This window comes from Cryptomeria japonica, chromosome 6 (assembly GCF_030272615.1).
Source record: "Cryptomeria japonica chromosome 6, Sugi_1.0, whole genome shotgun sequence".
In the NCBI taxonomy this organism is placed as follows: Eukaryota; Viridiplantae; Streptophyta; class Pinopsida; order Cupressales; family Cupressaceae; genus Cryptomeria; species Cryptomeria japonica.
In genome coordinates, this window is record NC_081410.1 from 135,387,055 (window position 1) to 135,675,412 (window position 288,358).

General features: G+C 37.6%; 2 protein-coding genes across 2 annotated transcripts in view; one reads left to right on the forward strand and one right to left on the reverse strand.

The window, feature by feature from the left end:
* Positions 1–26,047: 26,047 nt before the first annotated feature.
* Positions 26,048–242,899, forward strand: LOC131044234 (uncharacterized). The gene is made up of 10 exons (XM_057977517.2): positions 26,048–26,270; positions 28,869–28,974; positions 88,467–88,605; positions 131,108–131,216; positions 131,322–131,458; positions 156,875–157,011; positions 198,389–198,495; positions 241,831–241,958; positions 242,172–242,240; positions 242,315–242,899. Exons 1-10 carry the CDS (start codon positions 26,217–26,219, stop codon positions 242,331–242,333), a joined length of 1,005 nt encoding a protein of 334 aa, XP_057833500.1. The 5' UTR covers positions 26,048–26,216; the 3' UTR covers positions 242,334–242,899.
* A 44,277-nt stretch (positions 242,900–287,176) lies between these two features.
* LOC131044229 (pentatricopeptide repeat-containing protein At2g03880, mitochondrial) overlaps positions 287,177–288,358 on the reverse strand; it is a 3,270-nt gene continuing 2,088 nt past the window's right edge. Inside the window, exon 1 of the mRNA XM_057977512.2 lies at positions 287,177–288,358. This exon is cut by the window's right edge and continues 2,088 nt beyond it. Within this exon, the coding sequence (XP_057833495.2) occupies positions 288,185–288,358 (174 nt within the window). The 3' untranslated portion in view covers positions 287,177–288,184.

Sequence of the window (288,358 nt, forward strand, 5' to 3'; positions counted from 1 at the left end):
GCTAGAAGAGGATAAATGAATTAATTAAATAAATAAAGATTTATTTAATTAATAGAAGAATTAGGCTTAGATAATTAAATAAATAAAATATTTATTTAATTAGACATGACAAATTTTAGGTGTCTACAATAAGTATCTGGTCAACTACTGAGAGGGGGGTGAATCAGTCGATAGAAAATTGATAATAACTTCACCAATCTCAAAATCAATCTCTTAAAGTAAACTATCAATGTAATACCACTATCAAGATAAAAACTCATAAGATAAACCGATTGACTGTTACAACAAATTAATAGTAAACAACTTCAAACTCATAAACATCCAAATGTTTTTTCATGTGTCAAAAGACTTCATTTCTCAATGCTTCTGGTTATCATGACTTATCAAAGTAGTTAAGTAAATCAACCATAAGAACATAACCACAAAAACATTCACTACTTGACACAAATATTTTTGACGTGGAAACCCAAATGGGAAAAACCATGGTGAGATGAGACTCACAAGATAACTATCTGAACTCTTTTGAAGTTCATCCTATTAGGACCCTAGCTTGTTAAAGCTTTACAACATGTTAAGAACAGATCCCATTAGGGACCACCCGCTTAAGGGATTGACTACAATGCCTTGTTAGAAGTAATACCCTGTAAGGAGTAACCTCAATAGAGGATTTGAAAATCCAAGCTAATGGATCACCTTGTTAGAGGATTTGAATAGCACCAATCTTGTTAGAGCTTACCTGGTTAGGGGATTTCAATTCTGCTATAATTGTTAAAAAACAACAGGAGTTTGTTGATCTCTCAGAATAGCACTACATTTGCTTGATCAAATCCTTTTCATTCTCCTATCTGCCTTTACTCAAACTACAGATACATCATCCAATTCGGCAACCACACACTCAACTGATCTTTGCCAACTCTTTGCCAACTTTGAAACTAAACAACTCATCGACCTTATAAACAAATCAATTAGGTTGGTAACACAACAAAAAACCTAATTCTCATAGAGATTACAAACAATTCGGTTCAAGTATGACCGTTGGATTACATAGAAATCTCTGCACATCAATCAAGAAAACCTCAATCGCTCCTTGATCACCACTTCATCGAACTTAGTAACTCATCACGCACTTTGCATTATATGTAATATACTTGTTCATTCCCTAGACAAAAACTGTTACATCAACTCGCCAAAATCAATTGAAATTGTCTTCATACAATAATCATATGTGTCATAATCATTATCGCTCATCATCAGATTGTAAACCAATATAACCAATTCACCAAACTTAATCAGTTAGGGTTTATCAAAAACAACAGGTAGGGTTTACCGGTTACCGGTTCAACTCTCCAATATATAGCAATATCGGTTCACTCCACAAATTCTTCCTACCGGTTATATTTTCCTTTACTATCTCTTCCTACCGGTTACAAAACAATATTACAACAATATCATTACCAGTTAATTGACATCAATGACAACATAACATATCATTAATGCAATCTTCATGCAAATGCCAACAGATTGTTTCTTGTTGATCCAAGAAATAAGTTTATTTCCAAGAAAGAAAGCTCCATCGGAAGTACTTTTCTGGTCATCAACATCACCTGCCCAATTTGCATCTGTATATGCACATAAAGTAAAGTCATCATCTTTAGGGTACCACAAACCATATTCAGATGTTCCTTGTAAGTATCTAAAAATCCTTTGCACCGCACTCTCATGATTTTCTCTAGGATCACTTTGATATCTTGATGCAATACAAACAACATTCATTATGTCTGGTCTTGCCTGAGTTAAATATAGCAAACCTCCAATCATAGACTTGTATCTTGTAGGATTTACCAGTGCAGATTCATCTTTCCTTGTTAATTTCTCACTTGTAACCATAGGAGTACTAACTGGTTTAGAATCTTCCATACCAAATTTCTTCAACATCTCCCTAAAATACTTAGTTTGACAGATGAAAATACATTTATCGGTTTGAGTACTCTGCAAACCTAACAAAAATTCCATTTCCCCAATCATAGACATCTCAAATTCTTTCTTCGTATTGTTAGAAAAATCCATGCACAACTTATCTTCACCTCCAAAAATGATGTCATCAACAAAGACCTCAATAATCAGTATATCATCATCAGTGACTTTATAATATAGATTACTGTTAGCATTACCTTTAGTGAAACCAATCTTTAAAAGATATTTGTCCAACCTTGCTGTTTCAATCCATATAAGGCTTTATTTAACCTACAAACCATGTTTTTATTATCTGAAAGTGAAAAACCATCAGGTTGCTCAATATAAACTTCCTCATCAAGATCCCCATTCAAAAAAGCACACTTAACATCCATATGATAAACCTTATAACTTTTTTATGTGCAACATAGGCAAGAAATAATCTTGCAGCTTCAATTCTAGCTACAAGTGCAAAAGTTTCACCATAATCAATTCTTTCCTTCTGAGAATATCCTTTACAAACCAATCTAGCTTTATTCCTTACAACTTTTCCATCTTCATTTAATTTATTCCTAAGAACCCATTTAGTTCCAATAACATTCTTATTTTAGGCCAAGGAACTAAAGTCTGTGTATTATTCTTTTCTATTTGATCTAATTCTTCTTCCATAGCTTTCATCCAACATTCATCTTTACATTCTTCAATTACTGAAATCGGTTCAACTTGAGAAATTAAACATACCTCATTAGCTACTAATCTTCTTCTTGTCATAACTCCATTGTTTTTATCCCCAATAATCTGATCTTCTGAATGATTCAACCTTACATACCTAGGAGTCTTTTGACTCTCTGTTCCTCTTTCTTGTTCTTCAATTACTGTTGAATTTTCTGATACTGTCGAAGTAACTGGTTCAACATTTTGTTCTGGTAAAGGTGTTACCGGTTTAGTTATGATCATTTTCACTACCGGTTCTTGCTCATAAATTCTGTTTTGACTTCTATTTTGCTCATCCACCTTGACATTAGCGCTCTCCACAATTCTCGGTAATCTCTTGTTATAACATCTATATGCTTTGCTTTCATTAGAATAACCAAGAAATATTCCTTCATCACATCTAGGATCAAACTTGCCAATGAAGTCATCTCTCTTGACATAAAATTTACTACCAAAGATTTTGAAATACTTAACTGTAGGTGTATTACAAAACCATAATTCATAAGGTGTCTTACCAGTTTCCCCTTTGATATGAACTCTGTTGAATGTATAAATTGTTGTGCTCACTGCTTCTCTCTAGTAGATATGAGGTAGATTATCTTCCATCATCATGGTTCTACCAACATCCAAGATAGTTATGTTCTTCTTTCCACAACTCCATTTTGCTGAGGTGTCCGAGGAGCAGAAAATTGTCTCCTTATACCATGCTTCTCACAAAACTTATTAAACTCAGTGGATGTGAATTCTCCACCATGATCCGAACTTAAGCACTTAATCTTCAATCCTTTCTCACTTTCAACTTTATCTTTATAGATTTTAAACTTTTCAAAAGCCTTAGATTTCTCCCTTAGAAAAGTAACCCACGTCATTCTAGAATAATCATCAATGATTAGCATAAAATATCTATCACCTCGAAAACTTTTGATTCTAGCAAGGCCACACAAATCAGTATGAATAAGATCAAGAACATCATTAGATTTGTCTTGTATATACTTAAATGAGGTTATGACCTGTTTTCCCATTTGACATTCTTTACATACCGGATTATATGGCTTCACAATCGTAGGTATATCTCTAACTACCTTAGTTGAACTCATCTTTACCATGCAATCAAAATTCACATGACATAGCCTTTTATGTCATAGCCAACTCTAATCAATTTGTGCAATCAAACATGTCTTCTCACTGGAATTCAAATGAAATATATTACCTTTTGTCTGAGTACCGATTGCAATCTCTAATCTAGATCTATTAATGATTTTGCATCTTCCATCCTTGAATTGTAATTGAAATCCCTTATCCACCAACTGTCCTACACTCAAAAGATTATGCCTTAAACCTTCAACATAAAAAAAATATTATCAGTATTGTGCTTACCATCTAATGATATAGTTCCTTTTCCTTTGATCGTGCATGCTTTGTCATCTCCATATCTAACCAGACCGCAATCAAATTCTTGCAAAGATAGAAATTTCCTTTTATTTCCAGTCATATGATGTGAACATCCACTGCCAATTACCCATTCATATGTATCTTCAATTTTAGCAACAAGGGCCTTCTCTTCAGGTACATTCTCTTCCAGTGTTGGAACATCTTCCTTGATAGCTAGGAACACCCATTTCTTTCCATTGTCGGAACTACTTGCAGAGTCTCGTGTCGTTTCATCATCAAAATCAGTCACACCTTCCTCATCTGCAAAGTAACATGATTTATCTTTGTTTTTCCTGTACTTATGCTTGCTCTGATATCCAGGGTTAGGCTTAAAATATCTTCTAGCTCTTTCTTCAAATCTTGAATTCCTTTCAGGACATCTAGATGCAAAATGACCTATCTTATTACATGAAAAACATTTAAAAGGTGATCTTCCTTCATACTTACTTCCTACCGGTCCTTTAGGTACTCTTCTTGCAAATAGGGCTTCAAGTTTCTCAAATTCTTCATCTTCTCTCTTCATATCATCCAATTCCTTTGCATATAAACTTTCCAATCCTTCTTGTCGGTTGATGATGTAAATGCATGAAAAGTAGGTTCAGATATTTCATAGCTCCAGAAGGTCCAAATTCTTCAAGCTCAAAAGCAGATAATTTCCCAACCAAGGTATCTCTATTGACAGAGGTATTTGCCATTGTTCTCAATTCATTAATTGCAGTAGCCTTCATCTTATAAGCCGGTGGTAAAACTCTCAAATTTTTAGAAGCTATTTCATCTTCACTCAGAGATCCACCACAACATTGAATTCCCATGACAATTTCATTTACCCTTTCCATGAATGTAGTAATCCTTTCATCTTCTTCCATCTTCAAATTTTCATTTCTCACCCAATAACCATCAAGTTTAGCAATCTTAACAGTAGGGTCACCTTCATTAAGAGTCTCCAAATTTTCCCATATAGATTTTGCTAATGATTTGTTAGTCAATCCCATTATTTGTTGATCAGAAAGTGCACACAAGAGGGATTCTCTTGCTCTACAATCATTCTTAAGCTCCTTATCCAAGTTTGTTGGAGGAGGATTGCCAGATGTCGGATTAAAAGGAGTAACACCATTCTCTGTGATTTCCCAAATTTCCTTACCAAGACATCTTAGATGAGTCTCCATCTGAATCTTCCCTACTCTGTAATTTGTTCCATCAAGCCTAAGAATTTCTCTCTGAAAGACAGCAACGGATGAACTAAATGAACTTGAACTAGTAGTCGCCATAGGATCTTCCTCAAGCAGTTAAGCTTTTGCAAAGAGGACTGGCGCTCTGATACCAATTGTTATACAATTAAAATAAGCGAAGGACAACTAAGAGGGGGGGTGAATCAGTTGTCACCATATTACTGGAACCTTAAGTAATTAAAACTTTAATACCAAAACACATAAGATCAATACCGAAATGCATAAACCAAACAAATATGCCAATTAAGCACAAGCAACAAATAGAGAATAAATACCATCCACATGACACCAAGATTTGTACGTGGAAAACTTGGTAAAGGGAAAAACCACGGTGGGAAGCCTACCCATAGTTAGATAATACTTCTGTAGTAAGTATGTGAATACAAATTGAGGGGCCTGCACTTGCAGGAAGGCCAATAGCCTAGAGCACATTTCTCATTACAAAAGGAGTCTCACTCACTATATAAAAATCCAGACTACAATCTGGAAGGAAGAATGAACTGCAACGATAGCATCTCCTATGCCTGAATACAGTTCCAGTTAAGCTCAATACCGAAGGAATTAATACTCTTACATAAACCCAACTCGATCACCAATGATCAAACAAATCCTCTGTATGAATGATTATTACATTACTCGCTCCTATACCATCCCATATCTTTCATCTTATGATCTACAAACCCTTGACCATAAACAATCCGGTCGGCCATGAGAAAATAAAGCAATTACATAATTACAAAACATGTTGGCTTGAGACCAAACAAATAATATTCAACCCATAAGACATCCCAAAAACACATTGAGAAGTCCCAACAACATGTTACATTAAGCCAGTCCATAACCTAGATAGACTCGAACCCAATTTAGGTCCACACAGGCTAAAGTAATGATCCCAATCAGCCAAGTCTCAAACACAATCACTATCGGCATCTTGAATCTCTACTAGAAGCAACACCAACACTACTTATGCATAACATCAAAGTATCTTCTACAAAGCTCTACCGATGAAAACCTTATCGAATCAACAAACCAAGCTTACCAGCATATAAGATTGCATCCGATCACCAAATCAAAACCAACTAACTGAACATGAATCTGAGTAGCATGAATAGCAGATCTAAGCCAATTCCAAATGCCAAATCATACCAGAGTATACCAGATCATCATGATCTAATCCAACTAGAAACCAAACAACTCACCGGGACCAGAAGGATACCGGTAAAGCAGCCAAAACAGCTAGTGTTGACATCAATGACAAAACATCAATGCAACACATAATCAATTCCTCCAAATGGCAAACAAGAATGAGTTTATGTGTTTGAAATTTTAGGTTTTTGAAATAGGGAGGAAGGTGACTCAGGCATGAGATGTTGTCTTCTCTGACCACCACTATTAGGCCTCCTAAGCTTCGTATTAGCTTGATTTGCTTGATTTGGATCATCCTCCAAAATTTGTGACATATCAAAATCATGGGGTAATCTTGTTCCACTTTGTGCCATGACTTGGAAGAAGTATTGTCTATCCCTTTTCATGATCTCTTGAACCAATTTGTTAAAATGGGGATCCATGATAGTTTCCTCAACCTCTATAGAATCCACAAATGCATTGTCATTGTCATCATGATTTCCATTGTTGTTCTCATTGTTGTCATTGTCATTGTCTTGTAAACTGTTGTGGTCAAAGTTAAAAAAATTCATCTTCATCATATTCATGGGTACTCATGTTTAAAGACCTTAGAGCTTCTTCAAATTCTCTTCTAGAACTGTGTGAACAGGTTTCAACCATGAACTAAAGTCTTGACCAAAATGAAAGGTAGGATGAAACTGCAAAGACTATGGAAGACCAAGAGGTGTATGAAGTGTAGATGAATCTAAGGTAAACTTGCAATGTCCAAGAGTATAAGACCAAAGTATGTATGTTTTTAGAGTAAGGTATGGCTTCCAAAGACATGATGGATCTCTTGACGAGGTAAGTTGACCTTGACTCAAGAAGACCAAATAAGACCCCAAGGTGATAGATCTTGATATGGGAATCACCCAGTGTTGTGTTGTAGTATGTTTGCAAAGTGTGATGAGGACAAGCAAACTAACCTTTTGACTCAAATTTGGAAAATATGTATGAGGGCAATACAAGTGAAGGAAAATGATTGACTATGTGTGACCAAGATAGGTTAACTGAAAAATGAAGCCCTATAGGAAGCAACCTTAGAAATTCTTTGAATCTGAAAACTTAAGTCTTTTTGTTTTTGACAATTTTTCCATAATTTCAAAGCTGTGAACACAGACGCAGTTTTACTGAACTCAGACGTTAATCCTTGATCCCATACGCAGTTATAGTAAACACAGATGTCATTTTTGGTGATAATGCCAATGTTTGGCTTGAGATTCACATACGCAATTATGCTCTGCACAAACACGAAAATCCAGTAGAGATGCAATTTATGACAACACAAACACGATTTTACAATTTTTTTCTAGTAAATGTGACAGTATATTTTTTTGATACCCAGACGTGATTCTGCTATGCACAAAACATGATTTCCCAACACATACGTGGTTCTGAAAATATTTTGCAGTTCTGTCCAATTGTAAAGTTGTTGAATGTGACCAAATCTCAATGTTTTGACTTTTAGTGGCATGAAAACATAGCAAAACAGTGAAGAGCCAATGTCTGAAGGTGTGTTTGTCCAAAAATGATAGTGTTTCAATTTCAAGTGTGATACTGATTGTCAAATGTACTTCTTTGTTTTGCATACAATAGGAAAACACGACAGACACAATGCTTGTTTGAAAATGTTTGATTGATTCTTTGATAATGAAGACAAGTACAAATCCTAAGGCTAGCTAGGACAATAGTTGTTGGATCTCACTTGGTTTCCCAACTACGCTTATTCAAAGTGGATACTTAGATTCTTGACCCCACTGGCTCCCCTCCACAACACTCACTTCTTTGGGGCAGCACCAATCCCCATGAAAACTTCCAATGGTGAATTTTGTATCTCTACTAAGAACCATAAGAATGCCAGACGACATCAAAGGTCTGATCTCCTGTACCAACAACTATAAGGTTTTTGGTTTCTAACACAAAGGTGTCTAGTAAGGGAATTTGTTCGGGTGGCTATAATCAACAACGTGTTACACTTTGTTAAATGGAAGCCCTCCCAACCTATAGAGGTTGCGCTTTATAGGGTTTATGGGGAGTCATAACACCGTTATAGCAACATATAACAACTGTTGCTTGAAACTTTCATTACAAAAATTGTTATTTATAGTGGCTTGGTGTAGTGTCATAAAATTGCAACCCTAACAATTTTTTACCACATTAGGGTCCTCACGCATGCGAAATTGAATCCCCTAGCCTGATCGAAGACTAGAGACTATTCAACCCTTGAAAATTGCTTCTCCCTTGCCCTCCGCACCACCCTGTCTACACTTTTTCATGGAAAAAAGGGTAGTATAGGGGCATGGCGCCCTTGTCCCTACCCTATTTTGGGGCAGGACCCTTCCTAAGTCTGCATTGAAGGTTGTGGAGTGATTGGGAAAAATTCCCTAATATCAGCCTATGACAAAAATCAATTTCATTACAAGTATAAAAGTTGCATTTACCCTCTCATTTGGATAGGTGGGAATAAGTTGGTTAAGCGAGAAGACAGATACATGAGATCACACATTCAAGCATTCAAGAGCATTCAAGCATTCTTTTCCAGCATTGAGCATTCTCAAGTCTCCCTTCAAGGCTAGGTGTTGCACTCAAGACAAGCATTCAACCATTGAAGAGGATATTCATTCCAACATTCAATTCCACACAAGCAAATCTACCTACATTCTATCTACAACCTCCCTTGAGGTGATTGACATTACAGTCTTTCAGTTGCATTTACTTGCAAGTACTTTCTTTCATTACTTGGTTAATTCCAAAACTGGGGTTTGACCTGAAGACAAACCCCCTATCCCAACTCATTTTTCTCTCTTTTATGTGTGTATTGCAAGTGCGTAGTTGTACTTTTGGTTTTGGACTCCATTTGCAGAGGCAAAAAAAACCCTTTTCATTTTGCGGATTTTTCAGAGGACCATGTACATTCCCGCCACGATTCGGGCAAATTTTTCTCAAATTTGCAGGGCGGCTTCGTCTCGACATATTACTGCCAAATCCAAGTGCACAACTTCATCCCACACTCCGATCTTAAGTTATTACTAGTTCTTTGTCACTTTTTCACTTAGTCTCTATACATAATTCAATCAATTCCTTTCCATTCCAAATAAAAGAGGGGATTAACTTATCATTCCCATTTCATTCAAAATTCTATCTTCTTCTTTGGAGTTTGAATCTAGTGAATTCCCCCCCCCCTCTTCCAATGTAATTGCATGAAAAGTGTTTGAAGGGAAATTTGTAGTGAAACTCTCATCTCTCCTTGGAGGGAAAGGGTAGATTTCCTCTTGATCTCTCATTCACACATTTTTTCACCCACCATTAAATTTTGGTGACATTACATTTTGGTGAACTTGATGTCTTGCATGCTTTCCTTTGAACAAAATTGCATATTTTTCATTTACAAGTTTAAATTTTCTGCAAACTTAGTGGTTAAATTATTAAAAACCCTAGTTTTTTAAATTAAAATTGAACTTGTGATTTTGAAAAATTGCTTGTAGTTATCTTAGATCTGAAAATTGTTTTGTTTGTCAAATTCTTTTTCCTCATTGTCTTGTTCAATTTGCAAATCAAATTTATAAAATTAAGGGGTTACTTTTTAAAACCCTAATTTTTAAAAATCATCTTGAACTTGTGGAAAAATTGGATTTCTATTTAATTTTCAAATTTCTGATTGTTCTACTTGTTTTCATTCCTACAATTCAAATTTTCGATTTCCCTCCTTTTTTCCCAAAATTCAAATTTCAAAATTAAGTGGTTAGATCATAAAACCCTAATTTTCAAATTTAATTGGATTTTGTGCAAATTTCAATCAATTTCATTCAAATTCAGATTTCTAAACATTTTTCAAGGTGTCCCTATCCATTAGGTTTGACCTTTTTCAATTTTGCAATTCAATTCCTCTTTTTCTCCAAAACTCTAATAGGGTCCTATTTTTACATTTGAACCTTAATTTCGCCCATCTAGAAATCATAAAATTCGCCAATATTTTGGGGTTAGCTTTGAAATCATTGTAATATTCATCCCTGAAAATTTCAAAAAAAGTTGGTTGGACCATGTGCATTGCCGCCATGGTCCTCGTCTTTTTTCCCAAAATTTCGGGAGACTGTTATGATTGTATTTAATAGCCTAAATCCAGAAGATTGGCTGATTTTGTCAAATTTTGATCCCTCGAGAATCGAAAATACCTCCAAAATTCACCATTTCAAATTTCAAGAAATTTTTTAAAATTAAGAGGTTAATTATAGTCTGCCCTGATTTTAAAAATTCTAATTTTAAAATTAAGTGGTATTCCCTTGGCCCTAATTTTAAAATTCCAATTTCCTTTCATTTTTGGAAATTGTGTCATCCTCTTCTTCCAACAAAGTTCAAATTGTTTAATCACTATTTTTTTTAATTTTGCATTAATCAATTTTGTAAGCTTTGTTCCAAAATTCAAAATTCATTTTTTTCCTCTAGTGCATGAGTTTCATCACTATTAGTCCTACCTATACTATCCCTGTTAGAAGAAGCATTAGAATTAAGGCCTCCCAAGGTTTAATTACCAAGGAGATGGAGCCTAATTTGGGTGACTTCTTTAATAAGAATAATGCTAATTCTTTCCATCCTAATCATGTGCCTATTCACCCTATTGATGAATCCCATGATGAATAAGAAACTTTAACTAGGGTCTCTATAGATCAACTTTCCACATTGGACAATCAATTTGTTAACTTTCAACAATGGATGTCCCAAGAATACCCTAATAGTGAAGCTCTTCCAATAATTGAAGGTCTTGAACGCATAATTCAAAGTGATAAGAATGAAATTGATATATTGTATGGCATTGCACATATTGTTGATTCTAATGTCATGCCTATCAAGAGTTGTGCCGAAACCCTAGGTTATTTACAACCTTCAACACAAGTCAATCCTTCAATTCCTTTGACTACTCTAATGACTAGTATTCCTACTTTTACCTCCAACATCATGGCTACATCAACTCAAAATGTCATCCCTACAACCATTGGTCATGGGGGCAATCCCTCTTCTTTATTTAATCCTCCATATTTACCTATGTCTTCCATAAGTATTCTTGTTATCCCTAAACAATGTGACACAAGGGGGCAATTCCTTCAACAACTTTGTTCCTCCTTTAAGTCTCCCTTTTCCTACCCAATCATCACCTATGCCTACTGTAATACCCTAAAAATGGTCATCTAAACCATGAGCCCCTAATCTCGACAACATCACCAAGGTCCTAACCAAAGGCAATTAAATAAATCTTGAGCACACAATTAATTCTAAAATCCTCAAATGTCACATGGCAAAATTAATCAATCAATATTAATTAAATATTTATTTAATTAATTAAATCATTCCAAGTAAATCATTTTAAACAATTATTTTATTAAATATCCTAGCATTTTAATTAAATAAATCAATTTGACATAAATCTTCAAAAAAAGGAAACAAATCAAGAAAGAGGAATTGGAAATTATGAGCACAAATCTTCAAAAAAGGAAATAAATCAAAAAAGGAATTAAATGACCAAAAAAGAATTAAAATTTGAGAAAAGAAATCAATTGGAGATAATCTTGAAAAAAATAAATTAAAAATTGATAAATAATCTCAAAGAAAGCAATTAAAACAATTAAATATTAAAATTGAATGAAATAGAGAATAAATCAGTTTTTCTTGATTTTATCTTAATTTTAGTTCAATTTCCTTTAAAACTGAGAAAAGCATCCAATCACATCAATTCACCTGGATTGTGCTTCCTCTTGGAAAATCTTGACCGCTCATCATCATTTGATCTCAGCCATTGGTTTCTTTTTGAATTCTCTATAAATTCAGACTCTCATCTCTCATTCAAAAGATCTTGGAGAATATATTTTTATTATGCCATTTTTGCTCTAGGTTCATTGAGAATTTGCATTGAGATATTACATATTATTTATTTCATATTGTTTAAATCACTTAGCTCATTTATTACTTAAATCATGTTAGATTAATCTTGCATTCATGTAGCTTAAATCCATGCTCATATAGATAAAAATCCTTCGTTTAGGTGTTGTCTAGTCACTGGATAGCTTAGCAATCTGAGAGCAATCTAAACTCGCATCTACTAGAAGGCAATAGGTCGCTTTGTTATGGTTTTATTGTTCATTGATTATTGATTTACTAACCATGCATCTAATGACTTAATTGAAGTGTTGTGTATTCCAGATACAGATACAGGTCCACTTTTCACACACACATTTCTGGAGCCCACTGACAGACAACAAGTAGATGACTCAGAAATTGATTCAAATGAGTATGAATGGGGTCCAGATCACATCTCAGATACAGAAACCCTTGAAGAGTCTAGGGATATTACAGATGACGCACAAGAGCTGATACGCCTAAGAATGCAAAAAGGAAATAGAAGAAATCAAACTAAAAAGACAAGAAGACTATGAACGACAGCTGAAGAATGAAAGGACATAAGCAATTCCTTCACCTACCAACCCTCCTAATGAGATAGGACAAATCAGGTATGGAACTACACAAGAAGAACTAGAAGCTACAGAAAAAGAACCAGTCATCAATCTAGAAGAAGATGAATGGAACAGACGACGGGGATTAACAGAACCGTCAAAGTCATGTCCACAAGTGTGTCAAGTACAAGCAGTTAATGAACCAAATCACGAAGGAACTTGTAGCATCAAAGATGTGGGTGTTGATACTATATATACCTTTACTAAGACACTTGAAGATGAGTTAACAACTTCATCCTATGACTCTGATGACTTAGACAGGAGCTCTATTTACGACAACAACTATTCAACAACGCATTATGACTACTATGTCATGAATGATGAGATACTGTCTACTATTACACCATGGTATGTAGTCCATTCTGAAGTAGGTGACGATGCTAGAAGTAGTTCGGTTGGGTTAGGCCCAATAAATACTAACATGAATTTCGATAATCATGTCATAACTCCTCCTGGTCTCGAGACACATACGCAAGGTAGTCTTCTGGAACTCAACTAATCAGTCTGAAGCCATGATGATAGTACCGTGAACTCCCTTGAGCCCGTTCCAACCTTATCCTTAATGCATCCGGAACTAATTGATAATACTCTTTATAACCAACCCTTGAATGTACCTACCTTTACCAATGACTATACACTAGCCTACTACCTCAATGCAATTGAACCCATGTACTCTTCCACCAGTGAATAGAATGAAAACATGACTGAAGCAGATATCAGGTATCTTAGTCGCAAAAACAAGAAAAATAATAATAAAAGATCTGATGGCGAAAACCACATTGTGGCAGTGTCAGACTCTAAAAAAGAGAAAATAAAGGACGTACCTTAAGTTGAAAAGCTCTCTGAGGCGCCTGAAGGTGAGATACTTGATATACTGCCAAGTCACTTCTAGGAGAGATCTTCCATATTGATCGAGCCAACTCAGCCAGTAAACATTGGGAGTCAAGAGACACCACGCATCATTCATTTAGCTCAATCACTATCAGCAGAAGAGTTAAAGGATTTCAGCGACCTTTTTCTAGAAAAGAAGATCAACTTTGCATGGACATACTCAAATATGCCAGGACTAGATCCTGATCTCATCATGCATCACCTCTCTATTATACCAGGAGTAAAACCAGTCAAACAAAAACTCCGTAAGATGCATCCTCATGTGGCACTGCTAGTCAAGGCCGAACTAGAGAAGTTGCTAAAAGCTAGATTTATCAGAGCTATAGACTACGTAGAATGGATATCAAACATAGTACCTGTATCAAAGGCAGACAAGTCTATTAGAGTTTGCACAAACTTCAGGGATCTCAACAAAGCATGCCCAAAAGATGATTTTCCATTGCCCAACATTGACATGATAGTAGATATGACTACCGGATATGAGATGTATTCATTAATGGATGGATTCTCTAGTTACAATCAGATGAAGATAGCACCTAAAGATCAAGAGAAGACAACTTTCACATGTGTGTGGGGAACCTTCTGCTGGAATGTTATGTCGTTTGGTCTAAAGAATGCAGGAGCAACTTATCAAAGAGTAGTAACCACTATATTCCATGATATGATGCATAAAAACATGGAAGATTATGTTGATGACACCCTGGTAAAAACTATGAAGAGATCTGCACATATTCAAGAGGTAGGCCTCATACTAGATAGAATGGAAAGATTCAAGCTCCGCTTGAATCCAAAAAATTGTGCATTTGGAGTAACGTCAGGAAAATTGCTTGGGTATATAATATCAAGAAAAGGAATTGAAGTTGACACTGAAAAGGTCCAAGCTATAATGGAAATGCCTCTACCCAAAAATATCAGTCAGATGAGAAGTTTACAAGGTCGTCTTCAGTCAATAAGGTATTTCATATCTCAGCTAGTAGACAAAGCTCAACCCTTCACGAAGGTATTAAGGAAAGGGATTCAATACAACTAGGATAAAGATTGTGAACGACATTTACAACAAATCAAAGAATATCTTTCTAATCCACCCATATTAATGCCACCGATTCAAGGTAAGCCACTGATCCTGTACATATCAGCTACGGATACTTCACTGGGGGCACTTCTGGCACAACAAGATGACAATAAAAAGGAACGAGCTATCTATTACATCAGTAGAATTTTGGTGTCATATGAAATGAATTATACTATAATAGAGAAAGCATGCTTAGCTTTGGTCTTTGCATCACAAAAATTAAGGCACTATATGTTGGCACACTCTATTAAGCTGGTAGCCAAGATTGATCCACTCAAGTATCTTCTCAATAAAGCAATGCTTACAGGAAGACTGGCCAAATGGGTCATGGTCCTTACAGAATTTGACATTGAATATGTGGAATGTACAGCCATCAAAGGACAAGTTATTGCAAACCAACTTGTCGAAGCTCCACTGGAAGACGATCAACCTCTACATATAGAATTCCTAGATGAATCAATAATGCACCTTACTGAACAATCATGGAAGATGTTCTTTGATGGGTCTTTCACTCAACATGGTTCTGGTGTCAGAATACTTTTTATTAATCCTCGGATATACTCAATTCTGAAAGCTTATAAGATTCTCTTTCCTTTCACAAACAACATTGCAGAATATGAAGCTTTGGTAAATGGGATCAAGCTGGCCATCGAGTGGAAAATCGTGGAATTACACATCTATGGAGATTCTCAACTCATTATCAACCAAATCAATAATCTATATTAGACAAGAGATGAGAAACTGATGCCTTACAAGAGAATGGTGGATGATCTCAAGAAATATTTTACCTCTGTATCATTTCAGCAGATCCTCAGAACAGCAAATAGAGCAACGAATGCAATGGCTACTTTGACATCTATACCTCAGCTAAAGGAGTCTAATTTTTTCTTTGAATTCCTGGTGGAAGAGTTACATTACCCTGCCTATGATTCTCTCGAGTCCTAGGTAGTCTATTCTATTATTGGACATGACTCATCTCGTTATAGCCACATTTACTCTTACCTGCGTGACCAAGTTGTCCCTACCAATCTTTCCCGAAATGCAAAACAAAACCTAATCTGAAATGCGTCATGCTACGTCATCATTGCTAACGACCTATTCAGACGAGGTTTAGATAATACTTTGCTTAGATGTCTAGAAACTGAGAGTCCCAATGCGCATTATCTGAAGTTCATGAAGGTGTTTGTGGATCTCATTCGAATGGTCTAACTTTAGCACGAAAACTACTAAGGGTTGGCTACTACTGGCCAGACATGGAGAAAGAAGCTATCAAATTTGCTAAAACCTATGAAAAGTGTCAGCTGCATGGGCACATTATACATGCTCCATCAAGGGATCTCATACCCTTTGTGACACACTGGCCCTTTCAATAATGAGTGTTTGATCTAATTGGCCAAATATATCATGCATCATCTAACGGACACAAATTTATTATCACTGCCACTGAGTAATTCACTAAGTGGGTAGAGGCAGTTCCACTCATCAAGGCAACCAACAAACAAGTAGCTCTATTTATTCTTAACTATATCATCTGCAGGTATGGTATACCTTCATCAATTATAACAAACAATGGAGGACAGTTTAAGAACAAAGATCTAGATGAACTATGTGAGAAGTTTAAAATAAAAAAATACTGGTCCTCAGTATATTACCCTCAAGGTAATGGACAAGCAGAGGCATCTAACAAAAACCTACTGACTATCTTGCACAGAACAGTGAACAAATCCGGGAAGGATTGGCATCTGCAGCTCAATCCTGCACTGTGGGCTTATAGAACAAGTATCAGAACACTTATAGGGGCTACACCTTTTTCTCTGGTGTATGGGTCCGAAGCAGTATTACCTATTGAAGTGGAAATACCATCTCTAAGAGTTTCTTTGCAAGGTCTTGTTACTGATGAAGAATATAGAATATCTAGATTACAAGAGCTTGAATTGTTGGACGAGCGTCAGCAAGTGGCATTTGATCATCTTAGAGAATATCAAAAGAGAATGTCCAGAGGATATAACAAGAAGGTTCGACATCGAGAATTTCAGGTTGGTGACCTAGTCCTGAGAGAAAATCCTAAAAAACAACAGTTTCGAGACAACAAAGGGAAGTTTGAACCCAACTGGTTGGATCCCTATATCATTACTATAACTTTTGGCTCTGGTGCCTATCAACTCTCAACATCGAAAGGAGAACAGCTCCGTGAACCGATCAACACCATCCATTTGAAGAAATTCTTCACCTAAATATTCTCTGCTCCATAACTTATACAGTGAAAAAGTCCTGAAGAAATCCTAAAAATCAGAAAAAGTCCTGAAAAAATCCTAAAAAATTAGAAAAAGTCCTAAAGAAATCTTAAAAATAAGAAAAAGTCTTGAAGAAATCCTAAAAATCAGAAAATACCTTGGTGAAAACCTGGTAAACAGGCACCTTGGTAAATTAAAAAAAAAAAATATGCTCCATCTATCAACACAACGTTGGCATTCCTGCTTTCATGCATCTTTGTTTTTGCTTGTACATATTTCAGTCACTTTTGTGACATCCTGGTTTGTTGGAACCCTCATGGCTTGAAACCGATTAATGTCCTAGTCTTAGGTAATCGACAAGAACACAATACATGTTCTAAGCAGTATCAACCAAGTCAACCTTACGTCAGTGAAACCTGGTCATCCACTCCGAGTCAATCACCTATCTCCTGACTACTGAAGAGTTTTATCACTGAGTAAACAAGCAAAACAACAAAACTGAAAACAATCACTAAACAATTTGAGCTATGCATGAATTTTTTCTTTGTGTGTTGTCTTTTACATTGGCTTTCGCTTATTATTCCCTCTGAGTACCTCAAGGAAGTCTATCTTGACTAAGAGGAGCAAGGATTGAGGGCATAATATTTTCTTTGTTTTATTCTTGTAGGAATGATTCTGATGATCTGGAAACATCTAATTAGTTGGGTGTCTATGATAAGAGCCTCCACATCAAGGTGAAATCACCTCACATACCTCAACTCCGCTTATTTGAATGCTAGAGGGAGGTTCCATATCATTTCTTTGTCTATTTTGAGGGAATTTCTTCATTGTGCAATCCACGTCCATGCGTAATCTGTCCAAGGATATGAACGAGAAAAAAGGGTCATTGCGGACAAAATAATTAATATTGCACATGAAAAGAAAGGAACTCTAATCTGCCTGTTGTGGTTGTAAAGTGCTCAATGATGAAAATTAAGCTTTTTCAAAATCCAGTGACTAGGTTTAGGTTGCATCTCATTTTGCATCTCATTTTGCATCTCATTTTGCATTTCATTCTGCATTTTGTGAATTTAGCGTAATAACAATGATCTCTTTATCTTCTAAATGAGATTTGGAGCTTCATCATTTCTTCACTAAGTGGTCTCTTTCCATCCTTTCTTCGATCGAGTACTTGTGTTTTGAGATGTTAGCTACATACATGAGCATCTTATATAGATTCATACATTCACTATCACTCATTTACATCCATCTTATTGCATAGAAAAATGAAGAAAAATTGCATTACTCATTCTAGTTACTCATTTACATCATCATTTATTTGCATATGACAAGACACAAAAATAAACATTCATATTCCATTTGCATTCATACAGTCATGCTGAAAAGAAATGCATACATATAGAATAACGCATATAAAGACATCTCATAAGTGAATCAACACAAGTACGATGAAGTCAAATTAGGATCTCGTATATATATATATATATATATATATATATATATATATATATATCATGTCAAGTCTAAGGTACAAAATGATGTCGAATGACATATACAAACTCCCATCAGAGCAAGAATCGTATAGGCTACAAAAAATGGGTGTGTCTACAAAAAATATCCGAGCTGCAACAAAAAAATAATCTAGCTAGCACCCTCTCCCTCATCACCTTGTAAAGGAGGAGGAGCCTGATGCCCGGGATCCTGATGAGGTGCCCGAGCTCCCTCTGATTGTGCCATATACTGTGAGTAGGGTACCACTTGCTGAGCAATAGGAATTGTGACACTATATGCGACCACGTAATAAGCTGCCCTACTACTTTGGTGGAGGACCTCCTATCGCAGGGGCTCTATCTTTGCTCTCATCTCTGCTCTCAGCACTGCGATCTGGCGATCACGCTCGGTCCTCACCTCACCCAGCTGTCGGTCTCGCTCTGCCAGTTGAGTCTGAGCCACTATCAACTGTGACTGCAGCTCTACAAGACGTGCCCTCATCGACCATCCAACATCTGTCCCTTGCTCTCTTGCAAGATCCTCACCTCCACCTCCACCCTGCTCATCCCTCCGCTGTCGGACTTATCTCAGAGATTCTTGCTCCTCCTCAATCCCACCCAATCTCACACCCATCCTCCTAGGGATCCGCCCTCACCCCTCTGTTGTCCACCCTCAATCGGCACCCTGTTGCTGCTAGCACCGGGATCACCACCTGTATGTCGTGGAGCCTCAGCGCTCTGTGCCTGTCCTTGCCTGTGGCCCTGTCCCTGTCCCTGTGCTGGTGCGGGAGCATCATCCTCAACATCCTCAATATGAGGAGTCTACTCACCTGGATTTGTAAATCGTGGGAACAGATGGTGCTAAAAATTATCTCTATACTGGGGCAATACCCCCGCATCCACTACATCATCCAAGTAATCCCACCTTAGACGGTGTAAACCTGTCAGCTCCTGCATCGCCAAAGCGTATGATAACTACGGAGACCATCCCTGTCTCTCCTTGTCTGCATACTGAGCATAAGTTGTATACTCCTTCGAGATCCCCTGAGGTCGACCATACTGCCTCATCACTCAAGAAACGACGAATCACTCCATAATGGTCTGTGATCTCCCGATTAGTGGGCGTGTAACAAACAGGTCCCTGTGAACTAGCCACCTGTCATCGCATGGCTCTAAACCTCTGTATGGTCTCCATACAACGGCTATCAGGTCATCAAGTTGTCGCCTCCAAAAATCTATCTTGCCCAGATGGGGCTGTGTAATATATCCGGCATACCTATAAATGATCGGCTACCCAAGCTCTCTGTTGTTAGCTACTATTAGCCGACAAACGGGAAGGTGCTCCCAAGCCCACACTTGCAAAATATATACCTGGCGGCCATGCTCCGCCATCTCTGTATACGATCTCATGCATCTCCCGATACATGTGGGCCAATAAACAAGAGCCCCAGCCAAGTCTCTAAGGGGTCTCTATCAACCTCTCTAACATTCGGCCCCATCCGCACTGGAAGCCCTGCTACCCTCTGTCTTGCATAAGAAAACAACCTATGAATCCTGCTAGGACGCATGCCAGAGGATACTCCTCACTGTACCTGCTCATAAGAATATCCCAACTCATGGACCGCGTCAAACTGTCAGGATCACCAAAGACATGCCTGACTGCCTACAATCCTAGAAGGTGCCCTAAATCATAATCCACCTTATCCCCAGCAAAAGGGATATAAAAGATCCTATATACATCCTTAGGAGTGATTGTCAACTCCCCCATCGACAGATGAAACGTATTATGCTCTGAATGAAACCACTCTACCAATGTCGTGAGCATTCTGTGATTCACACGGATATTAGGTAATCCCAACAGATGAGTCAAGCCGCACAAGTCAATATGAGCCTACTCAACCTCAGATAAATGTTGCACTAATGCCATGGTAGGAGGATACACACATCTGAATAGCATAGGAGGTAATCGAACCTGCAAAAACCTAATAATGAAGCATCAGAAAACATTCCAAATGAGCCTACAAGAGAAGCAAAACATCATGCAAATCCAACTAAGTCAAATGCAAAATCAAAATTTCACATTTACACCTTCAAAAATGCTCACTGCCTCTCGAACGACAAAACACAGAAAAGCAAAATCTCGTACGATCTAGGAATAGCTCTAGTACGACAAAACAAGCTCAAACGACGAACTTTTAGACCCCACATGACAAAATGGTCTTTTTACAGACCTGTCGTACGACACATGGGTGGCTCTAGAATGACAAAACTAATGGCCTTAAACGACGAAAGAAAATTTACCAGTTTCTCATACAAGACAGGATCCTGTCTCGCACGATAAAATGTGATGCCTGACTCCAAACATGCGGAAAACTTAAAAATTGAACCAAAAAAATTCAAATTTGGAAACACAAACAGGCTTCAGATCGATCACTTACCACTGGCTCATAGTTTTAGGGTTGATTATGTCTCCTCTGGCGCTCGAATTGATGCTGATGAGGAGGGACCACCATTTTCTTCGCAGAAGGCTTTTTGAATTTTCAAACTTGGAGGGTTAAAATGAATTGAAAATGACACTTTTGTCCCATATATAGCCAAAAACCTAATTTTTCAACTTGCTCCGATGGACACGAAAATTGTACTCTTAGCTAATTTGACCGTTCTGATTCCATTTTCGGGATCGAATCGAAATTCGAGATCATTTTGCTAGTCAAATTCAAAATTTGGACCACTTAGCGCTTTTCATCAAACTCTCTTTCTTTAACTTTGTGCTCAATTTATCATGAATCAACACTGAATATCAATTTAATTTCTACAAATCAACTTTGTGCTCAATTTCTCGCTAAATTTTCAAAAATTCCTCTGAATCAATTTGTGCTCAAAACAACTTATCATCGATAAATAAATTATCTATCATCATGAACCCTCGCTATCTTTTGATTTCGCTCCCGAGGGGGCATACTCGTGACCTTATGACCTCAAATGTCGAGAAAAATTTTCAAATCTTAATCGAAAGTCGAGCAAAAAAAATAAAAATCTTTTCAACTATAGAAAATCAAATAAGACCTCATCGCTAGGGGCATCTCAACTTCATCACTTTATATCAAGTTGAGATTTCTCAATCATCTGAATCGAATCAATCGCTAGGGGCATATCAGTTTCATCGCTTCATATCAAGCTGATATTTGTCTTTTATCTGAATCAATCTCTTAATGTTAATCAGTTTCATCGCTTTCATCAAGCTGATTATTCATTAAAACTCAATCAAGGGTTTAAAGAGTATCTTTAATCACACTCAATCTAAGCAGGTGTTCAGTATTCGTCACTTTGGATCAAGCTAGATAATTTATCTTCATCTTATCTTGATCAATCAAGTTCAAGATCGATTTTTATCATCACTCGCTATGTTTAGATCAATCAAGTTCTAGATCAGTAAGATCCACTTCTTGATCAATCAAGTTCAAGTTCGGTATCTTTTGTTTTCTATCGTTCCTAAGTTCAATCAAGTTCGGGAACGGTATTGCTTTAATCAGACTTCATTCAGCTTCGTCGCTTCAAAACAAGCTAAACACCTCGCTTTTTATCTAGTTTGTGATCAATCAAGTTCAGAACTGGTATCTCGTAGACATCAAATTTTCTTTGAACCAACGCACTACTCGCACATTAATTCAAAGAGGGGCAAATGTAATACCCTAAAAATGGTCATCTAAACCATGAGCCCCTAATCTCGACAACATCACCAAGGTCCTAACCAAAGGCAATTAAATAAATCTTGAGCACACAATTAATTCTAAAATCCTCAAATGTCACATGGCAAAATTAATCAATCAATATTAATTAAATATTTATTTAATTAATTAAATCATTCCAAGTAAATCATTTTAAACAATTATTTTATTAAATATCCTAGCATATTTAATTAAATAAATCAATTTGACATAAATCTTCAAAAAAAGGAAACAAATCAAGAAAGAGGAATTGGAAATTATGAGCACAAATCTTAAAAAAAGGAATTAATTGACCAAAAAATAATTAAAATTTGAGAAAAGAAATCAATTGGAGATAATCTTGAAAAAAATAAATTAAAAATTGCTAAATAATCTCAAAGAAAGCAATTAAAACAATGAAATATTAAAATTGAATGAAATAGAGAATAAATCAGTTTTTCTTGATTTTATCTTAATTTTAGTTCAATTTCCTTTAAAACTAAGAAAAGCATCCAATCACATCAATTCACCTGGATTGTGCTTCCTCTTGGGAAATCTTGACCGCTCATCATCATTTGATCTCAGCCATTGGTTTCTTTCTGAATTTTCTATAAATTCAGGTTTTCATCTCTCATTCAAAAGATCTTGGAGAATATATTGTTATTATGCCATTTTTGCTCTAGGTTCATTGAGAATTTGCATTGAGATATTGCATATTATTTATTTCATATTGTTTAAATCATTTAGCTCATTTATTACTTAAATCATGTTAGATTAATCTTGCATTCATCTAGCTTAAATCCATGCTCATATAGATAAAAATCCTTCGTTTAGGTGTTGTCTAGTCATTGGATAGCTTAGCAATCTGAGAGCAAAACTCACATCTACTAGAAGGCAATGGGTCGCTTTGTTATGGTTTTATTATCCATTGATTATTGATTTACTAACCATGCATCTAATGACTTAATTGAAGTGTTGTGTATTCCAGATACAAATACAGATCCACTTTTCACACACACACACACCTACTTATCATAATGTCCCACCACCTTATTCTCATTCCATGCCTTCTTTCAATAACATCACACCACCTTCTTAATCAACAATGTCTAACATCAATTCTTCTACCAAAGCGACAATTAACAATCTTGCTCAAATCGTGTCTTCCTTACAACAACAAATTGCTTCTATGAGTCAATCCAAGTTTAGTGTGCCCACCTTTGATGTTGCGAGCCCACTTTCTCTTGATATTGTTAAAGTTGTGCCACCTAAACATGTTGAGGTCCCTCAATTAGAACTTTATAATGGAAAATGTGATGCTCTTACGCATGTCAAAACATTTCAAACCTTGAGTACTGATTTTGTTTATGATCAAAGATTGCTTGCAAAATTGTTTATAAGAACATTAAGAGATAAGGCTTTACAATGGTATTGCTCTTTGCCTTCTTATTCTATCACTTCCTTTCAACAATTGATCTATTCTATCATCCAAAAATTTCAAAACAACATTGATCCTAAAATCACTTTGACTGATTTAATGAATTGTAAACAAGGTGTTAAAGAAAAAGTGATTGATTTTATTGGTAGATATAAATATTTGTGTGCTCAAATTTATTTTCATGTAGTTGATAATGATATTCAAAGAATTTTCATTTCTAATTTGCAAAAAGATATCAGGGAAAAGCTTCTTTTATCTGAGTTTACTTCTTTTCCTTAGTTGTGAGCAACACTCCATAATTATCAACTAGTTGTGAGTCAAATGGAGCAATCCACTCCTATGGATCCGAGTGATAAGGGGGAGAGTGTTCGACAATCGTTTGTGAAGTTCAAACCAACAAAAAGCTTCATCAAGTTCAATGATACAATCAACAACCACAATGTGAATTCTACAACAGGTGTGCCTCCTATTTTTAATTTTTTCCAAAGAGAAAGATAGTTTACTCCTTTGAATGAATCTTTACATAGTATCTGTAGACGTATAAAAATGACCACTTTCCTAAGTGAATATTTAATATTCATTTTAACCTCATTCCTCTATTTAATAAAACTCCATTTAATTAAATTTTTCACATTCATCTATTTAATTAAATAAATTACTCAATTTATTTAATTAAGTTCACCTAAGCCTTTCATAACCTTTAATTAAATAATTCACTTTATTCAATTAATTCCCCTTTCTCCCCTTTTAATTAAATTTACATTTGATTAAATTGATCCTTGCAAGTAAATAAATCTAATTTATTTATTTAAATCCCTCACTTGTATTTATGCAAGTTGCATCCATTTTTGTTGAAATAAAGTAATTTATTTTAATTAAAATTCCCCTCCATCCACTTGCAAAATCCTACATCTCCCACTTGCCTCTCTAAACCCCCTTCTAGATTCTTCTGATCACTTCTAAATTATCCTAATCCATCTTCTAAATATTGTCACATTCCTAAGCAAAGGGAAGTCACTTCTCAAAGCCTCCAAAGTCTTTGAAAACAATTAAAGGCTTTATGTCTTCAACAAGTTAACCTTTAAAGTCTTCCTAACCATTAATGGTAAACTCAACCTTCTTACATGATAAGAGACTTTCTCTCTAACTCAACCTTCATCTAACCCAAGGGTCTCATCAAGCATTCATGGCTTTGACCCTAGTTATCCTATTAACCCTTGCACAAGAGTTTATCCTTTGGATAAAAGCTTTATCCATTGGATAACCCTAACCCAACCTTAACCCTTACCTCCTAAGGTGACCATAATGTCTTCTCAAGAATTTAATGCTTCTTACATCTCCTCTCAAGCAATCTTTTGTTGACAGTTGTCACCATTTCATTGGTGAGAATTGTAAACATGGATTGATAACTTTCAATCCTGGCCCTTGTTAAGATTATCCAATCTTGACCATCCATTGCCCTATTTTTAAAATAAAGTTTGGAAAGTCCAGTGTAGGATTGACGTGTGACGGGAAGTAGTGCCCAATATCTGTACAATGATGAGATGGGGACGAAAGTGTTGGCAGCAAATATTCCATTCGTATTTCTTAAAAATAATAAAGATGGTTTAAAAAATGGCTAGAAAAGTTATTTATGTGAACGTTTGTTAGTTTTTATGAAAAAATATTTCTTATAATTTTGTCAAAAAAGCTGAATAAAAACCAAAACTAAATAACCATTACCTATGTTTGCACAAAAACCATTTATTTTGGGATTTCCTAAAAATCCGATCTATTAGAACTAAATTCTATTTAGCCAATGAGTGTAAAAAAAATAATTTTCATATTTTGTAAACTTAAAAATTGTACAATTAGACTTTGGTAAATAAAAAGATTGAAAAATTAAAAATTTAAAACTTGTTTGTAATTTAATAACTAGTTATTTGAAAAAAAAAACTCATTGCAATAGTATTGCCTCACGGCTAAGTTAGGTTTGTACCAATTCGCACAAAGCACCAATAAGTGGTGATATCCCACCAAATGAGAAAGACAATAAAAAATGAAAGATTGTGATTTATTCAATCGTCTTGGAGTACTTAAGATTTCTTCATGTGTTAATTTGAAAATAGAGGTTGTCCATTTCAAATAAAAGATGCCCTTGACAAAAATATGATTTAATTTAAAATTAATACGTGCTAAACCAATTTAAAATTGATACGGGTAAACAAAATATAGAAATAAAATGAAGTAGAAAATTACGAAGTATCCGCTTTTCAGGAATTTTTTTTAGCCGTAGAATCAAATTCCAGGAGGAAACAATCCATCCAAATTAATCGGTCTAAATATTCTGTCGGCGGGGTTCGACCAGGGCACAATATTAAAAAATCTCAGCGTTCACAGGGTTTGCAAAAATGGAGGCGATCGATTTCAGAAACAAGCATATCTTGGCTCCCATGGTGCGCGTGGTAAGTCTATGCCACCCTCCATCTATGATGTTTTTTTCAGTTTTTAAAACAACGGAATGGAACTTCAGAGCTACCGGTTGTGAAAAAATATTATGAATTCTGGAAAAGGCTTTCACACGTGACAGGGACATTCAATTTTCATTGCCAAAGGCTACCAAATTCGCTTGTCTCTTCAAATTAAGTTAAGCCAACAAAGCAATAATCCTCGTACCCAACTTACTATTAAAATTAAGCCAGCGAACAAAACAAAACAGAACATATATCTAAAAGTTTAGGACTCTTTCCCATCCGCGGGGCTGAGTTCAGCAGGTGAGACGAGCTATTCATCGAGAGTAAGCTCTGTCTTCAATAAATATCAAAACATTGAATTCCTTCTCCCTCCTTCTTCTTTCTTCAGGAGAGGTCAGGTTCAAATCTTGATAGTTATGTGCGCTCTATAGTCTAACCACATTTGGGTGTGTCGGGTGGTCTCATATTCTATAAACTATCTGCATTCTAAGCAGAGTTAGGAACAAAGGGCGATGTACACTGTATACCTTAAAATACATATTTTTCTAATTTTTCCTTGCCTCTTTTTATATTTTCGTTTTTAAAAAGCTTGAAGTTAGCTACCATGAATGAGGGCTATCTTTTTGGTCAAATTAATATTGGCTCCCATTGCGTTGCTCTGCATCCAGCAAGTTGGATGCGGCAGTGACTTAGTTTCAACGCTTTCAGTGTTGCCTTGAATTAAAATCGAGACTTTATTATGAATGCTCATGGAGTTAAAATGCAGTTTAACTCTGTGGATCCCTTTTGATTAAGATTTTGTAAATTAGCTTGTTTTGCTAACCTTCGGCTTAGCTGTCATGCCTAAAGTGTCTTTTTAGTCTAATTCATCCAAGACCTGTGCTTGGCTTTGCCTGTTCTGGTATGGTATTCCGCACTAAGTTTTAATACTTTATCATGTCTACTAGGATCTGAACCTTGGGCTTCAATATATCTGCATTCAACATACAGCTGTTAGCCTTAATTTAGTTAGACATTTCTTGAATTTTTTATTTTGTAAATTTTGTTCTTTTTTAAGACCAAAGGCCAGCTGCCATAATTTAAGGGTATCTCTTAAGTCAAATTCATTGCAGACTTGATCTGGCCTTTTCTGTTTTGGTACAACACACTCAGTTAGGTGGATATGGAATTTTATCCAGTTTCAGCACTTAATGAAATCTACTAAAATTTTAATTTAGGATTTTGATATGAAGGTCCCTATACTTCTACCAGTTGAGCTCATTCCATTCGTCAAATTTACTTTTACTCTTGTTATAAATTTCTTAAACTACTTAACGATCTAGTTTTAATTTCAAGAAAATTCCAGAGCTAATGGCATGATAAAATAGTGTAAATTTAAATGACTGATTTCCATTTTGCAGAAGGTAGTGTAAGGAAGTTCTCTTTGAGTTTACAAGTGAAATAAATTTGACAAAAAGTCTTAGAGTTCAATGGTTTCTTAAAGTAGCCGATGATCTTGTATAACAAAAATTGTTCTACTTTCTGAAAACTGAGCCAGAGATTTTTTTTTACACAACAGGCAGTGCAAATTGAGCTGTAACATTGTAGAAGTGTCTTTGCAATTTAGAGGCACAAATTTGTACATTGTTGCTATCTGAAGTTTATGGCACGTGACTTTATATTTTATGCTAAAATAAATTTCCTATATATCTATGCTTTTCTTTTGCTTGGCAAATCTTGGGTAAGGTAATGAGATGCCTCCAACACAATGGGTATGTTTCAATCACATTTTTAAGATTTGTAAACATAGGTCACACTTTATGCATTGCATAGTGGTTGTATCACAACCTAGGTACTATTCCATAACCTCATCACATGCAAGTTAAAGTTATGGGCCACCTTATTATAGTGGTGGGTTTTGAACTTGGATCATGCTTTTCTGAGTGTTCTCCATTGCCATCATAACAGAACCACTTGGACACCTAGTTACCTAACTCGATGCATTCGCAAGTATAGCAGAAAATAACACAATAGTTGAATTTGTATCTCACAGCACCTATTGGTTATTAAAGATAATTGAAACTGGGCATGTATAGGCCTTTTTAATGAGTTTTTTTCATTTTTTTACCAAACTTTTTCTTTCCATCTATTGGGTGCTCCAGTTGAGAGTCTTTATGCATCCGGCACAAGTCTATAGAGAACCCCATATGCCACGTAGTTTTAGTCAAGTAATTACTTTATGGCCATACTGCTGATTTCAAATTTGTCTAGATTAATTGTGTTCTATTTTTAAGGGCTAGGTTTAAGCACAATTGGTATAAGGCTTGATAATTGGAAAATTTCACGAAAATTTCTTGCACTGAATTTTGTATGTATGTATCCTCTAAAGACAATTGGTTATACAAGCAAAATATCCATTTATTCCATTAATCTGGTTTGAATTTTGTTTACACACTATCAAGGTTTTGTGTTAACTCTTTATTAATTTGTATACTTGTTTGTCATCATAATTGTCATTAAACATTCACAGTACATGATTTTTTTTTAAGATATTGAATTTACAAAGCCTATCTTTTTACATGGCATTAAAAACTGTTGTGCACTGTGCAGGGAACCCTTCCATTCAGAATTCTGGCTGCTGAATACGGAGCAGATATCACATATGGGGAAGAGATTATAGACCACAAAGTGGTCAAATGCTATCGTCAGATAAATGGTTTGTTCTTGTTTGAACTATCTGTTTGTTATATATATTGTGATAAAGCATAACTACTTCATGTAAAACTCAGGAAGAACCTACTGAACAATTTTGATAATAGCCTGTGTCTAGTTCTCTAATTCAGGGACAAATCGCTAGTCACATGTCATCTTTTGTTTATCTTATTTGCAGTTTCATGTATTATTTGTATAGGATTTTTTTAATGGATTATGGTATCTATCTTGGCACATATTTCTTACATGCCCTTGCATTCATAACAAGTGTTTCTTTGTTATTGGAGCCTGCCAAGTTATATCACAGGAATGCTGCAAGTATGATGCATTAAATTTTAATGATGTATGAGTCAACAATTTCAATACCATTCACATAATTCATCTAGGCTCCTTTTTAAATTTTTGCTACCATTTTAACATTTCATGAGGCATCTTATTGCAAGCGATGGATTCCTATACTTGATAAAGGATTCTCTTTGGAAACCTGAGATTTTGGATGTATTTTTGTGATGGTCATAAATGTTAGGCAAAACCTTACAATTCATGAAATGTAATTTAAAATACATTGAATCATGCAAACTCTAAATACAATTACATAGGACAGAAACTTCATGGCAAAATTTCCAACTTACCTTTTAGTGTGTATTGATTAGCTGTAATGTCCCCATTTCCAACCCTTCCTGAACATCAGCTATTTTCTAGTGATTGGCCTATCAGCAAGGTCCTGTAGGCCAATGAGATGGATAGGGAACCCATCCAGGGGTTGCAAATTCGCACAGGACATCTTCTGACTGCATCTCAGGAGTTTATCTGATGTTTCCAGGGGTTAGAGACAGTCTCCTAAATTTTAGGAGTGGCTCCTATTTTCTAGGAGGGGGCCTAATTTTGTGGAGGAGACTGGTAGAAGGCTCTGTGAACCGTTCTGGATGTTTGGAGACACTTTCCTAAATTTGAGGGAGATTCCTATTTTTTAGGGAGGGACTGACAGTTCAGCCGGAGATCTCCTGGAGCCTGTAGAGCATAGCAGGAGACCCTATGAGAATTTTCAGTTGTTCAAGGATTGTCTCTTATTTTTTAGAAGCAGACTGGTAGTCATCAGTGGAGTGAATTTCAGTGATTAGGGGTAGTCCTTAGTATTTGAGGAGGATCCCTAATTTTTAGGAGACTGGCAGTTGGAGCACTACGCCTAGTCATCATTCCGAGTACCAGTGGCACCATCAGGTTTGAGTTTGGGGGTGATTGGGTGTGATTTCAAAGAATAAATCTAAATGCTTGAATAATCATAAAAAGTATTGATTTAATAAAGTTACTTTATATAATTTTAATAAAGTAACTAATATGGGGACCACCATGGGTCATGATGCCTAGGCAGGCTCAAATAAATTGTTTTAAAAACAACTTTATAAAAATAAAAGGGGACTTTGAGAAAGTTTGATCAGTAAGGAGGGAAAATAAAGTGAGATTTGGAGGAAAAAATAAAGTGAGTCTTTGGAGGGAGAATAAAAGTAACTTTTGAGGGATTTTTTCTTTAATTCTGGAAGTCTGATTTTGGACAACAGCAGCAACTTGGAGAAGTTTCTTCTCAGATCTGTTGTGGAGGACGACATCCCTTCACAATTCTGTGGCATACAGAGGTGAAACACACTCCAAGGGTCATAAATATCCATTTTCTTGCAGGTTATCAGCATTTGGAGGGTATTTGCAGGCATCACAGGGTTGCTATTTGAGATGGTGTTGCAGACTTGAAGGTATTATGCAGATCGGTGTCGCCTTTCAGCATATATCAGCATTACTTTAATTACCCCAGCTGGCCGTACCATCTATGATCATTTCCAGCCAAACCCTAGCTGGAAACTAGGGCTTTCAGGCCTCTTTGTGGCAGGACAGACCTGGGAATCAGACTGTAAGCTGGATCAGACTTAATGGAGGTGTTTGATGGTGTTTCCACAAGCTATTAGGTAATTATTTGCTGGCCCTGAGTTTGTGTCAGACCTATATTTGCTGTTAGGGGTATGTAGCCAGCTCCCTTGTCAAATAAATATAAAAAATTGTTATTGCTTGCAATTGTATTTGTTCCTTTCATTTCCAGCAATCATATCTCTTTATTGCATTCGTTTCCAATTTGCAAACAATCCAAAACTCAAAAAAATTAGAAAAAGCTCAGAAAATCACAAAAAAAAAACCTTTAAAAAGAAAAAAAATCAAATTTGCATCAGTCAACCAGGGGTGGTATATTTCATTAGCTAAGAATGTTCTCATACTTTTATCTAGAGAATTATTTGAAAAGGAGTTTGTATCGCCATAAAATGATTAGTTGGATTAGTATTCAATATAAAACCGAATCATTTTAAACACAATATCAAGAAAGATTGAAATAAAAAAGCATAATGAGAGACAAACAACATCAATGAAATATACTCCAAATGCTCCCATTGCTAATTTATTCTTTCTTGTCCTTGTCGTCTCCATGAACCTTGAGTACTCCGAAGTTGACTAATGGAGAGTGGGAGAGATAGATGGGGTGAAGTGTGGAATGCTCTCAAACTAGCATAAGAACATAGTGTGGATGAGTGGATCTGGTGGATGGAAACAAAGAGCATAAGCTTGCTTTGGAGTGGCTTTGGATTCAAAATGACATTATGATAGTGCAATGATAAGTGGATATGCAACCAAAAGGGCAGCATAAGTCTATGATGAAAAGTGGATCATTTGATGTGAGTAGAGGCTTCAATTTATAGAGTTGGGAGCCTAGAAACAGATGGTCAAGATCAAAAGTTGATCAATGGCTGAGATTGAAGGAGAGAGCAACACAACTTGGGAACAGCAACTGTCATAGGGAAAAGGAGAAGGTGTGCCCACACATGTGTGAGCAAACCTTGGGAAGTCCAAGAGGTTGACAAGTGGAAACACTTGTGGAAAGGTGTAAGGGCTAGTGGAAGGGGACTTATGACATACGGGCTAAAAGGGGATAGTATAGGGTGGCTCTTTGGGGAAGAGCATCCTCACACGTGTGAGCACCCTTTGGTCAAAGGTGATGTGGAGATGCTGAAGTGACTTGTGCATTCAAGTCCTTTATGAGAGGGGTCACATGTGGCCATTGGTAGATGTGTAGTATTTAAAATTTTAATAAATACTAATAGGGACTAGGCTTTGGGTTAATTAGCTTAATGAGGGGATTAGAAGATAGGTTTTTAGGAATCACCAAATTAACTTAACTAATTTTAAATTAATCTAATTAATTGAGATTAGGAGGAGGATTGGAATATTCCTCAAGGTTAGAAGAAATGAGATGAATATAATTAATTAATAAATTAATTAAATGGATGGAAGGGGGGAATTAATTAAATATGATTTAATGAATTTAGTCATAATAATAGGATAACATGATCAATTAAATTAATCATGTGATGAAGGGATAATTAATTAAATATCAATTTAATTAATTTTATGTCTACAAGTTAGTTGCATCCTTTGTGAGGTGAGCTTGTAAGGGCTTAACAAGGTATTGCTATCATGAAATTTGTATATGCTATATTTTTTTTTGCTCATTTTGACATTATTCTGCTCTGTTTTTTTGCCATTGTCCTACTTTTGGTTATCCATGGGCTTTAGTATAATTTCTTTCTTCTTTAGGGTTTCCTGAGCACAAATTTTGGCATATTGGAGTAATGTTTTTGTTCATTCGACATTATTCTGCTCTGATATTTTTCTGCAACAAACAGACTGGTTTTTAGGGTTTCCTGAGTGCAGTTTTTTGCATATTGACATTTCAGGAGAATTTTTGCTAAAATGAGTATAAAGTATGGTGGACTTTTATAAAATCACTACTGATAAAGTTTAGATGCATAATTCTTAATAATTTTATTAAATAGTCAGAAATTTGGTGTTGCATAGCGTAACATTACTTCAAATAGCTCTGAAATTTGAAATTTATTGAATTCTCCATCCAAGTGGCCATTCCCTTTAAAGATATCAGAAGTGAGTTTCCGATCTCTTGCTTTGGTTTTTCTTTTTTTGTAGGACTAGTTGCTAGAAGTCATGACCAGTGCAACCAGACCAAGTTTAGTTGCAAACCCTCCAAAATCAAAATATATATTATCTACAATTTCTTTGCACAAGACATAAATGGGTTACAGGCTGAATTTTAAGAATGGGGGAGCGAAACTCTTGCCCCCCACATAAAAAGAATTTTCAATGATGTCAATCAAGATGGTTTTCCAATGGAGTGGATAACCAGTGTGGTTATCCCTCTCTTCAAAGGTGGGGATATTAATGATCCATCTAACTACCACACCATTATGGTTAATCCCCTCTTTGGCAAGCTTTTTGGAGCATCATAGAACGAAGGATAAGCAGTTGGGCAGAAAATGAAGGTAAAGGGGCAAAAGGACAAGTTGGCTTTAGGTCAAGACATTCTACTATTGATCACTGCATCACCCTTAGACAATTGATAGAAAAAATTTGGGATACTCAAGGTGAGGAAGCTTATTGCTGTTTTGTAGACTTTAAGAAAGCTTTTGACACAATACCTAGAGACAAACTATGACATAAAATAGAAGAATTAGGTGTCACAGATGTATTTAGAGCAGCTGTTCATAGACTTTATGAGAAGGCTAGAGGAAAAATCAAAGCAAGTGAAGGTATGTGTTGTGACGTATTCACACATCGCCCCATTGCAAATGGGGACCCCTACTTTTTGCTTTCTGGGGTTTGTTTTTCTAGGGTTTTTAGAGGTTTGTCTGTTAGCCTTTGCTTTTTGAGTGTCGTCAGGGGATCAATAGGATGGTAGGCTTTGCTTGAGCCAAGGGAGTCAGCAGGTGCTCCAGGTTAGGGTTTCTTTGAGAGTCTTCCTTAGGGCCTGGTTTTGCTCTTGTTGCTAATTGTGTCTTGCTTTGTGAGTGGGTATCATCCTTGAAGGTCTGAGTTAGGTCGAGTTGGTGAGTGATGAAGTCTGGAATGTCATCCTGATCTTCAAATGCCTTGAAATTTGGCTAAGTCTGGAATGTCCTGATCCTGAAATTTGGCTAAGTCTGGAATGTCCTGTTCTTGAAATTTGACTAAGTCTAGAAAACTGAAGAATCCCCCAAAAACTAGATTTTGCAATATAACTCCTGGAGGTCCGAAACCACTCTCAAACATCCTGGAAGTATATATGGAATATAACTTAAAGTATAAGAAAAAACTTAAATGTTATATTACATAAAATAATCCTGATGAAGAGGCTAAAATGTCAAAATTCGCTCCTGACCCTTCCAAAGGGTCCAGAGCGAAAATTCACCAAAGACTCAAGATCTCGCCTAAGTCAAAGAGTGGTTGAGCAAGTTTGCAAGGATATGGAAGGAAATGGATCTAGGATTGAGTCTAAGACAAAGTCAAGTCAGTTTGAAGGTGAATTGAGCCTAGAATAGAAATTTCGCTCCTGACCCTTCCAAAGGGTCCAGAGCGAAATTCTTGAAAACACTCATTTTCCCCTCTGCTAAAGTCAAGACCAAGATGGAGATGAAAGGAGAGTAGCCTATGTTTGCCTCCCAAAGAGGATGAAAATAGGAAAAGTCAAGGATCCAACCCAAAACATGATTTTCGCTCCTGACCCTTCCAAAGGGTCCAGAGCAAAAATCTTTGTAGCTCTCATTTCCTTTCAAATTTTGACTAAGTGTTGGTTTCTAGGGCATGTTGGGGGATGAATTGGTATGTTCTTGCCTTGAGATGGAGTTGATTGATTTTGAAGAACAAGATTTTGGCCTAAAGGAGAATTTCGCTCCTGACCCTTCCAAAGGGTCCAGAGCGAAATTCATCATAAACTTCATTTGCTACCTTTTTTGAGCTTGAAACCTTGTCCCTTGGGTGGAAAATGATCTAAGTTTGCTTCTTGAGAAGGTTTGAAGTTGGAAAAGTGAGTGATCAAGCCTAGAATGAGATTTTCGCTCCTGACCCTTCCAAAGGGTCCAGAGCGAAAATCTTCCTAAAGCTCATTTCCTCCCTAGTTTGACCAAATTTTGATTTGCAGAGCATCTTGAAAGGAAGGATGGACATGTTTGGACTTTGGAAATATGTGAGAGCTTTGAAAAAATGAAGGATTCTAGCCAAGAAGGTGAATTTCGCCCCTGACCCTTCAAAAGGGTCCAAGGCAAAATTCCTTACAAGCCTACTTTTTGACCTTTCTTAGGCTTAAAACCTTGTTCCTAGGGCGAAGAGAGATGAGATTTTACCTTGCAATGAAGTTTCAAGTTGAAAGAATGATGATTTTTGGTCAAGAATGAGATTTTCGCTCCTGACCCTTCCAAAGGGTCCAGAGCGAATTTTCTCAAAACCTATCTTTTCCCTCAAATTTATGCCAAGTCTAGTGTGGGTCAAGATTAGAGGTGTCTTTAGGCATGTCCTTGAATGGTCAATAATTATCAAGTTTGAAGGAATTGAGCCAAATGATGAAAATCGCTCCTCACCCTTCCAAAGGGTCTAGAGCGAATATTCTTCAAACTCCTATTTTCCCTTGCAAAATCAAGTCAAACTTGGGTTGGACGTGAGAGGAGAAGTGTTTTCTAGTCTTTTGAGGTGAATGCAACTTGAAATGATGGAGGAATAAGCCTAAATTAAGAAATTCGCTCCTGACCCTTCCAAAGGGTCCAGAGCGAATTTTCTCTAAATCACCTTTTTTTCCCAATTTTGTGCCAAGCCAAGTGTTGACTAGGGCAAGTTTTGATGGGAGAGGTCCTCAGGAATGACTTTGACTTAGCAATGATTATCAAACTTGAAGGAATTGAGCCAAAAAGTGATTTTCGCTCCTGACCCTTCCAAAGGGTCCAGAGCGAAAATCTTAAAACCACCTATTTTCCTTGCAAGTCTAGTCAAGTGTTAGGTTTTCATGGCTTGGATGGGTGCGAGGAGAGGTGTTCTTGCCCTGTTGAGGTTGATTGAGGACAAATGATGAAGGAGTAAGCTCAAGTCAAGATTTTCGCTCCTGACCCTTCCAAAGGGTCCATTGCAAAAAACCCTAAAACCACCTTTTTCCTCAAGATTTGAGTGAAGTCAGGCCTAAACAAGGGTGAGAGATACCATTTGGATTGCCTTGGATAGACTCTTGACCATCAAAGATGCATATTTTGAGCTAAAATTGGAATTTTGCTCCTGACCCTTCCAAAGGGTCCAGAGCGAAATTCTGGATGGGTCCTGTCCCTAGCTAGGTTTTGAGCAAATTTGACCTTTTGGCCTTGTGAAGATCAAACCAATGTGGCCAAGTTGGGAAGTGGATTCAATGTGGGGGAGTCCAGATGAATTGAAGTGAAGGAAGTGTAAAATGAAGCCTAAAGAAGGAATTTCGCTCTTGACCCTTCCAGAGGGTCCAGAGCGAAATTCCCAAAATCACCTAGTTTGCCCATGAGGAAGGTCAGGTTGTAGATTCCTAGCCTTTGGTGAGGAGAAGGATAGCGTATGCTTGCCTTGGAAGACATTTTGGAGTAGAGACATGATGGAATTTGTCCAAAAATGCAAAATTCGCTCCTGACCCTTCCAGAGGGTCTAGGGCGAAATCTTTTGAAACTACTATTTTTCACCTTGTTTGGGCTAGGCAAGGAGCTGGTTGTGAGGTAATTTTGAAAAGAGGTCTAAGTTGGCCAGGAATGCTAATTTCGCTCTTGACCCTTCCAGAGGGTCTAGGGCGAAATTCTTATAGGGCCTGTCCCTAGAAAGAGTCTTGAACTAACTTCATTTTAATATCTTTTGTTGATGATTTAAGGTGTGAAATACTATGTTGAAATGAATTTATTATGTCCTTAATCATCTTTTGATTTGTTTTTGCAGATGAAAGAAGATCAAGCCAAGACAAGGACGACCTTCTCCAGTCCAGCATCAACAAGGACGGCCTTCTCCAGTCCAGCATCAACAAGGACGACCTTCTCCAGACTAGCATCATCAAGGACGACATCTTTCAGTCCAGCGTTCCAAGGAAAGGTACACCATCCATCTTGCACATTGAAGACAAAGGAGGTTAAAGCAAGGGTTCGTTGAAGAGGCATACAGTTTCAAAAGAGTTAATTAAAGTTAGCTTCTCAGCATCATCAAATTGAATATCTACCAAGTTGCAAGTGTCAGACAAGGTGGCATCCCAGTCATCACTCTTCCAGTCGGATTGGTCCACCTCAGCGTGTCCAGATTCAATGTACCTGATTCATCAAAGATGGCACAAACTTTGATGTACCTACCCCGGTTATCCATTGGTCGAATATTCCAGAGAAGACATGTGTCCAAATAATGCAATTATTTCATTGGCCAGAATTGAGTTTGTTGTAACAAACCCTAATTAGGGTTTTCATTGTAAAATCTCGGCCATTGATCTCAAGTTGATCTGAGCCATCGAATTGTATTGAGGGCACTATATAAGCCCTGGCTCCTCATTTGTAAAGGCTAATAGTTAGTCAGGACTTAGAAGGTGAATAGTTAGAAATAGTGAATAAGTCAGTTAATAGTATAGCAATTAGAGTAGAATAGAAAGAGAAGGCAAAGATTGTTGCCAAGATGTTGTTGTAAAAGGCTTGTAAAACTTCATTGAAGAAATGGTGAAATCTATGGGTCGATTCAACAATTTGCATGGTCTCTATACTTCTCAGATTTGATTTCATGTTATTAGATGAGTGGAAGAAATGTGTTTGATTGATGGTGAAATTCGTATATCCATACTACTAGCAGTTTGTTGATTACAGACTTGCCTTGTGTAGTCAACTGGAATCATTCAGTTTAAAGCTTAACTTCAATCGTCGCTTCTTCACTGATATGCATCAGCCTGATGGTGTCTATGCTTGTAGCGATGATCTGAACATCATAAAGTTTTCCTCCGAAGATCGCACTAACCTTGTGGAGATGGTCCTGGGATGTCAAAACAAGACTTAGTTAGAATTTCATCAAAGGTTATTCATTGCTCCTACATTCTTAGCGTCAGAATTAGATCCTTTCCTCGCCCTCATTCTTTTCCTTTTTTTTTTCAAAATCTAGACTAGTGAAATCTTGTGATTCTAGCAAATCAGATGTTCAAGTCATCAAGTGTAAGTCCCCTTGTGATTCCAGCAATATCACATCATACCACAGAGAGCTTATCCGCGAGTAGAGAACCTACATACAAGAACCTTGGAGTTGCCTCGACTAATCCTTCGGTGAGATCTTCAGCAGTCAAGAAACTTTGCTCAAGAGAGGATAAGGTACCTTTAGGTATTTTATTCTGTGTTTGGTCGTGTACAAAATACACATCAACAGTATGTCAGAATGTTTTGGTAGTGACATTGGAGTTAAGCAAGGTTGCCCTCTATGTCCTACACTCTTTGGTCTATACATAGATAAGTTTGAGGTGTGGTTAAGCAAGACAAATGGAGATGGTATTCATTTGGCAGGATATGTGGTGAAACTACTTCTATATGCTGATGATCTTATCCTAATTTCAAAAACAGTTCTTGGGTTGAGAGAACATCTGAAGGCCTTAAAACACTTTTGTCAGGAGGTTGGGATGCAAGTGAACATCACCAAGACCAAAATCATGATTTTTTCATTGAGTAGAAAAGATAAGCAGATTGTCTTTACCCACTAGAATAGTAAAAGAATACAAGGATCTTGGGATTGACTTCCACTATAAGCTCAATTGGGAGACTTGTAGAACAAAAAGGATACAAGGAGGTTGGAAAACCTCATACTCACTCCAAAATAGGTGCAAAAAAGCTGAACTTTGGGATTGATAAACCAAGAAAACCCCTTTTGGTTTGCTAGTTACACTGGTTGTCCTATATGGTTGTGAAGTTTGGGGAAGCAGCATGTCAAACTGCAGTTGGAGACAACTAGAAAGAATCCAGAAACATCTAATAACTAGCAACCTCAAAGTTAAATCCAGAGTCCCATATGAAATCCTTTTGGTTGAAGCAGGAACTTTCCCATTGGAGGCATTGGCGATAACTCGGCTAATAAGTTATTTAAAGAAGGTTGAAAACATGGATAACCATCGTTGGCCCAAAATGGTTGTGGAAGAGGTGTTAAGTTGTAGGAAAAAACATGGATGAAGTAGAACAACAAATGGATGAACAAGTGGGGCATCAATTTAGCAAGAATATCCTAATGCCAATGATGGAATAAAAAGTTACGTGATTGATAAATCTAGTACCGCCATATGGACAAATCAGATTGGGCAGAAAAAAGCATGCTATATCAAAGGATCATGGTGAAAAAACATACCTAGGGGCAGCTATTAAAGGGAAAGCGAGGCTGTTGGTTGCATGTAATGTACCCTTCTCCATAACAGACAGATGTAGCAGAGGGTTAGCCTATAATGTGGCCCTCGTAGGCTAATGAGGGTGGTTAGAGGGTCTCCTGAGGATTGTTTCATCTCCAACATTTAGAGATTTATGGATTTGGCCTTCGTTCGATATCATTTGGACTCTGTTTGCCATACTATTTATAGTAAGTTAGAAGTAATAGAGATGGACCCTTTCTATTTTTAGAAAGTGTATTTGGTCACATGAGGAATTATGAGGAGAGACTGCTGCTTCAGAAGGCATGTTAATATGTTGTGTATTTAGGGATATATTAATATTATTGTGGCCAAATTAATATTAGTTCATTAAATGGCTAATTATAAAGTTATAAATTAACTTTATAAAAAAATCACTTAAGTGAGGGTCTAGACGTCATGAGAGGGGGCCAAAATATTTAGTTAATTTATGTGCACTCTTCCCAAGGTTGGGTGAATTTAATTATTATTACCAAGGTATAACATTTTTAATGATAAATTAAGTGCTTTATGGGAGAAATCGAACTTGTTTGGGAAGCACTTATATATACAAGAAGTTCGAACTTGGGCAATTCATTCTTGGCATTTTATTTGATGAATTTCATTCTGGAGAGCAGTAGAGATGAGGGTTTCTGAGTTGCAGAAAACAGGGCATTGGAGAACGAACAATCTTCAGTGTTATAGCCTTATGAGTTGGTGAAATACCTAGTGAGTTTGGCTTTAGAGGAGTGGCTTCATCCAGGAGCCATTATTGAGCAGATTGGTGTTAAGAATTTCAGGGTTTAATCAGTTTAATTCAGATTTCCAGTGGAGTTTTCTTAAGGCAGCAATAAAGGGGTTTCTAGGTTTCATTCCGAGCTTGTACGATCTGTTTTTGGGTGTTCACAGCTGCAAACAAGGCGTGGTAATCATAGACAGTTCGATTTCCCACTTAGAAGTTGCAATAAATTTCGGTTTGGACAAGAAAGTGGGTGGCTAGTAGCATTGGAGACTATGTAACTATATGCATGATCAAGACCCATCAATACTTGGTGATTTCAGCTCATATCTAGTATGCTTTTTCGGCTGGAAGGCATAAAATCATAATCTGATTTCATACTGGTATGCAAGGGACTATCATTGCTCTAGAAACTAATGTAATAAAAATTCAATAATGATTTCTATCTATATTCTTGTTTGATCGGTGCAGTTTCAGAATTTCAAAATTTTCATATCGTTATGTGTATTGCTTTTTCAATATCATATATCTACAAAACACAAAAAAATAAATTACAAAACTCAAAAAGAAAACCAAAAACAATCAACGAACCTTCAGGATTCAGTATCAGAGCCAACATCCTGCCATCATGTGATCAGCTTGATGCAGTTGTTAGATGAGTGACAAAGATATCAGATAACAGGGAACAAAGAAGACAGCAGTATCAAAACCCACTGGTGCCTGAAGTTGATACATTTTGAGAGGCTTGGAGAGAAAGAGATAACGGTAAAGCAGTGAAAAACTTGGCAGATGATGACAAGGATGCTAGAATCGAAAGGAAGTTTGACACCATGCTTGACATGATGTCACGCTTACTAGGGAAAATGGAGCAGCAAACTAACAATAATCAGCAAGCTGGTCAGAATCAAAATCATCAGAACAATTCAGGTGAAAACAATGGTGTTCGTGGGAATAGTAGCAACAGTGATGCAGAGGGTATTGGAAGGGATAGGACAGTCAATCAGCGTGATACATTCACTAGAGGATCAACCTTTAGACCTCTTTTTCCCACCTTTACTCCATGAGAAGAACAACCACATGTTGCTGCCCCTGTACCTTATGCAGATGAAGCACGACATGCATATTTATAATATACAACACTAACCCCCTGATTTGAGAGAACAGTGGACCTTTGATCAGTTCATGAATCAAAGGAGCAGGAGAAATGGTGGAAGAAATGAATATCATGCTTCAGCACGAAATGATTACCAACAAGCTCTTGGAAAAATAACAATGCCATTCTTTGATGGGAGTGATAAGTGTATAGCTAGAGCATGGGTGCAGAAACTGGATAACTACCTATTGTTGAGACCGATGCTTGAAGAGGATGCCATTAGAATTGCTACACTGCATTTGGAGGGTGCTGCTCATGAGTGGTGGTACCACGGATTTATTACCCTCGGCCATAATCTCATTATCACTTACGCAGAGTTTACTGACAGGTTGATGGAGCGATTTGATTGCAAGGACCCTGAGATGTATTTCAGAGAGTTGGCGCAGCTGAAACATGTGGGTAACTGGGAGACTTATATTGGTGATTTTTAGAGACTTGTAGAGATGGTGCCTAGCATTTCAGAGAGGAGACTTGTCATATTGTTTATGGAGGGGTTGTTAGAGCCTTTGAGAGGTTGGAATAAGGCATTTGATCCACCCTCCTTGATGGAAGCAATGAAAAAAGCATAAAGCATGGAACTAGCAGCACCTAGAAGCAAGTTTCCACCTAAGTTTTCCTCTTCAAACAAAGATAATAAATTTCCATCAAGAAGACCAAAAAAATCAGACTTTGAGAATAAATTTCCTATGGGCAAAAATCAGGAGAGTTTGAATGATTTGACAGGGAAAAAGTTATGTTTTTGGTGTAATGCACCTTACACACCTGAGCATGAGTGTCCATTGAGGCCTAAGGCCAAGGCCAAGCAAATGGAATGGGTTTATGCACATGATGATAATTCTGATTTTTCAGATCAGCAGACTGAGCATGAAGGTTTTGAGACAAAAAAGGCTTCAGAAGTATTTGAGAATGAGTTAGAAGGCAAGGGACCTACTATGTGCATCTCTTCCTTACATTGAGAGGGTAGTTTCAAGATGTGAGGATTTTTAGTAGGGCAGAGAGCCATCACCCTCTTTCATACAGGTGCCACACACAACTTCCATTGATGAGAAGTTGGTAGCAAGGCGTGGGATTCAGACACAGGAGTTTGAGGGAGTGTGTGTTAAGGTGGCGGATGGTTATACACTCACATGTAACAAAATGATTACCGACCTCTCTATGCACTTGAGTGACTATGAATTTAAGGCTGATTTTGATGTAGTCAATAGGGGTGACATGGATGTGGTGCTTGGTATGACTTGGGTACATGCTATTGAGGAGCTTACACTTAATGTGAAACACATGGAGTTGAGATTTGAGGCCAATGGAAGGAAGCATGTGCTCAAAGCAATTATAGATACGAGCTTGTGAATGATCTCTTTCAAGAGGATGGAAAGATTAATTCGCCATGATTAGGTGGAGTGGGCAGCAAAATGTAGAATAATGCCTACATAGTTGGAGCAGCAGAAGGTTGATTATCCACCAGATATTCAAGACTTGTTAAGTGCTATTCCACTAGGTAGACCATTCGACGGTGGTATTGAGCACATCATTGAGCTCGAGGAAGGGGCCAAACCTGTTATGATCACACCTTACAGGCATCCAAAGAAAATTAAGGATGAGACTGAAAAAACTATTAAGGAGTTGTTGCGCATAGGTCATATTCGACCAAGTAAATCTCCTTTTGCTTCATCTGTGGTATTGGTTAAGAAAAAAGATGGTACACTTCGTATGTGCATTGACTACCAAGCTTTGAATAAGAGGACCATCAAGAACCAATACCCCATCCCACGCATCGATGAGTTGCATGGTGCTTGCTTCTTCTCGAAGATTGATTTAAGATCAGGATATTATCAAATTCGGGTGAGGGAGCAGGATATAGAGAAAACAGCTTTCCGGTGTCATTGTGGTCACTTCGAGTTCTTGGTTATGCCTTTCGGTTTAACCAATGCGCTAGCAACATTCCAGTCCACTATGAACTGGGTATTCCAGCACCAGTTGAGGAGATATGTCCTGGTATTTTTTGATGACATCTTGGTGTATAGTAGGACTTGGCAGGAACATTTAGCACATTTGGATACAAATTGGGGATTTTAGAGAGAGAGTCCTTGTATGCCAAGGAGTCCAAGTGTGCATTGGGTTTGGTAGAGCTCTTATATCTTGGGCACATCATTAGTGCTGAGGGGGTACGAATGGATACGGATAAAGTCTGAGCTATTATGAACTGGCCTACACCCAAGAACCTTACGCAACTTAGAGGGTTCATGGGCCTATGTGGTTTCTACAGGTGCTTTGTCAAGGGCTTTGCTCAGCAGGCAACACCATTGACAGACTTGACGAAGAAGGGGGCTTTCATTTGGATTGATTAGGCACAACAGTGTTTTGAGAAGTTCAAACAGTTGATGACCACATGTCCAGTGTTGGCTGTACCAGATTTCTCCAGACCATTTGAACTACAGTGTGATGCATCTGGTGAGGGAATTGGTACAGTCTTGATGCAAGATAAGCACCCCATTGCCTTTGAGAGCATGAAATTGAGGGGGTTTGAGCGGACTTATAGCATATATGACAAGGAGATGTTGGCCATAATGCATGCATTGGCCAAGTTCAGGCAGTACTTGGTAGGGTCCAAATTCAGCATAAAAACAAACCATAATAGCTTAAAACATTTCCTTGGGCAGTGAGATTTGAATGATCGCCAACAAAAGTGGGTGAGTAAACTGCAGGCGTATGACTTTGACATCACTTATGTCAAAGGGAAGAATAATGTGGTTGCTGATGCATTATCTTGTAGGCCTCATTTGAATGCTATGATTGAGATTACAAAGGATTGGAGGCATTTGATTGCAGCAGAGTATGCTAAGGACTCATGGGCCTCTAGAATTATGGATGGTACAATACATGATAGCAGGTACTCCATTGTGAATGATCTCATCATTTACTAAGGAAGAATATTTTTGGTACCAGGTTTAGAGATGAAGAACAAGATTTTGAGAGCTTTACATGATTCTCCCATGGCGAGGCATCCAGGTTATTGTAAGATATACAGGCAGATTAGAGAGCGATTTACCTGGAAGGGGCTCAAATCCGATGATCTACAGTATGTTAGAGAGTGTCCTATTTGTTAGTAGAATAAACAGGAGCATACATATCCAACGGGGCTTCTCTAGCCGCTTCCCATTCCTGATAGGATGTGGGAGTGTATCTCGATGGACTTTATTACTGGATTGCTGAAAGTCCATAGCAGGGATTGTATTTATGTAGTTGTTGATCGGCTGATGAAGTTTGCCCATTTCTTTCCAATCTCAGCTACTTATTCAACAGTTCAGGTTACAGATCTTTTCTTCCGAGAGGTCTTTAGACTTCATGGGTTACCTCGGACTATAGTCAGTGACAGGGACAACAGATTCATGAGTAATTTTTGGCAGGAGCTGTTTAGACTTAGTGGCACCGAGCTCACCCCTAGTACGAGCTACCACCCATAGACTGATGGTTAGACGAAGAGTGTGAACAAGTGGGTGGAAGGTTACTTCTGGAACTATATAGCTGGGCAACAACATGCATGGGTGAAGTGGTTACACTTGTGTGAGTACTGTTTTAACAACACTTACCACATGTCTATTTAGATGACACCATTCATGGCCTTGCAAGGGTATGACGCGCCCAACTTTTTGGACTTGTTGCTGAGTGACAACAGAGTGCTGAGTGCTAGGGATATTCTTCAAGAGAGTCAGGATATTGTGAGATCACTGAGAGAGAATATACAGAAGGCTTAAAACCAGCAGAAGCAATATGTTGATTAGAAGAGAGTGGAGTGGTCATTTGATGTAGGAGATATGGTCTACTTGATGCTGCAGCCATACAGGCAGTCCACTCTTAAAAAGAGTGGTGCAGAGAAGCTCAAGTCGAGATATTATGGGCCATTTAGGATTGTTAGGCGTGCTGAAGAGGTGGCCTATGAGCTAGAGCTCTCGGCAAATGCAAAGGTGCATAACGTTTTTCACGTGTCACGCCTCAAAAAGACGATAGGGCACAATGTTGTTCCCTCCACAATGCTACCTCCTCTTGATGATGAGGGGAAATTGATATTAGTACCTGAGACTGTCATTGATTTCAGGGAGTGTAGATTGAGAAACAGGGTCATCAAGGAATATTTGGTTAAGTGGAGAGATTTGCCGGTTGAGGATGTGACTTGGGAGAGAGAAAATATCTTGCAGCATCCTGAGTTGAGATTGCTTGAGGACAAGCAATTTCAGGGAGGGCGGACTGTAATGTCCCCTTCTCCATAACAAACAAATGTAGCAGAGGGTTAGCCTATAATGTGGCCCTCGTAGGCTAATGAGGATGGTTAGAGGGTCTCTTGAGGATTGTTTCGTCTCCAACATTCAAAGATTTATGGATTTGGCCTTCGTTCGATATCATTTGGACTCCGTTTGCCATACTTACTATTTATAGTAAGTTAGAAGTAATAGAGATGGACCCTTTCTATTTTTAGAAAGTGTATTTGGTCACATGGGGAATTATGAGGAGAGACTCTTGCTTCAGACGACATGTTAATATGTTGTGTATTTAGGGAGATATTAATGTTATTGTGGCCAAATTAATATTAGTTCATTAAATGGCTAATTATAAAGTTATAAATTAACTTTATAACAAAATCACTTAAGTGAGGGTCTAGACGTCATGAGAGGGGGCCCAAATATTTAGTTAATTTATGTGCACTCTTCCCAAGGTTGGGTGTTAATTATTATTGCCAAGTTATAACATTTTTAATGATAAATTAAGTGCTTTATGGGAGAAATCTAACTTGTTTGGGAAGCACTTATATATACAAGAAGTTCGAACTTGGGCAATTCATTCTTGGCATTTTATTTGATGAATTTCATTTTGGAGAGCAGCAGGGTTTCTGAGTTGCAGCATACAGGGCATTGGAGATCGAACAATCTTCAGTGTTACAACCTTATGAGTTGGTGAAATACCCAGTGAGTTTGGCTTCAGAGGAGTGGCTTCATCCATGAGCCATTATTGAGCAGATTGGTGTTAAGAATTTCAGGGTTTAATCAGTTTAATTTCGATTTCTAGTGGAGTTTTCTTAAGGCAGCAATAAGGGAGTTTCTAGGTTTCATTCCCAGCTTGTACGATCTGTTTTTGGGTGTTCACAGCTGCCAACAAGGCGTGGTAATCATAGACAGTTCGATTTCCCACATAGAAGTTGCAATAAATTTCGGTTTGGACAAGAAAGTGGGTGGCTAGCAGCATTGGAGACTATGACACTACATGCATGATCAAGGCCCATCAATACTTGGTGATTTCGGCTCATATCTAGTTTGCTTTTTCGGCTGGAAGGCATAAAATCATAATCTGATTTCATACTGGTATGCAAGTGATTATCATTGCTCTAGAAACTAATTTAATAAAAATTCAATAATGGTTTCTATCTATATTCTTGTTTGATCGGTGTAGTTTCAGAATTTCAGAATTTTCATATTGTTATGTGTATTGCTTTTTCAATATCATATATCTACAAAACACAAAAAATAAAAATTACAAAACTCAAATGGAAAACCAAAAACAATCAGCAAACCTTCAGTATTCATTAAAAATCTGTGGTTGGAAGACAAGGGGTCTTTACATTGCACAATTGAGGATGGGATCGCATCATCTTAGATGTGAAACTGGTAGGTGGAAGATACCCAAGGAAACTTGGGAAGAAAGATTTTGCATTTTCTGCAATAAGGGAGGAGTGGAAACGGAATGGCATTTCATCATGGAATGCATGGCTTATGAGCATGCATCAGCTATTTGAAGAAGATATGATTAATCAGACAGCCAGCCTACTAGTTAAGATTAATAGCAGTCCGACATAGAAAAGAGTTTAAAGAGAAATTAAGGATGGTTGCCTTGGTCCCATAGACTGTTTAGTCTCGTGGACGTCATTAAAATCTTTCATTCATTCATTCTGCAGAATCATGATTGGAACTTAGTATTTACAAATCTGTGAAATAAAAGATGCAATGAATAAAGAACAAGAGTATTAGACCTATCAGAATGTCAAACCTCTGTTTTGAAAATCAGTGAAAGCAAATCAATTTGCCAATAAATTTTCATCTTCTCTTTTGTTTGAAGTGATATATATCAAGACTAGGCAATTCTTTTTAACTTTTTGTGATTTTTTTACCTGACTACTTTGCCAAAAATCCCCCCCAAAAGGTATCCAAGAATCTGCAAGATACCACAAATTATCTGGAGGTCATGCAGTTAGCCTGTAGTAGACAAAACAATTCGGGAGGCTGATGGCTGAATGGTTATGGCTTTTCACTATTACTGATTAAAAACTTATAGAGCTTTTTTTACAATATGCAAAGTGTCTTTCTGATTCTTGAGGAAGTGCATAAGTAAAGCATACAATTACGCAAAAGACTAAAAGCTTCATCTCTATATAATTCATGATGTTCAAATGGATTTGAAAGTGCCTGAGAGTGCCTTATCTATAGCAAAGAATCTATGTAATAAGCTTGTAAAATGAGATCTTACTTGTTTTATAGGGTAAGGTATTTAAGAAAAAAGGAATATTGAGCCAAGTGGTTGACATTATCAGTCCTATTTTTATTAGAAAGCATCTACCTTTAATAAAGTGATATGGTAATACTGCTTTTAGACGATGGTTCACGCTTTTCATCTTGAAAATGGTCCCCCCATGTTTCAGTTTCATCACAAAAGCCGTTGTCATCAATAGGTTGACACAAAGCACATAATTGAAAACGATATTGCAAATTCCAATTCGTATTTGCATAGTTGTACGTAGATCAATAGTGAAAAATGATTGCTACACTAGCTTTTGATGGATAACCATGTCAGCTATCATTTATTCCAAAAAATTGTAATCACGATTGATCATGGGAGCACTTGATTTTGGTAAAAATTTAATGTAATGTCCCCTTTTGTGAATGCCCTAGTTTTTGCCCTAAAATCACAATTCCAAGTAAATCAAGAAATAAAATAGAGTTAGAGATATCATTTACCAATTTAAATGGTTGAACAAGGGAGATTCTGGTTCAGGCCCTACTAGGGTTAGGGACATTATTTTAGTCATATGATATGTCTTATTCATTGATAGAGTTCAATCATAGGAGAGTTAGGATAGGACGCATGATAGGGTGCCTGAAATGTTTCTCTACCCTAGGCCCATGAGTGGATATACCATCTCTCTTGGCCTCATGTAGCCCTTGCCATCCATATGACAGGGTGTACCTAGTGAGGAATCCTATAGCCGTTCCCCCTCTTCTTGCAACCCATACTCCCCTCACTAAGATTGGAGTTCCTTAATCCAATAGTCAACCATGGTAGAGGTTTGAGGCGAAACTACAATAGGTTGTCCAGAACATCCTTCCCTTCTAAGCCCAAGGGTGGGGCACTCCTTGCACCCCCTTGACCTCATGGGACTATCAGTCACCACCATGAGGTGGTGTGCTTAGAAGAGGACCTCATAACTGTTTCCCCTCCTTGTATTCCTCACTATCTCTATCATGGTTGTTTGCAGCAAACTGACAAACAGATTAGACATTTTGCATCACTGCCTATATCAATATATTAGAGATCAAATACTTCTTTATACATAGTCATACATATTGCAGCCTATATTAATACGTGAAGATTCTGCATAAAACATTATCAGGCTTCATATATAAAGCATACATATCAAGTACATATCCATGCATACCACAAAAGAGTAACAATTCCACTGCATGCAATATTAAGGATTCCGGTCTGATTTCCATATTGAAGACTGCTTGTCTCCCCCCCAAGGTCTGCTCATATATCTTCTTAAGATCTGCTTATACACTTTCTTAAAATCAGCTCATAAAATCTAATTTCAATAGTTTCGGATCTGCTTATAAGTCTGCTAATGAATGGAGAGATATTGCCCTTGTTCATTTTCCTTGAATTGCCCCTTTATACCACTCAGCGCACCTCTTCACCAAAGGAGGCGACGCTCCAAGAAGGGTTGTCCTTAATTAAAACATAATTAATTTATTAAACCTTCTCAAGCAGGTGCTGCTCTAGATAAGGTCAGCCCATGTTCTAATTGTATTTTGACTTTGTCTATTCTTTAAGTTGCCTATAGGTGGAGGACAGCCAAACATTGGGTGAAAATTTAAAAAGCAGTCAGCCCCTCTTGAATTAACCCACGTCGGCCCTATAATGAAATGTAATTCTATTATGTATTTTCTCATCCTAATTGGTCGGCCTTGCTTAATTCTGTAGCTTTATTTTTATATAAGTAATTAGCAGGGGCATGACATTTAACAACTGAGATGTGTGGTTTGCATCTAGAGAAGTTCTCCAATAAAAAATTGGGCCTTATAATCAGATCAATAAATCTTTAAGTATAAGATGTTGGTTTGCATTCTTAATATAGAGAATTCTCCTCTGTTTTTGCCATTGTAAGGAGGAGTAATGCAACTAGTAGACTTTAGGTCTTGTGCAACTTGTTCGGAATAAGTTGTATATAGAGGAACAATATCCTTTATGAGGATTTTAGATATCATCAATCTTTAGATGGAGTTAAGATTTACACTAATCATGCTAAAGCAATTTAATCGAGGAGGAGGATTTAATGAACTAGGTCTTTGCGTATTTGTCATGGGGAAATCTTTACCAAGCTAGTCAACAATGACATCATCTTTTCTAGAAATATATTTTGCAATATAATTGAATCTGTTTAAATAGCCTTTTCAATGGATATATTTCCAATGGCCACCTTTCCTAGCACAATAATTTTCCTTGAATGTAAGGAACTCATTGCAGTCAATTCTGATTATAAATTTGGCAAGTGCATTAATTGTAAGGCAATTTTTTTTAGACACTTTTTAACACCATAAATCTATTTATTAGAAGAGATCCATCTCTTAACATCATCTAGGAATACTCAACTTGCATATTATGTGGCAAATGTCTGGTTATCTTTTAGAAACCACCACAAGCATGAAAAATAAATTGAATGAATGATTCAATAATCGGATGATGTATTCAACAATATACGAGCGTATATATAGAGATTACAAGACGACGTTCTAAATTAAGAACAAGTCGTTTAAAGTGAACTACTAAAAAGCTAAACGCTAAATAAAGCTTAAAAGCTAATTAACTAAAAAGAAAAAGCTAAATGCTAAATAAAGCTTAAAAGCTAATTAACTAAAAAGCTAAATGACCATTAAACAAGGAACTAAACATAGGTGACTAAAATATAATTAAATATTCTAATACCCTCCCTTAATGGTCATTCTATCTACTAACTACCCTACAAAAGACACTGCAGGTCTTTTGATCACAAATGAAAAGAACACTCTGCTGTAGTGGAGACCCTCCCTGGATCTGAAAAGTGTTAATGACCAAGAATACTAGAATCCATCCAACCTAACGTTGGGTAACCAAATTGAAAACTGAAACCATTATTTTGAGGAAAATCGGCAAACCCTTTTGCAGAAGAGTATTAGCTCCAAAATTGACTGCAAGATACTACGGTTGCAGATGTTCGCCCTGGCAGGTGCGACCCAAACTAACTGCAACAAAGCACGATTTTGAGGAAAAATCTGTCAAACCTTGAAATAGGAACCCTCGAAAAGAGAATTTACGATTTTGAGGAGAAAATCGAAAAACCAAGAAATTTGAGGGGTTACAAATCATTGTTTTTGTGGAAAAAAAGGGTAAAACCCAGATAACTAAAATCTTACGCGAATATCGCGGATTACAGATGAGATAATTTTTAAGGGAAAATTATAAACCCTGCGAACAATTTTTGAGGAAAAAATCGTGAAAACCCTCCCATGATTTTTTGTGGAAAAAATTAGAAAACCGATAGACAATTTTTCAAGAAAACATTGTGAAAACCCTGGGACCTATAAGACGAGGTCTGGCCTAAATCAATCTGATAAAGGCAACGATATTCAGATATCGTGAACATGCACTGTTTTCAGGTGTTGTGGCAACTGTTGAACTTTTGACTGTGTTCCAACATGATGTTGGTCAAAGATGCCATCACGAAAATGGAGGTTGAACGAGGTCAACCTAGTGAAAGCATGAGACAAAAGAATTTGATTTGATTTAAAAAAAAAATCAGAATAGAAGCAGCTGCTGAAAAAATCTGAAACCCTGGAGGAGAATTCTGGCACGAATTCCAAGGCGCAAATTTCGAGGTTTGGAAGAAACCTAGAAATTAAAAAATTTCTGCAAACTTAAAACAGCATAAATGGTGCCCAAAAAAAAAAAGCAAAAATCCCAACGTGCACAGAAATAGCAGAAATTGTGAACTGTTTTTAAATTCCAAGGCAAATTTGCTAGCACAAAATTCGAGGCATGGAAAACGAGGCAACCAGAAAAATCTGAGATCAACCTTGAAAAGCTCTTGAAAAACCCACCAAGAATCTAAAATCAGAATACAAATCCGATGGCTCAAAAATCGAGACATGGAAAACGATGCACCCAGAAAAATCTAACGACGACCTAGTTGAGGTCTCAAAAAACCCACCAAGAATTTGCAAGCAAAATAAAATTTCGACTTGAATTGAAGGGTCAAAACCCTAGTCGAAAATTGCAGAAACCCTAGGGAAAAAAAAAACTCCAGGTTGCGGGCCCGAAAATCTCCAGTACTCTAAAAAAACATGAATTGCTGCCCAGCCCACAAACCAAAAATCCTCGAAACCCTCAAAAGCCTTAAAAAAAGCAAAATCGTTTTTTTATTAAAAAACAAAAATATTTTTTGGAAAATATTCTAGAAAGAAGGCCATGAATTTTTATTAAAAAATTCGCCAAACTTTAAAGAATCCCATTGACCCGCTCTGATACCATGAAAAATAAATTGAATGAATGATTCAATAATTGGATGATGTATTCAACAATATACGAGCGTATATATAGAGATTACAAGACGACGTTCTAAATTAGGAACAAGTGGTTTAAAGTGAACTACTAAAAAGCTAAACGCTAAATAAAGCTTAAAAGCTAATTAACTAAAAAGAAAAAGCTAAATGCTAAATAAAGCTTAAAAGCTAATTAACTAAAAAGCTAAATGACCATTAAACAAGGAACTAAACATAGGTGACTAAAATATAATTAAATATTCTAATAAAGCATAGTCAGATGCACAGTATAAAAGATAAAATTAGAGTTGGATGGAACATGAAGTGCAAGGTAATTATATATCTTTTCATTTATCAAGTGAACTTTTGATGTGTGTAATTCTTCTCATTTATAATCACAAAGGTTCTTTGTTGTATCTTGATCTAGTATAAATGTTGTTGGCAAAATTATTTATTTGAAGAAAAACTTGGAGCTTCTTATCAAAATGACATTCAAAGCTTAAACCGTTGTCCTTGGTATTTGGTTAAACTTCAAGAATACCATTGTTCACTACCATATTATATTTTATTTACAGGTAAAGCAATTCCAGATTTGTTAGCCAAATTATATAATATTTTAAAGATGAATATAATAGTTATTTAGAGTTTGACTAAAAATGAGAATATCATCAATATAAACACATAAAAATTGAATTGCTACTAGAAATATGCTGGAGGATTGATGAGATTGAAGGGCATAACTGTTATTCATAGTTTCCAAAAGGACAACTAAATGTTGTTTTTGCTTGGTCTTCCTTTGTTTGTATATGATAAAAACAAGATTTTCAATCGAACTGTGAGAAATACTTCAAATTAGCAACTTTCTACAATAATTATATCTTATCTGGAATTGGATAGGGAAACGGGTTGGTGATGGCATGCAATGGCTAGTAAATTGTCACCATTCTTTTTCTTGCCTCATTTCTGTCATAAATGCTTGTTCACCATAAATGCATAGCAGCAAATTGGATACTTGGAAGGCTTAATAAATTTTGCATTTTTTGAATTTCTTCGAATAGGTAGCCTTACAACTTTTTTTTTTGGAATTGTAGCTGGGTGCAATATGACCAAGATTATTGCAGATATTGGCATGAACCTTTGTCATCTGACAACTATAATACCCATCTCTTTAATAAAGTAGATGCTTTGGAATAAAAGAAAAGGATCAACAACATCAGCCACTTGGTTTGGTACCTTTTTGGGTTAATTGACTTACCCAGTAGTGTAGGTTAGATGTTGTTTTATTGGTTTATTAGGTAGATTTTTTTCTATAAATAAGACACTCATAGATTCATTTGGAGATAATGAGTTATCAAGAGATTAAAGCTTTGAGTTTGCTAAGTAACCATATGCTCCATTTGTGTGCTTTTAGTGTTCTCAAGTATCAGAAAACTGCTTTACATATTGTAAGAAATCTCTATAAGTTTGTTTAAGTAATAGGGAGAAGACGTAACCAATTGGCCATCAATCACCATCAATCAACAGTGTTGTTTTGTCTATTATAGCCCAGCTGCATGACCTCTAGATAATTTATGGGATTAGATCCAAGTCTCAAGTTTTCTATTAAATTAAGAAAGTTAAGTCACGTTATTTTTTGACGAAAGAGTTGCTAAGAGGTTACTCTTTATGGGTAGATTCTATACAAGATCTGGTTGACTAATCCATTTATCCTATTCTTCTTGTTGTTTTGTCTATTTTTTATCAATTTGTCCCATAATCCTCTAAAGGCTTCTTTTATATGTCTCAAACTCAAATTTACAGTTGAAAATGACAAATTTCCAGAGAGCATCTTCAACTTAGAGTAGTGTCGAGATGGTAAATAAAGATTCTCTTGAAGAATATAATGAGGTCCCATTTGTTGAACCAATTGATAATGAAATTATTGGCAAAGAATTTCTAGACATAGAAGTTACCGAAGAACATCTTTTAGGTGTTGTAGTATCTTAAAAACCTCTTCTTGAAGTAAGGAATGCTTATAATAAATCTTAGTTAAAGTCTAATCTCTTGGAGACATTTTACATAGGTGTACATCTAAACATTTTGTTAAGCTTAGAATTAAGACTATAATGTTTAAATTTAGACTATAGTATTATAGTTTAGACAAGTCATTTTAGATGAAATTATTATCAATTTCCCAAGTTTTAAATAGATTAGATCCCTAGGCATAAGGATGTGAATTATGTTTATTTTGGAGTGATTGTCATCTACTTAGGTTCTTGTGCTTCTAAAAAAATAAGACTTGTATCTTATTTGTCTATTTATGATAGGATACAAATCTGATTTGAGCATGCCTATCAAAAATTTTCTCTGCCAAGATTGAATGAATGTGAGTTAGGTATGTTTATTGCTCTAATCTAATTGTGTGCTAGAGACATGGGTTGTCAAGATGTCAAGCAGGGGTCTTTGATAGTTTGGTATCTTTTCCATTTTTCTCTGGTTTAAATATGTTTGGTCCTTTCAATTATGAGTCCAAATTCAGGTGTTGCGCAAAATGACTAATACCAACCATCCAAAATCTTGGAAACCCTTTCTTACGCAAATTTTTAAAATAAAGTTACAAAAGTTTACAAAAATTACACATGAATCTGAAATAGACTAGATGAATCATGTTGCTCTTAGGATGAAAGTCTAATCAAATTTTGTACAAAAGATCAAATGTTCTTTGATCCATATATTGCCTAGAAGCTTGCTACACAATTATTCAAATCTCTAGTATTCTTTATTCCAGTTTGCATGATCTTCTCTTTAAAAAAATGAATTTTTAAGTATGGGCTAAAAAATATGATCGTGCATAAATAGATCTTCATTTTCATTAGTTACATCCAAATTTATGGTATCATATCTTCAATGTTTTCAGGAAGAATATTATTTGCTATATTTGTAATAAGCTTGGTCATAGGGCACCCAATTGTGCGCAAAAATAAGGTTGTTAAATCTATCTAGTCTTTTAACATTTTGGTGTGCTTGGATGTAATTGATGAAGATGAAGATTTATGTACGTTGGATGATATTTTTGAGCCCATACTTGAAGAATTCAATGATTATGAAGATGAAAACCTAGAAGAGGTAGAAATATTGGTAGATGATTTGCAGGAAAAAATTGTTGCCAACAATGATGAACAATTTGTGGCAAAATAGTTGAAAAAGAGGTAGAGGATCCCTTTCTACATAGAATGCAATTAGAGGAAGACGCGAATCTCTTCTTATCTTCACTTCAACTGACACATTCCTCAATTCTCTCCACAACCATCTAAGTCTACCACTCCTTTTGGTCTCACTCCTATTGGCATTCCTCATGAATGGGTCAATGATAAGTTTTCCAACAAAGTTGGGATGTGATCAAACATCAAACTTGCGAATAAGGAGTCTAAATTTGAAGAAGAGTTTTGTGAAGACTGAGATATAGGGTGCGATACCAATTAGCTTGCCATTGTATTAAACTTTGAAGAAAGAAAGGTAATAGAAGCTCCTAAGATTAAACAATGGTTCTACCATTCTTGGAAAACAACTAGTGAAAGATGAGCCAAGAATTGTCCAAATGGGAGAAGAAGAGAATTTCCTCTTTGAAGTTGAACAATTCTATTCTTTAGATCCAACAAATTGTAGGTTAGTGATGTCTGGTTTGTCACCTCTTGAATCTTAGACTAACCCTGAGTATATAGTTGCATTAATACATGGGAGGTGTGTACAATTTATTTGTGTTAATATGAATGGTATATCATATGATGCACAAATTGATAGCCTTACTATCATTTTGTAAGTTCATTCTTCCTTAAAATTGGAAACAATTAAGAAAAAGAATATTATAAGAGTATGGATGTCCAAGGTAATAAATTTACCTATGATAATTACAAATATTAGGAAGCACTCCTAATAGAAGGAAAAAAATATATAAATGTGATTTCCATGTATTACACCAGATGCCGGTAGATGTATTGTTAGGAGAAAAAATCATAGACACCTATTTCTCTTATGGAAGTACTAATAAACATGTTCTATTCGCATAAGTGGGGAAAGAATCAAAGCTTCTAGGTTAATCTATGCCTCAAAAAAGTTCCTATCGATAATGGCTCCTCAATTTGAAAACCCTATGTAATTTTCTCAGTTTAAGAAATAGATATGCTAAAAAAATCTTTAGAAGTATTTGAATAAATCAATGCTTACAATGGAGATTGAACTTAAATTTAAGGTATAAAATGAAAGTTGAAAAAAGATTCTAATCTTTGCAATATATTATTCAGAGATCGAGAAAACTATTCAGGAATTGGAAAATGCAAAATGTATTAGGCTCTCCAAGCCTCCATTCTATTGCTGTGTATTTATGGTTAACAATTATTCAAAAATAAATGAGGCAATAAAATGGTGGTGATAAATTATGAAACATTAAATGTATCACCAAATGTTTTCCCTATCCAATTCCAGATAAGACATTTATTATATTTTTCGGAGTTCAATTATAAATGTGGTTTTTATTAAAATATGGTTAAAAGAGAGATTGGTTGAAAACATTTAGTTGTCCTTTTGGATACTATGAATGTACAATTATCCTCTTTGATCTCATGAATGCTTTAACATACTTCTAGACTATATGGATAAGGTATATAACTTATAAGGAAACTTTTGAATTTTTGTGTATTTACATTGATGATATTTGCATTTTTTGTCAGACTCTAGATGACCATTATAATTATCTCAATGCATCTCACAATTTGGGTAGAAAGTTTGGTATTGTTTTATCTATAAATATGATATGATGATGTAGCAATAGTTGTACCTTTTTAGGTATGATAGTGAACAATAGTATTCATGAAGTAGCTTGATATCACAAACAAGATTTTAGGTGTTGAATGTCCTTTTGATAAGAAGAAGCTTTGAATTAAGTCAACAATTTACTCTATCTTTGTTTTGCAATTAAGGGAGAATTTGATCAACTAGACCTTTACAATTTTTGTTAGAATAATAATTCTTTATACTATTAATGGTCAAATTAGGTTGTTAGACTTCATTAATATCTACAGTTGTAGGTAGTAGGTGACATCATTAATAGCTACAGTTGTAGGTAGTAGGTGACATCATTAATATCTACAGTATTTTGTAACTTCTATATATTGTAATTTTTCCTCAGTTAATATAACTAAGATTTTTTTACCAGTTCTTTCCTGAACATGGTATTAGAGCGATAGGTGAAAATATTTTCAATTTAATTGAAATTATTTTCTAGTTTTAAAAAAAACCGCCTAGAGTTTTAAAAAAAACCCGTCTAGGGTTTTTGGGTGCTCTCTCTATTTTCAAATTTTTTCTGTTTGAGGGTTTTGAGATCCGTCATTTGTTCGCATTTTTGTGGGTTTCGCTCGATTTGGGATTGTTGCAGCCTGTTTTGTGCTTTTACGCACCTGTTTTCCGCGTGACCTCGTCTGTATTTGCGATTTTTTGTGTGTTTACAGTCACACGAAGCCTGCCAGTGTTCGCGATTTTCTACAAAATCATGATTTTTTCCAATTTTTTTCGTGATTTTTTCGTCGCGTTTATTTTTTCTGGCCGTGCACAAGGGTTTTCTGATTGCAACAGGAAGTTTGCTTGAGCAGCAACCTCTAGTTATGCCCGCGCGAAAAGGGTTTCATTTTTCAAGAGGATTCGTGGCGGATTTTTGGAGTTAAAAAAAACAAAACTTGTCTTTGCATTCTCCATGCACCTTCTGGTTCTCGCGATTTTTTGGGTCTGTAGATTTTCGCGCCTAGCGTCTATATCAAACCCTCCGTCTATTTTTGGCACCAACTGGCAAGTAATATTCCGTTCGGTTTTCCATATTTTTGCCGCCTAGGGTCTCTATCAGTTTCTACAAGGATTCTTGGTGGGTTTTTTAAAACCTCAACTGGGTCTTTGTCAGATTTTTATGGGTCCGACGAAAAATTTATGCCTCGAAAACCGTACTAGGGTTTCAGTTTCTACCTTAGAATCCGACTTGCAGAATTTATAAAAACCCTCTATTTACATCTGCTAGTTTTCGTGCATTGGAATTTGTGCCTTCACCAGTTCAATCTTGGGATATGTGATGGCATCTTTGACAAACATTATGCTCGAAAGCAGTTAGAAATTCAACGGCCGGAACTACAACACCTGGAAGCAGTGCATGTTGACAATTTTTGAGTACCAATGCCTTTGATGCAGTTGTTTTGGGCACGTCTTCATGTCCAACTACTGCCGGAAAAGATCAGGACAAATGGGATGAGCGCAACCGGGAAGCAGTCATGCTCATCAAACCCTCCATCACTGATGAGCAACTACCTCAAGTATCGTCCGGAAAAAATGCCAAGGAGATATGTGATCATTTGAAGAGTCTCCATGACAAGAGCAGAGCATTCTTTCTGAAGAACATGCTCTTTTTGATTATGATGGACGAGAGGACACCTTTGCAGGATCACTTGACAAAGATCAAGGACATCCATGACCAACTTGAGGCAATTGGTCGCACAATGGAGGAAGAGGACATGGTCATCATCACTCTGAAGAGTTTGCCCAAATCTTATTAGCATTTCATCGAAACACTCAATATCACTTCCACTGACGTTGATATGAAGTTTTTCGATCTTTGTAACAAGCTTTTACAGCAAGATTGATGGCGCCAACAGTTTGGAAGTAGTACCAGTTCCACCTCCGTAGAGCAAGTGTTCTTTGCCAAATCTTCTGCGAAGAACAAAGGGAAGGCTCCATCTTCTTAGTCGAAAGGCTCTGGTTCTTCTCAGTTTAGCAAGAAGAAGAACGTTCAGTGCAATTGTTGTCATAAGTTTGGTCACATGAAGGCCGAGTGTTGAATTCGACTAGCTTCTGAACAAAATAAGCAGGGAGGGTCTCAACAAAAGGCAAATGTCGCAGAGCACTTAGAGCATAAAGAATCTGCATTCTATGCTTTTATGGCCAAGAGAACAACATACCCAATACACTCTTCTGCCTGGTATATTGATTCAGGGGCTTCGTGGCATTTTACTCATCGTTGGGATTGGCTCACAAAATTTGAACCATTCTCAGATTCAGTAATCTTCGGAGGAGGAGAAGTGTACACAGTTGTTGGTAAGGGCACTGTCCAGATTCACCTAGGAGGTAGAAATTTACTCTTTCTTGATGTCTACTATGATCCAGGCATGGAACATAATCTCCTCTCCGTCAGTCAGATCATGAGACATTCTCCTCAATTAGATGTTGTCTTCAATTCGTCCACTTGCAACATTATTGATAGGGAGATTCGTACTACAATCGCTATGGGACTTGAGGATCATGATTTGTATAGACTTGCTAATTCTGGCGATTCTGAGTAGAATGCTCTGGTTGCTAGAAGTACATCCATCAGAACACTTTGGCATCAACATTATGGGCACTTAAACGTGCACTACCTCTCTCAGTTATCTCGGGAGGGTTTGGTTGCTGGTCAACTTGAGATCAAACCTCAAAATCATGGAGTATGTGGAGCCTGTCAAGCTGGGAAGCAGCATCGAACACCATTCTTGGATGGTGATTCTTGGCGAGCCTCCAAGGTCCTTTAGTTGGTTCACGTTGATGTATGTGGGCCAATGAATACACCTTCTGTTACTGGTTGCAGGTACTCCTTGTTATTTGTTGACGATTTCAGTCATAAAATGTGGGTGTATTTTTTGAAAAATAAATCTGATGTGTTTAGTACATTTCAGCAGTTTAAGGCCTTAGTTGAGAAAGAATCCAGTTCTCAAATTGTCACTCTAAGGTTAGATAATGGGTGGGGGGGGGGGAGTTTTGTTCCAATGACTTCTCTACATTTTGTGCTACACATGGCATTAAGTGCCAACTCACCACACCATACACCCCTCAATAGAATGTTGTAGTTGAACGTAGGAATCGCACCATTACTGAAATAGCTCGTTCTATGATAGAGTATCACAATGTTCCTAAGAAATACCGGGTTGAAGCAATCTATACTGTAGTCTATCTCTTGAATCGGTCACCTACACATGCCGTTAAGAAGATGACTCCTAAAGAAGCCTAGTTAGGACGCAAACCTAAAGTGGGCCATTTGAAAGTCTTCGGTTCTACTACTCATGTATGGATTCCAGACGCCAAGCATGCTAAGCTGGATTCAAAGAGCCAAACACTTATGTTTATTGGTTACAACGACAACCACAAGGCCTACAGGTTGATTGATGTGGAGACAGATCGTGTCATTTTCAGTCGTGATGTTGTGGCTGATGAGACTACTAGTCCATTTATGCCCTCTACTACTCCTAGTCCTGCGACTTCGTCTATGAAGACTTCTGATGTTGGTGTTCGTCTATCTCTTGGTTCCCATCATGGGAGGGCTTCAGAGTTTTTTGACTCTAAAGATAAGAAATCTATCGATCTAGCACCACTTGATTTTTCACAGGATTCACATCTAGATGACTTTGTTCCGAAAACTCCAGCAAATGCTGTTCCTCCAATGCTAGATGTTGGTACTTCTACCCTGAAGCCTAAATGGTGGGCCGAGACTATAGGAGATCTTCGTGATGATGAGATTCTTGAGGATAGATCAGTTTGCCGAATGAGAAAGCAACAAAATACAGTCAACTTTGCACTTATGGCTAACATCCACATCATCCATGAGCCCTAGACATATTCCGAGGCTAAAGGCATGCCCGAGTGGGAAAAGGCTATGGAGACAGAATACCATAGTCTTTTGAAGAATAACACTTGGGTTCTTTCTGATCTGCTTCCTGGGAAGAAACCTATCAGCTGTAAATGGGTTTATAAAGTCAAGTATCATGCAGATGGTACTTTGGATAAGTACAAGGCCAGATTGGTTGCTTGAGGATTTACACAATGGGAGGGCATTGATTACGAGGAGACTTTTGCTCCTATTGCCAAGATGAGTACAATTCGTCTTCTTCTCGCCATTGCAGCTCAGTTTGGATGGAAACTTCACCAGATGGATGTTACGAGTGCATTCCTCAATGTTGAGTTGTAGGAAGAAGTTTATATGACTCAATCTCTTGGCTTCAAGGTTTCTGGTAAGGAACATCAAGTTTGCAGATTGGTAATAGCCCTCTATAGCTTGAAGCAAGCCCCTCGGGCTTGGTACTTTAAGATTGATTAGTATTTGGTTGACCATGGTTTTCAGCGCAGTCCCTTTGACACTAATCTGTATGTCAAACTCTTTGGTGATGATATTCTCTTTCTTGTTGTCTATGTGGATGACTTGATCATTACTGACAATTCAACACACTTGATTACAACCATCAAACAGGACTTGTGCCAAGCTTTTGATATGACAGATTTGGGGCATCTCCATTATTGCTTAGGTGTTGAAGTGTGGCAGACTAATGACAGTATCTTTATTTCATGGTCAAAGTATGCCCGCAGTTTGCTCGACAAGTTTTGAATGCAAGATTGTAAACTTGCTTCCACACCTATGGAGAAAGGGTTGAAGTTATCAGCCAAGTCTGGTTCACCCGCATTAAATGAAATCAAATTCAAGCAACTAGTAGGCAGCCTCATCTACCTCACTGCCACTAGACCTGACATCTGTTTTGCTGTCAACTACATCTCTCGCTTCATGACAACCCCAAAAGCTGATCATTGGATTGTAGTGAAGCGAGTGCTGCGATATGTGAAAGGCACTCCTAACTATGGCATTCTGTATTGCAGGTGCAATGATCCAAAGCTGATTGGTTATACTGACCCAGATTGGGCAGGATCAGTGGACGACAAAAAATCCACTTCTGGGTACGTATTTAGTCTGGGTACAGGTACCGTCACTTGGAGTAGCAAGAAGCAACAGGCCGTGGCTCTTTCCTCGAGTGAAGCTGAATATCGGGGAACAATCAAGGCTGCATGTGAGGCAGTTTGGCTCCGGAGGATGCTTTTGACATGCAGATGCCGCAAACAGGTCCTTCTCCCTTGTATATTGATAATCAAGGGGTGCTCAAATTGGCCAAAAATCTAGTCTTCCATGAATGTACCAAGCATGTCGAGCTTCATTGCCACTACATCTGCAAGCTGGTAGAAGACAGATTAGTTTAGTTGCAGTATGTTCCGACAGCGGATCAGACTCTGGATATTCTCACTAAGTCTCTAAGCCCGGTTAAGTTTGTAAAATTAAGGGGGCAACTTGTTGTTTTTGATAGATTGACCATGAAGGGAGGGTGTTAGAATAATAATTCTTTATACTGTTAATGGTCAAGTTAGGTTGTTAGACTTCATTAATGTCTACAGTTGTAGTAAGATTTTTTTACCAGTTCTTTTTTGAACAATTTTTTCATGGGAAAAATCTCTACTAAGCTTGTTAGCAATCATATTATCTTTTGTAAAAATATGTTTTACAATATAATTGAATTTGTTGTAATATTCTTGACAACGAACATACTTCCCACAAGCATCTTTCTTGAAATCATCCTTTTCATTGAACGTTAGGAACTTGTTGCAATTTGTTTGGATTAAAATTTTCGCAAGTGCATTAATTGTAAAACAAATTTTTCCAAACGCTTTTTGAAACCATACATCTCCTTATCAGAGAAGATCCATATATTAACATAGTCTATGAATACTCCATGTGCATATTTTGCAACGAATTCTTGGTTATTTTTGACAGAACATAGGACACCACCCAAGCATAGTCAAATGCATTAATGTAAATGATATTATCAAAATATGGATGGAACATGAAAAGGAAGATTACTTGCCTTTCTTTTTTTCTTGTTAATTGTTGTCTGTATTCCTTCCCATTTGAATTTGTTTTCCGTCAATATCGACAATAAATGTAATATGTTAATCTACGATAGAAACTACTAGCATAATTGAGCATTCGAATCAATATTATAATAATTTTTATCACTTTAAACTTTATCAATTACAATTACAATGATCACACACATGCAAAGAACACAATGAGACCATATTTACGTGGAAATCCTTACGGGAGAAAACCACGGCAAAATACTTGCTTTATATAATAATTTCTTTACAAATTTAGAGGCACAAACCCCTCATTCAATTTGTGAACACTTGGCTATTAGAGACACTAACTCCTCATTCTGTTAGTGGAAACTTTCCCACTAGGGGTGCCAACCCCTCATTCACTTAGAGGCACCAACCCCTCATTCAAATTTCCACCTTGGTAATGTTGCTTATTCAATAAATGATGGATCAACAATTTATGATAAATCTCTTCCACAAATCTCCTATAATCTGATTATGAATCTATCACAAGATGACCACAATCACCTCTTTCAAAATCTGCAATAAGCTCCTTATCTACTTCTCCTCAAGTCTGTAATGATCTTCATAGAATGCTCTCTCTAAAAACTGGTGTATGTACTTGATTTTCCTTCTTATCATTCACACACACTCTTCACACTCGAGTTTTCTTTCATTTATACCTCATTATATGTCCTTAAGAACAGAGATGACTCTTCAATAAGGAGGCGACTTTATGAAGAGACTGTAATATCCCCAAATAGGATACTAAAAACAATACAATAATTTCTGCAAACTAGGGCACAAATCTGATACAAAAAAAACTTTTACATCTAGGGCATAAATATGGTAATTTATTTGCATATAAACATTTTCATTACAACCCAAAATTCTGATCAGTTTTCAGTTCAGAATTATAATTGAAGGATAGCAAATACTGATTATTATTAAACTCAGGAAAATAACAATTCAAACCCATATGACTGCCCAGAAAATTCCAAAACTAAATTTCAGACGTATCCATCAAATAAATGTACAAATCTCATACCAAATTAGTCCAGATTTGGGTCAGAATATTTTCTAGCCCTAGCCATCCTTCCAAAGTGATGCTGGGCTCCCAAATTGATCAGCTTTAGTCTGAAATTGATGCCCTGCAATAGCTGTCCATAGAAAACCTAGAAATGAATGATTTGCAGCAGTAAATGTTCCTAGATCTGAGTCTCTAGCACTGATATTATCCTCAATCTGGTCTCCGAACCTGATGAATTCTTGCAACCCAGACCAAACAATGTGCTAGGGTTTCACAAACCAGAGTTCTTCCACCGAAAGACACTCTTCCGACTAGGGAGAGCACGTATGTCTCATCGAAATCAGGGATACTTTGTAATATCCCGTCCCTTTGTAGATCAAAACAAGGAGATATTTGCTGCTAAATCTGTGTGTTACGCTGTTAACAATTGTGCGTGTTATGCAGACTGCTGTCTCAGTAGTTTCAGATTGGTATGGAGGTGAACCTTTCACATATTTCTCATGAAAATTCAACTACAAATGACTGTAAATGAAAGTAAAATAGCCAAGAAAGCATATACAATCAAATTATGAAGTTCTCACCCCAAATTGGACTTAGTATCAGAAAGTTACGTTTGCTGACATTATGTCAAACAGTTGGCATGTGTCCTCAGAAAAGATACATACAATGGTAAGAAGACTCAAGCAACAAATGACTTGTTACAATTCATCAATAATAACTTGTTTCCTGATTACAAACTCAATTACTTTCAGCTACTCTGAGTACCTATGATTGTCATGGACATCACAACCAAGAAATAATACACAAAATGATGATAGAAGAACCTGAGAACAAATCGATGTGAAGAAGGAAGCAATATCCAAACACCAACCCCTTGAATGTGCCAAATCGAATCTGCTTAGGTGCCGCCCCTGCTGCTGTGGTATAAAGTCTGAGAACACAATGTTTGATCAGCCGATTCTTCTCCAATTTGATACTAAATGAAGTGCCCTTCTCCCTCCTTCAATTCGCTATACTCCAATGTGACTTTTGAAGCTTCTATGAGATGATATGAACAATTCCGTGGGCGTGCACAGTCTGATCTGATATCCTGATTCATATGTGCCAAGCCTTCACTGTTTCCCCTTTCCAATGTCTTGAGATGAATTGCCTAGGTCTTCTAGTAGAATTCGCTAGCCACAAAATAATCCTACAATGCTTCAAAGTTGTACAAAGAGCAAAATCGGAATTTGTATCAGTCAGGTACGAATCTGATCTGAATCTGTTTGGAGGCCGATCTGTCATCAATTCTCTACCAAAATATTCTTCAAAGGATCGCCCAATATCCTTCATACCATTGCTGCCCTTCTAAGTGTGATATGATGCCATAGTGATGCCTTAGGAACCAAATCGTGGGTGATGATGATGTGCTTCAGATTCATAACCTGCTGCAACTTATTCGATTTTTCTCCAATACAATACAAATAGGATCGCCCTTCCCCCTTGGGCAAGATTGATGTCTTCAAACACCACAAAGATCTGATATGAAACTTTATGAGCTCAAATAGGAAGACTAGAGTATCCTCCTCTCAACTGCAAATTTGTCTTCAAAGGTGACTTCACAAATTAGGCACCAATGTAGATTCCATCACGAACCTACTCCCAAAATGAAGAACTAGGGTTTCGTCCAGCCCTTCAATCAAATTTGCTGAAGGTTTGCGTTCTCAGAGATTCAACCAATGCCACGCATCACTCATTTCATTATATCCAGTCAATCTCCAATTTGCTGATCATCAATCACCCTCTTCTATTTATCCTTTTCATAACCCATCACGAGATTCCTTCTAGAAGAGGGTAGGTACACTTTATTATTATTTAAGTGACTTTATAATTTAATTTTATACTTTAGTCACTATTTAATTAAATTAATTAAATATAAAGTCAGTTTTTTTAATTTTTAATTTACTTTAATGACTTTATAAGAAATTAATTTAATTAATTTCTCCTTATTCCTCCACTTAGGGAAAAGGCTAAGTCTTTATGAAAGGCTTGGAAAATGGGGACATTACATACTTAAGGGTTTCAAATTTCAATTCCTCAAGCCAAGATGCAACAGCAATAAACATAAATCTTCATCACATAATGATCTCAAAATGAGCCCTGAGGGTGTTTTATAACAACTTCTAAAAAGATGAATCAATCTCCAGCCTTGATATTCCACCTCTTAATCCAAGGCTCCAAAATAAAATCCTAAAATGTGCACCAATAAGAACTCTTGAAGCTGGGTGCCCACCTTGGTTTTTGTCACATGTTTTAATTCACTTAAATACATAAAAGAAAGGACAACGTAAGTCCCTTGGCTAGGCATCACTTAAAATTGCCTAAAAAGATGTCCCCAACTTAAAATAACTTAAATTCATTAAAAAATAACTTAAGTTCACTTAAGTTGTATCAAAAGATGTGCACTCAACTTAAAATTAGAAATTAGAACAAGCCAAGGACTCCATATTTTACCCAATGATGCTCTACGTCCTCTTCCTCTTGGGTAGTCCAAGGAAAGGACAACCAAACTGTTGTTAAGCATCTTGATTTCAGTTGGGGACTTTACAATCCTACCTACCCAAAGAATGCTTGCCCTCATGCATTTGAAGACTAGGATGCTTAAGAATCTCCTCTCCTTCCCATGTTGCATCCTCTATGGGCAAGTTTTTCTGTTTGATAATATATTCGGAACTTACCTTATTCCTCAATTTTCTCCCTTGTAAAATTGTTTCTGGAATAAGTATCAATTTACCCTCTTCATCCATGAGAGGTAATTTCATAGAAGGTGTGAGTGCCTTTTTGAGGCATCACACATGGAATACATTATGAATCTTGCTGGTAGATAGCAGCTCCAACTCGTAAGCCACTTTACTAATTCGCTTAGTCACCTGGAAAGGTCCATAAAATATGGTTTTAAGCTTTTCTGCCCCACTTATCTTCAACAAAGATTGTCTATAAGGTTGAAGACACACACATACCAAGCCTCCCACCTCAAAAGACCTCTCAACACTATGGTGATCAACATATTTTTTCTGCTGTTCTTGTGCAATCTGAATGTTCTCCTTGAGTGCTTTGAGAATATCTTGATTATCTTTAGCCCACTCAAGAGCATTCCGGGCTCTAGAATCTGAAAAGATCAAATCTACAAATGTAGAAGCTTGATACCCATATAGAGCTTTAAAAGGAGTCATGCCAATGCTCATGTGATATGTAGTATTGTAACAAAATTCTGCCAAATGTAACCATCTTGCCCATGCTTTTTGCTGATGGGCCGAAACATAATTCCTCAAATAGCCTTCAAGCCTCTTATTCACAATTTCAGTTTGACCATCTGTTTGAGGATGATAACTAGTGCTATTATCAAGTTCTGTTCCAGCCAACTTCATCAATTCTTGCCAAAAAGTATGATGAATATGCGATCCCTATCACTTTGTAATATCCCCCTTAATTTTTTTTGATTTTTAACACAACAAGATTCACTCGTTAAGGTTAGAATAATCAAACTTGTGCAGAAAGGAAATGCTGAAAGTAACCCTTTCACTTTCTGATCACCGAGAGCCCAGTATGGGAGGGTGAGAGCAAACGGTGTCAAGGGGATCATTAGCTCAAATAACTGCTGGAAATGAAATCTCAAATCCAATACTGGGCGGCAAGCCAACCCCTTCCGCTTATCCAACGGGTGTAAGAACTTCTACAACAGTGTGGTGGTGCAACCAACCAATTAGAAGATTACAAATTGTAAGAACAACAATCACTCGACCGCTTATGCAGCGGGAGGACTAGAAATGAAATAGCAATCAACTCCACCGATTATTCAGCGGGAGGACTAAAAATGAGATTAAAAATCAACTACTACTTATGCAGCGGGAGGATAGAGTTACAATAGATAAGAAGGTGGCAAGCCAGCCTCTTCCACTTATGCAGTGGGTCAAAGAACAACAATCCAAGCCAAACTCTTCCACTTATGCAGTGGGCTGAAGAACAACAATCCAAGTATATAGCTGTTAGTACTACTAATCAGCTTTACAATGCAAACATGGATTACAAAATTACTAGAATCATTGTTCAAACTAGGTGGCAAGACCGGCCTCTTCCACCTATGCAGTGGGGCTAGGAGAGATCAAGAAATTGCTGTTAGTACTACTACCGGCATTACAATATGAATCATAGAAGATAAGAATGAAGAACCAACAACAACAAACAATTACCAAGATCACTTTCTCTCCACACAAAAGAACCCACACACCCAATAACCAACTCCACACAAGGAGACACTACAAAACGAAAAATCTCTAAATCTGATATACTCCCAACACACTGAAAACACACAAACCAGCAAGCTAAGAACTCACTAATTTACTCATATCTCTTTCCACACTTGTCAGAATCACCTCCAAACAGATGCAAATGAGAGATACAATGATAGAGATAAGGATGGAAATGAAAGACATCAACTAACAATTCCCAAACTCCTGACACGCAACCCAAAGCACTCCCAGCATAAAGCGTTTACAGCAGAAAACTTCGACTTGCATAATAAAATTCAATACTCCAAGAAAACCAACGAAAACTTACAAGATGAATCGCTTATGACATAGGAAATGAATGAGAAAATGCCTAGAACAAACAAACACTCGAGCAGGAAGATATGACTGAAAATCACCTACAACCACTCCAAAAATCAGCAAACTGGAAACACACCCAACACACCAAAAACTGAAAATCTCCCAATCATTTCGATCAACACAATCTATCTCTCTGGATGAAAGATAGTCACAAATAATCAGCTAGGCACTGTCTTTCAAGTACAAAACTGATGGTTGCTAGGAAACTCTCAACTTCGAAGCCCAACTCTGGAACCAATTTGGCAGCACTTTGTTACAAATATTTATGGATACCCAAAAACAAGAGCCCGACACTCTTATTTATTCAAATTCACATTCCCTCCAAATGAATGCCAAACCCAAATGCACATTCACTTCACATTATTTTGAAATTACATTTCATTTCTCCTTTCTCCAAGTCGACCTTCTCATAGAAGCAAATATACTTTATAAAAATGACAATAAAATCATAATGTGGCATCCAAAGTAGATAAGTGAAATATATTATAAAATTAACTCATTTCTCCATAAGGCGTCCATCTTGCCTTATTAATATTTCACTTTATAAAGTATTTTTCCTCAACAATAAATCGCCCAAGGAATAGTAATATTTTATTTGGCAACAAATACATTATTCCCTCAAGTGGACGCCAACTTTAGCCAATGCTAAAATAATACTAAGTATAAACCTTTTTTAATGAGAATTTCCTCCGAAGGCCTCCAACCATAAGTTATAAAATAAAATTGCATTTTGGCATCCCATTATGAAGGTAAAATATTTCGCCAAGTAGACTTAGGATAAAAATATTATTTTCTCCTTTTTTCCTAAGTCGTCCATCCATAAAATAATCAAATATTAAAACCTTATGTCTAAGGTATTAGTATATTAAAAATACCTTCTCCACAAATACTGATTATTGCCAAATTGAGCCAATTGAAGTGCTGGAAATCACCAAAATTGAACTGAGTTGGAGCTCTGAACAAAATTGCTAAAAATAGTCATCTGAGTCAACACAAGATCTTGCCAAAATAATACTGCCAGAAATAGCCACTGAGCTGAGCTATAGAGCCCCTGCTAAAAATAGCTTTGCCAAAAATAGTACTTACTATAAATAGCATACTGCTAAAAATAGTAAGTGTTTCCAAAGTGTTTTTAACCACATTTTGAGGAGTTGCCAAATTTACTAAAAATAGTAAGTCCCGAAAAGGTCCTTAGATTGGTTTGCATGTTATACCATCACAGAGCTCACAAAAAACCCCAAAAAACCCAGAAAACTCAACTGCTTCTGCCTCCACTTACTAAAAAAAGTAAGTCAAACAAACTCCATAACTTGCTATGCATGTACCCTCATTGCGAAACTTTCTGAAAACCCAGAAGGAATCCAAAACCCAAATTGACAAATTCCAACATGCAAGCCTTCGAAAATGCAGAAACATCCTCCCAGAGGTAGGAAACTCTAATTTCTGCTTCCGACTAGCCTATGGGTCTCCGGAATAGGCTAATGGTCCTCAAAACAAACTAGAGCGGAAAAGGGGACATTACACACTTACAATCCTCTTTGGCACTCCATGAAGTCTGAAAACTTGCTCAAAATATAGTCCAGCAACTTGTGGTGCTTTGAATTCGAAAGGCATAGGCATAAAATGAGCATACTTTGTAAGTCTATCCAATACAACAAAAATTCAATCCTTACCATTCACCTTAGGCAGCTTGGTAATAAAATCCATTGATATTTGCTCCCATTTCTGATTCGGAATTGGAAATGGTTGTAGCAGCCCTGTTGGAAAAGAAGTTTCAGCCTTGTTTCTTTGGCATTCGAGACATTCTCTCACATGTTTAAGAACATTATCTTTCATTCCCTTCCATAAGAGTCTTTCATGAATGCATCTGTATGTTTTTAAATAACCAGGGTGACTAGCCAGCTGATTGTTATGAACAACAACAAGAATTTTATATTTAAATTCACTTCCAGGTACTAGATAGATTCGATCCTTGTAATAGATGATGTCTTGCAACACCTTATACCTTTCATCACCTATTTTACCATCTAAAATGTCAAGTGTGCTGATTTTTGGCATATTCTGTTAATATGTGGTCCTTCCATGTGGCAGAAATTTCTGAAAGTGAACAAAATATAGGATTTCTTGACTAGGCATCAACAACATTATTTTTCCCTTTATCAAATTCAATATCAAAATCATACCCTTGCAACTTACTTACCTAACGCTGTTGTCTTTTGTTCAATCCTTTTGTTCTATGAAATAGTTGAGGCTGTTATGATCAGTCCTCACTGTGAATCTGCTGCCCACAAGATATTGGCGAATCTTCTCAAGTGTGTGCATGATCGCCAACATCTCCTTATCATATGTAGAAAACCTCATTTCCACTTCGTTCAACTTTTGGCTTTCATAAGCAATGGGTTGCTTGTCTTGCATCAGAATAACCCCAATGCCAATTTCAGATGCATCACATTCAAGCACAAAAGGTTTTAAGAAATCTGGCAAAGCCAAAATGGGGCAAGTACTCATAACCTTCTTGAGATGATCCATGATCTCTTCAGGCTCAACCGTCCAAACAAAAGCATCCTTCTTAGTCAAATTTGTCAAAGGAGCGATTAACAAAGAGAACCCCTTCACAAACTGTCTATAGTATGTGCATAAGCCAATGAAGACCCTCAATTGTGACACATTCTTCGGTGGTGGCCTATCAAGTATAGGCTGAATTTTCTCCCTATATGCCTTAACTCCAGCATGTACAATAGCTTGGTCATACCAAATTCACACTGAGGCTTTTGCAAAAAAGGGAATTAGCTGCCAAAATGCATAGTTACTCATCAAGATGCCAAAGATGCTCCTCCCATGTTTTGCTATAAACTAGAATGTCATCAAAGAAGACCAACACAAACTTCCGCAAGTGCTTGTTGAACACATGGTTCATACAAGATTGGAAAGTAGCTGGAGCATTTGATAATCCAAAGGGTATTACTAAATACTTAAAATGTCCATAGTGGCATCTAAATGCTGTTTTGTGCACCAGCTGCTCCCAAACTCGGATTTGATGGTATCCTGATCGAAGGTCAAGTTTGGAAAAGTAGACCGCTCCATGTAGCTCATCCAACAACTCATCGATGCGCGGAATTGGGTACTTATTCTTAATGGTCTTCTTATTAAGTGCACGACAGTCTATGCACATCCTCATAGTACCATCCTTCTTCACCAATACAAGAAAAGAAGCGAAAGGACTAGAACTGGGCCGTATATGTCTTGCATTTAACAACTCTCGAATAGTCCTCTTAATCTGGTCCTTCAACAACTTGGGGTGAGGGTAAGGATCCATGACAATTGGCTTGCTATCCATAAGCTCAATGACATGTTCAAAACCAAGGTCTGGAGGTAACCCATGTGGTAAATCAGAAAACACTAAGCTATGCTTGTCCAATAAGCCCTGTATGTCAACATGATATCCTTGTCCTCTATCTGTGGGCTTATTAGTAATGAGATGCTACATTGCCCACTTAGTCTCCGAATGACGAAAAATTCTCTCCATCCTTTTAGCTGAAACAACTCTTGGTGCATTTGAAGATTAGCCCCTCAATACCAATTTTTTTACCATTTGCTGTAAAACTCAATTGCATAGTCTTGAAGTCTGTCAAATATGGACTTATAGTATGCAACCATTGAACACCCAACACAACATTAGTTTCCTCAATGTCAATCACATAAAAGTCTTTAGTAAGGTTGTAATTACCTAATGCCATGCTCAATTGTGGAACAAGATTTGCACAACACAATGTGCCATTCGTTGTCCTCACAAGGAAACCTTCATGTTCCTCCACTTTCAGACCCCTCTTTTTCACATAGGACATATAAATGAAATTGTGGGTAGCCCCATTGTTAATTAACACAACAACTTGTTGTCCCTGCACAACACCCTTAACTCTGAAAGCACTATAATGAGTAGTGGTAGAGAGAGTTGCAATTGTACCCTCCATTTTTGCCAAATTATCTTGATGCTCATCTATGCTTGAATCTCCATCCATTTTCTCTTGCTGTGCATACTAAAACGGTGTCTCTTCCAACTCATCATCACTAGATTCTTCAAAAACCTCAATCCAATGGGCTTTGCTCCCACTATTACACCTATGTCTAGGTGTCCAAGGCTCATGACAATCAAAACAAAGCCTCTTCCGTCTCAACTCATCCCTTGTATCACGAGCTGTCGCACCAGTTGGTTTAGATATCTCTCTTACTGGTTTGGTATATTCAGGTTTCTTGTCCTTTTTCTGTGGCCAATTCTGTGGTGAGGGTCTTTGTGGAAACTTGCTAGGAAATCTAGCTCGTGGTGCGGATAACTCCATATTCCTTGCACACATAATAGTATCCTGCAAGGACGGTGGGTGAAAAGGTTTGACCCAACCTTTAAGAGGCTCAGCTAAACCCTCCATGAACCAAGAAATCAATCTTCTTTCAGATACATCAGTAACCATAATTGATAATCACTGAAATTCTGAAATATATGCATAAAGTGTGCCAACCTTTTTCAACTCAGCCAACTCTCTAGAATGTGCCTCCGAATCCTTTCAGTCAAATCTCTCCATCAATGTAGTGCAAAACTGGTCATAAGAGACTATGGCACCATGTCCATGTGTTACTAAACCATGATACCACCATTCATGTGCAACTCCTTCAAGGTGGAGTGTAGCAAATTTTATGGCGTCACTCTCCTTAATTTGGTTCAAGGCAAAGTAGGTGTCCAATTTCTGAATCTAGGCTCTAGCTATACATCTAGTTGATCCATCAAAACTAGGTAGAGATAAATTTCCCAATTTTTTCTGCAGCCCATAATTTTGTTTTCCTTGATTGTTTTGATTTTGTCTAGGTCTTGTGCGTTTGGTGACTTCCAAGTAGTCCCTGAAAGAGATGGCTGACTAGAAATCTGGTCGCAAGACTTGATATTTAGCTAGTATATTAGCATCCTCATTTTCCTCCATAGGTTCCTCTTGTGCGGGTTCATCTTCTTGTATAAAAGCAGGCATAAATGGTCTGGACTGTGAGGATCTACCTATAGAATGCGCCTTACTGTTTGTAGTTTTGCTGCCTTCGCCTTCTTTTGTATGCACCAATGTCCTACCATTCGTTGTGTTATGAGCCAACTGACTTAAATAGAGGTTGTTATCATTCTGCAGTCTTATCATGTCTGCAAATATCCGTTTTGCTTCTTCTTCACTTGATGATGGTGGCTGATCTGAATCTGCCATTATTCCTTTGAATTTCTCCAGGCTGTGACCACCTTTTCGACACATGCAATAAAATCTAGCAGGTTGCCAAGTCTTGCAGCTTTGATAACATTGTAATATCCCCAAATAGGATACTAAAAACTATACAATAATTTCTGCAAACTAGGGCGCACAAATCTGATACAAAAAAAAACAAAACTTTTACATCTAGGGCATAAATCTGGTAATTTATTTGCATATAAACATTTTCATTACAATCCAAAATTCTGATCAGATTTCAATTTAGAATTATAACTGAAGGATAGCAAATATTGATTATTATTAAACTCAGGAAAATAACAATTCAAACCCTTATGATTGCCCAAAAAATTCCAAATCTAAATTTCAGACCTATCCATCAAATAAATGTACAAATCTCATACCAAATTAGTCTAGATTTGGGTCAGAATATTTTCTAACCCTAGCCGTCCTTCCAAAGTGATGCTGGGCTCCCAAATTGATCAACTCTAACCCTGAAATTGATGCCCTTTAATAGCTGTCTGTAGAAAACCCAGAAATGAATGATTTGCAGCAGTAAATGTTCCTAGATCTGAGTCTCCAGCACTGATATTATCCTCAATCTGGCCTCTGAACCTGATGAATTCTTGCAACCTAGAATAAACAATGCGCTAGGGTTTCACAAACCGGAGTTCTTCCACCGAAACACGCTCTTCCGACTAGGGAGAGCCTGTATGTCTCATCAAAATCAGGGATACTTAAGGGTTTCAATTTCTCAAGCCAAGATGCAGCAGCAATAAACAGAAATCTTCATCACATAATGATCTCAAAATGAGCCCTTAGGGTGTTTTATAACAACTTCTAAAATGATGAATTGATTTCCAGGCTTGATAGTCCACCTCTTAATCCAAGGCTGCAAAATAAAAACCTAAAATGTGCACCAATAAGAACTCTTGAAGCTGGGCGCCCACCTTGGTTTTTGTCATATGCTTTAATTAAGTTACTTAAGTACATAAAAGAGGGGACAACTGAAGTCTCTTGGTTAGGCATCACTTAAAATTGCCTAAAAAGATGTGCCCAACTTAAAATAAGTTAAATTCACTGAAAAATAACTTAAGCTCACTTAAGTTGCATCAAAAGACGTGCAATCAACTTAAAATTAGAAATTAGAACAAGCCAAGGACTCCATATTTTCCCCAATGATGCTCTACGTCCTCTTCCTCTTTGGTAATCCAAGGGAAGGACAGCCAAACTGTACTTAAGCATCTTGATTTGAGTTGGGAACATTATAGAGACAACCTTCCAAAGGTTACATCTTTTTAAAGTAATCATTATTTTCTCAAGACAGATTGCATCTCTAACAAATTCCATAACATCATTGCACCTTTTGAAGTAATAATCATATTGCACCTTTCAGAGAACAAACCGTTTTTGTGCTTTAACATAACCACTGTCTTATCATACATATGTTAGCCATATATTATGTTTATTAATATAAACATCTAGTCGGCTGGTTAATGTTGCTTAATTTAACCATATGTCATTTCTTAATGTCTATTAATATATTGATCACGTTTCTTGCTGCTTAGTCGGTCATCATGCTAAAACAAACTGCCACTCTTAAATCAACCATACTTGTATGAGTTTATTTCTTGATAAGTCGCTGTCTTTGTATAATGTTGCTAAGGCATAGGCTATAGTTCTGATCATGGAGATATTAATCTACTTGCCCAACATCGGTTGTTTTGCTTTCTCAATGGCTATCTTCTTAATTGGTTCATACATTGCATTGTATTTATGAAGTTGCAGCATATTTGTTTGCTTTTCTGTGTAGTCGATCTCTTGCTATAGTCGGCCCTATCCATCAGACTGTACATAAAATTACTTCATTCTCTCTTCTACAACAATCTCCTGCAATATAGAACAAAGTAACTAGAATATAGAACTTTGCCTTCATATAGGATGTTGCCTTTGTAATCTTTATTGTCTTTGATTGTTGTCTTCACAATGAAAACCCCATACTTGATCATTACTTATTTCTTAAGACTATTATAGTCATCACTTCTCCTTAATGAGTATATCTATTTGTTGTCTATGTCCTTTGGCCTTTGTCCTTTATTGTCAATATGCTTTCCATACATTTATTTATGAGGATGTCTTTGTCAACAATCTCATCCATATTCCTTTGATACAGATGACAACTTCCACATATATACTATTGACATCAATGACAATATGTCTTCATCAATAACAACATTCTAACAATCTCTTTTTATTTGTAAGGATAATGAATATCTTCTTGACATCAATGATGAATTTTCCAGTGTTCCACGACCGTTGGGGACGGGGAGACGGGGGGACGTGGGGACGGGCTTCGGGGATGGGGGGACAAAGGGAAAAAGTTTTGGGGACGGGTTTCGGGGACGGGGGGACTTGGGCCTGGGAGGGGGAAATGCGTTTCCGTGGAACACTGGAATTTTCCAACATTCTTATCAGAAGGACATTCAATGCCTAAAGTTTTGTCTGTGATATGAAGTTGAACTTCAAGAATACCATTATTCACTGTGATACCTATGAATCTAAAATTATTGTTATACCATTGTATCTTATTTATAGATAATCATAAAATAATACCAGACTTACCTGCCAAATAGAAATACATGTAAATCTCATTTCCTTTAAATTTTTTATTTATATGCTCTCGAAAGTATGCTGGAACATCCATGATTCCAAAGGGCATAATTGACAATCCATAGTGTTTGAAAGGACAACTAAATGTTTTTGACTAGTCTCCGTCTTATGTCGATATTTGATAAAATTAATGTTTACAATTAAACTATGAGAAATACTTTGAATTAACAATATTTGGCAATGAATGTTTTGATCTATAAGTGGACAGGGAAAAAGGTTCAGTGATAAAATTTAATGGTTGGTAGTTTATCGCCATCATGTTCTTATCCTGTGTTTCATTTGAATGCTTGTTCACCATAAATGGATAGCAGCAGAATGAAGACTTGGAAGGCTTATTAATTTTGTATTTTACAAGTCTAAATAGCTTTCTCCATGCTTGAATAAGGTATTGTAAAGAGAGGTAGTTTTGGCCAACATTTATTTGTTTAGTTTCTTTGAATTTGATCTACATTGTAGGAATTGATTTATTTTAGAACTTTAATATGTTCAATAGGATGTATTTTTTGTCAATATCCAAATACCAAACTTGAATTGGAATGCTACCCCCCAACACATAATGTAGGCATAAGAATTTGAGGATGCTATCTTTAATATTTTCTGAACTTTTTTTTTTTTTTTTTTTCAAATCTTAATACATTGTGAGAACAGTTACTAATTATTTTCAGGCTTAGCTTGAATATTATTCTTTTCATTTTCCTAAAGCTAATGAAGGCTTGCTTCAAGCCCTTCTAGCTTGTCATTAATGTTCTGCATTTAAGTATGAATCTGTTGTAGATTGTTTCACAAAGAATGTAGATTACGTGGAGATTGTTCTGTACATGTCCTAGTTTTTGAGTAATCTTTTCTAATTAGCTGTACAAGATTGTTATTATAAGAAAAAAATTGTAAACTCCTATGTAAAATGTTGTTAGTTCTATGTATTGATGGTCTAATATACAGTTCATCTTTGCACAATTGAATATAATTTTCTTGAAAGTGACTTGAGAACCATGTTAGATAATTCTTGTGTTTGTAATCTTAAAGCCAATTCCCTTTCTTCCACCTTGGACGGTTTGAAAGCGTGTTGGAAATAAGTAATTGGACCATCAATTGTTTTATGGCTAGCTTTTAGGGGTGGCCATCTACCTCCTTTATACAAGGAAATATCATTTTCTTTTTAAAACTCCAGAGAGTTATTGTAGGTAAGGGCATTTGCGGATTTCTAAATGGTAATGCTTTTTCATTCTCTTCACTCTCCTTTTTCCTTTTCTTAGCATGGTTTGGTCCTTTGTTAGTTGGATCTTCAATTTCCACATACAATTGGCCTTTGCATATAGAATTTTAATTGGAAGCATAGTCAAGTCTCCTAAAAGATCTTGAAATTTGAAATGGAGACTAGAGATTTGAATAGTTATGTGACATGCTTCTAGATAAAATATGGATTCAAGAATATGCGAACTTTTCTATAGGCGTTTATCGTAGTTTTATCCTATGAGCAATATGATTCATCCAATCTATTCTCCACTTGTGGAATTTCTATAGTATTAATACTATTCTTTTGAAATTGAATTTCTCCATTTAATCTTTTAGCATAAGGAAGGGTTTTCAAGATTTTTGGATGGTTGTGAAATGATATTACATTATGTATTAATTACAAAGGAGATGAAGGCTCATTATATAGAGAATACAAGAGGATCTTTCCATATCGGAAACAATCGAGAATAGAAACACAAAAGACAGAAAGGAAACTTTCTAAAAATAACTAAAGACTAAAGACATAAACAAAAGTTTATAAATACTAACTAAATGACTAAGATGACCATTAGAGCAATATTACAATATTAGTTTAATACCTTCCCTTAATGGTCATCCTACTAAGTACCCTATAGAAGACTTGACAAAATCTGCAAGTGATTTGGTCACAAATGCATAGATTGTTGCCCCCTTATCCTCATAACGCTATGCAACATGAGCCTACTGCTGAGACCCTCCTTGGTTCTGCAGAACTTCAAGATATGACCAATTTTGCCATAATCTTGTGAACCTTCCAATATGATGCTGGATAACGAAGCCAACCCTCCCTTTATTCTGAGACATTGATATTAGCTTCTCAAAAAACTTCGATTTTTGTTGATAAAAAATAGATAAAAATCGAAACCACGATTTTGTGGAAAAATTGTAAAACCCTCGGTGCAATGTTGATATCACACACCTTCGTTTTTATGGAAAATGTTTAAAACCCAAAAAACAACACCGTGCATGATTTTTTGTGGAAAATAATTAAAAAAAACCTCTAGAAACCACGATTTTTGTTCAAAAAAATGCCCAAAATAGAAAATCTTTGCGTGTTGAAACCCTAGCCGTGGAAAAACTCACCATGATTTATCTGGAAAAAGAAATCAGAAAACCCTCCAGTAGACAAAGAACCCATTATTTTTGTGTGAAAAAATTGTGCATAAAACGAAAACCCTTGACCATGATTTTGCTGGAAAAAATCATGCAAAACCCTCCTTGATTGTTATGGAAAAAATCATGCAAAACCCTTCCATGAAACACCTTAAAAAATCTTCAATAAAACCCTTCTGAAATTTCTCACCAAAAATTCAGGAAAAAATCATGATTTTATTTAAAAAATCGTCAAACCTTCTAAAAAAACTTTTAGGTAAAATCGTAAAAAAATTTCTGGAAATAAATTCCAGGTACATACCCACGAATTATTTTTTATGAAAATTCGTCAAAAAACTTATCCTGCTCTGATAACTTTAAATGATAATTAGTTATTTTAATTACAAAGGAGACAAAGGCTCATTATATAGAGAATACAAGAGGATCTTTCCATAATGGAAAAAATCGAGAATAGAAACACGAAACACAGAAAGGAAACTTCCTAAAACTAACTAAAGACGAAAGACATAAACATTAGCTTCTAAATACTAACTAAATGACTAAGATGACCATTAGAGCAATATTACAATATTACTATAATAGGTTGGTATTAGTCATACTATACAACACTTGGGTTTGAATAGTAGCATATTTTAAAGGACCAAACAGAGTTTGATAAAAATAGAGGAAAAGTTAATTGAATAGTCAAGTGACTCATTCTTGACTTCTTGACAACCCTTATCTCAAGCACACACAATTACATTAGGGTAATAAACATAATAGGACATGTTTTCATTCATTCTATACAGAAAACATATTTCACAAACATGTTCAAATTTGACATGTCGTCTATGGCAGATTGACAAATAAGGTATATGCCTTATATTCTTAGGAACACAATATACCAAGTAGATGACAAGGGCTCCAAAATGAACAAAATTTATATCCTTATAGCTACTGATGTAATCTATTTTAAACTTAAATAAAACTGATGATAATTTTGTCTGAAATACCTTCTCTGGACTATATTCTAAATTAAGTTCAATAACCTGAGTTTTAAGGTTAACAAAATGTTTATTTGTAAACTTATATACAATTTTCTTCAAGAGATTAGCTTTTAAGAACTTTTTTTTTATAAGCATCTTTTGCTTTAAGAGTAGAAGGTTTGTTAATTAACTTAAGTAACTTTAATGTCTGGAACTTCTTCACCAGTAATTTCATTTCCGTTTGTTTCAACAAAAGGGACCTCATAACATCCTTTCAAGAGAAGTTTGATTTATCATCTCAACACCACTTTGAGTTGAAGATGCTCTTTGGAATTCTGCCTTGTCAGACTGTAAGTTCGAGTTTGAGACCTAAAAGGGATGGCTTAAGAGGATTAAGGGACACATCGATAAAAATCTCACATAACAGTAACAAGAATAGGATAAATGGCTTAGTGAACTAGATCTTGTATGAAACACAAGATTTAACTTTCCCACTTTGACAAAATACTTGAAAGTTGGCTCTAATAGTATACTTTGTGTAGGGGTCATGTGGCTAGACTACAATTGGCAAAACAGTATCAGACGTTGGTGGCTTAATGATTACGACTTCTCACTATCACTAAAACAAAACTTATAGGACTTTCTTTACAATATGAAAAGTAATTTAATACTTTAAATCGCTCACAATGCACAAGTAGAGCATATGATTACTCTACAGACTAAATCTTAAATGTTTTTATAATTCTCGATGTCTAAATAAGTCCGAGCGTAATTTATAGCAAAAAATCTATCTAATAAGCTGAGAAAATGACATCTAACTTGTATCACTAGGTAAGTTGTTGAGTCAAACCGAAGAGTATTGAACCAAATAGACAACGTCGTTAGTCTTTTTGCATTATTCCGAAGCATCTTCTTTATTTAAGTGATATGGAATCGTTGTGGTTAGATGATGATGGTTCATGCCTTTCATAATCCTATTTTCATATACAAAAATATTAAAAAGTATCATCACATTTCTAATTACCAATTGCACGTTCCTTCCCAACTTTTATCTTTTAAACTCTTATATTATTTTTTCACAATCACAACTATGGTAATATTGCATCTAAAAACTGCTGGAAAAAATGGAACAAAAGCCAAGTATAGACATGAGTTGGAGAAACCTTTGAATTGAATAAAAGAAATAGACCATTAATATTAGATGTAACAATTAAAGGAAAAGTCAATAAATAAGACAGTTTAAAACACATGAAATCCCAATAATAAAGTAATCATTATAGAAGCTATAACAGATACAATGCTTGCATTAGGATTGAAAAAAGTTGGGATTGCAAGAGGGAGCTAGGATTGAGGAGGGTTTTGTGGGTTTCCGTAAGAAGAGCAAAAATATATTTTGATAGAATTGTCGGAAATAGAGAAATGTTTAGTAGTTCCAATATGCCATTTCTTCAAGGAATAGGTTACAAAAAAAGACTTTGCCGCAATGGGTTGGAGACTTATTTTCTTTTACATGAGAATTAAATTTGGATAGTACTCCAAGAGGAAACTTGAATACCTTAGTAGTGGGAAACCTTGGGCACAACAATATTGGAGAGAGTTGATTCAGTTGGGACATGGAGTGATGAGCAATAACACTGGGGAACTTTGGTGATATGGTTTGGTGGACGTAGTGTGTGCTGTAATCAATAATCTCAAAATTAGTGAGAAAAATCCATATTTAAAAATTCATGGTGTACACTCTCCAAGCAATCAGAATGACTTAATGTTCAAAACACTTATCATTTTGCTTTTTTTTTTGACTTATTTGTGTTGATTGGAAATATCTATATCATATGGTTTTTACTTTTTTGACTTTTATGAGTGATGATTTTAGGCATTGGGCCACTGGTCAATTATATTTTTGCATGTAATCATTGTTTTGAAATCTTAAATATAATATAAACATTTGGTTTTCACTGTAAATGCAATGCAACATCAAATTTTTAAGTATTTCAAAGTTTCATGTGTTATTCCTTGTATATTCTTTTATAGCTATTTTTTTAAAGTACTATATATATTTGTTCTGGTGTTCCCTTGCCTCTCTCAAATCTAGGCCCTGGTTCCCTGTCCCTGAAACATGTCCCCCGTCCCCTCATCCCCCTGTCTTGAGACCTTGTGGAACATTGCTAAGTGGTGTCATGTTCAATTGTTCAATATTCACATGATCATAAATTCTAAACATCATAATTCTAGTAGCTGGAAAAGCAGCAAAACATAGTGGTTGTATATTCTTTCATAGCTATTTTTTTCAAGTACTATATATATTTGTTCTGCTGTTCCCTTGCCGTTCCCAAATCTAGGCCCTGATCCCTTGTCCCTGAAATGTGTCCCCCATCTCCTCATCCCCTTGTCTTGAGACCTCGTGGAATATTGCTAAGTGGTGTCATGTACAATTGTTCAATATTCATTTGATCATAAATTATAAACATCATGATTATAGTAGCTAGAAAAGCAGCAAGATTCAAAACACATCATAGTGGCTGCCAGCTGCTAAATTTGCTGATGCCTATTTTGTTGCTTCTCCTCATATGAAGAAAGGAGAGCCATAACCTTTAGTATAACATCAGGCTCTACTTGATGACAATGTGGAACATCTCTTTTGGGGATTTTTGCAAAATTACATCCGAAGCAATTAATGCCCCTGGTATTGTTTTGAAAATAATGACACTACTTGTTCTCTTTCCAGTTTCACCGCCTTGGGTTTCATGCTTCAAAAGAACTTATTGGTCCATAGATGGCATATCTCAAATAAAATTTTAATTTGAAACCCTTGCATAATTAATAAAATTAAATATTATAAATGCAAACCGTAGCAGTTTGCTAGCTGTTAAATAATAGGCAAAAATTAAGAAAAAAGAATAATAAATTCATAGAATGAGAAGGAAAACAAAACAAAAAAATCTGAAAATAATAAACACATCAAGGTTATTGTTATTAGAGTTTTTTATTATTATTTAATGGTCATATAATGTATTTTAGTAGTTTTTAGTTAGATTAGATAGTTTCTAATTCTGTTTAGTTTATTATTGTTTCTTTTAGAAACATCGTCCTGTAAGTTGCTATATATGTACCTTCATTATCATTATACTATAATCCAATTATCATTTTATGGTATCAGAGTGGGATTTAAAAAAAAACATTCATGGGTTCTTTCAAACTTTTGAAAAGAATTTTTTCGTCTGATTTTTCCAAAAAGAAAATCATTTTTTTTTCAAGGTTTCCGAATCAAAAGAATTGAAATGTGATTTTTTACTGAATCTTGAGGGCTTGTTCGTGAGAATCACGGGCCATATTTCGTGATTCTTCATCAGCCATGAGATTTTCAGGCTTTTTTCGTGACGTTTTTTTTGCATGAACTCCCCACATTTTTTGATTGTCTGAGTCGTGTTGGATTCACCTCTCCTTGTTTTTTTGCAAATTGTGGGCGATTGTTTTTGTAGACAAGAAGAAGAAAAAGAGTCCTTTTTTCCGCATGATTTCGGTTCGTGTTTTGCGTGCGTTCTTTCTTTCTGTGACTTGTTTCTTCTCTCACGACAACTCTTTGTAACTCCTGCACGATGTATTTTTGGTGGTTTTTGAAGATCTCATGGTTGTTTTACGGGTTTCTTCTTGAAAATCCATGTTTCTTTGTGATCGTTGGGATTCTTTTTCTTACGATTTAAACAAAAATCGTTGGTTCTCACACCTGACCTAGGGTTTTTTGCTTTCATGGCTCTATTCTTTGGGCACATTTTGGATAGCAACACCTAAGTTTTTAAAATCGTAGGTGATTTTTTCTGTTGCCTAGGGTTTGACGACCTAGGGTCTTTATACCTTGGATTTTGTACCAGCTTTTTGATTAAAACGTCTCTGTCGCTTTCATTAGAGCCTTGAAATTTGTGCCAGTAGTGTGATGTTTTTAAAAAAAAAAACTATCAGCCTTTCATTGATTTTTACCTCAGATTTTGTACCAATTTTTTTGATTATTTTGACTTGTTCAACAATTTTTTTAGTGCCTTGCAATTTGTGCGCACAAACTTTGTCAGTTTCTGACCTGTTTTTAAAAACGTTTGCAACCACGTGTGTTTTGTGCTTTGGGAAGCATGCAAAATGGCGTCTTTAACAAACATAATGTTGAGAGCAGTTAGAAATTCAATAGTCGAAATTACAATGCTTGGAAACAGGGCATGCTCACCATCTTCGAATATCTATGTCTTGATCAAATCATTCTGGGAACTCAGTGTTGATCCACAATGGCGGGAAAAGACTAGGACAAGTATGATGAGCGAAATCGTGAAGCGGTGATTGTCATCAAATTATTAGTCACCAATGATCGGCTGCTTCAAGTGTCATTTGGCAAGTTAGCTTTAGAGATCTAGACTCATCTGAAGGATCTCCTTGAGATGTTCAACAAAAGCCGAGCGTTCTTTTTGAAGAATATGTTGTTTTGCATCACGATGGTTGAGAAAATGTCTCTGCAGGAGCATCTAATGAAGATAAAAGATATTCGTGACTAGCTAGAGGCTATTGGTCACAAGATGGAAGAAGAGGACATTGTAGTAATTATGCTGAAGAGTCTACAACAGTCCTACGAGCATTTTATCGAGACACTTAATATCACTTCTACTAGTGTTGATCTGAAGTTTCTTGAGCTTTGCAACAAACATCTACAACAGGATTGATGGAAATAGTAGTTTGGAAGCAATACTGGCACATCCTCCACTGAACAGGCATTCACTGCCAAAGCCTCGGACAAGGGCAAAGGCAAGTCCTTCTAGTAGAAAGGACAAGGCAAACCTCAGGACAATCCCAAGAAAAATATTTAGTTGAACTATTGTCACAAGTATGGTCATATGAAGAAAGATTGCAAGAAACGATTGGTGTTTGAGCAATCGAAGCAGGGATGGTCTTAGCAAAAGGCCCATGTTGCAGAGCATATTGAGCAAAAGTGTCTGCCTTTTATTGCCAAAAGACTAGTAGACCATGTTAAATCATCTGCTTGGTACATTGACTTTGGAGCTTCTCAACATTTCACTCATTGACAGGGCTGGTTCATAGAATACACGCCATTCAGAGATTTTGTGATCTTTAGAGGAGGAGAAGAGTATACTATTGTCGGCAATGGCACTGTTTAGATTACATTTGGGGGGAGAAATTTGATATTTCTCAATGTATACTATGTTCCCGACATGGAACTAAACCTTCTCTCTATCAGTCAGGTAATGTTCCATTCTCCGAAGTTGGATGTCGTCTTTAGTGTACACAAGTGCAACATTGTTGACAAAGACACCCACACCATAGTTGTTGTTGGACTTGAGGATCATGGTCTTTACAGACTTGTTGACACTAGTGATTCTTAGGGGCATGCTATGGTAGCAAAGAGTTCATCCATCAACACACTTTGGCATCAATGGTATGGGCACCTGAATGTTCACTATCTCTCTTTGTTGGCTCAGGAGGGTCTGGTTGTTGGGTTACCTGAAATTCAATCACAGAGTCATGGTGTTTGTGGAGCTTGCCATGCTGGTAAGTAGCATCAGACTCCCTTCTTAGATGGTGACGCTTGGAGAGCCTCAAAGGTTTTACAACTGGTACATGCAAATGTCCGTGAGTTGATGGACACTGCATCAGTCATTGGCGCTAGGTATTTTTTGTTATTTGTCAATGACTTTAGTAGAAAAATGTGGGTATCTTTTCTTAATAACAAGTTAGATGTGTTTCTTGAATTTAGAAGGTTAAGGCCTTAGTTGAAAAAGAGTCCGGATGTCCCATCGAAACTCTTAGGTCAGATAATGGGGGGAGGGGATTTTGTTCTACTGATTTCTCCAACTTTTGTGCACACTACGACATTAAGCACTAGCTTACCACACCCTACACTCCTTAGCAGAACGGTGTTGTTGAGCGAAGAAACCGCAAATCATAGAAATGGCCCGTTCTATGTTGGAGCATAGAAATGTTCCAAAGAAATTTTGGGCTGAAGCAATTTACACTGAAGTTTACCTTATGAATTGGTCTCCCACATAGGTTGTTAATAAGATGACCCCAAAGGAAGCTTGGTTTGGAAGGAAGCCCAAAATCAGCCACTTGAAATTTTTTTGAAGTCTGGATTCTAGATAAAAATAGATCAAAACTGGTTTCCAAAAGCCAGAAATTGATATTCACGGGTTACAGTGACAACCATAAGGCTTATCAGCTAATTGTCTCATATTCAGTTGAGATGTTGTATTTGATGAAGGAGGAGGACCTTTTTTGCCCACTTCTCCTGTTTTGAGTCCTGAAGCCAACCTTTGATGGCTAAAGTTCTGGGTGTTCGACTTCCCGTACCTCCACCTAAAAGGAGGGATTCTGATGATTCTAAACCAGAGAATGTTGAATCTCTTAGGCAATATCTTTTTCCACCAAATTTTCTCTAAGGAAAATTTGGATCAACATCTTGATGAGTTTCTTCTAGACGCTCCCACTCATCCTCATCCTCATCCTCCGGTGTTACATATAGGTGCTTCTCCTTGTCGATCTAAATGGTGGGAAAAAACCATTGGTGCTGTTTGTAATGATGAACTTGGTGAGGGGAGATCATCTAGAGGCAAGAGTAAAAAAGCCACAGTAAATTTTTCTCTCATGGCAAGTCTTCAGAGTATTTATGAGCCTCAAATGTATTCCAAAGCAAAAGGAATACTTGAATGGGAAAAGGCAATGGAAGTTGAGTATCATAGTCTTCAGAAAAACAACACTTGGGTCGTTTTTGATTTTCTTCTTGGGAAGAAACCCATTGGCTACAAATGGGTGTATAAAGTCAAGTATAAGGCTGATGGAATTCTTGATAAGTATGAGGCTCAGTTAGTAGCCAAAGGGTTCTCACAGAAACATGGCATCGACTATGAGGATACATTTGCTCCCACAACCAAAATGAGCACCGTTTGGCTTGTCCTCGCTATTTTAGGTTAGTTTGGATGGAAAGTCCATTAAATGGTCGTCAAGGGTGCATTTCTCAGTGTTGAATTGGAGGAAGAAGTCTATATGACGCAACCTCTAGGTTTTAAGGTTGCCGGTAAAGAACACCAAGTATGTAGATTGGTGAAAGCACTCTATGGCCTCAAACAAGCTCCTCGAGCATGGTACATAAAAATTGATAAGTACTTAGTTGACCAAGGCTTTTAGAGGAGTCCTTCCGATCCCAATCTGTATGTCAAGAATACTGGTGATGATGTCCTTCTTGTCATCTATGTTGATGACCTGATCCTAACTGGTAGTGCAACACATTTGATCGACCATATCAAACAGAATTTGTGTCAGTCCTTTGACATGTTAGACTTGGGACTTTTGCATTGTTGTCTCAGTGTAGAGGTTTGGCAGATATATGGCAACATTTTTATTTCTCAGTCCAAGTATGCCAAGAGTCTGTTGGATAAGTTTCAGATGCACGATTGCAAACCTACTTCTACATCTATGGAGAAAGGGCTGAAACTATCAGTCAAATCAGATTCACCTGTGGTGAATGAATTGGTTTTCAGGCAACCAGTTGGTAGTCTCATCTACCTAATCGCTAATAGACCTGATCTTAGTTATGCTGTGCCTGTGAGTTACATATCTCGCTTCATGCTAGCCCCTAAGGCAGAATATTGGGTTCCAGCGAAGTATGTACTGAGATAAGTGAAGGGTACACCTGACTTTGGCATCCTGTATAGCAGAAGCAAAGATCCTCAGCTGATTGGTTTTATAGACTCTGATTGCACAGGTTTTGTTGATGAAAAGCTGTCTACTTCTGAGTATGTCTTCAATCTGGGCACGAGTGTAGTCACATGGACCAGTAAGAAACAACAGCCTGTAGCTCTTTCCTTGATCAAAGTTGAATATCGGGGATCTGTAAAAGCAGTATGTGAGGCAATTTGGCTTCGAAGGATGCTTTCTGACATACAAATGTCTCAAGCAGGTCCTTCTCCCTTGTTCTGTGACAATCAAGGGGTGCTGAAACTTGCCAAGAATCTAGTCTTCCATGAGTGCACCAAACATGTTTAGCTTCACTGTCATTTTATCTGACAACTTGTAGAAGATGGATCAGTTAAGCTGCAATATGTTCCAATTGAGGACCAAACTACGAACATCCTCACCAAGTTTCTGGGCTTGGACAAGTTTGTAAAATTTAGGGGGCAACTTGGTGTAGTTGAGAGAATGACCATTAAGGGAGGGTGTTAGAGTTATTTATTATTATTTAATGGTCATATAATGTATTTAATAGTTTATAGTTAGATTAGATAGTTTCTAATTCTGTTTAGTTTACGATTGTTTCTTTTAGAAACCTCGTCCTATAATTGGCTATATATGTAACTTTGTTATCATTAATATATCGTCCAATTACCATTTCAACTGTTTGGTTGCTATATTATATACCTTGCAGATGCAGCCAAAAAATTCAGTCATCAAGTCAGTCCAAGATCACACAAATGCTTAGTAACATAAATGGAAGCATTATGAATTGGTTCTGTACAAACTCTATAAATTTTGCTTAGCTTTTTTAGAAAAGTGTGTTTCTGATTGTAAGAAGTTAAAGGTGCTGCTTAAACAAGCATAAACTTTTGAATTAAGCCTGAAAATTCTTTTTTTTTTGTTTTGACGGGCCTTACAAGTTATGAGCTCTGTTTTGCAAATGGTGGTTGGTAATGATACTTCAGGTTTTTGGAGTGTCCTTATTTCATGAAAGGATTTTGGTTTTCAGTTATCATCTTCTCTATAATTTGTATTTTAATCTTGCATGCTTTTTTGTAATGGCTGATCTGTAGTGTCAATCATGTTATTAAACAATCAGTATCCTATAACAACAGGGTAGCTTATGTTTGTTCTTGTTGCCAGAAACTCTTGGAACTGTTGATTACGTGGATAAAGGAACAGATGATGTTGTTTTCCGGACTTGCAATCAAGAAAAGCATCGTGTAATCTTTCAGATTGGGACTGCGAATGCTGTACGTGCTCTAAATGCAGCTCAGCTTCTGTGAGTTATTGTATAGCAAGCTCAGGAAGTAGATTGGATTGTTTAGATAGCAGATAAATACACATTTAATATATTTAACCACCATATAATAGGGAAATACAGCTAATATTTTCTTATGTCTCTGATGTGTCACCAAGTCTGTATGTTGAAGTGTATTTCATTGAGCTCAATGCAATGATCAAAGAAGCAAAATATAGAATTATTAGAAAACATTATTTATAATCTAGATGGGCTGGCAATTCTGAATCCTGATGCATTTGGTTTGTAACGTGGAAAGGTAATTCCATATTAACTCAGAGAGTAATAAATGGAGATAAATCTGTACGCCTGTTGTAGCACATAGGTTTTAAGATATAAACATAGTAAAATTCAGCTGATGAAATGCTAGAATATTGGTCTTATTTTGAGATGATGATGGCCAGATAGGCAGCAATGAGTTGTATGGTCTATCTTATACCATATGGTTTGTTGTTTTAATCTTGTAGGTGCATTTATAACGTTGGATGAGAAAAAATATACGAATAGTGAATAGAAGGTGCCACAAAAGGAGTGTTATGTATCACAAAGGAAATTTTAGGTTAGAATGCACAAAAAGAATAAATACACTTTAAGCTATGTGGCATAAAGAGAATTTTGAATCTATAGGCATGTAGTCTTACTTGTTATTCCAAGAATTTTTCTTTTGTATCATAAATCTATTGCATATGAACAGTGTTTTTATGAGGATTTCAAATAGAAGCTCTATACACTTTGTGTATTTGCACATGCTGTTGCTTTGTGTGTTTTTCATGATTTCAAGATACAAGACGTGGACTAAATCACTCTAGAACTGACTTCTGTAAGTGAATTTACCATGTTACATAAGTCTTACAAGACAATATTTACATGCTTCATAAGGCCAGATGTTGCCAACAGACTGAGTTTAGGATAAGTTTAGAACACTTTTTAACTTATGGATTGAGGATTCAGAACAAACTGAATTTTGTAGGGTGAGCAGTTGTCCAAAGATAATGTTGTCACCAGCACACCCAAATTGTTGGTAAGTGTGCATTCATCATGTAATTGGAGCAACAATAATTTGTTTAAGCTTCCTTGATGTTAAGTCCCACATTCTTGTTATCTGTGCTTTTAATGTTTTTTCAGAATATTAAAATCTTTGCTTTGTCAAAATTCAATTTTTGTCTTTGAAGGTTTTTTACAATTGATTTGGCCTGAGATCAAATGGCTTGAAAGTTCATTTATTTCGAAGAGTCAAGACAGACCCCATCTTTGTTCCTTTCATATTAATTGTGAAACTCCAAGGCCTGGAACTAATGGTATACGAGCTCACATGGCAACTTCTCAGAGTAAATAAAATTTATTTATAGACTGACAACTGGAATGGACAGCCTCTTTAAACTTTTGTGGTTTCCTTGAAATTTAATCACCCGACAAGGCTGATTCGTGAACTTGACAAATGAAGGCATTTTATCTGGCTAACAAAGACATTTTAATACAAGCTGTCACCACTAACAGGGGGGGCAGTGTTGCATATCTGTAGGCTGATTTAATAACACAAACATTAGAAACAGTTATGGACTCATATAACGTGGCCAAAATCAAAACTTTTTAATGGGTTTTCCTGCATAACAGAATATTAATGGGGGACAGTTTGCTGAAAAGAGGAATAATAGGGGGCCTCATCAGTGTCCTCTCTGCGAAATGCATGCAGAATATACTCCACATCTATTCATCCATTGTGCTTATGCTTACCAAATATAGCAATACTTCACTTCTTTATTTAGTATGGGAAGATTCTGAACCAATAGTTCGACTAAACCTCTTTTCAAATGGGTCAAATTTGACAAAGCATGCAATATTTAGTAGCACTTGCAAGCCTATTGGTTTTCACTTTTGAGAACAATGTGTAGTTGTCAATGTAGCTTGTTTTTAATTTCTTTTGGTATAGGTCATCGAATCCAAACCCTGATTTGCAACTGATGTCACATGTACCCCTTCCTCTGGTTCTGCAAATCTTTCAAATGTTGCAAGACATTTGCTAGAAAATACTTCTGAAACAAAAGCTTTCAAGTGATGTATCACTTGCCAATACTTAGTAAGGAAATCCCAAAACTGGCTGGTTTAATCTTATACGACTATATTCTATGTTTTGCATCTTGCTGATGTCATATCTCCTGCAGTTGATGTGTAGAAATAGGAATCACTTACCATTGATGAGTAAAAATATGGAAGTGCAATTAAGTGGCACACTTCCCATCAGCCATTGAATTTTCTCTTTGGAAGTGACTTGAGTGGATTTGACTGAATAGAATTGCCTGGGAACTGGTGCCAGATGATATCAACAAATTAGATAGTGATATCATGATGTTTGCAAAATTAGTTGCTTTTCTCTGTGCTCTTAAAATTTCTGATGATAGGAAGCAAAGTCCTGGCTTCAACAATGTAAGATCATTGTAGACAAGTTGTTTGTAGAAATTGGATTTTGTTTTCTTTTCAGGCACTTAACCATTTTGCAAGAGATTATTCATTTTGGGGGCACTATGTAGTCTCTCTCTTTACCTCTTATGGGGGAATTTTGATTTTAACTGCGGGATAGATGTAGTTCCTGGGGGGGTATTGATGAGTCCTCCATACATCACTCATTTCATCAGTTGTACATGATTACTATCTGCATTCTCTCTTTTGGAGTGGTTTCTTCCCCTGTGGCTCCGTTTGTGAGTGATCTTTTGTGCATCAGTACCTAAAATGGCCTCGTAGCTAGGACCCATCTTGCATTTTTGCATCCTTGCATCATTTGCATAATAATTTACTACTACCTAAGTTGCACTTAAGGGGGGCATTGGTTTGAATAAGGTATTTCACCTAACTATTACACTAGTGGGTCCTATTCACTTGTTTACTTAGGTCCTAGGGAATCTTTCTAAAAGGTTGTTAGTCGTCATAAGATCTTATCTTTTGAAATTTGATTCCAGTGTCCTAGGTCATTTAATAATTGTCACTTTAGTTGTGTCATTACATACGACATGTCATAATCTTGTCTAATCCTATCCCTCAACCTTGTCTTTATAAGCAAGACATCTTATGTACATTTCATATATTGGATCAATCATTCAAGCATCCATAATCAAGCAAGTTGTTCTTGCCATTTTCTCATTTGTTGAAGGTTATTCTTGTTTTGTAGGTGGTTGTGGGTTGTGGAGAGTTCACGATCAACTCCTACATAATATGTGCAAGGTCACCTGGAGGAATAATTAGTGAGGAAGCTTGTTGACAGACAACAACAATAATCATAATTCAATTCTAGAGTTGTTATTGGTTCTGTTACGATACCTTTTCAGGACCCTCTAGTAGCTACAGAATAGAATCCTATTGTGGATGACACCATAGTTTGTTACTAGGAGTATAGATCTCATGCACCAAACGTACAAGCATAAATAACCTTAACCAATTTTCACAACCTCGGGATTAGGAATGGGCCAAGAAATGAACAAAGGTTCTTACCTAACCAACACAGAGAGTTGAAAAAATATATAGGGAAATTAACTCATCCCACTTTTGATGGTTCTAGCAAGAGTATAGCACAAGCTTGGATTAAAAAAATAGATACTTATTTATCACTTAGGCCAATGTTTGAAGACGAAGCCACAAGTACACCTTAATGGAGTTGCATATGAGTGGTGGTACCATGGATGAGTTTAGCAGAAGGCAATTGAATGATTTGTTAGGAAGGATTTTGAGGTCCATTCTAGAGAAATTTACTCAATTGAAACAAATAAGTTCCATCGACAACTACTTAACAAAATTCCAAAAGATCTCAAGCATGATTCTTGACTTCTCAAAAAGAAGACTTACAATGCTGTTTATAGAAGGATTAATTGAATGACTCAAAGGGTTAGTGAAAGCCGTTAAGTTACCATCACTACAAGAGTCTATTAGAACAGTTGTAACTCTTGAAACTTTTGTTCGTAAGAATAAGTTCCAATCCAATCCCTATCATTCTAAGTAGCTTTTCAAAAGGGGATTACTTAGCCAAAGATCTAGCCACCTTGAAGAGATGAAGAAACAAATAATGAACCAAGGTGGAGGAAATTGTGTTTTACCTGCAAGGAGCCTTGGGAACTCAGACACAAATGCTTTTGTCAAGGCCAAGTTCATTATATTGAGGTGCTTTGAAACAAAGATCAAGAAATAAAAGAACCTAGATCTGAAAGCTAACTAAAACCTGAAAGGTAGTAAGAAGAAGTGGTTTCATCTAGTTCTTTACCACAATCTTAAGAACTTCTCAATAGATCTCCTTTGGAATTAGGGGAGTACTTCAAGGGCAAAATGTAACAGTTTTCATTGATAGTGGGACAATCCACAATTTCATCAATGACAATTTAGTAAATGAAAAGACCTTTTAACAATTTCTTTTGAAGGTTTCAATGTGATGGTTGTAGATTACACAACTGAATATCACTTTGTGCAGCCATAAGGTGACAAATGATTTGTATGTTGTGGACATAGGAGATACATATGTGGTTTGGGGGGTGCAATGGCTGCATTCTATTAGTTAATTCTCTTAAAATTACTAGACCACAGAACTTAAGTTCCAAGTTGATGGAAAGAAATTTGTTCTTTGTGATATGTCTAATGGTGCTCCTAGAATTGTGTCAATAAAAGGAATGGAGAGGGTATTCTGTCACAAAGAAGTTGCCCAGGTAGCTCAATGGTTGATTATCCCCTCTACTTCTATAGAAAAAAAATCATAGCATGTTGATATCTAGTCTATCTTGAATAGTTAGAGTAAAGTATTTAGTGACATACCTATTGGAGGACCTCTTGATAGAGGATTGAACCATGTAATTGAATTAGATGAAGGGGCTAAGCTAGTCATTACCATTCCCCATCATCATCTTAGTAGGCATAAAGAAGAGATTGAGAAAGCCATCAAAGAGTTTTTGGATATGGGTCATATCAACCTAACACAAGTTCTTTTGCATCATCTGCGGTCTGGGTCAAGAAGAAAGATGGGAGTAAGAATGTGTATTGACCGTGGGGCTTTAAACAAAAAGACCATAAAAAAATAGATATGTGACTCCCAAGATTGAGAGTTGATTTATGAGCTGCATGATTTAGCTTATTTTTCAAAAATAGACCCTAGATCTGGGTATCACCAAATTAGAGTATAGGACGAAGAAACTCATTAGACAACTTTCAGATGTCACTGTGGATGATATGTGTTTCTGGTCGTGTTTTTGTACATGACTAATGCTTTTGCTACTTTCTAATCTTGTATGGCTCAAGTTTTTAACAAACAATTGTGAAAGTTGTTCTTCTATCTTTTATTACATCCTTGTTTACAAAAGACTCCGGAAAAACATCTGAGACATTTAGATGAACCGTTGGGAATCTCAGATGCACTAACAGTTTTTGCCAAAGCATCCAAGTGCTAATTTGGGATGATAGAGATCTTATTATTGGATCATGTCATCAAAATGTAGGTTCATGTGAACTGGGAAAAGATACAAGCTATCCTAGATTGACTTCCCCTAAAAACTTTAGCTCAACTAAGAGGATTTATGGGGATTTGAAGCTACTATAGAAGATTTGCTAAGAGGTTTTGACAATTGGCAGCACCCTTAACTAATTTCACTAAGATAGGAGCTTTCACATGGTTAGATGTTGCACGCCAGACTGTATTTCAAAAAGACACTTCAATTATTTTCAGAAGGAAAAGACAAAAAAAAGAAAACAATGTTAAGATCCCTCAATAAGCTATAAAAGAGGGGTTTTGAATGTGTGGAAGGCATCTATTTTGAAAATAAATATCTTATTCTGAGATTAAACAATGTTCATTGTTTTTCTTGAGGTCAGAAACCCTAGAGTTTTAGATTAAGGACAAAAACCCTCCAATCCCTTTGTGGTAATTTTATACAGAGGTCACATTTGACCTAGTTATTGTTGTTTGAGGTGTTTTCTTAATTTCTGAATTCTACTTTGATTGAAGTTTTTGAAGAATTTAATAGAAGCTGATAGCCTGATACAATTAAGTTGCAATATTTGGTCGCTATTTTTGTGGGGTGTTTGTTTTGTGATGGATGAATCAAGCTTTTCTAGAAGGGTGATTGGTGGAGAATTGTGGGACTCTTTGTAGATGATCAAAATAGGGTTTATATGAGAAGATTAATTGAGGAATCGAAGTCATTTTCAATTGCTGCAATGTTGTTACAGTGCTGCTATAGTGTTGAAGGTTTGATTTTGCTGATTTTAAGAGCTAACTTTGTTACAATAGTTTATATTTTATAAATAGCCAAGTTCAGTTTTATGTTAGCTGTTCCATCCTCAATTGGGCCTTATTTCATATTCTTTGTATTTTATATTTGTAATTTGCAGTTTGCTTTCTAACTATTTGAAAAAACACATTTTTCTGGATTTGTGGACTATTGTTTGTTATAATTCTTCTAATCAGAATAGAAGAATATGTCATGCTTATCATTCATATTGTAACATTTGTGTGGTTCACTGCTAGATTTTTATTAGAATGTAAGTCTGGATGCCAATGCATCGGAGACACGGTTAATCATTTAAATTTTCTGTACTGCTTATGTTGTAGAACTGTGCTGCTTGGGACCGTAAGTTAGTTTCCCAATCATTGCATGCTCTCACCTTGCCTGCATAGGGATATTGGTGATCAAAAAGTGTAAGGGTTTGCATTTGATTGTAACATTGCAAAAATTTCAGAATGCATTAGTTGGGAACTTTACATATTGGCTGACCAGATTTTCTATCATGACCCAACTATGACATAATAATATTCACTATTCTAAATAAATGAATTTCAGAAAATTGTCTTAATCCATAAGACTTCACAATTTTCTAAAATAACAGTCTATTAAACATTCGCTCCCTTAATCAGCAAACTTGAAATTAGACATCTTCGAAGGATGGGATAGGAGCGAGGATTGATTGTGCACATACTTGTATGTTGATTAATGAAGTAGCACAAATATGGAAGGGCAAAAACAGGCTCCTGCACTAAGTAGACCACCCCATGTTCGATGTTTGCTTGCCACTTGGGGCCAAGGGGTGCAAAGTCTCGCCCTTGGGCTTAGATGAGGGATGTTCTGGGTGCCCCTATTGTGTTTCCTCATTGAACCCTCCAATATGGTTGATTACTATATTTAAGTATATTGCCTATTTATTAAGTTCAATATAATTTAATGTTATCACTAATGATCATTGATGCAATTGTTTTTTCTTTTGATCAGTGAAATATGTATTTTTATATTACTAATAAAGCAAAAAATTACAGTTATACGGAAATAAGGCTGATTATCACATTCTGCACAAAAAATTCCTCTCCACAATACCCCAAACTACCCTACGAATTCCAAGCTGTCTACTGTAGGTATATAAACAAAATGTATGAAAAGTTTGCAGGCCTATTGCTAGATATACAAAATTTACAATTCCACTATCAAAAAATAATCAACAAGCATATTGTCTTTATTTGGAATCCTCTACCTTCTTTGTCTGCTCCTCCCAATAATCTCCCTTGTCCAATTTCAGCTTCTTCCTTACCGGCACTTGCCTAGAATTGTTCTCCATTCGTTGCTCCTTCTCTCTATCTCGTAGGTTCTCCTTGACAAAGTTTGATGCTATCAGTGCTTCCAGTCTCCTGTCTTCCTTGTCACAACCAACACTCCAAAGTGGGAGGGGCTGCAGTGGAGTGTACTCAACCACATGGAGCCAATCTCCACCTAGTGCCCTGAAACCCTCCCCTAGAATAGAGATGGCAATGAACGCTTTCTGCCCATAACACCACTCTCCCTTCACAACCGAATTCATTATCCAATGCATGTCTTCTTTTTTTTCGAGCTCCAAACACCAATGTTATGTCCCTATTTAATTGCACAATGCAGCTAGGTTTACCTGGTTTAACCATAGAGAAATAATTTCAGAAAACAGTAAATTGTTTAATCCACAATTGTAAAATAAAGAAAAAATTAACAACAAAGTCAGTAGATTCATATTTACTTGTTACACAGCAGAATCGATGTGAACAATGGCAGTGATCCCTTTAGTTAAATACACACAGATATAGTTGCCTGGAATCAAGAGATAGAAAATATCAGAAAACAGGAAGAAGTCCTATTTAACGGTTTCAAAACATGCACTTATATGCCTGACAGAAAATTTACATTTACAGCAGAGCATCAGTGATTGTTTGGATTAGAAATAGCCATGGTTTTAGTGATGTGATCAGTTTTCCACTTTGCCCAGCAAAAGACAGCGAATGGTAGAGGTGGTTCATCATGCCAAACCCAAGCCCAGGAGCAGTCACTTGCCCTCCTGGCCTACTGGTTCATTCTTACTCAGTAGGTGGAGTACTTGGGTGGGCAATCGACCCCCCTACAGATCCACTCGCAACCTGGAACAGTAGAAACTAGTTTGATAGTAATAGGAACAGAGCATGGTTCTAATTCTGTTTTATTTTGAGATCTGTTAGTCTGTGTATTTATTAGTTCTTCCCAATCTAATGTATTTTGGAAGGAAATGACTCAGAAGCCTGGGACAAATTAATAAGCAGACTGTAACTTCACTTTAATTCATTTTCTGTTACTGCTTTTATGACAGCGGAGACAAATCCTACGCATCAGATTGTATGCAGATGAATTTATGCCATATACTTAATTCTGATCCAACTCATACTTCTTATCGTATTATAGAAATTTGATTACAGGCAGCATATATATTTTTTATTGACATACAGAGATCAGAGTCGATACTATTACAGTTCGATTATCACCCTTTTAGTGGAATTGATGCTATTATAAATTAGATAACACACTAAATTCAATTCTTCCCGTAAAAGTCTGAGTATGCGAACATACCTGGTGCATTGGCTCATTGCTGCTTGGAATCCCAAAATGCAGTGTCTCCGTTCTCTTCTCCTTTTTATATTTTTTTTTCTGACCTTCCAAATGAGGTCTAGGCGATTCTTTATAGTCGCCGCTACTCTCAGACAAGGGTTTCATTTTCAGTCACGGTGGTTAAGATTTGCGGTCAGATAATTGATCGCATAAGATTATTATTAGTGTTTAACAATAGCCAAGATATATTGGATAGTTGCCTAGACAATTACTTAGGAATTATTAGCATGTATAGACGTGGGCCCAATTCTCAAAGTGATTGCTCTGATTATAATTTGTGTATACATTTAGAAGTATTCATTTTAGTTAATTAATTAAATTAATAAAACACTGTTTTATATATGGACTCAGTATTCTATAATTGATAAACAATTTAGTACATTGTTAAGTTTCTGGACTGCTATTTCTGTACAGATATACATATATATATTAAATTAATGTCAAAAATTAAGAATACATCAATATTTAGTACAATTTTCATAGGGATATGACAACCAAGCCAAAAATTAGCGAGGCAACATCCACAATAGTTCTATACTTGTATTCATTGGCCATGTATTCCTCTCCTAGCACCATTTTGATTATTTGAAAGAACATTGGGTCATTAAATTGAAAGATATTCTTTAGACGGTCATCTGTTATTCTGCCCAAAAATGCAAGCTGTTGTTTCTTAGTTCACAAGGTAAAATTAGCCTCCATCTTGTCTCTACAACACCCAAGCCTTTGTTACCAGCTCCCAATAGAAATGACAACTCTTTAATAAACTCCGCCTCCATAAACTTGACTTGCACGCTTCAATGGTCTAGAAAAACTCTTCGCCTTCAATGCATTTCAATAACTTTTCAGTTCCTCTTCGTACTCATTAATCTTTGATTTGCATCTCTCGAAAATCCTTCCATATCCAGCACTCATTTACTTTTTTTATAGGCAAATTGCTACCTAGGTGGTAGCTCCCATTTCATTGGGGCATAGAAAGAAAATACATCCATTTTAGCAGCAGAGAGAAAACAACAGAAGCCTGATAGCCTCTAATCTCTATGACCTCGATCTCTCAATCAGCTCAGATGAGAACATGCTCCCATTTACACTCATCATGTGCTCATAGGTCTCCAAGTTGCTCCTTTGTAGACCATCCCTTAGGACTAGCATGGTGTTGATCTTATCCTTGTTCTCCTGTATCTCCTTTATTTTAAAAGCATGTGCTACCAATCTTGTGAAAGCTTGGGCTTAAGCCTTTTTAATGCATTTGCCTTCGATTCCCGAAGCTAGGGAGTCACCAATTGATCAATGGCATGCTATGTGTCCTCAAAGTCACCAGTGGTTCTTGCAATGGTATAAACAAAACGTTCAAGCAACTCTGCATCATGCATATGGAACCTTGCAAGAATCTTCTTGTCGACGATCTTCCGAACCATATCCTCCTCCACGTCACCTTCAATGACAAAGATTCCTTCAGCTGCTTCGCGGTCGAATCTTGATCACCACTACATTTGCACTCAAGAATGGATATGAACAAAGATTTTCTCTTGGCAGAGGATGCATTCGCCATTTTAATTGAAGTGTGATTCCAAACTATGCCTGCTATCATATATATAATGTCTTCTAATTTTACGGCTTGATAGTTGTTACATCTTAACCTTGCCAAGGAAGATCTTGCAATCTCTCCTAGACTTGCCTTTCTTGACCTATCATATCAATTCGTTCACTCCTGCTATATTAAAGCCATTCTATGCCCAAAAATCAGAAGAGATGATGGACGTTACATTTTGATCAATTGCATGATTAGAAAGGAAGTATACATTGGTATTGGCTTCTCTGAAGACATGCCTTATTGTGTACTAAATTCGCTAGTCCTTTCTCCTTACAAAACCTCAACCCAACCAATAGGGTGACATACTCGTCGTCGTTATTTGTTTTGCTGGGCAATTTGACCCATCCACCCCATATCATTCTCCCTCTGTCATCCGTTACAATGAATCCAGCATCAGATAAGCTCGAATTTCCACGGGCAACGTCGTCAAAATTGAGTTTGAGCCTCCCACAAGGTGGAAGCCGCCACCTTACATTCTCTCGTGTGTTAATATTACAGACTTTGTCTCCTCGTGGAGGAATGAGATGTGGCCAAATCTTTGATATACGGTCATCGCATGATGTGAATGTGTGATGTGCCTTACTCACCATCATGGTGTTGATGTGTTCACTGATTGCTACTTCGCTTTTGATCAGCAATGACTCCAACCCATGTCTTTTATCCTTGAAAATCCTCTGGTTTCTCTCCTTCCAGATATGCCAGATTAGAGTAGTAGGAATAGCATACCATAGACCACCCCACATTGAGCTCTTGTTTAGCAGGGGCCAATATGTGAAGATCTCTTTTAACTATGCTGGCATCAGACCATAATAATTTAATTTCCCCATGAAAAATTTCCAGCACTCTTGTGCCACCTCACAGTGTCCAAATAAATGGTCCAACGATTCGTCATGCTCACAACACATTAGACAATGAAAGGGACCCATGAAACCCAATTTTTTTAATCTATCACTTGTTAAAATACACTTTTGGACCACCAACCATGCAATTGTTCCCACTTTTGGCAAAATGTGGGGATTCCAACACAACTTTGTTTCCTAGTCACATTTGATCCAATCTCCTCGAGCCACTTCATAGCCCAATTTTGGCGAGTAATTGCCAGACTTTGCTGCACACTAGAAAAGTTTGTCCTCTCCTATACACAGGACCGCCTGTCTCAGTGCCAATTTATCCTCAATCACTTCATGTTATCTTCCCCCAACATGTTCAATTGCTTCCGTCTAAAGAACATAATATCATTATTCCAAGATATCGCTAGATAGTCTCACACTTTATGTCTAAGTGCAAGGACAACAATTTCTCTTGTTTGCATCATACATTGTAGATCAATAAGTGGTTTGTATCCATTCCAAGAATCCTTCTAGAAATCCGCTTTGCTACCATCTTTAATTCTCTAGGATAGTTGTTCAGTTATAATGCTTTTGCATTTTGTCATAAAGTTCCATATAGCTGAGCTCTGTGGTGGATTGGCCATTGTCAAGATTCTCTAGTGTATCCTCATCTAGGTACTTCTTTTTGAGAACTTGACACCATGATTCATTCTATGCTCTATACATTCGCTAGGTAAGTTTTGCTACTAATGCTTTGTTCTGTAGGATGATATCCCTTATTCCAAGACCACTCGCTTCCTTATGCTGCTTGACAGTGTTCTAGGCTATCAATGGGATCTTATGTTTATCATTGGCTCCATCCCACAAAAAATGTCTGAGATGATTAGTTTATCTCCTGTGCTGATTTATTTGTCACCTCCAATGTTGACATCATATATATTGGTATTGCGGTCAGCATTGATTTGATCATTGCTATCTGCCCTGCCATTGTAAGCCATCTACCTTTCCAACACTTTGTCTTTTTTTCCACATTTCTCGACTTCTTCATTCCACAACGTGCTATTGATCATACCTTGAAATAACGGGACATCCAAGTATGTCATTGGAAGCTTGTTGATACTAAAGCCAAGTTTTGCTGCAATCCTTCTTTGTGTCAAGTGGCCCGTATTCAAAAAATAAATTCTCGACTTCTCTTTATTTGTTTGCTATCCTGAGACTGTGCAGTAATTATCCAAAACTTTTTTCACAATCTTGGCTTCCTCTAATGAGCCTCTTCCATACAATTTGGTATCATTTGCAAAAAGTTGATGGGAAAAAGGGGGGAGAGTAGGAACCACAAAGATTCGTGTCTAGACACTAGATCTAGACAAAGCAAATATTTTTCTACTAAAAGCATCAGCCATAATTACAAATAAAAAGGGAGATAGGGGATCACCTTGCTGAAGTCCACGCACACTCTGAAAGAATCGACATGGATTGCCATTGATGAGGATTGAATAACTTGTAGATGAGATGCAACCATAAATCCAATTTATCCATTATTCACATAATCCAAATTTCTTCAAGATTTTCATTAAGAATCTCCACTGAACATGATCATAAGCTTTCTTTACATCTAGTTTTAACACCATTCCTCTTATATTATCCTTCTTCATAGAATGAGCAATGATCATCCCATTTGCTATGTTCCTATTTGGAACAAAGCCATTTTGGTCTGGTGAAATTATTTTTGGAAGCACCTGTTTTAGTCTATTGGCCATAACCTTTGCCACGATTTAATATATTGTACTACATAGCAACGTGGGCCTAAACTTAGAGAAGTCTTGTACTTCCTGCTTTTTTAGAATGAGTGCTATGTTCATGTTATTCATCTCTTTGAGAATAAGACCTTTCTTCCTTGATTTTTCCTTGAAATCCCAGCATTTTTGAAAAAAGAGGGCGGTGGAACTATCGGGCCCGGGCGCCTTGTTTGGGTGTATTTGAAACGTCGCAACTTTCACTTCTTCCATGGAAACTGGTGCCACCAACATCGTATTATCTTCGCTCATTATCAACTCCGGGACTTTACCAATGAAATCATTATCCAGAACATCTGCACCCCCATCACCACCCAATAGATTGGAATAAAAGTTAACCCCTTCCTCCTTGTCATAACCCCACATTTTTGTAATTATTTAATAAAAAATAACATTTATACCTTCCTTTATTTAATCGGAAATGACTCCTTGTTTTATATTAATATAATGATCATGTTTTAATTATTAACTCTTAATTGAACTCTACCATAAAATGTTGTTAATTAAATATATAATTATTGATACATAACATTTACCATATAATGTATTACTAAATAAATATAAACTATAAATATACAATATAAAACTTAATACATTATAATTATTATTATTAAGAAATAAGATCTTATCACCATACAATATTACTAAATAGAACCAATATCAATATACAATACAAAATACTTATAATATATCAAAAACCTTATAAAGTAACAACTAAACCTTAATGCCTTTACACGGGCATATTGCACCCAGCAATCGCATTGTATATAATGCGGTGCATATAGACTGAGGCGCCCGAAAGGAGTTACGTGGGACCAGGGAGCGGTGACTCCAACAGTCACCACCGCTCACCCTCAGCAGTCACGACCCCTGGTTGGGTCCGCTCCAACACCCCCTGCTGGTATTAAAAGCATAACTCGAGGGGAAGAGGGAGGAAGGAGAGTACGCAGGAGATAGGATAGGGTGAAGGATAACGTCAAAAGCGGAAGGGACATAGGTAAGTCACTTAGCCGCCATTATTAATTCTGCAGTAAGGTTATTTATAAATCAGTAGGGTTACATACCAAAGGATAGATGTTCATTAAAATCATCAGTACATAAATGTATGTAGTTTATTTAATTCAGTACATAGCATATACATAGATGTGGCTGGAATACAATTGTATAGAGATTAATATAATGGAAATCAATATAATATATTAACATATAATATATATATATACATATGGGTATACAATATGAATGAACCTCCATGTGCTAAATTAACTAATAAATAGATTACAACTACAAATTGAGAATAAACAGCATTATTCAATTAAGGACTAGTAGGAATGAATTAAGATATTACCATGTTAATGAATGAGGCAATTGCATATCCAAACCCAATGAGATTTATGAAGAATAGAGTAACAAGGATAGCAGGAACTAGGCCTCTGTCAGGTAGGCCACCCACTGTGGATGACTAAAGGTCTGCCAACCAGTTGGGCCAAGGGGGAGTGTACCACCCTTGGGCCTGATAAGCGCTACAGGCATCCTATTGCAGCTAGTCCTCTTGATCTCATTAGGAACTAAATATGGGATTGACTTATTGATAACAAGTGACCTTAAGAGAATTTGCTAATTACACTCTAGGTAAATCATTCATATCGAAATCATTTGTTGAAATGCATTGTTTATATGTTTTGTTTAGATTGCGGATTTGGGGACATTACACTCCTGTATGTCTGCAATTTCCATCACCATTCTTCCGTCGCTATGCTTGATTCGTGCTATCGTATTCCAACATCTCTTCATCTTTGCAGAATTGTGGAAAAATCTGGTATTACAGTCCCCTTCTTTGAGCTAGCTTTCTCTAGATTTTGCTTTCCAATAACATTCTTCTCTAGCCAGCACTTCTTCATAATCACTCAACAGATCTTTTTCCCTTCGAAATTCAGTTTGAGACATTCCAATCTCCATGACGAAACTGCTTAATTGCTCCAACTCTTCTTCAATTCTCTATATTTCTTCAAAGATGTTTTTGGATACAGTTTTATTCCATACTTTCAGTTAATTATTCATAACCTGAAGTCTCTTGCAAAATGCGAACATTCTAGTGCCTCTAATGTGCCTGGAATCTAACCATCAATCTTTTAGTAATTCCATCAAGCCTGGCCACCGAAACCACATTTTTTCATATTTGAATTGAAATTTGATAGGTCAAGAGTCTTCCCATATTTTCAATTCCACAGGTAAATGATCTTAAATTGGAATGGGTTTAATCAGCGAACTCAAAAGTAGAGAAGAATTCACCCATTCATTAGAAACAAAATATCTATATTGGAAAAACCATGTCTTCGGTTCGTCCATGTGAATTTGCCATTTGAGGTATCAATATCCATAATTCCACAGTCCAATATAAAATTATTGAAATCTATTTGTGCTTGTGGTATCTGACCTAGTCCTCCAATTTTATCACTTGGATGTAATATGGCGTTGAAAATCTCCTACCATTATAATCCTTCCTTGGTTACCTTGCAAGTTCAGACTCAAAAAACTCCATAATTCCAATTTCTCTGCTGTCTTGATCGGCCCATAGATATTATACAGAGTAAAATGCAAATTGGATATAGTCCTCTGCACCTCACATTTAACCCAATTCTGATTAGATGATAGGATAGTTATATTTGCCTTATTAAGTTTCGACAAAATGCACAACCCTCCTATGGCTCCCTTCGCTTGATGCACATATCCTGCCCATCCATAACAATACTTTATAAAGGAATCTGCATTTTCTTTGGAAAGCTTCATCTCTTTAAACAGAATTATACTTTTTCTTTAAACTTAGTAGATTATGACAAATATTTAACTAGTTGTAAAGTAGAAACAAGCTTAACTTGGACTTTATTTAAGGGAACTTTTCCATTATGTGACTTTAGTCATGTAACATCCATATCAAAGAAAAAGTATATTGACTTGAGTTCTCTTTATTTAGATATGGATTAAGGTGGAAGAAGAAGGTTAATTGTGTTGGTTGGTACAATAAGTGACCCTAGATTAACATCCTTGGTTGGTACAATATGTGAACCTTTGTTACAACCATAAGAATTAGGTATGATATGAAAATAAGGTATATGGAAATGATAAGCCATGTTGACTTACTTGGCATCAAAAGAGGGATCGTAAGGTTATTTCCAAATCCATGAAGTTCTGATGTGAAAGGGGCCTATAAAAATATGCAATAGAATTATGGGCCAACAATCATAAAATATGTATAGAGAATTAAATTAATCAAACTATTTAAAATAACTTTCACTCAAGTATATTTAGAATTCCTAAATAAACAAGATGCCATTTTTAATCATTCATAATTACTACATATTTGGAATTGTAAATAGAATAATTATTATAGTCATGTACAACCCTCTTCACTAAGACATGAAATTCCTTTGTGTGATGTAGAATAAGGAAACAGGTACTAAAGATCAAGTGCATATGCTGTATAATGATGTGTAGCAGCAGTATATGAAATAAGTATCCATAGATTTAATATGATTATTATTAGGAATGGAGTATGATAGTTTACTCATATAGAAGGATCACGACGTATGAGGATAAGAATTTACGTGTGTGTAAAATGGAAGGTTCACCACATGAGAATGAATTGCATCCTTCATTTTTTTGATAACTAAATACTGGTATTCTTAGCCTGTAGGTAATGTATAGGGCCTTTTTGTTTGTTCTATCAAATGAATAAAATATTTCTTAGAAGTTTTGTCTACCTAGTAGGAGGGAATGATAAATATAATTTAATTTTAATCCAAGATCCCATTCATCACTTTTTTTATGTATTGACCTGAAAATTTGTAGATAAAGTGATTAGATAACTTAGAAATAGGGCACATATTCAGAATCCGCAACTTTTAGATTACTTTATGGCAAAATGAGTTTCTAAGTCAAAGTTCCAACATTTTAAAAACCTAGCTTCTAGAAGTTTGGTTTAGATGGTTAATTGCGTTTAGCCACAGGGATCAACCTTGTCTATTACAAATTTACAAGTACTAAAAGATCTATTTTATATTATTTGGATACAGAGATCAAACTATTCATTAATGTAAGATAGTTGAACCATTAAAATGGTTCATATTAAAAGTCTTGTGGTTTAATAAATTAATATTTCTTATAATGTATATAATATATAAGAAAGCACCATTATTATAGCTTAATCCAATTAATTCCTTATTAGGAGTGATATATTTAAATTAATTACATAAATGATTTAAGTCAACACCAAATTCATAAGTCTAATCTAAAATGATGAATAAAAGATCTTAAAAGCAAAAAAAAAAAAAAATTTAAATAAGTAATAAATTAATTTTATACAAATATGCCTTGTTATAAATTTGTTGCATGGTATAAGATATTTTCCTTATTCTAGGAACCTATCCATCAAACATGGTATTTACATAAACTTGATTAATTATAAACTTGGTAAACATCATAGACTAATCCTTTAAAAGTGCACGGTACAATATATAGTCCACTTGCATGTAGTGTTATCTCCTTCATAATAAAATTATATTTAGATGAATGTTAACTTGAGTAAAATGTACCATGCCTTTCTTAAAGTCCTGAATATTTTAAAATTTAAGGTACAATATTATGTATTAAGTTAATTTTAATCAAGCGAGGGTTGAATGGAATTAGCTCTATGTATCAGAGTAAGAGATCATTTCGCATACTTTCAATCTGAGCTAATATGGAAGTTTTAGACGAGTTCTCTGTTAAAATAAATTTGTCAACATCAAATAATGTTTAAAAAGTTGTGGCAGATCTAGTTTTTCAATGTTTCTATAGACAAATGATTGCAATAGTTTTCTAGCATTTTTATTAAATATCTACTCTACAATTATATTCCAATGAAAAAAATCACATATTAAGTGACAATCCTCTCATGATTTTACAATGATTTGACATGTTTTTTTTGCTCAGTAATAGTGATGATTTTATTAATAAGCCGGGATTTGAACTGGCCCGAACCAGGTGGGGCTACAATTAGGGAGCCACCTCCCCAGATACATCTCCCCCTTCAATAGAAGGGTCACAACAAATACTCCCCCCCTTTCCCCTCTTACCCTTTTTCCGTTTCACCTCTATCCAACCTTCCACTCGGGCACTCTCCAATGATTTCAGATTTTGATCCCCAACAACATCCAACCCCTTACAACCCCCAGAGTGCTGCTCAGACTGAAACCCAACAGCCAACCCTGCGTCATTACCCCCCTGAGAGCCAGAAACACCCTCATTCTTCTGAGCAACCTCCCTAACAGTCTGAATGGAGCTACCACCCAAATAAATTGATTTGACATTTTATTAATATAAAGTTAGCAATTTATAATATCTATAGGAACCCATGACATGGGACAATCGATGGTGTTTGAGGTTCAGTTATGTCTGTCATATGTTTTAGCTTCTCATAAACAGAGACTTACAAGTATACTATTTTGAAATTTGTTTTGAATTGAGTGTACAATATAACATTTTAAGGTTATCATAATTTTACAAGGTTTCTTTTATCATCACTTCCAGTTTGGTCTAAAAACCCTCCTTGAAAATACAGTGAACGTAGTCCTAGATTTTCATAAATAAGGTCTCAGTCACAATCATTAAGAAGAATGACATAGACACAATCAAGGAATTTTTATTAATTTCAAAATACTCAGATAATCATTTCATGTCTATTCTTCCTGTGTGACTAGGACTGTTATTACTATTGCTTACTCAAAAGAAACAGCTACGTTTAGCATGAAGTATGCATTGTGCAATGTTAGCGATGTGGACATAAACAACAAAACAATGTTTTCCCTAATTCATGGGCGAAACTCTCTATTATCTCTATGCTATTGAAATGCCTTTAATTTCAAAAACAACAAGGTTTTGTCCCTTTTTCTACATTTTTTACCTTTTTTTTTTTTTTTCTGAATTCAATTTATTTAAATCTCATTATTTGAAAGAATCTTCCCTACCTTTGTCACATTTTCCCTTGCATATTGCATGGCAAATCTAGACATCAAATCAACTTTGATACATTTCCTCCTTGGTGCACTTTCGCAACACCTTTGCCACCTTTGTGGGAACTCAAGACTAGTTTAACGGTAACCCTTCTAATCGTGCACTACTTAAGCCTAAAAATGAATGGCAGAATTTTGATGACTAATTGCCACTTGAGTTGCAATTTTGACCTAGCATTTCTAGACAAAAAGTGTGATTATTTTCCTTTGTTTTTAAAACACTTCATGTTGGTTGTGATTTTTACTTATCACTTGCTAGTATAAGTTGCCGTTTGTAATTGCATAACTGCTTAATGAATGCAATTCACATATTTCCTTAACTCATTCTTGGCCGCATTTTCTTACTAGCATTACCATCTTAAAATGGTGCAAGTTTATTACTTTATCTTCTTCGTTCATTGTCTCAGTTTTGTTTTGCCATCAGTAGGTCGATTGGAGTTTAAGATTAGCATTGCCATCAATAAAATGTGACTTTCACTTAAGTATAATGCATTTCCTTTTTGGTGGACTTGCACTTGTTTTCACTACCTTTTGATCCTCGGCATAGTTTTGGTGGTAGGCTGGTCAAACATATCATAGGGAGAATTAACATAGGAAATGCAAGCAAATAGGTTAATATATGTGGTGGGGATATTCCTTGGGAGGAGGGTACGACAAAAATATTAGGAGAGTGATGAAGGACAAAAAGGAGCTTGTGTTGTCTTGAGGCAAGAACCTCACATTTCTTATGTTGAAGGAGATGATAATAGTTTGTACGTGTGGTGGATAAGTAGGGAGTATAATGTACGAAAACTAGACAAAGTTTCCTATGCAAGACATTACACTTATTATTGAACCAACTATTTAGAGGTACTATTATTTCCTGCCCCTCAAAGGAAGTCACAATGTTATTTGTTTTATTCTTATAAGGATGTAATTGATAGCATTTCTCATCTGTATGAGGATCAACATCACAACACTCAAGGTTTTCTTTGTTTTATTTCCTTTAAAAGAAGTAGGTAATATTATGATTATTTTTCCCTTGGCTTGGAATTACCTTCTTGTTTTAGTAGACATGAAGGGATGAACCAAGTGAGTGTAACTTGCCAATTTCAACCTTGGAAAAAGATCTTGGTATTCTTAATTAATGTCAGGCAGAATGAAATATATGTCAAGTTTCTCAAAATTTTTTTGATTTATATCTGGTTGAATTTCTTTCGTTGATTCTACTTAGAATGGAACTTGAGTTGAGGCTGCTTGGATGACATGGGGCTAATCCTTCATGTGGGCTTGCGGCTGCCCTTTACTCAGCTCTTCATTTGATTTGGAACCTCCTTAGAAATTTCAATTTCTTAGACTAGAGCTTCCATTATGATAAATCTTTATCATCTTAATAAAAATTTTCTTAATCATAGATGATGCTTCCACTTGTTTATTCACTTCCTTGTGGATTTCTTTACTACAAGGGAATTAATTCATCTTCTTTGCATGCACTAACTATTCTTATTCCAATTGTTGATTGGGAAAACACTCACACCACAAGATAACCATACAAACCATGGAAAACAATTGCTCTAGCACTAATTTGCTTCGTATTTGGCTCAAATATTACATACCCATCTCATCAATGTAAATATCAACTTCTATGCATTTGTCCTAATGAATTATGCTTGTTGTCATCTAATCACCTTGGCTAAGAAAACAATAAACTGCCTTAGTATTGTGATGCTTAAGTGCTTAAATTGTCATGGGTAGTTGTATAAATAAGTTGAAAGTGAGAAATAAACTGAGATTCAAAAAATAGACCACAGCACAAGAAATAGTTATGGAGAAACTCAATGTTGGCAAACTTTAAAAGAATAAGGATGCGTCATCTGCAATAATACAAGTTGGTTTTCTTCGTTGAGGCCTCCGAGAGTATTGGCATCACTTCAACATGCTCTTCTAGCTTTTCTTGCCCTGCAACTTGCTTCCACACTCTCCTACACTGCAGTTAATATGCTGCAACTCCACAAAGATGGTTTACATGACCCCCAAAGGCCATATTATACACAAACATAGCAAACAGACAAGAAATAATTCCAATTGAGAAGAGCTTATTAAAAACATGAATTCTCAATCATTTGAGCTTCCTTGGTCAATTGGACCCATGTCACTTTTCTTGTATTTAAGGGTTCAACATAGTACTAACGCATATTTATGCTCTGTTTTCTGTTGTACGGGTTGGATGCATTTGGTTTGTGTTGTATCCACCGAGTTTGCCTCTTTTATTCTTCTGATGGCCCCAACAGATAAGGGTCACCTTATAACTTTCCCGCAACCCATGCTCATTGCTGCATTGACTTGTGTACTTCTATAGATGGATTTCAATTTGGTTTAATCATTTGACTAGTGAGGAAGACTAGCGGCCTAGATTAACTGAATCTAGCCCTTTCTCATGATAAAATTTGGATCACTTGCCTTGTCAAGCATTAACAAAGATATCCGAGTGTTTGCAAATTCAGGAAATAAAGGTTCATATGCATAAGTAAGTGTAAATAAAGTAATGCCTATGGTGGAATTGTCATGTATCATTTTAATTGCAACTTAGTCATTTTGACTACTTGTTGTGACGTATTCACACATCGCCCCATTATAAATGGGGACCCCTACTTTTTGCTTTTTGGGGTTTGTTTTTTCTAGGTTTTTAGGGTTTTGTCTGTTAGCCTTTGCATTTTGAGTGTCGCCAAGGGGATCACTAGGATGGTAGGCTCTGCTTGAGCCAGGGTGAGTCCACGGGGCCCCAGAATTAGGGTTTATTTGAAAGTCTTCCTTAAGACAAAGTTTTGCTCTTGTTGCTAATTGTGTCTTGTTTGAGTTTCAGGAGGTCAATGAAGCTTGGTGAGTGAATATCATCCTTGAAGGTCCGAGTTAGGTCAAATTGGTGAGTGATGAAGTCTGGAATGTCATCCTGATCTTCACATGTCCTGAAATTTGGCTAAGTCTGGAATATTATCCTGATCTTGAAATTTGACTGTCTGGAAAATTGAAGAATCCTCCAAAAACAAGATTTTGCATATAACTCCTGGAGGTCCGAAACCACTCTCAAACATCCTGACAGTATATATGGAATATAACTTAAAGTATAAGTTTCTTATACTTAAATATTATATTCCATATATGAATCCTGACGGAGAGACCAAAATGTCAAATTTCACTCCTGACCCTTCCAAAGGGTCTAGAGCGAAATTCGCCATAAGACATTCTACTTTGACCCAAGCTTAGAACTAACTCATTCCCAGACATTATTGAGGGCAAAACACTTGTTTGGATGAATAAATGTGAGAAATGAACTCAAGATTTGAGCCTAAATGTGAATTTCGCTCCTGACCCTTCCAAAGGGTCCAGAGCGAAATTCCCCATAAACCTCATTTTCTTCCTTGTTTAGACCAACATTCTAGTTCCTTGGACATATTTGGAAGTTGATTAACATGTTTTTGCCTTTTGAAGTAATGGGATGTAAAAATGTGAAGGATTTTGTCCTAAAACTAGAATTTTGCTCCTGACGCTTCCAAAGGGTCCAAAGCGAAATTCTTGGAAACTCATATTTTCTTCTTGGAGATGGTAAAATTCTTGAGTTTTGCGGCATGGTTGGAAAGACTTTGATGTGTTCTTGCCTTTGAAAATTGGATTGAGGCGACGGAGTAGTCAGAACCAACCCAAAGTAGGAATTTCGCTCTGACCCTTCCAAAGGGTCCAAAGCGAAATTCTCGATAAACCTCTTTTGCTTCCATGTTTAGGCCACAAACCTTGTTCCTTGAGTGAAGAGTGGTGTATTTTTACCTTGCAAAGAAGATTGGAGTTGAAAAGATGAAGAGTCAAGCCTAGAGTAAAAATTTCGCACCTGACCCTTCTAAAGGGTCTAGAGCGAAATTTTACAAAACCACTCTTTTCTCTAAATTTTGTGCCAGGTCAAGTGTGGACTAAGATGAATTAGGATTGGAGATGTCTTTGGGCATAACTTTGGGTCGCTAAAAATCAACAAATGTGAAGGAATTAAGCAAAAACAAGGATTTTGCTCTTGACCCTTCCAAAGGGTCCAGAGCGAAAATCCTAAAACCTATTCCATCCTCCAAAGTTTGTGTCAAGACAAGCCTAGGCCAAGGTGAGAGAAGTTGGGAGATGCCCCTAGGATTGTCCTGGAATGGGTTTGGCCATCAAAGATGAAAATTTTAGGCTAGGACAAGGATTTCATTGTTGACCCTTCCAAAGGGTCCAGGGCGAAATCCTAAATAGGTCCTATCCCTGGCCATGGTTTTTAGCGAAATTCTCCTTTTTAGCCATTTTGAGGTCAAGCAAGTGTTGTTATGTTGAGAGATAGATCCAAAGGTGAGAATCAAGTAAGAACAAAGTGAGAGGAATGGAGTTGAATGAGGGAAAACAAGCAAGAAATGAATTTCACTCCTGACCCTTCCAAAGGGTCCAGGGCGAAATTCTTCAAAACACCTATTTTTCCCTTGATTGAAGCTAGAACTTTGATCCCTATGGCATGATTGGAAGAAAAGTGATGTATTCTCGCCTTGCAAGATAGATTGGAGTGAAGGAAATGAAATATCAAGTGAAAAATTTGAATTTCGTTCCTGACCCTTCCAAAGGGTCCAGAGCGAAATTCTCAAAATGTCATTTTTCCTTCAAGTTTGTGCTAGGCCAGGACAGTGATCAAGGTGAATTGGACTTAAGGATAGCCGTAGGCATGTGTTTGAATAGGTTATGAGTCCAAGAGGTAAGGATTTTGAGCTAAAGAATGAATTTCTCTCCTAACCCTTCCAAAGGGTCTAGAGCGAAATTCTCAATTTCACCTAAATTGCTCATAATGAAGATCAGGAGATGGATTCCCAGGCCTTGGTGGAGAGAAGACTAGTGTATGCTTGCCTTGGAAGATATTTCGGAGTGGAGGAGTGATAGAACTTGAGCCTAAACTAGAATTTCGCCCCTGACCCTTCCAAAGGGTTCAGAGTGAAATCCTCAAAAACTCCATTTTTCTCCAATTTTGCATCAAGCTTGATGTTGGTTGAGATTAAAGGGATCCTTAGACATGCATTTGAGCAAGTTGTGGTCACAAGTTGTGAAGATTTTGTCGTAAAATGCAAATTTCGCTCCTGACCCTTCCAGAGGGTCCAGGGCGAAATCCTTTGAAACTCCTATTTTTCACCTTGTTTGAGCTAGGCAAAGGGCTAGTTGTGAGATTATGATGAGAAGAGGTTTGAAGACTAGGCCTAAGATTATGAAATGATGAAATGAGGTCTAAATTGGCCAGGAATGCAAATTTCGCTCCTGACCCTTCCAAAGGGTTCAGAGCGAAATTCTTATAGGGCCTGACCTTGGGGAGAATCTTGAGCAAACTTCATTTTGATGTCTTCTTGTTGATGATTTAAGGTAGTGTTGACGTGTATTTTGTACATTATCAAACACAGAATAAAATACCCAAGGGTACCTTATCCTCTCTTGAGTAAAGCCTCTGATTGCTGAAGATATCGCAGAAAAGGATCAATCAAGATGACTCCAATGTTCTTCGTTGTAGGGTCTCTATGTGTGGATAAGCACCAGTGGTCGTTGTGAATGCTGTTTCTTCAAGGGGCCTTATGTTTCCGAATTGCAGGAACATAATTTTCCTAAAACTAACAAGTTCTCAAAAAAGATCAAAAGATAGGGTTTGTAAGAGATGAATTCTAATCTAATCCTAAGAATGACTCAATATAGGCTAGACTTGGTAAGATTCTACCAATTTCAGTATTGCCAAGGAATTACAACTCTACTGGAATTGATGCGATCTTCTAAGGTGACTAGTGATTTTTCAATTCATCAAGAATCATAGACACTACCATGAAGGTACATATCAATAATTCAATAATGATTGAAGGTTCAAGCAATATAGATATCTCTAGTTGACCACACAAGGCGTTCTTACAATCAGTAAGGAGCTAGTGGTTTGGAATGTGAATCTCACCAAAGATCAGGCCCGACACTTAGTCCTTCAAACTTAAATACTATTTCTATTGAGAATGATTCAAGAAAATAAACAACCATGAAAGTAGCCACGAGAATTGCAATGAAACACCATAACTTGAATATTTTATTGATCTCAAAGCTAAAATAGACAACAATTGCTTGAAATTCTTTCTTCAATGCTCAATCTTGCTACAAAATAACTTTCTTCTCTCTAAAAGCTCTAATCCTCTAATTTCCAACTGCTTCTCTCTAATATCTAACCATCTAATGACAAAATGAAAATAAGTGAGGGTATATATAGCATCCTCAATTACAATGAACGGCCCAGATCAAAAGAAGATCAATGGCTGAGATTTTGACACCTAAACCCTAATTAGGGTTTGTTACAAAAAAGTCCCCTTTTTAGTTGAACATTATTAAATGCATAGCTAAATATTTAATTGGCACAAAAATCGAGGGAACATAGACCAATGATAATTAAGGTGCCACATCATCTACAACAACCTCTCTTCTAGAACCTTATTCCCTTTCCAATGTTCCTTCTTAGCATATGCAATGAATCTGGACACAATTCCTTCAATCTCAGCAATAGGAATCTCGGGTAGATTCCTCATTCGTTCCTCCAAGTCGATAACCTGATCAAAGGCCTTGAGAAGAGCCGCATCCCATCCAGGTTCGAGTTCTTTGATCTTCTCAATCAGGAGCATAGTAGTGAACATTAGATCCCGTTGCTCATCTGTGATGACATTCTCTGTAATGTCCCCACTTTGAAATATAATTTAATAATAAATGATAATAATAAAATTAAAACATTAAAAACTAAATTAAAATATAAAATAATATAATTAAATATGATTAATTAAAAATTAATAAAGTTAATGAAAAGTCAAAAGACATGAAAGAAAAAGTTGCGACTCCCTCAACAATGAGATATAAAAGGGAGAAGAGAACCTCATTTGAGAGGGGGGATAATTTGGAAATGAGAAGTGCAGATCTGATTTAAATAAGTGCACATCTGATTATGGAAGGTTGTGTCCCTTTCAAAGGGTAGAAATAATGAAGAGTTGCACTCCTTCAAAGGGTGCTAATGGTGAAAGGGTGTGTCTCTTGCCAAAGGGCATACATGATGAAGAGGTGTGACCTCTCCCTCAAATTGAGAGATATAAAGGGAAGGAATAAAAAACATCTAGTGACATCACCATTGATCAGATCAGATCAGATCAGAATTGTTATCAAGTTACAGGCAGTAACATTTGTGTTATTGATGGTATGCATGGGGATAGTGCTAACAGTGATAGCCACGTTGGAAGCAAAAACCGTGGAAGGAATAGAGCGTACCCAACATATCCAGGATACACCACCGGCAAGTGAACGGTAAGTGGTTTGCCCTAAACCGTAGGAAATACTTCATGAATAATGCCGTGGAATTCGAATCATACCGCAAGATAAATTAAAGCAGAATAGCCGGTAAATAACAAAGATACATTCTAAATTAATATATCAGAGATGTATTTAGAATCAATGTTGCAGAGATACATTCAGAATTAGCATAATAGAGATGCACTCAGAATTGTAACGACACTTCTAGAGACAGAGATACACTTAGGATTATAATATAATAGTGATATATCAGTGATGTTAAATAACAATTACCATAAGATTGTAGAGATACACTCAGAACTAAAACAGAGGAAATAGAGATTGCTTCAGACGCAATTTACAGAGCCAGGGATCATTGAGGCATTTCAGAGCAGAATTATATTTAAATCCCTGATAATGTCTACGATGATTGCTCCCTTTAAAGGAGCCATAGAGACCAGAGGGCAAAATTGAATGCCAAGATTCCAAGAGGAATCCAGAGAGAGATTCATAGGGAATCTCTTAGAGACAATATATATATATATATATATATATATTGTAGAGGTTAACCATATGCATATGTTAGAGATAGAGAAGCTTGAGCAGGGGTGGGATCTCTGCCAAGCTTTAAGAAAATTAATGATTTCACTCATTAATAGAGATCCCAAATAGAGACCTTAGGAGGACGACATCCTGGGTTGCTCCTAATTGAGAAATATTTCTCAATAGAGGGTTGGGTCAATCCAGGTAAGGTCCAACTGAGTATTGTATCCTTTTTTATAGATAACAATAAATTAGCTTAACATTATTTGTTAAATATGTAGAATAACGTATAGCATTTTTTCTTGTATAATTGCCCAAACAAATATATATGTTTAATTATCTTTCATATTGTTTGTATACTAACGTTTGTTTGCAGGACTTGAACACCAAATAATCCAATCCCCAACTAGGAACATTACATTCTCATCTTTGCAAAAGATGACCTTGACTCTTTCTTCCAACTCTTGAAGGTCCACATCTGTCTCAACTTCGATCCTCCTGCCGAGAATGGTACATAACACCTCAAACACCTTATCCTGAATTGGATGGATGACGCCCTCAACTTGATTGCATTTGGTGCTGATGTCCTTGAAAAGAACCTCCTTCATCTGAAGTAGAGTTGACCACTGGAGCAAATTATGAGCTCCTCCATCCATTATCTTTTCTTGTGCTAGGATCTTCCTTGATGTTTGCCTAATCACTTGCAGAACAGGAATGATAATATCTCTAGTGTGAGCGAAAGCGGCTACCGTTATCATCAGGTTGTGGACGATCTCAAGGACCTAGATAGCTCGGTGGATTGTCTGCATCATTCTTGTTGCAAATTCAACGGCTACTGTGTGGGATTTGTCAATCCAAGAGCTCATAAGCTGAACCAAGCTCTTGACTTTCTCTGCCTCGCCAACTGATTCAAGGGGAAGTGCTTGCACAGGAGACACTGCTGGATCCTGACGCCCCAAGGGCTGATTGAGATGGCTAAAGTAGCCTCTCCAAGCACCTCTCTCTCTCTCAAGATTTCTATTCTTTTCCATTTCTTCCTTAAGCTTGTCTTTAAGTACTTCAAATGAATCAGTTGCCTCATCCAGTGCCTGCTCAGCAGTGAGTGGACCAAGCTCAAATGTTTCTACATCATACTCTTCTGCGAGAATTTCACCTTCATACTTGTTCAGTGTTGGTGTAGCTATCTGCAACTTCCTGGACCTTGTCTCATCTCTGATCATCTTGGACATCTTGGTGGCCTCCTTCTTCTCCGTTACTTCCTGAGAATTTCCTACAAGGCTCTCTAAGTCAATTACATTATCTTCATCCTCAATCACAATCACCCTTGTCAGTCTCTCCTTCAACCAATCTGGAATGGCGGATCTCGTCTCTCTAACTTGTATTTCTTTAGGCAATGGTTCGTCTTCCCGGAGAGGAGATGTCACTTCATCATCATTCTTGTCTTCATGTAGCTCATTGACTTGGGGAGATCGACCTGACGAATGCTGAGGTGCCTTCCTTTTTCAGGTTTATCATTTTGTACTATTGACTCCATAGATTCATCAACCTCAGGCATCGTCATCTCTTGTCCTTCAACTTGACTTGTCCTTTTCTCGTGTCGAGATGATGTACTTGATGAGCGATCTCGATTGGCCTCTTGCTTCTTCTTGGAGGGCTCCCTTTTCTCGGGTCTTTCTTTCCTCTTTGCGCCTCTAGGATGAGAATTGTCTTCACTTGTGCTCGCTCCTCCTTCTTCTGGTCTTTCCTGCAAAGTAAAAGTCATTGATATGTTCTGTTCTCTTAACTTTTGATGTTGTACATCCACCCATCTGCGAGTACATGACAAAAATGGAGCCATCAAAGCTCTCAAGTTTGAAATCTCAGGCTCGTTCCAATCTATCTTCACTGCCTTGTCCTCTCTGTCATAGGATGACTGGAGATGTCTGCCACTGTCTTGAGCTTGATCGGCCACTCTGTAAGCTTTGCATTTGCTAATGAAATCTAAAGGTAATCTGGAATGCATCTCTCTTTTCACTTCTAAATCACTTGAGAGATTCATCCAAAAGTCTTCTACCTGAAATTCGTGCTTGTACTTCCTACCATATGTCTCTTCTATATACCCATAAGGATCAAAATTCTCCCTTAAGGCAAAGAACGTGAATGAATATGAGGCCAACTCCCTCTCTGCATCATCCAAGGCTAGAGCATTAGGACATACCTCAACTGAATTCCCCAATATGATGGGCACGGGAATTCCATTTCTATGCCTGTGTCTGAATGCCTTCGCATAGTCTGCCAACTGCCTAGTCACCTCAAGTAGCACTATCCTGTCTGTCGGATACCTCGGCAACATGTAGGGAGGTGAAGGACACCCATGAACTCTGATATAAGTAGACTTTTGAAACTGGATGAACCAAGCACCATACCTCTTTATAAGTTCTTGTGCATCCGGAGATAGTCGATTGTGAATCCCGCCTTGCAATATCCTAGTGATGTTCATCGTGAAGGTATCATTGATTAACTTGTAGTCACTTCCTGCTGGATGGTGCAAATGAACATAAGAGTCACAAACTCTCACTTCTCCGGGTCCTCTTCCGATCACTCCTCTGTGAGGTAGTCCTGCATATTCAAAACTCCTGATCAAGGCATATATGACGTATGAGCTCATGTGAAATGACTTGGTAGGCTTTAGTCTTCTTAACTGCACGTCCAAGCAATGGCTAATAATTCTAGCCCAATGAATCGTTCCTTTTCCTTGAACTATCACTTGGATGAAGTAAAATATCCACTTCTCAAAGTAGAAGCCCTGAGGAGCCCCTGTAACTCGATTGAGCAAAGTTATCAAATCTCTATACTCCTCCTGGAAGTCGATCCTATGTGGTGTATTGGGAATCTTACTCAGGCGTGGACGACTTTTGAGTAACCAATTCTTATTGATGATGCTCAAGCAAGTGTCTGGATCATCTTCATACATCGACCTGGCTCCTTCTAGGCTTTTGTAAATCATATCTTTATGCTCTGGAAGATGGAAAGCTTCACTTATAGCCTCCTCCCAAAGGTATGCCAAAGTGTTCCCTTCCTTGGATACGATCGATCTTGACTGTGGGTCATAATGGCGAGCACACTCGATCATCAGCTCATGGCACTGGACTGCTGGAGGGAAACCGGCCGCCTTGATGATGCCACTTTCAATTATTCTCTTTGCGACAGGTGATGGCTTTCCAATGTAAGGGACCTCTCGAAACTTCTTCACACTGAAGTTTCCCAAGTTGGTATCTCCAATGTTGCTCCACTTGGACACGATCTTGGTCTCCAATTCTTCATTCCTCTGATCTTCCTTCATGAGAGCTGGACGACTAGTGGATGCTCCTGCCTTTGGAGTCGCCATCTTGACACCTACACAACATTTCACAATGAGTAACATATTTTGAAGCGAGTAGGAATGAAGATTAAAAAGGAAGACAAAAGATATTAATTAGGAAACTCCATGATAAATCTTGAGTTATCATTTCCTAATTAACTACGCAATTTTCAAAAACTTAAAGTTCAAAATTCAAAATTTCAACATTGGGACTAGGATGATCTCGCCATACCTCCACTTGAGAATTAATTTTAAAAAATGATGCAAAAATAAGGTGAACTTTGGCTAGGCAAAATGTAGATTGAAGTCCTTCCTTTAGCAAAATGCGCCTCCTTTAGTCTTCAACACTTGAGGTAAATTCGTCCCAACTAGACCAGATTTCGCACCTCCTTCCTTGTTCTCCAAGTTCGCACTTGAAATAATGAGTGAATGATTGTTTAAAATTGCTCAAAACACCCCTATTATATAGGGCGCTCACCACTTCACCTCCCCATAGGTCGACTTGGCAAAATAGGCCAAAACAAAAATAAATTTGCAAAAAAAAAGAGAGGCCGACTTAATAAAATAAATAAAAATAAACCTCTAAGTGCCCTATTTTCAATTTTAATTTTACAAAAATTAATTTTAAATGCCTTAATAATAAAAAATTCGATTTTTTGAGGCTCAAAATTAATTTATTAAATGCCATGCGCCTTTATTAAATGCCAATTTAATTAATTTTTTCAAATATTTCGAAGTTGGCAATTTTGGCATCTAATGCGATTTGGAGGATATTAACGTTGAAATAAGGTAAAAAATAATGAATGCCAATGACTTTGCTCTGGTCCCTTGGAGAGGGACAGTAGCGTTTTTCAATCTAGGCCTTGCATTCCTCATTTTCACATTCAAAACTTCATCTAGGCATTTTAAAATAGCATTTTTGATTGGAGTCTTGAGTTTAATTCACTTGATTTTTAGAAGGAATGTGCCTTAGGACATTTTCGCCCTGGACCCTGGGTGAGGGACAGGAGCGCCTTTTCACTTTTGTCCTCAATCCTTCATCTTTCATTTGTCGATTCTCGTTGTGGAGTAAGCAATGATCTCTTTCACTTGTTCCATGCATGCTTAACTTGTTTTTTGCAAGGCAAAATTGATTTTCCAAAGATTTTCGCCCTGGTCCTCCAGTGAAGGACAGGAGCACTTTTTGTATTTTAGGCTAGGATTCTCAAATTTTGAAGTCAAATCTTTGTTCACCATGCTTTAGAAGATCCTTCCCATCTCGCACAACCTTGCCTTAGCATAATCTCGGAGGGAAATTGTTGATTTCATAAAAATCGCCCTGGTCCTTTGGTGAGGGACAGGAGCGCTTTTGAGTCCTTGTGCAAATTCTTGATCACATTAATCTTCAAATTACCCTCCAGGTGTAGAATATCATATTTCACTCCTTCTTGAGTCCTGGAAACAAAAATAGCATTTCAAATGTAAGGTAAATGGGCATATTTGGAGATTTCGCCCTGGTCCCTTGGAGAGGGACAGGAGCACTTTTGCCAATTGTCATCAAAATTTGCAACTCTTGCATCTTAATTCCAACTCGAAGCATTTTAAACATTATTTCAAACTTGCACCTTGACCTTGATTTGTCCAAACTTGGAGAGAAGAGCTAGATAATATGTTTTTCGCCCTGGTCCCTTGGAGAGGGACAGGAGCGCTTTTGCAATTTCAAGCTTATCTGTCCTTTGCTAGCTTTCCAAATTATCTTCAATGGGCTAATCATGTCCTCTTCCATTCATTTCAATCACAAACTTGCCTTGGCTTTGCAAGAAATTTACACTTTTTTGGAAAATCACTCTGGACCCTTGGAGAGGGACAGGAGCGCCTTTTTACTTCATGGTATATTTCCTTGTCTTTTAAACCCTCAATCACGTCTAAGGCATAAAACATCATTCGTCCTTCCCATCCAGGTCAAGTTTTGCCATAAAATCTCAAACAAAGAGGAGAAACTTGAAAAAACGCCATGGTCCTTCAGTGAGGGACAGGAGCGCCTATTGTCACTTGGGTTGATTTACTCCTTTGCGGACCACTTAAATTATATTCAATGGACAAAACATGGCTCCCTTGACCTCTTCAAATCGTAAAATCACTTTAATCTTGCAAAAATAGTGCAAATTTGAAATTCAAGCTCCGGTCCTTCAGTGAGGGACAAGAGCACTTTTTGCCACCATGATCAAATTGCCTCACCTTTCACCTCGAAATTCCTTTGCTAGGGAAGATTTCATCTTACTTCACGCTACGAATAAGAGTTAATGTCCAAAAAAGGTCTCAAATTGTGCATATAAAGAAAATCGCTCTGGTCCTTCAGTGAGGGACAGGAGCGCTTTTGACCTTCTAGGCAAAACTCCATCATTTCATTTGTTTTTAATCAAGTCAGGATGCTTTATCATGTTCATTTCGTCGTCCGCCATGCCTTTGATGTTTCATTTTGACCAAACAAGGCCATGAGTGACTCAAATAAGTCTTTTCGCCCTGGTCCTTTGGTGAGGGACAGGAGTGCTTTTCCACTTTATCCTTCAAAATTCATTATTTTCATGCCTTCAAAATCTTCAAAAGCATCAAGGCACGTCCAATTCTCTTTCTTGGAGACCCTACACAAAACAAAGTAGAAAAGTCAGTGACAAATATGCATAAAATAACATTTTCGCCCTGGTCCCTTGGAGAGGGACAGGAGCGCTTTTGTCCTTTTTGGCTAATCCATTCAAAATTTAAGTCTCCAAACATTTCACAAAGCAGAGTTAGGTCATCTTCAAGGCCAGGAACCAGTTAGCACGCCTGTCAAGAAACAAGAAATTGCACTTAGAATGAAATTCGCCCTGGGCCTCCAGTGAAGGATAGGAGCGAACTTTGTGTTTCAAGCATCATCTTTTTTCCAAAATTTGATCAAAATTTACCTAGGCAAGGATACGCAATTTCACCTTCAAAATGCTAACACTTAGACAAAATTTGGATTTTCCCTCAAAAACCTTGACTAGACCTAACCCGGGATCTATCTGACTTCCTGACAGACTCACCTTATTTCAATAATCAACCCTCGGAAGGATGCTTAATAACTTTCAAAATTTGACTAGACTTAGCTTGAATAATGTCCAAAAGAAACCCCTAAGGTTTAGCCCTAGCCCAGACAGACCACTCACTCACTCAAAACCCTAAAAGCAGAGAGAAGAACAGGCAAAACAAAAGCGAAAAAGAGGGGGTCCCCATTTTAATGGGGCGATGTGTGAAATGGTCACAACATTTGGCGACACCACTGAGAATGTTGGTAAACATTTGGGAATCAATCCTTCTTGAAGAAAAAACTCAGAAAACCTCCCTCAATAAAACAAGGAGTTAAACAACACTTACAAGAAGAGATTCTCATATTGAGACAAAGTATTAAGTCCATAGTTACCCATGTGTGTGCAAATGAGTTAATTCCCCTCAACAAGACAATCATGATCCTCCAGGTTCCCCTGTGATAAGCTACATAGTTTTATCTGAACTCCAAAAGCATCCTGGATAGAGCCTCGCTGCCAGTCAGACGTCCATAGTCCCGACGAGGTTATCGCCGCAAGCTCGCGAACATTGCTCCATTGCCAGCCGAGCGTCTATAGCCCCGATGGAGTTATCCGTATATTCCCTTTAGCCAATTTGATATTTCTTTGTCGGCTCATTTTCTTTTCTTTTGATTTTTTATTTTCACTTTCTCCTTTTGATATTGCTTTTTTTGTTCCATCAATTCTTTTGGCTTGTAAGCAGTGAAGCTCACTAGGGTTTGAGGATTGCGGTGGCGCTGAAGCTAGATTTTAGATTTTTCACTGATCACAGCTTTGCCTGAAAACCACAACGACTCGGAGATTATAAGTGTGAAAAGATATAATAACTGGAGGACAATAATATCTTAGTTCAATAAGCTAATCTTACTCCATTGCAAATACGGCCTGACTCAAAGTTTTATCAAAAAAAAACCTCTTTGCGTTTCCAAAAGACCTCATAATTGCTCAAATGAAACCAACAACCTAGCGAGAAGTCAAAGTGCCTCATGACAAAATCACCCAATTTCAAATGGATACCCCTCAGGACAAAACAACTAACCTAAACAAGACACCTAAACTAAGAACCAAAAACAAAGCGAAAGGCAAACCAAAACAAAACAAACCAGACAAACCAAAAACGAAAGCAAACTAAACTAGCTATGTACAAGGGAAGGCCTTTTGCATCCTAGGATTGGAAATAATGTTTGAGATACCTCCCATTGACAGGCAATGGGACGTCCTCTCCGGTTAAAGTCTTCAGTCTGAATGCGTTTTCTCCCAAAATCTCAGAGATTTGATAAGGGCCTTTCCAAAGCTTATCAAATTTGTCATGCTCTCCCCTCTTCTCGTGTGGTTTGTCCCAGTATAAGACAAGATCTGAGATCCGGAACACCTTGACTCTAGCTTGTCGATCGAACCATCTTTTCACAACTCCCTGATGGTTTGCAAAATTTTCTAGTGCTTGATCTCTCTTTTCCTCAAGATTCAATAACTGCGTCAATCGGGCTTGGACAACATCGGTGTCCTCCATATATTCCTGGATAAATCTCAAGGTTGGGATCCTGAGTTGCATGGGGAATACCGGGTCTTGGCCATAAACCAGAAAATAAGGTGAAATCCCTAATGCGTTCTTGGTTTTGATTCTATCTGCCCAGAGGGCAAATCTTAATTGGGTGTGCCATTCTCTCGGACTCCTTTCCAACTACTTCTTGATAACACTGAGTAGGTTTTTATTAGTTGACTCAGCTAACCCATTACCCTGAGGATAATAATTTGATGAAAATTTGAGGGTTATTCCATATTCAAAAGCCCAATTTGAAAATCTTAATGATGTGAAGGCTGAGCCATTGTCGCAAACCAATGCATAAGGGCACCCAAATCTTGTGATAATGTTTTCCTCTAAAAACTTAATTACGGCCTCGGTAGTGCATACCTTGAGAGCTTGAGCCTCCGACCATCTGGTACAGTAATCAGTAGCCGTGATGATATACCTGTGTTGTGCTGAGGATGCGGGGTTGATGACACCAATAAAATCCATCCCCCATTTGGCAAATGGTCTTGCTTCGATCACTGGGTTTAGTGGCATGGCAGGATTCCTTTCTCTGAAAGTTGCGACTTGGCAAGTGTGGCAAGTCCTGATATGATTAAATGTGTCCTTGAAAAGTGTAGGCCAGTAATATCCTGCTCTCAAGATCTGATGAGCTGTAGCGAGGCTGGCTCCATGTCCGGTCCCGAACTTGGAGTGAAAATGTTCAATTATTTGTTTGGCCTCATCTTTGCCAACACACCTCAGATATATTCCCTCGTGATTCCTGCGATATAGAACGGATCCTTGAAGCATATAATGTTGACACTTTATTCTTAATGCTCTTTTTTGTGTGGGTGTCATGCGAGCAGGGCATCTGTTGTTGAGTAGGTATGTCACAATTTCTTTGTTCCATTCATCAGGGGTGACATCCTCTAATTCATAAACTTGCTGGGTTAATCCGGGTCCGTCAATTGCCAGTGTCTGTGCTAAAGCTTGTCCTCGGACAAGTTTCATAGGCTGAATTTCAATATCAAACTCTTGGATAATGGCGACCCACTTGCCTCTTCTCTCGCCTAGTTCATTTTGCATGAGGAGAGTCTTGACTGCTACATCTGGTACTATTGCATAAATTTTGGCCCTTAAGAGGTAATGTCTGAATTTTTTAATGGCCTTGACCAGTGCGTACGCCTGTTTTTCAATGTTGGGATATCTGAGTTCTGCATCTTTCAGCGGGGTACTCATGAATGCAATTGGATTCTCGTCCCTCTCTTCACTCCTCTGGGTGAGAATAGCAGCACAAGTGTAGTCAGAAGCGAAGGAATACAGGTAGAAGGGTTTGAGGTAATCAGGATTGATCAGTACTGGCGCTTCTGCGATTGCCGTCTTTATCTCCTCGAATGCCCTCTTGGCTTGTGGCGACCATTCGATCTTTGCGTCCTTCTTCAGCATCTCGTTCAAAGGTCTGACTATCTCAGCAAATCTAGTGATAAATTTTCTGACAAAGTTGATCTTGCCGAAGAATGATTTGAGTTCCTTTTTACTAGCCGGCAAATTGATAGTAGATATAGCTTTTATTCTTTCAGGATCGATAGAGATTCCCCTTTCTGAAATGACATGTCCTAAAAGCTTTCCCTCTGTTACCCCAAATATGCATTTTTTCGGATTGAGAGAAACACCATATCTTTTGCACCTTTGGAAGACTCTTCTTAAGTCATCCACATGATCTTCTCTTTTTCTGGAGAAATCTGTGATATCATCCATGTATATGATAATGCATTTTCCGATTAAGTCTCTGAAAGCGATATCCATGGCTCTCTGGAATGTGGCCCCGGCGTTGATCAGTCCAAAAGGCATTCTTTTGTATGCAAATGTTCCCCACTTGGTAGTGAAAGCGGTCTTTAGTCGATCTTCAGGCTCGACCAAAACTTGATTATAACCTGAATATCCATCCAGGAAAGACATCATCTGCGACCCGTTAACAATCTGTAATACTTCATCTAGCGACGACAGAGGATAATTGTCCTTTTCTGGAGCTCGATTGAGATTTCTGAGATCAACACACAATCTGATCTCTCCATTCTTTTTCCTGACAGGAACCAGGTTGGCGACCCACGTCGAATGTCTTACTGGGAAGATAATTTTGGCTGAGAGTAGCTTCTTAACTTCTTGATATATCGGGGGTTCTAGCAAAGGATTAATTGGCCTTTGTCTCTGCCTAAATGGTTTGCTTCCTGGCTTCAAAGGGATAGTATGAGTGATAATTGCAGTGTCATAAGTCTTGAGATCTTCATAACTCCATGCGATGACATCTGGGAAATCTCTCATACTTTTCAAGATTCCATTTCTTTCCGGTGTGGTGCAGGCCTTTCCAATGAACACATTCTTAACTTGTATGTCATCACCAATGTTGATTGTGTTGCACATGTTTCCTTCCATACTGTGGTTTTTCATCTCTTTTAATTTGTCGGGATCAAAGATTCTTTCTAACTCCACCATTCCTTTTGGAATAGTGTTGGTCTTCAAATTCAAAACTCCTTCAACATCCAATTCTGCTCCCTCCACCTCTTCTTCATCAATGATTTGAGCTAGGAAGACGTCTGTGTTGGTCAAGAAATCTAGTATGTGCTTGTCGTCTTCAAAAACTTGAAAATTGGTGATGTTATCCGGGACTGAAGGTACTGAGGTTAGCTCTACTGTGAACTTCTTCAATCCTTCCATCGCTAATGGTATCAAAGAGCTAGCGGCTTGTGCAAGGGAATTAGCCACTTGATTCTGATGCCTGTATATAGATTCGATGTTGAAGGCCTCGAAACTCTCGATGAGGTCCCAAACTCGATTCCGATATCTAGTCAACCTTTTGTCATGGCACACATATTGCCTTCTGATTTGTCTTATAGCTATTTCTAAATCTCCATACACTTGCAGTATTTTTGCCTTCTTTTTGATAGCCATCAATAATCCATGAATCAAGGATTCATATTCAGCCACATTGTTGGTACAAGGAAATTGTAACCTATGAGTGGCGAGGTAAGTTTCTCCTGTCGGGCTAATTAATTCGTAGCCTGCCCCAGATCCTTGTTTGGATTTAGATCCATCGAACCTTAATGTCCATATTGCATTCTCTTGGTCTTCTGTTCCTTGGTCCTCCTGGCCTTCAGTTGATGTGTCAGATAGAGTTTCATCTTCTGAGGAGCTTTCAACTTCTGAATGTCCCATTTCTTTTATAATCAATGTCTGTGGGACTCTTTTGTATACTTGTTCTAATGCAGTTTGGCACAAAGCACAGGATAGTTCTGAATGGACGGCGTTATGTATCCTACACCAGTTGGGGAGGAGTAGATCTCGGACGGATGCCAAGTTACCAAGTTGCATACATTGTTGTATGTTTCTGTGTACAAACTTTCTGAAATTTTCAAACATTCCATCATCTTCTTGGTTGGATCCTTGGTCACTTTCCACGACAATTTCTGTAGATTCCATCACCTCCTGTTGACCACATTGTCGGTTTTGTATCATCAGGACCTCTCCCACTTTGGGCTTGTATGTCCCTAAATCTGATTCTAAGAACAGGACTTCATTATCTTCCCCATACTCGGTTATCATAAGTCTCAATCTTGGAGTGTTGTCGATTTTGATTTGGTTTGGGACTCCTCTCCAGGGTAGCCACATATGTGCAAAGTCGGTTGACACATACCCATTCAACTTTCGTGACCAATCTCTACTCAGAAGCATCCCATATGAATCAAGAATATCTACAACTGATATGTCTATGAAATTTTGAACCCTTGTGTCCGCAGCCAATTGCATGTGGATATTGTTCAATTCTCCCATGACTGGGACTTCTGTCTTGTCTAGCTGAGTGACTTTTCTTTTGGTAGAAGCAGGAGTTATTCCTAGTCTCTGACAGACAGCCAGGGGCATCACATTACTGGAAGCTCCTGAATCATAGAGGCAATTGTGTAATAATTTCCCAAAAATTCTGACTGATAGCAGAAACGGGGCCGGTTCATCTTTTCCCTGGGAAAGGACTGTGGAATCCCCACTGTGTTCTTGATGTTTTACTTCATTGACCTTCGGATTGTTATTCTTTGTTGGGCTTTCTTCTTTTGAGTGATCCGTCTTGTTTGGAGATTTTCCTTTCTTGACCACATCTTTCTTAACGACAACTCCCCTTTCTGGAAGAATCTGACTAGTGGTGAGGTTTTCTTTGATGGCGGGTTGAGCTTTCTTAGTCTCGCCTCTTTTGAGTAATACTTTGCCCTCCAACATATCTTCCTTTTTGGCTGGGAAGGCTATGGTCTGGACCATGCACTCGTCTTGTTCAGATTGCTCTTTGTCGTCAGCTTCCTCTTGGGTCACATTGATGGCAGCTCGAGCTTTGTTGGCCGCATCTTTGGACGGGTTCTGAACATTCGACCTTACTGTATTTGACTCACTTAAGCTATTAATCACTGCATCCTTAATTTCTGAGACTTCTCAAATTTGATTTCATGTTATTAGGTGAATGCAAGAAATTTGTATGATCAACGGTGAAATTCGTATATCCATACTACTAGCGGTTTGTTGATTGCAAACTTGCCTTGCGTAGTCAACTGGAATCATTCAATGTAAGCTTAACTTTAATTATCGCTTCTTCATTGATATGCATCAACCTGACGGTGTCCATGCTTGTAGCAGTGATCTAAACATCATAAAGCTTTCCTCAGAAGATCGCACTAATCTTGTGGAGATGATCCTAGGATGTCAAAGCAAGACTTAGTTAGAATTTCATCAAAGGTCATTCATTGCTCTTACGTTCTTAGTGTTAGAAATAGATCCCGTTCCAACCCTTATCCTTTTTCCTTTTTTCAAAATCAAGGGCCGGTGAAATTCCACATTCCAGTAATATCCAAAGCAAATCAGACGTTCAAGTCGTCGAAAGTAAGCCCCCTTGTGATTCCAGCAAAATCACATCGTACCGTAAAGAGCTTATCCACACGTAGAGAACCTACATATCAGAACCTTCGAGTTACTTCGACTGATCCTTTGGCAAGATCTTTAGCAGTCGGGAAACTTTGTTCAAGAGAGGATAAGGTACCTTTAGGTATTTAATTCTGTGTTTGGTCGTGTACAAAAGACACATCAACACTACTGAGATTAGTGGCCTAGTTGATTTTAATTCAACTTGGTTTCATGATCAATATTTCCAATTTGGATCACTTGCTTTCTGTCAAGCATTCCTCAAATATTGGCGTTTCACTTATTTTGTAGTGTTTTATTTGCATCCTACAAATTGAAATTGTTTGCTAACCAAGTCTTCGTGTTTGCTCCATGGGCTGTCATTATATTCTTCATTACTTGACTTGCTTGTTTCCCCACTTTGTTCAAATGTATCCCAACTATAAGAGTGTAATTTTGTGCTCAAAGTCATTTGTAGAAGGTGATCTAGAAGTACATTATAAAGTGTCACTATTGTAATATTTTATGGCATTGGCTTTCTTAAAGTTTGCAGTAACTGAGATGCAAACTATATTTAAACCCGTTTGTGCAAAGGAATAAAGTTAATCAGATGAAGCAATGTCTCGGCATTAATTACAAAACTTTTCTTATTTTTCTGTTACTTGACAAGTGTATCAAGCTTTATGATGAATTATTTCTCTTTTAAATTCTCTGTTACTAAATTAAAACTTGCTTGGCATTTTGAGTCCATCTAAATATCTTGAATTTTCTAAATAATTTGTTTTCATTAAAGCAAGGAAATCCATGAAAAATATTTTACCACCATGAAAAGTGGTGAAAAATATTGTGGAAACTAAACAAAAGCTTGAATGTTTATTGGAATTGTTTTCGAATTTTGTCTTCTTCAAGGTCCACATTTCTGTGCACCAGAATGTATGTTTATAGACTGGATATGTAACGATGCTTGCTTGATTTTATTCTCCTGTATTTTTTTATTTTTCTATTTTTCTTTTCTGGGTACACGAACCTATATGCAAATAGTATAATTTTGCATTGGTATTCTATTATTTCAAATATTTTTTAATGCATATAACAATAGTTTGAAGACTCTCCAAGCACTCTACAAAAAGCTGCAAACTCATGAGTCCCTGAGCTGGCCAAGTTGAGTTGACCAGACTCCGACGCTGAGTCTGGCTGAGTCTTAGAGAGTACTTGGCTGAGTGCTCTCCAAGTCTCAGGCTTAGACTCTCAAGTCTTGAGCTCAGACTCTTCTATCTAGCACTTGGACTTAACAACCATGCTTTTTTAAATGAAACTTCAACATTTTTTGGTTATTTTTTTCTCCTATTTTCCTGTTTCACCCAATGAAGCTTCAACATAACAAGAAGAAAATTTGAGAAGATAATTTGAAGGATTCAAAGTTGATCAAATCATCAAACAAAAGCTGCAGAGCTGGATGCAATGGAGGAAAATAAAGACACTTTTGAAGAAACAACCTATCATCATTTTGATATTGACTTACCTTCTAGTTCAAGGCTTGAAAAATCAAGCTACACTAGGAGGGTTAAGATGGAGATGTAGATTGTACTTGGTTGTTTTTTTCCTTTTGACATATCATCATATATATTTAGTTATAATGTTCTTATACATTTATTATTTATAATTTTTTTCTATAAGTTTATTGTTTTACTTTGAAACTATGAAATTCCATATTTTGAGAGTTTGAGGATTATATGATGTGTAATGTTTGAATTATGACAAATCGACAGTCAAATTAGACTTTTGTGTTCTCTAAATGCATCAATTTTTTTTTTCTGTAACTATGAGGTTTGTTTTTTTGCCGAGTCTATTCCGAGTTTTTTGCCACATCCATGCTAAGTCCCAAGTCTGAGTCAAAATTTTGGGCTGCCAAATCTAGTCCGAGTCCAAGTCCAAGTTTTCCAACTATGCATATAACTGTACATCAGCAACTATGGCTATTGTATATACAAGCATTTATATATTCCCGAAGAGAATTGCCTTTCTTGAAACTGAGAATGTTTTTTCCCTATGAAGTAATTTAGATTTGTGACTTGAGAATCAGTTGAGATATCTTGGGACTTGTTTTACTTGATGAAAATGTAATGGTTGTCCATATGTTCTGCTATTTTGCATGCTAGTTATACATAGACTGTTCCCTTGGTTTAAGTTGAGGAGCTAAAATCAGTCAAGGAAATGTGTGCTTGATCCTTCTTTGCTTTGGTTGTAGTCAATAACTTTTATTCAGCAGTTTATCAGTTCTCTGTTACATATAACTGCTGTTTATTTGAGTCCATTTATAATTTCTACTTAACTGTATAATGATTCATGATGCTATGCAAAGCATATTTATACATCATTTTTTTCTTTTGGCCTTAACTGTACTTCCGCCCTTGACTTTTTTTTTCTAACTTTCAAAATGTCCTTTTTTTCTAACTTTCAAAATGTCTTTATATCCTAGATTGTTTCATTGTAATAAGTGCTCATTAATTCTCGCATACATTATTCTCAGAAAAAGTTTTTTCTCTACCTATCAATTATATTAGAAGTTTAGCTGAAATTTTGTTAAATATTTGGTTTCAGGTGTAATGATGTAGCAGGTATTGATGTTAACATGGGTTGTCCCAAGTCCTTTTCAATAAGTGGTGGCATGGGTGCAGCTCTATTAGCCAAGCCAGAGCTAATTCATGATGTACTTGCTTGTGCCATATTTACGTGTTTTGTATATGTACCATGAATGCTATTGTTGCAGTTTTGCTAAATGGGCTGACATGGCTGATATGGCCTTTTGTTTTAGATACTGACGACATTAAAGAAAAATTTGGAGATACCTGTAACATGTAAGATACGTTTGCTTAAATCACCTCATGATACGGTTGAATTGGCGAGGAGAATAGAAAAAACAGGTGTTTCTGCTATTGCTGTTCATGGGAGGTAATTTTCCTATACTACGTTTGAATTAGTACTCATTTTACTTCTGTCAAACCTATCTAAGGGTTGTCAATTTTTCTTGTGATTTTCTAGGTCTAAGGATATGGTTGTCTTTTAATAATATAATTAATCATTAAATAGGCTCCAGTTGATTAAATAATTATTAGATATTTGACTTTGTCCTAGAGCTAGTTTACACCACCTGTTCAATTTAGTATGTTCCAAGTGTTACCCTCTGTTTAGAACAAATCTTGGTTTTGAATTTGAGTGTTCTTGGACTTTACAGATACATTTCAGACAAACAGTTCAAGGGAGATCTTAGTGTGTAGATTAACATACTTTTAAGTGTTGTAGGCTATGATGAGTGCACATTCCACAAGACCACTAGGGGTGAGGAAACGAATGCCATCATCTCAAAAACTTATAAATTCATAGCAACATTACTTTGTGTTTATTGCTTGTCTCTTAATGAAATGGGAAAGACTAATTCTCATCTTTGATGAATACTGTATTCGTGGATGAGCCATAAGCATTTCCTTCAGAGAGACTACTGGAATCAGAAGTACATACATTATTTTTGACAGATGTTTTGATTAAGATAAACATGGAAATGGGCTCGGACCCATTACAAAATAGCCATAGAGGCAAGCAAGATGAGTCTCACTAGAAGTGAGAATAGAAGAATCCAAAAACAACAAAGCAGAACCAAAGACCCGCAGTTGACCAGCCAAGAACAGCTATGGATTACCCAGCAACACCAGGCCTTTTAACAAGACTGCAAGCAGCCACAAAGGAGCAGACCCGAAGACTCAAGGAGGTTTGAAACCAAACTTTATCCATGGCCTCAGGAGAGGGACAGAACAAGAGTGGAAGGTCTTTCCATTGTTCATAGGAGAGTACTCAGCCGAATTAAATACCGCATCCAGTTTTCTCTTAACCTTGTCAGAATCACATTGGTCTCTCCTAGTAGGTTCCAGAACCTTCCGTTTGAAATAAGGCCAAGGACAATCAGAATCGTTTGCTTTGGTTAGCAGTGGCCTGTTGACCACCAAAGGGCAACAGTCAGGGACTGTGCTAACCAACTTTGTTTCACAAGGACACTCACCAATTGTTGAGACTTTGGACTTTGGAGTGCTCGAGTGCATGCAGAACTTGGCATAAAAAGATGATGTGCCCAACACTGTGGAAGTGGCGCAGCTGAGAGGGCTCATAAAGGACTTCTTGCTGCTAAACCCCAAACTTGGAGCACACTAACACTTTTGGGTAACTCTGAACCAATTTCAACCAAAACACAAATCTAGTAAAAAGAAAAGTATTTCTAGATTTAGTGACATTGTGAATGGAAATAAACTGACCAATAGTATTAGCAATACCATGAATGATACAATCATCCCGAAATTCCAAAGGGAGCTCTGGGAGATGGACCCAAATGTGAAGCATGTTAACCTTGGTAGCACCAAAGCCAACAAACCATCTTCCTAAATGGAGAAAAGCCTTACCAAGAAACTAGGGACTTCCTTGAAGCACTCTTATGCATTATGAATTTGATTGAAAATAGAAAAAGTGGAAGCCGTTCATCAAAGCCACAACACGAAGACCAGGAACCCGCCAACAATCGAAAGCCCAGCTGTGAATAAAGCCAATGTTCCTGACAGATGTTAATCATATTAATAGGACTAAATAGTGGCGTTGAAATGTTCCTTTTGATGGGGTTTAATAGGTGTTCATAATGGATGTTGAGTCCCCCTTTAGCAGTTGGCTTGGATGCCGTTCATGTGGTTCTTGGTTATGGAGATTTGTGGCATTGTTGAGAGTTGCCATGGGTTTTTTGGTTTTCCACGAACTTTATAGATTCCCGTGTAGGTCCTGTCTCCTTGCAGAGTGGTGAGATATGTGGCTAGGGTGGAAGACTTTGTTGTTAAGGTGAATCCTTGTGTTCTTTTTATACTTTTGTTTGAAGCATGTTGTTTTCTTGTGATTTAATATTGTATTTCTTGTAGGGCTGTAATAGTAAATGGATACCTATAATAGTTTACATTGTAAAGATTGATCTGTTTTAATTGATGGATGTTGTGAAGTTTGTATAAGCACTTACTCTATGCTATCTGTTTCAAATCTATCGTAGCAATTAATGCTAGAATAATATTTCTTTATACTGTTAATGGTCAATAATGTAATTAGTTAGTTGTCATCTCAAATGTCTTCTGTAGGTGGTTAGTAGTTAGTTGGTATATTAAATATCTACAATATTTTATATGCCTATAAATGTATCTCTTTCCTTTTGTGATAGATATGAAAATTTACCATTGCATCTTTTTATGCAATATGGTATCAGGGCAGGTTTGAAAATAATTGTGTTTTTCAAAAAAAAAATCAAAAATAATTTTTGTAAGAAATTTGAAAAACATTTAAACAAAAAATTCTTCTGCAAATTTGTTTCGCGATTTCTCTCTGTTTTGTTTCACGTTTTTTTTTTCGAGGATTTTTAGTGGCAACCAATGCGATTTTGCGTCTATTTTGTTTAGCCGCAACCTAACCTCCCGCGTGTTTTCTGTTTGACAGAAATCGTGATCTGCATTTTCCTTCCATACGCGACCTGCATTTTTTCTCCCGTGTGATCTGGGTTTCTTCTTCGCGCGACTTCTAGGAGTCTGTCTTTTGTGATTTTATCAACGGTTTATCTCTGCATTTCGTGACATCTGTGATTTTCGACGACGGCTGTGATTTTTTCTAGTTTTTTCACAATTTTTTGTCGTGTTTCAAGGCTTCTACGTGGGTTGTTTCAGTTCATCTTTTGCAAATTTCCATGTCATGATTTGGCGACGCGACGCGATTCACGCTACCTTCTTTTGTGCGTGTTCGTTTTTTTTTTCCCGCCTACATATGGCCGCGAGCTTTTCACGACCTGTGACTGCATTTTTTGACGACCTAGGGTTTTCCTAACCCTCCAAACTCTCCTGCATCATACCCGTAAATTTTTACATCTTCCTAGACATTTTTTGACGATCTAGGGTTTCTGCAACTTCGGCTAGGGTTTTGACCCTTCATGTCCACTCGAAAAATTATTTTGATTGCAGATTCTTGGTGGGTTTTCAAAATCTCTTCGAGGTTGCTTTCAGATTTTTTTGGGTCTTCGAAATTTTTTGCCTCAAAAACCATGCCAGGGTATCTGTTTTGCCTTAGAATCCGACTTGTAGAAAACACCTTCCATTTTCATCTACTGGTTTTTGTGCATTGGAATTCGTGCCTTCACTAGTTCGACCTCGGGGTACGTGACACAATCTTTGACAAACATTATGCTCGAAAGTAGCTAGAAATTCAACGATTGCAACTACAACATCTGGAAGCAGCGCATGCTTAAGATCTTTGAATATCATTGCTTGGTAGACTTTGTTCTCGGCACCATCTCTCGTCCTACCACTGCTAGAAAAGACCAGGACAAATGGGATGAGCACAGCTGTGAAGTGGTGATGCTCATCAAACTTTTAGTGATTGACAATCAGCTGCCCAAGTGCCGTCTGACAAGACAACTGTTGAGATTTGGAAGCACCTGAAAGATCTCCATGAAACGTTAGATAAGAGTCATGCGTTCTTTCTTAAGAACATGCTTTTTTCGATTATGATGGACAAGAGGATACCTTTGCAGGATCACTTGACAAAGATCAAGGACATCCATGATCCACTTGAGGCAATTGGTCGCACAATGGAGGAAGAAGACATGGTCGTCATCACTCTGAAGAGTTTGCCCAAATCTTATGAGCATTTCATCGAAACACTCAATATCACTTCCACTGACGTCGATTTGCAGTTTCACGATCTTTGTAAGAAGCTTTTACAGCAAGATCGGTGGTGACAACAGTTTGGGAGCAGTACTAGCTCCACCTCCACAGAGCAAGCGTTCTTTGCCAAATCTTCTACTAAGAACAAAGGGAAGGCTCAATCTTCTCAGTCGAAAGGCTCTGGTTCTTCTCAGGACAGCAAAAAGAAAAAGAACGTTCAATGCAATTATTGTCATAAGTTTGGTCACATGAAGGTCGAGTGTCGAATTCGATTGGCTTTTGAACAAAGGAAGCAGGGAGGGTCTCAACAAAAGGCCATTGTTGCAAAGCACTCAAAGCAGAAAGAATCTGCATTCTATGCTTTTATGGCCAAGAGAACAGTAGATCCAGTACACTCTTCTGCCTGGTATATTGATTCAAGGGCTTCGTGGCATTTTACTCATCGTCAGGATTGGTTCACGAAATTCGAACCATTCTCGGATTCAATAATCTTCGGAGGAGGAGAAGAGTACACAGCTACTAGTAAGGGCATTGTCCAGATTCACTCACGAAATTCGAACCATTCTCGGATTCAGTAATCTTCGGAGAAGGAGAAGAGTACACAGTTGCTGGTAAGGGCACTGTCCAGATTCACTCACGAAATTCGAACCATTCTCGGATTCAATAATCTTCGGAGCAGGAGAAGAGTACACAATTGTTGGTAAGGGCACTGTCCAGATTCACTCAGGAGGTAGAATATTTTTTTATTTTTTTTAATTTCTACTATGTTCCAGGCATGGAACATAATCTCCTCTCCATCAGCCAGATCATGAGGCATTCTCCTCAATTAGATGTTATCTTCAGTTCGTCTACCTACAACATTGTTGATAGGGGGAGACTCGTACTACAATTGCTATGGGGCTTGAGGATCATGGTTTGCATAGACTTGCTGATTCCGGTGATTCTTAGGAGCACGCTCTGGTTGCTAGGAGTACATTCATCAAAGCACTTTGGCATCAGTGATATGGGCACTTAAATGTGCACTATCTCTCTCAACTGTCTTGGGAGGGTTTGGTTGCTGGTCTACCTAAGATCCAAACTCAAAATCATGGAGTTTGTGGAGCTTGTCAAGTTGGGAAGCAACATCGAACATTGTTCTTGGATGGCGATTCCTAGCGAGCCTCCAAAGTACTTCAGTTGGTTCAGGCTATTGTATGTGGGCCAATGAATACACCTTCTGTTACTGGTTGCAGGCACTTCTTGTTATATGTTGACGATTTCAGTCGTAAAATGTGGGTGTATTTTTTGAAAAATAAATCAGATGTGTTCAGTACATTTCAGCAGTATAAGACCGTAGTTGAGAAACAATCCGGTTCCCAGATTGTTACTCTAAGATCAGATGATGGGGGAGAGTTTTGTTCATCTAATTTCTCCACCTTTTGTGCTACACATGGCATTAAACACCAACTCACCACACCATACACTCCTCAGCGAAATGGTGTAGTTGAACGTCGGAATCGCACCATTACTGAAATGGCTCAATCTATGTTGGAGCATCGCAATGTTCCTAATGAATATTGGGCTGAAGCAGTCTATACTGCAATCTACCTCATGAATCGGTCACCTAGACATGACGTTAAGAAGATGACTCATGTATGGATTCCATTTGAAAGCCTTCGGTTCTACCGCTCATGTATGGATTCCAGACGCCAAGCGTGCTAAGCTGGATTCAAAGAGCTAAACACTTATGTTTACTGGTTACAATGACAACCACAAGGCCTACGGGTTGATTGATGTGGAGATAGATTGTCTCATTTTCAGCTGTGATGTTGTGGTTGATGAGACTACTGGTTCATTTATGCCTTCTACTACTCCTAGTCCTGCGACTTAGTTTGTGAAGACTTCTAATGTTGGTGTTCGTCTTCCTCTTGGTTCCCATGATGGGACTCTGAAGATGAGGAATCTACCAATCCAACACCACCTATTTTTTCACAGGATTCGCATCCAGATGACTCTCCAATGCCAGATGTTGGTACTTCTACCCTCAGGCTTAAATGGTGGGCCAAGACAATAGGAGATCTTCGTGATGATGAGCTTCTTGAGGATAGATCAGTTCGTCGAAAGAGAAAGCAACAAAATACAATCAACTTTGCACTTATGGCCAACATCCACAGCATCCATGAGCCCCAAACATATTCTGAGGCTTAAGGCATTCTTGTGTGGGAAAAGGCTATGGAGACAGAATACCATAGTCTTCTGAAGAATAACACTGGGGTTCTTTCTCATCTGCCTCCTGGGAAGAAACCTATCAGCTGTAAATGGGACTATAAAGTCAAGTATTATGCAGATGGTACTTTGGATAAGTACAAGGCCATATTGGTACTACTAGTAGACTTTTGCTCCTATTGTCAATATGAGCACAATTCGTCTTCTTCTCACCATTGCAACTCAATTTGGATGGAAACTTCACCAGATGGATGTTAAGAGTGCAGTCCTCAATGTTGAGTTGTAGGAAGAAGCTTATATGACTCAACCTCCTGGCTTCAAGGTTCCTAGTAAGGAACATCAGGTTTGCAGATTGGTAAAAGCCCTCTATGGCATGAAGTAAGCCCCTTGGGATTGGTACTTCAAGAGCGATCAGTGTTTGGTTGAACATGGTTTTCAATGTATGTCAAACTCTCTGGTGATGATATCCATTTTCTTGTTGCCTACGTGGATGACTTGATCATTACTAGCAATTCAACACATTTGATTACAACCATCAAACAAGACTTGTGCCAAGCTTTTGACATGATAAATTTGGGGCTTCTCCATTATTGCTTAGGTGTTGAAGTGTGGCAGATTGATGATAGTATCTTTAATTCACAATCCAAGTATGCCCGCAGTTTGCTTGTCAAGTTTCGAATGCAAGATTGTAAATCCCCTTCCACACCTATGGAGAAAGGGCTGAAGTTATCAACCAAGTCTGATTCACCTGCAGTAGATGAAACCGAATTCAGGCAACCTTTAGGCAGTCTCATCTACCTCACTACCACTAGACCTGACATCAATTTTGCTGTCAGCTACATCTCTCGCTTCATGACGGCCACAAAAGCTGATCATTGGATTGCACCGAACTGAGTGTTGCGATATGTGAAATATTCTGTATAGCAGGTGCAACGATCCAAAGTTGATTGGTTATATTGACTTAGATTGGGCAGGATTAGTGGATGACAAAAAATCCACTTTTGGGTACATATTTAGTTTGGATACAGGTGCCGTCACTTGGAGCAGCAAGAAGCAATATGCCGTGGCTCTTTCCTCGATCGAAGCCGAATGTCGGGGAACAGTCAAGGCCGCATGTGAGGCAGTTTGGCTCTAGAGGATGCTCTCTAACATGCAGATGCCGCAAGTAGGCCCTTCTCCCTTGTATACTGATAATCAAGGGGTGCTCAAATTGGCCAAAAATCGAGTCTTCCATGATCGTAGCAAGCATGTCGAGCTTCATTGTCACCACATCCGCAAGTTGGTAGAAGATGGATCAGTTCAATTGTAGTATGTTTCGACAGTGGATTAGACTGCAGATATTCTCACCAAGTCTCTAAGCTCGGAGAAGTTTGTAAAATTCAGGGGGCAACTTTGTGTTTTTGATAGATTGACTATTAAGGGAGGGTGTTCTTAATAATGTAATTAGTTAGTTGACATCTTAAATGTCTTCTGTAGGTGGTTAGTAGTTAGTTGGCACATTAAATATCTATAGTATTTTATATGCCTATAAATGTATCTCTTTTTTTCTATAATAGATATGAAAATTTACCATTGCATCTTTTTATGCAATAATTAATCCGACAGAGTGGATGAGTGTACAAACATAATTTGGAAAATTAGCTTCTCTTATCTCATAAATGCCCTTTTTATGATATTAAAATATATTACCAATCAATGCTAGATATGTTCAAAAGCTCGTAAAAGTCATCTATTTGTGATTTAATAATGAAATATTATCGTAACCAATTTACACAATTCATCAGTTGTTTGAGCTCTTGCTACAGCTGCGGATATGCCTTTTGTCTTGCCTACCAATTGGTTAATTAGCATCCCTGCTAATTATAACTGGATGTACTTGAGTCCCATTAATGTAGTTTGGTCACTTGTGGGCACTAATGTATCAACCATTTTTTTTCTGTAGTTATTCAATTGTTTTTTTATACTTCTTTATTTCAACTAATAGTAGTTTGCATATCTTAAACAAGTTGATATGTTGAAAAACATGAGTTTGTGTCTTTTTTTAGGTTTTGTTATGTTGCACCCATGCTTGGTAGGAGAATTTTTTGCCCGTAGGCTAACAACAATAGTGCAAGGTTTACTTAATTCCCTAAAACAACCATGAACAAAATTTAGTAAAATGTAACCAACAAATTTTGTGTGAAACCAAATGCATCAAACAATGTTAATGCAGCATGCACACAATAGGTGTTGTTGCCACTGCGGCTCCTCTAGGTGACTGTACAGCTTGTATAGAAAGCCAAAAATGTTGCCAAATTGTTGTATGAAAGTACAAGATTAGGTGCAGGGCTGGAAACAACCAAAACCGTCAAGATGTGGCTGTGATAATGTTGATAAGAGTTGGAAACAACATGAAAACCTTAGTTGCAGGATTACGACTGTTGAAAGGTAGTTATGACAATGGATTCGATGCCATATGGTTGGTGTTAGGGCTGCTAATATGATGAAAATGATGTCAAAACCACAAGCAACACTGAACTCTTGAGGTGCAGTCAAATGGGATAGGAACTTCAATAAAATGCTGATATGTTCCAGAAATCTTGCAAAATTGCTGATTTGCTGATGTAGGAGAAATTGCTTGCCAAAATGAGCCAACATACTAGCAATAACGAGCACCAATGTAATCCTTGAGTGGCATTGTCACAAATATATATGAGGGTTTTTCGTCTTTGAGTGGACAATTTTGAAAATTGAATCCAATAATGACAATAATACATGGTCAATTTGGGCACTTTTCTTTCTTATATAGGTGCCTCATTGTGGGCCCCTTAATGATTTATTTTTCTCTCCAAGTGAAAATAAAGTACTTTTTAAAGAAATAAATACTTAGGCCTCGTAATGTTTTATTTAGACCGCCCTTTAATAAAAACACTTAAATTTCCCTTTTAGAGAATGATTGGGTCCAAATTGTAATTTAATTCTCTTACCATGTTCCTTAGAGTCTTAGACTATGGGTCTTGTTGTCCCAATTTTCAAACAACCAAATTTTAAAATTTTGCATTAAACTTCATGTTTGGCCGCTCATCTATAATGTGTACTTGTCTATAGTTTTCAGGATGGGTGACTATGAGGTTCCAGTCCAAAGCCTTCATTTTCGAGTTTTGTCATGAATTGGTCAACATGTGTCCTATTTTTGCCAAGTTGTTGAATTCATGACGAGCACCCAAGTATAAATGATTGATCCATGTCAATAATGTCAAGTTCAATTCTAGGTGCCAAATCACGAAATGCCCTATGTATGCTCCGAACTAGTCTTTTGTATTGGCCAAAAGATGGAAAAAAATAAATCTTGAAAATTATAAAGCCTCGAGAGAAACCTTTTTATGAGCTTATCTCTGGTACCATCCCGAACAAGGTCACCAATTTTTGTGATAACCCAGTTCACCGTTTGCAAGATTTTAATGCTTTAATTTTTGTTGGCATTTATTTGGAAATTATTAAAATTTTCCCCTTGAAATCTTGTCATGAGCAAATTTTTTGGGTTGTGGTCACCTCATCGTCCTTGACGTCTGGTTAAAATCTTATAGCGAAATACCTTACGGGTCAAAAGTTATGCTTGTTTTCATATATTCAGCATTAAGGTTACTATGGGAAATATTAAATTATTTTGAAAATAATTATAATATTTTGTTACCCATTTAGCCTTTGTTATGACAATTTTCGTTAAAATGCTCAAATGCTTCAAAACTTTAACTTTCGAACCCCAATATGCTTGCATGCTCCAAAAATCTAACTTTTAAACTTTTATATTCTCTGATGCTTGAAAATCCTAACTTTGGAACCTACAAATTGCTCAAATACTCCGTTGCTTGAAAATCCTAACTATCGAAGCTTCATGTTGCTCAAATGCTTCATTTTTTGAAAATCCTAACTTCTAAACCTTTAAGTGCTAATATGCTCCAAAAGTTTAACTTTGGAACCCATATGCTTGCATGCTCCAAAAAGTTTAACTTTCAAATCAATATGTTTGTATGCTCCAAATTCCTAACTTTTGAATCTCATTATTTGGGCATTTTTTAGATTATTTCTAGAACTCATAACTGACAAATGTTATAGTTCCAACTGCCATGGATAGATATCCATGCAAACTATGAAAGTCCAGATAAAACAACCGAACTATATTGACAAGATGTCATCTCATGAAATATGATGAGTGCGGTCATGCACAAAGTGGATTAGTTGACAGGCTTCATAAATTTTAAAGCAGAACTGAATTATTTATGGCCTACTTGTGGAATCATAATTGACCACCCAAATTGTCTAACACTAATGCCCTTGGCCATTGGTGTAAAGCCAAAGTTCGCCTATGTCACTAAGCATACAAGCAAAATGTGTTGTAGACTACTTATGTGAATTGATCAATAGGTTTGCTATTTGAACAAATGCCTGGAAAAGATGCCATCTCATGTGTAATGTCCCCTTTCTCCGAGTGATCACGTAGAGGAGATTATTAGCCTATTTTAATGTCGTGGGCTAATTAGATTGATGCAAGGGAATAAATTAATTAATTAAATGTTAAAATGTCCTAAGTCCTCGGGATTATTTATATTTAATTAATTAACAGTTGGTCATACTTTATTTAATAAAGTGACTTTACGATAATGTCAATGACAAATTATAAATTAAAGTCACTTTTGGAGGGAAAAGTAAATAAAAGAAAGAAATACAATAAAGTATTACTTTCGAAAAGTAAAAGCATTATAAGAGGAAAAAGTGAAATGAGGATTCATTGTTGAGTTGTTATTATCAAAGAAACATTTCCTTGAGAGCTTGTGAGCTTTAGCTTGCAAGTTTAGTAAACCCTAGTATGGAAACCCTAAAGGTTTTAGCTATTTGGACGGAAACCCAGATCAGTCCACTTGGTGAATTCATCTCAAAATTCACAGTTGGACATCATTGATTAGGTTTCATGGAGATTCGATGATCTATCTTGTAGATTTTTTAGAGGGTTTGTTATTTTATGCATGGAGGCATTTCGAGTATGTGTTACCTGATGACATTAGGCATTTTTAGATTTGTAACAGCAGCATGTTTTTGTAAACAACAATACATTTCTATATCAAAAGAATACCATTGGCTTATTTAGATTCTCTGTATTTCATTGATTGATTTCCTTGAAAATCTATATTGTTCATCTTGCATGTTCAATTTGCATGTCGCAATATTACAATATGTTGAAACAAATGAGTAAAAACGAAAACCCAAATCAGATTTGAAGCATTATCTGAGTTCGGGATATTTCATCATGGTTCGCAATGATTGAAGGATATTCACGAAATAAATTTATTGAAAAAGTTTTTTAAACTTTCGAGTAAATGTAGTTGGCAAATATAAAGCTGAATTCCCTTTCCAAGGTGGTATGTGAAAAGTTTGAGAAAATTGCTTAAGGAAATGCAATCTTAAGCTAAGTTACCGATATGTCCTGATTTCCTGTCGATTCTAGGTACGAGGCATTTCAAAATCTGAATAGTCTTGGAATCCTTGTGGAATTGGACAGGTTTCCTACAATTAGTTCCTAAAATGCTTCTGCTTTTTCAACCACGAATCTCGATGCATCCAAAATGATGTGGTAATTCCGTCGCATTTTTTTGACGTGAGGCATGAGTTTTGAGTTTTTTTTTTTTACTTTTTGGATGAAAACAGGCCAAAATGTTAAAACCCTAAAAAAATGTATTTTTCATTTATCATGTGCGTTGGGCAGCAAGCATAAAGGAGCACAATGCAACAAAATAGAAGGGCAACATGCAACATAATAGAAACATAGAGTGCGACGTAGGAAAAGAGAAGGGCATGACGCAACGAAAAAGAAACGTAGAGCACGACGGTGTAAAGGGCAAGACACTAGGTGTGAACTAGGAGCACGAGGCTGGGCTCAAATCAGGGCACGATGGTCAAGTTGAGCACCACAAGTTGTATGCAGGAGGTAGGCATTAATTTGATTTTTTGTTTCAATTTTTTTTCAACCATAGTTTTAGATTTTTATTTTTATTTGTTTGTTTATTTTATTTGTTTATTATACTGCTTCTTTTATGTTTGTTTAGAAATTTAATTTTGAAATATAATTTAATGAATTATATTTATAAACGTTATATATGTAAATTTAATTTAAAGTAAAAATAAAATTATTAATAATTATGAAGTAAACATAAATTATTCCTATTTAAAATAATGATACACATTAAAATTAAATTATTTAATTTTAATTTGTATTACTATTATTTTAAATAGGAATATTTAATTTTTTTGTAATTTAAAGGTTTGTAAATATATTGTTATATGTTTACTTTCATAATCATTAATAATTTCATTTTCACTTAAAATTAAATTTAAATATTTAACATTTATAATTTATTGTTTAATATTAAATTTTAATAATTATTTTTTAACTTGTTGTAGATAGCATAATGGCAATGACTGCTAGCTCTATTCCTCAATGGACCTTGAAAACCGACCCAAATTTACCTTTGTGGAAATATGTAAAAATAATAGACCAAGTAAAAGGAGGTGGAACATTTAATTGGATATGCAACTTTTGTAATGTGAAATATACTAGCTCCTATAGCTGTGTCAAAGCCCATTTTTGTGCCATTCACCAACAAGGAATCAAACCATGTCCTGGAAAGGATGAAAATGGGTTACCACCTCAACAAGTAGCAGGATATGTTAGAGAGCAAGAGGAAGCAAATGCAAGAGTTGCTCGTGCCTCAAACCATCCTTTGTTGAGAGGAAGAGGAAGTAGATCAAAGAGGCTCCCTACTTCACCATCTCATAGTAATTTTCTTGATATCGTGGTAGAGAGCCACCCATTCTTGGGCAGAATTGATGAAGAACCTGTTATTGTGAAGAGAAGCAAGGGACCATTAGAGAGAGCTTTTAAGAATGATGCTAGAGAGATTGCAAATCAATTCGTTGGAAGATGTCTATATGCAAACAGTTTGTCATTTAATGTGGTAGAATCACCATATTGGCAAGATATGCTGAGAAAAGCAAATGAGGCTCCACAAGGGTACACAGGGCTAGGTTATGAGAAGGTGCGTAGCACCTTACTAGCAAAGGAGGAAACAAATAGCGGTGTCCATCATTTCTGATGGATGGAAGGATACCAAAAATCGGCCTTTAATTAATGTAATTGCAGTGTGCCCTAAAGGGGCAATGTTTTTGGAAGTTGTGGATTGTGAGGGACAGGTGAAGGATCCAAATTTATTGCTAACATCCTTATACAATGCATTCAGGATTTGGGACCTCAAAATGTTGTCCAAGTAATAACAGACAATGCGAAGAATTGAAGAGCTGCAGGTATGTTGATTGAGACATGGTTTGAACACATATATTGGACAACTTGTGTTGTTCACTCTCTCAACCTCATGCTACAAATGTTTGGTTAGAAAATACATTGGATCAAACAAATCTATGTTGAGGCTGAAGAGATCCAAATGTTCATCACAAACCATAGCATGTCACAGGCCATTTTCAAATCATTTTCAAATCATTTTCATAGTTGGAGTTGCTAAAGGTAATTGAAACACTTCAATTTGAAAAATCTACATTTCACTTTAGTAATTACTAATCTCTTTTTTAAAAATTTGATCATGTCTTCTTTGTATTTTAATTTTAATTTTTAATTTTTAATTTTTGGATATGTTGCTGAGACTCGATTTGCATCCAACACAATTGTCTTAAGTTGACTTGTGAAGGTGCGAGAGCCACTTCCTAGCATGGTAATTAGTCAAAGTTGGTCCCTATGGAGGCAATCCAATACTGAAAGGGAAACAAATGTAAAGCACATGATCCTAGATGAGACTTGGTGGGAATGAGTGGAATATCTTTTGAGTTTCACTAAGCTCATCATCAGTATAATCCGTTATATTGACATGGATCATGCATTATTTGGGAGAGGTATACAGTGGCATTGACTCGATGATTGAGAAAATGAAAGTCATCATCAAAGCAAAAGAGCAAGATCCCAAAGGAACTTTCTTCAAAGAGGTTCTGTCAATTTGTGTTGAGTGGTGGAACAAAATGACCACCCCACTACATCTTCTTGCATTTGCATTGACTCCCAAATTTTATAGTGATGAAATGCTTGCTAAGCCATCAAGGGTACCACCATATAGAGTTTCAGAAGTCAGTGAAGGGTGTAGGATAGCACTTGCTAAACTCTTCCTCGATTTTGAAATGGAGGATTTAATGACATGAGTTTTCTGATTTTGTAGCCTCCAATGGGCAAAGTGTTTCTGCTCTCCATGACAAGTCTAAGAAGGATGCTCATGCTTGGTGGTACCTCAATGGCCATACATCACGACACCTTCAAACTCTTGCAATCAAACTTTTATCACAAGTAAGTTTCTTATTTTTATTGCTCTCTAAGTTTATATTTTTTACTTCTGAATTAATAAAATTATTAATTTTAAATTTAAAGTTAATTTTATAATTGTCGCCCTCTAATTTTGTGTCAAATATTCAATAGGTTGCTAGTTCCTCTTCATTTGAGTGAAATTGGAGCACATACTCCTTTATCCACTTAGTGAAATGCAACCGATTAGCAACAAGTAAGGTGGAAGAGCTAGTTTATGTGTATTCAAACTTGCGCCTTCTTACTCATAAACAAAATGAGTACAAGGAAGGGGGCATAAAGTTTTTGGATGTAGATCCAAAGCGAACTGATTTGGATTTTTCAGCTGCCACACAATCTTTACTTTCTGGGGAGTCAAATAGCCAATTTGTTGCTAGTGCAAGTGGCAGTGAGGCTGCATGTGGTTCCACTAATCTAGCTACATCATCTAATGTCAATGATGATGTTGATTTTCCTAGTGACCCATATGATGCTGATTATTAATTGTGTTATTTTATTGTTGAACCGATGAACAATGAATTTGATATATCTATCATAACATTCAAATTTTGACAAATGTATATCAAATTAGACTTCTAGTAAATTTGTTATGTTTATATCGTATATGATAGTGTTGTGACGTATTCACACATCGCCCCATTGCAAATGGGGACCCCTTCTTTTTGCTTTCTAGGGTTTGTTTTCTAGGTCTTTTAGGGTTTTGTCTGTTAGCCTTTAACTTTCGAGTGTCGCCAAGGGGATCACCTGGATAGCAGGTTCTGCTTGAGTGAGGTCAAGTTGATTAAATGAAGTCTGGAATGTCCTGATCCTGAAATTTGGCTAAGTCTGAATGTCTTGATCCTGAAATTTGGCTAAGTCTGGAATGTCCTGATCTTGAAATTTGACTAAGTCTGGAAAACTGAAGAATCCTCCAAAAGCTAGATTTTGCAATATAACTCCTGGAGGTCTGAAACCACTCTCAAACATCTTGAAAGTATATATGGAATATAACTTAAAGTATACTTATACTTAAATGTTATATTCCATAAAATGATCCTGACGAAGAGTTCAAAAAGTCAAATTTCGCTCCTGACCCTTCCAGAGGGTCCAAAGTGAATTTCGCTCCTGACCCTTCTAGAGGGTCCAGAGCGAAAATTAACCTAGGACTCATTTCTTGCCTTATTTGACCAAATTTTGACTTGCAAGGCATTTTGAAGGGAAAATTGGAAATGTTTGAAAACCTTGAAAAAATGATGGATTCTAGCCTGGAAGAGGAATTTCGCTCTTGACCCTTCCAGAGGGTCCAGGGCGAAATTCATTATAGACTTCATTTGCCACCTTGTTTGAGCTTGAAAACTTGTTCCTAACTTGGAAAACCATCTAATTTTGCCTTGTGAAGTGGTTTGAAACTAAAAAATTGAATAGTTTAGCGTGGAATGAAGATTTCGCTCCTGACCCTTGCTGAGGGTTCAGGGCGAAAATTTTGTATGAGCTTATTTTTCACTAATTTTGGCTAAATTTTTATGTGCAAGGTCTCCTGGAAGGAAGATTGGATGTCACTTGATGCATTTGGAGGTTTGAAAGCATGAAAATTGATGAATTTTGGGCAACAAAGGCAAATTCGCTCTTGACCCTTGCTGAGGGCCCAGGGCGAAATTTTGAATTTTCCTTATTTTGCAGTGAAAAAAGATCAAGTTCTAAGCATGAGTGAAATAAGGACATCTCCCTTTACCCACCTGAGAAAGTGTCAACTTGAAAAGATGAAGGGCTTTGTTGAAAACCTAAAATTCGCTTCTGACCCTTGCTGAGGGTCTAGGGTGAAAATTTTATGGGGAATGTTTTTGGTTGAATTGGAATGTCAAAGAGGTTTCAAGGAGGAAAATGAAACATTTTGAGTCTAAATGGCAAAGTTCGCTCCTGACCCTCTCAGGAGGTCCAAGGCGAAATTCTCAAAAACACATTTTTCTTGCAAAGTCAAAATGATTTTTATGGTTGGAATAGATGTGAAGAGGCATGTTTTACCCTTTGAAGATAATTTGGATGGCAAAAAAGAAGCAAACAAGCTAGATGAGCAAAATTCACTCCTGACCCTTGCTGAGGGTCCAGGGCGAAAATCATAAAACCAACAATTGCCTTTCAAGTTTGTGCTAAGGCAAGGTTATACCAAGGTAGAAATGGCCTTCAAAAACATGATGAATAAGGATTTGCTTCCAAAATTTGATGATCCTGGGCTAGGAAAGAAAAATCGCTCCTGACCCTTGCTGAGGGTCCAGGGCGAAAAACTTTATAAGAAGCTTTTCTTGCTTGGTTTGGTCGAAATGAAGTATCGAAGGCACCTTGAAAAGAGGCATAAACATGATCTTGCTTGGTGAAGAAGTTTTTAGATGAGGAAGTGAGGATTTTTATTCAAAATTTCAAAAATCGCTCCTGACCCTTACTGAGGGTCCAGGGCGAAAAACACCAAAATCACACTTTTTCTCCTAAGATGGATAGAACTAAGACTGGAATTCAGTAAGAGGACCTATTTGAGATGCCTTGAAGAAATTTTGAGCTTTGAAAAATGTCAATTTTGAGCCAGGGAAGAAAAATCGCTCCTGACCCTTACTGAGGGTCCAGGGCGGAATTATTGTCAATCTTCATTTTGGCCTTAATCAAACTTTGATATCCCTCAAAATCACCAAATTTGCTAAATTCCAAACATTTGGGAGGATTAAAATAAATTCGCATTAATTTTTTTTAATAAATTAATTTTTAGGCCTTGAAATAATTAAAAAATCCACCTTGGAGGCACTAAAATTAATTTTTAAAATTAAAATACAAATTGAGTGCTCAAGCACATTTATTGGCTTTTGCAAGCAAGTCGGCCTCCTTTTTAATGGATTATTATCTTATTTTATTATTAAAAAAAACTAGGTCGGCCTCATGGAAAGAAGGTGAGCGCTCTATATAATAGGGGGGCATTGTTTCAAGTTCAAATCATTCATTCATCCCTTCTAAAGTGCGAAATTGAGGAGCAATTTGAGGAGCGAAATCCATAAGATTGAAGGCGAAATTTTGCTAAGTGTGGAGACTAAGGAGGGTGAAATTCTTTTGAAGACTAATGGAGGCGCAATTCATCCAAGAGAGGGCTATGATTTAAACTTTGCCTAGCAAAATCCATTTTTCTTGCATCATTTTCAAAAGGTCTTAGAGTTAAGTACTCAAGAGGAGGTATGGCGAAATTATCCTAATATCCTTGTGTAAGACTTGATTTTTGGGCACTTTTTTTTAGAAAAGTCTAAGTGTTGATTAATTAATTAGGAAATGATAACTCTAGATTTATCATGAAGTTTCCTAATTAATATCTTAAATCTTCCTTTTGAGTCTTATTTTCTACCCTTTAATGCTCAGGGACTAATTTTGAAATGTTGTGTAGGTACCAAGATGGCGACTCCTAAGGCTGGAGTATCTACAAGTCGGCAGGCTCTCATCAAAGAAGATCTGGTCCAGGACAAAGATGATCTCCTCCAGCTCAGTATCATCAAAGAAGATCAAGCAAGGATAAGGGCGACCTCCTCCAGTCTAGCATTGACAAGGACGGCCTTCTTCGGTCAAGCATCATCAGGAATAGCCTCTTCCAATCCAGCATTCCAAGGCGAGGTACATCATCATCCTGCACATCAAAGACAAAATAAGTCAGAGCAAGGGTTCGTTGAAGAAGCAGATAGTTTCAGAAGAGTTAATTAAAGCTAGCTTCTCAACAACATCAAATTGGCATCAACCAAGTGTCAGACGAGGTGGCATCCCAGTCATCACTTCTCCAATCGGTGTGGTCCACCTCAGCATGTCCAGATTCAATGTACCTAACTCATGGGAGGTGGCACAAACTTCGATGTACCTACCCCAGCTATCCATTGGTCGAATTTTCCAGAGAAGACATGTGTCCAATTAATACAATTATTTCATTGGTCAGAATTGAGTTTGTTGTAACAAACCCTAATTAGGGTTTTCATTGTTGAATCTTGGCCATTGATCTCAAATTGATCTTGGCCATTGAATTGTATTAAGGGCACTATATAAGCCTTGACTCTTCATTTGTAAAGGCTAATAGAAGGTAGTTAATAGAATAGAAAGTAGTTAGTGAATAGTCAGTAGATAGAATAGCAATTAGAGTAGAATAGGAGGACAAGGCAAGAAATTGTTGCCATTGATTGTAAATAAACTCCATTTTCATTGAAGTAATGGTGAAGTGTGTCGTTTCTTGCAATATGCATGGTTTCTTGTTGAATCTTCAATTCTAGGTGGTAGATGATTAGATCGAATGAAGGAAATTGTTGAATGCACCTATGTGGAATCCGTCTAATCCAAACCACTAGCCTCTTGCTGATGGTAAGTGCGCCTTGCGTGGTCAACTGGAATAAAATGAGCTTAATCTCAAGTCGTCATACATCTATTGTTCATGCATTAACTTGAATGATGATCAATACCTGATGGTGTCCGATTTGAATATATTTGAAGCATCCCCCAGAAGATCGCACCGAGTTGGTGTTGAATTGTTCAGCTTGATGGTGAGACCCAGCCTAGTAGGACTCCATCTAGTCATTCATCCATCTTCTCGCATTCTAGGTAGTAGAGTAGACTTCCTGAACCTTGCATCTTTTGCCATTTGTTTGTCTTCTAGTTAGTTAGTAGGACTTGTGATTCCAGCAAATCAGACGTTTATTCATTGAGTGTAAGTCCCCTTGTGATTCCAGCAAAATCACATCATACCACAGAGAGCTTATCCACACGTAGAGATCCTACAGCAAAGAACCTTGAAGTCATCCCGATTGATACTTTTCGCTACATCTTCAGCATTCGGAGACTTTATTCAAGAGAGGATAAGGTACCCTTTAGGTATTTTATTCTGTGTTCACATGTGCATAAAAAACACATCAACAGATAGTTCCAAGTTTTGTTTAGCATATGTATGGTATTTGGGATTCTAAATTTAATTTTTGTTTCTACTTTTTAGGCTGCATATATGCATATATTTATGAGTTTTATATTTTTTTGTATGGATGTACCCAAACGTACCCAAACCCTGCCAAAATTTTTGACGTACCGGTGTACCATACCCACATAACGTACCTGCACTGGCAACTTAGATCTTAAGACATGAATGCGAAGTGTGGAATGATTGATAACGCACCTAAACTGTTTAACGGAATTCCTTGAAGAGATGTTGTCTGATCAAATATAGTGATTGCAAGATCTACTGAAAATAGACTTGTGAGAAGGCAATAAAAATTCTCAAGCATATGCATTTGGTCAACATGTAGGTAAAAAGGATGCACAAACAAGGCACATGAACTGTTTGACAGAGTGCCTTGAAGGAATGTCAATATGGGAGCATAAACAAGGCATGTTAGTTGTTTGACAGAATAGCTCAATGCGATGTCATCTCATGCAATGTTATGGTTGCAGTTTATGCACCAAAATAAGATTTATTGAACAGGTTTTAGAAAACTTCAAAGTGAAATGCAATCGGCAGGTGTAAATTTTAATTCCATTGCTTGGCTAGTCAAAATTAAAGCTTTGAAATAGCTCATGAACTATATGCTTGAATGCCTCGAAGAGACAGTCTCGTTGAATGCAATGATTGCAGTAGGCACGAAATGCACCTATTGAAGAAGCGTAAGCTCTCAAGCGAATTCAGGCAATAACATAAAGGCCAACATCTATAATTTTTCTTTTTATCCTCCTCTCTACCTGCACTGAAGTGTGAAGCTTGGAACATCGTATGCAAATTAATCAAAGCGTAAGACAATATTTTTGTTAGATGTTACAGTTGGAAATATTCTGGCTGCTATGCATGGAAAATGTGGAATCAATAATCATAGACAATGCACCTGAATTGCTTGACAGACTGCCTCAAAGAAATGTGGTCTCAGAATGCAATGATTGTAGGTCGTGTAATGGGTTTGTTGAAATGATTTAAGAAACTTTCAAGCAAATGTAATTGGCAGTTATTAAGCCGATTCATACAACATGTACCAAAAGCAAAAGTGTTTGCAATAGTTATGTACCTCGATCAAAGCATATTGGCTAAGAAGATTTTTATCAAAGATTATAGTTGGAAATGCTCCTATAGATATGCATGCAAAATGTGGAATCATAGACAACACTCTTGACGTGTTTTATAGATTGCCTTAAAGCAATGTCATCTCAAGGAATGAAATGAAATGACTACAGAATGTGCGCAAATTGGATTTACAAGGAAGCTCCCAAGATCTATAAATTAATGAAGCACTCTCAAACACGTCCTAACCTTGTAAACTTTGTGTTCCAGTTAAATGGATGAAAGTTGTACACACTTCAGTCACATTAATAAGCATTATGGCATCACATATATAGTTGATCATTATTTGTGCATAGTTGGCATTCATGCCTATGTTTGTTGTCTTGAGGATGCCCAAAACACTAGTATTAAGATCCAGTTGAAAATATGGTGGTTGTGTAAATGTGTTTTCTTGGTGCCTATAGTTCATAAGAGGAATGAATTGATGTGGACTTGAGAAGGAATGGTGAAGTTCAAAAAGTAAGGCGATTGATGAAAGTTAGAGGAATTAAAGACACCTGGATTTAGTTGGATCATTGGTTATAAAATGCTACATGCTTTTTGTGTGAGAAATAGATCGCATCCACAAATAAATGACATTTATGCAAAGTTGGAGATAAAGCTAAGATGGCTGATGGAGGAAGAGGCAGCACTATGTTGCAAGAATATAGATAAAATAAAGGGTCTGTTACATAACTGTTTCTCTTCTTGAAATACGCATACACAACTTGGATGAATAAGTAAAAATGAAATTCAAGTCTATGCAAAATATGGGAGTTCTAGTACATGTTATGAGCATTCATTAAAACTAGAAGAACATTTAAATATTGTTGATTTTGTATTTGCAACTACAGCACCAGACATGTGGAAGCATAGACAAAGAACCTGAATTGTTTGACAGAATGCCTCAAAGAGATGTCATCTCACAATTACAGGCAAATGCAACTAATATGCATATTCAAGGCACGTTGACTATATGACATGGATATTAGAATTGAGCAAATCAATATCATTAAGTGGTCATCTAATGCAAAGATTCGGTACATTTATGACAGGTGGTCTGATGGCGACGATAATTTTTTGTAGAGCAATAATTTACAAAGCATTAAGTTGCAAAAAGTTTTCTGGTGCAATCATATGAGTAAATCCTCTATGAAGCTTCAAATCTGGTTATATGGATATAAATGGTGTCATTGCAAAAGCACTTAAAGATAAAGATAGAATTCACATAGTGGATGTTTTGATTACACTCAATGCTGTCAAGAGATTGTACTCCAAGCCCTCATTTTAAGAGCAAAGAGTCCTCATTGTTTGTACTAGGTGTGGATGATTTATGTCCAAGTATGCTCAAGGTGGAAGGTTAAAGGTAGTTGGTAAAAGATTCTCAAAGCTTATGAAGACCTTCAAATTTCTAGTTCAAATTCATATTGTGCAACTGGATGTTTAGACCCATATGGTTGAGATCCAACTTATGGATGCATTGGTTATGAATTTTCTTTTCAATTACATCTTTTGCTTAAGGAAAGTGTAAACTTAAGCAACCATCAAGATTGGAAATTATTGATGGTTAAGGGATTAAGGCCAAATTGTCAATGGACAAGTAACCTATGCTTGAGAAGCATGCATTTATGGTGTGCATCTACAATTCAAGTTTTGACAAAAATGCAATGAAGGAATTGCCTTCATTCGAAAAATCATCCAATTTGGATATTTGTTATGTTGATTTGTGGACTAATGAGGCCTTGATTGAAGACAATTTGTTTTCGAACATCTTATTCTCTCTCTATTGTACACCATCTTATGTTTGCCTATATGAGATGTGCATCAGTTCATGACATGGAACAAAGTTCAGACAAGTGTAGACTGACTTTAGAAGTTATCAAAGATAAAGCAAGCAATTATGTAAAACCTTAGAAATGAGACTCGGACTCGACGCAGATCAATAATTTGGTCTTTCTTCAAGGTTACAAGTTCCTAGTTATCTTTTTGAAAAAGTGACATCACTTATTGTAACTAAAAGTTAGGAAATGGACCTTAGTTGCGCAAAAGTGAAGTAAATCCTAACCAAATGAAATTATTGTATTTCAAAAAGGTCGTTACTAGGTGGTCAGAAAGTTATGAGGTAGTTATCCTCTCAAGCCTATAAATACAAGGCTGTTTGCAATGTAAGGGACTCTGACAAAGGGGAAACTTTGGAGAAATTTTCAGAGATGTTTTGAGGAACTTTTATATGCACACTATGTACAAAAAGGATTTTGGAATTGTATAATTTCAAAAGTTAATGAAGAATGTAGTATAGTTTATATGTTCTAAATGTATTCTTGTGTTATTATTGCTAATTTCTCGTATGTTATTTTGGTAACCGTTTTATGCATGTGTAAAACACTGATAATCTATGTAATTGATGTGATGAAACACACCCATGTCGTGGTATCTTGATTTGGATGTGCTAGTAGAGCCTATCTCTTTGTATGTTGAGGTTCCATGTTGTCCTTTCATCATCATTGCATACCTAAAACACAGTTTGGTCTACAACTCCCTTTGCAATCGTTATTTGTTGTGAATCTCAAATGGTATTCGAATGTCTACTATTGGGGTTTACATTAGTCATCTTTCTTTAGTTTTGTCTTGTCTCCTTTTTGTACTTTTAGGTTAAAGGACACAAAAATCTTATAAACACCCCCATCCTATGAGGGAGTTGCCCTCTCAAACATGAGGAAGATTGTGGTTTTACCTCAATCTCTCTAACTGTTAGCACAGTTGTCACTGCTCTTCGGGTGAACAGGGTCAGTTTTAGAAAAATGATTGCCATGACAAATCTGTTTAGCAACAAGTCTTCAACTAGTATCCTCAAACTTAAGAAAGGGATATGGCAAAAATGGAGGGTTAAAATTCTAGTGCTAGCATGGACATGAATACCAACAAGAATAATTTAAGAAGAAGAAACATTACTTGATAACAGCTGTTTGTAGTTTTAATACTTGCAGATCTTGAGAAGTAGAAGAGATTTTGGATCAATTTAAGTCAATAAACCTCCTTTTAGGAGGTGCTTTTTACTTGATAGCCGACGCTTTTACTAAAAATTTGTACTAGTGATTAGTAAAGTAATTTCAATTAGCTGTTTATCTTATGGACCGTGGCTGCATGGTTACTCACCTTGGGATAAGCGCACAGATCCCGATTCTCAAACGATTCTTAATTGGCTTCTATACTAGGAGCTTTATTGGTAGGAAGAGACAGTTAGGTACTGGCGGTGTGATATTGGCCAATCATTATTGGCAGAATGGATATGAGGCATCTAAAATGAGTTGTCAATTTTACTCCTTATACAGAAATGAACTTCCTCTATATTATTGCAATCCCTCTTAATCATTTTTTTCTTTTGTTGTGAATTATGTTGAGCTCCCAAGCTGTACTTCATACAAGTGTATATTGTCTTTATTTATGGAAGTAGTATGTCATGAAGCTGCTGGTCTTCAAATTTTCCAGTAAGTAGTATTGCTTCATAAGTTAATTTTGTCACAGAATCCTCACAGAATTTTTTCTTGCTGGATCTTTTACTTACTTATATACTACTACAGTTTTTTACTATCAATTTATGATAGAAACAAGCATAAAACTAGTACAGAGAAGCTGGCAACTCAACGCCCTGTTTTTCTTTTGATAGATAAATTGTAACACTCAACTGGCATCAGATAAAAATGCCAAGTGCATGTTAACCTTAGTGCATATTTTGGCATACATGCTTTGTCCGAGGGTTTTCTTTTCTGCCAAAGTCTGAATGGGACTCCCATACTGTCCCATTCATATATCCGCCTTACCAGGATTGTATTAAAACTGCAGATATACGTAATTGGGCTTGAACCTGGGTCTTTATTATAGCAATTACTCTGCCTACCACTAGTTCAGGAAGATTTGATCACATGCCTTGGTGGTATTTATGATGCTTAAATATAGTTAGGCTTACATGGGTTTTCTCCCTGCTGCATAATAGATGTGAGTGGATTCATTGTAAAGAAGATTTATCTCCTGTCCTCCTTCCATAGTGATAAGGTTGATGATTAGAAACTGGAGTTTTTATTTTCTTAAATTGTCTTGTGTATGTAATTTCAAAAAATAGAATGTGCGATCCTATAATGGTAGGCATCGAACCATGGTGTTGAAATTTGGACTCAGCAAAAACTTGGCAAGCTTTTCTATGCTTGGACTTGACAAAATATCTTGGCCATTAAAAAAATATAATAAATGGAAAAGGAACTTTATCATTATTTGAAATTTCAAGTGGATACTTTCTGTCGTTAACACAGCTTGAACCGAGTTTAATGAAAACAAAAAATGAACTTGAAATTTAAAAGAAACGAACCATTGAAACCTTTTTTACATGTAATATAGTTTTGAAAATCATGAGTTTTGGTAGATGCAGAAGTCTCAACTGCGAAACTCAGGCTGAGATCTTTGCTGTGATTTGCCCAGATTCAACACTCTATGCTGAACAAAACACATAATTCCAGTCACTACTGCTGTGCAATTTATCAAATGTGTTGTCAGTCAAACAGGTATTGAAAGTGGAGTGCTATATGATTGCAAAATGATAATGTGTTCGAATAAAAATTGCTTTGTTCTTTGTTCTGGATCATAAAACTAGTTGCCTGAGCTGTCAAAAAATACGAGTTTTTGCTGTCATGTCTGCTTATGTCAATTTTCACAATTACAACGCTACCAGAGAGAATTAAGTCTGTAAATATAGATGATCGAAGTAAATTCTAATTTACTAATGACGTGCTTCATTGAAGCTACTGTTACTACCGTTACATTAAGGACGTTGATAGCTGCTTGTCCAAAATTACAAGCATGATTTAAAATTAGATGAAAATTTGAGAATCAGATATCTAATCTTTTTGGAGTGTTTCTTTTGCACTCAATAACATTTTGCAACTTGTAATCATCTGCATCTGATTTATTTAATATTCTTGCACACAATGTAGGAAAGTTGAAGATAGGCCAAGGGACCCTGCACAGTGGGATGTGATTGCTCAGGTGGTTTCTGCATTGTCTATTCCTGTCATTGCCAATGGCAATGTTTTTAGTTATGAAGATTTCCAAAAGATAAGAGATGCAACAGGTAACAAATGCAAATAAGGTCAATGGAAATACATGCTTCTCAAGAAACGATGGAGTCCTGATTTCTTTTCCTGTTCTTGGATTGACTGTGTTTTTACCAGTATATCATTTTAGAACACTATGCACTAGCTGTTTAAAGTGGTTGTAGGACTGTTGTCACTTCTTAGACAATCTATATAAACAGTTACAAGTGAGACTTGGCTCATAATTGCTTTCACGTTTGCTTTCTGTTTCTCATTCTCACCCATTCACATGCATCAAATGCAACTTTTTTTTATTCTTAATGCTGTTTATTTTTGTGGATATACATGTAAAGTTATCATTGTGTCTTGTTTATATATTTAATTTCTTTTGAATGCATGGCATCTTTTGACGAGTACTGTTGCTATGGTAATTGTACTTGGTGTATCTCTTGGTGAGCACATGCTACTTGTGATTGTCCTTGATGTTTGTTTAGATCCAAAACTTAAGCATTTATTGTCAACATCATATAACATTATTGGAGTTAGCAAAGGATGAAAATGCCCCATTCCATTTGGCTGAAATACTGTAATTGAGAGTTGTAGTGAAAGAGTGAATATACTTGGCATTGTTGATGACAGCCAAGGCTAATAGGAATTCCACATGTCCTACAGTATTTTGTGCTGACTGATGGGTTCTAGTGATAAAATGAAATTTGAAGAGTTATATTAACAAAAGGAAATGGAATAAACTCATACAAGGTAGTAGCAGTAGGTGGAAGGGAATAGAAGTTGGAGATAGGGTAGGAAATTTGGAAAGCATAGTCAATGATGTACCCATCAACAAAATAGATCATGATGCAATGAGAACCAGAGACTTGAAGTGGGGAGAATGAGGAAGGAGCAAGAAGAGTATGGAGCGCGTAAAACAAGCTGATCACCAAGGTGGGTATATGTAAGTCAAGGTGGCCTTGGTGTTAGGTATGAAGCATATGCTATTAAGAACACAATTTACTATGCTTGCGCCATTCCCACAAGGAAAGCAAGTGAATCTATGATAATTTGGAAAATAGTGGAGTCCACTAAGAATTTTCAAAATGAGATTCTTCTAGTCAGAAAAAGGTAGCTCACATAAGCCATGACATGGTTATTCCCATCATTAGAACTTTTCAACAAACCAAACTTATATTGCTTTCAACTCAAGAAGACATGACTCATCCTTGACAAGATCACGTATTGGCACCTAGTGGTTGCTAGTACAAGAATTGGAGCACCTAGAAAATTAACATCACCCATTTAGTAGTTGGAAATCTCAATATAGAGAGCAAGCTATGGGTTACCTCAATGCAAACAACATAGTTAATTAAATGAGGTTGGTGATTAATGTCACGCTACAATAAAGACATCCCAACATAGGTGTAGGCACCTTTGAGTTTGGGATTGGATATATATGGAATGTATATCATAGGACAATAATGATATCTTGGAATGGAAATCAGTCTCCAGTGCAGCAAGCCACTTGACCAAAATTATGAACACTCCTTTTTCTATAGGTCTCATGCTAGAAAATTGAGGTCCAAACATATCTTGTGGCTAAGGGGACAGCTTACTCAAGGCATTCATGTTTTTTAGTAAGAAAGATGTCTTGTAAAGCAATAAAATCTTAGAGGGTGCCTAGAGAAGACTATCCAATAACATTATGATTCTAATAGGTGATGGAGATGCCACCACCATTTAGCCGAACTTGGGATCGTTGTCATGTAGATGGCAGTTGTTTATTGCTCTGTTTGAGAAAATAAGTACATGAATTAATAATAGAGATGACAATGCATACTAGATACATGAGTAAAATTTATTGTTATTTCACAAGAAATTATTTTTTAAAAAAAGACCAAAGATGGTTAGCTAAGGACAATTTAACTATACCATCCTCCTTTTCTTGACGCTACACAATTTATTTAAAAGTCTTGATAGAACACAACCATCAACCAACTGGTACTTCAAACCACCTAAAGCTGACAAACAATTAACACATAGTCCAATAACCAATATTATCAAAACATAATAATAGGCATTGCACATTGACAACAACATGCCCCCAAAAGAAAAAGTTGTCTTCTAAATGACAAGTAAACATCAAGTAACATTAAGTAAGATTTTTCAAATTGATGAGAATATTGTAGATGAGGACTTGTAAAGAAACTTGGATGTGTACTTTGCAAGCTTGGACTTGGAGAGTACTTAGTAAGTCAAATGAGTGTGGTGGGGGTCTGGGGGCAGTGCCCCTCATGGGGTCTGAGGGCAACCACTGTTAAATTAAGACCTTCACAATGCACAGCATTTTCTTGATTTTTTAAGAGGCAAAAAACAATGTTGACATAACCAAAGAATAGAGATTTTGGAGTGTTTAACCAACGTATGTCAATATTTGAATAATGCTTTGGACCAACTACCATCCAACCAAGGGACCTCATTTGATTGCAGATTGAAACTATAATGCCCCCTTTCTATCCCATGTTGTATAATGTTGTCGTTAGTCGATTTCTCCTTGGTCCCATAGGCTAACCAGGACATTTAAGGGATCTTGAGGCCATTTGGCCTAGGCAGTTTCAGTTGCGAGTGATTTTGAGGTGATTTGGTGCAGTTTCTGGCCACTTACTCTTTATAGTAAGTCAGTTGGGCCGGGTTAGTGAGTCAATGGATTCGTGGATGGCACTTATGTCGGTGGTAATTGTTTAATACCGACTGAAGATTCAATAGTCATATGATATTATTCATTAATTTAACAATAAAGTTAAGATATAAAGTTAAATTAAATTATTTAACTTTATTGTTATTTAATAGATGACTTTAGTGGGATAAATAAAGTATGTGTTACAAATATTAAATGTCCCCCTTTTAAGTGTACTTGGGCGCCTACATGAGGAAAAGGAGATTTTTAATATTAAAAGGAAGTGAAGTCTTTAATCCCACATTGCCTAGGAAAGTGAATCGCCTCTCTTGAGAAAGAAATAAAAGACATTCAAGAGTCCCTCTTCTGGCAAGCTGGGTTGAATAAGAAATTTGTGAAATTGTTGGAGAGTTCATCTTAAAGGTTTTGTGAGGACGAAATCCCTCATGAATGACATTCTTCTCACTGTTGCAAGATACAGTGAGGAGAATTAATGGTGTTTTCATTTAGGAAACACATTGGGCTTACAAAGTCTTAGATTTTCAAACAGAGAAGGGCAGAATTGGAGCAGATTTGAGGGCAATTGTGGCAGCAAAAAATTAAAGGGAAAAGAAAAGATTTAAAAGTTTGCTACAGTACCACTGCTACAGTGGTTTGCTACAGTGACACTGCTATAGTAACTTGCTACATTGATTGTTATTGTGATAGTATCAATACCAGCTGTACCTATGTTGGAATATTGTGGCTGCGGCTAGAGGTTTCAACACATTATTTGCTGCTCTATGAACTGAAAAACCAACAATCTGCGTTTGAAATAATTATGTAAGTGTTCGAAGACATTGTCCTTCTGTATGGACTGAGAAATCAGCAAATGCACTTAAATAAATTCTGTAAGTGAATTAGTATGTTGTTTCCCAGAAAGTTTATGGTATGATGTTTCAAGAAGTTTATGATTTTAATTCAGAGTTGCAATCAGCCATTGTTGTTTCATGTTTTTAATCCTTCAAATGCAAGCATTTCATGAACTATAAACCCCACACACAAAACACAAAAAATCAGAACTACAGGGCTGCTTATTACAGTGAGGAAGGCAAACTGTTTGACAAAATTACAGTGAGTGAAAAGGAAAAAAATAGAGGCTAGCAAGGGGGCATATTTCAGAAACTCTCAAGAATAGACTCTTACTGAGAATGGCTCTCAAGAATAGATTGTTGTTAAGAATGGCTTCTAAGAATAGACTTTTGATGGGACAATTAAAGGGCTGTGCAAATGAAACCGATTGTACAAGGGAGGTTGAGGTTGGTTTTTATACAGTGGAAGTGCTATACTTTACCACTAAAATGCTTCTTGGTAGTTGCAAATTATGAAACTAGCAACCAGTTCAAATTGTAAGCGTGCAAATGTGTATAGCTGGAAGATTGTATTTTCTTGGCCATACGATGCAGGTAGAATGAAATAGGTGTATAGTGTAGATGGGACAAAATGGTTGTAGCATGCAAATAGGAAAGAATTGGGATGGTTTTAAAATGTAGCTGGTGTCAAATTTGGAGGGTTGTATATGCATTCAAGGAAGAATTTAGAGCACTATATAATGTTGTCAAGGATGAATTTGGAGAGTCATACAATGAAAATAGGAAAGTGAGATAGCCATGTATTGTTATATATGCGTCTCTAATGTACAATATTACCAAAGAGATATTATGCATGTACAGTCACCAAATGAATTAAGTGGCCATGCAATTACACAATCATCTCGTTGTACAATAAGAGAGTTCATTGGCTATACATCATGTTTTACTTTCCATATAATATTGATAAATCGGTGGGGCTGTATGATACTGAGCCCCAAGTGGTGTCGTACAATATGGACTGGAGAGTGAGGTCGTACAATGTAAACTTTTTCTCACCAAACAATATAAACTTTTTTCATTGCCCTACAATGAGACTAGTATGGCATATAAAACTTGGTTCTTTTTTTATTATTTTTTCTCTGTTTTTCGAATTCAAATTTTCAATATAATATTTTCTCCTTTTTCATTCCAATCTTTCCTTATTTTCTAATTTTCTTTTTCTTTTTCTATAAATTTTGTGATGCCTATTTGACTTGACCAATATTTGAATGCTTAAGGTTATAACAATTTTGCTCCTAGTACTCTGAGATATATTGTTAGTACGTTTGCATTCTTCTACAAAGTCAGATAGTATTGTTACAACTATCGTCTTTTGCAAACCATGGATTACGTCTTGCAAACATAAACTGTCCAACTTTTCAAACTCATTTTTTTTATTGCTTTTCATTGAGAGTTGTAGCTTTGAGAAAATTACAAGTCTATAGAAATACATTATACTCCTCCATTTGCTAGTGAAATAAGCCATGGAGAGAATTTGTTTCAACGTCCAAGCATGACCATAATTCTAGAATTCTTCATCATTCGACTCTATTGGACCTATATCATGCTTCTTTGTCCATTCTTCAAAGTCCAAATTCGATAAATCAAATGATGTTGCTGCCTCGCGGCTTGGTTCTTTAAATCAATTACATACTTTTGATCCTTGCTTTCAATGGAGATTATATATTGTTCCAATTTTGATCAGCTTTGGCTGCTTCGAACCAACCCTGACCTAACAATGCATCACACGTTTTCTTTCTTAATGAAATGAGTAGAAAGCTCAACGAAACTGCTGGGGTTCTGATAAATTTACCTTTTGTTCCATCAAAACTCCAAGTACCTTAATACCTTGTTGATCTAAACCAAAGAAATGGGACTCGAGACTCGGACCTGACTCGGCAAGGCCTACTCATCTCGGGACTTGAGACTTAGAGTCGAAACTCGGCGCAAACAAGGCTGGACTTGGCAAAGTGAAAAAATCAAAAAATTTAGAGATTTTTAAGGATTTAAAACTTGTTTCATGCACCCGTTATTAAATACACCTTAAAGACACAATAACCTCATCAAATAGAAGCTAATTTGATTACATACACAAGTATACATCAATCACATAAGCATAAACACAAATTGTAGCTGAAGGAAATAACAAACATAGATATATAAATATTGTCAAATGTATACAATATTACAAAACTCATCTAATAAATATCGATGTCATCATATGATCAAATGTTCCATACAAATGCCAAAAGTAAAAACAACTACAAGCCTATGGCTCAACGACAGCCTCAGAGGAGCCTGCATCCTCCAGCCTTGGCCCCCTGCAAAGGCGTCTAAGGTAGGTCCTAGATGACTCGGCAACCATAGCCTCTCCTCGTGACACCATGCCACCCTCACCAACATCGGGAATATCTATGTCACTGTCTGCCTCTGGCTCTGTTGTGCCTCTCTCTGCTCATGCTCTCTGCTCCTCCTCTGCCATGGCTACAACCTCAACCTTTGCATCTGCCTAGTCGACCCAATCAATGTCGTCGTCACTAAAGACAAGTTCTGTCTCAGTGGCCCACTCGGCTTCAGGATCAACCTCAACTAGAATGATAGGGGAGTTGTTAGCCAATGTATTCCTTTTCATTCTGAGGCGGAGGTTGTAGTGAGCAAAGACAAGATCGTTCATCCTCTCCACAGATAATCTATCGCCTCTTGGAGTGTATGTGCTCAAACATACTCCAATTGCGGTCACAACCAGATGCGTTGCATGGTTGGCTCGAAATGCGAATGGCCAACTTTTGAAGATTTGGTGTCTTTGGGCCAAAAAAGCTCCACCAATTATCTGAATTTGAAATGAGAAAAATAAAAAAAATCAGTGGACTCTCATTTAACAATATATAATAAAATTAAAATTATGCCTTAGAATGTATTTTAAATTTTTACTTGGCATCATAGATGTCCTACTTCTTTGCAGATAGTACGAGAGAAGTTCTCCCCTTGAGCATTGCAAAACAACTGTATCTCTTGCATAAGTTCGATCTGAGAACAACCATCAGGTGCCATCCTCTCCATGACTGAGTACAGCCCACTAAGAACCTCTTCATCAGCCTTGAAAGTAGGGCTGAAATGGAATGCCGGATTCAGATAATATACTGCTGCATGGATGGGCCTATGAAGCTGGTTATGCCATCTCCTATCAATGATTTCCCAAATGGGACAATACTTGCTCTCATCTCCTGCATAGACGGATTTGATGGCCTCCTTGGCCCTATCCATGCCCTCATATATGTAGCCCATTGCGGGCTTTTCTCCATCCGCAACTCGCAAGAGAACCACCAAGGGCTTAACAAACTGCAAAATTGCAAATATTGTGTAATTTAGAAAAATGAGCAAATAAGAGAAAATGATAAATAAATTATAAAACAAAAGCTTCAATTGTAGAATTTATAAAAAATTTACCTTCACAATCTCATCACAAGGACTCCAAAAGCCTCCCTCATCAAAAATGCAATCTGCCATATCTATCCCTGCAAGGGTAACAGCATAGGAAGAGGAAGACCACTCCTCACCAACAACCATACGTCTTAAGGCCGCCTTACAGCGAAACATGTACCGTAATGTAATGAAGTTAGTGCCAAATCTGGTGATTCTAGGACAAGCTGACTCCCTCAGCTCTGTGTATTGTCTCATAAGAGCTAACACCCATTAATGATTATATATAAATTTGCAAATATTTCTCGCCCTTTCCACACATCTCTTAACCCATGGGAGTTTTCCAATATCCTTCAACATGAGGTCAATGCAATGGGCGACACATGGAGTCCAAACTATAGATGGGTGCCTCTCCATCAAAAGTTTACCTACAGCAACATAATTTGTTGCATTGTAATTAATGAAGTTACAAAACAGTAATTAATTTGCAAACAAAATTAGTTTGTAATCAAAAGTTTACTTGCAGCAACATAATTTGGTGCGTTGTTGGTGACTACCTGCACCACGTTCTCCTCACCCACCTCATCGATCACCTCCTCTATTTTCTCACACAAGAATGTGGCATTTTTGTAATGTGCGAAGGCATCAATGGACTTGATGAAAATAGTGCCCGCTGAAATAAAAATAAAGCAAGATCAATGATCATTCAATAAACATTAAATGAAAAAAAAAATTAATGACTAAATGAATTTAAAATTAATCAATCACCTACGGAAGAAACAAGAAAATTAAGGAGAGTTCTATTTCTCCTATCCGTCCAACCACCAGTCATGATGGTGCAACCTTTAGTACTCCATAACTGGCGTTGATCAGCTAATTCCCTCTTCACATCATGCACTAATTCAGTTAAAATTGATCCCCTTAAATCAGATTCAGAAGGGGCTAAGAACCTCGCCCCACATATCATCAACCATTTCTTGCCAATAAGGAGACCTATCACAAATAAATTAAATGAGATAAGTTAAGTATGTACTATGTACGACAAAAAATCAAACAAAGAATCAAACTATAAATATTAAAAGTTTAAAACAATCAAACATAAAATATTCACTTGGCTGCAAAGAATGGAACGCTGTTGTAGACCCAAAACCTGCCAACTGCCATTTTAGCAGCATCATGGGCCTCCTTGTTCCAACCCATGCCCTCAAGCAACTGTTGGGATCCAAGAGTAGAGCGAGGCTCAAAGAAGGAATCTAACCTAGATTTACGAATTCTAGGTCCAATGCTAACACTCCCACTACCACTGGCAGTGCAAGCAACATGAGCACTAGCACTGCTATTTGCAGAAGCAGAAGTGCTAGCAGTAGCACAGTGAGTGGGATGGTATGGAGGCATGGAAGAAGGCCCTCCAACACAACCTAAAGCTGTTCCACTTCCAATGGCCGCAAAATCTTCCTTTTGCTTCTTTGCCATTTCCTTTTTGTTTTCAATTGCTTCTACCATTACATAGCACTCGCGTGTAGCCTCAATAGTTGCACCTAGGCATCTCTCGGCATCATGGCCACATACACCAACAATATGGTATTTCAATCTATAAATGCCTCCATGGAATATTGTTTTGCAAAACACACACTTTGTTTGCCCTTTTTTTTGCCCAGGAAAATCTTCATGAAATTTCTAAGCAGGGTCCTTTCTAAGTGGGGGTCTAGAAGAAGACATTGTATGATAGTTTTGTGATAGTTGAGGCAAATAAGAAAGTGAAGGTTGCTGCAATAAGACATTACAAATACAAAAAAAATTAATATTTGAGAATTTGTGCATTCATTCTCATTGTACATTTTTTTCAAAAAAACTAAGGTAGGGTTTATAAAAAATTTTAAAAAGAAATGTAGGGTTTGATCAAAATTTCAAACCCTATATTTAAAAAAAAAAAATTACAAACCCTACATATAACCCTACATACAAAAGATTTTGGAAAACAATGTAAAACTTTGAAATGAAATGAATAGAAAATGAAATTTTTGCTCACAAGAAACAAAAAAAACCAGAGTTACCCGGGGACCCCCATCCCTGTCCTGGGGACGTTTCGGGGACTTGGGGACGGCTAGGGGACGTTTCCCCCTGTCCCCAAATTGCTTTGTATTTTGAGGGGACATCCTTGAAACGGGGGGACGCCTTCCCTAGCTCTGACGGCTGGGACGTCCCCAATCCGTCCCTTGACCCCACCTTGGGGGCACTGCCCCCAAACCCCCGTTGAAAAATATAGGGGGAAACTGCATCGATAGAAGTAGGGAAAATTTAACCTTCGAGTCTATTGATATGCATATTGACAATGTGAATGAATTTAAATTCTGATTTATTAATGCATAATTGCATATTGTCTATTGAGTATTAACAATGTTGTATGTTCAGAATTTACATTCTAAAATGTATACAACTTTTCATATCATACACATGCTATATACATGTTTTATTGTTTTCATATGAATATAATGTATGTATGCATGCTTTATCCATGTTTTCATATGAACATTTAGAATTTTGAAATTTTCCTATATTTTATATAGCCGTCCCCTTTGCCGTCCGCCGCCATCCCCAAATTTGGCAAAAAAATTTGCCGTCCTGGAAACGCGTCCCGCCGTCCCCTACCATCCCCGTCCTAGAAACTTGGGGTAACTTTGAAAAAAACTCAAAAAATCAAACTTGGTAACTTTGAAAAAAACTCAAAAAATCAAACTTACCTCTTACAACAAGCTTGAAATGAGTTGCAAACTCTTCCTTCCCAACTCTTGATGCACCAAATCAAAGTACAATGCAGCCCCAATGTGATGAATGGATGAAATCTTGAGCTTCCTCCTTGCTGGTTTTTCTTCAATGAACCCTTGTTTCTCTTCACAACTCAGTTTTCTCCGCCTATTTTGCCAAATGAATGAAATGAAGTTCACTTTTAGGGGCATAGCATAATAAACCAAAAAAAAACATTATAAAAAAACCTTTTAAATTGTGTTTTTTTTTACTTTCATTATGCCCAATGCTGATCGAGTCCAACCGTCGGGACTCGCGATTTTGGGAGATTTCGCCAAGTTGGCAATTTTGGTGAGTTTGACTGTCTGGACTCGTCCGAGTCCGAGCCCGAGCCTAACAAACTCAGGGAGGGCAACTCGACTCGGGTATCGCCCAAACTCGGCGATTTTGGGTGATTCCGGTTTCTTTGATCTACACCCACTAGCTGAAAATTTGGGGGCCAAATGGTCGGCTTACCCAAACTTCGTTGGCTGTCTTTCGAAAGTACATTCACACTAAACCCACCATCAACAATTGTATTGTTGATATTCCTTTCCAATGGTCTCCATATTCACCATCACTTGTTGCTTTGCCATATTAATTGTCAGTAACATTGGATCAATCACTTGATTGCTTGATAACAGAGGTTTCTTCATTCAATCTTCATTCTCGCTAGAGCCTGATTGAGTTGTAACATGCATCATCTCATTCTCCCTCGATACAGTATTAGTCATAACATTTTGGATTTTAAGAATACTTTTAAATCTACTACTTAAATTGGTATGGTAACTTAGAGTACTTCTCTTGCAATATTTTTCTTGGATTGTAATTGATTTGTTATTGTACTTGCATTTGAATTTGAATAGTGTTGTTTGTTAGCCATAGTATTCTCCACTTCAGCCCTTTGCTTCATGAAGCCTTTCTTTTTCCGTATATGGGTCTAGCTACATAGCCTTCTTTGCTTGGGCACGAGTAATGACCAATGCTTCATTATGCCTTATGTCGATCATGTTGGCATTGGCCTTTTGTTCTAGTCATCTGGTGTTTATGGTCTCTAGGGCCACACCCGTTTACAACAATTGCACTTTGTCTTCCTTTTTTCGGCAATCTCTTGCAAACTATCCCCATAAGTACATTGTTGGCATTGTATGATAGGGCATCCCTTGGTGTCTATTGTATTTGGCTTTGACTTCCTCTTCAAATTGTATGTGCACTGTTTTATTGAATGACCCATAATCTGGCAAATTTCACAAAACATCTTTCTAGGATAGTTACCTTTTGTGTGCTCCCCAATTTTGCACTCGAGAACACCATAATTTGTTGGTTTCTTTCTTTGCATTAGTTCTTTCATCATTTTGAGCATGTCCCTTAAAAGTGCTTGTATTGTTCTTGATTCATTATCACTATTGTCATCCAAACTTTTATCTTCCTTTGTTCTTCTTTTATTATGCAAGGATATTTTATCTTCACTTCCCAGGTCCATTGCACGATTGTAGGCTTTAGAATGGGACAAGGGTTGCACTATATCCTTTGTCTTAATGATGAAAATATGTCATAAATGAACCATTTCCTTTTTAGACCATCAACTAGTTTTGTTTCCAATTTTACTAAGAGTTCTTTGAGCCTACGTAATGTCCCCTTTTTCCCAGTGATCATCCAACAGAGTCATTTAGCCTATTTTTATTCCCATAGGCTATGATGAAAAATTATCAGGGAACAAAATTAAAATAAATCTTATGGAAAACTTTATTTTTAATTATTAATTAATTTAATTAAAGTGACTCGAATAAAAAAGTAAATATTGTGAAGTCACCTTATTAACTTAAGTTTTTCTTCTAGAAGCTGTAAGGGGGTTAAATCAGATTCTTCTAGAAGATTCAGCTAGGCCTTTGAATGGAGATGATGGCAAGTCATTTGGCATCAATTCTTGACTTGTTATGTTTCAGAATTTCTTGGAGATCTTGTGTTTGCCGGTTCAATGTACCCTAGGATGAAAACCCTTGGGTGTTTGGATTTTTGGACGAAAACCCATTTAGCCTATTTGGCGGACTCATTTCAGAAGTCACACTTGAACTTTTTTGAGCAGTTTGTGAAGGCTGGAATATTATAGAATAAATTGTTGCAGGTCGACAATTTTAGAAATTTTTTAAGTCTTCATGGAAGACAAATTTCTGATTTTTCAGTGGATTGAGGTATGGACACCATAGACTGAATTTTGGGCATGGGTATTGAGGGAGGTGCTGGGCATAAATTCCATCACTTAGCAGCATTGTACTCTTGGCATGAGGCTTTTCCTCATTCCCAACTGGCCCAAATTAGACCAGTTCGAGTTAGGAGGGGGGGATTCAACCTGCCCTTGCACTTTCCTGTGGTCGCCAAGATAAGGAGCATCTGCTGGAAGCTTAGTGGGTTGTGAGCTTTTTCTGTGGAGTCTGGACATTCCTATACCTACACTATTGTAGCAGCTAATCTTTGATGTTAGACACAAAAATTTCCATATGATTTGCAGCAGATTGAAGGGTTTATTATCCATATTTATGAGGTCTAAAATAACTGTAGTTTGGCTGAGAGTTTCATTCAATGTAAACACTGATCATAAGGCATTTGTTTGATACATAAAGACTAACTTGAAGAACTGTTCAGCATGAGGGGTAATGTCTTTGTCAAGCGCCAGAATTGTTGATTTGCTACTTTCAAAGTCAGGAAATTTATCTCTGTATTTGTCTCTGTGATTTAATAACATAAGCAGCAACTATGTGAATGGAAATTCTGCTTCAAATTGTATGCTTTATTTCCATCTTTAAGTATAACTTGTCATAAACTGAAGGAAACACTCTATTTTTCATTATAAATATGTTCTGCGTTATGATGAAATGAAACTAGTGCGAAATTGAATATTCAAACCTGCAATAAAATCATTCACATTCTCAGAAGTGCGCAAATTGTTTGACAAAATGCACATGAAGATAATGGTGAAAAATCAATAGGGGAAAAATATTATGAAAGAGAACAAAGGAGAAGTCAATTTCTGGTTGCTGGTCCATATCCAGAAGAAGACACCTTTTCTGCAGCATTACCAGCAAGGCAGCCCCTTACAACATTACCAGATATTGAAACAATGAGTAGTTCAGGTAATGAGAGTCTTTTGGATTGGAGGATATTTGATCCTCCTAGTGTGGAAGATATTTTAAATGATCTTGCATGTGGTTAGCAACGACTGATGCAACAGTTTGTGCAATTACAATAGTAGTTGATTACAGCCTTTGGGCAAGCGTCATAAAACATGAACTCCCTCAGAGTGAATCAGAATAATATAGGTGATGGTAGTAATTTAGGGAATCACATTCCGAGGTGGCTAGTATAGGTGGATCAGATAGACCTTTCCATCTTACATTCATACCAAGGGAAGATGAGGAAGCATCTCAACTTGAGGAGGAGAAACCATTCATTGATGAGGCGATAGCAGTTTATGATGAGTACCATACACTTCCTGATGCAATGAGAAATGAGAGATCATTGAAGCAATTGAGTGATTAGTTGAAATGCATAATTTGAAGCAATCTGATATCATAGTAGTTTAATTATGCATTTCACCTAATCCTAATTATGCAGGATCTACAAGCAAGAGTTTGTTTTATTATGCAAGATATTGTTTGGTGAATTCAAATCCTAACCCTAAATTGTGTAATTTATGTTTTTAGGTAAAGTTAGTGCAATTTGGGAAGGAAACATTACAAAGAAGTTATGCTTCTCTTGCAAAGAACCATGGGAGCCCGGTCACAGGTGCCTTAGGAAAGGCAAACCACATTACAAATAGGTCACTTATGACATTGATGAAGAGGTTGTTGACACTAGTTTGGAGAGTGAACATGAGGAGCTATAGGTAGAGCGTGATGATACCGCTATAGGAGACATGGCTCATGGTTCTACTGCTACATCATTAGGAGTTCCTAGGTATCATCCTTTCCGAGTGAGATTGACAATGAGTTACATGTTTGGTTGACAATGGGGCAACTCATAATTGCATTGATGAGGGTCCAATGACGAAGAGAGGGTTGGAGGTTGAGGATTTCTTTGATTTAGTGTCATTGTGGTTGATGGGTTCAATATGAGTAGTACTAAGAAGATTTCACAGTTGAGCATTTAGTTGAGAGACTATACAGTTGTCGATGATTTTTTTGTGGTCGGGATTGGTGAGACCGATGTTTTGGGAATGCAGTGATTGCATTCACTTGGCAAGTACAGTTAGGACTTTCAAAAGGTGGAGTTGGAGTTCATGTCAAATGGGAGGAAGATAGTGTTGAGGGCTTTGGTAGATGGTGCGCCAAGGGCAGTGATAGCAAAGAGGATGGAGGCATCGTTTAGACATGATGAGGTTGCATGGGTAGCCTTATGCTTTGTTTCTTCCAAATCTTCTTCTATTGATGACAAGCAATATCATGTGGACATTTTGTCGGTTTTGGATAGGCACAATATTTTGTTCGAAGACATTCGACCTAGTAGACCTCTTGATTGTGGATTTGAGCATGTGATTGAGTTAGAGGAGGGCTCCAAGCTCGTTACTACTAATCATCACTATTTACTGGTACAATTGGTAAATTAAATATAGAAAATAACAATGTACATGACAATGCATACCAGACATGGCAATAAAATATATCTTTATTCGCACATGCAATCATTACAGAGAAGAAGACTAGAGATGGTCGGCCAAGGATTACAACAGATCCAACAATACCGTCCCCCTTCCTTAGCAGTACACGACATATTTAAAGGACCCGATGGTTGCCGAGAGGTACACAACCGTCAACCAACCGACACATAACTATCCGAGACTGACAACCAACTCAATACAATTAATTAATACATTGTCGGATAACAAATTTTATCAAACATAACAACAGACAATTTATGCCGACAACAATCACCCCAAAAGAGGAAATTGGGAAAAAAATAAGGAAGTTATTGATATAGGACACATTATGCCTAGCTCTAGCCCCTTTGCATCTTTAGTGGTCTTAGTTAAGAAGGATGGAACAATGAAGATGTACATTGATTATTGTGCCTCGAATAAGAAGACCATCAAGAATAGGTATTGTATAGCCAAGATACATGAATTATTGGATGAGCTACATGGGGTAGTATACTTTTTGAAGATTGATCTTCGTTCAAACTGCCATCAGATTAGAGTCTATGAGGAGGATATACATAGGACAACATTTTGATGCCAGTACGGACATTATAAGTTTTTGGTTATGCCCTTTCATTTTATTAATGCTCCTCATGTATGAATCACATCTTTATTAGATGATTGCAAAAGTTTGTATTGGTATTCTTTAATGATATTTTGATATACAGTAAGATATGGGAAGATCACCTCAAACACATTGATGAGGTGTTGGGCATCATGGAGTGATAGCTTGTTTGCGAAGGTTTCCAAATAAGACTTTGGAATGACAGAGATTTTATATTTGGAACATAGGATTGGAGTTGGTGGAGTGAAGGTGCACCAGGAGAAGATACAAGCTATTTTGGATTGGCCATCACTGAGGAACATTTTTTATTTGAGGGGTTTTCTTGGATTTGCAATTATTACAAGAGATTAGTCAAGGGGTCTTCTTAGTTGGTGGCACGTCTTATAGATCTTACTAAGTAGGGCGCATTCAAATGGTTTGATGAGGTTCAAATTACATTTGATAGACTTAAGGAGGTGATGAGTTCTTGTCCAATGTTGGTTCTACCAGATTTCTCTCAACTTTTTGTGTTGGTGTGATGCATTAGGCGAAGGGATTGGTGTCATACTTATGTAGAAGTTGAGAGATGTGGAGCAGTTATATTCCACCTATGATAAGGAAATGCTTGCCATCATGCATGTGTTGGTAAAGTTTAGGTAGCATTTGGTGGGTGCAAAATTTGTTATCAAAACGAACCACAACAATTTGAAATACTTTGTAGAGCAAAAGTATTTGAATGAGCGACAACAAAAGTGGGTGAGTAAGATTCAAGCATATGATTCTGATATTGAATATGTTAAAGGTAAGAAGAATGTTGTAGTAGGTGCACCATTTAGGAAATCCACACTTTGCTCTAGCTCAGAGATCTCAGCTGATTGGAAGGCTCACCTTTTGGTTGATTATTCCAAGGATACATTTGCATGTGTGCTCATGGATGACAAGATTTAGGATGATAGGTATAAGGTAATTGATGATGTGATTTAGTATAAGGATAAAATATTGTTGGTACCTGAATCTAAGATGAAGGATAAGATTTTGCTGTTCATGACACTCCAACAAAGATGTGCAACTTGTAGTTATCATTTGTATTAGTGAAATTACCAAAATAACATCTTCAAAGAAACCTTATGATGACAGTATCATGAAGGACGTTTTCTTGTTGTTTATTGAAAAGTTTTTGTGGATTGGTTGATACTGGAAGCCCTTCCTTTGCTAAAAGAGTAATATATGATAAACTTGTGCAAAAATCACATGCTGTAACATCATGTTAGATATTGCTTGTGAAGAGATTATTTTTTAAATGTTTGAAATATTTTTGGAATCTTGGATTGTTATTAATTGAGGTTCATGCATATAATGTCATAACTTCCTTACAATATATTATGTTTCTGATCTTGGATGATATTGATGTAATCTCTAAGCTATTGTAAGCTAACTTGTTGGCTGTTTGGAGGAAGGAACAGCATGTTTTACTAGCAACACATGAGTTGTCCAAAAGATTGGTGAAACGAAAAAGTGAAAAGTCAATTATGGAAGAAGAATTGCTTTCTTGTGGTTTACAGATTACAGGTTGTCCTAAAATGAGCAAGAATTAACTGGGGAAAGAACAACATTGTTTCACATACAATGAAGCCTAGAAACCTAATCACATGTGGGAACAACAGAGAAAGTGAATTAGGGACTCTTATCACATGTGTAATTCAATGGAGTGATGATGAGAACAGAGAGAAAAGGCAACATTAGTTTTTTCTGAAGTTATGACAATACTAGAGATGTAAGGTATGCAGATGACAAATTTTTTGAAAAATACTAATAATGATTTTGAGTTTGCTAAAAATTCTACACCAATAGAAAATGATGAGCATGTAGATCAACCTAGTGAAGCTTATTCGGAAATTGAAGAAGAATCACGAGGCCTATGGATCCTATGACGAGACAGTTGGAAATTATGAAGGAAATGCTGATTTTTGTATGCTTACTAGCAGCAGCTCATTATATTTGTATGATTCTACCATTCTTATTGAAGATTGGAAGAAATAGATGTTGGTGACAAAGGACAATGAAGTATAATGCTTATCAAGATTAGATGATACAAAGAGAGTCATTGAAGAAGTAATACAAAAGGTTATGCCCTTTTGTTTTCTTAATGACCAAAAACTTAGAGTGCTATTTTGACTGTTTGGTAATGTTGTGACGTTTTCACACATCGCCCCATTGCAAATGGGGACCCCCTTCTTTTTAGGCCCTCCCGGTTTTTTGGCTTGCGTTTTTGTGGTCTTTTCGCAGCAGTCTCGTCAGTCTCTTTGCTTTGCATGTGTTCGAGGATCATATTGGTCAAATCTGCTTTTTGTTTGAGCGAATTCGGCTAAGTCTAGGACTTGTTTTGTGAATTTTAGGGTTTTTGCCTTCTGTCCTAGATTTTAGGGGTTCCTGTTAGGGTTTTGGAAAAAATGAACATACGACTGGAATTAAGACCCTTCAAGGAACCTCCCAGTAAAATTTGAGCCAAAACAGAGCAACTTTCTATTTTTAGAAAGTTCCTATTTTTTAGGGATTTTACTGAGTCCCGGATTGGTCTAATTTTGCCAAAAATCAAACTTACTATTTTTAGTAAGTTCTATTTTTAGTAAGTGCTTTTCTGACCTATTTTGCCCAAACCTTGACATTTTGAAACACTTACTATTTGGGAAAATCTATTTTTGGCAGGATCTTTACAGGACAACACTGAAAGCTGAAAATCTCTGAAGACGCTGAAGACCATTTCTAAATCCGGAAGAGTCAGAAGGCAGACAATTTGGGTCAAAAAATGGTTAAGTTTGGAACTCCTATTCCAAAAGAGGAAAGCATGCAAAATCACCAAAGTCCAGAAATGCACATCAATCCACCAATGTCATCCTGATCCGAAAATGGCCTGAAATTTGACTAAGTCTGGAAATTTGGAAGATCTTCCAAAATCCAGAATTTGCATTATGATTCCTATGGACGTGAAACCACTCTCAAACATCCTGACAATATATATGAAATATAACTTAAAGTATAAGAAAGGAAAAAGACATATTGAAGATGCCACTTATACTTAAATGTTATATTTCATATCTATATCCTGACGAAGAGCCTGGAACTTGTGAAAAAAATCCATGTATCCATGGACAAAGCCAAAATGCGCCCAAGGCTAGGCTGGGGCGCCAAAACCAAGAAGGCATTCACAAGTGGGAAAATCCGCCAGTCCATGGACAGAGTGAAAATGCGCCCAAGGCTGGACTGGGGCACCAAAACCAAGAAGGCATTCACAAGTGGAAAAATCCGCCAGTCCATGGACAAAGTGAAAATGCGCCCAAGGCTGGGCTGGGGCACCAAAACCAAGAAGGCATTCACAAGTGGAAAAGTCCATGAATCCATGGACATGATGAAAATTCTGCCCAAGCTAAAAAATTGAAATTTTGCCTAAGGCATGGAATCCAATGTCATGTCCCCACCTTGATATATAACCTAAATGTAACCTAAATGAAACAATTACTATTATTAATTAATATATTTATCAATGAATGATTATTTGGAATTACTAATTATTTATTTATTTATTAATATTTATTTAAATAATAATAATATTTGTGAAATATTCAGATCAAATAAAATTATATTATATTATAATTAGTTCGGAATATTATAAAAGAATATTACATATTAATATATTAATGATATTATTAATAAAACAATCATTAATCGCTACTTCTAAATATTAATCCACTAAATTAATTTGGTGTCTAAATATTGCATTTGATTACCCATCAAAAGGCCGTCAAGAATAGACTCACGAATACCAAGTCAGCATTTAAACTAATTACCATGGGAAGGTGTTTACCGAATATATATTAATAAAGGAATCAATGTATGGCAGCGATTACCATTAGTCTGTTTTTATAAACAACTAAATCAAGCAGCAAACACTATACAACGATTCATCATTTCCCTAAGATAGTGACTTCATCATATATTTTTAATAATGCGATTCATTACAATACAATAGGAAGCTATGAACCAATTAGTAGAAGGTGGCGATCTGTTTGGTAATCTAAAGCAACAATTAAGTAATCATTAATAGGCTAACAGCAGCAATTTGAAAGCAGTAAATTATTTTAAATTAACATTCAAAATGAGCAGCAACTGCAGATAGGAAAGGGAGCGATTAAGGAAAAGGTAAAAATAATTGTTAAAGGCTATGACCATTCGAAAGGGATGCCTTTCAACATGAAGGCATAAAGATATAAATGATATTTAAAAATCATAGAAAGGGGGATCGAACAGGAAGGAATATTACCCAATCCGAAGGCTGTAATAGTGAGATCAACTGTTATAAGCTACAGGCAGTAACATCTTTGTTCTCGGTAGTATGCACAGGGATATGCTTAATACGTATGCTTAATATATGAAGTGCGATAATGTTCTTATGCAAAATTTAATGAATAAAATATTAATAAATTATAATAAATAAATAAATACTGATAATAATATAATAATTATAATAAATAAATAAATGTTGATAATTGTATAATAACTACTATTATGATATTAACTGCTCTACAGACAAATGTAATAATAATAGTATATAAATACATAATATATATCAATATATATATATATATATATATAAAATAATGATTTGATCAGACAAATAAATATTATAATATAAATCAAAAGAACTCTTTAAGCTAATATCAGGAAGAAGAATATGTTTTCTGTTATGAGTGTCTGTGTTTAAGAAGTAGGGAAAGGAGATGTTCCTAATAGGGGACATTACAATTGGTTTGATACTTATAGTAAGAACTATGGATGTTTGATAGACGAATAATTTATTTATTAATATTTAATTGATTGAGCTGCGAAATATCATTGATTTGATGCATGTTAAGGTGGAGTTGTCTCCTAATATATTCAATTTGAGTCATAAGTATCTTGAAATTGATTAATTATGGCTAAAGCATCCCTAATCCCATGAGGGGACATTACATCCAAGGAGTCAAGGAGAAAATTAAAAAAAAAAAATTCCCCTCGGACAAATTTTTGAATTTGCTATTTTTAGACACCAAATCTCGACAGAGTATGGAAAATTTTATAGATTCGGAATCATGGCAGAATTCTCCATCCAATGAACTGACTCCTAAATTTTAGGAGGATCCCTTAAAATAGGGTTGTTGAAAAGGAGACATGGACAATTCACAAAGTAATGGAAATTCCTTCCTTCAGGACATAATTCCAGGAAAGGTGAAAAGTTGACTAAGTGTTGGAAATTCCTTCCTTAATGACAGAGTTCCTGAAAAAGGTGAAAATTTGGATAAGTGTTGGAAATTCCTTCCTTCACGACAGAATTCTTGGAAATGTGAAAATTTGGCTAAGTGTTGGAAATTCCTTCCTTTGGGACAAAATTCCAAGCAAGGAAGAAATACCCTCAAGGATGAATTGAACATAAAATTTCTAAGGCAAGGAAGGAATCAGGGATGAACTGAACAAGAAATTTCCCCTCTAGGGAAAAATTTGAAAAATCCATTCTCGGGCATCAAATCACATCCAAATTTCAAAAGTTTTACAGATTTGGATTCGTAGGAGAATTTTCTCTCTCCTGGACCGTGGAACCCTAATTTGGAAATTTTCCTAAAAAATAGGAAATGTGCAGAATTGATGAAAAACCTTCTTCAAGCAAGGAAAGTTGAGGAGACTTCAAGAAAATTCTTCCTGGATCGAATTTTCCCTCTCCAACAATTCTAGATGTGCAGGAGCGGATATACGACGGCAAAGTCCATTTGCATGGCGAGGATCTATTGAACGCATGGCAGTATGGTGGCGCATTCATTGCCGGAATATTTGACCAAATGGCAACCTGGTCATTGCGTGTTGAATTTATGGCAAATTCCTTTTGCATGCAGCCGCCGCATGTGGAAATGATGGAGCATTTATGACATAATGGGGTGATTTTTGCATGGATGAATATTCAACGCATGTTGGGCGAATTTGAAGGAGGTGGTGCATTTAATGCGCAATGGATGCTATTTTGGGTACTTTTGAATTAATTGTATATGGGCATGATGGGTTATTAATTGGAGATTCCCACCTTGTTGCATCATGTGTGGAGAATCTTTTAGGGAAAACCCTAATTAGGGTTTGCATGTAATCATGGCCCGAGGCCTATATAAAGGGGTGACCCCCTCATTTGTAAAGGGGGGGAGCTTTGTATGAAATTGTTGCGATAAGTTTTGAGATAATAACAGTGAAACATTGTTCTCTGATGGTGTCCACTTAAGTTATTTTTTCAAAGCTTGCATGGTTTCACCTTCCTCACTTAGAGTTGAAGTAGTATAGTGCTTTGATTTCAATGGAGAATGTAATGGTGTTTGATGAATTTCCATGGTTCATACTTTTTGCATCTTGCTGATTGTAAGTTGCAGTGTAAAGTTAGCCTGAACCCCTTAAATTTGTGCTAAGTTCGATTGTAGATGGTTGTTTGGATTGCGCTGTTTTGGGTATTCAAATGTACTTTCTCGATTTGAAAATCCTCTAGCATCCCCAGAAGATTGCACCGGTTCTTGCAGAGTTGTAGTTGATCTTGGCGAAGCAGAGCTTGGTTTGTTTGGAATTTGTCCACCAAAGCAGTAACTGTTGATATCATAGCCCTTAGGAATAGATTTAGATCCTTCTAAACCCTTTCCCTTTTACTTTCAGTTCATTTTAGTCCGTTCGAAGCAGCAGCATCGTAGAATTGTCATATCCGATGATGGAGTTACAGCCACAGCAAAGAAGTGAAAGAACGATGCAAACGTAAGGCCCCTTGGATTACCAGCAATCACATCAGCCAACTGAGTCACGTCCGTAGCATAAAGGAACCTTGGAGTCGATTGTTTGAACTTCTTGCAATCTTAGCATGCAATCGTACTTTGATCAAGAGAGAGTGAAGTGACTGTTAGGCAACTTTATTCTGTGTTAGACGCTGTCCTAAAAAACACGTCAACAGGTAATACAAAGAGTCACGAAGGCATCAGTGCATGTTACCAAACAGTCAAAGGAGTGATGGAAACAATGAAATGTGAATACTTGCATTTAATACGATAGAGATGTGGCTTCGAGATTTGCAGATGAGGCCTTAACCACCTACAAGGATATGAAGGTATGGATCAGTGATCTCACCTTTGAGCTTAAATCAACAAAGGAAACATTAGAAAGTGTTCAAATGGCACTCTTGAGGCAAATGATCAATTTGAGGTTGTAGAAGATCTCGTAGAGTAGGAAAATGAATCAAGGATAGAATAAATCTAGCAAGTTATTGATGAGCTTGATGAACTTTATGTGGGTTTTGACTTGGAACATTGTCCAAGAAGATTTGAAATCACAAGTTCAGAATTTGTCTAGCATGAAAATTGGGTAAATCAGGAATCTATAACCGTTTTACAACTATTTGATAATCCAATTTTTGGAATGGATATAGAAAATAATCTTTGATAATCCACTTTTTATGATGAATGTTGGGACATTTTCTGATTTTAGTAACATAGCATGTGACAATCATAGAATATGGGACCTAGGCGAAATTTTCAAAGATGAGATAGTGCCTTGTGATATGGTTAAGGAACCAAGACTACTATTGCCACGCAGATTGACCGCGCTTCCCATCACAATCAGTGTATTTGTTCACAAGAGGGCTTTTCTTTTCAGGACAAAGGATCAACCATGATGAAGAGAAAAGCCTTGCGGTCAAGTGTGACAAGCTTCTTGTTGGTAATGCTCCAAGTAGACCACTTGATATAGAATGCATAGGTGAGGTTGAAGATGAAGATTCCACATGGAATGTGATGACACATGAAGGTTTCATCATTCCTAACTTTGTGAAGACACAAACTCTAGGTGACTCATGGAATGAGATCAAGATATGCAATATGTTGAATTTAGTCAAGGTATATTTTCATGATGTAGCTTGCTCTGTGGTGCATCAATTTTGCATGTTGTTTAAACTTACATGTTTGAGTTTGTCAAGAACTAGGTAACATCATTACTGTTGTGAGTTAAGTAGTTGTGTTGAGTATCCTCCTATCTATGAAGGAATCATAATGAATATTAGAATGACGAAGCATAAGCATGGTTATGCCTGACCAATAATCAGTTTTCATGCAAGAGGACATTAGCAATGGGGATACAGGTTGGTAGTGATATGAAGTGTTGATGATTTATAGCTTCGGTCGGAGTAATCTCATCAAATCATATGTATAAGTAATGCTGATTATACCATCAGCATGATTAATGATTTGTTAATATGTATATATACATATTAATATATGTAATAATAATAAGTGCTCTTATTATTATTATATATATGAATATTTATATATACATAATTTATGATTGTAATATTAAATCATTAATCATGTTGTTGATAAATCAATGAGATTAAATTCATGTTGAATCGATAAGTAATATCGATTATATTAATCTAGTGATTAAATTGAATTTATAATCACGTTGTTTATAACAATTTGAATATGAGCACTGAATTATTTATCATTTGCTAAATGATCATAAGTATCGATTATATTGATCAAATGGAATGATCAATTTAAATCGATCATCCATATTAAACAGTTCGATATTATTAATCACTGTTTGAATTGACTATGGTCGATCTTCATATCAAAACGTTTATGTGAATCGTTACCTGCTGTTAATAATAACCAACGATTATGTGAATCGTTACCTGCTGTTAATAATAACAAACGATTATGTGAATCTTTATCTTGCAAACAAACGGTTATGTGAATCGGTATTTAGAGAGGCATCTCGATGAAGAGACATGTCTCCACGTACGTGGAGGCATGTCTATTCATCGGCATGTCTCCACGTATGTAGAGGCATGTCTACTCATCGGCATGCCCAAACCGTGTTATATATATCATGATAGATTTCGATTCTAAAGGTAAGTACATAAATCGAAAGTGCAAGCCAATAAGACATCGATCTCCTTCATTTGCAATCCAGCAAATACTTTGTGAATTAAGTTGTGTTCTCCTCATATATGCAGCAACCTGCACATAGAGTTCATAGTCATATAGCTTAGTTGTGAACTAAGTAATAGAAATAAATTTAAAACTACTCACATATCAAATCTGATCCAAGAATTAACATGAAAAAGGTTGCATGGAGATATACAAAACAAAAATTCATTATCAATGCTACTGTTTGCATTCAAACCAGTCACCATAAAATTTCATATGTATACATACAAGTGACTTGGCAGACATTTTCAAATAAGGGATGGAGCAATTTTTTGGAGGTTGAATGGGATGTTTTCCAGTCTCTGTAGGAGCATTTATTATTATTTTGTTGCTCACATCTCCTGTGTATCTAGAAATAATTTGTTATCACATCTTGAAGATGCTGCTTTTGATAAAATCGGTCAATGAACTGCTAATTTCAGACCTGAACAAATGCAAAAATAATTATTGTAAGGTCACTAAATCATGAAATCATTTTGGTGTACAATTTCAGCTGAAAAAAACAAAGTTTCCACTGCACATACCTGTGATGTGGATGGAAATCCAATTGGATTACAACTGGGAAAATATATTTTCATGTCAAGTTGATCTATACCATTTCTTGGAGAGAACAACTTACAACATTCTTGCTAAATATCTGTTGGTTGAAAATTTTGTACACCTGGTTTATGTTATTTTTGTTATGTGTGGAGTCGGCTGTGTGGAGTCGGTCGTGTGGGTTCCTGTGTCAATTACGATGGTTGGTACCTCGGCCAACTGCCAGGTAGTATATATTGCCATGTAAGGGAACCCCAATGATTATTATGATGTAATAGTTTTGGAATGCAATAAAAGGAAACATCTTTTTGCCATGTTGTTGTGACTGTTACTATCAATATATGTTCTAAATATAATTGAAGTTATTGGGTATATGTTCCGTGTACATTTATTGTTTATTCCGTGAACTTGAACAATTCACCTTAGGGAGTAAACAGCTCCCCCTCTACTATTACTAACACTAATCTAATTTGGGTGGGATAGCATCTTATTCTCTTTCATCAGAACAAACCATATTCTATATCTTATTTCAGGAAAGAAGTTATAGCAACAACGGTAAATACAGAAATGAAACTTTTTGTAGGAATTTTACAACATAAAGGGAAGCAAAGTTTCCGTGAAAACACAAAGACTATCATCACTTCCTCGGGACGGGAAAATAGAAATGAAAGCACAAAGTTTTCAGCACTTCTACTATCTTATCAACCTTCTCAAAATGATAACAGTGTACAACACACAGTAGCTCAAAGTCTATCTATATGATACACTTCACCTTAAATGCACAAGTCTAAAAAAAATAAAAGCAGCACAAAGTCTACAAGTTATCTCCTTACTTGAGTTTTCTATACTAGCTTCAAATGTGATAAGCGGCTCAAACTCTGCAAGACCAAGTCTGAAAACCAAACCTATAACTCTAAATACAATTAGCAACTCAAAGTTTGCAGGATTGAATTTAAATCCCTCTTGAACAATAGAACAAAAATCACAATCAATTCCAGAAAATGTCGTCACATAACAACTTGAATTGGCCCAAAGTCTCAACACAACTTGCCTCTTTTATTGAAAGCAATTTGATTTACATCTAAGCTCAGAGTCTTAGAGTGCACATACAAACTGACAGAATTTTGTTGCATTGCCAAAAGATAAAAATTACATAGAGCACCCTCATCTATATATAGGGGAGGCTCTTGTTGATGTGTTTTTTAGACACATGCAAACATAGAATAAAATACCCAAAAGTATCTTATCCTCTCTTGATCAAAGTCCCTCAAATGCTGAAGATTCGCATAAGGATCACTTGAGACAACTCTAAGGTTCTTAATATGTTGGGTCACGACGTGAGGATAAGCTTTGTTGGTCGTTGTGATTGTTGTTTCTTCAAGGGGCCTTACATTGTATTTGAATGCTTGAATTGTTGGAACTTGATCATTTGATGTTGTAATCTTGTGATGCTTTTTATCCTAAACTAGCTTGAGTTGAAAAAAGGGGCAAAAGGGAAAGGGTTGAGGAATTCTATCCTAAGACTTAGAATGCAAGAGAAGATCGAATGATTCGATGGAATCCTACTAGGCAAGGTCTCATCATCAAACCAAACAATTTGACACAAGCTCAGTGCAATCTTCTAAGGTGCAATTCAAAGATGTTCAAATCATTATCATCAAACATTGATTACCATTCAAGTTAATGCATAAACAATGGACATATAACAATTGAAATTAAGCTCATATAATTCCAATTGACCACGCAAGGCACATTTACAATCAGCAAGAGGCTAGTGGTATGGACTAAATGGATTCCACACAAATGCATTCAACAAATTTCTCCATTCAATCTAGTCAACACGATAGCAAATGAAAAGTAGAAACCATGCGACTTGTTGAAATAACACATTTCACCATGACTTCAATGAAAAGAGTATCTCCATTTACAAATCTTAACAACAATTCCTCCTTCTCCTAATCTAACTTCTAACTATTATTAACCTCCTATTTTCTATCTTTCTCCTATTCACTAATTCTCTTCTACTGACTAACTATTCACTATTCGCCATTAACGTTTACAAATGAGAAGAGTGAGCCTTTTATAGATAGCTCTCTTTACAATGAATGGCCTGGATTGAATCCATATCAATGGCCAAGAATGCAAAATGGAAACCCTAATTAGGGTTTGTTACAACAAACTCTCCATAGCCAATGAAATAATTACAATATCTGGACACATGTCCTCTTTTGAAAATTTGACCAATAGAGAGTGGGGGTAGGTACATTGGAGTTTGTGTCCCCATGGATGAGCTTGGTTCATTGAATCCGGACATGCTGATATAGAACCCTCCAATTGGTGGAATGATGACCAGGATGGCACCTCAGTTTGCGCTTTTAGATTTGATTCATCATCATGAAGGGATGTTGATCCTTCGGGTAATATCTCTTGATGCTCAACATCTCAAGATCGCTCAATATGATGATGATGATGAAGGCACATTCCCAAATTATATCATGTTGTTCAAGCTAATCCTCTAACTTTGATTAACTTTTCTGACTGATCACACTGGGTGTAGACTATGTGATGCCCTTGGTTGATCTTCCTTTGTTCATGATATACTTGACTTGGAGCTCTAACTTCATTTCTTTTCCTTTGCATCGCTTGAAGCTTCTTTGATCCTTTTACAATATTGAGTTCTTGAACATCTTGATGTTGATCCTCTTCACATCAGTCTTTTGTTTGTCCCATATCCTCCTTAGTTAGGGTATTGACTTTATCATGTCATCATGATGCAATGAAAGTTTTTGAATATCTCGAAATCCTTCTTGTGTAGTCACCTTCCTTGGTATCCTTGTGCTTGCCGGTGAAATCCTTCCTCTTGATCGTCATGCTTGCCTTGTGTTGCATCTCATCTTGATGTAATCTTGAATGTACTTCCTCACTCCTCGCTATGATTCTCCAATGAGACCTGGAAAAGAAAACATTTTGAATCATATTGATGACATAACACAATTAACTGAATCAATACACCCTTATCACACCAAAACCTCATCAATTAAGTGTGAAAACCCCTTTTTAAATCTGGAAATGTATTTTTCTATCTGGAAACACCTGTTTCTGAGTCTGATTTTATGTTTGCCACAGGTTGGGTGCAATGTGAATTCTCACACAATTCTGCCCTTATCTGCTTTCAAAGTCAAAATCACCCTTTAAGTCTATTTTGATCAAATGCAATGATCAAAATGATTACAAAATTACTGTCTTAGATGAAATTCACTGTGTCTTTAAGTGCAAGTCAGAATTAGAGATTGTTTTGAATGAATTAAGAAACCCCTCTATATAGGCGCTATTGGATGGAGGGATGTATCTTTTCATCTCAATCCGATTAAGCCGACTTGCTTTTCAAAAATGTTTATTTTATTTAATTATATTTTAGATTGACTTGTCTTTGCCTAAGTCAGCTTTATTCACTTAGCTGGCACGTATTTTCTTTAATATCCATCGGGTGTTTTGGAGTTAAAGCATGATTGCTTAATGTGTGGGCCTACATTATTCTTAGGCGGTGCTAAGACTTTTCTTCATGTTTTGTTTTTAGGTGGGCCCCTTTGATCCTTGCTGGCACTAGATTCTTCTTCTCATGCTTTGTTCAAAGTAGGATCAGTTTTGTTTTGAGTGGGCCCTCTTTTCTCCTAGGTTGCACTTCTTATATGCCTTGTTTTGTCTTTGATAGGAAGTTCGCTCCCAAGATGGAGCAAAGGAAGTGTCCTCTAAAAAGTTCGCTCCAAATCATGATCAATGAAAATGCACTTAAGAGGAGTTCGCTCCAAATTCAAGGCAATGGAAGTGCAGTTCAACATGGTTCGCCCCAAATTGGGAGCGAAGGAAGTGCTTCAAATGAACTTCGCTCTGATTTGAGAGCAATGGAAATGACCTCTAGGAGAAGTCGCTCCAATTTGGAGGCAAAGGAAATGCTCTCTAATGGAATTCACTCCAATTTGGAGGCAAAGGAAGTGCACTTTAGGAGGGTCGCTTCAATTCTTAGGCAATGGAAGTCACTCGATAAGGTTCGCTCCGAATTGGGAGCAATGGAAATCACCTTGTACTTAGCCAAATTTTAGGTTGCTGATTGAGGATTGACTTCATTACTCAAACCAAGACATCATATGGGGACTAGAGGGAATTTCATATGTCTTAGAAGGCTTGGAGAGGTAGTTCGCTCCAAATTGGGAGCAATGGAAGTGGACTCCAAAAATTTGCTGCAAATCAGGAGCAATGGAAGTAAAGTTCATTCAACCACGTCTCCTTCATGCGACCCACCTTTTGACGAAATGCAATCAACAATATTTGAAGGCAAAGTAAGAAATCCGCTCCAAAACATGAGCAAGGGAAGTTGCTCCAAATTCAAGGCAAAGGAAGTGACTTCAAGGAAAATTCACTCTTGTGGAGGGGCAATGGAAGTGAAGTTCGCTTCAATCCAAGAGCAAAGGAAGTGCAAGCAAAAGTTCACTCCATCAAGGGAGCAAAGGAACTGCAAGTTCGCTTCTCTTGATGAGCAAAGGAAATGCATCGGACTATTTGGATGGCAGTGGAAGTCACCTTAATTATTTATCTGCAGCTTGCTCTCATCAACACCTTCCTTGATTCAATCTTCAGTCCAGGCCTTATGCCAATTCTTCATGTCTATGAGCAAAGGAAAGGTTGTATTTGTGGTGAGGCACAAGAAATGCTCAAGTCTCTAGCTCCATTCACTCATGCTCTTCCATTTACCATCATCAATTTACCTCCAAAACAACTCTTTATGCCCAAATTAGACTTCTAAATAGTCAAAAAAAATGTGTATTGTAGGCCAGATCGGTGATTGAAAAGATCAAGATCATTGCTTGGCAAAGGAAGTAGTTCGCTCCTCCAAAGGGGCAATGGAAATAATCTCCAACTCATTAGCTCGGCCTCCCAACTGCCAAGAAACCTCAAAAATCACTTCTTCCATTCAAATTTTGATTGTCTCATGCTGATCGGGCATCCTAGAGAGAAAAGGAAATGATCCTTGCCAATTCATAGATTTTGGGGATCAAAGGAAATGACCCAACACTTGCACAAGTATAACTCCAGCAAGTCGGTATTCTTGGTCTTGTTTGTATTTGATGATTTTGCTTTGAGAAGGTATCGATGCCTCATTTGCACCAGCTAGTTGACTCCTAGATGTTCCTTTGCTCAAGTCAGTTTGATTGATCAGATATTGATCCCTTTGTTGGACCAAGACAAGGCAGTGTTTAGTGGTTCATTTGCTTCCTTCATGTTGTAGTATTCTCCTTCATGTAAAGCAATCCTTGAATGCTATCTCAAGCTTGATGTTGTCTTGAAATGTGAGCTGCTTATCCTGAATTTGATCTTCTTGACTTCTCCTCATGACTGGTCCTTCATGCTTCCTTGAATGCTCATCTTTCCTAGCTTTCCATCCTTCTATCAAACCTGAAAAGCAACAAAAAAAAATATTTTGCATCAAAAGATTAGGAATGAAAACAACTTTTGCAAAAATCAAGCTTCCTACAACCCATTCAAGTCTGGTCATGGATTTCTAAGGCTGGACATGATGATACTGATCAAATTATAGACAGGATATATCTAAAAAAAAGATTCCAAAATCAAGTCTGATCTTATATTGTTGATGCTTTACATCAAATCATAACTTAGAAATTCTCATTAGTGTCTGATCTTGCCCAAACTTGCTGCTGTTGTTGCTACATGTCTGGTAATGTAATTGAATTCTTTCAAAATCTGCCCCTTTGCCTTCAAAAAAACTGGACAACGTCTTTAAACCTTAGACCTTTAACAGCACCTTGATGAAGCGTTTGATTAATGTGATGATCAAAGTTCTGTTGCCAAAATCGCTGATCTTTATCACTAAAATTGCTTACTTAATGTCTGATCAGAATTTCTTATTGAATGCTGTTAAAATGATGTGAAACACTCTCTCTATATGGGCGTTGGATGTTAAGGGTCATCTTTTTACTCTATCCTTATTAAAGTAACTCATTTTTTACTCCAAAGGCCAGCTTACTTATTCAATACTGCCACCTATTGCCTTATGTTTTATCGTGGGTCTAGGGGCTTGAGCATGTGTTATAATGGTGAGGTGGATGCTCCTCCATTTTGTTTTTGTTTTTTTTTAAATGTTTTAAAACTTTTCTCATTCCAAAATTTTAGTGGGGCCCAAGCAATGATGTGGCAAGGCATGTGGAGACTTCTAAAATTTCCAGCTGTAAAGTTTGTGGGCCCAAACAATGATACGGTAGAGAGGGAAAAGAATGAAATACTCTATGCCTTAAGAAAACCTTTTAAATGTCCATTCTAGAGTTGGTGGGGCCCAAACATGTGTGACATGAGGGAAGAGAAATGTGAGGTATTGTGGGGAAGGGAAGAGTGGTAGGAGAAGTGCCACGTGAGGAAGGGAAGAAGAGGATGTTGGGGGAAAAGGAGACATAAGTGATATGGATGATGAATTTAGGAGATACGTGGGGTAAGGTCGATTTAGGATGTGGGAGGTATAAGGGATAATGGAAGGAGTTAGGATAGGGTAGGGGTAGGGGTAGGGTGGAAAGGGAGTGTGGATAATGTAGGAGATGGGGTAGGATAGAAGGTAAGGTAAGGTAAGGTAGGAAGTAGATGTGGTAAATGGAAGTTGGGACGTGTAAGATAGGATGGGGTGGAAGTTAGTGAAGGGAGGTTAGAATGTAGGATGGAAGGGTAGGATTAGGCTAAATAGAGGGTGGTTTAGGATAGGGTGTAGTTTAGGAAAAAGGTAATTAGGAATAAAAGTGGGAAATGGGAATAGTTAGGTGGGTAGGTGTTGACGTGTATTTTGTACACCATCATACACAGAATAAAATACCAATAGGCATCTTATCCTCTCTTGAGAAAATAGTCTCTAACTGCTGAAGATTCGCATGAAGGATCAGTTAGGTAGACTCCAAGGTTCTTTTAGTGGGGTCTCCACGTGTGGACAAGCTCCAGTGGTATGATGTGATTTGCTGGAATCACAAGGGGACTTACATTGAACTTCCGATCTGCTTTGCTGGACACAGGCTCTTACTAACTTAGATTAAAAAAAATGGAAAAAGGATAAGGGCGAAGAGAGGATCTAATCCTAATACTAACCCTATGAACGACTTAGCATGAATGAGATTTGGCAAGACTCAACCAACTTCAATTTTGCCATAAGATAACAACTTAATTGAAATTAGTGCGATCTTCTAAGGTAATAATGGTATTCAATGCATCAAAGACCAAGGACACTACTACGAAGGTACATATCCTAGATGCGAAAATGCTTGAAGGTTAAGGACTCAAAATGTTTTCCAGTCGACCACGCAAGGCGTTCCTACAATCAGCAAGAAGCTAGTGGTTTGGATTGCGAATCCTACCAAATATCAAATCTCACACTTAGCCTTTCAAATTAACAAACTACTTTGATTGAGCGAGATTCAAGTACATCCAACAACCATGAAGATAACTTAAGAAATTTGCAACAAAACACCATAACTTCAATATTTTATTGATTTCCAAGTCATCATATACAACAATTGCTTGAACTTCTCTCTTCAAGACTCAATCTTGCTACAAAATAAAAATTGCTTACAACTCTAATTTCTCAACTCTATTCTCTATTTCTCTATTGACTATTCTGTTACAAATGAAATGAAAAATGGGGGTATAAATAGCATCCCCAGATACAATGAAAGGTCCAGATTGAAAGTAAATCAATGGACAAGATCATGACACCTAAACCCTAATTAGGGTTTGTTACAAACGACCTCCCTTTTACTGAACAATATTAAATACATAGCCAAATATTAAATTTGGCACAAAAAATCTAGGAGGTATCAGCCAATGAGAAATAAGATGTCATGTCATCTGTAACAACCTTTCATCTAGAATCTTATTCCCTTTCCAATTCTCTTTCTTAGCATATGCAATGAATTTTGTCACGATTCCTTCGATTTCTGTGCTTGGAATCTCGGGAAGATTCTTGATACTCTCTTCTAAGTGGATAACCTGATCAAATGCATCTAGAAGAGCTGTGTCCCAAGTAGGTTCAAGTTCCTTTGTTCTATCAATCAGGAGCATGGTGGCATACATTTGATCATACTGCTCATCTGTAACATCTGCGTCCTTGCGGAAGATGATCTTGATTCTATCTTCAAATTCTTGTAAATCCACATCTGTCTCGACCTCGATCCTTCTGCCAAGAATGGTACGAAGTACCTCAAATACTCTGTCCTGGATCGGATTGATCACCTCCTCAACTTGACCACATCTAATACTGATGTCCTCAAAGAGAACACTCTTTATATGGAGTAAGGTTGACCACTGAAACAAACTGTGAGAATCGCCTTCCAAGATCTTCTCTTGTGCTAAAATTCTTCTGGATGTATGTCTTATAACTTTCAAGACAGGAATGACAACGTCCTTGGTATGGGCAAATGCAGCTACTGTTGCCATCAATCTGTGGATTATCTCAAGAACTTGGATAGCCTGGTGGGTGATCTTCGACATCCTTGTAATAAACTCAATGGCCACCGTGTGAGATCTATCCATCCAATTACATGTACGCTGGACCATATTCCTGAATCTTTCTGCTTCATTGATTGATTGAAGGGGCAATGCCTGCAATGGTGATCTAACTGGATCCTGACGTCCCAAAGGTTCATTGATGTGACTGAAATATGTTCTCCATGCACCGACCTCTTTCTCAAGCTTTCTATTCTTCTCTACTTCTTCTCTAAATTTATCCTTCAATGCCTCAAATGTGTCGGTGGCATCATCTAAAGTCTGCTCTGCTGTGGATGGTCCTAACTCAATAGTCTGTATATGATAGTCTTCTGCTAGGATCTCACCCTCATATTTGTCTGCCGCCGGTGTAGCTATCTGCAGTTTTCTAGATCCAGTCTCATCTCGAATCATCTTGGACATCTTTGTAGCCTTCTTCTTCTCTGTTGTCATATGTGAGCGTCCAACAAGGCTCTCTAGATCGATTGCACTGTCCTCGTCCTCAATTACGATCACCTTAGTCAATCTTTCCTTCAACCAATCTGGGATATTTGATCTTGTCTCTTGAACTTGAATTTCTTTGTGTACTACTTCTTCTTGTCTGGGAGGAGATGTTACTTCATTATCATTATCTAAATCATAGTCTTGGAGAGATCCATCGGATGAAACATGCTGTGCCTGTTCTTCCTCCTGTCTATCATTCTGTACCATCGATTCCATGGATTCTTCCACTCGAACTGTTCTATCTTCTGGCCTGGAAGAAGTACCTGGTGTTTGATCTTTGTTAGCACCTTGCTTTTTCTTGGAAGGCTCTTTCTTTTCTGATCTTTCCTTTCTCTTTGAACCTCTCGGATGGAGATTGCCCTCACTGGCACATCGAAGGTTACCTTCTCCTGAATTCCTAGGATTAGGATTGCCTTCACTAACACTGGCTCCACCTTCGGCTGGCTTTTCTTCCAAAGTAAAAGACATGGCTATGCCTTGTTCTCTCAACTTCTGATGTTGAATGTCTACCCATCTGCGAGTACAAGACAAGACTGGTGCCATCAAATCATCTAAATCCACGGCTTCGGGCTCATTCCAATTCAAACTTATTGTTTTGCTCTCCCTATCATATGAAGATTGGATGTGCCTGCCGTTGTCCTGAGCTTGGTCGGCTACTCTGTAAATCTTACATTTCCTGATGAAATCCAAAGGCAATCTAGAATGTATCTTGCGTTTTACTTCAAGATCATCTAGGAGATTCATCATAAAATCTTCAATTTGGTACTCATGTCTAAATCTTCTACCGACTGTCTCCTCTAAATGTCCATGTGGATCAAAACTATTCCTCCAAGCAAAAGATGAAAAAGGATACAAGGCTAACTCCCTCTCTGCGTCATCCATGGCTGAGACATTGGGACATACCTCAACTGAATTACCCAAAATAATAGGTACCTGAACTCCATTCTGATGTCTGTGTCTGAATGCCTTCACATATGCTGCCAACTGCCTTGTTACTTCAAGTAACACAATCCTGTCTGTCGGGTATCTCGGCAACATATATGGAGGTAAAGGACATCCATACACTCTAATGTAAGTGAACTTGGGAAACTGAATGAACCAAGCACCGTACCTCTTGATTAACTCCTGGGCATCCTGAGATAATCTATTGTGAATCCCTCCTTGCAACGTCCTTGTGATGTTCATCGTGAAAGTATCATTGATTAACTTGTAGTTCTTCCCTGGTGGATGATGCAAGTGGGTATAGGATTCACAAACTCTGACCTCGCCGGGTCCTCTTCCAATCACTCCTCTGTGAGGTAGTCCTGCGTACTCAACGCTCCTGATTAAGGCATAGATGACATATGAACTCATGTGGAAGGACTTAGTAGCTCTGAGTCTTCTCAACTGTACGTCTAAGCAATGGCTAATTATCCTAGCCCAATGTATTGTACCCTTTCCTTGAACAATCACCTGGATGAAATAAAACATCCATTTCTCAAAATAGAAGGCATGAGGTGCTCCTGTAACTCTGTTGAGCATGGTAATCAAATCTCTGTACTCCTCTTGGAAATCGATCCGGTGTGGTGTGTTCGGTACTTTGCTCAGACGGGGACGACTCTTGAGTAGCCAGTTCTTGTTGATTATGCTTAGACAAGCATCTGGATCATCATCGTACACTGATCTGGCTCCTTCAATGCTCTTGTATATCATGTCCCTGTGCTCTGGAAGATGGAAGGCTTCACTTATGGCTTCCTCTGAAAGGTACGCCAAAATGTTTCCCTCATTGGACACAATTGTCCTGGACTGTGGATTGTAATGACGGGCACACTCGATCATCAACTCGTGGCACTGAATAGCTGGAGGAAAACCGGCCGCCTTGATAATGCCACTCTCTATTATTCTCCGGGCGACAGGTGATGGCTTGCCGATGTAAGGGACCTCTCGGAACTTCTTCATGCTAAAGTTCCCCAAGTTTGTATCTCCAATGTTGCTCCACTTGGACACGATCTTGGTCTCCACCTCTTCAGTCTTCTGATCTTCTTTCATGAGAGCCGAGCGACTGGTGGATGCTCCCGCCTTTGGGGTCGCCATACCTACACAACATTTCATTATAAGAAATAGATTTTGCAATAAATAACGTAGATAAGAGAGATAGATTTTAGGAAACCTCATGATAAGTCCCTAGAGTTATCATTTCCTAAAATACAACGATTGAGCTAAGAGATTTTAAAATTCAAAATTTGAAATATGACGATGAATGAATAAAACAATAATAATTAAATCGCCATACCTCGATAGAGAGCTAACTCTAGAATGCAAAAACAAAATTTGCCTAAGCAAAATTGAGGTATAAAGATAATCTTCAATATGATCCCCTCAAATTTGATTTCGCCACCTCTGGAGAGAATGTGATCTTCAATTTCGCACAAATAAATCACCAAGTCTTTAGCAAATTCGCCTTAGGCGTGGTCTTGGATGGATCTTCAAATTCGCTCTACCTTTGATCTTCAATGCAATTCGCACCTCTTCCAACACACTTCGCACGCCTCACACCACCTTGGGAATGTCTACGCCACCTTTGGTTTGGAGTCGCACCACCTTTGGAATGTCTAAGCGCGCCACCCTTGGTCTTCAATGCAATTCGCACCACCTTTGGAGTGTCTTTGCCACCTTGGATAAATAAAACTCGCACTATATTCGCCTCTTGTCAACTCGCATAAAGGAAGGTAAAAATAATGATGTAGAAAATGATAATTCTACCCCCCTTATATAGCGCTTGCATCCTTTACCCCTTAGGCCGACTTAATAAAAACAAAACCATTTTTTAAATGATTTGCAATGAAATAACAAGGCCGACCTCCATATATGAGCGCTCAAATCGATTTTCTATTAATTAATTAATTAATTACTAATGCCTTGCGTTTTTTAATTGCAAATTTCGATTTTTAAATAAGGCAAAAATAATTAATAAATGTTAACGCCACATTAAATGCCAATAAAAATGGATTTTTAAATTTTTAAATTGATTTAGCATTTAAAGTAAATTCGAATTGTTTAATTTGGCGCCAAAAAATATGTAAATAGAGGGACGTACCTCATCGCTCTGGTCCCTTGATGAGGGACAGGAGCGATTCACCATCTTTGGCATGATTCTTGCGTTTTCGACGTTTAATTCCTTCATTTCCACGTCCCAAATCGATCATCTGGTGGTCTTTCGAACTTGAATTTCTTCCTTGTGCGAGCAAGTGCATCCTATGACCATTATCGCCCTGGTCCCTTGGAGAGGGACAGGAGCGATCTCCATGTTTTTATGTTCATCTTGTATCTTTGACCTTCGAAAAATCATTGCTTGTGTCCTTTGCGCTTATTCCCATTCGCTTCATTATGTGTTTGGACGTATTTAAAGGGACCATCGCCCTTGTCCCTTGGAGAGGGACAGGAGCGATCCATGTTTTCTCCTTGACCTTGGCAACTTTACACTTTGATCTCCTTTGCAATGTCCTCCAAATGTCGTCCTTCGCATTTCCTATCCTCATGTCGCCTTGATCTTTGAAGGAACGTGAGTGTTTTTAATGATATCGCCCTGGTCCTTGTCCAAAGGACAGGAGCGATGGGAGACTTTTACCTCGATTAGCAATGTTTGGACGTTAAAAACTCTTGCAAATTGTCTTCAAACGATGCCTTGGACCATATGCTATCTTAAGACGTCTTGACTTAGCTTGATCTTGAAGCAAAACAAGGAATCCAAAGCAAATCGCCCTGGTCCCTTGGAGAGGGACAGGAGCGATCTAGTCTCCATGCTCAAAATGATGATCATTTCACGTTCAAAACTCTTGTTTATCATCTTTTTATCATACCATGGACCTTCCAAAACATTGCAATGTCTTGTCCTTACGTAAATTTTGCATGGATTAATCTAATATATCAATATCGCTCTAGTCCCTTCCTGAGGGACAGGAGCGAAGTTCATCATAACATGCTTGTTCTTGTTTGTACCGACTTGCAATCATCTTCATTGCGTGGAATGATGTCCTTTCGACCCTCTTGGTAGCTTGAAACTTGCTTGTCTTTTGAAATCGATGCTTTAATAGAAATATCGCTCTGGTCCCTTGGAGAGGGACAGGAGCGATCTAGGTCTTTATAGTGCAAATCCTTCCATGTGATGACCTTTGCAACGTTGCGCTTGATGGAAATGCCTTGAAATGTCCTCGCCACACTTCGTCCTAACTTGGATCGGCCTTGAACCTTGGAGGGACGACCTTGAACTCTGGAGGGACGCATCATCACCATTGTATCGCCCTGGTCCCTTGGAGAGGGACAGGAGCGATCCTTCCTTTGTGGCCTTCATCTTACTTTGCCAGGTTCCAAGTTTATATTCAACGGAGTCGTCCTTCTTCACTCTATCCGCCCATGCCCTGACATTGTTTGTAATTTTGCAACAAAGGCAATTATATCAAAAATCGCTCTGGTCCCTTGGAGAGGGACAGGAGCGAACTAGGCATTTAATGCTGGTATGGACGTCCCAAAAATCTTCAATTTATATTCAATGCATTCATCTCATGTTCTCCTTCGTTTTCGAACGTAAACTTGCCTTGACCCTTGTCTGGATTTTGCAAAATGGAGGAAATCGCTCTGGTCCCTGGGAGAGGGACGAGAGCTACAAGGTACCTCGCCCTGGTCCCTTGGAGAGGGACAGGAGCGATTTAGTCAATATAGGTCATTTTCCTTCGTTTTTTGCATCTCAAATTATATTCATTTGGCAAAGTATCTTCCTTCGGACGTCCTCAAATCATTAAGTTTTCAAAATCTTGCAAGGACAAGGCGAAATTTGAATTGTAGCTCCGGTCCTTCACTGAGGGACAGGGGCGATTTTCCTCCTGGAGGCATTTCTGTGCTCATGAAAATCTTCAATTTATATTCAAATGAAAGATCTTGTCGTTCTCTATCATTTCAAACGTAAAATTTGTCTGGACTCTGTAGGGACGATGAGATATTTGAAATTGAGCTCCCGTCCTTCACTGAGGGACAGGAGCGATTTTGCTCCTACAGGCCAAAATAACAAGATTTTTCACATTTTAACACTTCACGAGGCAAAAACAAATCAATTCCGATGCCCAGGATCAAACTTCAAAAAAGTCAAAATTTGGTCAAAATATTCAGTCAGACAAAAATTCATATTGACGGTCAACACTTAGACAAGTTTAAGCTCTGCATGAACATTCCAATTGAAAATTAGACCATTTTGGCGAAATCATTGCATTCAAAATTTGCATTCTAGAAAAGAAGCTCAAAAAAAACTCTTAAAAGTGACTGGATTTTGGCTTGAAAAAGCAATATTTAAAACCCTAAGGCTTAGCCCTAAATCCAGACAACTAACGGACTAACAAAACCCTAAAAACGAAAGCGAAAACAAGCGAAAAACAAGCAAAAAGAGGGGGTCCCCATTTGCGATGGGGCGATGTTGTGAAATGGTCACAACAGTAGGGAGGTTAGGATGGGCTAGGCTAAGAGGTGTAGAGGTAGGAGGATAGAAAGGTAGAGTGTGAGAAGGGATGCTAAGGGAAGTAGAGGGGTAAGGGGTGTGAGATGGAGGGTAGAGGATGTAGGTGTAGGCAAAGGTAAGTGTAGGTGAAAGTGAAGGTATAGGTAGGTGTAAATGTAGGTGAAGGGTAGGGGGTAGGGAAGTAGAGAAAGTGGAAGGAGGTCAAAGTGGTGGTGGGGGACAAAGGTAAAGGTAGGAAAGGGGAATGGGAAGGTAGATGGTGGATAGGAAGGTAGGTGGGTAAAGGATATGGATGAAATGGAAGGAAACGAGGGGAAGTGGAAATGGTGGGAAATGGGAGGGAAGAAAAGAAGGAAGGAAGGTAGTTGAAGGGAAGGGTAAGATGAATGGAAAGAAATGGAAGGAGATGAAAGGGAGAGAGGGAAGGTGGAAATGGAAGGAAATGGAATTGTGAAATGGGTGTGATCGAGTTTGGGCACCCACTGACAATGCTGGGAGAAGTAGAAGTGATTATGCCTTAGCTGGGCAAAGGAAGTGTTGTACCTCACTTCGTCCTAAAGAGAGAGAGACTTGATCAACCCCTGAGCGACTACAAACAAAAGGTTAATAGCAAAGACTTGACAACAACCAACAACTAAGCTAAGACAACTAACCTAGAAAGCAAAAAAGTTTTTTATTTCTAAGTTGCAGGGTTCGCCCCCTAGGCCCTTGGTACTAGTCCAGTCTGGTCCTGGTTCGGGGTCTTGGTCCGGTCCGCCTGTGGTCCGAACAAGGTCCATGATCCACAGGCTTGGTTCCGACTAGGTCAAACCTAGGCAGACCCAAGTCAAACCCAGGCTTCCGGCGGCCCAAAAACCAAGGTTTTTTGGAAAATTTAATGTTCTTTGCAAATCTGCCACTTAAAAAATTAAAATGAAACCCTAAAAGTGAGTTTAAAAATATAAACTTCGCTCATTTCTCCTCATCAAATGACTTGGATAGCGAGCAAACTTATAGTGCAAGTGCAAGTGGCATTGGCATTGGCATTGGTTCATCTAATGTCAATGTCAATGATGAGGAGGATGAGGAGGAGAATGAGGATGATGAATTAGAGAATACATTTGATGATTAAACTTTAAACTGTTGAAAGTTGAAACAATGATACTTGAATAATTTGTCATTTTGATATTAAACTTGATGTATATGATGCTATTATGGTATGATCATGATATTATGGTATGATTACAAGTTTATGTTGGTTTTGTTGTTTATATGATGCTATGTGACATGCTAATTATAATTCACGCTTATAGGCTGCAAATATATATATATATATAATTTACATGTTTTTGTACTAACCCACCCAAACCCCTTTTCAAAATTTTGCCGTACCGGCATACCGGTTCTTCAAACCCGAACCCGAACTGGCAACTTAGGTTTATTTAATAAAGGGTGCATGTAACAAGTTTTAAATCCTTAAAAATTTCTAAATTTCTTGGGTTTTTCACTTGCAGAGTTTTCACCAAGTTTTTTGCCAGGTCTCAAGTCCCAAATCAAGTCACCCTCACCTAATCCATGCAAAGTCCGAGTCTTGGAACTATGGTCAACATGCAACTGAGCTCATTAAATGATGGTAAAAACAAGACAGTTACAGAGTTAGTTAGATATAAAATTGTTGACAACTCAAACAGCTGTAAAGGGCACAAATAAATGAAAAAGGTAGGTGGACAGCTGGAACAACTGTTAAGAGTAGATAGCAATCAATTAAAAAGTAGATGACAGATGGAACCACTGTAAATGGTAGATTAACAGATGCAAAGGCCATAAAGGGTAGTTAGAAATAAATAAAAAGCAACTAGACAACTAGGAACACTGAACGGGATTGTAAGGCTCTGGCTTATGGTACAGGCTTCTCTTATGTAATGAAAACATTGAGAAACAAATTCAGCAATATGGTTGTATCCTCTCTGCCATGGAGAAATTTAATGATCAGGGCTGAGCAGGTCTTTTAATGGTCATTATACTACCATAGGCTTGAGTGTTGGGTATGTCTTTGATACTATGTTCACTTTCATAAGAGGACAACCAAGACAATCCTACAGAGTGAAATAAAATAATAAGACAGGAAGAAAATGGAAACCTTTGGTTTACAAAAGATCTGCAGATACAATGTATAAAACAGAACACCATACATGCCTCATTTTGTTCAACCACAAATACCCTGTTTATCAATTATTCTCTTTATTGATTAGGATTCTATCTTTTCTTAGCATTAGTCAGCAAACCCTACTTTGCTTTTCTTCTTTTGGACTGTATTATGATTTACTTTGTTGATCTGTCTGTTTGACCTCAGGAGCTTCGTCCGTCATGGTGGCAAGAGGCGCTTTATGGAATGCATCCATTTTCAGGCCTGAAGGAGCATTGCCTTGGGAAGATGTGAAGAGAGAATACATGCGTAAGGTTTGATAAATCTATCTTGCTCATAGCAGTTGTTAGGTTTTCAACTTTGTAGCATACATTATCTTTATTGGTACAATTATTTTTAGTTATTTTATTACTTATGCTGAGGTTGCAATTGAGAAATACAGTTGATACTCCTAATTTAGAGATCTTAGAATTCATGTTGGATGACTATAAATGTAGAACAATCTTTTATAAATTGCATTTGACCATAGTCATTCAAACTCAGCCCCTTTACTCGTCTCATCTGAGTTTGCTCTTCATCTCTTACCACAAATTTCAGATAAATTTGATCATCCCTACTGAAGGTCAAAAAATTTCTAAAATAATTTCTTACAGCTCTGCCCTTTTTGGAAAGGACTAAATCACTTCACTATTCACTTCCTCTATTGGTTGGATGATTACTTCACTGGAGTTGATTGTGTGGACAAAGTCTTAAGAAGTTCACCATGTGACAATAGTTCCAGATAATGGGAGCCATGATTTTGATTTCATTATCACATGGTTGGCATGAGGAATTAACTTGTAATTGTAACATTTTTTTCTGAATTACTTTTGACAATAGTGTTTATTAGCTCATCTCCTTTGCTTCATCTTGGTTTTCTTGTCAGCACTTTTCATGAACTTATGATAAATTCAGTCACTCGTAGTGAATGTCAAAGAATTCCTTACAACTTTGTGCCCTTTTCAGAATATCTGAAAGTATTTGTTATTTGGTTCCCTCTTTAGATGGATACCTCATTGTAGTTGATTTTATGTACAAATTCTTAAGAATTTCACCATGTAACAATAGTTCCAAATGACGGTAGTCATGGTTTTGTTTTGATTATTACATGGACGAGATGAGGGAGTTAAACTGTTTTTTTGAAGTGGATTGTTTAGAAACATATTTTCAAACATGACAGAAATAAGTAGATGCCAAGAAGGTGATTGTGAAGGATCGCATGGTCTACAAAGTTTAACATCCAACATCTCCTTCCTGTGAAACAACTTGCCATCCAAAGATAGGCCAATAAAAATCATCCAATTGTAAATATTTGATTCTTTGATTGATACTACTATATGTGATGTGACACCCATAGACTATACTAGTGTTGGTTTGGCCCCTCTTGTCAATATGAGCCCATTGTACTCTTTGATGGATGTTGTAAGACTCATTGCCTACGAAAAGTGGGTCGAGTTGACAAGTTTGTCTTTTATGAATCCCTTGCCTTCACAGAGTGGCTCAACTTCACAACTTTACAATTTTACCATTGATATAAAGAATAAAGTGTTGTGAGGTATTCACACATCGCCCCATTGCAAATGGGGACCCCCACTTTTTTTTTCTGCTTTCTAGGTAGTGTTTGGATCTTTTGGCTATTAGCCTTTGCATTCGAAGGGTGTAGGTCGTCAAGAATGGCTAAGGAGTCAAGTAGATAGTCTTGCATGAGTGTGAAGTAAGTTTGCAAGGTCTAGATGTCAAAAGTACAATCGTGAGTAAGGAAGAATTGTTAATTTGAAGGTCACTTCATGTGCTCCTCTTAAAGGAACGAACTTCACTTTATGAACATTCCTTGTGTGGTGAATTTATTACACTTCTCCCATAGAGAGAAGACTCACTCGAAGATCTCATGTTGAGCAAGTTACAGGGTATTGAAGTTGAGAGCGTAAGTGAAAATGAGCAAAGACGAGTTTAGTCTTGGTTTGAAATCTGTAGTTGGCATAAAATGCTTATGGTTATGTTTGATAATTTTGGTCACCAGACATTGTATTAATTAATTGTATCAAGTGGTTGTCACTCCCGGTAGCTATGTGTTGGTTGGTTGACGGTTGTGTACCTCTCGGCAACCGTCGGGTTCTTTAAATATATTGTGTACCACCAAGGAAGGTAGTGCGGTATTGTCGGATCTGTTGTAATCCTTGGCCAACCATCTCTGGTCTTCTTCTCTGTAATAATTGCATGTGTGAATAAAGATATATTTTACTGTTGTGTCTAGTATGCATTGTCATGTACATTATTATTTTCTATATTTAATTTACCAGTTTACCAGCAAACATTTTGGCGTCATTGCCTTAAAAGAAATCGGGTCAGCCTTGAGTGATTCATGTCCCATTAAAAGTGAGAAGAGGCCACAGGGTGGTCAAGACCAAGTGATTAGGTGATCCGCCAACCCTCGGTCGGAGGGAGCACAGAGACAAGTCGAAGGCTGGAAGTACTCAGAGTGTTGGGACACTGGAGGTGGATGTGTAGAGGACGCGTGCGTGTCTGAGAGTGCAAGGAAAGCACTAGAACGTAGCGGTCGGAACAGTTCACTTAGGTCCGACACACTTGGAAGTACTCGGAGTGTTGGGGACACTGAAGGTGGATGTGTAGAGGACACCTGCGTGGCCAAGAGTGCAGGGAAAGCACCAGAATTTAGCAGTCAAAATAGTCCACCCAGGTCCGGCACACAAGGCGAATACACACGTACCTCTCGAGTGAAAACAATGTTGAACACCCAGGAGAAGCAGAAACTGTCGAACTTCACGGGAGATGGGTCGGAGGACTCCGTACGGCATTGCAAAACATGCATAACCATTTGGGAGGCAAATGGCCAAGATGACCAGGATTACTGGTTGAAGGCGTTTTCGGCCACCCTTTGGGGGATTGCAATTGATTTGTACACGGACCTCGACGCCCAGCACAAATCAACATGGAATAATCTGAAGAAGGCCTTTCAGGAGGAATTCAAACTCCTGAGGGATGACAACGAGATTGTGGATGAGATCTACAATACCAAGCAAAGCAAAAATGAGAGTGTACGCACTTACAACTGTAGGCTCAAAGAACTGTTGAACAAGATAGAGAACTAGCCAGCCGACAGGTTGAAGAAGAGGTGGTTCACGAAGGGATTGATACCCTCACTGCGCAAGAGGATGAAAGTAGTGCCTCCGTCCTCGTATGTCGATGCTTACAATCGGGCAATGGACATTGAGAGTGAAAACAAAACCTCCTCTCGAGAGAAGAGGAGGACCGACGATGATGAGAGCATCGAAGGGAGCAGTGACAAAGAATCCAAAATCGTACGAGCCCTTCGACGGGATATGTTGAGAATGATGATAGAATTGAAGGTTGAGAGGAACCAACAGAGAAGGTAATGAACTATGGTGTACTGAGTGCAAAAGTGAGGGGCACACAAAAGGTAATTGTCCTAGAAATATGTTTTGTGAGATTTGCCAAGTGTTGGGGCATTCAATCAAGGAGTGCCCATACAATTTGAAGATGAGAAGTACACAAGTACTCTTCACACAGGGAGAGTCCAGCCCATCGAAATTACAAAATGTATCACCAAGCAGTTATGAAAATCAACGAGGGCGAAACCAAATACAGTACGACCACAGAGGACGTCCTATCATACAGTGCGGACAATGTAGTGGATGGGAACACTTTGTGAGAGACTGCCAAAACAAGAAAGACAACATACAATTATTGTGCAAATGGTGTGGACCAGGTGACCATGAAGACACCAACTACCTGAATCAGAAGGGTATTAATATTCTGGACGTGGAGGAACAAGAGGATGCAGTTTTGGCAATCACGAGATCACAAAAAAAGAAGGCGATGTATACAAACTCTGGTATGGAAAAGGAACAAGACGAAGTAGAACAAGTCTTGGCGAAGGAACGAGTAACTTCCAATGGAACTGCAAGTATGTCATTGCGGGAGTCAGAGAAGAACATAGTCCGGTAGGTGCTACAAATAACCGTACCCATCAAGGTGGCAGACCTTCTTCAAACTATGCCGCAACTGAGAATGGCAATTGCCAACACAATCAGTGACGACACAGTCATCCAGAAACAATGTAAGCCACATGAGGAGGAACTGACGAGGAAATCATCACCCGAAGGGAATGAGTCCAGTGTTCCAATGTTGCTGACGATGAGCATCGGGAGGAAGTCGGTGGTCGTCGAGATGGAAATAATGGGGAATAAGTTGACAAACACCATTGTCGATGGAGGCTCGGGAGTAAACGTACTACCAGAAGACACGTGGAAATGTCTGGGGAAGCCGAATCTTTTGCCGCCAACCTTCTACTTGGTAGGTGCCGACCAGCACGACATCTAACCATTGGGAACATTGATGGCACAAAAAGTAATGATTGGGACACAACAATTTTTCTTGGACTTTGTAGTCATCAAGTTACAGAGGAAGGCGTACAATTCACTCCTCGGGAGGGGATGGTTGGTTACTGCCAAGGCAAATCATAACTGGAAGCAAAACACACTCTCGATTGAGAGTGACAGGAGGAAGCACATCATTGACTTGAGGAACCAAGCGGTGAGTGAAGAACTGGCACCCTAAGTCTGAGAGTGGAGAGTTAGGTATGGACGGAGGGAGGAAAGGCATGAAACCCAATGATGAAGGGGTGCTCGAAGTGGAAGATTGCTCTGAGGATGAGACGAGTTCTCTTAATGGATTATTTCACTGGCAGATGGAAGATTATGAAGTCTTCCACCCCGACTGTAACATGCTACAGATTGGTGAAATTGAGAAAGTGCGAAGTCCAACAAGCTCGAAGGAATTGTATGGGGTTAGACCGTATGAGAAGGAGAAAAAAAGTTGTAGGAATAAAGAAGCACGTCATCTGTATGCTATAGGGGGGTTGTATGAGAGAAGGTTGTACAAGTTGAAAGCACATCATCCGTACGGAATTTGGAAGCACGCCATTTACCTCAGAAGGATCCGTATGCCCTGTGGAATACTACCCGAACAAGGATTATAGATTTGGAGTCAGAAGAGTTCCGTACCACAAATCCATACAGAGGTGAAATTCAGAAAAGCCACACAGATAAACCATACATTGGTAGGGTCCGAGGTTGGACGAAGGGAATAAGTCTCAACCCGTACGAAGGAATCCGTACGGAAGGAGACACGAAGGCAAGTAAAGACCAAGACGTCATCGTACAGACACGAGAAATTCCGTACATCAATGACCAAGATGACATCACATCAAACTGCCAAGAAGAAATTACCACTATATGGATATCAAACCGCCAGGAGGGAATCACCGTACGAACATCAAACCGCCCGGAGGGAATCATCACCATACAGACATCAAACTGCCAAGAGGGAATCACCACCATATGGCTAGCTTCTCCTTGCCACATACAACACCTCAAAACCGTATGCCCAACTGTATGGCATAATTGTGGAATAAGCGTACGAACCTCGCAACCAAGTCGTATCGTACGATGTTTAAATGTCATCCTCATACGGCAACACCATGTCATTTTCGTACGAAAGCACCGATATGTCATTTTTGTAGCCATATAGAATCTTCATCACGTACAACAGTTTTCCACCATATGAAAATCTCATGCATTGTCTGTACGGTTCCTCTTGCATCATGAACGACACAATCAGTGACAACAGGTCCTTCCTGTACGGAACCAACAACACTCCTCTGTACATGATGTCTATCAGGCTATACGGGGAGGACAGAAAAAGCAACTGTTAGGAGTGGAATCTCCATGTTTTGGCTTCATCAACAATGTTTCTGGCATCTTAAACATTCACGAAAACCATGCACTGCCCCTCGACCCTACAAGGGGCTCTGCCCCTTGACCCCACTCGAGGCACTGCCCCCAGACCCCCACAAGGGGTGCTGCCCCTTGACCCCGTTGGGGGCGTTGCCCCCCAAACCCCCATTTGTTTTGGCAGGTACACTACAAGCTGGGATTGACCAATACAAGTCATTGCCTACACTCTTGTCATTAGTCTCACTAGTCTTTCCAGATATTACTTAATGTTCACTTGTCGTCTAGAAGACGACTTTTTCTTTTGGGGGGGATAATGTAGTTGGCATAAAATGCATATGGTTATGTTTGATTATTTTGGTCACCCGACATTGTATTAAGTGGTTGTCACTCCTGATAGTTATGTGTCGGTTGGTTGACGGTTGTGTACCTCTCGGCAACCGTCGGGTTCTTTAAATATATTGTGTACCGCCAAGGAAGGTAGTACGGTATTGTCGAATCTGTTGTAATCCTTGGCCGACCATCTCTAGTCTTTTTCTCTTTAATAATTGCATGTGTGAATAAAGATATATTTTACTGTCGTGTCTAGTATGCATTGTCATGTACATTATTATTTTCTATATTTAATTTACCAGTTGTACCAGCAAACAAAATCCACTTCATGAGCTTAACCTCAGGAGTGAACTTCATCTTCAAAACCTCAGGAGTGAATTTCATCTTCAAAACTTCATGAACTCAGGGTTTGGAGCAAACTTCATGCTTGAGAGGATTGGAGCAAATTTTACACAAAACGAACTTCGTGACTTTGTAGTTTGGAGCGAACTTCATGAGTGAGACTTTTGGAGCGAACTTCATGCTTGAAAGATTTGGAGCGAGCTTCTTCATGTTGGAAATGGAAGAATGAGGGAAATTACCTACTTCATGATCAAACACTCAAGAGCAAGCTTCATGACTTCACCATTTGAAGTGAAATTCCTACTTCATGAGCTGAGCAAGTGGAGCGAAATTCGCACTTCATGACTTCACCTTTTGGAGTGAATTCCTAACTTCATGAGTAGATGATCTCAAGAAAACTTCATGACTTGCCTTCTAGAAGCGAACTTCATGACTTTGTGTTTTGGAGCGAACTTCATGACTTTGTGGTTTGGAGCGAACTTCATGATTTTACTTCTTGGAGCGAAATTCCTACTTCATGAGATGGAGTTTTGGAGCGAAATTCATGAATAAGGAAGTTGGAGCGAATTGCATCTTCAACCTTTCATAGGTGGAGTTAGGAATAAAGGAATTAGAGAACATGAACTTCGTGAGTTGCAAGTTGCAACCGAACTTCATGACTTTGCATATTGAAGCGAACTCCATACTTCACGAGTTGAGCAACACAAGCGAAATTCTACTTCACGAGTTGAGCAACACAAGCGAAATTCATACTTCATGAGTTGACCAACCCAAGCGAAATTCCTACTTCATGATCTCACAATTTGGAGCAAAATTTCACATTTGAAGCAACTTCATGAGTTGCCACTTTGGAGCGAATTTTTCAACTTCACGAGTTGCCATCTTGGAACGAATTTCATGTTTGGGACATTTGGAGTGAAGTTCATAGAAGTCTACTTCATGAGTTGATGATTGGGAGCGAATTCCATTCAAATGAACTTCATGAATCAATAAAATGGAGCGAACTTTATACAAAATGCACTTCATGAGTTAGAGGTTGAGGGCAAATTTCATGATTTGAGAAAATGGAGTGAATTCCCTATGAAGGTGAACTTCATGTTTGAAGGATCTAGAGCGAACTTCATGTTTTGAAGAGATGAAGCGAATTTCATTCAAGCAAACTTCAAGAGTTGAGCATTTGGAGCAAAATTTTCTACTTCATGAGTTGCAAGTATGGAGCGAACTTCAGGAGTTGAGGATTTGGAGCGAATTTCTACAAGGGTGAACTTCATGACTTAGAAGATTAGAGCGTATTTCAAAAGTTGAGAAAGACGAGAACTTAATAAGCAGGGTGATTGAAACAAGCTCCACATGCACACCATCTAGAGCAATCTTCATCTTCAAACATACATAAGTGAATCTCAGCTTCATGTTCAAACCTACATGAGCAAATCTCAACTTCATGAATTAGCATGCATGAGCGAATTTCATATTGAACTTGACAAACTCAACATGCAAGAGTGAACTTCATGAATGGACAGAGGGAAGCGAACTTCATGTTCTGAGCTGCAAAAGCAAATTTCAAGAATGAAAACAACTTCAAGTGTCGCTTCATGAGGGCGAATTCTCTTTATATGTTATTAAATCTATACATCAAGTTTATTTGATACTCGCTTGTTTGTTTTGCAAGAGATGAAGCAAGATACAAGGAGAACCTCTTCAAGAAGCTTCATCTGCAAACACAAGAGCATCAAAGAAAGATAACCTACATGATGGAAGGATATTTTACAATCTTGAATTCCCTTCGGGAATCCAAGAATCAAAGTCAATACGTTGAAGAGCTACATTCAACCAGGTGCATCCTTCATCAAGTATATCAATAACAAAGAAGGATCGATCAAAGTCATCACAAGACCTACATCAAGCATGATCGAGGGAACAGATAGTTTCAGAAGAGTTAATCAAAGTTTGCTTCTCATCATCATCATCACATTGAGCAATTGAATAATGTTGAGTATCAAGAGATATCTCTCAACATCCCTTCATGATGATAAATCAAATCAAGTTTACAAGTGCAAGATTGAGGTGGCATCCCAGTCACTACTCCACCAATCCGAAGGGTCCACATCAACACGTCTCAATTCAATGAACCTGACTCACTTATGATTGCACAAAATCCGAGGCACCTACCCTTGTTATCTATTGGTCATGCCGAAGTGTTGTAATTATTTCATTGGCCAAATTAAGTTCTTTGTAACAAACCCTAATTAGGGTTTTCATTGTAAAATCTCGGCCATTGATTTCAAATAGATCTGAGCCATTGAATTGTATTAAGAGCACTATAAAAGGCTCAAATCTTTCATTTGTAATAGTTAATAGTGGGCTAGTAGTGAATAGAATAGGATAATAGATAGCTTAGAAGAATAGCCAAATTAGAATATCAATTAGAGTAGGAGAAGGCAAAGATTGTTGCCAAACTTTGTTGTAAAGAACAATTGATTTCATTGAAGTTATGCTGAATTTGATTTGTTATTTCAACAACTCGCATGGTCTTTGCTTTCATGTTGATTAAATTGAGTGGAGGGATTTGTTGAATGTATTCATGTGGAATCTATTTTGTCCATACCACTAGCCTCTTACTGATTGTAAGTGTGCCTTGTGTGGTCAACTGGAGTGATATGAGCTTAAATTCAAATTGTTATACATCCATTGTTTATGCGTTAACTTGAATGGTAAGCAATGTTTGATGGTAATGATTTGAACATCTTTGAAACATCCTTAGAAGATTGCACTGAGCTTGTGTTAAATTGTTCAGTTTGATGGTGAGACCTCGCTCGGTAGGATTCCATCTAGTCGTTCACTCATCTTCTTACATTCTAGGCTTTACAAGTAGCGTAGACATCTCAAACCCCATCTCTTTTGCTCTGTTTTATCTTCCAACTGAGTAGATAGGACCTAAGTTCCAGCAAATCAAGCATTCAAGCATTCAAATGTAAGTCCCCTTGTGATTCCTTCATAATCACATCAACCAACAGAGCTTATCCACATGTAGTGACCCTACATTCAAGAACCTTAGAGTCTTCTCAAGTGATCCTTGAGCTAATCTTCAACATTTGAGAGATTTTGTTCAAGAGAGGATAAGATACTCTTGGGTATTTTATTCCGTGTTCGAATGTGCATAAAAAACACAACATAAAGTTATAAAATGGGCAAACAATAAAAGTAGAGCTGATAAACAAACAAGGTCATTAGACAAACTCTTGGCTCACGGTGGCTAGAGAAGTTCAGCTTATCAGCTCTCTTTTGTTATCAATCTCTATCTATCCATGAACTTGCATACTCTTATTAGAATTATTCAGGTTGAAATTGTTAAGTGTGGACTGCAATTTCCTTTGTAAAGGAACAAATGCGATGTTCAAATATCCTTTAGTTGCTTGGTCTGAGATCACACATCACAAATCCAAAGGGTGTCTTACATCAAAGAGTTTGGTCTCTTGATCAGGTCCTCTCCATGAAATATGCTGGTGTTGACTCAAGAATCTCGGTTGCCCTAGTGCCAGATATTCTGGAAATATAGTCTTGATTGGTAATTGTATTTATTGGTATGGAAAGGGAATCTCTCTCCTATTGCAAAGCACATTTATAGGGAACTCAGCTCCTTCGCCGAGTATTCACTTGGCAGCTTTGCAACAGAATGCTAACATGGTTCTAGCAAGAGTGGAATGGGTATTTCACATTCAGCATACCTGACCTGGATAGGCTTCATGCATACCTGCAGAATCAGAATCTCCACAAGGTTGTAGATTACTTTTATAATGTACCCATTTTATATTTTCTGGATGTTTCTTAGTTATTTGTATTTTTCTGATTTTGGAAGCAAATGAAAGCTGAAACAGCGACTGCAAATGAAAATAAGTGACTGAAATCTAATTGTCAAACCCTCAAATGCTGAAATATAATTACACTTGCATCATAATTGACCAATCTGAGTGATACCAGTACAATTTTCACATGGTTGCTGGTTTATAACTGATATAACTCTAGGTAGCCAAATAGCACTCAAATATGATCTGAAATAGATATGACAGCATTATTCCATTTCAAAAACTGAATTTGAAATTCTTAGAAACTGATTTCATTCAATTGCAACAGCTGGAAATAATTACAAATGCTAGAAACAATATCTTTCAAAATTACAATGTCAAACCCACTCACAAGATGACAATGACTGAAATATGCCAAAATGTTGAAGGTACAACACCCTGAAATATGGCACAGCTGCTGTACAGCTTGCAAAACAATGTGGCAATTATAGATCAGACTTGTAAGGCTATAGCTAGGGCTGGAAACGAAAATTAGCAACTGCAAAATGATTGAAATAAGGCTGTAACAGCAGTATTTCTTTTCCATCACTGCTTGAACTTTCTTCGCTGCTTCCCTCTGATGAGCTACAGTTTTTTTTTTTTTAACAAAGACTTTTTGTATTTGCGAGAATCCTTCTTTTCATATTGATCTTGCTTGTAGCTCTTCCTTTGATGATGCTTTCTTCCTTTCTTCATGCAGTGATCATCTTCATGCTTGCTGCTTTGATTCTTATCCTGTGGACACTTGGAAGCAAAATGTCCTATTCTACCACAATTAAAGCATTTAAATGGTAACTTACTTTGATGTTTCCAGGATACTTTCTTAGCTTTCTCATGAAGTGAGTTTCTTCCTCATCCATTTCACTGCTTGAACTCTCACTTAATTCACATACTTTATTCTTTCCCTTCCTTGATGCTTTAAAGGCTACCTCCCTTTTTGTTGGATTGTCTTTAATCTGCATTTCATAGGCAGTAAGAATCCCATGCAACTCGTCCTTTGTCAATCTGTCTAGATCTCTCATTTCTTCAATTGCTGAAACTTTGGAATCAAATCTTAGAGGTTAAGACCTTAGCACCTTTTGAACAATCACGGCTTCTTCAACTTTTTCACCAAGGCCTCTTATTGTGTTTACAATCTCATCCTCATGAAGCAGATAAGAGGCTATATTCTCTTCTTAGTTCATCTTATGAAATGTCCCTAAATATGAATAGTAGTTCCACAAAAGACACAGAAGGATATATTCAATTCTGGACTTGTGCGAATAGACCCAATTCTGCTATTAAGTTTGCTTCAGATTTTGCATATATGTTTCCAGAACTTGTATACAAATTCATACCATAATAGGGAAACAAAGAATAAATAAAAAACATTGCTATTCAAATCTCTGACCCTTTATTACAATCTCAAATAGTGTAATGTCCCCTTTCGAGCACATGTTGTATGAGGTTGTCATTAGCCTATTTCTCCATGGTTCCATAACTAACCAGGACATTTTAGGGATCTTGAGGATATTTGGCCTAGGTATTTTCAGTTGCAAGTGATTCTAATTTGTTTGGTGGGTTTTTGGGATACTATTTATAGTAAGTCAGTTGGGTCAGGTTTGGATTGATGGTGAACTCATAAATAATATCCCGATGATGATAGTTGTTTTTTATTAGAGTTTTTAATAATCATTTGTGATTATTAATTTATTATCAATAAAGTTAAGTTATAAAGTTAAATTAAATATTTAACTTTATTAATGTGGGACTATAGTTAAGTGGAAGTATTTAAAGTTCCTATATTTAATAACACATTGGAGACATAGAATGTTTGGGGACTTAAGTTGAAGGGAAAATTATTTAATCACATGAATAATTTTAAAGGAAAAAAGCAATCGCGATAAAATAAAGGGGGAAAAAGCAATCACAAGAAAATAGGGGGAAAAAAGCAAAATCCCGGAAAAATATGAAAAGGCAAAAAGTGATTTTGTTTATCCCACATTGGCAAGGTGAGTGAATGAATTTTTTATGGATGCGTTATAAAAGAGATTCAAGAGCTCTCTTTCAAATATGCTTGGTTAAGTTTGGTTTATTATTTTCTCTTGGAGAATTTGGGAGCTTCTGCCTTTCAGTTTTTTGTGCCCTTGGACGAAAACCCTTGGGAATTCGTAGGTTCGTCAGAATTCACTATTGTGCTTATTCATAGAGTTTTGGATCCAATGATGGAGCTAATGTGCAGATTGGAGGTTGTATGAATCTATAGTTTGGGCTTACTTGCAGTGACATGAACAGTGCCATGAATAGTGCGTGAACAATACCATAAATAGGAATGTGAACAGTGATGCTACAGTGACATGAACGGTATTAGCAATAGGTTTTGATTTGTTTGAGCAAGGATTTGTTAGTATTTCATTGCTAAGTTATGCATAGGGTTTGGAGGAGATTTTTGAAGAAGGATTTGGCATATTTTGGTAGAGTTTGGCATTGTTCAGTTAGGATTTGGAGGTTAGTTTTATATATCAGAATTTCAAAGGTCATTTGCTGTCTATATCAGCCAGCTACTTCATATTTGGTCACCATTTGAGGCAGTTGTGCTTTCCACTTGATAATGGGCTTCTATTTATGCATTTGGTTATGTGTGAAATCTTTTTGATTAATGATAACCCTCATATTTGAAGGAACTCGTTCGCTTTTGTAGTAATATCAGACCTGTATCAGATATGATATCATTGTATTTTCCATTGTTGTTCAAGGAGAAATCATAAATTTATGGTGTGTTCCTTCATCATTTGTTTCCCACGTTATTGTTTATCATTTATATGTGTTTATCTATGATTTGGCATTGAGAACAAATATCAAACACAAACTCTAAACTTCTGAAACAAAAAAACAAACTCAAAAATCAGTCCTAAAGATGAATACATGCCAAGTGTTTGACAAAATGACAAACCACACAAACTGAAAATATAAGTGCAGAAAGGACATGGGTTCTTACTGATAGCATTACATATAGAACAATAGTACACAAGCACATACCACACACTACTTTCGATGAGCAATGTTTCTCTTCTGTTTGGTCCCTGAGATTTTAGATACAAGTATTTGCTTCAGCATTGGGAGGCGCTTCTGCAAATCTTCTTGGATGGATAGCACCAGCATCGCTATCACTTCTATGCATATAATGATAGACACCAAGTCATGGACAGCCAAAACTCCAATCTTCTCAGAGCCATTCTACACTAGAAGGTGAGGAGCATACGCTGGTAAATGCTTAGGAATGATGTTGTTGTCTGTATGTGCCGCTCCACCAAATATGTAAATTCCATCAACCAAAGGCAAAGGAGACTTCTGTAGCCCAAAGACAATAGCAAACTCTCTAGTCTAGTTTAGAGCTGCACCCAATACAACTCTTGATGGTCCCCTAGAACAGTGAATGTCATTATTATTTTGGAGATGAAATATGAAGCCACCCTTATGGAACCGATTATATATCATGCCATTACTCTAAAATAATTTCCTCATCAACAATTATAATTCCTGCTCCATTTTCACTTCTCACGATATTGACTGGAAGTCGGCTTTAAAAGCATGGAACTATAGTTCTGCTGCAAATGAGACCCAACCTTCAACACAAACATCAGTCTCTTACAATAGCCGTGGCCAAAATAGTTAAATGCATGACTTAACACAATGCAAAGATGTTGAACTCCCTTTATTAATTTTTTCGATGCCCAATATTATCAAGCCGCGATTTCACTATAAATCGCCAAACATTACAAAACATTGGAAAGAGCCAATGATTACTCAAGGCCACGATTCACAATAAATAAATGCAATGTTCATCAAGCCAAAGTCCTTTGATATCAACTTGCCAATATAATATTCAAAATAAATAATCTTTTTATTTTTCCCCAAATAAGATACCTCAGATCTGCAAATGCCCTTATTACTGCAAATTTGTCTCCAATGGAGACTTCACGAATTTGGGATAGATGTAGACTTCGTCGCAAATCCACCCTTAGAAAAAACTAGGTTTTCATCCAGCCCTTCTGTCAAACTCCTGAAAGTTTTCATTTCCAGAAATCATAAGTCATTTATTAAACTCAAGCATGCCTTGGCTACAACCCCAGGACCTCCTTATAAAGCCCTCTAGGAAACATCTAGAAAATTAGGCCGACTAGAGAACTTTATTTAATAAAGTGATCTTATAATAACATTTTATTATTTCATTGTTATTTAATTAAATTAATTAATATTAAGTCACTGTTTGAATATTTTATTTATTTTTTTGACAAATTAATAAAAATCAATTTAATTAATTGCCATATTAAAAATTGGGGACATTACAGTCCTCCCGGCGGAAACATTGCTTGTCCTCAAGTAATTCTCTACTGCACCACCAAGATCCCAAACTAGCCATATCAAAAACACTACATTACTATGTTGCCCTACTCTGATGTAACCAGCAGTGCTAAAGTCTGCAACTCTGTTAACAATACACCATATACTGCTGTTATAAATCAAGACGGCATCTATCCAATTGAGGACCTCACTCCAAATGAAGCAATAAGCACCTCAAATGACAAAGGATGATGGAATTCATCAATAAGCCAACCTCCAATAAGAACATGAAATATCCCCCGCAGTGTATTGACTGAAATACAAGGAATATTTGCTGACAATCTGACTTTCCAATCTGCATGTTATGCAGTTTTGAGTTTTGCGTGTTATGCTGATATGTTGTCTCAGAAGTTTTCAGATTGTTGTAGATGTTAGCAGCCACATATTTCTCATGGTTGCACAACTATAAATGACTACTAATGATTGAATGATTTCTAAGAATGCATATACAACTGTTCTATAATGTGCTATATCAAATTAGATTCACATTCATGAACTACAAGCTAGCTGTCATTATAAGAAACAGTTGACATACAACCTCAGAAAACTATGTATCAAGATGCAAACCTTACTCCTTCCTTTCTTATTTCAAATGATGTTCAAATAGGACAATACAATGCAATACTAGTGATCAACTCTTATTTACTTAGTACTGAGAACTCATGTCAGCAATCAGCATTACAATTATATGAAATAAGTACATGGAATGTTGGCAATGAACCTGATTACAAATCGCCTTCCTTGATATCTGAAGAAGCAAGTAATATCATGAATGATGAAGCCCCCAAACTGTCAAATTGAACTTAATCCAGAATCGCCCCTGCTGCAGCAAGATGGACTGATAACAATTGATTATCAGCTGCTAGCCTTCAATTTCTTCTCCAAAAATGGTCGCCTTCAACCCCCAAGTGTAGCGCTACCCTTCTTAAGGAGATTCGATGCTGATAGGGGAAGCTGTGAGCAAAATCATGGGGTCTTAGTAATCAGCTTCAACTTGTCTTCAGATCTGGTATGTATACAGTATTCCTCTTATTGCTTCCCTCAAACACTCCAAAAGCAATCACCTTAAGCTTCTAAAACCAGCGCTGTCCTTCAAGGTAAACTTCGATGCTCAAACAAGGAGATAAAGGCAAAATCGAGGGTTTGTAGGAAGGAGTCGATTTTGTCTCAGACCTGTAATAAAGCAACTACCTCCTAATTTCCTCTTTCAAAAGACCCTCAATGAAGTCGCCTTCCTTCATCAATAGAAATCGATGGGTTAGGACACCCAATATGATACTCTGAAAACTCTATGAATCCCAAGCACCATGAAAATGCAACAACTCAATAGGCACACTATTGCCTCCCACTCTCAACTGCAACCCCTCGGAAGATCTTTCACCTCCTCAATTATGCTAATCATAGGGAGTTTTCGTTCCCAAATGATTATCTGCAGAAACCCTTGGCTCCACAAGTCTACACAACTGAAGATCTCCAAAACAACTCATGATGAACAATGAACCAACCTCCTCTATTTATTCTTTTCACATCCAATCAAGTGGTTCCTTCTAGAAGATTCCTCTCTTATCCTGTTGTTACACTTTATTATTTTATTACACATATTAATTAATTTAATTGCACTTTAAAATATTATTACATTATTATTAAAGTGCACACGTCTCCTTATTTTGCCATAAAGTCAAGTAGACTCAAAAAGTGAAGCCTTAAATCACTGCCAACCGACCCCCTAATCAGTCACCTTGGCCTACGAGGGTCAAATGATAGGCCAATCCCATGAATGTCTACGAACTAATGAGAAGGGGACATTACAGAACAAGATGATACAATCCTCTCCAACTCCTCCAATCAGCTGCTGTCCCCAAAAGACAATCTGAAATCTTTATGGTCAGCAATACAGAACAGCTGTCTAACACTAGTGTGTGGACTACAACCCAATGGATTAGGGTTGAATTGCTTGTGTTTATATGTAATTCATCATGTCATGTACCAAGGCTCAGCTGGAACTTATCTGCTCCAAGCAAATGCCACTCAACATGAAGAACATTGATCATGCATAGCTCATACCTTGAAAAGTGAACAGCTCCATACTCCAAAAGTCTATCATGAGGGAGAAATGTATCAATGGCATCTCCAAGAATGTCCACATGCTTGGACAAAGCTGAATCAGCAATACCACCATCCATGTACACTACTACATAGACTGGTCCAAAAGATGTAAGCTCTATCATGTGTGCCTCTAGAAGAGATAACTCTTCAATCTCTCCACAGATGACCAAAGGCCTAATCTGTAATGCCCCCCCTCCCTGAGTAACTAATCAGGAAAGGAAATTCACCTGACACTCATCTCCACAGGTGAATTCTAGTGTGTGGGGATGGTCTACTTGCCAAAGGGAATCTTATACTTAGTCATTTTTATGACTTTGGTAAGTTAATAAAGTAACTTTATAATTTAAAGTTATAAAAGTAACTTTTTCTAAAAATAGAAAAAAGTTAAGTTATAAGTTAATAAATAACTTTATATTACTCCCTTGGCACACTTTCCTAAGTGAATTATATTTTAAAAAGTGGCCCACTTTAATATTTAATGCACCCCTCATGTTGTACGTACCCTTGGAGGAATTAAAGATTCCATTGGGATCTCAAAAGATGATATGAGGGTTCAAATTAGGGCAATTGGGAGACATAAGGACTTGTACGTGGAATTCTTTGGCATTATGTTTTTGGAGATTTTTATTATTTTACTCTGCAATTTGCTGCCATGGCAGGTACAGTAGGTTTGGAGACCAAATTGGAGACGAAATCCTTCAATTTTGGGCAGGTTGGACGAAACCCTAGCTATTTCTATCAAGTCAGCACTCAAGGAAACCTTCAAATCAGGTCTAGAGGACCATTTTCAGAGGGTTTGTGTGATCTTTTCGCAATTTCAGAGGTTGAGGCTCAGATCTGGGCGGTTTATTGACACTTTCCAGCAAATAGGAAATTTTTGGACAACCGTATCTCTCCCTAGGGCAGTCGTACCATCTTTAGCTGCCTGGAGATTCAAATAAATAATTGGGAGGGTTTTTGAAGCAGTAATTGTTGGTAAAATCACGTCAAGGCATAGCTAAGATAATTTGGCAATCAATTTGGACAAATCTCAGCACATTTGGAAGCAATCAGCAAATTATGAGGGATTTGGAAGCAATTTGGATGAAGTCTCCTGGCAAGTTTTTGGAATAAGCTTCAGATCTCCTGTCTGATCATCAAATTGTTTTAGATAATTATCACTAAGGTGAATAAACCTCATTGGAGGAGTTGAATTGCATTGGAAGCCATTATTTTGCAAATTGTCAATAAAACCCTTATTCCAGGATAGGCATGGGATCACTTGGTATGCAACTTTGTTCTCTCTGGATAATAAAGCTTCCAAAATTTGTTTCTGTAGTTGTTAAAAGTTTTCAGAATATTTGATTCTATTTCAGTCAATTCTTTCATTGCATTTCTTGCATACATCTCCATACAAGGCATTAAAACACACAAAAAAATTAGAAACAACTCAAAACAAAACAAAATCCAATCATCCTCATCGCTGGTCAAAGATTAAGATTTGAAACTATCAGCAAATTCAGATCAGATTTTGTTTACCACATACGCTAAACGATTAAATGCAGAAAGTAAATGCACAGAACATAATGGAAATATATTAAATAACCAGTCTCTGTATTAATTCAACAGTCCATGTACATCAAGTTTATAACATTAAACCCAGATACGACTATCATGATGATACTAAGAAGGAACGGTATGCAATATATAATACCCGAAGGGGTGCGACCAACCGTCGCGTCCAACTGCCCTTCGGGACGACTAACTAACTGACTGTCGTAACTCATTACCGACGACAACATAAACATAATATGACAACATAACATAATGATTATTCCAGGCAACATCATCCCCCCCAAGAAAAGAAGTCGTCTCCAAACGACTTAATACAAAATAGAGATGACATTAAACAAAACCAAGGTAGAGAACTGCAGGAACTGTGAATGCTAGTCGAGCGTGGAACTCATACACCTGCTGCATCCTCGCCTAAAAACCCTTTTCTGCTACCATCCGATGCTCAAGTGCGGATAGTCCTCCTGTGCCTAAACCAAACTTGTCTGCAAAACACGTTTTTCAGTCTTAGCCTCCACCAACTGCTACTCAAATGATATTGTCTCCCAAGCCAATTTGTCCTCAATAGCCACCCGCGCTACCCTCTCGGCATCCAACTCCTGGGTACGCTGAGCTAAGTCTCACGCTACTCCTGCCTCCAACCTAGTGGTCAACTCCTCCCGAGCCCTCTGTGCATCCACCAAGGCAACCTCTTGTCCAGTCGAGACATACTCCAAGTTCCTCAAAGCGTACCATTCATGCCGGAAAGGGGCCACAACCTTCGGGCACAAAGGCTAGGAGACGCCTCAAATCCTCCATCACACTCCCCAAAGGTTGATAACTAAACTGAATAACTCCCTGGTGCCGTATGACTTCGCGTGCCTACAATGCCTTCCCTCAGAATCTGTTTGTTCACAACCTCCAAATCCGTCTCCCTCCACGGCTTATGGCTTCCCTGCCACTACTTAGCTTCAGGCTTCTTTCTCATAGTACGGGACAACCCAACACTTACCTTGCCTTCTCTGATGCCCTTCGCCCAACTCAAAAAGTGTATTGTAGCTCAAAAATAAACTAGGGGTCTGGGGGCAGTGCCCCTGCCACCAACACCAATTTACAACCCTCAGAACCATACGAAAGTCCATGGCGCACATCATTTCTATGATATTTTAAGATGCCAAAACCCTTCTTCTCCACTCTAATATTTTCAGCATCCTAGCTCCAGACTCCATCGAATGATTTTAAATCTGGTCGTCGTTTTTTTTTGGTTTTACCACCCATCACCACCATTTATCCCTGTCATGCCGTGTTATTTTTCCTTTCACCCTCTTTTAAATCGCTGCTGTTGTCGCCGTGCTCCTTCAGGCCTACAGACTGTAATGTCCCAAGCCCGTACAGAGGTTATCTGTCGTACGATGGAGTGGCCTGTCGTACGGTGGCTGAGCCGTACCGCGACTGGGGTCACCCGAAGCTTGGTGTCGTACGGTGTCTGGGAAGGTCGTACGGTGGATACTGTTTGGTCGTGCAGGTGTACGGTAGTGGCCATACGATAGGTGAACACCCTCCGAGGTCGGTGAGCTCCACTTTTTTTCTCAATTTTTTTTTTTTTTTTCAATTTTTTTTTTTTTTTCAATTTTTTTTTTTTCCTAATCTAATTGTCGAGAGTCTTCGGCTCAGGTCCCATGCCTCTGGGATCGCCCTTCATCCTTCTCGGTTTGCCTCGCTCGAGAGTCTCCCGCTTTGGTCCCATGCCTCTCGAGTCGCCTGCCCGGCCTCTCAAGTCCCCTTCCATCCTCTCGGGTCCCCCTCCGAACTCTCGGGTGTCCTTCCGGCCTCTCAGGTCCCCTGCACGCTTCTCGTGGTAGGGTTTCAATTTGGATCCGTTGATGGCAAGTCTATTTTCAATGGCCATCCGAAGACCTGGAACCATAAATTCTACAGGAACCACGATCTCCTTCCCGTACATAAGAAGAATAAGAAGATTAAAGATTTTGAAGGTTGCGGCCTTCCACACAGGGTTCCAATCGTTGCCGACACGACTGATCTTGGGATTATCTACGTCACCGAGGTTTGGGGCGTCTCCCTTCCAATAATCTCTGTATTCCGATAGGTACACCTCCTCTGTTGCTTGCTCTAGTTCCTCTAGTTCGAGCTTGTAGCTCTGGAACATTCCGTAATCCTCCATCTGCCAGTGGAAGAGCTCGTTCAATGACCTTGTCTCATCCTCGGAGCACTCTCCTAGTTTGAGAATCCCTTCGTCGTTGGGCTCCCTGTAGCCTCGTCCTTCGTCCTTCAGGTCGCCTTCTCCTTCACCCTCTGATTCCGAAGATGATGCTAGTTCCTCACTAACCAACTGCGTCCCAAGGTCTATGATAAACTTCCTTCCTCCATTCTCCATAGACAGAGTGTTCTTCTTCCAGTTGTGGGTGGCCTTGGGTGCCACCAGCCACCCTCTCCCTAAGATCACATCATACCCTTTTTTCTTTAGTGGGATTACCACGAAGTCCAGTATGAAGGGTTGCACCCCGATGGTAACTTGTTGGCCCATCAGTGTCCCAATGGGTTTGATTTCATGCTAATCTACTCCCAGCAGATTGAATGTAGATGGCCACAGCGTCGACTTCCCAAGCTTCCGCCAGGTTTCTTCTGGAAGAACATTCACTCCTGATCCACCATCGATGATGGTATCGGTTAGAATGGTGCCAAGGATACCCATCTCCACAATGGTAGGGTTCCTTCCAGTGCTAACTACCAACAGCCTGGGGTCTATTGCAGGCCCCCCAGGAACAATTGTGCGGTGGTTGGTATTGGTGCGTGGTTGGGAGAGATTATTCAGCAATGTCGTTCGTAATTGAGGCATCGTCTGGAGGAGGTCGTGTACCTTCACAGGCACCTCCAGTTTTAAAATTTGATTTAGTATAGGCTCCTCCGCCTCCAATCGGCTGGAAGTACCCGTCGTACCCTTCGCCTCCGCCCTTTCTCATATCTCTTTCTCAATTTCTTCCCATGCTTCCCGTACCCTTCGCTTCTCCGTCTCCGGGTCTGGGCACATTGCGTATCTGGCTTGGTCGCGGGTTACGGCCAGCACTTCCTCTTCTTTGGTTTCCTCGATATTGAGCAAGTTGACGTCGGACTTTGGGCAAGTGGCGTCTTCATGGTCTCCCGGTCCGCACCATTTGCACAAATATTGTGTGGCCTCTCCCTTCGGGCAGTCTCGAGCGAAGTGCCCCCACTGGTTGCACGCTCTGCATTGTACCATCGGTCGGCCTTTGGAGTCGTAGTGGATCCGACTCCTTGTATTGTTATTGATGTTTCGTCCTCCCCACTTGTTATCTCGGTAGCCTCCCGATGTTGCATTGTTGTTCGCCTGGGAGCTGCCGATACCGCCCGATGTAGTTGGTTGTTCTTGCGTAAGCAATACTTGTTGGTTTCATGTTTTCATGTTGTAGGGGCATTCCCTGGTGGGATGCCCCATCAACTGGCATATATCACAATAGGCCTTCTTTTGGCAGGAGCCTTTCGTGTGGTCGTCTGTCTTACATTCCGTGCACCAAAGCTCCCCTTCGTCGGTCTTGCTCGGACCTCCCTTCATAACCTTCAACTCTTTCATCATCCTCAGCATATCCTTCTGCAGGGCTTGCACCTTTTTGCCAGACTCGCCATCGCTGAAGCTTCCCTCGGAAGAGTCATCATCCTCGGACGAGCTATCCTTCTTCTTTTTCTTCTTGGATGTCTTGGTCTCGCTCTCGAGATCCATCGCTCTATTATATGCATCTTTGTACGAGGTTGGTGGAACAATTTTCATCTTCTTCCGGATGGAGTGTTTCGGTCCCTCCACGAACCATCTCTTTTTCAACCCATCCACTGGTTGACTCTCCATTTTCCCAAACAGTTCCTTGAGTCGCCGACTATAGGCTCAGACAGTCTCGTTCTTGTTCTGCTTGGTGCCATAGATTTCGGCTACTATTTCATTGTCGTCTCTGAGGAGGCGGAACTCTATCCTGAACTCCTTCTTTAGGTCGGGCCATGTGCCAACTTTGGCCTTATCCATATCTGAGTACCAGTCGATGGCCACTCCCCTTAAGGTTGCTGGAAATTGTGTTACCCATTCATCCTAGTCAGTAACACCGTTCGCTAACCATATGGTTTCGCAAGTGCGGCAATGGCGGACGGGATCTTCCTTCCCATCGCCGTTGAACTTCAACAGCTTCTGCTTACTTGCCATCCCACCGCTGGGTCTCGCTCCTCTGGTGCCTTGTGTGCTTGTACCTGGTGATCCTCTACCTCCGCCTCCTGCACCTGACCCTCCACTCGTGGGTCCTCCGGAGAAGGTTGTTGACCCCGAACCGAACAAATTGTCTCCCGTACGGTACCCTGTGCTCCCTCGGCACCGTCGGCCGTACCGTCACCTTCGGTCCTCTCCCTCCGGTTGTCCTTCGAAATGGACAAGTTCTTTAGTAGGTCTCTGGTAGCGTCGATCAGGTTTAGACTTCACCTTGTTTGTTCCACCAACTCTTCACGACTTCTTACCCTACGGTGGTATTTTGGCAAACTGTAGAGTTCTCCTTCGGCACCCTCCGTGACTCCTAGGTTCCCTTCGAGCAACCCTATGACAATGTAGAGCGTGTAATTCTCTCTGTCTATCTCTGCCTCCACAACCTCCGTGACACCTCCTGGGTTCCCTTCGAGCAACCCCTCAGTTGGTCGTCCCTCGGCAAGCTGCCTTAGTCTACGCCTTCGTTCTATTTGTTGTCTGAGATTCAACGCTCTTTGTGCCACTTCCCATTCGTCACTTTGTATCTTTTTATTTTTATTCTTATTTAGTATATTTGGCATAAATCACTTCCATACATAGCAAGCACACACCATGTACACAATTTTTTTTTTTTTTTTTTTATTTTGCCTTTCGGTCACGATTTATATCAACAGTGTGCCGGGATTATTACAGGGTTCAATTTCCCCTTCGCTTCTTGCCATCATGCTCTACATCCCACGACGATTGTTCCGTTTGCGCGTCGTCGGCCTCTGGGTTAATCTCACCGACAGGTAGGCCCATCGTGTCCGTACACCATCCGCTCCTTCCTTTCCCGAGTATGTCTAGGCAACGGCGCCAACTGTTTGCCACATACAATAAACGATTAAATGCAGAAAGTAAATGCACAGAACATAATGGAAATATATTAAATAACCAGTCTCTGTATTAATTCAACAGTCCATGTACATCAAGTGTCTATAACATTAAACCCAGATACGACTATCATGATGATACTAAGAAGGAATGGTATGCAATATATAATACCCGAAGGGGTGCGACCAACCGTCCCGTCCAACTTCCCTTCGGGACGACTAACTAACTGACTGCCATAACTCATTATTACCGACGACAACATAAACATAATATGACAACATAACATAATGATTATTCCCGGCAATAGATTTTAGTTGGGGATCTTTCATAATCATGTCCCATTCACTTATGTCTCCCTCTACATGTGTAGGAATAACACTAGTGACTAACCCACCAAGTGTGCGCTCAACCTTTCGAACCTCATCTATGATTTGAGTCTTCAATGGGTTCTCTAAAACAGGAAACGCACGAACTTCATGATGCCAACTAGATCTCCTAATAGAATTTTCTGAATCATATGTCTTTTATGGCTCATGCACAACTACAAGTTCTTCTTTCTTTCTCATCCCAAGGGCCTCATCATTTGTATTCTCCATCTCCATGTTCTCTTCTTTTGGAAGAAATAGTGGATGAAAATAGCCTTTCCTGATTTGCCTTGCTTGAGCTATGATTGTAGTGTTCCTGGATTCCTTATAGATTCTGTTTTGCTTGGGCAACCAGCAACTTTTCTTTCCTAGTTCTTTGTAACCATCCATCACACATACCTTGTATCTTCTTAACATCCCCCATGGTATGACATACACAATCAGAACCTTTGTGGCTTGCATCCACAACACATTCCTCATGTTTAACACACAAAACTTGAGTGTCAACCTTGGAAGACTCTATAAGCTTAACATCTTCATGTATACGGGCTGCCCACTCTTGATTCTACAAGGATAAGGGACTGCTGTTCCAAATCAGAAAATCAATCCTTTCCCTATGCCTTTGTGTGATGTCTTCGTAGATCTTAATCTTCTATCCTGTCATGAGTGGATGGTCATCAACAAGTGCTGATTCAAGAGATGTCTCCAACTGAAAACCAAATGTGCCACCTGTCATAACTTCTTCCCCATGGTTACAAGTCTTTTACAACAACATCTTGGCAACAATCGTTGCCTTCTCTTTCTATTCTACTCTAACTGCTATTCTATTTGCTATTAATCATTAGCTATTCTAACCTCTATGAACTAACTATTAACCTTCTAGCTATTAATGACTAACTATTAGCTTTTACAAATGAAGAGCTAGGGCTTATATAGTGCCCACAATACAATTCAATGGCTTAGATCAATTTGAGATCAATGGCCAAGATTTTACAATGAAAACCCTAATTAGGGTTTGTTACAATAAACTCAATTCTGGTCAATGAAATAATTGCATTATTTGGACACGTCTTCTCTGGAATATTCGACCAATGGAGAACCGGGGTAGGTACATCGAAGTTTGTGCCATCTCCCATGAGTCAGTTACATTGAATCTGGACACGTTGAGGTGGACCAACCTGACTGGAGGAGTGATGACTGGGATGCCACCTTGTCTTTCCTTCAAATGTTGGACTGGAAGAGGTCGTCCTTGTTCATGTTGGGCTGGAGAAGGTCGTCCTTGTTGATGTCGGGCTGGAGAATGTTGTCCTTGTTGATGCTGGACTAGAGAAGGTCGTCCTTGTCTTGGTCTGGTCTTGTGGAGGTTGTCCTTGATCTGGCCTGGTCTTCTTTCATCTGCAAGACAAACCACAAGAGATGATTAAGGACACATAGTAAATTCATTTCAACATAGTATTTCCTACCTTAAATCATCAACAAGAAGATATCAAAATGAAGTTTGCTTAAAGAGTCTTTCCAGGGACAGGCCCTATAAGGATTTCGCCTTGGACCCTCTGGAAGGGTCAGGAGCGAAATTTGCATTCCTGGCTCAAATTGTTCTCACTTTGCAACCGTACTTGCTTAGATACATGCCCAAGGACGTCCTCAATCTCAACCAACACCAAGCTTGATGTAAATTTGGGGCAAAAATGGAGGTTTTAAGAATTTCGCTCTGGAAAATTTTGGAAGGGTCAGGAGTGAAATTCACCTCTCGGGCCAATTTTCCAATCTCCTTCACTTCAGTTCATCAAAATTCGATCAGTTTGAACCCACTTCTCAACTTACTAGCATTGGTTTGATCTTCACAAGGCGAAAAAGGTCAATTTTGCTCAACAACCTAGCCAGGGATAGGACCTATCCAGAATTTCGCTCTGGATCCTTTGGAAGGGTCAGGAGCGAAATTCTCTCTTGAGCTCAAAATTCACATTTTTTGAAGGTCCAAATCTCTCCAAGGCATTCTAAATAGCTTCTTTCACTGTAATCCAAGCCTAGTTTTACTCAAATTTTGAAGGAAAAGGTATCTTTAGTGTTTTTCGCTCTGGACCCTTTGGAAGGGTCAGGAGCGATTTTTCTAATTAGGACTTGAGTACCTTGTTTTCTTGACTCCAAGATCTTCCGGAAGGCGAGCTCATGTTTGTTTTGACCTAATCAAAGTCTTGCATTTCAAATTTTAGCATTTCACATGAGTAAATTAGGTGAAAAATGTGAATTTTGCCCTGGACCCTTTGGGAGGGTCAGGAGCGATTTTCTTTGATTGGGCTTACTCCTCCATCATTTTATCTTGAATCCACCACTCAAGGCTAGGAAATAGTCCTCTTCTTTCACCCAATCCAAGTTTGATTTGTTTTTGCAAGGCAAAATAGGGGATTTTAGGATTTTCGCTCTGGACCCTTTGGAAGGGTCAGGAGCGAAAATCAGGTTTTAGGACAATTTTCCCATCCTTTCATCTTCAAATCACCTCCAAGGCATAGAACATCTTGCCTCACTCCTCTCCAAGTCATGAAAACCAAAATCTTGTCTTAAATTGCAAGGAAAAAGGAGAATTTAGAAATTTCGCTCTGGACCCTTTGGAAGGGTCAGGAGCGAAATTTTCATTAGGCTCCAAAACTTTCCTTCTTAGCAACCAAAATCCACTCTAAGGCAAACCAAATGCCTTCTCACACCCTTGTCTAAGTTTAGTTTTGTCCAAAATTTGGAAGAAAAGATGACTTTGAGGATTTTCGCTCTGGACCCTTTGGAAGGGTCAGGAGCGAAAATTTCTTCTAGGCTCAATTCCTTCATCTTTCATGATTTCTTGCAACTTCAAGTCACTCCCAGGGGCAATTCCTTCTTGATTTTACCTTATCCCACACTTGACTTAGCAAAACTTGGATAGCAAAAAGAAGTTTTGAGAAAATTCACTCTCGACCCTTTGGAAGGGTCAGGAGCGAAATTCTCAATCTTGACCAAAAATCTTCATTTTTTCAACTTGAAACTTCTTTGCAAGGTAGGATTTCATGTGTCATTGTGCTAGGAATAAAGTTTCATGTCCAAGAAAGGCTAAAAATAGGTTTACAAGGAATTTCGCTCTGGACCCTTTGGAAGGGTCAAGAGCGAAATTTCCTTTCTTGGCCAGAATCCTTCATTTTCACAACTTCTAAACATGCCCAAGGATTTCAATATGTTCATTCTTCCTTTCATCATGTCTTGGACACCTCAATTTGACCAAACCAAGCAAGAAATGTCTCTTATAGAGATTTTCGCTCTGGACCCTTTGGAAGGGTCAAGAGCGAAATTCTCCATTTGGGCTAAATTCTTCATTTTTTCCAGTTCAAAACAACCTCAAGAGGCAAAAGCAAGTTATTCTTCTTCCATCCATGTCAAAAAACTTGACCTTCTTCAATGCAAAATAAGAGCCTTTGGGAATTTCGCTCTGGACCCTTTGGAAGGGTCAGGAGCGAAATTCTCTTTTGGTCCAAAATCCTTCATTTCTCAACGCTTTCAAACACTTCAAAGGCAACAAGAATGTCCATCCTTCCTTCCAAGATACCCTGCAAATCAAAATTTAGTCATTCTTAGGAAAAAATGAGCTTTAAGAAGATTTTCGCTCTGGACCCTTTGGAAGGGTCAGGAGCGAAAATCTCATTCTAGGCTAGATTACTCACTTTTCAAACTTCAAACCACTTCAAGAAGCAAACTTAGATCATTTTCCACTTGAGGAAGAAGGTTTCAAGGTCAAACAAGGTAGCAAATGAGGTTTATGATGAATTTCGCTCTGGACCCTTTGGAAGGGTCAGGAGCAAAATTCTCCTTTAGGCCAAAATCTTGTTCTTCAAAATCAATCAAACTCCCTCTCAAGGCAAAACATACCCATTCATCTCCCATCAAGCCAACACCTAGCCAAAATAAGGAGGAAAACAAGAGTTATAAAGATTTTCGCTCTGGACCCTTTGGAAGGGTCAGGAGTGAAATTCCTAATCTTGGCCAAGATCCTGACTTCATTTTCACATTTCTTCATTCAAACAAGCGTTTTTTCCTTCATTCAAGCCTGGGAATGCGTTAGTTCTAGGTTTTGGTCAAAGTAGAATGTCTTATGGAGAATTTCGCTCTGGACCCTTTGGAAGGGTCAGGAGCGAAATTTGACTTTTTGAACTCTCCGTCAGGATCATTTTATGGAATATAACATTTAAGTATAAGAAAGAAAATGTCACTTATACTTTAAGTTATATTCCATATATACTTTCAGGATGTTTGAGAGTGGTTTCGGACCTCCAAGAGTTATATTGCAAAATCTAGTTTTTGGAGGATTCTTCAGTTTTCTAGACTTAGTCAAATTTCAGGATCAGGACATTCCAGACTTAGCCAAATTTCAGGATCAGGGCATTCCAAACTTAGCCAAATTTCAGGGCATTTGAAGATCAGGATGACATTCCAAACTTCATCACTCACCAACTCGACCTAACTCAGACCTTCAAGGATGATACCCACTCACAAAGCAAGACACAATTAGCAACAAGAGCAAAACCAGGCCCTAAAGAAGACTCTCAAAGAAACCCTAATTCTGGGGCACCTGCTGACTCCCCTAGCTCAAGCAAAGCCTACCATCCTATTGATCCCCTGGCGACACTCAAAATGCAAAGGCTAACAAACAAACCCTAAACACCTAGAAAGCAAACCCCAGAAAGCAAAAAAAGTAGGGGTCCCCATTTGTAATGGGGCGATGTGTGAATACGTCACAACAGGGTCCCACAAATTCTTCATCCTTATCAATCCACTCTTGAGCATCCACAATGCAAAGCTCATGCGATAACAAAGGATTGCTGGTCAAACTCAGAAAATCAGAATCATGTTCCTGCCTCTTCAAAGTGTCTTCGCTGTCCTTAATTGCATCTTCTTCCAAGGTAGGTTGCTTCTTCATAACAATTGGTCTATGAGGTTTGTCCAGTTGAAAGTCACATGTTCTCCTAGCTGTCATAAAACTGATCCATACCTGCACCTCCTTAGCTGTAAGGTTTTTTGCTTCCAACCAACTCCATGGTGAAGTATCTATGACAAACCAAACATTATCAAATTGTAGGATCTTCTTGTTATTCAATCTTGTAGACTCTACAATCAGCTCTTTAAGAAAATACAAGAATTCCTCCAATGTAATCATGTAGAGAAAACAAGGGAGATCAATCTCACTGCATGACCAATTTTTTGTATTGCTTTCACTGCTGAAGAAAACAAGGGAAATCAATCTCCCTATTGAAGCATCAACTATGTTCCAGCTGCTAAGCTACTTAAGGAGGCTAGAAAACATGGAGGTACATTGCTGGACAAAGTTGGCAGCGGGAGAAAGACTAGATAGAAGGAAGAGCACATGGATGAAACAAAACATTAAGTGGATGAATAAATGGGACATTAACTTAAAAGATTGCCCAAATAACAATGGAGAACTAAAGAAATATGTGCAAGAAAAATTCAAAGAAAGCATGTGGACGACTATGGACGAACGGTTGCAAGTCACCCCTCTTCTCTAGTGGCACTCCTATACTAACAACATCCAAAAACATGGCAATGGCATGGTGTGACATATAAAAAACCTTGTGCTGCAGCCCTAGACATTCGCGGATGCGCTCAGAAAGGAATGACGCCTAATTGAAGACCGTGCCATTCTACAGCCCGTTCATCAAGTACAACATCCACACGGCGATGTTTGATCCCCGACTTGTTCCTGTGAGTCTGCTTTTGATGATATCCATGATACATCGCCATTTCGCGTTCTCTAGAAATGTCCGCTTCACACCGCGGCTACTGCCAGATTTCCATATGTTGTCCTAGTCGCCTTGTGTCAAGTCCCCTCGGGAAACCAGTCGGACCAACTGTTGCTTTTGTTCCAATGTCATCTTCCTTTTGATGACAAGGCTGCCCTAGTTTGGAATCCCAAAAATTCTAGGAAACTCGGTGGCGGAATAAGAAATTGTGAGATGACATCCCCCATACTGTACCATGGACCTGTGTGTATGTTGATCATAGCCTGCCACCATTCCCTTCAGTACAAGCTCAAATTCCTTAATGTTGAAGACGAGCATGGCCAGAATGTGGTCGACCCCTGCTCTCTTCAAATTCATTTTAATAATGTTGGTGTCGTTCATCTCCTCCCACCATGCCCTACAGTCGCTGCCACTCAACCCCTCCCATGTCAAAGATTGCACAATCACGGGTTCATCTCTTTGCACACGCGTCCGCACCTTCTTCCCCTTGCAACTTCCTAGTGTGGCCATGTTTCCTGGGAAAATGACTGTACCTTTGTCACTGGGGTTCTCAAAACTCATCCTCAGCATACCTGGATCAATTTTTATAAGTTGCAATTCCCTTGTCAATTCTCTCGCCGAATCTACAATGTGGCTGTCAAAACCATTACCCCAACTATTTCTACAATTAATTGAATTTCGCCAGCTATCTCTGGCGTACGAAAAGTTTTCCTGTTTTCTCAAGTTGTGCTAGCCGTACGAATTTGGTATGTATGGATTTTTGGTGTCCCAACTCCTTTCCATACAATTCTCGCCATAGTCCTTGTGCTCACCGTACGGATTTCCAGTGTACAGATTCTTCCTTTCAACCAAAACCGTACGCATTTTCCTTAATTCCGTATGGATTTGTGCAACTCGTCTTCCTACCTCCTAGCATCTGATTTGCATGGCTGTACGGATTTTATGTCCGCCTAGAATTTCCATACGAATGTTGTACGAACTCTCACCTCTTGCCTGATTTCCGTTTGTACGGATGTACGGATCTCCTTTGGTCAAACGATGCCCTTTCTCTCCAATTTCTGTATGACAACCGTATGAACTTCCTGTAATTTTCTGGTTTCTGTAATTTTCGAACAAATGTCGTATGAACTTTTCCCCGTTGCATAAATGCCTACCATTGTGATTTTCATACAGGGATAGTATGGTTTTTCCTGCGTGATGACTTCCTTCAATTTTCGTACGATAGCCTATGAAGATTTCAGTACCTCCAAATCTCCTCAATTCCGTACGGAAATGGTACCGACCGTTTTCCTCCAATGGTACAGATCCGTATGACCTTCCTCTGTTGTCGTCGATGCTGCTACTGCGATTTCCTCGGTCTCTCTGGCTGTATAATTGGTTGGAAATGGCCACTCGGGGGGATTTAAAAAAAAATTGCACTTTTAGGGTTAGGGTAAGTTGCAATAATCTTTTATAAAATATTCTTCTTCTCACCACCTTCAATTTTTCCCTTGCAAATCTCATAATATTTACCTTTTGTTTTAATTTCTTAATAACTCCTAACCCCTTCCTTTTAATTTTTAAGTCATGCCTTGCTTTTTCTATTTTTAGTATTCTCCTTTTAAAATACCCTTTTAATTTTTTAACTTGGCAAATATATTTAAATTTCAACCCTCGTACCTTTTAAGTGGCCATGGTACTGGAATGCTTGCTTCCCCCGATCACTTGTTTGGTTGCTTGGTTGTACCTTGGCGGGTCCCACCTTTGTCGTTTTCATTTGTTTGCACAACTTGGCTTTTTTTGCCACCGGTCTCACTCTTCTCCTCGACTTTGCTTTCTTGCTAACTTCCTTCTTCAATCTTTTGCTTGGTCCTTTAGCATCACTTCCACTCTCTGAATCCTCCATTTTTCTCTTTACCCCAGTAGGATCTTCCTGAGGTCGAACTCTAATCTCCAAGTCATGAAGCCATGCACACACGTGCAATAGTCTCCTATAACATTCCTCAGGGCAACACATGCCCACATATTCCAAGTCCCATATTTTGTCTACCAATGGTGTTGGTCCCACCCCTTTATAACTTCCATCTATAAACCGACCTCCATATTGTTGCATGTCACTTTCTTGCCATCCACTTGTGGCGGTCCCGCTTACCCAGTAAAGTGCATTTGGGCCGACTTCCGCCTCGCCAGGTTGTAGCACTATCAAAAAAAAATCTTCAGCTTTTAATACCATTTTCAAACACGGTCCCAAGGTTGCATCGTACTCTTCCAAGTCGACCTCCTCCTCCAAGTCCACTAGCTCCTCTTCCTTCTTGGCAAGTTTCGTCTTCTGTTTAGCCTCCGCTTCTTCGTCAATGTCATATGCAATATAGCCTTCGTGGAGACCTTTGTCCGGAGCCCTTTTTCGCCAGTGTCCTGTGATCCTTATCCATGTCGCCAAATCACCAAAATAGGTGTTTGTCAGGTGCTTATGAATTTTGGAAACGGCAATGCCTTCAACTTGCTTTGGTACAAGTTGCTCTTCCATTAACGTAAGTGGCTTAGCCCAATCTTCGTCGTGTCTGTAAGGTTCTGCAACGACCACAGGGTCCTCCTCTACTTCTTTGCTTCTTCCAATGGTCCAGCCTCCTTTTGTGGCATATCCCAACATGTTGATTGATAGGATTGATTTATCACATTCTCAATATAGTTTCAATTTCGAGTCGTTGATAGGGTCGCAAATTGGATTATCGTCCAAGGTAGACAGTTTCACTGCTCCATTCTTCCCCACTTCCCTAATCTTATAGGGCCCCAACCAGCGAACTTTGAACTTCCCAGGACGAATTTTGTTGCGGCCGTTGTACTTGAGGACCAACTGTCCGAAATGGAAGTTTGTCGTGCCAATACTTCCGCCGATGTTGGGCCACTTCCGTCGCCCATTGTGCCATCATCCGACGTTCATCTAGCTTGGTGAGGTTCATAAGTCGAGCATGCAAACTCTCCTCATCTCCCAACCTGTTATCAACAGCAATCCGTAGGCTTGGTACAGTGTACTTTGTCGGTACCACTGCCTCTTGGCCGTACATGAGTTGGAACGGTGTATGGCCCGTGGTCACCTTGTACGTGGTACTGTACGCCCATAGTACCGCTAGCAGACATTCCTCCCAATCCTCTCGTTCCACTACACAGGATTTATAAATGATAGACACCAACACTTTATTTGTGGCTTCTGCCTGGCCATTCGCTCAAGGGTAGTACAGGCTTGAAAGGTTGTGAAAGATTTTAAACTCGGTCATCATTGTTCGAATGACCTGATTAACAAAGTGAACCCCTCTATCACTTGTGATCTGAATTGGGATCCCGAACCTAGTCACAATCTGTCCATACAGGAACCTCGCCGTACATATGACAGTGTTGTCTGGCAGAGCTCGAGCCTCAGCCCACTTTGTCAGGTACTACGTGGCTACCACAATGTACCGATGTCTATGCATATTGCTCACCTTGAGAGGTCCTACGAAATCCAATCCCTATCTTTCAAACAGAACCTGCGGCTGGGAGGGGAATAGGGGCGTGAAGTCACGTTTAAGAGGCTTCCCCGTACGCTGGCATGTGTCACATCCGACCACCCATTCATGCGCATCAGTGTGCAAGGTCGGCCACCACAGTCCTGCCAACAATACCTTACGTGCAGTAGCATCAAGCCCCATGTGACCCTCGGCCAATCCGTCATGAGCTTCCTTCAGTACACTTGGAATTTCTTCCTGCATCACACATCTTCGCAAGATTTGGTCTAGTCCCATCTTGTATAGTAGGCCATTTATCAGTTGAAAGGTTTTACTTTTCAGTGCCAGCTTACATCGTTCCCCTGGTGGCATGTCCTGTGGAAACGTCGAGGTAGATAGGTACTCACCAATGCTCTCTTACCAAGGATGTAGTACGGCTATTTGGAATAAGTGGGCATCGGGAAAATCCTCATTTACTCCTTCCCCAGGCTCTCTGGATTTGATTCTTGATAGCTGGTCTGCTATTACATGACTCTTCCTAGGGCGTACGATGATTGTAAAGATGAATTCTTGGAGCAATAGCAACCATCGACTCACCCGTCCTTGGATTATTGGTTTGTTCACTAGGTACATCAGGTCTTGATGGTCTACGTAAAAGGTGAATGGCGTTGCCAAAAGGTAGGTACACCATCCCAAGAGCCTCCCTCTCTGTTGTACTATAGTTTCGTTCGGCCTTGGAGAGCAGACGGCTAGCAAAAAAAATAGGGTGGTCCAACCCTTGTATGCCTACTTGTGCCAGAGTGGCACCGATGGTGAAGTTGGAGGCGTCCACTTGGACATGGAACTCCTTGTCCCAATCAGGGTATGCCAACATTGGTGCACTCACCAATCGGGATTTTAATTCCTTGAATGCTTCCTCCTATTCTGCTCCCCACATGAATGGTTCACCTTTTCTTGTCAACTTCTCTAAAGGACACAACACATGTGCAAAACTTTTGATAAATCTCCTATAATAGCTGACATGTCCCAGGAAAGATTTTACCCCCGTGACATCCGTGGGACTCTCTATCTTTATAATTACCCCTACCTTGTTGGGGTCCGTCTTCAACCCTTCCTTGCACACAATATGCCCCAACAACTTACCCTGCGATACCATGAATCGACACTTCTTAGGGTTGAGGGCTAGTCGAGCCCGCCTACACCTCTCCATGCACTCCCCGAGTGCGTTCAAATGAATTTCCTTCTTGCTGTAGATAGACCAATCATTCAAGAATGCCTCGAAGCTTCCAACCGACATCCCGTCAAAGATGCGCAATATAATCCGTTGGAAGGTGGTCGAAGCATTACACAGTCTAAATAGCATGCGATTGTATGCATATACTCCATCCTCCACTATAAACGTTGTTTTCAGTTTTTCTTCTTCGGCAATGCTGATTTGGTTGTATCCAGAAAATCCATCCAAGAACAAGTAAATTTCGTGACCTGCTACCTCCAAAATGCTGTTAGTGAACGGAATTGGGAACGGATCCTTGATGGTCACCGCATTCAAACACCGGAAGTCCACACATATCCTGATCTGGTTTGCTTCCTTTTTGAGAGAGATGACAATTGGCGATACCCATTCGCTGGTTTCTACCTTAAAGATGATTTCGGCCTCCAGCATCTTTTCAATCTCTTCATTCACCTTTGCTACATAGTTCTTATTCATTATGTATGGCCTCCTTTGTACGGATTGAGCACCGGGTACGAGAGGTATTCTATGTATGCATAGTTCCAGGGGTATCCCTTTCAGGTCCTTGTACGTCCATGCAAACACATCCTTCTACTCTAGGAAAATTTTAAATGCCGCCACTTTCAGCACGGGGTTCCAATCGTCCCCGACTAGGATTACCTTCGGATCGGCATCATTCCCCAAATTCACTTTCTTCACGTTGGACTCCTCGTACTTGATGACTTTGTCCCGTTCGAACCGATGTGCGGGTGTATCATCCACCCGTGCTACCCCCTCATGGTACTCCCCGTACTCTGGGGGAAAAGTTGCATCTTCCGTACTTGCACTTGATTCCCCGATCTCGCATATCTGCAACATGTGGCAATCAGGGTGAAATACTTCGTAGTCTTCCATCTGCCAATGGAAGAGCCCGGCGAGGGAACTTGTTTCATCCTCTGAGTATCCCTCCAATTCCAAAACCCCCTCGTCATCAAGTTACATCCTTTTCCTACCGTTCTGTGAGCCCCATTCCAAATTGTGCGAGTCATCTGAGTCCGCATCGGACGACGCCAATTCTTCACTTACAGCTTGATTCCTCAGGTCAATCACGTACTTTCAGCCTTCACTCTCGATGGAGAGTGTGTTTTTCTTCCAATTGTGGTTTGCCTTCACCATAATCAACCAACCCCTCTCTAGAAGGGCGTCATGGGCCTTTTTCTCCAATGGTATGACCACAAAGTCAAGGAAAAAGTTTTGGGTACCAACAACTTTTTGTGCCATGAGTGTCCCCAGGGGCTTGATTCCATGCTGGTCGGCACCAACCAGGTGGAATGTTGGTGGCCAGAGAGTTGGCTTGCCCAGACCCCTCCATGTCTCCTCCGGTAACACATTCACTCTGGAGCCACTGTCAACAATGGTGTTTGTCAATTTTTGTCCCATTATCTCCATCTCGACCACTGCCAGCTTCCAACCAATGCTTACGGTGAGCAGCATGGGGTCTGTAGTAGTCATACCAGATAATTTTGTTGCCACCATGGGGTCTGTGCCAGATGGATTTGTTGCCATCTAACAATGTTCCTAGTTGGCAATGTTGTCACCGACTATGTTTGTAAGAGCCATCTACAATTGTGGCATTGTTTGCAGAAGGTCAAACACGTACGGGTACAGTGGTTTGCAACATCTATTTGATGATAGTTTTCTCGGACTCTAACTGGAGTGGGGTACTAGCAGTATTGTGTGAGGCCCTACGTTCTTCCGCAATTGCGCATTCCACATCGGCCTTTGCATCCCAGAGTCTCTCCTTCTCCGTATGGGAATCGGGGTACACTGCCTTCTTACTTTGCAATCTTGTGATTGCCAGTACCTCCTCATCTAGCTCCTTCGCGTCCAACATATTTAATCCCTTTTGTTTCGGGCAGTCACTGTCCTCATGATTCCCAGGACTACACCATTTGCACAGCGAACCTCCACCATTGTTCCTGTTCTGTTATTCCCGAGCAAAGTGGCCCCACTCATTACATTTCCGACATTGGATCATGGGCTGCCCTTTTGCATCGTACTGAATTTTGCTCCTTGTCGTGTTATTATTGGAACGGTTGTTCCCGCGCCGATTATTGTGGTATCCTCCTGGTGAAGCCTCTACAATTGTTGATTGCTTAGATGGTGTGGCTAGTGGAGTAGCTTGCTCGTCTTGAGTATAGAGCACTTGTGTGATCTGTGTTTTTAAATTGTACGGGCATTCCTTGGTGGAATGGCACAGTACCTGACAGATGCCAAAAAAAGCTTTCTTTGAACATGTTCCCTTCGTATGCCTTTCTGCCTGGCAGTCGGTGCACCAGAGTTCTTTGCCATCTCTGCCACTTTCTTTATCAGCCTTCAACTTCTTCATCATTTGTAACATGTCTTTTCGAAGAGCTTGTACGGTTTTGGACTTGTCGTCGCTACTTTCGTCCATACTGTCATCATCACTTGCCCTTCGTTTCCCCTTCGATGTTTTACTCTCGCTTTCAATATCCATTGCTCGGTTGTAAGCTTCATCATATGATAGCGGAGGGACCACCTTCATCTTCCGCTTGAGGGACGATACCAGCCCTTCGACAAACCATCTCTTCTTCAACCCATCTGTCAGCTGGTTCTCCATTTTGTTCAATAGTTCCTTCAACCTTCGGTTATAAGCCAGGACACTTTCACTTTTTCCCTGTTTGGTATTGTAAATCTCCGCCACAATTTCATTGTCGTCACGGAGGAGTTTGAATTCCTCCTGGAAGGCCTTCTTCAAATTGTTCCATGATGTTTTATGCTAGGCATCAAGGTCCATATACCAATCAATTGCTATCCCTCAAAGGGTGGCCGGAAATGCCTTCAACCAGTAATCCTGGTCGTCTTGGCCATTTGCCTCCCAAATGGTTATGCATGTCTTGTAGTGTCATACAGGGTCCTCCAACCCATCTCCCATGAATCTTGGAAGCTTTTGTTTCTCTGGGGTGTGTGCCATTGTCTTTGTCTGGAAGGTTTTATGTACCACCTGAAAGGTACCATACGCGTTCGACCGGATCGGACCGTATTGCTCCATCCACGAGCCTTCTACGCCTCCACCCGCGTCCTCTGCGCTTTGGTCACCCTCACTCCTATACTCCCTCCTTCCCGAGGTTTCTAGGTCTGACCCTCCTATTTTTGAGTATTCCCGGAGGGATAGATTTCCAATTCGATACAGGTTATTCTCCAAGAGTTCGGCAACCTCACCCTGCAGGTCCCGTACAACCCCTTCGTCGCAGTCGGAGTGCTCTGACGGATTGCTCTCGGACTGAGTTTCGAACTCTTCACTCGACGTCGAGTGAGTGGCCTAGTCGGCAAGATTGTCCTCCGCTACGTCCGGCAGTGGTAGGTTGCTCACAACCTCTACCAACTAGTTCCATGTACGCAATTTTTGCCTCTCCCGACTACGGCTCCAACTCTTGCTCTACCTTTCCGGACTCTCCAAGCCTTCACCAATCTCCCTCAGCTGACGTCTCACTCGTTTTGTTCTCTGATACGTAGGGATCTTCGTACCGACCCCTCACCTACTCCTCCGTTGGTGTCACGTCGTCAATCTTTGTTGGGACGCAGGGGCATTAATTGCAAGGGGTACGACGTCTGCTCGTATCCCTCTCTTCCTCTTCCCTATGACTCCTTTCTTCGTACTGCTGCAGGATTTGCTGTCGACGACGTTCTCGACTAATTTCTTCCCTCTGCTCTTGTCGTTCAATGAGGTTCTGTGCCAGCAGTTTAGGAAGGCTCCCCAGAAGAGAAAACATGACAGAATTTACTATGAGTTCCTCACATACCATGCTCTCAGGGACCGCTCTCTCCCGAGCTTCCCTCTTCACGTACTGGGTGACAGAAACGTCCCACAGTTCCACCAAATCCTCCGTCAATTGATCCTCCCTAACTTCCATCTACATGGGCTCTTCATGTGTATCACCTTCAGTGACTATTAACTGTTGTTGAAATGGTCGGCCCATTAGTGGTTACCGCTTGCCGCCATATTGATCTCCGGAATTCAAATAGGCAACGGCGCCAAAATGTTTGCTTCCTACGATGAATTGTTCAAGTTCATGGAATAAACAGTAAATGCATACAGAACATCTAACCAGCAATTACAATTATATCCAGAGCAGTGATTAAATAACAGTCACAATAATATGGCAGAAAAATATATCCTTTATTGCATTCCAAAATGTTCAGTACATCAACATTATTGTCGGGGTTCCCCTACATAGCAATATATACTATTTGGCGGTTGGTCGAGGTACCAACCGTCGTAACTGACACAGGAACCCACATGGCCGACTCCAAACATAACAAAAATGACATAATAATAACTTAAAAGTTTTATTCCTAATTACGGCCTAACAACATGACCATACACAAAAAAACTATATAGCAATGGACATAAAGCGGAAGGCAGAAACACTAATTGCTCAAATAAGGACCAGCTTACATCAACTTAGATGTGAAACAGGGAGATGGATGATACCCAAAGAGGAATGGGAAGATAGAAGATGTAGATATTGCACTCAAGGGGTGTTGGAGACAGAATGGCATTATATCATGGAGTAATCTAGCCTACAATGACATTCAGATCAATTATGCTGAGACACTAAATGTAAACACCTTGACGAACCTATTTGACGAAGAAAAGATAACTAGAGTTGCAGATTTCCTAACCAAGATACACAATAGAAGATCCAAGTTGCAGAAAGAGAAAGAGGTTTAGTAGTCACAATTTTCCATTTGGGTTTGTTTGGGCTTCGCATGCTTTGCTAGCTATCCGTGGGTCCCATAGGCTGTTTGGCCTCGTGGACGTTATTAAAAAAATTCATTCATTCATTCATTTCATATGTATGGACAACATTACTATCCGAGTTATCCAAATCACAAATTGATTCCTTACCAATAAGATGTAGAGTTGGTTCATGCAATAACATTAGTAGGATACATACCTCCACATAGCTGATCAATCAATGCTGTTTGGCAAACTCTGGGAAAGCATTTTCTTCAACCTTGTGGTCAACATGAAGACTTATATATTCTCCACTTGTAGGTGCAATAGTTGATTCTTGCTTGTCCATATCCTCATATGGCTGATTTTTGTCTTTCCCGTGATCATTTTTAATCTGCGAATCACAACCAAGTGATTCCTCTTTCTTTTCTACCCTTTCTTCAATGGTAACTTCTGAGTTTTCTTCTTTCAAGAATGTTCCTTATGGCTTCAGCTCTTTACTTTTCTCATTCATTTCAGTTTTTCTACAAGCATCAACTCCCTCTCCACTAGGCACAATTTGACCTTCTTTTGACTCTGTTTGAGATTCTGATTCAGACTTCATTTATTTTTCCCTTTTTCTTATGTAGCACCTATCAAAAGATTCAGTGGCTTTTGACGTCCTCAAGTTCAGCTGAATATTTGTCAAAAACTCTGATAATCTCCTCATTCATGGGTATAATATTTCCTATTGGTCTTAGATATTCTTGAAAGGTTAGAAGATCCTTATACTTTTGATAACTTTCTATACCATCTAGCAATTTTAGAGGCCTCAATTTCATTGTCCTTTTCTTCCATTCCTGTGATCAATCTTAGTAGCTGACAGGCTGGCAACATTTTGGCTCTAATACCACTGAAATTTCCCTAAATATGAATAGTAGCAAAATACCAATTTCTTCCACAAAAGATACGGAAGGATATATTCAATTCTGAACTTGTGTTAATAGATTCAATTCTGCTGTTAAGTTTGCTTTAGATTTCGCATATATGTTTCTATAACTTGTATACAAAATCGTAACATGACAAAGAAACTAAGTTACCGGGTTCGCTACCCGGAGCCTGAATACTGGTCTGGGTTCAACCCGAGTCCGGGTCCACTCCAGGTGTGGGGTCCAGTTTGTCTGTTTAAAAAATCGCCAGCTTTATTCCATTTATAAATATATCTGTATTCGCTATGTTACATGGTTGCCAATACTAATGTATTCAATTGTATATAAGCTTAACGAACAATTTTATTATGATATTTATGAGTGACAAGAAGGTTTATATATATTGAATGATTTTATTTAATATTTTATTGTTTTAAGGACGACTTTAAACGCAATATGAACTATAAATTCATTGATTATTATATATATTGTTATTATTTAATTTAATATAATATATATATATATATATATAATTTTAAAATTGTGTCTGTACTAACGAACCCAAACCCCTTTTCAATTTTTTTTCAAACCGATGCCCAAACCCAAACGGGCAACTTATCAAAGAAACAAAGGATAAATAAAAAACACGGTTATTCAAATCTTTGACCCTTTATTACAATTTCAGATAGCATTACATATAGAACAGCATTACACAAGCACATATCACACACTCCCTTTGATGAGCAACCTTTCTCTTTTGTCTGGTTCCTGAGATTTAAGGTATATGTATTTGCTTCAGCTTTGGGAGGCGCTTCAGCAAATCTTCTTGGCATAACTTCTCCACTGCTATGGGATGGATAGCACCAGCATCGCTATCACTGCTATGCATATAATGAGAAACATCAGTCCTGGACAGCCGAAACTCCAATCTCCTCAGAGCCGTTGTACACTGGAAGGTGAGAAGGCATACGTTGGTAAATGCTTAGGAATGATGTTGTTGTCTGTATGTGCCGCTCCACCAAATATGTAAGTTCTATCAACCAAAGGAGACTCCCGTAGCCCAAAGACAATAGCAAACTCTCTAGTCTGGTTTAGAGTTGCACCCAATGGTCTCCCAGAATAGTGAATATGTCTTTATTATTCTGGAGATGAAATATGAAGCCACTCTTATGGAATTGATTGTATATCATGCCCTTTACTCAAAAATAATTTCCTCGTCAACAGTTTTATTCCCCACTCCATTTTTACTTCTCACAATATTGAATAGAAGTCGGCTTTAAAAGATATACTCATGGAATTATAGTTCCGCTGTGAATGAGACTCAACCTTTGACACAGACGTCAGTCTCTTACAATAGCCATGGCCAAAATAGTTAAATCCATGACTCTACTCAATGCAAAGATATCAAACTCCCTTTATTAATTTTGTCAATCCCCAATATTACCAAGCCACAAGGACACTATAAATAAACAGACATTATAAAACATTGGAAAGAGTGGCCAATTACTCAAGACCACAATTCGCAATTAATTGGATTTTTACAAGAAATAATTTAATTAAATTCAGTGGGAGGACTTTTGGAGTTTACAAAGACCCTAAATAGGCTGCAGCATACTCCAATGTCTCAGCCACACCTTTGAGACTGTCGTACTATTTTTTACAGATGAGGTGTGGAATTGTTGTTAAGCTGTTGTAGATCATTGTGGAGGAGTCCTAATGCTTCTAGGACTTTAGAATCATTTCTTTCCAGCCCTTTTTCTGATGTTTGAAGAGAAAAGGGGGTTGCTCCACTTTAAGAGCCATGTGGTTACTGGGAAGTGACGTATGGTCTTTGGGGGGAAGCAAATAAAGTGATCAGCTATTGAGGAAGTATTGCAAGCTTCTTAAAAGACAACATAGGCTTAAAAAGTACCTTTGAACGGTCCTGCAATTAGGACTCTTTACTTCAGTCACCACTTATAAAAAAGGCAGCACGCCACCCTTTTAAAGGCGATTGGAGATAGAAGTGTAGTGTGGGGTGTGGGAAACAAACAAACAAACATATTTCCTGAATTTTTGGTGGGTGCGACCCTCAAGACTCCTAGCCACTACCTTGTTGTTGCCTATGTGGTGTGGGACATGGAAAGCCTGCAGCAGATAGTTTTGAAATAAAATATATAGCATTATACAGACATCACAGCATCATTACATGCTCTTCTGGAACAGCTATACCACATTTTATAGCAGCACTACAGCATATTGGATGCCATGCGTTGAAGGGTTTAAATGAGAGATGAAACTCCGTTTAGGCATTCCTATGCACATGCATCAGGTCAGAAGCACTTCCAGCCAGCTACCTAGTTTAAGGAAAAATCACCCCGATCTCAGAGTTGAAAGACCTTTGCCAGTTGATAATAAAGTATATCAGAAAATTTTCTGAGTTGGATTACGTTTGAAATTGTCACTTTTTCCTTCGTTTGAGCTAATGAACATAATATCTGTTTACGATTTGACATTAATATTGTCATCTTGTTAAGACTTGCAAATTACAGACAAGTAGAGCACTTCGGTTTGGGCATTTCCTCAATCATTTGTAAAAAAAATTAAAAATAAATTTGGTTTGGCACATTACGCCATGCCTTATTAATGGCTTGAGATCCATTTAATTCCTATTGTTTGCACCCAGGCTCAAGATTGACTCTTCTTTCTGTCCTCTTTGAATTAGTTTAATCTCATTTATTTATTGGTTTTTCTTCCATAGTCATCCACCATGGAAGTGGGTGACATGGGGGATGTGTCACTCAAGTTGGGAGAGGATGATTTTGCAATGCTTCCCTGTTTTTATCGTACAAAGGGTGTGAACTACATGCTTGACTTGAATTTCTCGCAGTGGCCTTTTAATATATCCTATTAGCTTGGAGACTTTGTCCTCCATATTCATTCATTTTGCTTGAAAAGATGGACCCTTTCTACTAATTGCATGGCTTCAAAATGTAGCCTGTTGTAATACATCTGCTACCCTGTTGGAGGAGTTACACAGGGAATGGGTAACATTGAGAGATACAGCTAGGGGATTATCAGCAAATACTAAAACCCTTGAATTTTGGTAGTTTATCTCTATACTTGACCAGGAAGATGCATAAAGTTAGTGACTGCTCTAGACTCTAGAGTGTTGATAATTTTCACGTATTGTGTAACATTTATTAAGCTGAATTTTCTTCCTAGCAATGAAACACTTGATATGACCATCTCTGCCTAAATGGAACAGTTTAAAGAACCTTTACACAATGGAGTTGGCTCATACATATGTATACTCACTCACATTCGCATGCCCACACACACACATACATACCCACATGCACAGACACACCCACATGCAAATGTATCACCTATCCCCACATCGCTGCTTCCACAAACCCCCCCACTACACACATGCAGTGGACAATTTATGTTCCTTCCTTACTGAGAAAGCATAATTTAGTTTCTTGGAAATCACCATATTTATATGAAACCATAAATGTTTCAGTTCTTTTTTTCTCTATAGTTTTGCTTTGTATTGCATCCTCTGATAAAATTTATTTTCAAGTTTTATTTATTTTCTTTTTAATGAAGTAACATAACTATTAATCAAGGTATTTTTAGAATGCACATGTATCTTTCTTGATATTTAGTTTTCAAGTTTCAGCCGTAAACTTAATCAAAGTTCATATTTGCAGAGCCTTTTATGGGACAATAGTATAAAGTATACAAAACATACTTTGAAGGAGATGATCAATCATCATTCTTTTATCGAGCTTCCTGAGGGAAAGGCTATTACTAAATGTCAAACATTAGCAGACTTGGCGTGAGTTTCCTGTCTTTTTTCCTCTTCCATCCACAGCCACTTACAGTTATTCCTCTTTTATTTTCTGTTCTTTTTTCTTTCTCATTCTTGCACATGCATGCATGACTATACTTGTCTTAACATAGATAACCAAATCCAACTAATCAAGGACCCATTCTTGAATTTCTGAACATGTATGCTAACTTGTTGCTGCTGTATTCCTGCGAAATCCAGTGATCTTTATGGACAGAGAGACTTCTATAGAACAGTTCTAGAAGATCGTGACTTATTGGTTGGTACAAGGTGAGTGGAAATTCCTTGTCCACGTCTAGAAGGAACTGTGCTTGAATTCTAAAATCACATTAATCTGGATGCAGGAAGCTTAAACTTTCTTGAGGACAGTACTCATTAGCTTGCCAGTCATTGCAATTGTCAGGAATTCCAGTCTCAAGGACCTCCAAAACAGCTTTATATTTTTCCATAAACATCTGCAGTGGTAAAATGCCTCGCAGTCAATTGCCCATACAATATGGTGTATTCACTCCACATAATAGGAGTATGATGTGTTTACATGATTTCTTCTTCTGGAAAATGAAGTGGAAATCTACAGCCAGGAAAACTTTTCAATAGAATATATGGAAATGACATTCGAGAGTTTACTTCCAAATCTGAAGAGAGCTTTCGTTGTTTTAAAGCATTGATTAATTGGCCTTTTAAACCAGAAAATATTTTTCAGCTGCAGCCTGTAGGAGAATCCTGAAAGCAGCTATTTTTTCACATGTCATCAAGACATTGACCATACGGATGACATTTAGCTTACCCTAACAGAATAATATGATATCTACTGATATTGTTTTGTTCAATTTTTCTCACAGACCATCATCAATTATATTATTCTGTATCCAGCATTCAGTGCTGGTTGATGTCTATAAACATTTATTACAGAAGCACCATCTACACAAGATTGCTGATTCTAGTATTTAAAGCTTACGTCCATATTGAATTGTCGTAAATGTTTGCTTTTATTTGTCTGTTCAAGGAGCAACTTAACTATCCTTTAAAATAGGCTTTATCAATGGTGAAATTGCACTTTTACAAATATGGAGGAAACCTCCAATGGTCAAACCTCTTTATACATTAAGATGTAACTTTCAGAGTTTAGAGTATGGGACATTAGGCAGAGTAGTGATGGGCTGATGCCATTGTTTAGATTACAGATTACTATTACATCCCAGAAATTTCTAGAGTGACAATTAATAATAGTAAGAGCCTCTTATAAAGAATAGTTTAGAACCAATTAGGATAAAACATTACTCTGTATGCCTATTTCTGAAGCTTGGTACAGCTTTTCCCCATTTAACAAGGGTAACAATTTTTCAATTTCTTCACATTCCGATTTGATTTATGTATCCTGAATGAATTTTCTTAATTTAATTAAATTAATTGGAAAGTCAATGAAGATTTATATGCTTTAACTGAATGGTGCAAAATCTATTTGTGTTCCATTTGCCCTAGTGTTGAAGGGATATTCAAGGCATTATCACACAAATACAAAGAAAACAATAAAAGCTTTAAATCATATTCATTGTGTAAAGATGTAGTATATACCTGAAGATTTTTTCAGGTGTAGTCAAAGTTGCATGGACATGGATATGGATACAAATACAGATTCGATATTGGATACATATACGGCCATTTTTTAAGACCCCAATATGGATATGGCTGGATACGGCTGGATAAAAATCACAAATACATGTTTTAACACAATTTTCCAAGTTATTAGAGAAGATTTTCATTTCTTCCAAAGCAATATGGACACAGAATTGCTACAGAAATAATTATAAGTTGATTTAACAATTTACAATATGGAAAAATAGTAGAGTTGCTTTGGAAGATAACCCAAAAAAATGGATTGCTGAAATAGAAAAACATTTCATTTGTCTTTCTCATTTGGTGAAGGTTTTGTCTATACCAATATTTAAAAAAAAAAATTGCATGAATGAAGTTTTTTTAAATTAAATTTAAGAAGATTTACGTCAAATTTTGAAAAAATCAAATCACATAGTATTTGGCAGCACGATTGGAAATCAATGTTTTTTGGCCATGCATGGGTACACTATCCAACGTGTATTTGGGCCATATCGGATACGTATTTGTTTTGGATACAGGGATACGCGCGCCCGAGGAGGGACATAGGAGTTTCCCACTACTCTGGATGTAATTGATTCTTTAATATAAAGGCTAAATCTTTAATGGAGAACTAGATGATTTTATAGCTGGCCACTTTGGGAAGTTGATGAATTAAGCGACAATAGAACTAGGTCTTCCCGTGTGAGGGGTATATGCAGTTCATACACCTTTCAAAAGTAAAGGGGACGGGACAAGTTTGCCTTCCATATAAGAAAGAGACGTTACAATTGTATATCAAGCAAGACCTTTCCTAACTGACCTGAAAAGCTAAGGTAGGGCTTGATAACATACTTTTAGCCTCCGAGGCAATAAATCTATGTAACAGAAAGCTATAGTTTTACTCTGGAAATATAATTTAGATAAAATTTTAGTGATTACTATGAAATATTTCTAATTGGAAAAAATAAAAATAAAACAAAACCCCAACTAATTTTAAATTTTAAAATGAAGATAGATGATGCTGTTTTAAAGAGGTGTTCGTAAACATCCATGTAAGAGCCCTGTAAATTATATTTTCTCATTTATTCTATTCCAAATCTACAATGTGATCACAGACATGACGACCTAATATACGTGAATATTGTACCCTGCCCTTTAAACTGCCATTTGCAACTTGTAGTGGTATGCTCAAATGTGTTATTTCAATAAGCTGTCAAGTTTGCATTATAGTATTAGAGCATGAGTGTACATATTTTGTATGTTTTGGTGAGACCAACAAGTGCACGCTCCCCAACTTTCCCATCAAAGGGATTGTAAGGGCAACTTAACTGTTATGGTATTCAAAAACATCTGTATCGTTAGCTGTTTACTAAAATATATAAATAAATATCTATAATGATCTTGGAAGCTTTCTGTTGTTTGAATATAAGCTGTGATGTTTGTATTATAGTATTTGAGCATGGATGTATATATTTTTAATGTTCTGGTAAGACAAAGCTAATGCACACTCACTAACTTCCTCAAAAAGGGCATTGTAAGGGCAAATTAACTGTAAACAATTCCATGACAACAGTATAGTTAAAAATATACGAATAAATGATCTTTGAAGCATATTATTGCAGGTGAGAAATGAAAAAAGATTGAAGATAACACCTAACATAAAACTACCAAAAACTACAGGACATAAGGGGGCAGCTTCAAAACTTTGTTTAGTCTTTATTGATGGGAAACAGACACGATTTTTTCTCTAGATGTCAACTACAAATGATGGACACCAAAATCTCTCGCACCAAATAAAGTCTGCATGGTCACCCTTAGATTGAAAACGACAGTAATAAAAATTAGTATAGATGTTAGCTTGTGTAACCTCTTGTAAGGTTCTTTGTGTATAGTTTCCAAAACCTTTATTCGTAATCATAGTTTATGAGGCTTTTCAATTTTCTCTTTTTGACTTTGTGTTTTGCCTTATGTATTTCCATGTGATCGCTTGAGTAAATAAAGAATAGAAATATTTCAAATTAAAGGCTAACTTTTATCATGCACAATTTGTTTTATATTTCAAATTAAAGGCCAACTTTTAGCATAAAATTTCTATTTGCTAATCAAATCTGTTTGATCATAGGCATTGTTGTTTATGTCTTAATAGTGTTTTGATGCTTTAATGGTTTTTTTGTCAAACTTTTTGAACTTTAATAGCCTCTTATATGTCCATCTATAGGTGTAAACGTACAAACAATGTGTTTGTATTCATAATTTCTATATTGGTTGATTTTATGAAATTATTGTTTTTATGGTCTAAGTCTGGCCTCTCCACATAGTACACTCTTTGCATGGTAAATTTAATTATTAATTTTAGTTTGGTCAACTAAAAGAGGCATACCTATTCATTACATTGTAGTAATTTTTTATTTTTTTTCATCATATAACACATCGTATTATAATTCATCTACATATAATTTGATTTCTTTTTAGTAATGTCTATATGAGAAGCTATGTTTTCTTTTTTCTTTCTTTTAAATTGAACAAGTATTTGTACAAATACATAATCAATGGTGACCATTAAAATGTCCTTTTTGAACTATTTCTCTTAGCATGACAGTGCTCAAGAGATTCTTACTTTCTCTACTTTAGTCTTCAGATTCATCATCCTTGTAGTATCTTAGATCAACGCAATAATTTATATAATCACAAATTATCAAACTAAGATATTTTATATTTTTTAATTTGGATTGAAAGCATTTCAAAGATCCCTTGCATGATGTAAAGTGGCCTTTAAATTTTTTTATTGAGCAATAATATGTCATAGTGGAAAATAAAGTTTTTTTAACAATTTATATCCTTGTATGATGTAAAGTGGCCTTTAATTTCTTTCTATTGACAAGTAACATGTCATAAATGATATTTTTTAACATTTTACATTTTATAACCTACTTGGACATTTGCAAATCAAACTATGACTACAATATTACACTGCATAACCACATCACTTTTATTTTTATGCAAATTGTATTGTTTTGATTTGTCATCTTGTTACGAAATAATCCCTTTCCAAAATTAACATTGAAATTTTAAAAATTATATATCAATAGTGGAGGCCAATTTTAGTCCATTGTTAATGATCATATATTAGTACTACTAATATAAGGTTTATGAGAGGGTTTTAATTGTATTTGAAAGGAAAATCTTCTTGTAAGATCTCCAATTTTGGCATGGGAGTTTCTTTGTAAAACTTGAGGATATCTTTTTTGAGCTCTAATTTTCAAGGTCTAGTAAGTATTTCTAAAGTGAACTTCCAATGTTTTAATAAAGATAGCTCTTTAAATTTATATTAATTTGCAAATTAAAATGGTTTCAAACCTCAGAAAACATACAATTATTGCTCTACTAATCTTGTTATGTGCTAATTAAGATGAGCACAATGTGATACATCTTGAAAAGTCACTTGCACATTAAGATCTGAAAGCATTGATGTAGTAGTATAGAAACATACTCAACCACATCAATAATGTCGTTGTAGCATTTGATAGTCCCCATGTATCAAAGAGGGGATGCCCACTAACTTGTCAAAGCATGAGAGGTGTTAAATTTCAAAAAAAATTCTCTTGATAATCAAGAGTTAATTATAGCATCTATAATATTTTTTACATATATTTTTTTGTTATTTATGATACATGAATTCACAATTAGTAAAACATTGTATTGCATCATAAGGCATTTTTAATTTGCAACATAGATTCATCTTTGTTTTAAGGAATAAATTTTAACGTGGATGGAATTTTTAGAAACATCAATATAAATTATTAGTGCAATTCATTAAAAAAATGATATTAATTTCAAAACACCAATTTTTTAAAGAAATATTGAAAACATGATACTAATGTAAAAGAAAATGATGTTTTTTAAATAATACTAGTTAAATACATTAATATCTTCAATATATATTGTAAATTGGGTTGGTGTTGCTTCTACATATGAAGTAAATTGAGGTGGTTTTTATTAAATACATTAATATCCTCAATATATATTGTAAATTGGGGTGGTGTTACTTCAACGTATGAAGTAAATTCAGGTGGTTATCATTCAACATATGAAGATTGCTTTTATTTTTGTGGTGGGTCTTTCCTTTGAAGACATTATATCAATCATAACCTTTCCACATTATAATGTCATTGCTATCATTGTGAGATTTTTAAGCATAATTTTTCAAATATAACTTTACAATCAATTCCTTGCAAAAGGATAAATGAATTCCATAAAATGCCACTAAAATTAGGGTAAATGCAATCCAAGATATGAGCATTATAATTTTTAGGCCTTCCTGATAAGATGGGTAGTCTAAATAAGCTATTTGAGGAGGCAAAACTTCACAAAGTGGTTGATTTTTTGAACAAGATTAATAATAGAAGAGTCGAGAGCAAAAGGAACTTGAAAATGTGCTAGGGATGTAAATCTTGGTCTTGTAGACTGCTTGGTCTTGTGGATGTCATTAAATTTTGTTTATTCATTCATTCTTCCAACTTTGTCTCCTCTTACCATTCACATCTCTCATTGACAAAGAGCCTATTGTTTAGTGGAGATGGGGTTACCTCAATAACTACATGTTTTCTCACATTGCAAATGGAAAATAATAAAGGTGTATCGATGTTTTTTCACCCCCATAATATTCCATAAATAAAGATGCTTTGCTTCACATTATGGATTCAATGCACTTAATACAATCCCCCTAATTGTACCTTCCATCATTTTCTCCTTTATATAAAAGTTGTTTAGGTTGAGGTCCCATGGGGAGGCTTCAAGATCTATTTTCAAAGACTAGGGGGTTTTGTGAAGCAAAAAATTGTTACAAGATTAATTGAAATCTTTTCCTCAAAAATAGCAACCCCTACTTTTTAGGATTGCATATTTGAGGTGGACTGATGAAAATTGTTTCGCCAACTTAGACTCTTTTCCTACCACTTATTAATAATATGAAGTTGTTCAAATTTCACCAATTGTTATTTTTTATTAGATTATATTTATTTACTCTCTCCTAAATATTAAAATTCATGAGATCACTAGCTTACATAAATTTTAGGAAAAAATGTCACACTTAAAATTGCACCTAGAATCACCCCATGAAACCCCAACCATAGAATCAAACTTTTAATGCAACCAATATACATTTAAAACCAATATTTGGTTGCAACTTCCATTAAGGATTTGAATTAGTTGGAAGTTTCACAAAAAAAATGTATTGTGCTATTAACTTCCAACAATGAAAAGTGAGCTTCATTTGAACTTGAAGTCATTGTGCCTATTTTATCTCAATTTCAATATCATGCCTAGTTTCTTAAATTGCCTGCTTTCTTGAACCAACATCAACCATGTACCTTCAACCCTAGATTATTTACTATGTAATGAGTATCTTCTAGGAAGCAAATGACCAATTTATAACATCAAGACTACTTCTCAATTATCGTAGCTATAATAAATTTTCACTAAGTATTAGGTTGTGGAATAACATTAGTTTTTTGAAAATGCATTTTCTACCTTGAAATCGACCGTCGGTTGTTTTTGTTGGGATTAAGGTGCCTTAACCTTAGGAGTCCCAAGTGAATTTAATTATTTAAATGGTTATGTATGCTGATTTTAATTAATTTAATGTTACAATTAGTTTCAAAAATGCAAAGTTTAATTGCAAGTCTCGATGGCAAGTTGGTTGCAACAAGCATTGAGGAGAAAGTGAAATCATGACATTTGACACAAGGAGGGAACTTTGGAGAAGTAAAATTCTTTAGAGCTCCTCAAAACTCCCTCTAAGCGACATGTGGCAATTGCTTCCTATTCTTTGGCACTGTTTTGGAGAGATTCTCAATAGGACCAAATCTTCCACATGGATAGACTTGGATAAAAATAGAAAGTTCTATTTTGGCAAAAGGCTTGATTTTCTTGGACACCTTGCATTTATCGAATAAATCATTTTTGTATTAAATATTATTTATGCAATAGTTGTGCACAAAAGAAGTTTCTAATTATATGTTGTAGATACATTGAATGTGGATTCTTTTGAGAAGTTGCTTTCTTTTGCATTGTAAACTCTATAAATGTAATGTGTTGTAGAAGAGTAGTAAGTTGATGCATTGTGAAAGATGTCATTGTGCTACCGAAATTATTCTAGAATTAGATATCACAATTGAAGACACTTGCAAGAGCATAGAATCTGCATATTGTCTATAAAATCTTTTTACTGTAATAGAATTGATTTGTGCTTTGTGTGGTGGGTTTTTCCCACGTTAAATCGTATGTGCCATGTGTTTATGTTAAATCTAAAATTTATTTGTGTGTTTTTCTTTTATCTGTAACATTGTTCAAGTGTTTACAAAAAAATTGCATTCACTCTCCTTGGGGTTTTGCATTAGGAAAAAGAAATTTGCATTCACTCTCCTTGGGGTTTTGCATTAGGAAAAGAAATTTGCATTCACTCTCCTTGGGGGTTTGCAACAGGAAGTTTGTTTCCGTTCATCTGCTTTCCTTTCAATTGGTATCAAAGCCTAGTCAGCTTTGTTATCCTTGGTGGGTTGTAGTATTTTTTGTGCATATCCTTTTTAGTGGGGTTTTTTTTGCAGGTAGAAGTTTCTTAACCTAGTTGTAGATCTATGATGGCAAGCACATTTGGAAGGATTGAAATGGATAAATTTAATGGTGGCAATTTTGAGCTAAGGAAACTCAAAATGGAGGGCATGCTTGTTGACAAAGACCTTTGGGTTTTGATATCTGGTTCAAAATCTCCAACTACAGCCCAAGATGTTTGGGATATAATGGATCAGAAAGCTAACAATATGATAAGACTATGTTTGGAAAACTATGTGCTCTTGAATGTTCATGAGGAGAAGACTATAGCTAAGCTTTGGAAAAAGTTTGGTGATATTTATCAAGGGAAATCTTTTGTAAATAAACTTTTTTAAGAAAGAAGTTGTATTCTCTGATTGGGTTTTGATACCTGGTTCAAAATTTCAAACTATAGCCCAAGATGTTTGGGATACAATGGATTGAAAGCTAAGGGTATGATAAGACTCTATTTGGAAAACTTTGTGCTCTTGAATGTTCATGAGGAGAAGACTGTAGCTGAGCTTTGGAAAAAGTTTGGTGATATTTATCAAGGGAAATCTTTGGTAAAAAAACTTTTTCTAAGAAATAAGTTGTATTCTTTGAGAATGGAGGAAGGAGGATCCGTTGTGGATCACTTGAATGCATTCAATATGCTAGCTGCCAAACTAACTCTATTGGTGTAAAAATTGATGATCAAGAACATTGCATACTCTTATTACGTTATTTGCCTGATTCATGGGATCACTTGGTTATGGTTGTTGGAAGCACAACAACCACTTTCAAGATGGAAGATGTGGTTGCTTTGTTGTTGTCTAAAGAAATGCAAAGGAAGTCTTCTGAGATGGCTCTTGTTGCTCGTGGAAGATCAACATAGAAAGGCAAGAAGGACAAGAAAGGCAAGTCAAAATCCCTAGGGAGATCCAAGTCTCCTAGTAAGAGGTCCAAGGCTAAATATTGGAACTGTGGCAAATTCGGTCATTTTCAAAAAGATTACAAAGAGGAGAAAAAGAAAAACAAGAAAGCCTCTGATTTTTATTTTGAACAATCCTCTCAAGATGATGTGGATTCTTTTGTCACTGCCTTGGCAACCCATGCATTGAAAGATGTATGGTTGATTAACTCAGTGCTTCTTTCCATATGACTTCTCACAAGGGTTGGCTCTCAAAGTACAAAGAATATAATGGTGAGAAGGTGTACTTGGGTGATGACTCTCACCTAAAAATTGTTGGTTGTAGAAGAGTCAAGATCTGATTTTCTGATTGTAAAGTGAAAGGGAATGATGGTGTACTGCACATTCCTGGTTTGGCAGGAAATCTTCTTTCAATTAGCAAATTGAGCGATGTGAGTGCAAATTTTTTTTCTCGCAAGGTGGATGCAAGATGACCAAAGGTTCTATGGTGCTTGCTAAGGGTGTTTGATTACGCACTCTATATAAGTTGGATGCATGCATGGTTCAGTGCTTTAACACTTATGTGAAATCCAAGAAAAGGGTTTTAGATTCTTCATCCTCATCGTTAAATCAAGCATAGAAGAAAAGTGTTGTATCAACATCTTATGGTTGTGTTTTTTGAGTACCTAAGGGTGCTAATGCTTTGGAGATGAAGCTCCCAAGTAAGAAGATAATGTTGTGGCACCAAAGACTTGGCCACATAGGTGAAAAGGGCCTGTGAGCCTTGAAAAATAAGAGTCTTGTTGAAGGCCTTGATGATTGTAATCTTGAGCTCGACTTTTGCAAACATTGCATATATGGAAAGCAACACCATGTTTCCTTTTATTCCAGTTCTCATAAGTCTTCTAGTGTTTTGGACTATGTTCATTCCGATGTAATTGGTCCAATTAATGTGTCTTTATTAAATAGATTTGTGTAATTTCTTTCTTTCATAGATGACTATTCTAGAAGGATATTTGTTTGTGTCCTCAGAAGTAAATCTGAAGTTTCAGTCGGTTTAAGGAATTTAAGTCCTTGGTTGAAAATCAAACTAGTGGGACAATTAAGTGTTTGAGGACAGATAATGTTGGTGAGTTTTGTTCTACTTAGTTCAATAGGTTTTGTAATGACCACAAGATTGAAAGGCATAAGACAACTCCATACACACCACAACAAAATGGAGTTGCAGAGAGGATGAATGGATTACTAATGGAGAGGGCTAGGAGTATGATGAGTGGTGTTGGCCTTGAACAAAAGTTTTGGGCGGAGGCAATAGCCACTGCATGTTATCTAATAAATAGATCTCCTACTTCAGCACTTGTTGAAAAGACCTCTATGGAAGCATAGTCTAGTTAAAAGCCCTCAATGAGACATCATAGAGTATTTGGTTGTGAGGCATATGCTCATGTGCCCAATGAAAAGAGATGTATATTGGAGAACAAGGCAGTTAAGTGTATCTTCACCAATTATGGTATTGGTGTGAAGGGGTACAAGCTTTGGGGTCTAGTTGCAGAGAAGGTACTTTATAGTAGGAGTGTAATCTTTAGAGAGTTGAAACCTTCCAAAGTTGATTTGCAGCTAGAGAAGGAATAGAAACAGAAGAAGGAGATAGTTTAGATTCCACCCACTCCTAAGAGAGATTAACTATGCACTCTTATGGGACATAATGATGAGGAGATTGTTGGTAGCTTGGAGAGTTCATAAGAGGAACTAGATCTTCAACCTAAGTCTTTGAGGAGGTCTACGTGTGATAGGCGGCAACCTGAAAGATACATATATTCACCAAAAAGGTTTGGTTATTCATTGTTATATTTTAGTTGTATTTTTGCTTCGATTGCTAATGTAGATGAGCTTAGGACTGTGAGAGAGGCGATGGGTACGCATGATGAAGATTCCTAGATTGAAGCCATGAATGAAGAGATGGTTGCATTCAAGAAGAATGTGATATGGGATTCAATACCTTTGCCTAAGGGACACGAACCCATTGGTTTTAAATGGGTGTTCAATAAGAAATTGCGTCTAGATCGTAGTGTTGAGAAGCACAAGGAACTGTTGGTCGCTAAGGGATATTCCTAGGTGGAGGGAATTGATTATGGGGAGATATTCTCCCATGTAGCTAACCTGACATCCATTCAGCTTTTGTTATCACTTGCAATAGCGCATGATTTGGAAGTCAAGTAGATGGATGTGAAGACAGCTTTCCTTCATGGTGACTCGAAGGAGGAGATTTGAATGTCACAACTAGAGCACTTCATGGAGAAAGGTAGAGAGAATCTGGTAGGCAACTTGAAGAAATTTATTTATGGCTTTAAGCAATCTCCTAGAATGTGGTACCATAAATTCGACACCTATGTGTTGTCACTGGGATTTTTGAGATCTAAATCTGACCATTATGTTTATTATAAAGTTGATAAATGGTCAAATTCTCATTATTGCCTTGTATGTGGTCGATATGTTGTTCATTGGGAATGGGAAGAGAATGATTTCAAATTTAAAATCTCAATTGTCAGCATAGTTTGAGATGATAGACCTAGGTGCAGCAAGGTATATTCTAGGAATGGAGATCAGAAGAGATATAGCTAACAGAAAGTTTTGGGTTAGCCAAAGAGAGCATATGAACTCTATGTTGGAGAGATTCGACATGATAGATTATAGACAGTTAGTTGTTTTTATTCTATAGGGGATGAAGCTCTTTGTGGAAGACTATCCGAAGTCTCCTACCGAGATGGAGGACATGACCAGAGTTCCTTATGTAAGTGTTGTTCGTAGCCTAATGTATAATATGGTATGTACAAGGCCAAACATTGCACAAGCAATGGGAGTCCTTAGTTGGTTTATGGCTAATCCTAGAGGGTGCATTGGGATGTAGTGAAGAGAGTATTCAAATATTTGCGGTGTATTTCTGAGTATTCCCTATGTTTCCATGGTAATCCTATTGGACCTCGACATTCCTTGACTATTCGTGGATATGTAGACTCTGATTGGATAGGTGACATTAATAACAAGAGATCCATCAGTGGATATGTGTTCATGATGTTTGGTGGTGTGGTGGGTTGGATGAGCAAGCGGCAACATGTGGTTGCTTTATCCACAGTTGAAGTTGAGTACATGGTAGCTACTCATGCTTGCAAAGAGGTCATTTGTCTTAAGAGACTATTTTCGGACATTGGTTTTGATACGGGAGTCACTATATGTTGTGACAGCCATAGTACCATTTACTTGGCAAAGAATCCTACTTTCCATGTCAGGATAAAGCACATTAATGTTCAGTTTCATTTTGTTCATGATATGGTGGAAGATGGAAAGGTGAAATTGGAAAAGGTAGACACTCTAGTGAATGTTGTAGATGCATTAACAAAACTAGTGAACACTGAGAAGTTCAATTGGTGTACCAGTTCAATGGGCCTTGGGGCCTAAGATTTGATATGATGACTCATGTAAGTTCTTCATCAAGTGGGAGATTATTGGGATTAAGATGCCTAAACCTTAGGAGTCCCAAGTGAATTTAATTATTTAAATGGTTTTTGATGCTCTGCAAAAAGGATTAGAAAATATGTTTGATGGCAACAAACACAAGAGCACAAGAAACAAATGTTAGTGTTAGCAACAAAAGATTATCCTAAACAGGCATATCAAGAGAGATATTAAGCATGAAATAAAAAGCATACAAATATAGAATAGATAAACTATACTCCTCCAAATGCTAATCAAGATGCTTATAGTTGCTCCTCCCTTGTTCCTCTCCTCTCCAAGTTCCACATGAATGTAGCTTTCAGCTTTTAACACTAGCCATGGATGCCATATGGAGATTCAAGATGGTTGAAAATGATAAACAAATGCTATGCAAGTGTAGATAGTGATGCTATGAAAAAGTTCTATGCTAATACTAGTATAACAACAATACTCTAATGCTTCCTTCCTTTGCTTGAGGAGAAGGGTTCTATTTATAGAAGAAATGGGGAAATGAAGGGTTAAGATTGAGCAATCTTAACAAGGGTTCGGATGGAAAGATATTCAATCCATGTGAGACTTTCAACCCAATCCCATGTTGACAAGTGTCACCATGAGGAGGCTTGAGAGGAGAGATAAGGAGCATTAAATGCTTGAGGGGACATGATGGTTACCCTAGGGGGTTGGGTTAGGGTTAGGTTAATGGATATTCCTTTTATCCAAGGGATAAATGAATGTGCAAGGGTTAAATGGTTACCTTAGTCAAAGAAATAAATGTTTTGAAGAGACCCATGAGTCAAAAGGATGGTTAAGTTAGAGGAAAGTCTCTAACCAAAGATAAAAGGTGAGTTAACCATAAATGGTTATGTAAGAGCCTTTAATGGTTTGGAAGACTTTAGAGGTTAACCATTTGAAGACTTAAAGCCTTAAATGTCTTTCAAAGACTTTGAGGGCTTTGAGAAGTGACTCCAAGTTGCTTAGGAATGTGACAATATATAGGGGATGGATTAGGCTAATTAGGAAGGGGTTAGAAGAATCTAGAAGGGGGTTAGGATTGCAAGTGGATTTTGTAGGAGAATGCAAGTGGGAGGAATTTGGGGATTTCAATTGAAATAAAATCATTTATTTCAATTAAATGGTGTAATTTGTATTTGGATAGATATTTAAATAAATATTTATTTATTTAAATGTGAATGTGAATTTTGGATTTAAATAAATCTTAATTTATTTACATGAGAAAAAGGAAGATAAAGCATTAAATGCTTGAAGACTTTAAGGGAAACCTTTAAAGGCTTAAGAAGACTCTAGAAGGAAGCCATTAAGTTTGAAGACTTTAAGGGAAACCTTTAAAGGTTTGAGAAGACTCTAGAAGGAAGCCATTAAGTTTGAAGACTTTAAGGGAAACCATTAAAGGTTTGAGAAGACACTAGAATGAAGCCAATAAGTTTGAAAACTTTAAGGGAAACCATTAAAGGTTTCAAGTGGGTGAGGATAAATAGGATTTTAAATAAATAATTTATTTATTTAAAATAGTTGTGCAACTTGCATTTGTAGGAAAATGCAAGTGGGTGGAGGATAAAGGTGATTTAAATAAATGTTAATTTATTTAAATGTGAGAGATGGGATTTTGGGGGATTTAAATAAATATTAATTAATTTAAATGTGAGAGAAGATTTAATTAAACAAATATGATTTATTTATTTAATTAATGGTCTGAATTTGGTTAAGTGAATTAAATCAAATAAATTGAATAATTTATTTAAGTAATAGGAGAAGAGGGTTAAGATGAATTAATTAAATATTAATTTAATTAATTATTGATTGATGGTTAAATAATCAAATAAATACTAAATATTCATTTAATTAAGTGGACAAATTTATGTGACTACATTTGCCCCTCTTTGAGACGGTGCGGTTTTATCGCGTTGTTTCAAAGAAAGAAAAATAGGTGTGAAGAAATATGCTCCAGAAATGTTAAATTAGTGGGTGGTATGCCCCCTCGAGAGATGGGCCAAAAAATTTTGAAAAATCAAGCGATCTCTTGAAAAAGAGAAAGAAGTGGAGGGGAGGTAGAATAAAAGAAATTAGCAATAACGGTGAAAGAATGGAAGAAAACGGAGTGAATACAGAGAAATGGCAAGCCAGTGAGTACCCGTAGGTTATGCAGGAGATACAGTGCAAATGTGATGTTGTGCTTTTGATTGATACTGTACAATTGATCAAAATTGGTTGGACAATCTGGTGCAATCGATTTAATTGCCCCGGTCAAGTCAAAGCATGACAGTTGATGTCAGTTGTTCGCTTGGACAAGATAAAGTCTGAGTAAGTGAATCAAAGTGACCTGATGGTGACTTAGACAATTGATGTAATTGCCAGATGAAGTCAAGGTATTTGAAGCAAAATACTCGTTGAGACTTAGACAATTGATGTAATTGTCTGTTATGATTGTGTTTGATTGGTTGATCAATTGATAGTGTGTGCGTGTGATGGATGGTTGTGGTGAATCATAGCAGCCCCGTTGAGACTAGGTCATTATGATAAATGCTTGTTGTAGTCTATGTTTGCCATAATCGATTACCTATTGAGACCCGAAGATACTTTATCAGAGTATCTGTTGATAGTCTAGGTGTGTGTGAGTCGATGTGCCTGTGTAGACAAAGTAATTGGCTTGATTGGGTTGATGGGAGATGATGTAGGGTATGTGATGTTGATTACCAAGATGGGGAGGGTGAGGGTGAGGGTGGGGTTCAATGTTAGATAGAAGAAATGGAGGACCTATGACGCAGTCCTATGGAAGAAGAGGAAAATAGAGTATCCATTGTCATTACTATTTATGCATGATATGCATCTATTATGAATGTATGGATGTATGGAATGCAACGGAATGCAATATATACAGATGAGATGGAATGACGATCCATAGTGCCTTATTTTTCATCATTGAGCTTTAAAATGTTGTAAGAAAAATACAAGCAACTTGACATAATGATCCAAGATGACCTGAGTATTCCTTACATGGATTTTGATATAGCAAGTTAATACAAGCAACTTGATATAATGGATTAAGTTGACCTGAGTATTGCTTGCAGAACAGACAAGGATTATCTCCTTTCATGCATGACTTGGAACGTCCTCCTTGATCTTTTGTCGATCATATCCTGAGACAAGTTCATACCGTAGTAAGAGATAAATAATTATCGAGCATGGATGAGGTAGTAGGAACCAAAGATGGAGCATTCTACCTGTAAGCAAACAACATATATAAAGAATAAAGAATATGGATCCTCGGTAATGGTTCATGCTCATATGGTCGAGGTATATGCTATAGTCAGCAAGCCGTAGTGATCTATGACTATATTTTGCATAAGATCATGTAGCTTAGTGAACTTCCCACGTAAACACCATTAGTACATGCCCCAGAACTTCATTGGAATAATTCGCGGAAGACATACAAACAATGCTTAGGAACCATCCCAACCACTCTAATCACTTTTGGATATCTCGGAGTAGCATAGGAACCTGATATATATAAATGAATGAATAACCTACAAATCAATCAAGTATTTTGATAGCTTAAACAAAATTTTCTTGTCAAAGAAAATGTCATCTTGTCTTTGTTTTGGTAAGGAAGGATGCATCCTTGTTAAGACAGTTTGTGTGTTGATGTTGGTTGTTTGGTCGATTTGATAAGTGATCATCATTTTGAGTATTTCACAATGTTTGTTTGGTATCAGCTCGGATGAGTATGTACAAGGTGTTGCCATGTTTTTGTTTGATTTTTTCTGATGTTTTTGGATTTTTGTGATTTTGAATGTTTTTGGTATTTTGTGAGACAGTTTTGAATGGAGAACCCAACGATTCACAAGTAATGTAGAATCCACTTCCATCAATAGGTTAAGGGCATTGCCCCCAATTTAGACATGACTATGAAAAAGTAGGATGCAAGACGCATGAAGTACTATCTTGGATTGCAGATCAATAAGAAGCCATGATTTTGGACTGATGGATGTGTGTATGAAATGAATGTGATCGCAACAAGCCTGAAAGACAATGGAGCCATAGCCTTTACGAGTGGCGTCTGTTTGCCAGGTTTTCACCATCGCACTTACCCAAGGTGCCACTAGAGTGGTTGTTCACCGTTTGGATGCATGATTTTTCTTTACTATTTTGATTTTTTTGTATTTTCTTCAGGACATTTTTGTGAATGTTTTTGGTGTTTTTCTAGTATGTATGGGAGCCTGATGCTTTGTACATCTTTTTAGGTATAAAACCGTTTGAGATGCATGTTGTTGATTGGATCTGCTAGCGGTTCTCCTTCTGAAGTAGCCAACGGATATGCCCCGGACCCAAATACAGCAGTGATAACATATGGACCTAGCCAGTTCAATTCAAACTTTCCCTGATGTTCTCGGTTGGGTTGGTTACAAGGATTTTCTCGTAGAACAAGATCACCTACCTCAAATGTATGAGGTCTTACTCGGTGATTGTAGCTTCTGCTCATACGCTGATGATAGGCTTTGAGGTGATTGTATGAAGCTTGTTGTTTCTCATCAAGTAGCTCTAAGTCCTGAAAATGTGAGACCTTATAGGCCTCATCATCTATAATATTATGCAAGGAAACCTGTAGTGATGGTATCTCAACCTCAATAGGTAAAATAGCTTATGCACCATAGACCAATGAGTAGGGAGTTGCGCCTGTAGGGGTTTGAATGCTAGTTCGATACGCCCATAGTGTTGGATTCAATTGAACATGCCAATCATGGCCTGCATCATTGACTGTCTTCTTTAGGATTCTCAATATGTTCTTGTTTGATGCTTCAGCCTGACCATTGCCTTGTGGGTAATAGGGAGTGGAAAAGTGGTGTTGGATGTGAAATTTCTCACAGAGTTCACGGACATCCTGATTTTTGAAAGGAAGACCGTTATCTATGATGATGGACATGGGTACACCATAACGGCAGATGATGTAATTGAGGATGAATGAGGCGATCTACTTGTCGGTGACTTGGGTAAGTGGAATGGCTTCAATCCACTTTGTGAAGTATTCGGTGGCAGTAATAATGAATTTGTGGCCGTTGGATGAAGATGGTTGGATTTTACCCACAAGGTCAAGTCCCCATTGACAAAAGGGCCATGGTGTTGTGATTGGTTGTAATTCTTGTGCTGGTGCATGTATTAGGTCTCCATGAACTTGGCATTTTTTGCACTTTCTGACAAAGTAGTAGGAGTCTTTTTCCATTGATGGCCAATAGTATCCAGCTCGTATGATCTTCTTAGCTAGTGATGGGCCACTTGCATGAGTTCCACAAATTCCTTCATGTACCTCTTCCAAGGCCTTTGTTATCTCATCATGTTCCAGACATCAAAGGAGAGTACCATCAAGACTGCATTGGTATAGGGTTTTAGCAATAATGGTATATCGAGCGGTTTGGCGAATGAAGGTTTTACGTTGGTTATTCGATTGATTAAGAGGAAATGTGTGATCCTGGAGGTAGGTGTAAAACTCACCATACCATGGGGATTTAGAACCGACAAGACGACATATCATCTCAGATTCGGGGATATCATAAGCAGGAATCCAAAGTTGTTCGACCAAGAACTCATAGCGTGTTGACTTGTTTGGAAGATCTAGAAGAGATGCAATAGTAGCCATTGTGTCAGCAGCTTGATTTTGATCTCTTGGTATCTGCTCAAAGTTGATAGTAGTAAATGATGCCTTTAAACTATCCACCATTTGTTTGTACGGCATGAGTTTGTCATCTTTAGTCTGATATTCATTAGTGGCTTGTCGAATGACCAGTTGGGAGTCGCCATATACTTGTAGTTCTTGTAACTTCCATTGTATGGCTAACCTGAGTCCTATGATCAAGGCCTCATATTTAGCTATGTTGTTTGTGCATAGAAATGTGAGCCTGTAAGACTTCAGGATGTTGTCACCTTGAGGTGTGATAAACAAAATGCCTGCCCCCGAGCCATGCCTTGTGTATGAACCATCAAAGTAGAGTTTTCATGGTTGTGTTGTTGTGATCATGAATATCTCTTCATCTGGAAAATTGGAAATGAGGGGATGATCACCTATGAGTGGTGCATCGACCAACTGATCTGCAATAACTTGTCCTTTAATAGCCTTACGGTCCACATACTCGATATCAAATTCACTGAGAATCATTACCCATTTGGCCAAGCAGCCTGTCAATGCTGCTTTGTTGAGTAAGTACTTTAGTGGATCAATCTTTGCAATGAGTTGTACTTTATGTGTTAACAGATAGTGCCTCAGTTTAGTGGCTGCCAAGATTACTGCTAGGCAAGCTCGCTCAATAGGGGTGTAATTGAGTTCATAGCCAACCAGTGTGCGAGAGATGTAGTAAACAACACACTCTTTCCCTTCTGCATTGTGTTGTGCCAATAGTACACCCAATGTTGTACTTGTTGCTGAAATATAGAGCAATAGAGGCTTACCAGGATCTGGTGGGATCAACAATGGCGTATTCATGAGATAATCTTTAAGCATCTGGAATGCTTGCTGGCATCTAGCATCCCACTGAAAGCGGATATTTTTGTGTAACAAGTGTGTAAATGGGTGACATTTATCTGCCAGTTGTGCAATGAATCTGCGGATAGATTGAAGTCGCCCTTGTAGTGTCCTTAGCTGGCTGATGTTCTTTGGAGGTGGCATGTCCATGATTGCTTTGACCTTTGTTGGGTCAACCTCAATGCCTTTGCTTGAGACAATGTACCCTAGAAGCTTCCCTGAGGTTACTCCAAAGACACGTTTCTTTGGGTTGAGTCGACCATGATATTGTTCCAGTTTATCAAAGATTTTCTCTAATATTTCTAGATGACCTTCTCTTGTGAGTGATTTTGCCAGTATGTCATCAACATAATCTTCAATTATGGTATGCATCATATCATGGAAGATAGTGGTCATTGCTCGTTGATAGGTCGCTCATGCATTCTTTAGACCGAAAGGCATTACATTCCAGTAGTATGTGCCCCATGGGCATGTGAAGGTTGTCTTATGTTGATCTTCTGGTGCAATCTTTATCTGATTGTATCCTGAAAAACCATCCATGAGTGAAAGCATGGCATGTCCTGTTGTTAAGTCTACTATGATGTTGATATTTGGTAGGGGGAAGTCATCTTTAGGACATGCCTTGTTCATATCTCTGAAGTCAGTACAAATACGGATGCCCCCATTTGGTTTGCCGACAGGCACAATATTGGAGATCCAATCTGCATAATCAATTGGTCGAATGAAACCAACATCCAGGAGTTTCTTAAGTTCTGTTTTGACTAGTACTGCAATCTGAGGATGCATCTTGCGAAGCTTCTGCTTGACAGGCTTGGCTCCTTCTGCTACGGTGAGGTGATGCATGACTAAATCCGGATCAAGACCAGGCATGTTTGCATATGACCATGCAAAGTTAATCTGGCGCTTCTAGAAGAATTCAACAAACTTAGGTTGTTCCTCTAAAGTTAAAAGAGATGCCAGATGTATGTGGTGAGGAGTTTCAGGAGTCCCCACATTGTATTCTTTGGTTTCTTCGATGAGAATCGTTGATCGTTCTTGTTGTGTACGAGAGGGGAGGATGTCAAACCTTTCATCCTCGGGCGCCTTAGAGAGGTTTTCACCATTGGATATGGTCTTTCTTTTTACTTTTGTGGGATCAAACAGTGCCATAGTGTTGTTTTCACTGGAAGATCCATATTTTATTGTTATATTTTTGCAGCTAAAAGGTTTGGCATCCGCCCCAAAGTATGTTGTGCTATTAAGGTCAATGGCGAATCCAGCTTTGTGATCCCCGCTTGGTATGTTATCCCGTAGTTCCAATAAGTCAATGAGCGCCTCATCATTCTGGAAATGGTCAAGACATGGGGGTTTAGGTTGGTTCCATTCGATGAGTTCAGGATGGATAATGGGCATTACCTCATCGATTAGGTTGAGTTCGTTAGATGTGTTAGTGAGGGTTAAGACGTTGTGGTGAAGGTCATTGATGGTACTCTCCCTGTCAAAATCAGGCGTAGGATGTGACGTAAGGTCTGTGGAAGAAGTTTCCAGTTCAGGAACCCAAGAGGTCTTTATCTGTGCTTCTCTGTAAACAGGGATGTCTTTGTGGGGTGGAGGTGGTGATGTGTCTTCCTCATCTGAAGTGTTAAGCTGCACTGAATCAAATTCCCACTCATGCGAGTCAGTTTTTGAGTCACTTTCCAGGAGCCGATTACTGTACCATACTAGGATATCTTTTGAGTTAAATACTGCAAGTGTAATCGGTTGATGTACTTTTGTAGATGAAATGATCGACGTTGCAGGAAGAATTATGGGGATCAATGAATCTGATACAGGAAGTATTGGTAGTGATGAATCTGCTGCTTCTGCTGGAACTGCCAATGTTGTCAATACTGCTGGGAATTCTGATATAGTTGTTGTCGCTAAGGGGACTACTGATGCTATTGTCACTGTTGATAGTGTTGTTGGTTCGATTGATGGGATGACTAGCGTTGCAGATGGTTTTGCTAGGATTTTTAGCCTTAATGGGGCAATTGCTATGGTTTTGGGTGCTGCTTTTATAATCAAAGGCAGCCTCTTTGTAGTAGGTTGATATAGTGGTTTGTTGGGTTTCCCTTTAAATCTGAGCTTAGGAAGGATCTCCTTTTGAAAGCCTAAGCCTGTGTTATCTTTGGGTTTTAATTCCGGCTATAGCGGCTCATGTCGCCATTGCTTACAATGCCCCAAAGCACTTTGACCATCATATCCCATTCTTTGCATAATGAGAAGACCTTTGCCATATTGATATGTGGGAAGCTTAGCTTGCAGAATGTCGATGGTGATAGGATCTTTATAGATCCATTCTACTAAGTCTTCATCTCTGGTTTCCTCTTCTTGACTCTTTCCAAGGATGAAAGGTGTCAAAGTACATGCCGGTTGGACCAGTGACATTTGTAGTACCTGTTGAGGTTTGCCATGTGTTTTAGGAGAAGTAGGCATTTGCCCAACACAAAAGAGTTGGCTTAGATTGTATTCTCCAGGACCTTCCTCTGTTATTTTCATCTTGAGCTTCTCTTGCTTGGGTATAGTTATGTTTGAACTGGAAAGAGAGGATGGACTTATGTATGATGTGGAGGAAATGGCTTCTCTATTGTTGGGAACGGTAATCTCTGGTTGATGACTTATGTTATGACAATATGCAAAGGGGTTTGCATCGCCCAGGATCGTGATTTCTACACCATTATGCGGGAACTTGATACACTGATGGTAAGTGGATGGGATGGCTTGCATGGCGTGTATCCAAGGTCTTCCCAACAACAAATTGTATGGAAGAGGAAGGTCCAAAACCTGACATATGATGTGTTTTAACACGGGGCCCACTCGGATTGGTAGTACAACAGCTCCTTTTGATGAATGCTCTGCATCATCATAAGCTTTGATTGTGATCTTCTTGCGGGGATCCACTGATTCAATTGCATATCCCAATGCAGTGACTAATTGTAGTGTACAAATATTCAGGCCTGCTCCATTATCGATCAAGACTCACTTGATCCTATGCTGGTTGATAAACCCTTCAATGTGGAGTGAGGCATTATGAGGTTGCTGGAAGGATGTGTTGTCACTTTCAGAGAAAGTGAGACAAGGTGGTGACCTTAGATTTCCGACAATGGCTTGGAACTGATCTGTATTTAGGTTTGCAGGAACTGATGCCTCTTGGAGAGCTTGATCCAAGATTATTTTATGAGATGGAGATAGGCGCAATGGCTCTAAGATAGATATCAGTGCGGGCATTTTATCTAATTAGTCCACAAGGTTATACTTCTTTGGGATAGATGTGATGCCTTGTGGAGTTGCTTTTATGGTAATCTTGTCTCGACGTGTAACAACATTGCAAGTGGAGCTGGGATTTTTGATGGTAATAGTTGCAATTTGTTCACTGGCATCATATAGGTGATTCACAGTGTAATTATATATGGCTTGCGAATAATCGGTGGTATTTGTGTTTCTCCCTGAAGTGGAAGGACCCCTTTGATCTTGTGATGGAAGTGGATTGTTAAAAATGAGATGATCATTGTTTGTTGTCTTTGGGTCATGTCCTTTGATTTCGATTTCATCTCGGTCAATAAGATTCTGAATAAGATCTTTCAATCTGTGACAATTGTTTGTCTTATGTCCTTTCCCTTGATGGAAGTCGCAATGCTCGGTATCCCTCCACCATGAAGGTTTGACTTGAGGTTCATAATTTGATGTTTTGGGTAAGGTCACCAGATTTTGAGAAACCAACTGATGTAACACCGTTTCAATGGGTTCCCCTAAGGGAGTGTATGTTCGTTTAGGTTTAAAATTTTGTTGATGTTGTCTGGGTTCCTCTTGAGATGTATTGCATCCTTGACTTGAAGGAGCAACTGTGTTATTCTTGGGTGGGGGGTTATGTCCTGCAAATCGTACCACAGGTTGTGCACTTTTGATAGTTCTTGCATCCACAACCCTGTTGTTGATAACGTTTTTGTGTTTGTTCCAGAAGTTAGGCTTGTCACTAATGAAGCATGGGCGAGGGCCATCCTTTGGTTCATTATACATTTTGATAAGCCCTTTTTTGATGAGAGTCCGCTCACATTTTAAGCCTTTTGTGATCATGTCATTGAAAGAGTCTATGTCTTTTACGTCTAGGTGAAATTTCATTTCGTCATTTAAGTTGGAAATAAATATTTCCACTAGTTCTTGTTCAGGTAACTGAAGAGAACGTTTGCTAGACATTTGATGCTATCGTTGCAGAAAGACTGAAAATAGCTCACCTGCTTTTTGTTTAGTGTTACATAGATCAGCCATTGTGATATCACGTTCAATGTTGTGTGAGTAATGTGCCAAGAATTTCTGGATGAGTTCTTCAAATGTCCTAATGCCACCTGGTAATCGGGAAAACCATGATGTGGTTGTTCCTCCCAAGCTTTGGGGAAAAAGTCACATTAGGTATGTATCCTCGTATGCCACTTCGAGGCAAGTTGAATGGAATTCTCTAACATGATACGAGGATCTCCTTTTCCTTAGTACTTTTCAAACTTGGGTGTTTCAAACCCTCGCGGAAAAGGTGGCATATGAAGATTCCTATCAAAGGGATAGGGACAAATGTCATTAAGTGAAAACTGATTAGTTTTCACACCACTATGAAGTTGTTGGGCGAGATTCTCAACTTGTTGCTGCAACATTTCTATTTCATTTGGAGGAGGAGGAGGTGGGGGATTACCTTGATGAAGGTTGTATCTGATATGTTCTCGACCTCTTTCATCCTCATTGCAACTTTGGTGTTCTGATGCTTGTCTTAGTTGTGCAACATCAAAGTCAGAGGGTAGTTTAGCCCCCTCTTGAGGAAGTCTTAAAAAGTGAGCATCGGCGTTGCTCCTGAGTATTTCATCAAAAAGTCTATTAAAGAGAGGGTTGTGTTGTGCCCTTTCTATTGCCGCCAGAGTAGGAGTGCCTGGATTTTCATCATTTATATTTCCTCCTAGGGCTTCTTGGAACTCATTGATATTTTCTTCCTCTTCCTCTTCAATTTCTTGTTGTCTAGATCTTGATCTAGTATGAGCCATTTTGTTTATAAGTTTTTGTTGAAGTTTGATGAAAATGATGATGAGTTGGTGATGAAATGAAAGATTGATGTTTGGTAAAGTGTTTCGCATATGAATCTCTAGCACTAAAGGTAGATGGTACCAAAGTTCTTTCTTGAATTGCTTGTTGTGTTTGATTGACAAAGTTTGATGTGATAAGGTTTAGAGAAATCTGAGATGTATTACAGACTCAACTACCTAGTAGTGAGAGGATTGCACTCATAGACTAGTTTTAACCTGCATAGAAATGTCTCTGAGGATGAGTTTATCCCAGATGTAGAGACACTCTAAAAAGTGATGTTTTTGTGTTTGATTCAAGCAATGTCGAAATAGAACTTAGGACAAGAACCTCTTAATGTTTTGAGAGTTGGAACGGAGTAATGATGTGAATGGGGTAATGGATGAAATGTTAACTTCAATAAAAGCTTTGTGTCACATATGGGACAAATTCTTCTTCATCTCTTTTGGGAGTTGGTGGTTCTTCCCGAGCTACGTTATATGTGATGCAAATATCTGGAAAGAAGTCAGGATTGATCTTGCCTCCTTTGTTTTTGTGATAACTCAAAGCGCAATATTGCATAAAAGCTCGGTGGTTTAATGACTCTTGATCAAACTCGTTTGATTTCCCTTGAAGATAGAGATGCATGTGACATAGAAAAGCTCTATTAGAGACAAAGATTTGTCTATTAAGATAGAAGAATTTCCTCCTTTTGATAAGAGCCTTTGAGCTCAATGGTCTTTTCTTCAAGTTGATGTGTTGATGAAGATTCTTCTTTCTCAAGATGTAAAGAATGGTCATATAGTTTGATACTTTTGCTATTTGATTTTGATCCTTTGTTGGTTTTTAAAAAATATTTGTGTTGGATGAATACTTGTTTTGGAATTGATTTTTTTATTTTTCTTTGACAAGAAAACAAAGCAAGCACACAAACACAAGAATGTCGCCTAAACAAAGGCACAAATAAGTGTGGATTTAGATCAACCCAATCCTTGGACTTTTATGACCCTTTCCTTCAAATATATTTTAGGTGTTTTCCAAAGCCTAAAGTTGGCTCAATTTGCATTGGTCTTGACTCAAAATGAAAACACTTCAAACACTCTTTATCCCTAAGGTCAAATGGCCAGTTGCGATAAGTTCAACCCACATCTTGATATTTCTTCGACTTTGGTACTACATACCTTATGAATCTCGTCATGGCAGGTAAGGATGTGATATACTAAGTCTTGCACGAGCATAACAAATAGATGATCCCTATGATGGGGGAGTCACCACTTTTATCGGGCTACAAGTAACCTTTCAAAAAGCTATGTTTCTACTCAAGGAAATATGTATGGTGAGTATCTTGGGAGCAAAACCTTCTATGCTCTTGCACTGAATTTATCACAAATATCCTCAATCAATAGAACGGGTGGGCTACTACTTAAAGGTGTTTAGTAATGTTCAATGTTTTTGGATATAATTTCATTCTACAGTGACTCACTTAAGAGCCTTGTAACTTGTGGTGGGGCCCATTTGTCCTTTCGGCAAGTTACACTATAGGAACAACTATACCCAAAGCTACAGCTTTCGCTCTCACCTGATTTCTATAGCGGCTCGAAAGATTTATCGTGCGAGGTCGTTCCCAAGAGTGATGTGTCTCTTGGCAGGCCTCTCTTAAAAATATAAACTTTGAGTGTTACTAACACTTTTCTCTTGCACCTAGGACCACGAAAGCCAAGGGAGAGGATAGTGTGTGTTAGAAGTAGGACCACTCGACAAACTTTGCACAAGCGTGCCAAACACAAAAGATACTTGTTCTTTTTAACTCATCATTTGTAATGTGATCTAACTATTTGGAGATGTTGTTCCAACAGTCATGGTGTTCTTTTTATCCTTCAATGGCAAAATTTGTTGTAATCTAGGAATTGGAAATCCTGGTCAACTGAATTAAGAGCACGTTTTGCTTGAAGTAAATCGATTTGAGAACAACTTTGACAAATTAGGGATTCTTTTTAACTTGCACAAAATGAAGTGTTGATTGTGAATTTTAGTTTGATTCAAGAAATAAAATTTGCCTTGTTGATTTTAAGCACCAAAATAATTTGTTCCTAACTTTGCAAAAAAAATAAATTGTGTGTTTGATTTTGTGATTCTTTTTAACTTTGAACAAGTGTGATTCTTTTTTTAGAGCTCCAAACGAAAGATATGGTTCTTTTTCAAACTCCAAATGAAAGTGTAGTTGATTTTAACCCAAAAGGAAAATGAATTTATTTTATCCTGACTTGAAAGACAAAGTTAGCAATATGAACAAATTTATTTCCTAAGATAAAATTGTTTAAAAAAAATCCTATTGTAGGGGTTAGTTAAAACCTGCACAAAAGATAATTACTTAGAAAAATCCGGATGTTTTGGTGGACTTCTACAAGCCTAAAAATTTTGGTTTTCGATTACAAGGAATTTTCTTACAACTCTCAGTTACAATAACTCTACTCTATGTGAAAACAGAAGCGCTATTTAATACAAAAGAGCAACAATATAGATAATAGTGCTAAAGTATCAATTTGCGAAGGCGCTAAACTGAGAACAAAAGCACAAGAGCATGACCTATGTGTCAATTAAAACATTCAAAAGTTAGTAGTCTTCAAAATGGTTGCTCTTTGATTCACGTCGGGTTCACCAAATGATACTCTGCAAAAAGGATTAGAAAATATGTTTGATGGCAACACACACAAGAGCACAAGAAACAAACGTTAGTGTTAGCAACAACAGATTATCCTAAACAGGCATATCAAGAGAGATATTAAGCATGAAATAAAAAGCATACAAATATAGAATAGATAAACTATACTCCTCCAAATGCTAATCAAGATACTCATAGTTGCTCCTCCCTTGTTCCTCTCCTCTCTAAGTTCCACATGAGTGTAGCTCTCAGCTTTTAGCACTAGCCATGGATGCCATATGGAGATTCAAGATGGTTGAAAATAATAAACAAATGCTATGCAAGTGTAGATAGTGATGCTATGAAAAATATCTATGCTAATACCAGTATAACAACAATACTTCAATGCTTTCTTCCTTTGCTTGAGGGGAAGGGTTCTATTTATAGAAGAAATGGGGAAATGAAGGGTTAAGATTGAGCAATCTTAACAAGGGTTAGGATTGAAAGATATTCAATCCATGTGAGACTTTCAACCCAATCTCATGTTGACAAGTGTCACCATGAGGAGGCTTGAGAGGAGAGATAAGGAGCATTAAATGCTTGAGGGGACATGATGGTTACCCTAGGGGGTTGGGTTAAGGTTAGGTTAATGGATATTCCATTTATCCAAGGGATAAATGAATATGCAAGGGTTAAATGGTTACCTTAGTCAAAAAAATAAATGCTTTGAATAGACCCATGAGTCAAAAGGATGGTTAAGTTAGAGGAAAGTCTCTAACCAAAGGTAAAAGGTGAGTTAACCATAAATGGTTATGTAAGAGCCTTTAATGGTTTGGAAGACTTTAGAGGTTAACCATTTGAAGACTTAAAGCCTTAAATGCCTTTCAAAGACTTTGAGGGCTTTGAGAAGTGACTCCAAGTTGCTTAGAAATGTGACAATATTTAGGGGATGGATTAGGCTAATTAGGAAGGGGTTAGAAGAATCTAGAAGGGGGTTAGGATTGCAAGTGGATTTTGTAGGAGAATGCAAGTGGGAGGAATTTTGGGATTTTCAATTGAAATAAAATCATTTATTTCAATTAAATGGTGTAATTTGTATTTGGATAGATATTTAAATAAATATTTATTTATTTAAATATGAATGTGAATTTTGGATTTAAATAAATCTTAATTTATTTACATGAGAAAAAGGAAGATAAAGCATTAAATGCTTGAAGACTTTAAGGGAAACCTTTAAAGGCTTAAGAAGACTCTAGAAGGAAGCCATTAAGTTTGAAGACTTTAAGGGAAACCATTAAAGGTTTGAGAAGACTCTAGAAGGAAGTCATTGAGTTTGAAGACTTTAAGGGAAACCATTAAAGGTTTGAGAAGACTCTAGAAGGAAGCCATTAAGTTTGAAGACTTTAAGGGAAACCATTAAAGGTTTCAAGTGGGTGAGGATAAATAAGATTTTAAATAAATTATTTATTTATTTAAAATAGTTGTGCAACTTGCATTTGTAGGAAAATGCAAGTGGGTGGAGGATAAAGGTGATTTAAATAAATGTTAATTTATTTAAATGAGAGAAGATTTAATTAAACAAATATGATTTATTTATTTAATTAATGGTCTGAATTTGGTTAAGTGAATTAAATCAAATAAATTGAATAATTTATTTAATTAATAGGAGAAGAGGGTTAAGATGAATTAATTAAATATTAATTTAATTAATTATTGATTGATGGTTAAATAATCAAATAAATACTAAATATTCATTTAATTAAGTGGACAAATTTATGTGACTACAGTTTTATATGTTGTTTTTTATTAATTTAATGTTTCATTCAGTTTCCAAAGTGCAAAGCTTAATTGGGGCTCGATGGCAAGTTGGGTGCAACAAGCGTGGAGGAGAAAGCGGAATTGTGACACTTGTCACAAGAAGGTAACTTTGGAGAAGTAAAATACTTAAGAGCTCCTCAAAACCCCCTCAAAGCAACATGTGGCAATTGCTTCCTATTCTTTGGCACTATTTTTGAAATATTTTTGTTGGGAACAAATTTTCCATATGCATAGACTTGGAGAAAATTAGAAAGTTCTATTTTGGCAAAAGGCTTGATTTTCTTAGACAACTTGCATTTGCGAAATAAATTATATTTGTATTAAATAGTATTTATGCAAAAGGTGCACAAAAGAAGTTTCAAATTATATGTTATAGATAAATTAAATGTGGACGCTTTTGAGAAGCTACTTTATTTGCAACAGGTAAAGTTCGAGACATAGATGGCTTACAAATGGAATATTTAAGATGGGGCATGAAAATTCTCACACCACACATTAAAAGAATATTAAATGGGGTAATTTGAAATGGATTTCCGACAAATTGGACAACCAGTGTTGTCATCCCCCTTCTTAAGAGTGGCGACATCAACAATCTTTCAAATTATTGCACTATAATGATATATCCTATTTTTGGTAAACTTTTTTGGAGCATGATAGAAGGATGAATCAGTATTTCGGCTGAAAAAGAGGGAAAGAGGGTGAAAGGGCAGGTGGGTTTTAGGCTACATCAAAACATTCTACCATTGACCATTGCATTACACTCAGACACTTGACTGAAAAGGTTTGGGACAAACAAGGAGGGGAGGTATTTTGTTGCTTTGTTGATTTCAAGAAAGCTTTTGACACGGTACCTAGAAGTAAACTATGGATTAGAATGGAAGAATTGGAAATTCCACAACATTATAGGGTTGTTGTTTAGAGGTTGTATGAACAAGTCTGGGCCAAAATCCAAACCAAACAAGGATTATCAGAATGCTTTGGAAGTGACATTGGGGTCAAGCAAGGCTTCCCACTTTCTCTTGCCTTATTTGGGTTGTACATTGACAAACTAGAGGAATGGATAGACAAGTTTGGTGAAGGGGGAGTTTGTTTGACCAATTATGTAATAAAATTGCTCTTGTATGCTGTTGATTTTAATTTAATGGCAAAATCAACACCATATTTGAAAAACACTTGAAGGCTCTAGAACTTTTTTGTCATGAGGCAGGGATGCAAGTGAACGCTAACAAAACTAAGGTAATGATCTTTACCTTGAAGAGAAAGAAGGTTCATAGGGAATTTGTTTTTTAGGGTAGCCCATTACAAATGGTCAATGAATATAAATACCTTGGCCTTGACTTCCACAATAAACTCAGTTGGAAACATGTAGAGTGAAAAGGATTTGAGGAAGGAAAACCTTATGCTCATTCCAAAATAGATGTAGAAGAGCTGAGCTATGGGACTGGAAAACTAAGACGACTCTTTTTAGCCTTCTTGTGGTTCCAGTGGTTTTATATGGTTGTGAGGTTTGGAGCAGCAACACTTTAGAGAGTAAGTGGAGGCAAATAGAAGATTACAAAAACATTTAATCACAAATAGCCTCAAAATTAAATCATCTATTCCATACGAGATTGTTCTAGTGGAAGCGAGGGCTTTTCCTATTGAGGTGGCGGCTATGGTTTGATTACTAGGTTATCTAAAAAGAGTATAAAACATGGAGATACATCATTGGCCAAAAATAGCAACGAAAGAGAAGCTAAAGAGCATGAAGAATACATGGATGAAGCAAAGCATTGAATGGATGAATAAATGGGATATTAGCATAAGAGACTGGCCAAATAACAAAAAGAAAATAAAAAAAGTGCGTGCAAGGAAAGTTTAGAGAAAGCATGTGGACAAAACAACTTGGGAGAAAAAAAGGAATATTATATTAAACACTTCAATTCCACACATGACCATACACAAAAGAATTACATAGGAATGGACATAAATTGGAAAGCAAAAATGTTAATTGCTCATATTAGAACCAGCTCATTTCAACTTAGATGTGAAACCGGAAGATGGATGATACCTAAAGAGGAGTGGGTAGATAGAAAATGTAGATATTCCACCCAAGGGGTAGTGGAGACAGAATGGCACTATATCATGAAATGTCCAGCTTAGAAGGATATCTAGATCCACTACATTGACACACTAAATATAAACACCTTGAACAATCTATTTGAAAAAGAAAAGATAAAGAGAGTTATAGATTGCTTGATCAAGTTAAACAGTTTAAAATCCAAGATGTGGAAGGAAAAGGAAAACGAGGTTTAACAAACAACTCTTTGGTTTTGCATACTCTTCTTTGCTAGCTACCTATGGGTCCCATAGGTTGTTTGACCTCGTGGACGTTATTAAAAGCATTCATTCATTCATTTGCATTGTAAACTCTATAAATACAATGTGTTATAGAAGAGTAGTAAGTTGATGCATTTTGAAAGATGTCATTATGCTACCAAAATTATTCTAGAATTAGATATTACAGTTGAAGACACCTGCAAGAGCATAGACTCTGCATGTTGTTTGTAAAATCTTTTTACTATAATACAATTGATTTGTGCTTTGGCGTGGTGGGTTTTTTACCGAAAGGATTTTCTCATGTTAAATCTTTTGTGTCATGTGTTTATGTTATATATGATTTATTTGTGTGTTTATCTTTTATCTATAATGTTCTTTAGGGATTTGCAAAGAAATTTGCATTCATTCTCCTTGGGGGTTTGCATTAGGAAGGTTGTTTCCGCTCCTCTACTTTCCTTTCAGTTTCATTATTTTTGATAGATCTCCTTGATCATTTTTTTAAGGCTATTGCATCCTGTACAACAAACACTTGTGAGAATGTTCAGAAACATCCCTTGAGTTTCTTGCAATTTTCATAAACTCTTTTTCATTTTTAATAATTTCTAATTTTACAAGTGATTTGAATGTTGTGTGTTTTACATTTCTCTTCAATGTTTCAGTTTTGATTGTTTATATTCCTAGGGTTCTATCTCAATAAAATGTCTCATAGTTAGAAAAGTTTCAAATTTACTCATTTTATATATGTGATTCAAAAAATTCTCTATCTAAAACATATATATAACACAAGTGCAGGGAAAACTGTAAGAAACCCCCCCCCTTGGACAAGGTGTAAAAACCTAGCAAAAGTTGTGTAATTCCCGAGGAAAATGTTAATTTTACTGGCGAATTTTTGTGGTTTATGGAGAAAAATAATAATCTCCATTGGCGAATTAGCCGTGATCACTCAAAGTTGGTGAAAAATCTTGGCGAATTGTAATGTTTTTAAAACCCAAAAAATATTTGCATGGGCGAATTGTAATGTTTTTAAAACCAGAAAAATATTTGCATTGGCAATTTCAACCTATTTTCAAACCATTAAAAAAAAATATTGGCAATTTCAACCGATTTTCAAACCATAAAAAATAAAATATTGGCAATTTCAAGCTATTTTCAAACCATAAAAAAAAAATATTGGTGATTTCAAGATATTAACTTTAAGTCATTAAAACACGTGGCACACAATCGTCAACTCTCTGCAGCGACTTGGAGATAGTGGTAACTTTAACCCTTGTCGCGTACTCGCCAACATAAAACTATTTGTCTCTTAACCGCTAGCACTTCACTCGCAAGCTCACGGCTGGATCAGGTCTTCAAACATTTAACTTCGCGAGCTGGCGATAACCATTAAACCTAACCACAAACTGTCTAGTCGCTAGCTCGTGACCTAAAATGCTAACATTAAACAAACATGAGAGCTAGCGACAACTGTATGAAATGAGTTACTCGCTAACTCTTGCAGCTATAATGTATGACATCAAACCAACTCGAGACCTCGCGACCAAAGCAATTTCACTAACAATCTCTAGCTCAGTAACATAAAATGCTAACACCCAAAAAGCTAGAGACCTCGCAATGTAAACCCAAACCAACTTGTCGCCAGCTCGCAGTTTGATCACATCTTCAAACATTTTACCTCGCGAGCTGGCGATAACCATAAAACTTAACCACAAACTATCTGGTCGCTAGCTCGCAACCTAAAATTTTTAAGGCTTGGATGCTGACTCATTCCTGAGGAACTAGTTTGAAGGTTTCTCATGAGTCGAGGTTGATTAGACAAGCAAGGATGACGATTTCAAAGGCATAAAAGGATTGGATAGCTTCTGAGTTAGAGATGGGAGATCACGGATTTCTCTGAGAAATAAGAGCTCAGGTTGCTTGTTGTCAGGGAGTCTGAAGCAGAATTTGTCCAATTAAGGAGGAATAAAATCAAAACAAAATCGTTCACAATAGATGAGCCTTAGCAGGATGCAGTGGATTTGATAGGCATGATGATGACTTTTAGAGTTTACAGTCATGTTGAAAACCACCAAAATGATGATTTTTCACGTGAATGAGCATAACCAAATGAAGTGTGAAAATGTTATAAATACAATGGAGTGGTGACTTAATTGGTAGAAGAGAAAATAAACCTTTTTCATTTTCTGAGAGTGGTTTTTTTCCTCAAAAAGGAAAATGATGTTTGAGCAGGATCGTGCATGGAGTTGTACTTGTTGTGTGCTCTGTGATACCGGATGGGTGTTTTTTTGTTTTCTTATGTGTGAGTTTGTTTATTGTCAGAGGGGTTGTGAAAGTGAGAAGGATTGTCAGAGGGGGTGTGAAAGCCTTTTCTTGTCAAGAAGGGACAAGCATGGCACATCCTCTGCTTCTACTCTGCCATAGGATGGTAAGGGGTTTGAAGAAGGATCCTGCAGAGGAATGAAAGAAGGATTTGTTTGGGTGGGGAGTGGTAGCCAGTCATCTTTGTGATGACATGGAAGCTGCGACCCCTCCCCAACAGATTACATTTACCCTAAAGCTCTTGTTTCCACTTTCCCTGATCATGGGCATGAAGGCTCGAGCTCCTCTTTCCATTTTCTCTGTTCCTGGGCTTGAAGGCTTCCTCCTCTATTTGGAAACGATCTGTTGGATAGAATGTAACATCTCACATTCCATCCGAAATGAAGGCATCAGGGTGATAATGGCATGGCTCAAGCAGTTTTGCAAGTTATATAGTCATTGGGGTTCCTTTTCTGGTTCCAGTAGTGATTCTAGACTCTAGGTGAAGGGAGCAAGTTGTATACTGTATAGTCATTTACAGAGCAAATGAAAAGCATTTAGTGTCAAGCTTTGTGCAAATTCTTGAAGGAGTTACATATAAATTTATTTTGTATATAATTCTCTCTTTCAAATGATCAAAATCATGAGATTTAACTTTTTTCATTTGTTGCATTGTTATGGTGTATGTAATTTTTCATTTAATGCTTCCTAATCCTATTATGCCCAGGAATGCAAAATTTTTGTTAGTCTGGAATCATATTAAGGATTCACCTCATTGTAATTGGTGGGTGGATTATAGACAGTCATAGAACACCTCCATATATATTACATAAACATCCATAGCATATAAAATCATAAGAGTATTAAGAATGAAAGTATTAAACACCACAATAGATAGGAATACAACATAATTAGTAAAACATCAGGACAACAGACCAATGCCTTATCCTAGGGCATAGAGTCACTTACAATTCAAGACAACCTGATAATAAACTTCAATAAGATTCATTTGCAGATAAATAGGAATGAAATTATGAATAATGCCATTACATACACAACCCAGATTCATATGTAAACTGAAAAACCCTTGACCATTCAATTCACAGTGAAAACATAAATTCAACACAAAGACAATTATGTGAAGATCTCATTGCTCAAACTGCAAATGATATTGATATTATATTCATAATGATATCAGAAAGTAAATTCACAATGCGATTCAACTATGCACTTATCAAATTCTTGAACAGTTAAGCTATTATAACTATATACGAGTTTTCAAGTTCAACATCAATAAAAGTGGCCAACTAACCATCCCTCTCTACCGAACAAAAAGAAAAAAGTGGCCATCCCTCTCAAATTAATCTTGGAATCCTTTTATAAGATGAGGATTCAACAAGCTTAGGATTACTGTGAGGAATCTTGGGTAGCAACCTCAACCTGAGATTTCTTCTTTGGCTTTAGCATGGCTTGCCACTTGTCCACCTCTTTGTCTATTGGCCAACTGAATGTCTTTACCTCTTCCAACTTTGCAACTGAATCTATCCATCTGGCATCTGTAACTGCCCTGGACTCAACAATAAACTTCGCATGGTCAACCTCAACCTTGAACAGTGAATCAAGCATACCGTTAAGGAAATCAGCATCAACCTGTTCATTTACATGCTTGATTATTTCTTCTTGCTCCAGAATCAAATCAAATTTGTTGGTCCAATCCGTAACTAATTTCAAATCTCCATTACTACCATAAATTGAAGGCACCAATTTACTATAACCTTCCCCAAATGTCTGCAATTTTTCATTTATAAGCACATCCTTCCCTGTGAAAATGCATAAGATGCATTCATTACCTCCACCATGTCTTTAGTGTCACTGATCTTGGGAGGGAACTCGTCACTATACATCATTGCAGTATCTAGCTTATCCATTAATCTGCTTCTTCCTAACCAAACATTGAACAAAGGTCCAAGAAAAGCGACAACCTCAGAGGATGTTTTACTTGCCTCTTTCAAAGAAATGTGCAAATCATGCACTACCATCAATTTTCCTTTCAATACATTAATCCTATGTTTCAGAATTCCTAACACAACAGAGATAGCCTTGATATTTTGTTCCTTTTCAATCTTTTCAATTTTCCCTGTGTATTCCTCCATTTTTGTTGTCACATCAGCTAGTATTTCTTGTACTTGTTCTGTAATCTATATTGAAGGGGGCTCATTTGCAATTTTTTCTTTCAACTCCACTAACTCTCCCTCCAGAGCGCCCTTCTTCATCAATGTCTCTTCATATTTTTTAGACAATGCAATCAATTGGGTATATGTTTCTGTGTATCTTCTTGACAAATCCTCTGTTTTTGATACATTCATGAAAGACACTTGAGTCAAAAATGAGGCAATCTTCGTGTCAGTTGTGTTTTGCAAGTTACAGATCATTCTGTCAGCTTTCTTTTCTACTTGGATATTTAGAACGTGGGGCTTTTGAATGGAAGGGGCCAAAGACCAAGCAACAAGTGTCTTTGACTTAGGATTAAATCTTGTTCCTCTTATTACATCTCCAATTTCAAATTCAGTTTTAAACATTGGGTCCTCTTGCTTCCTAATCTAATCAATAATAAAAATAGACTGGATATCCCAGTCAGGCATCATAATCATACTAGTACTCTTAATCATTTGTCTTGCCTGTTCCACAAATATTTGCTCCCTATCAGGATCATATTCCTGTAGTGCCTTGATGATCTCCTGTTTCTTTTCTTCATTTACTTCCTCTATGATCAGATTTTCTCTTAATTGTTTTCGTTTCACTCTTGTCAAAAAACTTTTAAATTCATCTGACTTAATAAAGTCATCATCTTTCATGAACTCATTTGACAACATCACACGTTCATCAAAGCCTTGAGCAAGGGCTTCATTTGTTTCTCCCTGTTCTTCATTCTGCCCTGCTTCTCTGAGATGTGTCCTTATTTGATGAAAGTATTGTCCTTGTTCTGTAACAATTGCTCTAGCAAGGTCTCTCCTCACAATTGTACCGACCTCATTGGTTTTTTGTTTCTTTGCAGCGGGCACTCAGGTAGATTGAACTTCATCCCCACTCTCTACATCATCAGCAGACACAATAAGTGGCCTCTTACCATGTGAAGAATGTCCATCTTGGGGGTCTTGCAGTTGTTGCTGAGCAGCCACTTCTAAATCTAGAATTTGAGGCATTTGTTCCATCAGAGTTTCATATAAACTCAGCATTTTGTTAATCCTCTCCAAGTACGGGCTATCAGGGCAAAAACTTGAGAAACTAGGGTCAGCAGCCAACAATTATGCTTCAGCTCTCATCAAATTTTTCCATTTTCTTCTCCTTTCTTGTACTTCATCTTTTCTCAGCAAATTTCTAACCACATCTTCATCATCCAATGGTTCATGGTCCTTTATTGTGGCCCAAGGTTTCATTTTTGGCATTGCAACTTTAATAAATTGTTTCAGATCACAGAATCTAGACACAACATTAACCAGCCTATACTGTTTAAGGAAATTGTTTACTTCATCAAAGGAACTCGTGCCAATGGTAAAATCAGACGCAACCCAAATCCTAGGAAGAAGAGAACCCTTCCTGTGTTTATCAAGGTATTCTTTTTCAACTAGGGTCAATTGTCAGATAAACTCCATAAAAGCAATCCTAATTGGAACAAATTTTGGTAAAATATTGGGCGGCTGAGGACACCCATAGACTCTCATCATAGTAAAGTTATCAAAAAAATTAAAGTCCCCCCCAGTTATGTGAAATAGACTAGTTTGGAACAAACTGGTAAGGTCTCAAAACTCTCCTAACATTAATTGACAATCATTCCCTATTTATTCCTAGCATTTCCATAATTGGCGAAACAATCCAATTTTCAAAGAAAAGGAAAGAAGAATGGGGAGAACTACTGTCCCAAACCTAAGTCCATCTTTGTATTGGCATTGAGACACCCAATTCTTATTTAAAAATCTCTGATTCTTTATCCATGAACTCAACATTATAGAACAAGATTAAATGCATCAGCAATGAATAATGCTTGAATGTAGGGCTAGGTGCACCACCACTCTGAATTTCAACTAGAGCATTATGAATGTGTTCAACCACATAGCCCACATAATCGTAATCTTTGTTAACATCTGGGTGTTGAATGTCCATGGCCATAGTCAGTAATTCAACTGACACTGTTGAATCTCCATCAAAACCCAACACTCTGCATAATCCATAGATTGTACAATGCATATAATGGTGGAAAGGTGTGATGTCAAATTGTGGTTCAATACTCTCTGGAATTATAACCGGCTTCCTATTCACCCTAGGTATGTATCTGGGCATTGCATGCTTCTTGATAACACCTTTGTATTTGTCATAATCCTCTACAACCACTCCAAATCTATATCTGTACATGCAGCACTAGTAATTTGGAAAGCTTCAACAAAGCTAGCTCTATTAATTGAAACTAGGGCAGACTGGTTCTTTCTTCTGATTACCCTAGATACTGGGCAATAGCATTTGGCCAACTCTTTGATCAAATCCACATCAACATACACATCTGACACAATTAACTTTGCCATATTTAAATCCTAAGGGTTTGACATCGGGACACTGTTAACCCTATTTTTCCATAAATAATGAAACAAAGCAGAACCAGTCATATTAAGCATGGTAGGGTTTCTACATTGGCTCCATAAATCTCTCCATGCCAAATGATTTGTATTCAAAGCAACGAAAGTCCCTAGCATCAAATCTACAAATTCTTCTTTGTATTGCTTAACCATCGTTTCCTCAGTGGCACTGGCCTTGGAACCTCTAGGTCCTCCTGCTCCACTTGTCGTGGCCTTGGGCTTGGGCTTGGGCTTGGGCTTAGAACCTCCAGTACCACTCGTCGCCTGGCTCATTTTAGCTGCAGGAGAAAAACTTAACCAATTTTCTGAAATTTTCTCACACCCAACACTCTGAATTCTCCAACGTTGTTGCAGAGCTCAATTCACTGGATTACCTCGAAGATAGAATGCATTAATGCAATTATACAAAACCTCGGCTCGATCATGCAATTTATGGTATTTACTATTTGGGCGCCGTCACTTCTCTCAAGTCTCAAGTCTCATTAATTGCCACACTTGCATGAACTAGCTATTGTGGTATTAATTCAAACTTCAAACTGAAGTACTCAAGCGAAATTTGAATTCATGCCCTTCTATTTGATTGGCGATTGGCATTCAAAACTTTTACAGAACCCAGCAAACAAGTCCACGTGTTAGCGAGTTAGCGACAATGCTACCAAATCTTCTTAATCGCAAGCTCGCAACCCCTTTTACGAATCCTCAAAGAATCTCGCGAGTGAGCGACAGCCGTTGATCTAACAAAACAACTTATTTCATCGCAATCTCGCAACTAGAAACTTAACTTGACTTAAACCCTTGCAATCCCGCGACAACAAGACACTTAACCACCATCGCATGCTTGCAACACTTTTTGACTTAAGACTTACAAACCCGCGAGCATGCAATGACCACAAAATCAAACAAAAACTTACTTGTCGCTAGATCGCAACTTAAAATGCTAAACAACTTCAAAACCTGCGAGCAAGCAACTTAACTGCATCACATGATCGCAAATTAAAATGACTTAACCGCGAACACCTTACGACTTTGCAATAACATAAAATCACACCAAGTCACAACCTTGCAATATAAAATGGTTTTGGGCGCTGTCACTTCTTTCAAGTCTCATTAACTGCCACACTTGCATGAACTAGCTAGTGTGGCATTAATTCAATTAAACTAATAGAATGCATTAATGCAACTGTACAAATGTCAAAATCTCAGCTCGATCATGCAATTTATGGTATTTGGGCGTCGTCACTTCTCTCAAGTCTCTTTAATTGTCACACTTGCATGAACTAGCTACTGTGGCATTTGATTGGCGATTGTCATTCAAAACTTTTACAGAACCCGACAAACAAGTCCACGTGTCAATCCCCATCTTTAATCGCACACTCTCAACCGACCTTATAACAATTAGAAAAGGAACCAGCAAGTTAGTGACAATGCTACCAAATCCTCTTAATCGCAAGCTTGCAACCCCTTTTACGAATCCTCAAAGAATCTCGCGAGTGAGCAACAGTCATTGATCTTCATCAAGCCCTTCAGTCGTAACCTCGCAACAACATTTGTAATATTCTTTCTTTACCTGCGAGTTGGCGACCACTGCAAATCTAACAAAATAACTTATTTCATCGCAAGCTCGCAACTCGAAACTTAACTTGACTTAAACCCTTGCGATCCCACGACAACAAGGCACTTAACCCCCATCGCATGCTCGCAACACTTTTTGACTTAAGACTTACAAACCCACGAGCATGCGATGACCACAAAATCAAACCAAAACTTACATGTCGCAAGATCACAACTTAAAATGCTAAACAACTTCAAAACCTGCGAGCAAGTGACGAAACCAACTAAGCTGCGATACCAACTACATCACATGATTGCAAATTAAAATGACTTAACCATGAACACCTTGCAACCGTGCGACAACATAAAACCACACCCAGTCGCAACCTCACAACATAAAATGGTCAAGTGCAAAACATCTTGCGAGGTAGCAACAACTAAAATCTCCCAGTACTCGCAAGCTCGCGACTTAAATTGACTTGATGATAAAGGACCTGTGAGCTAGTGATAACCATAAAATCTGAAAACTGTTTATCGATGTCTTATGTTAATTACCGTCATAAATAGGCACGAGTAGTGGCACACAGACCATTAATGACTTAGTACTTACTCGCTAACTCTCGCGACTAATGACTATAATGCATGGCATCAAACCAATTCGAGACCTCGCGACCAAAGCGATTTCATTAACAATCTCCACCTCGCTAACATAAAATGCTAACACTAAAAAAACTAGAGACCTCGCGATTTAAACCCAAACTAACAGGTCCAACACTCGCTAACTCACCACTTAAATTGTTAAACATGAAATTTATTTGCGAGTTAGAGATGAAACATTAAACATGTCTGACCAACCGTTTGACCACACTTGATGTTGACATGGACAAATAAATAGAGGACAACTCAGATTTTCAACGCACGACAACTTCGGTTTACTAGACAACTAAGACCAAAAAAAAAACACAAAACCCTAATTGCCATGAACATCATTTTAAGCATTTAATGTAGAACAGTAGAAAGGTTCTAGCAGTAACAGTTATGCAATATGAATAATTTTATGGATCTTGTGACACAAATTGTTGCATTTCATGTTCAACATAATGTGGAACCAAATACCAATTTACTAATAATTCAATTGTTTAGTAATAATTTAAATTCAGTATCCGTTCTACTTCTGATTGACAAATTCAAGGAATACAATATCAAAAATCATCAATGACAACTATAGTATTGCAATTTTGCAAATTGAAATTGTAATATGACTCAAGAACTGTAGTATAATTATAAATACCTATAAACTGACTGCTAATTCACTTCAGTGACTCAGTCCGACTGTCTGAGGCTTCTATATCCCAAATGGACTCAAGATCCGGAAACTGACTAGTACTAACAGGTTCATCTTCATTCTGAGTCGGGTATTCAAAAATGTCTTTGTCTTTATGCTGACTCTGAGTCTGCGATCCATCATATTCATTTGTCTCAGCACTAGCACTAGCAGTAGCACCACCAGCTTTTAAAGTGTTGCACACCCCTTGTCTTTCACGCATGGAATTCCAGATTGCCAGTGCCCTATCATATGGAAAATCTCTAACATTATACTGGGTTACAAACAACCTCAAGCAAGTTTCCAAATTCTTGTCTAATTTGTTTCTGATCTTTGATTTCAAAAGCCCTAATGCACTGAAAACTCTCTCATCTTCCACCGACCCCAGTATCATTGTTTGACATAAATCAGCAAGTTTCAAATATTCTGGTATTGCAATACGCAATGCTTCACTTTGATCTATCCTTTTCCAAAGCCTCGTGATTGATCCAGGTTCAAATGGATTCTCCAAGTTAACCAACTGTTGTTTCATAACCAATGGAAATTGTTTACATTGTTTTCTAAGATGATCTGAATTTAAAATTCCTTCTATTGGTTGTCCATTGCAATATGCATCTTTTGAAAATGTCAATATCAATTCTTCTATTTTTTTATGAAACATCTTTGCGTCATTTGGATTATCTCCAATTGAATGCCAAAAGTGAGGATACACACAACCCATGGCTTCAAGTATTTCTTCTCGAGGGAATCTTTCACGAATCTCAGTTGAAAGTTCATATGCAATAGACTTCAAATTATCACTAACAGATTTAACAATCCTGTCAAAATCTTCCTTTTTAACTGGTAGTGCTCTGCCTCACTTGCCCGTCTTAGATTGGTGCATTGGTATCTGAAATCCTTTTACAAAGACACATAACTCATTTTTTGTATTGAAATGTAAAAAAAATTCAACATGATTCAAATCTGTAATTATCTGTCACCTAAAAAAATTTGGGCTTCGCCCTGTTAGATCTGAATATAGACCATCCAGGCTCAAGCATGTCATTTTACATAGAGTGTTATACTCATTGATATACATACTTCTGTCTTGGGCTTTCTTAACAAGTTTGTTCATTGAATCCAGCATGGGGAGAAAACTAGCTAAAGTTAACAGAGTCTCTATATCACTTAACTTATGTAAGAGATCAGGGGCTTTGTCTACTGTGAGGCGTTGCTCATACATTAGTCCGATCAAGGATTGATATTCTGTTAGAACTCGTTTCGCTGGTCCATGCAAGGAGATCCATCTGGTCTCAACATCCCTGAGAAGCTTGTTTCCTCCTGTTACTCCCTCAGCAAAAATCTGAAATTCTGCAAAACGTTTAGGACTTCGATAGAAGTATGAGTGGAGCTCGTGGACCAGATCTTCAACTTTTGACACTGTAGGGAAATTGCTTACAATTCTATATGCTAAATTCATTCCATGAGCCATGCAGTGAATGCCAACCATGTATGGTGCAATACTAGTTTGTAATCTTGCGCAAAGACCGGTCCTTTGACCTTGCATTACTACAGCTCCAACACACACCAACTTCTTGGCAATTGTCAAGTCATCCATACCAGCAATTTCATTCAAAGCTTTCTTAACTTCCAAATATAAATTTTCTGTTGTTGAATTGCCCCTCATTTTACGAACACAAAGTAGATGAGCTCGGCGGACGTGTTCTTTTATGGTATACACATGCATACAAACCCAAGCAGTGGTATCTACCGCAGTAACTTCATCTATGGATAATGAAATGAAATTTGACTCTTTTACACTCTCTTGTAAATTTTGCTTTTCCACCTCAGCGAGACGGTTTGTCATTTCTCATCCAGCGTTTATTGACCAATGTGACATAGGATAGTGAGGAACATTCAAAACAGATAATAAATTACTAAATTCTGGGAAATCTTTCATAGGACGCCCTCTCGACATAATATGAAAAACAACACTCATTTGAACAGTCTTTGTCAGGTTTGTATCTTTCGCTGCATGTTCAAGCTCAGCCTTGATTGTATTTCCAAATCCACTATTACGAATCAGTGTTGTTTTGTGGTTATGCTTTTCATATTCCGCGGCATACTTAACATGAAGACATTCTTCCTTTGATTTCCATCTTACTACTCTTGTTTCCTTTATGTCTATGATCTGTTTTTCATAAACCTTACCAATATGCTTTTCTATGGTGTCAAGCTTTAGCTGCATCTTCTTCTCAATTTTAGTTTTCCAGCTACAAATCTTACACCTGCATTATGTTGGTTGTTCATCGTTGTTTGGGACCGGTTCAATGAATGGGTACTTTGCTACCCAATCAATCTTAAAACTCCTTGTCATCTCCCACTCTCGCCCCAGTTTTACTTTCCTTTTTCTTTTCTTCCTACCAACATCATCTTCAATACTAGCATTTGCATCCGAGTGAATTATCTCATTGTGTGTATCCCTTAGAACATCTTTTGTCGTATCAGTATTGTCATCCTCATTTGATGCATTTAACTCAATGACAATCCCACCTTGTGGTGGTGGTGAGCTACTGTGAATGGGTTCTGCAAGTGCAGAGGTTGATGGACCAGAAACTTTGCCAATTCCAAAAAAAGACTTTATGGTACTATCTTTAAGTTTTATTTTTGGGTGTTTTGATGGCCTCCCAATCCCTTAAGTTTCACCGCCCTGAGGAGTCTTACCCTTGTCTGACATCTCAATCCCTTCACCACCCTGAGGACTCTCACCCATGTCTGACTGTGACATCTTGAGTCTTGACCTCTCACTACGAATTAAAAGTTAAAACTAATACTATCAAGTATGAAGAAATGATTACTCACCTTTATGCCTTCTCAATTCTCTAAATCAGGAATCAGGAATGAATGTCTGGGCCTGTGTTGTAGGATTGTAACTCTAGCCCTCCGCCCTACAATGAACTTCGACTTTCCAACTCAATTTGCGAAATGCGAATCGAGACTCGAGACTCCGAAAGCTCCCAATTTACTAATCAGACACGAACAAATTGTAAGAAAGAGTGTAAGAAATAGTGTATTTATAGCAATTCATGATTGCATTTTTGGCGAATTGCGCGGGGCCCAAGCATCGCAATTGCCAATAAAGATTTAATTTAATTGCATTTTTTGGCGAATTGCGCGGGCATGCAATGAACATTTAATTTAAGCGGGGCGAAATGGGTCCTCGAATGCTTATAATGTTTTAATTGATATTGGCGAATTTGGCCGACGCGTGCAATGAACATTTAATTTACCATTGGCGAATTAGGTCTTGGGTACGTGGCCGTTTTACTATTGCTGGCGAATAGCGGAGGTGATCTAATACCCACGTCCGAGTGATTCCAAGCGAATATTACGGGCATGCACGTCAACGATGTGTGGTCAATGGCGAAACTAGATTACAAATATTTGCATTGTTCTTCAAAATTCCGGGCGATTTGACCACGATTGTGCCCCTCACTATTCGCGCGGAATTCGCCAATTGGCGAAGATTCGCCACTAAAAAACTCTCTGCACAAGTGTATACACTTACATTAATTCTTTAAATTTAAGAATTTTTATCTAAATCCAAAATCCATCCCACCACCTTGTTGAAAAAATATAAATGAAGGCATCATAAGATTTAAAAAAATCTTTCAAAAGTAGATAAAATCACATGTTGAAAGAGAAGTTCTCTATTTTTTGTAATTTATGGTTTCTTAAAGGCACAAATTGTTGAAATAAAGAAGTGTCCCAGAAATTCAGAGATAGAAATTGTATTGATGTAATTCATTTGAAGAATTAATACAAGTCTTGGATCTCTTTGGTGTGGAATTTTTTTCCAAAGAATATTGAATTATGATTTACATTTATTTTGTTATCTATTTCCATTTTTTATTTATTGCTATAAACTTATAAGCATAATTTCACCGTAAAGTTTCATCCTGTTCTGCTGCCATCCGCATCTGAAAAACTATATGTAACATAGGAAATAACAAAAACCAGTTTATTTTCATTTGTAAACATCATGACTTGTATAGACTTTGGATGTCTACAATCGTTCCTTAGTTTCTCCTCTGCGCTTACAATAAAAATAATTGTTTCGTCCCTGTATCAATGCAAAGTAAAAATAATTTACAACCAGAAGAGTATGGACATGGTATATTAAAAAATTAAAAACAGTTTAATAACATGATTACTCGAAACCAAGTATGTCAGACAAGAAATATAGATACTACAAATAGCAAAAACATGGGATGTTCAATTTTAAACGTAATTTTATCAAAATGCTCTCAACCTAATTTGTATTCCGGTTTTTATGAGTTGAGCACTACCTTTATAAAAGAAAGAGATGTGTTTCTTACGATATGAATGAGGGAACGAGAATCTTTAATAGGCCTGTATAGTAAGAGTTTGCATTCAAATCCTAAAAACAGTAAATACACCAATATAGTTTGAAGAAATTAAAACTTTAGAGACTCGGATAAACAAAAAGAAAGCGAGGCATACTTAATCCTCAAATCTCTTGAAATCTAGAAGCAATAATTTGACATGTCGATGAGCATCAGTCACAGAATGCTAAATTACTAAATTCTGTCACAAAGCACTGTTGGTCAATAAACCAGTATGGAATATCTAACTCCTATATTTGAAGTAATCAAATCCAATCAATATGCACAAGAGACGTCAATCCAGAGTTCCATGAACTATTGAAAGACACTCGACTCGTTTAATGTCTCTTAGCACAATGGATGAAATCTGGATGTAGATAGAATTTTGTACTGTTATAAAAATATGTTTTGAGATACAGAACTCAAACTGCATATAACAGTAGAAGGAAATGTGAAGCAAAGTGGTTGACACATCGGGTGCAGCTAGTTTCCGTCCTATGCTTTAAATCTTTGCTTTCTATTTATCTTGTAATCAGATATGTCTTCATTCTTGCAATATGACACTATCAACTGTTCTTCAAATAGCTCCTTTGAGATATTCTCCGCTTCAATTTGAGATTAACTTCTTTAAGCATGCCCACATAGGTAAGGCAAACCCTCTTGCCTGGTACATCGAGGTGAGACAAATGGCATTTTACCATTTGCAGTGCTGGGGTGATTCCTTTTGCAACTACGTGCAATTCTACGGTCATCGGGATTGCCTGCCAAAAATGAAGGTGTATATCCCTCACCCGAGAGAGATCTTCTCCAGGGGTCAAACACTAACTCAAACCGCTAAAGTAGTGTGGAAGGGCATTTGGACATTTTGCCTCACTGGCTCGGGATCAATTTAATTCTATTTCGATCAATAAATCAAATTCAAGCATAATAGATGATATTAACTAATATTTGGTACAGTTGCATGGAATGCCATCAAATGACAAAGATGAAACATGGATGTTGATCATATTCTTGGGTACTGTAGGCTCCAGAACTATGAGTGACCATGAAAACTTGAAATGGTGCCTGGTCCCTTGCAAGAAAAGTAACGTTGAAGTTCAATCACCAATAGTCCCCACAAGAACACTGACCATTTTTAAAATGATGGTACCTGTTGGTATCCCTTAAAATAATTTCACGTGCACTAATATCTGAGGTGAACTTAATTGCTGAATGGCAATCACCACACACTCGAAGATTCTTGATAACTAGAATAGTTGTTCCAGGTGGCGTGTT

What these genes read in the sequence shown, in the direction of transcription:
- LOC131044234 (XM_057977517.2), top strand. Translation starts at nt 26,217, where the DNA reads ATGGAGGCGATCGATTTCAGAAACAAGCATATCTTGGCTCCCATGGTG. An exon ending in CTAAATGCAGCTCAGCTTCT is followed by an intron (nt 88,606 to 131,107) that starts GTGAGTTATTGT and finishes ATTTGGTTTCAG; the next exon opens with GTGTAATGATGTAGCAGGTA. An exon ending in GCTATTGCTGTTCATGGGAG is followed by an intron (nt 131,459 to 156,874) that starts GTAATTTTCCTA and finishes CACACAATGTAG; the next exon opens with GAAAGTTGAAGATAGGCCAA.